A 288,358-nucleotide genomic window follows, 5' to 3' on the forward strand; every position below is an offset into this window, starting at 1 on the left:
GAGATCTGTTGTAAAGATAAGCTGGAAGTTCAATAATATGGTCCATTAGATGGTATTCACCAGGATTTATTGGTCATAACCAAACTAAGGAACTTTAGAACTAAACAAACATAGTAAACCATGGATCAACCAGGCTGAGGAAGTAGGTGGAAACGTGCTAGTATCAGTACATTCTTTAAAATTCATTCATAGGTGGTTTTATGGGTATTATACCAGTGTTCCCAATTCTGCCATTGGGGCCGTAAGGTATCGTATTTTCCCTCTATACCTGTAAGCATTCTCTCATATGTGTAGTGTGCGTGTAGCGTGTATATCGTTTCTATCACTTTGGGCGGTTCTTGGGCTTTCCAGTGCCTCAGTAATACTAGTTTAGAAGCTAGGAAGAGGTGAGTGGAGAAGTTCCTATGGAGCTTTGGGATGTCCTCTATTGCTACGTTTATTATTGCTAAGGGGGGGAGGGTTGGAGTTGCAAGCCTGTTACTTGGCGAAACATAGTAAATATTTCTTCCCAGTTTCTGGAGATTTTCTCGCAAGTCCATAGTATGTGGAGGATACTACCCGTCCACAAACAGTTTCTCCAGCACATGGCAGAGGTAGATGGATCAAACTTTGCAAGTTTATGTGGAATAAGATACCATCTTTGCGTGACCTTATGAGAAAGTTCCCATAGATTAGTGCATTTTGTAGCGGTGTGGGTATATTTTATGGCTCTTAGCCATTGGTCTGATGTGAAGGATTGTTGAAGATCATGCTCCCATGCCAAGATGGGATTTGATTTAGTAAAGGTTGATTTGTTGTCAAGAAATTGATAAAAGAGTGAAATGCCTCCCTTGCGATGAATTACATCAGTAAGGTACCTTTTGACTTTCCAGTACAAGTGGTTGGTAGGTATTCGTCTGCATTTGGGACAGGATGCAACTTGAGTATAGGTAAAATGTTCTGAACTGGGTAGGTTGTATTCCCGCTGTAGGAACTCAAATGTTTTCAGTTTGTTGTTGGAGTATAAATCTGTCAAGCTGTGTAACCCTGATGTCTTCCATTTGTCTAGGCTTAGGTCGGGAATAAGTAGCGATAGGGACGATATTGGAATTAAGAAGGGCAGATTTGGAGTCGCTAGGGATGTGGCTATCATGGTTTCCATGTATTAAGTAAAGCTAGCATAGGTAAGGAGAGTTGTGCGTTTGTTTTCTTAATGTAAGTGTGGACAACTACATAGTCGTATAATGTTCCTCCCGGTATCAGGGATTGCTCTATTTATCCCCACAATATGGAGGGTTGTTTGGCGAACCAATCTCTAAGTTGTGCTAGTGTTGCCACAAGCCAGTAATCTGCTAATATTGGTAACCCCATTCCACCCACCTGTTTCGTCTTTTGGAGTATGTTAAGTGTGCTTCTAGCTTTCTTCCCTTCCCATAGGTACTTGGATAGGAGCGATTGCAGTGTACAAAGAAATTTTTTTGGCACTGGAATGGGTACTGCACGGTAGGTATACAAGATCTGTGGTAGAATGTGCATTTTGAAAGCAGATAATCTCCCCAACCATGAGAGGATGTGTCTTTTTAGTTTCTGAAGGTCTTGTGTAAGTTTTTGTTCCAGAGGTAGATAATTAGCCCGAAACAAAAGATCTGGTTGTGCAGTGAGTTTGATTCCCAGATAGTTAATGTCATGACTATTCCACATATACGGGTGCTGTTTTTGGATGTTGGATTTGTCTTGAATGCTTACCCCTAGGTCTAGGATATATGATTTAGAATCATTTACCTTATAGTATGATACTTTGCGATAATCACGCAACAGCATAATTACTCTGTTCAGGGAAGACACCGGACGCGTTAACATCAGTATTATATTATCTGTGAAGAGGCTTATGACATGTATTCAGTGGTTAATAGTGCACATCAGGATCTTGCCTAATGGTGGCAGCCAGAGGTTCTATTAACATATTAAAGATGAGGGGTGAAAGAGGACAACCCTGGCATGTTCCATTTGTGATGGGGAATGGTTTGGATAGCATGCCTGACATGTAAACACGGGCTGAGGGAGTCGTGTAAAGCGCTAGAATTGCTGACAATAGGTGGCCCTGGAATCAATATTTTTCTAAGGTTCTCTCGAGGTACAGCCAATGCACCCTGTCGAACGCCTTCTCTGCTCCTAGCTTTGGATGCAGAGAAGGCGTTCGACAGGGTGCATTGGCTGTACCTCGAGAGAACCTTAGAAAAATATTGATTCCAGGGCCACCTATTGTCAGCAATTCTAGCGCTTTACACGACTCCCTCAGCCCGTGTTTACATGTCAGGCATGCTATCCAAACCATTCCCCATCACAAATGGAACATGCCAGGGTTGTCCTCTTTCACCCCTCATCTTTAATATGTTAATAGAACCTCTGGCTGCCACCATTAGGCAAGATCCTGATGTGCACTATTAACCACTGAATACATGTCATAAGCCTCTTCACAGATAATATAATACTGATGTTAACGCGTCCGGTGTCTTCCCTGAACAGAGTAATTATGCTGTTGCGTGATTATCGCAAAGTATCATACTATAAGGTAAATGATTCTAAATCATATATCCTAGACCTAGGGGTAAGCATTCAAGACAAATCCAACATCCAAAAACAGCACCCGTATATGTGGAATAGTCATGACATTAACTATCTGGGAATCAAACTCACTGCACGACCAGATCTTTTGTTTCGGGCTAATTATCTACCTCTGGAACAAAAACTTACACAAGACCTTCAGAAACTAAAAAGACACATCCTCTCATGGTTGGGGAGATTATCTGCTTTCAAAATGCACATTCTACCACAGATCTTGTATACCTACCGTGCAGTACCCATTCCAGTGCCAAAAAAATTTCTTTGTACACTGCAATCGCTCCTATCCAAGTACCTATGGGAAGGGAAGAAAGCTAGAAGCACACTTAACATACTCCAAAAGACGAAACAGGTGGGTGGAATGGGGTTACCAATATTAGTTTGTTTGTTTTTCGCTATGTGGATTATATCAATTAGCCTTCTGGTGGCGTCAGAGGACTGCCTTCCTTTTATGAAGCCCGATTGATCTGGTTGGTTGATGGTGGGCAGGATGTCTAACAATCATAGGGCTAACATTTTAGCATAAATTTTTAGATCATTGTTTAATAACAAAATAGGTCTGAAGTTTTGTGGGGTGTCCGGTGTCTTCCCTGGTTTTGGTAAGGTGACTATCAGAGCTTCCAGCATTTCAGTGGGAAAAGAAGCAGACACAGCAGCTGTCTCGAACACCTTGAGTAAGTATGGTCCTAAAAGTGATTTGAAGGATTTATGGTATTCCCCTGTCAGGCCGTCCAGTCCGGGAGATTTATTGTTAGGGAGGGTATCTATTACCTTCACAATTTCCGATATGGAAAAGGGGACATTTAATTGGCTCAGCTGGGAGGATGAAATTTGCAGTAGTCCTATATGCGATAGAAAGTTGTGTACATCATCTTGGGTAGGTTGTGTCGTATAGTCGTCTTGGTTCAGATTATAGAGTGATTTATAGTAGTCACTGAATGCATCTGCGATGCTTTGAGAGTCTATTATTTTGGTTTTAGATTTGGGGTCTATAAGGTGAGAAATTTTAGATTTGGATTGTTGGCCTTTCAATCTACGTGCTAGTGCTTTCCCGGCTTTATTGCTGGTGGAATAGAATGATATTTTTAATCTCCTTTCCTTGATCTCATAGGAACGAAGAAGTGCTATCCTAAGGTCATGTCTTAGGGAAGTCAGTTTGTCACTCAGTGTAGGGTTAGGCTGGAGTTTGTTCTGTTTATTGAATGTTTCTATTTCCGATAATAGGGTATCTAACTTCTGCTGCCTCTGCTTCTTGAGTTTAACCAAGTTTAATAAACATTCCTCTTATGTATGCCTTATGGGCATTCCAAAAATTGAACGGGTTTTCAGAGGACAGGGAATTGATCTGAAAGTATTCGGACAGATGGCATTCCAAGGCACGTTTAGTTTCAGGGTTGTGCGGTATTTCAGGGTTGGCCCGCCAAACATATGCATTGTGGGTGGGATAGGAGTCTCGGAGGGTTAAAAGGATGGACGCATGATTTGACCATTATATGTTGTTAATCTGAACATTCATTACCTTTTGGAGTAGCCATCTGTCCGTTAAAAACAGGTCAATTCTCATGTACGTACAATGCCTATGTGAATAAAACGTGAAGTCTTTTTGAGTTTCATGGGTGTAACGCCAAACATCAAATAGGTCATGCGAGTTCAGAAAGGGTGGCATAGTAGGAGTTTTGTTGGGGGACTTCCTGTGGAGTCCATGTGTGGGTCTGGTGTAATATTGAAGTCTCCACATATTACAAGGGACCCCTGTTGTGTCTTCTTAATTCTTTTCAACAATTTGTTGAGGAAATAGAGTTGGTGTTTGTTGGGCACATATACATTCACTATCATGTACGTCGTAGAGTTAATATTACAAACTAGTATAAGGTATCTACCCATAGGATCAGAGATTTCCAGGTGGAGATGAAAAGAGATGGAGTCTCTAATAGTCACTAGGACTACTCTTTTTTTTGCGGCTATACTAGAACAAAAATAGTGTTGAAAACCTTTGTGGGCACATTGAGGCTGGGCGTCTTGGTGGAAGTGAGTCTCCTGAGCACATAATATATCACAACGTGTTGAGTCGGCTTCCCTCCATAAGGATGCTCTTTTGATAGATATAATCTTCACCGGCATCTGTTATATTTGATAGTCAGTGAATGTATATGGCAGACTGAAGTAGTAAAGAGAAGATCTGTACCTGTATATGTTATGCGCAGTCGGTTGGATTTCCAGTGTGTAAGGATGGAACGGCAGTCCATATCTCTAGCATGTAGCGTTGAGGGATTTTGGTGGTGGTGCATGGTTGAATTGTAGAAATGAGAGTTCCATTGCAGTTCAGTTGATCCATTCATGGAAAAAGGGGAGAGTTGTGGTTCAGCCCAGTTGATCCAGCAGCGGATGATAACTGCAAAACAAGAAAAAAAGCACAATGCTCGACAGGGTTAGGGGAAATCCCTCTAGGGGTTTCTCACATGTGGTGCCCTGTACACTTATGGTGAGGGGACTGTTACCATGTTCCAGTGTACCCGGGGGGTTGTTGACGGTGTTTCATTGGTATTTTAGTTGGAGCCTCTCCGTTAGCCTTCTATGTTTTTCTTTGCTTTGTGTTTCCTGGGTACTCCCTGCCATTCTTCCAGAGGTTGAATGGTACCTTCCATGTGAGAGGAGGATGGTGGCAGATCTGTGATTGTGATTATCTCCCATTGCCTAAGAGCTTTCAGGCCATCTTCCAGGGTGGAAATGGATAAATTGGTTCTGTTATGGGTAATGGATAAAGTTGCAGGGTACTTCCACTTGTGGAGGATACGATGATTGCGTAAAGCTTTAGAAATGGTCGCTAAATTACGGCGCCTTTGGAGGGTGTATCTGGAAAGGCCTGGAAGCAATTGTATGGCATTGTATTGTTCTGGGCGTTGATCTGCTTTTCGGAAGGTGTCTAGGAGGCATTCCTTTGTTTTGTAAAAATGTAGTCTTAACAAAACGTCTTTGGGTATTTCATCCGCAGGAAATGAAGGTTTAGAGACTCTATATATCATATCTATTGTGAGCTCCAGTGCGGTTGCAGTAGGCAATATGGCTGAGAACAGGTCCAACGCGTATTGTGTGAGCTGCGGAGTTGTCACGGTCTCTGGGACGCCCCTAATTTTCAAGTTGTTCCTCCTGGATCTGTCTTCTAAGTCTGATAACTTGTCTTTGATCCAGGAGATATCATCTTGGTGGGCTTCATGTGCATCCACCATTTTGTTAAAGGAGCTAGCATGTTCTCCCAATGCACGTTCTACTCCATGGATATCGGCTTGGCATGTTTTAATAGTGTGGAACATGTCAGCCTGGATATTAGGGATAATAGCATATCTTTGAGCACTACATCCGATGCAGGCTGTCCTGTGGTAGGGAATCCGTCATAGGGTTAGGCATGGCAGGGGTGGTAGGCCTCTGATGTGCAGCGTGGTCACTCACCTCCATCCCGTGCGCCTGCGGACCGCTGTGTGGAGAGGCCATGCACTGAGGAGGAGGAGCGACGTCCTGACGCCACCATCTCGTGCTGTATGTTTTCGGTGTAACGGGCGCTAACTGAGACCGGCCGGCTCGGTTTTGCTGTAACGATCGTTTTAATCTTCATTTCTGTAAGTGCGCATTTGTCTTTTTCGTTCGATTAAAAGTTATATTTGGGTTTTACACTATTGTGAGTCTCATTGCCTTTTATGTAAACCCACGAACGGGATTGTATCGAGAGACGAGCGGGCTCCGAAGTCCCTTATATTTCATTCGTGTAGACCCTGGACTGGGGGAATCAGTCAACTGCTCTACATGGTTCTCTGTAATAAGGAACCATCTGTTTCTGGTAAGCGGCATTAATATCATTGGTGGAGGCTGAGCACAAGTCACGTTCGTGTTGGATAGTTCTACTGTCACTACTTCACTGTGGGAAACCTTACAAACAGAGACTGTATATGGACTTTTTGAACATTGCTCCATTCTCATTGTATTCTTAAACAATCCCCATATTCACGTTTCACTAATGTTATAAGTTAACGGATTATTGGTTGTTACATTGTTTCACGATTGTTCTAAAATAAGAGAATTTTTTTTGTTATATTATTTGATCTTTTTTGCAGGTTCACTCTATATTATGAATATCACTTAAGGTGTTCTTTAGTTTTGTTACACATATTTTCTGATACCTAATTTTAATCTTCAGATACCATTAGGTGCAATATATTTGTTCTATTTATGTTTGGGCTTTGTTAGCAGAGTTTTGCTTGCATTTGTTCACATTCATTTGATTATTCACTTCTATTAAGTGTACTCTTTGTATAACTACACTATGAAGTATTTGCTATTTTTACTGACATAGCATTTTCTATCTTTAGAAATCTCAAAATCTGTAGATTTTTGTTTTTGTCGCATTCCAATTTTTCTTTTAGTTTGCGACAAACATACCACTAAGTTCAAACTTTTTTGTGAGTTTTCACATGGGTATATTTTTTTAGTTCATTTATTTTCTGTAGCGCAGCCCACTCTTTTTTTCTTTTATGCCAAATGTAGTATAACATTTGGGTTGCTGCTTTTCTTTTCAGGTTTTTGTTTAACTTTCTCTGTCAAGCGCGGCGTTCCTCTATTTTCCATGCACTGCTTGCTTTTCACCGGGCTCCTGGTGGTTGGTGTGGAGGCAGCAGAGGATGAGCCAGTGTGTGGGCTGTGTGAGCTGTTCCGCTGGCTGTCGCTTATGGAGCCTCCCACCACCCCCTGTGTGTTCCTCTCACATGTGCGGGCTCCCCCGCCATCTTGTGGCTGTCGCTGGCTCTGTGGGAAGTATCCCAACAGCTTGCGAAGCTGCAGTGGGGGTTCCTTTCTCCTCCGCGGCATTCCCGGAGCGTCTATCGGTGCTGTGGGGCACGATAGGGATGTGGCTGGTGGACTCCGGCAACCGCGTGTCTGTTATCCCCCGGGTGAGTGACGGAGCTCCTTGGCTACGCAACTGTCTTTGGGCTTGGTCGCCACGCCCCTGGATTATACATTTTTAATATAAATATCCAATGGGTCTCTAGATGGGAAAACCCTGTACACAAGGACTAATGGGGGGTAAATGTATCTATGCCCACATGTTTCAAAGAGTAAGGGTCCTTGTTATGATAGTAGCTATACTGCTTAGAAAACCTCTGTCATAAACAAACGGGAGACGTTGAAATGCATACTGAGTGGAATACTTGTCCAGCATGGCTTTCGGCTAAAAAAAGCCCCCATAGCTGACATCAAACATCTATTTGCCCTCATTGCTTCCCTTGAGACAACACACAAATGCACACTAGAACCTAAAACCCTAGCAGAACTCTCTAATGCATGTCGTGACCTACTCTGCCTCTTAGGAGTGCTCTCTAGCTGCCTGCAACAAGGGAAGATACCTACATTATGTGCAAGCCAACAAATGCGGCAAACAACTAGCGCAAATCCTTCACTCATGATAATGCAGACAAACCATCCCACACATTCTTGCACACCCTAACCATAAGCTCTAGAAGAATTCTGAGATAATTTCCGAATTATGAAACTATTACTCCTCACTATACAACCTGCCCCCCCCCCTCTAGGTGTACCCCGCAGTTCAAGCGAAACTGACATGTCCGCTTACGTCCAAGACAAAGCCCTGCCCAAGATCCCTACCAATGCTATTGAGGATCTTGAAGCACCTATCACCACGACTGACTATTTACTAGCAATCAAACGCCTCAAAAATGGCAGAAGTCCTGGGCCTGAAGTCTACACGCCACGCTTTTACAAAACATTTGCCCATCAGTTAGCCCCAATCATGGCACAGGCCTTAGAGGAAGTGGTACACGCATAACCCCTATCTTCTCATTTACTACAGGCCCAAATAGTTATCATCCCCAAATTGAGGAAGGACCACCCAAGCTGCAGTAATTACAGACCCATCTCACTATTAAATGTGGACCTCAAACTGTTCTCCAAGATAATCACGAACCGTCTTGGCCCCATACTACTTGACCTAATACACAGTGATTGGGTAGGCTTTGTCCCGGTCCACAAAGCCAGGGACAACACCACAAAGACCCTTCATCTAATCAACTACGCTCAACGTAAACATATCCCCACCTGCCTGTTAGCAAGCGACACGGAGAAGGCATTTGAAGGGGTCAGCTGGTCATTTCTTAGATTATCACTACAGCAGATCATACTAGGACCCACATTCTTAGTAAAAATTATGTCCCTTTACTCCAACCCCTCAGTGAAAGTTACGGCCAATGGTGAACACTAGGGAAGGGCCCTTGAACATCAAGAAGGGCCCTTTGAAACCCTTTCTGATGTTTGCTATGTTTTCAATAATCCTAACTTGCAAGGCCCATGTGGTCCTCCCAATGTATTGAGGACCCTATGAGCACTGCAGGAGGTAAACATCAAACCTAGAGGAACATGAAATGTACAAAGACCTCCTGATAAAACCAATTCACACTGGGTAAGTGGAAAAATACCCTTCATAAGGATGGTCAGAATAGTGGGAAGAATGCCCCTCTTACAGTACTGGTCAGAATTTCAACCTTATAGACAGCTAAAAAGATAATTAGTGTCATGCTGCTGGCCTTGCCACAGCTCAATGAACCCCTAGCAACCTCTGGAGGAACCCTGGTTGAGAATGGCTCACATGACAGCCCTGAGTCTGCTAATATCACATCCAAGTTGGTAGTACCCAGCAGCAGACTCATGGTTTTTGGCTGTCTATGCAAGGGAGGTTTTACAGGAAAAGAACATGAAAAAAAACATGCTATGTGCACATGTAGCCCAACTGACAGCCCTATATAGAAAGGCAACTGTACATTCCAGGCATTTTGGAGGCCACTTACAGCAGTTGTCTTCTCTTCCCTGCTGCAGTTAGACAGTGGACAATAGGGAGCAGTGAGGACCAAAATCTCCCAACATGACCAAGCAGATTAAAAGAGCTGTCAGAGACTGGAGACCCAGAGTGAGAGACTGAACTGCTGACATTGATGGTGCCAAAGAAAATAAGAGAACCACAAGAACAGAGACCTGAATTGTGGAGTGGTATTCAGGACCTCTGAGGGTGAGACTTCAGACACCGGATGGAAGACACTGTAGGGTGCTGCTGCTAAATGGGTGCTACCTTAAGAGGAGGGGTCCTCTATGTGTGGTGTGACCTCTTGCCTGGCCTTGGGGGGGGGGACCAGTCAGGAACAACTTCTGTGTGAGAGGACACTTGACCATCTACAGTAAGTTTGCTCTGCTGTAATTAAGTGCTCTAGGAGGAGAACCAGGGACGGCGGACTAAATATAGTGCCGCTGGCCTGTGCCATAGGTAGGGCCTCTTGCTTGTAGTTAGGCTATGTTGCCAGGACTGTTATTTATTGTAATTTTTGATCATGATATTTCTATTACATTTACTGTTGTGTGCGTTTGCATTCACAAACCCTTTGTTCCTGCAGTACTTTGCTTTTCCAAATATAATCTTTATTCCGGCACAAGAAAGGGTCTTGCCGCACTTAAACATTACAAACATGGCTGTATTAAAGGACGCAGCCTCATCAGTTAAGTTGTCAAGAACATTACAGCGTTTACTTCGCATCTGGAATTACATTGACATCACCGTTACTGGTGTACATATAAGGACATTAAGATAACGTATCACTAACCAGCCGCTGACGGCTACCCTTTCTTTTTTTCACTTTTTCTATTAAGAAGTAAGAAGAGTGAATAGTTGGAGAAACAGCATATAGAATAACTAAGAAAAGTAGAGAAAGAGAACTAGCGGGGAAGAGCTAGGGGGAGGAAAGAAGAAGAGGGGGAGGGGATGAGTATAGGTCAAGGGGGCAGGGTATGGGGGGAAGGGGGGGGGTCGCAGCTATGGGTCTGGTCCACATCCCTGTGTCTTTACTCCTAATCACCAGGTATCTGGGCTCCCAGAAGGGCTTTCCCCTCTGCCGAGAAGATAAACATATCCCAGAGACTCCATGTGTTCTTGAAAATCTCCTGCCTGTCTTGCGATGAGAGGACCAGATCCTCCATCTTCTTCATTTCCTCCACCTTCCTCAGCCAGTGTGTCGTGGTCGGGGGGCGGGATTGCTTCCACAATTGAGGGATGCAGGATTTGGCTGCGTTTAGCAGATGTCGTAGGATCGATTTTTTATACGTTTTGACAGGAATTGATGAGAGGTATAACAGAAAGAACGCTGGGTCATCAGGAATCACATATTCTGTAAATTTTTGTGAGACGGTACGGACTGATGTCCAGAATTCCGTCAGTTTGGGGCAAGCCCAAAAAATATGCATAATCGTTCCTGCGTCCTCGTTACACCTCCAGCATCTATCTGATGTGCCAGGGAAAATAGAGCTCAAGCGGCTAGGTGTCAAGTACCATCTGGTCAATATTTTAAAATTGGTCTCTTGGATTTTGGTGCATATGGATGATTTAAGAGAATGTCTTATTATGGTTAGTATCTGTGAAGTCGTAAAGGTGCGATCCATATCCGCTTCCCATTTGCTTATGCATGGGAGAGGTGGCTGTGCTTGGGGAGTGTTTAGCAATGCATATGTGGTGGAAAGCACATGTCGTATAGGTTCATGTCCAGAACATAGCTCCTCGAGAGGCGTCAATGGCCGAGAATAACGCTGTGGGTTAGGGAGGGATTGTAGAAAATGATGGACTTGTGCTGCCGGCCAGAACGTAAGGCAATACGGTCCCGCAGCATCCATAAGCTCCTCCATGGTGGGCCACCTCCCTTCTTTCACAAAACTAGAGGCCCATTTACAATTAGCCTCACGCAATGTCGGGAAGGCCAGCGGAGATAGTCCAGGAGGGAAACGGGGATGGCCCCAAACCGGGGTCAGGGGGGATTCCGTCGTTGTTAAAGAAGCCGCCCGGGAAGCTCTACAACATTGTCGCAATGTATTGCCTATGAGCGGGTGTGTTTTAACCTCCTCCGGCAGAGAATCATAACACCACAGCGCCCTCTCCAAGGGGAATTCTATTTGGTTACTCTCTATTTGAACCCACTGTTTCAGTTCTAGGTGACGGCCCCAGTCAACCACTCTACCTAAATGAATTGCTCTGTAATAGTTCCTGATGTCCGGCAGTGCCAGACCACCATACTGCTTCGGGAGTGATAACTGAGAGCGGGGTATTCTGGGTTTCTTCTGAGCCCATACAAACCTAGTGAACATGACCTGCACCTGTGTAAAATATAGGAGAGGTATCTCAATTGGTAAGGCCTGAAATAAGTATAAAAATTTCGGCAGTATGCTCATTTTAATGAGATTGCATCTGCCGAACCAGGAATGCAAACCTGTGTGCCATTTCGCCAGCAGTTTCTTAGTGTCAGCAAGCAGCGTAGGGAAGTTATGTTGATATACCCGTGTGACGTCTGCCGGTATGTGTGTGCCCAAGTAGTTCAGAGTAGAGGAAGTCCACTTAAAACTAAAGCTGTTCTGCAACCCCCGGATACTACTCTGCGTCAATCCGATGCCTAGGGCCTCTGACTTGGCAAAATTAATTTTCAAGTTAGATAGTGCACCATAAGCATCGAATTCCTTAAGGAGGTTCGGGAGCGATATCGTCGGGTTAGTCAGGGTGAACATCATGTCATCCACGTACGCTGAGATTTTGTGCTGAGTATCTCCCACCTGTACGCCCCTAATATCCGGGTTTCTCCTAACAGTGGATAAAAATGGTTCCAACGAAAGAGCAAACAGGAGGGGAGATAATGGGCACCCCTGTCGCGTCCCGTTTTTTATATCGAAAGGTGCCGATAGGACCCCGTTAACTTTAACTTGGGCGGACGGAGTGGAGTATACCCCAGCTATTCGGTTGATCATAACAGCTCCAAGGCCCACCTTTTTCAACACCGAAAACATATACGGCCAGCTCACTCTATCAAATGCCATTTCGGCATCAGTGTTTATAAAAACACAGGGGGCGTTAGTGGATCGTACAACGTGTAGTAGATTCAGGACTTTCGTGGTATTATCTCTCGCTTCTCTAGAGGGTACGAAACCAACCTGGTCTAGGTGTATCAATTTTTGGAGGCGATGTGCTAGCCTAGTCGCTATAATTTTGGTTAGTAGTTTGAGATCTACATTTAACAGAGATATCGGCCTGTAACTACCGCATGACGTAGGGTCCTTACCTTCTTTGTGTATTACCGAGATATGAGCTCGTAGTGTTTCTTTGGGAAGTGTCCCGCTCGTACCAACCTCATTATACAACTTGACTAGATGGGGTCCTAGAATTGGGAAAAGTGTCTTATAGTATTGGATAGTGTACCCATCAGGGCCCGGTGCCTTCCCTGGTTTCATCGCCCCAACGGCCTGTTGGAGCTCTGCCACAGAAATGGGAGAGTCTAATTCCTCCCAGTTTTCGGGGGAAATACATGGCATCTGGGCCAGCTCGAGATATTCATCAATCGCAGTTTTGGGGGGAGGGGTTTGCGGTAGATTATAAAGGTGTGAATAAAAGCTCTGAAACTCTCGGGAGATTTGATTAGGCATCGACACTTTCTGTCCATTAGGGTTAACAATATGGGGGACATACGTTAATAGTCTTTGGTCGCTCACCAGCTTCGCTAGCAGTTTACCACACTTATCACCGGACTCGTAACCCGTCTTACGACAGATTTGCATGGCAGCTTTCGCCCTATAGTGTAACAGGTCCGTTATTTGCATTCTAATCAGCCTCAATTCTGACTCCGATGCGAGAGATACATCATGTTTATGTCTGGCTTCAGCAGTAGATAGTTGCTGTAGCAGGTGGTTCAGCTGTTCATTACGTTCCCGTTTAATTCGAGAGCCATGTTTTATAAGGACCCCTCTAATCACAGCCTTGTGCGCCTCCCATAGTATGCCCGGGTCGCAGTCGGGGGTATTATTGGTATGGAAGTAGGACTTGACCTCTCTCGTAACATCTGTCAGTACTTCTGGGTCCTGCAACAAACTTTCATTCAGGCGCCAGAAACGGTTGTCGTTGGGGATAGTGCGTATGTTAAGAAGACCGGCGCATGATCTGACCACGTGATACTCCCGATGTCTGTGGTGCGTATGGCATTCAGTTGCACATGGGGGATCAAGAAATAATCAATTCTGGTGTAGGTTTTATTCGGGTTTGAGTAGAATGTATAGTCTCGTTCACCGGAATGGTGAAGCCGCCATACATCTATCAATTGTGCTCTATGTATGGCCTGAGCAATCCGTTTCAACTGGCCCGTCGGTGTAGAGACAGAGCCTGCTGTAGTGTCTACAGAGGGCATCAGGGGGACAATAAAGTCCCCCCCAAGGATCAGTTGTCCCGTCTTGAAGTGAAGTAATTTTTCCAGAGCACCTGCAATGAAGGCGTCTTGACGTTCATTGGGAGCATAGATGGTCGCCAAGGTCACCTGAGTATCCCCCAGGAGGCCTTTGATAAAGAGATAGCGGCCCATCGGGTCTATCAGAGAATCCTGTCCCTTCCACGGAAGTCCACCGGAGATCAGAATAGATACTCCCCTCGACTTCGCGGAAGGGTTCACCGAATGATAGGTTATGGGGTAAAATCGATTCTGAAGGAGAGAGAATTTATTGTCTCGGAAGTGTGTTTCCTGAAGAAAGGCGATATCAACATGAAATCGCCTTAAGTCATGCAACAACATGCGTCTCTTCTCCGGTATGTTCAGTCCCTTAGTGTTTAGCGACATTATCTTAATGTTATCCATCCCCATAGCTGTTGTGGAAGGGGGGGGGAAGAGGGGACGGGAGGACTTTGCTTTTCAATAAAGCTCACTTTAGGCCACCGGTGTGTCTGTGAGTTTGGATTTAGGCAGATTTTATCATCACAGAGGGTAGACAGAAGAACCCATCTATCATACGGCTCCTCCGGGGGTGGTGCTACACATATAAAAGACTCAATCGCACCATCCCACATGCTATACCACACGCAGACTTGTATCTTTTCACACCTGCTTTTACTGTGCTAAAACACACCTTTCTAGCGCGTCAAAAGTGCACGTAAACTAGTCTCCTTTAAATCCTATGTAACTGTTCACATCTTTGCACTGCTCTTTTTTACATTGCGTTACACTTTTAAAAAATCTTGCTTTCTGCATCTTTAGTGTGCTGCGTTTCAGAGCATGCTCGATAATCCGTAGTGAAGCCGCATCTCTCCTTTCTCAAGCTGGAAGGCGAAGTAAACAACAGCCTTATATCAGCTGTGGGGACATTAATCTATACTGCATACAAGGTTTGGGCAATGAAAGGCCGAAATAGGCACCACAACCCAATTATAAGCAAATCTTTTTTTTTTTATAATTCTTTATTTTTGAGATTTTCCAAAATTTACAGACAACTATAATACGTATATAAACCATTTCACATAATAATAAATACAACATCATTTCTTATAAAGGTTGTCTTCCTTTTCCCTCCCTCCCCCCCTCCCTTCCCTCCCCTCTCTCACTCGATCCTGCTCCATGGGATTCCTTTTAACTAACATTCCACCATCTTCAAATAATTTTCAGTTTTACCAAATAGTACCCAGAGACGCCATTTATTCTGGTACCTCTCCTCCATGTTATCCAGTTTATACATTGACTCTTCAATAATTCGTGTCCTTTCTAATCTTTCTGCCCACTCCCTCATCGAGGGAGGATCAGATCTTTTCCATTTTAACGGTATCAATGATTTAGCAGCGTTTAATAAACAGGGGATCAAGGAATACCCATATTCCCTCTCTCCTTTTTCTATATCATGAAATAGGCATACCCATGGATCCCTCCTAATCCTTTCCCCTGTTATTTCAAAAATAGTTTCTATTACTTTATCCCAAAATGTCTGTATCTTAGGGCACAGCCACCATATATGAGCGAATGAGCGCTCCCCCAAACAGCCTCTCCAACATGACCGGGGGGTCGCACTACATATTTTATTTCCTTGTTGTGGGGTTATGTACCATCTTGTTAAAAGTTTATATGACATCTCTCGTGTTTGTGAGTCTACAGCAACCGAATAGGTTCGTCTAATTATCCTATTTCTATGATAATCATTACTTAAGGGCCCGATTTCGCTTTCCCATTTTTCTAGGTGGGGGGATAGTTTTGCTCTATTCTTTCTATTAGGATTTTATAAAGTTTTGAGATCCTTTTTTCAAGGCACTGACGGTTCACTAATAGCTTCTCCAGTGGTCTAAATTGTTCCTTACCCCGTAGTGGCTGTGGTAGAGACTGAATGAAATAATATAATTGATAATATCTCCATTTATCTAATGGTTTGTGACCCCATTTCCCTATAATTTCCTCATATGTGCACATCCTATTTCCTTCCATCACCTCCTGTAGTTTAATGTTGTCTTTCTTAACCCATCTACTATAATATAAATATTCCTCTTGACCTGGGATAAAAAATTTAGTGTCCAATAGTGGCATTAATGGTGAGTTGTGCTCCCAGTTATGTCTCTTATTTATAGTGTCCCATATCTGAAGTAAGTTTTTTGTCAGTGTGTTTGTGCTATGGCCTAATTCTCTGTGTTTTGCAGGTATCCATACTATTTCCCCTAATTCCCTTCTACTTAACTTAATTTCTAATTCAACCCAATCCTTTCCCTTTTTATTGTGTATCCAATCCGGGATTCGTGAGATTGCTATGGCCTCGTAATACTTTTTGAGATCCGGCATTGCCAGCCCTCCCCTATCTTTACTTCTTATCAGGGTATTCAGTGCCACCCTCGCCGCTTTTTCTTTCCATATAAATCTATTAATCAAAGTTTTTAGTTTATTTAAATAGACCTGTGGTAACACTATTGGGATCATTTGGCATGTATAGGTGAAAATTGGTAAGATAAACATTTTAACTACGTTTATTCTACCTGTCCATGATAGAGCTTTATGTTGACACCTTTCCAAATGTTGTTTAATTTTATTTAGTATGGGTATATAGTTGGCCTCAAACAGATCACTCATCTCTGCTGTCAACCTTATTCCCAAATAGGCCAGTTCCCTCCCACACCATCTAAAGGGGAATTTAGATTGGAGGATGTTCTGCTCTGTTGTTGGCGTATTTAAATTCAAAATTTCAGATTTAGATATATTAACCTTAAAGTTAGAGACCTTCCCATATTTTGATAATTCTTCCATTATTGCTGGTATGGAAGACCCAGGGTTGGAAATATAGAGCAAGAGGTCATCCGCAAACGCTGCAACCTTGAACTCCCTCTGAGCAGCCCATATCCCATGGATGTTATGATTCATCCTTATGGCCATCAGCAGGGGTTCAAGCGACAATATAAATAATAATGGGGATAACGGGCAACCCTGTCTTGTCCCGTTGAACAACTCAAGGGGGCAGGACAGGGCCCCATTTATTCTTATTTTAGCCTTAGGGTGGGTGTATAGGGCTTCTATCCAGCTCCTCATCCGCTCCCCTAATCCATACCTTTCCAGCACTTCAAACAGGAACCCCCACCCCACTCTGTCAAATGCCTTTTCCGCATCTATTGACATGAGTACCGTGGGGGCACCCCGTCTTACAGCTTCTTGGCATAACATAATGGTCTTTAGTGTGTTATCCCGCCCTTCTCTCCCTTCGATAAATCCAACCTGATCCTGCAGTATCCACTCTGACACATGTGGTCCTAATCTTTCAGCGATAATTTTTGCAAACAATTTAATGTCTGAGTTTAGTAAGGAAATTGGCCTATAGCTTTCCACTGTCGTTGGGTCCTTTCCCTCTTTCAAGATTAGGACCACATGCGTCAAGAATGTTTCCTCGCGGAATTTTTCGCCCTTCCCCACTGCATTAAAATAGTCGCATAATTTTGGAACTAGCTGTTTTTGGAATTGCTTGTAATATGAGATCGGGAAACCATCGGGCCCCGGGCAGCCTCCCTTAGCTGTATTTTTGATCGCCCTCTCAACCTCCCCCCTTGATATTGGGGCTTCTAGTGCTTCCATTTCTATTTGCTTAGCCCTGGGGATATCTATCCGATTTAAGTAATCCTTTATTTCCTCCCCTACTCGATTCTCTACCCTATCCTGTTGCCCGATATTATAAAGGCCCCGATAATATGTAAAAAATGTGTTCACAATATCATCTGGCATATTTTGTATGTCCCCCTCAGCATTTCTTATTTTTGGGATAAAAGTTCTATTTTTCTTTTCCTTCACCCTCCTAGCCAACCATTTACCTGATTTATTCCCCCATTGGTACCTTTCTCTTCCCAAAATATGGTAGGCCGTTCTCCTATCCTGCTCCAAGCAATCATCTAGCTCTCGTTTTTTTGTTTTTAAATCTTGAGTGTCCTGAAGCCCCCATGGTCTCCTCATCTGTTCCAATCTCTGAATTTCCTCGTATAATAGAGTTTTCCTCCTCTCCCTCTCTCTCTTTTTCCCTGCGCCGATCCCTATTAATACCCCTCTTATAACTGCCTTATGCGCTTCCCATAATACAGGGCTAGAGGTTTCCGGTATGTCATTCAGACTAAAAAATTGTGCAATCTCATGCTCGATCCTGTCTACTGTATCTTTATCCTGTAATAGAGATTCATTCAATCTCCAATTCATCCTCGGTCCATGATCCCTCCCGATCTCCAGCTGGATCAACACCGGTGCATGGTCTGAAACTGTTCTTATCTTTATTTCAGCCTCCTTGAGTGCCCTTAGAAATGAATGTTCCAAAAAAATATAATCTATTCGGGAGAAAGAACCATGGACCGAGGAGAAACATGTATAATCCCTATCTTTTGGATGTAGTGTTCTCCAGGTATCGTATAATTGATATGCAGTTAACGCCCTTAAAAACATTCTCTGTTTATGTTCAGATATCCTAGGGCCCGCCCCTGTAGTATCTATTTTAGGGTTCATACTCCAATTGAAATCCCCTGCCAGGATTAATTTCCCTTCTTTAAAGTCTTCTATTTTATTCAATACTTTCTTCAGGAATCTACCCGTATTCTTGTTTGGGGCATAAATATTGACAATTGTACATTTAAAATTAAACAGCCTGCCTTTTAGGCACAGGTAACGCCCCTCCGGATCCACTAGTCGCTCTTCTAGGTTAAACCTCGTTGTTCTACTAAACCCTATCGCAACCCCTCTCGAATAGGGGGATGGGGAATCCCCATAAAACCACACCGGAAAATTAGCCGAATTCAATCTAACCCCAGAAGTGCATGTTATGTGCGTCTCTTGAAGACATGCTATATTTGCGTCCATGTATTGCAATTCGTCATTTATCCTATATCTTTTCCTTTTTGAATTTAAACCCCTTACATTATAAGTGATAACATTAAGGACTACCATACCTCTCTACCTGGGGTAATTCCCCCTCTTTCTTTTTTTTTTTCCTTTTCCCTTCCTTTTTTTAAGCGTCTAGTGGATCCAGTGGTACCTGTCCCCACTAGCCCTATGGGAGGACCGAGTGAGAGCCCCAAAAAGCAACCTAAAACCACCCCCCTCCCTCTCCCTCCCTCCCCCCCTCTCCCCTCCCTACTCCCCCCTTGTCCTATAACGGAACGTCTTATGAGACTGGGTAGGACACACCCCTTCCCGTTAAGCCTATGGCACTGGTGGACCGATATTTGTGTTCGCCGCACCCCCATAGTGTCCCTAGGGCTCACACCCTTATCCGCCCGAAACTCCCCCCGCCTCCCCTCCCCCCCTCCCTCCATCTCCCCTCCCCCCGCACTCCTCAGCTCTCAACGCTGCCCATTAACTCAACTCATTTCTAGTAATCTTCTTTCATCTCCAACTACTCGGTCCATCCTGCCATTTCCTCCCCTGGGTGCTATTCCCCTCCCCCCCTAATACATCTTCACAACCCCATTCAATCTGTGGGGCAGGGTGTATACCTAACTGCTCACAAAATTCTGGGAGGTCTTCTGGGAAGCGTAGAACTGCAGATCGTCCCTCTTTCTTCCCTATGAGGCATGCTGGAAATCCCCATTGATATGGGATGTCCGCCGCTCTCAATAATTCCGTGAGTGGTTTTAAGCATCTCCTTCTTCCTAGTGTCTCCCCCGCTAAGTCAGAGTAAATCTGCAGTTCCATGCCCTCATGGACCACCCCAGACTGTATTCTCACTCTTCTCATTACCTGCATTTTTTCTGCTACATTATGAAATCTCACTATAACGTCTCGAGGTGCTTCTGATCTAACCCCCCGGGGACGTGTCATTCTGTGTATTCTATCAATTTTCAAAGGGGTTGTAACTTCCTTATCCACTAGAGGGTTAAAAATCTGTTGAGCTATCTCTCCAAGGGCGGAACCGCTATGTGTCTCAGGGAGACCTTTTATCCGTATGTTCTTCCTCCTGCTTCTATTTTCTTGATCCTCCAATTTATATCTAATTGTTCTATTAGTCCTCCGGAGGGCTATTATCTGCTCTAAAATTCCGTCCATCTTACGCTCTTGGGTCTCAACTCTATTTTCTATCTCCTCCACTCTCCCTAAGACCAAACCTATATCGCTTCTTATTGTTGCGATATCCGCCCTTAGAGAGACCTCCATTCTCGAGAACATCTCAGAGAGCATCTCCCTAATTTGTGGAGGCTGGGGGGTTTCTTTGTGACTATCCCAAACCATTTCTTCTGCCTCTCTGTTAACCAACTCCACCTCTCCCCGGGGATTATTCTGATCTGCTCCTTCATTCTGTGGGTTTACTCCACTTTTTTTTTTAAGCTCACTTGACTTTATGGCAGGATTTTTTACCCCCCTACCCTCTTCCCCCTTCTGTCTACTTGGGCCCGAGCGGGATGGTTTTTCTGACCTGGGGCTACCGATCTCTTCATCCTCTCTTATACTAGAATTTGCAGCCAGGTATTTTTGGATTCCGACCGGGCTTGCAGCCGGGGTGATCGTCTTACTTGCTTTGCCTGCCTTTCCCTTCATTTTGGCAGGACCAAGACCCTCCTCCCACTATCTATCGATCACCAGGTTATTCTCTTTACTATTTTCCCCCTCCCTTTTCTTTCCTTCCCCCTCTTGCCCCCTATCTCCACCCTAATCTAATATACCTCCCTCCCAGACCGTTGAAAATCTCCCAGGGATCTAATACCACCCACAATGAGGTACAATTAAATCAAAAGTATCGACAGCAGCCACTAGCTTACTTTCAAAAAAAAAAAAACACCAAAAAAAAAAAAAAGGATGGGACATAGTTCAATTGCTTTCCACGCCACAGGTAAATCATCTGTCCAAGTCCATACCGTATATCTCCACGGTTTACCTATAGCGTAGTAAACTAGGCAACGAAAAGTTATTGATATTAATATTCTTATGGCTGTTATAATGAGTACGTCTTATACTGATAATAAATTATCCCGCCTTAACATCAAAAAGCAAGGAACGGTATCAAATATATCCAGTCCTTTAACTGTTGAATGGAGGCAAGCAAAACAATCACACAGCAAGAGAAGGTTTTAAATGCATTTTCCAGTTTTCCTCACCAGAGAAACTCTTACATCAGATATCAAACATCAAGATGTCTCCAGTGTCTACTGTTCAGTACAGCACAAACTTCACCTTTTGGTTATGTACATATATATTCGGCCGTTCTTTTATGTTCAAAAAAAAAGGGGGGTTTAGCAGATGAAGCAGGTTCCAGCAGCAAACAGATTATTACTTTTCCTCTTCTTATCTCTTCCCCCTCTCCTCTCCAATTACACTTAAAGCCTAGCTGAAGCAGGTTTGGGGCATGCAGGGGAAATACTGTCCTTCGGGGGTCCGCATTCAGAAACAGCCTTCTTGTTCCATAAAGGAGGGGGGGGGGAGGGTACACACAAGTAAGCCTAAGCTATAACCAGGGGGGGTACCTTCCTGTCTGGTGTACTGTCCGTGTATCTCCTATGTTCCGCAGCTCCAGCAAAATTCGCATAGAGTACTACCAGTCACTGTTGTTTTCCTTCAAAGTCTATTACTTCATCTCAAAATAGGTATAGGACGATGTTCACCATAAGCTCCCCGCTGTTTACTCTGAGGGGGCTCCGCAGCACATATGCAATATCGAAGCTTCACCCATATAAAAAAAACTTCATCAGTATAGAGATATCTTGGCTTTTAAATAATCTTCACCATAGTTTCCATCTAAGATACTAATGCCCTTCTTCCAATGTGTCTGTAGGGGGTTACTGTATTTCCTGGGGCCCTCACCAGTCGCAGGTCTTCCTCCACCTGACACTGCCACCAAGCTCCCCCTACAGATACCACCAAGCAGAGATACTGTATAGCTGACTTAGCCTTCACAGGCTGATAAGCTTACCACCTCCCTGGTGCAACCCTGAGGAGTCAGTCCCAGCGTCCCGCCATCAGCATTATCTTCCAGAGGCCCTTTTTCATCCCGGAGCAGCTTGAGGAAGCGAGAGTCAACGAGGATGTTAAAGTTCGGAGCATCAGCCGGCATATGCAGAGTTAGCAGCAGACGGAGAGCGGTGGGGTCCTACTTAGTCATCCCGGTATGGCCCCGGCGCCTGTGCCTGCTTCCCGGTCCGCTCGTTCTCTCCGACCGGACAGTATCCCCTCCGGAGACCGTATCAACGGTGTCAGCAGTCCGGTCCGTCCGTAAGACCCGAGGGGCTGAGCAGTACGCCGCGCTCCATGCGGCGTGAGGTGAGGGGTAGCGAGGGAGAGCGGGGAGGACACGGAGGAACGAGCTACAAGGCCACGCCCCCTATGTCATGACGCAATCCCCCCTACGTCATGACGCTGGATACATTAATTTTAATCTATTTTTCAATTATAAGCAAATCTAGGGACACAAATAGAATAAAGTGGCAAAATGAGTTTAAGACATGATCATATGAGATAAAAATACTGTCATGAATCACCAGTAATCTCTTCATGCCCTGTCTGTCAACTTACCTCTGGTCTGTGTATCAGCCTTGAGCCTGCACTCTCACACCTGCATGGTTAAGTAACCTTCCCTCAGCTTGGCTCCACCCTAGCCTCTACAGGATACACTATTTAACACTGTGCTGTCCAAGCTTGCCTTGCCCGAGCAATATTGTGTGTTTGGTTTCCTGTATACTGTTTGCTGTTCGCTCTACGTCTGTTTCTGTTACCGATCTTGGCTTGTTCTTTGACTATACCTGACTGCTTGTCACCCAGACCTTTGGCGTGTTCTCTGTCTATCCTTGTCTGCTAGTTTCCCCTGACCTTTGGCTTATCTCCTGACTATATCTTGTTGTCCTGGGCTGCTGCTTCCTCTCTATCCTCCTATAGCCTATCGTGAGCATGAGCTGGGAGACCCTGGGGGCCGCGACCTGGAGCCAGTTGCAGCGCAGTCCATCCTCACCACTAGAGGATCTGGTGAAAACCTGCTGGCTCTTAGGCCGCGTACACACGGGCGGACTGTTCGCCCAACTTAGTCCGCTGAACAGTGTTTCAGCGGACAATCCGCTCGTGTGTGGGCTTCAGCGGACTGTTTCAGCGGACAGTCTGACGAACAAAGTCTTACGGAATTTCCGTAAGACAGTCCGTCCAAACTTGGTTTCAGCGGACAGTCCGCTCGTGTGTAGGCTAGTTCGACAGACTAAGTTTGGCGCATGCTCAGAAAGGATTTACACGGCGAAGGTTGCATTGCAGTGTATTGGACGTCGAATTTCTCGTCCCGTCGTACGTGCCGTTCACGTCATCGCGCACGCTTTCAGCGGACTGTCTGCTCATCGTGTGTGGTCAAGTCCGTTCATGCAAATTTTGAACGGACTGTTTGTCGGATTGTCTGACGAACTTAGTTGGGCGAACAGTCCGCCCGTGTGTACGCGGCCTTAGACTCTGCTCACTAGATAATCTTATGTTCTAGCTCCCAGTGGGATCCATGTTGGTGCTCGAGTGGAGCTGCTTTCCTGAACCACCCAGAGTTCCATCCGCAGCAGTCAGCCATAGGGTCCACTACCTTAGCGGTGCACTCCTGACCCCAACGGTGTGCATCTGTCATCTGGCCTCAGGTAACCTGACAAATACATATTTTATTGAATATCAATTCATACAACAATGCAGCCACTTCCACTCTACATGTTTTGCCTGAAAGAGCTTCCTCAGGAGACTTAAAGTGCTGCGTAAAGTTGATGCTATAGGTGAGAGAAACACACATTTATGAATATTTACGATAGAATGTATTGTGTAAATGTGATTACAATTACATTTTTTGTCATTTAGACTTGGTTTTACATGAATAATTGTACAAGGTATATTGAATTTAATTCAATATACCTGTATTTATCGGCGTATAACATGCACCCCAGGTTTAGGAGGGAATTTTAAGGAAAAAAAACTTCTTAATGCCCATCAATGCAGCCTTATCAATGTCCATCTTCAGCCTTGCACAGCGTCCATCTGCATGCTTGTCAGTGTCATTTGCAGCCTTGTCAGTGTCCATCTGCAGCCTTCTCAGTGTCATTTGCAGCCTTGTAGCCTTGTCAGTGTCATTTGCAGCCTTGCAGCCTTGTCAGTGTCCATCTGCAGCCTTCTCAGTGTCATTTACAGCCTTGCCCAGGCTGCAGTTAAACTGCAGTGACATGTCAATGTCACAGCAGTTTAAAAATGGCACCGCTGAGATAAACAGAGCCGGTCCTGTGTATCTCGGCTCCTCTCGTAGTCCCGCCCAGTCCCGCCCTATGATGGACACAACACAGGTCCAATGGCTGGACTGGGCATGACTGTGAGCGGAGCGCGAGCGACCTTCCATATACATACATAGCCAAGTGTACTCGGCTAGGCTCGGATAGCTCCACTCACAGTCACGCCCAGTCCCTGTGTTATGTCCATCATAGGGCAGGACTGGGCGTGACTGTGAGCGGAGCTAGCTGTGAATAGCCGAGTACACTTGACTATGTATAGATATGGGCGGCGCCCACTCCTCCACTCACAATCAGCATGGGATTGGCGGGGATCGGCGTATAACACGCACCCACGATTTTCCCCTGATTTTAAGGGGGAAAAAGTGCATGTTATATGCCGATAAATACAGTACCTAGTACAATTCATGTTTAAATGACAAAAAATTTAATTGTAATGACATTTACACACTACAATCTAGGTCAGTGATGGCAAACCTTTTTGAGCCCGAGTGCCCAAACTGCAAACCAAAACGACGTATTTTTTTCAAAGTGCCAACACTGCAATTAAACCTGACTAACGAGATTATAGTTTAGAAAAAATAATTTGTACAGTCGTTTCACAATGACACTAATAATGAGCCCCCCCCCCCTTTTTTTTTTTTTTTTTTTTTTTTTAGATAGAGCAGTGCCGCTCTAAGAGTTGTAAGTTAATTAAAAAAGGCTTTATTCAGTTTATGGGCAGAGTACTGCAGAGTATTGCATAGTATGGGCAGAGTACTGCAGAGTATTGCATAGGATGGGCAGAGTACTACAGAGTATTGCATAGGATGGGCAGAGTACTACAGAGTATTGCATAGGATGGGCAGAGTACTACAGAGTACTGCATAGGATGGGCAGAGTATGGGCAGAGTATGGGCAGAGTATGGGCAGAGTATGGGCAGGGTATGGGCAGGGTATGGGCAGGGTATGGGCAGGGTATTGCATAGTATTGGCAGGGTACTGCAGAGTATTGCATAGTATTGGCAGGGTACTGCAGAGTATTGGCAGAGTATGGGCAGGGTACTGCAGAGTATTGCATAGTATTGGCAGAGTATTGGCAGAGTATGGGCAGGGTACTGCAGAGTATTGCATAGTATTGCATAGTATTGGCAGAGTATTGGCAGAGTATGGGCAGGGTACTGCATAGTATTGGCAGAGTATTGGCAGAGTATTGGCAGGGTACCGCAGAGTATTGCATAGTATTGGCAGAGTATGGGCAGAGTATTGGCAGAGTATTGGCAGGGTACTGCAGAGTATTGCATAGTATTGGCAGAGTATGGGCAGGGTACTGCAGAGTATTGCATAGTATTGGTAGAGTATTGGCAGGGTACTGCAGAGTATTGCATAGTATTGTCAGAGTATTGGCAGAGTATGGGCAGGGTACTGCAGAGTATTGGCAGAGTATTGGCAGAGTATGGGCAGAGTATGGGCAGGGTACTGCAGAGTATTGCATAGTATTGGCAGAGTATGGGCAGGGTACTGCAGAGTATTGCATAGTATTCGCAGAGTATGGGCAGGGTACTGCAGAGTATTGCATAGTATGGGCAGAGTATGGGCAGGGTACTGCAGAGTATTGCATAGTATTGGCAGAGTATGGGCAGGGCACTGCAGAGTATTGCATAGTATGGGCAGGGTACTGCAGAGTATTGCATAGTATGGGCAGGGTACTGCAGAGTATTGCAAAGTATGGGCAGGGTACTGCAGAGTATTGCATAGTATTGTCAGAGTATGGGCAGGGCACTGCAGAGTATTGCAGAGTATGGGCAGGATACTGCAGAGTATTGCATAGTATGGGCAGAGTATGGGCAGGGTACTGCAGAGTATTGCATAGTATTGGCAGAGTATGGGCAGGGCACTGCAGAGTATTGCATAGTATGGGCAGGGTACTGCAGAGTATTGCATAGTATGGGCAGGGTACTGCAGAGTATTGCATAGTATTGTCAGAGTATGGGCAGGGCACTGCAGAGTATTGCAGAGTATGGGCAGGGTACTGCAGAGTATTGCATAGTATGGGCAGAGTATGGGCAGGGTACTGCAGAGTATTGCATAATATGGGTAGGGTACTGCAGAGTATTGCATAGTATGGACAGAGTATGGACATTGTATCTCTCTCCCTCTTCCCCTCTCCCATCAGACCGTAGGGTGCGCGGGAGCAAGATTCTGGGAGGGCGTCGATGGACGCCCATCCAGAATAACCTGACCATGCTGTAGCCATCTTTTGGCTATGGCCAGGTCGGCAATTGGTTATAAAACTCACATCTGAGTTGTTGAAATCTGTGTGGGGTCAGGCTTCAGTCGCTCCGGTGGTGTCCGTGTGTCAGGAGATTTCCCATGCAGGCACGTCAACAGGTGCGTCAGATGTTTGAGAATGGGGGGCGTGGCTTCAGCGTTCGGAGCATGCACCATGCCCACTCGGACACGTCACCGATATCCCAAGAGGACTGTGGGAGATGTAGTTCACGGGAGCGGACGATTTAACGATGACAGTGTAATTGTCACGTCGTGCCCACAGAGACAGCTCGGCGTGCCGGCAGCAGCACGCGTGCCACGCATTCGCCATCACTGATCTAGGTAGTGCATGCACTCATCTGGCCACCACATGTGGCAACAATCTCCCAGATTTGCCAAAGCTTCTAGCTCAAGGAGGACCTCACCAGGGTCCCCGCTGGCTGACCCATTTCTAAGGTATGTCCTTTTTGTCTGATCTGAATAGTTGGATATGAAATGCACTTTTTATCTATCAAAAAGTGTTTCCCGGTGCTAAACCTTTCATCCAATTTCTAAATTGCTGCATTTGTAAATTTCAAAATCCAATATAAAGGAATAGTAGTGTAAAAAAAGAGCACTTGTTGGTTTAACTAATCTTTTTTTTTTTGTATAATTCTCCTTTAACTGCTTCCTGCCCTCTGTATAGTGAAATGATGGACAGGCGGGAGCACACTCGTTCTTCCTATTCGCGCAGCGCATGTGCTGGGACACAGCGCATTGCTGATCACGGTAAAGAGCCTATGGCATGTCCGATCACAGCTGATCACAGTGTAAACAGGAAATGACGATTATCATGGGAGAGGGTAGCTAGTAAGTGGCATTCCTCAGCAAGGACATCTGCACTGACAATCAGGGCTCTAATCATTAGTGTTCTGATTATCAATGCAGCTCCAACAGTGCCCACCAATGCTGCCCATTAGTGCCCATCAGTGCCCACCAGTGCTGAGTGTTAGTTCCCATCAGTGCCCACCAGTGCTGCCTGTTAGTGCCCATCACTGATGCCTGTTAGTGCCTCCTCATCAGTGCCCACCAGTGCTGCCTATCAGTGTCCATAACTGCTGCCTATAAGTACCCATCAGTGCTGCATATTAGTGCCTTCTCATCGGTGCTCATCAGTGTAGTTTCATCAGAGTCCATCAGTGCTGCATATTAGTGGCCATCAGTGCTGCATATTAGTGCCTTCTCATCAGTGCAGCCTCATCAGTGTCCATCAGTGCTGCATATTAGTGCCCATCAGTGCTGCATACTAGTGCCTTCTCATCAGTGCCCATAGTGTAGGCTCATCAGTGTCTGTCAGTGCTGCATATTAGTGCCCATCAGTGCTGCATACTAGTGCCCATCAGTGCAGTCTCATCAGTGTCCATCAGTGCTGCGTATTAGCGGCCATCAGTGCTGCATATTAGTGCTTTCTCATCAGTGCAGTTTCATCCGTGTCCATCAGTGCTGCATATTAGTGCCTTCTCATCCGTGCCACCTATCAGTGCTGCATATTAGTGCCTTCTCATCCATGCCACCTATCAGTGCTGCATCGTAGTGTGGGGAGTGCAGAGGTAGACGGAGAATTAATTACAGTTTGGGGTGCACAGGTGAGTAAGGAGGGGATGTATAGAGGTAAGGAAGGTGGCTGCAAAGATGAGCAGAGGAGGCAGGTAGAGTTAAAGGGGGGGGAATTGGAGGGGAGAGGATGGGGAAGGTTTGGGGGTGCAGAGGCACTGCTGTGTATCTGCTAAAGGGCATCATGTTTCTGTGGTGTCAGAAAGCGATTTTGCATGTGTTCCCAACACACACTTGTGAACGCAGGCTACATGTCTCAGTTACATTGGTGGTCAGTGTAAATCTTCTCATTAGATTGGGGTTTGGTGTAGAATCCTTTCATTCACATTAGTGGCCAGTGTGAATGTCCTCCTTACATTGGCTGTCAGTGTAAATCCCTCCTTACATTGGTGGTCAGTGTAAACCCCTATTACATTGGTGGCCAGTGTTGAAACTCCTCTTTATATTGGTAGTCAGTAAAAAAAAAAATCAGCATTGTCATTGATCACACCCTCCCCTCCCCACAGCACTGCCACTGATCCCAGGAGTCATATGATCCCTAGGAGTTTTCTGTCTATTGATGGGTCCGCTCACCACCCCAGTCCATGGTGTGCAGGCAGTGAGGAGATGGTGTTCTGTAATCTCTAGCAACAAATCAGTGAGCAGTATTACTATACAGTAATCTCTAGCAACCACTCAACAAGCAGAAATCATGTGCTGTAACCTCTAGCAACTAATCAGCCAGCCATAATGTGTGCTGTAACCTCTATCAACCAGTCAGTAAGCGGTAATGGTATACTGTAACCTCTGGCAACCAATCGCAATCGCTGCCTGATCTGATTCAGTAAAGGGATTTTGAGTCCAGTTGCTATTTATTGTACGTCTCAGGTGGAGAGCGAAATTGCATGGGGGGGAAGAAAATTTTTGCCCATGGTCCAATTAATATTAAAGATGGCCCTGCCTATCAGTGCTGCATATTAGTGCCTTCTCATTCATGCCCCATCAGTGCAGCCTCATCAGGTCCCCATCAGTGCCGCCTCAGCGCACATCAGTGAAGGAGAAAAATTATTTATTTACAAGATGTTATAACAGAAACTACGAAACACGTTTTTTTCTAAATGTTTATTTTTTTTGTTTGTTTAGCAAATAATAAAAACCTCAGTGAAGATTAAATACCACCAAAAGAAATCTCTTCTGTCTCAAGAAAATGTGAAAAATTCATTTGGGTACAGTGTTGCATGACCGCGCAATTGTCATTCAAGTCATTCAAAGTGCGTCAGCGCTGAAAGCTTAAAATTGGCCTGGGCAGGAAGGGGGTGAAAGTGCCCGGTATTGAAGTGGTCTTTACTACACCTATAAGCAAAAGTATGTAGGCAGGGGATGTGTGCTATGCCTACATACTTTTGTTTAATAGGTGCCCCTAGTTCCCAGCTCAGGAAGTTGAGATGTCTTCCAATGGGGAGGGACACTTTGGGGACAGTTCTGGTGCCAACTCACTTTTGAAGGATTTCCTCTAACTTCCTGTTTTGGCAATGGTAGAGGACGTGAAGGGAAATCTCCCCAATGGTGACACTAGTTCTGGTGACAACTAGAGACTCCCTCTCTTTGTATAGAGTTCATTTGACTTTCTGTTTTTGCTGAGGGATAGTAAGTGGGGAAATCTCCCCAATGGGGACACAGATGCCAAATAAAATTAGTCAGGTGTTATAAATATCTCCCAACTTTTTGAGATGGGAATGAGGGACACCTATCAGCAAAAGTATACAGGCATAGGACACACCCCTTGTCACGCCCCCTTAAAGGAGAATTGTACAAAAAAAAAAAAACAAGATGGTTACACCTACAAGTGCTTTTTTTAGCTCTATTCTATTCTACTATTCCTTTAAATTGGCGTTTGGAATTTACAAATGCAGCAATTTAGAAATCAGATGAAAGGTTTAGTGCTGGAAAACACTTTTTGATATATAAAAAGTGCATTTTATATACATCTATATAGATCAAACCAAAATGAGGGACAAATGTGGAGGAATGAGGGACATTGCTCCAAATCAGGGACAGTCCCTTGAAATCAGGGACGGTTGTGAGCTATGGTTATAACCCTCCAAATATGAGGGGGAAGTTAGCCCTTAGTTGTAAGTGAAGCTGTGTTAGTGGGACTGTATGAGATGTCATAGATGTGTAATGATGAGAGTAGGACCTGTATTGTCGCCTCAGTACAGGAACCCAGGCTGTGCCCTCCCACACACACACACACACACACACACACACACACCAGTCCCAGGTTGTGAAGGAGGAAGTGAGTAGTAAGAAGTCTTCAGCCGGCTAGAGCTGTCACTTCTTGTGATCAGCCCCGTATAGCACGCTGTCTGCTATCTCCCCCCGCCAGTCAAGTTTTGGATGATTCCCACAGAGGTAACCAGTGACACCGGGATGAACCATGCCGCGGGTTCGGGGGAGCCCCCTATCTCTCCCAGCGCTCGGAAGCGGCTGAGTGTCGGAGAGTTGCGGCTGTACTTCGAGGCTCGCTGCTCCGCGGAGCGGGACGGACAGAGGGAGCCGAGGAGAAGGAGAAGGATGGGCAGCGGGAGCTGGCACCGGAGTAACGGAGAGGTCTCCGAGGAGCTGAGGAGGGGCAGCTGGCAGAACCACGTTATCCCCCAACTGATGGTAACCAGCTCCGAGGAGCCGCCGCCTTCCAGCCCCGTACTACTGGAGCTACCTGCCTGGGACGGGATGAGGACGGACGGATTGCTAAAGCTGGCTGAGCGGAGACTGTCTGTGTCCAGCACGTCCCTCTCCTCCACCGGGTCCTCCTCTGTCCTGGAGGACTCCGAGGATGACCTACTCAGCGACTCCGAGAGCAAGAGCCAAGGCAACGTGGACCTGGAGCACAGCGAGGAGCAGAGCCTGGTCAGTGCGGGACCTCAGGGGAGGGTCAGTGCGGGACCTCAGGGGAGGGGCAGAGCCTGGTCAGTGCGGGACCTCAGGGGAGGGTCAGTGCGGGACCTCAGGGAAGGGGCAGAGCCTGGTCAGTGCGGGACCTCAGGGGAGGGTCAGAGTGGGACCTCAGGGAAGGGTCAGAGCAGGACCTCAGGGGAGGGTCAGAGCCTGGTCAGTGCGGGACCTCAGGGGAGGGTCAGAGCCAGGTCAGTGCGAGACCTTAGGGGAGGGGCAGAGCCAGGTCAGTGCGAGACCTTAGGGGAGGGGCAGAGCCAGGTCAGTGCGAGACCTCAGGGGAGGGGCAGAGCCTGCTCAGAACGGGCACCTCAGGGGAGCGGCAGAGCCTGGTCAATGCAGGACCTCAGGGGAGGGGCAGAGCCTGGTCAGTGTGGGACCACAGGGGAGGGGCAGAGCCTGGTCAGTGCGGGACCCCAGGGGAGGGGCAGAGTCTGGTCAGTGCAGGACCCCAGGGGAGGGGGCAGAGCCTGGTCAGTGCGGGACCTCAGGGGAGGGGGCAGAGCCTGGTCAGTTCGGGGACCTCAGGGGAGGGGCAGAGCGGGACCTCAGGGGAGGGGCAGAGCCTGGTCAGTGCAGGACCTCAGGGGAGGGTCAGTGCGGGACCTCAGGGGAGGGTCAGAGCCTGGTCAGTGCGGGACCTCAGGGGAGGGTCAGAGCCTGGTCAGTGCGGGACCTCAGGGGAGGGGCAGAGCCTGGTCAGTGCGGGACCTCAGGGGAGGGGCAGAGCCTGGTCAGTGCGGGACCTCAGGGGAATGGCAGAGCCAGGTTAGTGCGAGACCTCAGGGGAGGGACAGAGCCAGGTCAGTGCGAGACCTCAGGGGAGGGGCAGAGCCTGCTCAGAACGGGCACCTCAGGGGAGCAGCAGAGTCTGGTCAATGCGGGACCTCAGGGGAGGGGCAGAGCCTGGTCAGTGTGGGACCCCAGGGGAGGGGCAGAGCCTGGTCAGTGCGGGACCCCAGGGGAGGGGCAGAGCCTGGTCAGTGCGGGACCCCAGGGGAGGGGCAGAGCCTGGTCAGTGCGGGACCCCAGGGGAGGGGCAGAGCCTGGTCAGTGCGGGACCCCAGGGGAGGGGCAGAGCCTGGTCAGTGCGGGACCCCAGGGGAGGGGCAGAGTCTGGTCAGTGCGGGGACCTCAGGGGAGGGGAAGAGCCTGGTCAGTGTGGGACCCCAGGGGAGGGGCAGAGCGGGACCCTAGGGGAGGGACAGAGCCTGGTCAGTGTGGGACCTCAGGGGAGGGGCAGAGCATGGTCAGTGCGGGGACCTCAGGGGGAGGGGCAGAGCCTGGTCAGTGCAGGACCCCCCATGGGAGGGGCACGGGGGGCGGGTGGCAGAGCCTGGTCAGTGCGGGACCCCATGGGGAAGGGCAGAGCCTGGTCAAGGCAGACCTCAGGGTAGGGGCATTGGGGGCAAGGAACAGAGCCTGGTGAGTGTGGGACCCTGGGAGGAGGTGGCAGAGCCTAGTCAGTGCAGGACCCCAGGGGAGGGGCATAGGGGGGGAGGAGCAGAGTCTAGTCAGTGCGGGACCCCAGGGGAGGGACAGAGCCTGCTCAGTGCAGGAGAGGGACATAGCGGGCAAGGAGCAGAGCCTGGTCAGTGTGGTACTGGGGTTAGGGGTACAGGGGGCGAGTAGCAGAACCTGGTCAGTGTGGGGCTGGGAAAGGGCACAAGGGGCGAGGAGAAGAGCCTGGTCAGTCCGGGGGAGGGGCACAGGGGGCATGGAGCAGATCCTGGTCAGTGTGGGCAAGAGGAGGGGCACAGTGGGCAATGAAAATAACCTGCATTAATATGTAAATAGCAGTGGCATTAATATGTAAATAGCTGCAGACTGGCAGTAACCTCTAGCAACCAATCAGTGAGCAGTAATAATGTGCAGTAACCTCTAGCAACCAATCAGTGTGCAGTATTGATGTACAGTAATCTCTAGCAACCAATCAACAAGCAGAAGTCATGTGCTGCAACCTCTAGCAAATAATCAGTGAGCCATAATGTGTGCTGCAACCTATAGCAGCCAGTCAGTGAGCAGTAATGATACCTCTGGCAACCAAACGCAATCGCTGCCTGATCTGATTCAGTAAACTGATTTTGAGTCTAGCTGCTATTTCTTATATGTCTCAGAGCAAGTGAAGAGTGACATATTTGGCCAGGGTCCAATCAGTACTAAAGACGGCCTGTGCCCCACCCCAGTCATTGTGGGTCTAGGTCTCCATTCACACCTAGCGTAGTAGGAAGGTGCACATAGGATGGTCCTTTCACTTAATTGGGGCACCCAATGCACAAAAGAAGCATACCAAAGAAGTTCTTGTACTTTTACAGCGTAAAGCTTCGCAAGTGTTAGATTTTTTTTACCAGGTGTTTATGGTGGGTTTTGCACGGAATTGTCCTAAACGAATGGCACCGCAATCACATCTTGTGTATTTCACATGTTCTGGGAACCTGCATAGAATTGTGCATTCCTAGAATGGGCAGGTGTGATTGGGGCCAACTTGCCATGACGAGGACATGTTAGTGCTGAAAAGTCCCAGGTGGTCTGTCACTGCTACCTTCTGACAGTTCATACTGAAGGGACTTTACTAAGACTGGAGCAGGCAGAATCTATGGCAACCAATCCACTTCCAGCTTTCATATTTAGGGGCCAGTTCACACCACAATTTCTGTGCTGTGGATGTGTTTCTGCATGTGTTCTAGTGTGTTTTTTCTTAATCTCAATTCAGGACATGTGCGTTCCAGTGTGTTTTGATGCATTTTGCCATGTTCTAGATATGTACCATACAGAAAAAAATTCAGTATGTTCTTCTTTTGTTGGCTGCATTGGAAAGCACTGCACTAGTGTGAACTAGTGCCATTGGAACCAATGGAAAACAGTGTGCATGCCTTTTTGATGCAGAATAAAAATGCACTGGACTACATCTGGTGTGAACCAGCCCTAAAGCTTAATTGAATTAGCTGAATGTAGATCCTGAGTGGTTGCAATGCACAGGTGGTCCAGTTGTAGTACATTTTCCCTGGCACTGCCAGGTTCTGACAATACATATTTGATATGATGGGCTGCCTGGCTCCTGTCTATACATACTGTATGTGTTATGATGGAATGGCTGTAGTTGGCCAGATGCTTATAATACATACTATTGATGATGTGATGGGCTGTGGTTAGCCAGCTCCTGACAATACATACTGTATGGGATAGGATGGGAAAGCTGTGGTTGGCCAGCTCCTGACAATATGTACTGTATGGGATAAGATGGGCTGGGCTGTGACAATATGTACTGTATGGGCTCTTCTGGGACAATATGTACTGTATAGGATATGATGGGATAGCTGTGGTTGGCCAGCTCCTGACAATATGTGATATGATGGGTTGGGCTGTGATTGGCCAGATTCTGACAATACATACTGTATGTGATATGATGGGACAGTTGTTGGGGTGCCTGCCAGGTAAATCCTCGCATGGTGTACATGGCACTAACACTATGTCACCCAGGCTGGCTGCTGCCGGATTCCCGTGGTTTCCTCCAAGAACTAAAATGATCCCTTATTTGGGAAACCTGGAGCTCTGCAGTGTTTGGAGAACATGAAGTGTCAGCCTGCCAAGATTTGGTCTTGTTAGTGCTGAATAGCTGGGAAGTCACAGGTTGTGTGTGAGTAGTGCCTGGGCACTGCCAGTTTCTGACAATACACACTGTGTGTGAGATGATGGGCTGGTCGTGATGTGACAGATGCCACGCTGAGTAGATGAGGCAGCCAGTGACACTGCACTAGTTCTGACACCCGGGTCACAGCCTGCCCTGCCAGTCTCTCTCTCTGCTGAGCCAGGTTATCAAGGGGTGCTGTGTGGGCACAATGTATCACCTGGTGGCTGTTAGATGGGCAGGATCCCTCTAGCAGAAATCATCGCTAAATCTGGAAAAATGTGGAATTTTGAGTCCTGGAAGGCTGCCAAAGCCACCAGTTGGGTGTGAGTGCTCTCTGGGCAATGACCATTTCTAATGATACTTGTATGTCTTCTGTCACGCTGTCTGTAGTTGGATAGGTGCCCTGAGTCCTTCAGGGAACACTGTCTGAATGATGCACTCTGTAACCCTATAGCAGTTGTGGCACTGTGTCCCACCTGCCATGCAAACCACTAGGTTTCGGGGTCACAGGTTCCCTGGTGGTGACGTATGGTGACAGTGACCTTGTGTCATCTGGACTGGCTGCTCTCAGGTGCCCTGAATTTAGAACTTCTCTAAATTTAGAAAATGTTGTCCATATTGGGAAAACAGCTCCCCAGTACTTGTGGAACTAAAAGTCACAGCCTGCCAAGACTTGGTGCTGAATAGCTGAAAAGGTTGCCTATGAGTGGTGTCTGGGCACTGCCAGTCTCTGTCATTACTGTGTATTAGGCTGGGCTGAGGTCTGTGATTTCACCTTTTTCTGGTGTTCTGACTGTTGTCTGCTAAGTGCCTCTAATGCCGCGTACACACGACCTGACTTTCCGGCAGACTAGGTCCGACGGTCTTCCCGATGGACCTTTCAGCGGAGTTCCGACGGACTCCCGAGTGAACGGACTTGGCCACACACAAGCGGACTAAGTCCGTTCGAAAGTCCATTCATTTTGAACGTGAGGATGTAAGACAGGACTAAAAAAGGAAGTTCAGTAGCCAATAACTTCCCTTACGTCGTATTTGGTCCGTCGGACCAGCATGCAGACGAACAGTTTTCCCGATAGGAATTAAGTCTGTCTGACAGATTTGAAACATGTTCTATTTCTATGTCCGTCTGATTTTTATAATGAAAAACGATCAGATTAGCCCACACACGATCGAATTGTCCAACGGACTGATCCCGTCGGACTTAGTCTGCCTGAAAGTCCAGTCGTGTGTACGCGGCATTAGAGCTCCCTTCAGATCAGTCCTGAGATTTTCAGACTAGCAGGGTAGGCTGGATGTTGTAGTTCCACAACAGCTGGGGGTTGTCTATAGAAGTGACACCTGGGTTCTGCCACCTGTTGACATGTTGGCTGCATCCATTTCATCTGCTGCCTGCCAAAATCCCACTTCTAAGAACATAGGCATGGTTACACATGTACTGTACTGTATCTTGCAATGTCACCTTCTTCTCATGTAATAATAATATCTATTAAATATGCTTTAATTTGGAAAATCAGGTCAAACACCACGTGACTGTTTGCAGTAAGTTTGCATCTGCAGTCAAAAATCACAGACGCTGTGGGGTTACACCGTTACTATAATTACTATTATTATTTATTACAGGTACTTGTATAGCAGCATCAATTTACGCAACGCTTTTACATGTATATTGTACATTCACATCAGTCCCTGCCCTCAAGGAGCTTACAATCTATGCAATCTATCATTCTAATCCCCAATTCAAATTCATGCACACACATATACAGTACATGGGCCAGACAGGAGCCAATTAACCTACCAGCATGTCTATGCTAAAACTGGAGAGTGCAAAATCTGCTGCAGATATATATATATATATATATATATATATATATATATATATATATATATATATATTGATACTAAACATGCATTGTTTAATTTACATTGTCCCTTCTATTTCTGTATGTGAGTGATGACACTGTAATTATTTAATTTTTTATTTTGATATACAGCTGTCATATGACCCAAATCTCCCCCAGCCATTCTGCAGGGAAACATAAGCAGGAGGAGCTTCTAGTCCTCTGCTGCTAGTCACATGTTCAAAAAACAAAACAACAAAAAAAAAAACAGCCTTTGGCATCCAGAGTAAAAATAAATAACTGATATTGATTAAGGCCCCTTTCACACATGCGGACATTCTGTCCGTATTTCATCCATCCGTTTGCGGATGAAATACGGACATACATGTATTCCTATGGGATAGCGGGTGTCTGCTATTGTCCGCCTCCGCTATTGTCAGATTCTGCAGACGGAGGAAAATCCTATTTTTCTATCTGTCTGCAGAGCGGATCGGATGAACACGGACAGACGGTCCGTGCTCATCCGAACCCCCATAGAGGACATCGGAGAGCTGACAGGGGGGTCCCTGCACAGTGTGCCGGAACCACCCTGTTATCCGCCAGGCTCAGCGGGGACAACGGAGCGATCCCCGCTAAGCAAGCGGATCATCACGGGGCGGATCATTACTGATCCGTCCCATGTGAAAGGGGCCTAACTGTTTTAAATCATCATACAAATATATATATATATATATTTTAAATACAATCTTTATTAATATGTGGAAATAACATGGTGTGGGCAGATTTCTGCCAATGACAGGCTGCCTCACGTCCCTCCAGCCTGTGTCTTAGAATAAGAGGGAGGTGAAGCCTCCCTTAATCTACATGTAATATCCCACCCTTGTTAGCGAGCATGGAGGAGGAGGGGGGACTGGGCTGTCATTTACCACTGTGAATGCTCCCACATATATGATTCTACAGTCACATGGGCTGCTCAAATGTGATAGGGAGGAAGTGACTATCAGCAGGACATGCTGGGGCTTGTAGTTCTACAAAAGCCAGAGATCCAACGTTTGTCCATAAAGAACAATTTTTTTGTTCGGCGGTTTCATTTGTAGACAATCAAAGCTATATTGGTGCTTATTATATACACTAGTAATATTTTTGGGTTTCCCATATGGAAATCATGCTGTTGACCCAGCAGTCATTCTGTACTGTGCAGCAGACATACATTACACACAGCTCACAAGCAGTGTCTGAGATGATGTAATTGCTACATTTGTATGTGTGTAACAGTGGCTGGTATACCGTGTAAATACGCCAACACCTAATGTGTGTGCACAGGAGTCCTGATTGTTATATTCTTATGACGTAGATCAACACCCCGAGGTCACTAAGTGACAGAACGGACAAGTGACAGCTCATTGGCATAGTGGATATTGCATAGATATGGGTGATGGAAGGTTCTAGTTTTTAGATAACTGCTATCTATACTGTTCCAAACTAGACAGGCCGCTGTATAAGCTAAGCTTTTGGATATAGGCTGGAAATAAACCTGACCATCAGGTTAAACTTTACGAATAAATCAGAAAAAACTTCCTTGTGTGTATCTTATTTTTTTTTTTTTGCTACCTATTGCTGAGATCTGGGAGAATGTTTTAGATCTTCTACAGGAAGAAACAAGTCTTCAGTCTCCTCTAAGCCATTGATCACTTTCATTATAACATTGGGACTTTATAGTAAGTAAGAAGGTTAGAGGTAACAGCAGGGGCTGATCTGTGTCAGACAGCACGCACTCAACACCCACCATCACGTAATGGCTACTGGACAGTACCCAGAATTTGAAACGATTGACTTGGCAAACATTTGAAAGAAGAAATGTCTTCACTTCCAATTGAATTTAGAGTCATTTTAGAATGGATTATATCAAACTGTGTCGATTGGCCAGGGTAGAAAATAATTGATTGTTTTGCATCAGTTGTCAGTGCTGAGATGCTTTGGTCCTGAATTCAGCTGTATTTCGATTGATCAATTATGAGGTTTCATGAAACAGAGATAACTAATGATTGTATCTAACAGATATCAATCAAAATCCACTTCCGCATGTGTGTTATGTTGATCAAATAGGTTGTTAACTAAAGATGAATTCTTCCTTTCGGGAGAGATTGATCAGAAAAGAAATTGATAAATTATTGAAGTGTGTATGACCACCACATAAGGGACTAAGCATTGATATGCATTTCTAAATGAGCATATCTGATATTAGGTATGCTGTAGCCCATGCGTCGCTAAATGGTGGACTGCGGTTCGGACCCGGACCCAATGACAGTCCTAGCTGGACCGCGACTCCGCCACTTAACAGCCTAGGTATCCTCTCCTGCTTGATGTCCTCTTTCCTCCGCCGCCTTTGAAAAAGACTGGGATACATTAAAGGGGGCTGTGAAGGGGACTGGTATACAAGGAAGGGGGGCTGTGAAGGGGACTGGTATACATTAAAGGGGGCTGTGGAGGCGACTGGGATACATTAAAGGGGGCTGTGAAGGGGACTGGTATACAAGGAAGGGGGGCTGTGAAGGTGACTGATATACCAGGTAGGGCGACGAAGGGGATTAGGATGCAAGGCGAGGGCTGTTTGAATCAAATGGGGATGTAAAGAGATGAGCTGTGATGTAAAAGGGTGACAGAGGACACTGGTGTGATGGTGAGGGGGCTGTGATGTGAGGTGGGCAAACTGATGTAAAGGGAGGATGGTCTGTAATGGAAGGAGGGCTGAGGAGTAAAGGAGAAAGTGTATTGCAAAGGGGGATTTGTGATGTAAATGGAGGCTGTGGTGTAAAGTGGGCACTGTAATGTAAAGAGGGGGATGCATTGGGCTGTGATGTGAAGGGGGTGCTGTAATGTAAATGGAGACTGTATTGCAAAGGGGGGTCCTGTGATGTAAAGAGGGGGTCCTGTTATGTAAAAGGTAGTGCTGTGGTGTAAAGGAGACACTTTGATATAAAGGGGGTCCTATGATATAAAGGGGGTCCTATGATATAAAGGGGGTCCTGTGATATAAAGGGCGTACTGTCATATAAAGAGGGGTCCTGTGATATAAAGAGGGGGACTGGTGATAATGACGTAAAAGGGGAAACTGTAATGTAGGGGGTGGGGAGGGGCTGTGATATGAAAGATTTGGAAATAGCTAGAGCTGTACAATTAGTCGTCAAGAATCGTTATCGAAATCTTGACTAAAGTGTTACACAATTCTTTCTAAGCAAAGAATTCTCTCTGCTCTTCTGAAGCCACAGCCATCAATAGAAAAGGAAGAGAAAAACTGGGCAGTCTGCCAAGAATCAAAACATTCTTTATCAGTTGAAATTAAGTATAAACGTTGTAACAATTTGTTAATGGAATAGACTTTGTGTGTAAGTGAAAAAAAGTTTAACCACTTAAACACTAAACCTTTTTCTGTCATTTGTAGATTTCAAGTTAAAGCGGGAGTCCGCCGGGACTCCGCGTTTTTTTTTTTTTTTAAAAGCCAGCAGCAACAAATACTGCAGCTGCTGACTTTTAAAATAGTGACACTTACCTGTCCAGCTCGCCCGTGATGTCGGCACCCGAAGCCGATCTCTAGATCGTCTCTCGGGTGCTGCCGCTGCCATCTTGGGTATGGGAATCAGGAAATGGAGCCTTTCGGCTTCATTTAACGGTTCCCTACTGCGCATGCGCGAGTTGCGCTGCGCAATAAGGACGGTCCCCGCTGCCTCTGGGATCTGTGTGTTTCCCAGCAGGCAGCGGGCCACTTGCGGAAAGGGGCGGGTACTTGCGGAAAGGGGCATAATCTACACCCCTTTCCGCAGAGAGCTATCCCGGAAGTGGGTGCAAATACCTGTACTGTACAGGTATCTGCACCCCCCTCCCCCCTGAAAGGTGCCAGTTGTGGCGCCGGAGGGGGGGAGGGTTCCGATGAGCGGAAGGTCCACTTTAGGGCTTTAAAATCATTTTTTTTTTTTAGAAAATTACTTAGAACTCCTAAACATTATGTATATTTTTTTAGTAGACACCCTAGAGAATAAAATGGTGGTTGTTGCAATATTTTACGTAACACTGTATTTGCGCAGCGATCTTTTAAATGCAATTTTTTTTTAAAAAAATTACTTTAATGAATTAAAAAACAAAAAAAAAAAAAAAAAACTAACCAGTAAAGTTAGCCCATTTATTATTATTTTTTTTTTTTTTTGTATAATGTGAAAGATTTTACGTTGCAGGAATCGTGAGAGAATTGTGATCTTTTTAGTCTAAGCAAAAAAATTTAGATTCTCATTTTGGCCAGAATCGTGCAGCTCTGGTCATAGCACTATTAGGGCTCGGAACCCGACTGGAAGAAAATTGTAATGACCGGACCCATGTGAATTTGAATTCAATACCCGTGCCTAGCCCCTAGTTTACTGTAGTTAGTCTTGAATGTTCTTTTGGTTACTTCTGTGTAAATAATTGCCATTCTCATTAGTCAATTATTATGACAGTGTTGGTGTGACATAAAGGTGTGCTGTGTGATGTATGGAGGAATCTTGACGTCTGTTGCTGTAAAGCATGCATTGTGTATACATAATGACATTTCTGACTGCAATGTATAATGACATGACTTAAGTATGACGTCCTGTACAAAGTTCTAATTCTAACAGAGGTAATTCCGGCAGAGATGAAGTCTAAAGTGACATGACCTTGGCACAAGAGAATAAACCTATCGGTATTGGTAGGGATGAGCTCAGGTGTGTTCGCATGGTCCATGTGCAGAGCCCGCCAGGAAGTCGGCACAGCGCTGCGATAATCACAGGCAGTGAGACATTGTCCAATCTCTGCAGCTGCGCATCGGGACAATGTCTCACTGCCTGTGATTATCGCAGAGCTGTGCCGACTTCCTGGCGGGTTCTGCACGTGGACCATGCAAACACGCCTGAGCTCATCCCTAGGTATTGGTATCAGTAGAGGTCAGACAGGTGAGAGATGGATACAAAACTTGGTAAATCTACAGAAGAAAATTCAACAAAAAAATTTCTGTGAAGAATATCAGATCCCTTTTTTACAGAACATGGAACTTTAAAGGTACCTATTTGACAGATTTGTGTAAAAATCCAGACTTCTTGTTCACATATTTACTCTGGGTAATGAAACGCCCTTATTCTGTATAAAAGGATCTGAGGTCAGGCCAGGTACAGCAGGGATGTGATCCTAGGATCTGAGGTCAGGCCAGGTACAGCAGGGATGTGATCCTAGGATCTGAGGTCTGACCAGGTGCAGCAGGGATGTGATCCTAGGATCTGAGGTCTGACCAGGTACAGCAGGGATGTGATCCTAGGATCTGGGGTCTGACCAGGTACAGCAGCGAGGTGATCCTAGGATCTGAGGTCAGGCCAGGTACAGCAGGGATGTGATCCTAGGATCTGAGGTCTGACCAGGTACAGCAGGGATGTGATCCTAGGATCTGAGGTCTGACCAGGTACAGCAGGGATGTGATCCTAGGATCTGAGGTCTGACCAGGTACAGCAGGGATGTGATCCTAGGGTGCAGGCACAGCAGGGATGTGATCCTAGGGTCCAGGCACAGCAGGGATGTGATCCTAGGGTTCAGGTACAGCAGGGATGTGATCCTAGGGTTCAGGTACAGCAGGGATGTGATCCTAGGGTCCAAGTACAGCAGGGATGTAATCCCAGGATCTAAGGTCTGACCAGGTACAGCAGGGATGTGATCCTAGGGTCCAAGTACAGCAGGAATGTGATCCTAGGATCTAAGGTCTGACCAGGTACAGCAGGGATGTGATCCTAGGATCTGAGGTCTGACCAGGTACAGCAGCGATGTGATCCTAGGATCTGAGGTCAGGCCAGGTACAGCAGGGATGTGATCCTAGGATCTGAGGTCTGACCACGTACAGCAGGGATGTGATCCTAGGATCTGAGGTCTGACCACGTACAGCAGGGATGTGATCCTAGGGTCCAGGCACAGCAGGGATGTGATCCTAGGCTTCAGGTACAGCAGGGATGTGATCCTAGGGTCCAAGTACAGCAGGGATGTGATCCTAGGGTCCAAGTACAGCAGGGATGTAATCCCAGGATCTAAGGTCTGACCAGGTACAGCAGGGATGTGATCCTAGGGTCCAAGTACAGCAGGAATGTGATCCTAGGATCTAAGGTCTGACCAGGTACAGCAGGGATGTGATCCTAGGATCTGAGGTCTGACCAGGTACAGCAGCGATGTGATCCTAGGATCTGAGGTCAGGCCAGGTACAGCAGGGATGTGATCCTAGGATCTGAGGTCTGACCACGTACAGCAGGGATGTGATCCTAGGATCTGAGGTCTGACCACGTACAGCAGGGATGTGATCCTAGGGTCCAGGCACAGCAGGGATGTGATCCTAGGCTTCAGGTACAGCAGGGATGTGATCCTAGGGTCCAAGTACAGCAGGGATGTGATCCTAGGATCTAAGGTCTGACCAGGTACAGCAGGGATGTGATCCTAGGATGTGAGGTCAGGCCAGGTACAGCAGGGATGTGATCCTAGGATCTGAGGTCAGGCCAGGTACAGCAGGGATGTGATCCTAGGATCTGAGGTCAGGCGAGGTACAGCAGGGATGTGATCCTAGGATCTGAGGTCTGGCCAGGTACAGCAGGGATGTGATCCTAGGATCTGAGGTCTGGCCAAGTACAGCAGGGATGTGATCCTAGGATCTGAGGTCTGACCAGGTACAGCAGGGATGTGATCCTAGGATCTGAGGTCTGACCAGGTACAGCAGGGATGTGATCCTAGGATCTGAGGTCTGACCAGGTACAGCAGGGATGTGATCCTAAGGTCCAGGTACAGCAGGGATGTGATCCTAGGATCTGAGGTCTGACCAGGTACAGCAGGGATGTGATCCTAGGATCTGAGGTCTGACCAGGTACAGCAGGGATGTGATCCTAGGATCTGAGGTCTGACCAGGTACAGCAGGGATGTGATCCTAGGGTCCAGGTACAGCAGGGATGTGATCCTAGGTTTCAGGTACAGCAGGGATGTGATCCTAGGGTCCAAGTACAGCAGGGATGTGATCCTAGGATCTAAGGTCTGACCAGGTGCAGCAGGGATGTGATCCTAGGATCTGAGGTCAGGCCAGGTACAGCAGGGATGTGATCCTAGGATCTGAGGTCTGGCCAGGTACAGCAGCGATGTGATCCTAGGATCTAAGGTCTGACCAGGTGCAGCAGGGATGTGATCCTAGGATCTAAGGTCTGACCAGGTGCAGCAGGGATGTGATCTTAGGATCTGAGGTCTGACCAGGTACAGCAGGGATGTGATCCTAGGATCTGAGGTCTGGCCAGGTACAGCAGCGATGTGATCCTAGGATCTAAGGTCTGGCCAGGTACAGCAGCGATGTGATCCTAGGATCTAAGGTCTGACCAGGTGCAGCAGGGATGTGATCTTAGGATCTGAGGTCTGACCAGGTGCAGCAGGGATGTGATCCTAGGATCTGAGGTCAGGCCAGGTACAGCAGGGATGTGATCCTAGGATCTGAGGTCAGGCCAGGTACAGCAGGGATGTGATCCTAGGATCTGAGGTCTGACCAGGTACAGTAGGGATGTGATCCTAGGGTCCAGGTACAGCAGGGATGTGATCCTAGGTTTCAGGTACAGCAGGGATGTGATCCTAGGGTCCAAGTACAGCAGGGATGTGATCCTAGAATCTAAGGTCTGACCAGGTGCAGCAGGGATGTGATCCTAGGATCTGAGGTCTGACCAGGTGCAGCAGGGATGTGATCCTAGGATCTGAGGTCAGGCCAGGTACAGCAGGGATGTGATCCTAGGATCTGAGGTCTGGCCAGGTACAGCAGCGATGTGATCCTAGGGTCCAGGTACAGCAGGGATGTGATCCTAGGGTCCAGGTGCAGCAGGGATGTGATCCTAGGGTCCAGGTACAGCAGGGATGTGATCCTAGGGTCCAGGTACAGCAGGGATGTGATCCTAGGGTCCAGGCACAGCAGGGATGTGATCCTAGGGTCCAGGCACAGCAGGGATGTGATCCTAGGGTCCAGGCACAGCAGGGATGTGATCCTAGGGTCCAGGCACAGCAGGGATGTGATCCTAGGGTCCAGGCACAGCAGGGATGTGATCCTAGGGTCCAGGCACAGCAGGGATGTGATCCTAGGGTCCAGGTACAGCAGGGATGTGATCCTAGGGTCCAGGCACAGCAGGGATGTGATCCTAGGGTCCAGGCACAGCAGGGATGTGATCCTAGGACCTGAGGTCAGGCCAGGTATATTACTTGTCTGTGCAGATGCTTGATTACACCACACCCATGTGTGATATGTGTGAGTACTAGTTAGTTGTTTTTACATTGAAGTGTGTTGCTCATCTCCATTTCTCTGTCACTTTTAGCTTTCATGTTATCCCTCACTCTTAAATGATATGCACTATATTACCAAGAGTATTGGGACGCTGCATTTACACGTACATGAACTTTAAGGCCTTAGTCTGTAGGGTTCAATAATGCGTTGGCCCACCCTTTGCAGCTATAACAGCTTCAACTCTTCTGGGAAGCCTGTTCACAAGGTTTAGGAGTGTGTCTATGGGAATGTTTGATCATTCTTCCAGAAGCGCATTTGTGAGGTCAGACACTTATGTTGGACGAGAAGGCCTGGCTCGCATTCTCCACTGTAATTCAACCCAAAGGTCTTCCATCAGGTTGAGATCAGGACTCTGTGCAGTCAAGTTCCTCCACCCCAAATTTGCTCATCCATGTCTTTCTGAACCTTGCTTTGTACACTGGTCAAAATCATTTGGTGGAGGGGGATTATTTTGCTGACCGAACCTCTGTAGATTTTAATTCAAGACCCCTGCCCTAGGCTCTGTAGCAATGCAGAGGTCTGCCCAGACACTTTTTTTTTCCAATCATGTCCTTTTAATCTTTAAGGCTGGGTTCACACTGCTGCGGGGGGAGATCCGGATGTGATTCGCACCGCAAATCACATCCGATCTCCGTAGCGATGCGAGTTCAGCCATACAGATAGTATGGCTGAATTCGCATCGCTCCCGCAGCAAACTCGCACAGGACCCTTTTTTTGGTCCGCAACAGAATCGGATCGCATGGGGGTTCACACCATGCGATCCGATTCCTGTGCGAGTCGGCAGATCGCACTGCGATATGCGGACGGATCTGGGGGTGTCATTAACATATCATTGACACTCCCAGCCATCCGCATAGGGCAGTGTGAACTGCCGGCGGGAGTAATGCGATGCGGGAAAACGCCGCGGATTCGCGGCATTCCCGCATCGCAGCGGTGTGAACCCGGCCTAAAGGAGAAGAATGGGTTTGGGATTTTTTCCCTAATCATACTTACCTAGGTGGATACATCATCGAAACGATGCTGCATCTGTCCTCCGGCGTCTCTGCACTGAGAACTGAGCCATTGGACATTGCCGATGGCTCGGTTTTCTCGGCTCCCCAAGAGGAGAGCTCCTGACTGTCAAATAGCAACTCTCCGGATCTGCTCCTCCACTGGAGCTGCTGTCTCAGTGGCTCTCTGAGAGGCTGAGACTGCCATCAGTCCAGGCTTCCTAAGTTGGGATGACTCGGACCTCAGACCATTCTGCTGAAACCAGGTCACAGGAGTGCAAAACGAATTGCACTCCTGTGACCCCTTAGGAGAAGTCCAGCCAAATGAGCTCAGGCTGGACTTCTCCTTTAAGCACAATTGGCTTATATCTCTGCCCCGCCAACCATATACCCACAGTCCTGTGCTGTCATAATGCCCTTGCTCTGCTGGCCACCTGGCGGGGTAATGAGGGAATGTAATAAGAGTAGCTGGACAGATCTTATGTATCCCAGCCTGTAATATAGGAATTGACATATAGAATACATATAATACTACAGCAGATAATAAATAGGTGTGTATGTATAAAATGATATAGTGTAAATGCTGTGCTGAGGACAGAGAACATTTTAGTGTGTGTGCATATGGCCAAAACTGTGTTTATTTTTGGATGGGATGGCAAAGGGTTCAATGCCCTGCCAGTGTATTTTTTGCTCCCAAAGTGAGGGCAATTCCCCTCTTAGTTGCCCCTGGAACAGGTGCCCCCTTTGAAAGATTTCCCCTCTTTTCTATGGACAACGCTAACATTTTTGATTTCTCCTCATTTTCTGTTACGGTGATGGTAGTTGTTAGAAGTGGTAAATCTCCCCAATGGGGACACAGGCAGCCATAAAGACCTGACAGAGGGTGTAAGGCCCCTTTCACACTTGTGGACCGTTCAGATCCGCCTGTCAGTTTTTTCAGGTGGATCTGAATGGTCGCTCCATACATCTCTATGGAATGACGGATGTCAATGGTGACATGTCTGCTGACATCCGATCCGCTCCGCAAAATCCAGACGGATGGATGTCCTATTTTTCCATCCGTTTGGTGGATCGGATCAAAATGGACAGGCAGTCCATAATCATCCGATTTCCCCACCTCCATAGGGGAGAGTGGTCTCTCTGACAGGTCCGTCCCTGCACACTGAGCAGAGACGGACTTGTCATCCATTGGCTCAGTGGGGATCAACGGATCGATCCCCACTGAGCAAGCGGATGGCTGGATACAGATCCGCACCCCTGAAAGGGCCCTAAGTGTTGAAGTTTTGGCATTTGTGGATGTTGTACAAACAATATTGTATAAGCTGGAATTCCTGTTGTCAGCAGAATCATGAATACAATGAGACACACCTTGAGCACACAGTTTGCTGGGGTAGAGCGAGCTGTTTTGACATGAACAGTAATTAGTCTGGTTTGGCACACTGCAGTCTCCTTTCAGATATGTGTCCGGGTACTCTGGGCTGGATGAAGAACATCTACCTTGGCTGTAATTTGTTGTGCTTTCTTTTTATACAGGGTAGAGGAAAAGGATCTGATCTACAATATCCCTATTCTCCAAAAAAGGTCCATACATATCCACTACAGAAAGGTCCTGTAATCTATTTTTCATGAAATTGTCCTCTGTGAGCTCCTGAACTTCTCTTCTCCCTCGCGATTAGTTCACATTAGTTGTGGTCATGTGCACTATGCTATGTACATTACACATCCCATAGACCATCTCAACACAGGGTCTTCTACTCCTACATAGAGTGGGACTGTGGAGAACAAATGTAGCCATAGTACAGTAGTACACCCATTGTAAAGTAGCCATTATCATAGAAAGTCACGATGCCCATCAGCCACACATGTTGGTTACCCCTTGGTTGGATCCTCAAGTGCTCTTGTTGGTTTTCTATGATGATGGCTACTTTACAATCACACCAATTGGGTCACTTTCACTAGTATCCATCCATCCTTCCATCCCTGATTTTCTTTGAACAACAGATACTGCTAAAATATTTTTCCATCTTATATATGGGGTTTGTCTCTTTGACTCCAGTGGCTATGGCACTTTGGGGGTTTATGGTAGCCCTAAGCAATGGTACCCAATTGACTGCAGCATCTTCATACTTATTTTGCTTTTATGCTTGTTAACTGCTTGTATCTCTTGGATATTCTATGATACAAAAAGATTTTTGAATCTACCTGCTTGCATCCTCAGAACATTTTCAAAGCTTAATCAAACAAGCTGAAGATAGAAGCTGTACGCTCCAGTCTTTATAAATCCCCCAACTGACGTGTTCATGCACACATTGGAGTTTAGGCCCCTTTCACACTGGGGCAATGGGTGTGTCGGCAGTAAAGCGCGTTTTCAAGAGAGACACTGAAAAGCATAAAAAACGCTAGGTGCACCTAATTGCATGTGCAATACGCATCCTTTACTACGTTTTTTAAGCAGTTATTTTCCTGCCAGGAGACCCAGGGCGGCTAAACAGATGCCCCGTGTGCATGAGGCCTTAGTGTTCACTCTGCCCATACTCCTCTATAGAATGCTGAAGTTTAGGCTGGATGTCAAGAACCAAGGTGCCTGACTTCCAACTACAAGGAGTCCCCATCCTTCCACAGGTTACTGGATCCAGTTCACTTGAAGAACACTAAATAAGAAAATGACAGCTCTTCAGCTTTAAAGGCATTGTAAAGTCTCAAAGTTTTTCACCTTAATATATTCTATGCATTAAGGCGAAAAACGTTCTTTGATGCAGCTTCCCCCAGAAACCCCCCCCCCCTTTTTTTTTTCTTGCCAGAGCCCATCCGTTACAGCGATGTGCACGAGTCCAGAGGCTCCAGCCGATGTCTCTGTCTTCATTGGATAGATTTAAAGCAGCGGGAGCCATTGTCAACCAAATACAGTGACACAGAAGCTGGGGGGCGGGGCTGAGTCCTGCTGTCCGTGTCAATGGATGCAGCAGCAGGACTCGTGAGCACGCACGGGTGCCCCACTGGAAATCGGCTCTCTGTGCAGGCACCCGATGAAGGGGAAGAGCCAGGAATGCCGGTGGGGCACCCCAGAAGAGGAGGATCGAGGCTGCTCTGTGCAAAACCCTTGCGCAGAGCAGGCAAGTATAACATGTTCGTTATTTATTTTATATATATATATATATATATATATATATACATATACATATACATATAAAAATAACAAAATTGAACCTTAAAAAACCCCTTTAAAAATGCTGTGTGGGAGGCAGTCACTGTGCAGGAGGCATGACATGTGTATTTAATATGTTTGTACATCATGTTTAAAGTGTTACTAAACCCAAGACCCTGCATTCACTATATCTGGTCTCCCACAGTACACAGCATAAACTACTAAATACCTTTTCTTATCTGCAGCATATAACAGTCCTGTGACTTCTATCATTGGCCCAGCATTGGTTAATGGTTGTTGGAGGCGTTTTCACTCTCCTCTGACTGTCCTTTGAGGCTGCATGACCCCTGACCCTCTGTCTGGACAGTGCTGATTGGCCTTGTGCCGATCACCTGAACTCCCCCCCCCCCCCCAAAAAAAAAAAAAACCTCTCTAGTAATGCACACCAAACTGATTATGTGCAGAGTGCCTCCTAAGGCTCTGTACTATCAGGAGATGGTTTGGGGACTGCAACAGAAGGTGAGGATCAGAGGAGACAGGATCAAACAGCCTTTTTACACAATGCGGAGGATTAACCCTCTTAGGTTCCACAGTGACTATAAAAAGCATGCTTCACTGCATATACAGACTGATTTTACTGTTGTGGGTTAAGTAACACTTTAATTATTGTTTTTGTGGCTTTATTAATGCTAATACTTGGCTCTATAAAGGATATCTTGAAGGCATGCACTGAGAGTGATTTGTTCCTAAATAAACTTTGATTGTTATGAGAAGGATGACCAATTATTAAGGCTTGGTTCACACGGCTGCCATCCAGTTTTTGACTTTCAGTGCAGTTATATAGTGCAAAGTGCATGCTACTTTCATGTGGTTTGCATATTTTATGGGGCCAAAAGTGAGCTGGAATCGCAGCAAAGTAGTACAGGAAACGTTTCTAAAATCACGCCGTGCTTTGAGAACGTTGCAGTTGATTTACAAAAAGCAAATAGACTGAGGGCTTTACAAGTTGTTCAAGAGCTTAGTAAATGAGGTAAAGATTTACTTTAAAAAGAATCCCCAATCCCATGCAAGGGAAAAACAAAAAAATAACAAAAAAAAACAGCATTTTTGCTTGCACATGATTGGCTGATTGGATTCAGCAGCGCTTCACCTCATTTACTAACCTCTGCAGCAATTGCACTTGCAAAGCACAGTTTATTTGACTTTAGTAAATCAACCCCTATGTGATTTCCATGGTCCTGCGGTTCAAGTCACATCTGAATCACACTAGTATGAATGAAGCCTTATAAAACATGTCAGCACAGACGATGTAGCTTTCTAATAACTTTCTAATAACTCAAAACAGATTAGAAAGCGTAAGGCGTCAATCACATAAGTGTGATTTCAGATGTGACTTGAATTGCATTACAATGAAAATCAAGCGATTTACTAATAACAATAGATTGTTCAGTTACTCCAGAGCACAGTAAATTAGGAGAAGCTCTGCTTACTTCCATCATCCAATCACGTGCAAGCAAAAATGCTGACTTTTTTTTTTCCTAGCATGTGATTGGGTATTTTATGTAAAGTGAAATTTCTCCTCATTTACTAAGTAACTGAACTTGCAAAGCACACAGTCTATTTGCCTTTGGTAAATCAACTGCAATGTCTGCATAACAATGCAACTCGGCATGGCACAATTTATGAAACATTTCCCATATTACTGTGTGATACATTGTAACAGAGAATCGCACTGCCCCTCACTGTCTCTACACAACACGCATCAGCAAGCATTCGTTATAACATACAGGCAGGTGTGAACGGGGCTTAGAACATTTCTGTTTTCTTTGGTGTTTGTTTCCATCATGCCCCTAAAGGTTAGCTCCTGTGTGTGGCCCCTTCTCACTCCTTGGGGTCCATTCACACCAGAAGTGTATAAGTGTATTCAGTGAAGTAGCAAAACCAGGGGTAGGCAACCCTGGCACTGGTGCCGCAAGTGGCAGGCAAAGCCTCTTTTGCCAGAACGCGACTCGCTACCCATCAGCAGAGCAGTGCAGGGAAGTGTCAGTGTGAGTTCCCCACACCGCACCTGTACTGAGGAAGAGGCACTGTGCCCCCCACATTGTACAAGATGGGGAACATTGTTTGGTTCTCTAACTTTGCTGTAGCTGTGATCATCAGCTCTTGTGATGGGGAAGAGATTGGGTGCAGTTCAGCTAGGGTAGCAGACCCTTTTTCCAGGAGGAGGAGGACTGTGATTGGCCGTTGCCAAAGTCAATCACAGTCCTGCTAGCCCTGTCCACCATCTGGGGGAAGATGATTCACTTGGTTGCCACTACCAACCTCAAAGAAGGGATTTCACTGTGACGGAGAAAACCACAATTGGGTGACAGTTTGCGGAATTACTGTTGAGCTTGTGGGAACCCTGTTGAGAAAATAAATAAATAAATATATATGTATGTGTGTGTGTCACTTACTACTGACTTCTCAGCTCTGCATCATCACCTACTCCCAACCCCTGAACTCTGCGTCACTTACACCTGACCCCTGAACTTTGCGTCACTACTGAACCTCTGGACTATTGTGTCCATTTAAACCACAGCCAGTATTCAGCACAATGAAAATGAAAGCCAATTTTGCTGCCCGATCTTGCACACAGGCCCACTTCTTTTAGAAAATGCCCCTGACCTGAGCTCATCATTGCATATCCATTCCAAAAGAGCAGGGGGTACAGAGGTGGATCAGTTGTGGAGGGGGGGGGGGGTAAAGTGGCAGGCAGAGGAGAGACAGATGTGCAGGAGGTAAAGTGGAGGGGTAGATGAGAAGGGGGTTCAGCGGTGAGACAAGAGTACAGTGATAGGACAGATGTGCAGGGGGGTTCAGTGGTTGGGCAGAAGAGTAGGGAAATACAGTGGTGGGGCAAATGAGAAAGGGGGTACATTGTTGGGGCAGATGAGCAGGGGATTGCAGTGGTGGAACAGATGAGCGGGGGGTACAGTGGGGTAAGGACAGATTTGCAGGGGTACAGTGATTAGAGGTGTGAATGTACAGGAATTGGGGCTGATCTGAGGCATGAGAGTTCAGGATGTTAATTAGTCACTATTACTCAAGTACTTTCTATGAAGAGGTGAGTTGCCATCTAGATAAAGGAAGGCCCGTAGACGTGGTGTATCTGGATTTTGCAAAAGCATTTGACACAGTTCCCCATAAACGTTTACTGTACAAAATAAGGTCCGTTGGCATGGACCATAGGGTGAGCACATGGATTGAAACCTGGCTACAAGGGTGAGTTCAGAGGGTGATGATAAATGGGGAATACTTGAAATGGTCAGGGGTGGGTAGTGGGGTCCCCCAGGGTTCTGTGCTGGGACCAATCCTATTTGTTTTGCAAACAACCTGGAGGATGGGGTAAACAGTTCAGTCTCTGTATTTGCGGACGATACTAAGCTAAGCAGGACAATAACTTCTCCGCTTGATGTGGAAACCTTGCAAAAAAGATCTGAACAAGTTAATGGGGTGGGCAACTACATGGCAAATGAGGTTTAATGTAGAAAAATTTAAAATGAATGCATTTGGGTGGCAAAAATATAAATGCAATCTACTCACTAGGGGGAGAACCTCTGGGGGAATCTAGAATGAAAAAGGACCTGGGGGTCCTAGTAGATGATAGGCTCAGCAATGGTATGCAATTCCAAGCTGCTGCTAACAAAGCAAACAGAATATTGGCATGCATTAAAAAGGGGATCAACTCCAGGGATAAAGCGATAATTCTCCCGCTCTACAAGACTCTGGTCCGGCCGCACCTGGAGTATGCTGTCCAGTTCTGGTCACCAGTCTTCAGGATGGATGTACTGCAAATGGAGCGAGTACAAAGAAGGGCAACAAAGCTAATAAAGGGTCTGGAGGATATTAGTTATGAAGAAAGGTTGCGAGCACTGAACTTATTCTCTCTGGAGAAGAGACACTTGAGAGGGGATATGATTTCAATTTATAAATACCATACTGGTGACCCCACAATAGGGATAAAACTTTTTTGCAGAAGGGAATTTAACAAGACACGTGGTCACACATTAAAATTAGAAGAAAAGAGGTTTAACCCTAAACTGCTTAGAGGGTTCTTTGCAGTTTTAGTGCTTTTTGCATTTTGCAGATTTGAACTACAAAAAGTGTTCCTTAGGAAACCATGTTAAATGGACTGTAGTACAAATCTGCAAAATGCAAAAAGCACTAAAAATGCATAGGTGTGAATCCAGCCTAAGAGAGGCAAGGATGTGGAATTCCCTTCCACAGGCGGTGGTCTCAGCAGGGGGCATCAATTGTTTCAAGAAACTATTAGATAAGCACCTGAACGACCACAACATACAGAGATTTACAATGTAATACTGACATATAATCACACACATAGGTTTGACTTGATGGACTTGTGTCTTTTTTCAACCTCACCTACTATGTAACTATGTAAATGGTTTACAGAATTTTACTTTATAAAAAATCCTTGAGTTAACATTTTTTTGTTATAAAATCGGCACGCTCAATTTCTTTGAAAACTTTTTTCAGCACACTGAGCTCAAAAGGTTACCTACCACTGAGCAAAACCCTTGACTTTTTTTTTTTTTTGTAACTTTATTGAAATGTTACAAATTTATATTTCATTCTCCCTTATGCTCTGCAGTGTTTTGTGATGCAGTGTAGTGAGTTGCAACATTCTGCACAAAAATGCAGCAAGTCCTAACATTTTTTCAGTGCACACCACTGCAGCATAGAACTAAAGGCACAGATGGCAAATTGTTTTGTCTGTGCGTTGGGCAGGGCTGGCCAAAAGCAACCCAGTGCAGATGGTGTGAATGAGCCCCTAGCGGAACAGGACTGCATTGGCATAATGTTTTCCCATGATGAAGCAGGGGTTTTCCTTTATTCTGCATGTTGTGCTGTCAGGTTGTGGGCACAGCGCACAAATGATTTTAAAGGTTCCAGGCCCCCGGAATGATTTTTGGTGTGCCGAGCAAAAGGTTTTTAGACCCCTGACTGCAGCGATGAGATTTATAAACCCCTTTTAAAGGCTAACCCCACCTTCCCGGGAATGTTTAATGTTACCGCCATATTTAGGCTCCATTCACACTTGTAGGACTCCAAAGTTGCACAGACTTTGGAGTGCAACTTTGAAGCAACTTTGGATGGGTGCAACTTGGATACGACTTTGGCTTTGACCTGTGATAATGGACAACTGTTGTAAGTAAAACATTCAGGTGCAACTTTCATGCAAAATTTGAGGGTTAACGTTGAAGTCTATGACCAGCCCTCAAGTTGCATGAAAGTTGGAGTGCATGAACTACTTTGAAGTTGCTGCAATGTATTGTTAACTCACACACACATATGAATGGTTATTATTGGAAAACATGGGGAACAACTTGCCGTGTGACTTTGATGTCCAAAGTTGCATGACAAGCCATACATGTGTGAATGGAGCCTAAGGGATCACAGACACCCCCCCCCCCCACTTACAGAATCGGGGGCTCTTCTCACCACAGGCTCCTGTCACATTCGAATTTGGCACAGTCCTGTGTGGCTCCGCCCACACAGCCATGTCATTCATTCATGGAGAACTACATGTCTCATCTGCCACCACGGCAGAGGACTGTAGTTCTCAGTGGAGAAAACCACGGTGATTTCACTGCACTTGTAGTCCATGGATACTTCGGATACTTCCTTTTAGCTCTGTAACTGAAGGTCCATATCTTGGTATAGACCTGAGCTGGATAGTGGTTCAATGTTTTGCAGGTGTCGGTGAAAAAATAATACGTTGACCCTTTTTTGTTTTTTTGCAATAAGGTGCATTTATTTTTTTGCTAGAAAAGGTAAGATTCTCCAAATTCTGTCATGCGGGAACTATATGGGTTGTCATTACTATCGCTATACTCCCTGCCCTCTGATAAGAGAAATTCTCTCTGCTACACAGCAGCCACACTGCCATTTTTGTGAATGGTTTGGGCTCACATATTACAAAGCTTCCCATGGTTGGGCAAGAGCAGAGGCAGGGCAGGCAGAGCAGCTGCAGAACCTCAGAGCCAAAGATCCGGTGTAGGAGCAACAGAAGTATAAGGAAAGTCCCAGGGCTCAGTAATAATAAATAAAAGAGAAAAGTCAACGTGGTGGCATACACCTCATTGCTGCTATACCTGGAGTTCTTCTTTAAATGCCTTTGGCTATAGTGTCTCTTGCCCACTGCCTATAGCAGCTCTAGCAGAAGTGTATCAGCAGGTGCCGGCACCTGCAGATCAGCGAGGAGACTCATTGGATGGAGCTCTGCATATGTAAACAATGCAGAGCTCCATGCTGTCAGCAGGGATGTGCTGGATTTTGCAAGCAGGGAATAAAATCCAGCACATCCAGAACACTGTATACACAAAAACACTGGTTAGGAACACATTTAACCCTTTGATCACCCTAGATGTTTAACTGCCAGCCAGCCAGTCCAGCCAGTGCTAGTCGCCACCTCTTACTAGTAGGAAAAAACAAAACATTTGTGTGTGTGTGTGTGTGTGTGTGTATGTGTGTGTATATATATATGTGTATATATATATATATATATAATAGAGAGAGAGATACAATTTGTAGAACTTTTGCACAAACCAATCAATATATGCTTATTGGGAGTTTTTTTTACCAAATATGTAGCATAATACATATTGGCCAAAATTGATGAGGACATTTGATATATATTTAATCTTTATTGGATATGTTTTATAGCAGAAAGTATAGCTGCACAATTAATCGTCAAGAATCGTTATCGCAATCTTGACTAAAGTGTTTCACAATTCTTTCTATGCAAAGAATTCTCTCTGCTCTTCTGAATCCACAGCCATCAAAAGAAAGGAAGAGAAAATCTGGGCAGTCTGCCAAGAATCAAAACATTCTTTATCAGTTGAACTTAAGTATAAACATTGTAACAATTTGTCAATGGAATAGACTTTGTGTGCAAGTGAAAAAAGTTTAACCACTTAAACACTAAACCTTTTTGCTAGAAAATTACTTAGAACCTCCAAACATTATATATATATATATTTTTTTTTTTAGTAGACACCCTAGAGCAGTGATGGCAAACCTTGGCACTCCAGATGTTTTGGAACTACATTTCCCATGATGCTCATGCACTCTGCAGTGTAGTGGAGCATCATGGGAAATGTAGTTCCAAAACATCTGGGGTGCCAAGGTTCGCCATCACTGCCCTAGAGAATAAAATGGTGGTTGTTGCAATATTTTATGTCACACTGTATTTGCGCAGCGATCTTTCAAATGCAATTTTTTGGGGGGGAAAAATGAAAAAATCACTTTAACAAATTGAGTAAAAAAAAAGAAAAAAACGAACCAGTAAATTTAGCCCATTTTTTTTTCTGCGAGAATCGTGAGAGAATCTTAATCTTTTTATTCTAAGCAATAAAATTGTGATTCTCATTTAACCAGAATCGTGCAGCTCTAGCAGAAAGTAAAAATATATATTTTTGTTTTTCCAAAATTGTCGTTTTTTTTTTTTTTTGTTTTTATAGCGCAAAAATGTTTTAAACCCAGTGGTGATCAAATTCCAAAAACAAAAGAAAGCTCTGTTTGTGGGAAAAAAATTACTTAAAAAAATTAATAAATAAATAAAATTTTATAAAATAAATAATAAAAAAAATGACAATTTAATTTATGCATGACTGCACAATTGTCAGTTACAGTAATGCAGTATCACAAAAAAGCCTGGTCATGAAGGGGGGTAAAACTACCGGAGGTCAAGTGGTTGAATCAGAATGTTAGATTTCTTTTGTTGTATTGAAATCTCATTTAATTTTCCCATTGCTGGTGACGGGAGCACGTTTGATCCCTCCATTGCAGGGCACTTACTGCCGATGCGTTATTCTGTCATGAGCCGCTACTGTTCAAATATTTGTAAACTGAGAACATTTGAATGTCGGGGAACTCGGGGAACTCCTCAGTGCAGCACAGATTTCCATTTTATTTGTATACAGCCAGCAACAAAGCGTCTACTTGACAATCTGTTGTCTTTATACTCACGCCAATTCTTTGAGGGAACAGAACAGCCCGTATTAGCATAGGCAAATTAGAGAAGCAATTGAAGTTTAACCACCTGTCATGTAGCCGAATGTGCCACAATTGGCATGCTGCAACTGAGCAATTTAATGTATTGAACACATACTTGTGATCATTGACTTTTGTTTATACAGCGCCATATTCTGCGCTGTAAAATTCATAGTCCAAAGATCTTCAGTGTGATAGAAATATATTCTAATGTCAATGTGTTACACTGCTAGGACTGCTCTGAGGATTGATTTGCTGTGCCGATTGTATACTTTTTTTTTTTTTCGTTATCCATCATTCTTGTTTAAAGTTGAACTCTGGCATGGGAAAATACAGAGTTGAAATTTATACACCAGTTTTATCTGTAAAATTATTATTTTTTGCTCTGTATCCAGTTCTGAGAATATAACAGCCCTGCCAGACACTGGAGTCAAGGCGATGACCAGATATTTCTCTTATGTGAAAGAATAAACCTACATACTCTCCTAGATGGCTGCAGCATTGATTTGATGCAACATTTGTTCCCCGCTAGCTCTACACAAGAACTGAACTAAAGACCACTGATCACTCAGTTCAAGAGAACTGAACTAAAGACCACTGATCACTCAATTCAAGAGAACTGAACTAAAAACCACTCACCGCACAGAGCGGTGACCCTCCAACAATCACAGGAGCTCCAGGCTTTGGAGGGGGTGGGATCGGGCTGGCCTGGGCTCTCATTACTGCGCTGGGAGGCCGAGCCAGTTGGCCTGCAGAGCCTGGACCGGCTCTGTGATGTCAGCTGACAGCGGCTGAATCTAACACCTGCTATACACTATGGGTTTTTTTCTGTTCAAGGAAAAACTGCCAGCTCAGGTTGGAGCCGCTATACTAACCATCCAAGGTTAATACAGCAATCTCCCCTGCTGAGCTGTTTTGTTCTGACAGGGGGATGTACACCCTCCCCACCACTAGAACAGTCATTAGCTGAGAGGGCTGATCGGGAGATGGTTGGCTGTTGGTTTTCCACCATGGTTGTTCCACAGAAGCTGGCCAAAGCTGGTTTCTTTTGGACCAGCTGCCATACACACGGGCCGAATGTCGGGCGGTTTTTATTGAACGGGCTGATGACGTCCGGCATTCGGCCCGTATGTACAGGGCTTAAATCATAGGAGTGCAGAACGAAGGGCACTCCTGTGACCCGCAGGAGAAGTATGGCCAAAAGAGCTTTGGCCATACTTTTCCTTTTAAGCAATACAGCTTGGTCACCTCTTTGCAGTTTGCTGGTGAATAGGCAGTAAGGATGTAGCAGAGTTTTCACAGCTGCTATCTAAGTATTGAACAGTAAAAGGCATACAACAGCCTTTATATACAGGTATTGCTGGATGGGATAGCAAGAGGAATGCCATAGGTTATTTTAATTGGAATCTATGTTTTGTCTATTCAGGGCAAAGCAAAGATTCTCTTTCATACTGGCTTCTGTTTGGCTTTGTAAAGTGAAGTGCCATACACAGATGTGTGGCTATAAGGAGCATATGATTCTTCCTCTTGTGTGACAGCACCAGTGTTTTGGTGGTACGGAGTCAGCCTCCGCACTATGCAAGCTATGTAAAAAAAAAAAAAATTCTTCTCCATTTGTATATTTGATGTGACACTTCACCACCACTATAAAGGCTCCTTTCAGATGGAACAGATCCATCCAAGTGGATCCGCCTGCTTAGCAGAGGATCTGTCCGCTGATCCCCACTGAGCAGGCGGCTCTCCTCTATGGACAGTCTGATGAAAACAGTCTGCATGTCATCCAAAATTTATCTGCCAGACAGATAGTGACTGTATTGCCATCCGTCTGTTTTTTAGCGGCATGGATCGGATGCCGGCAAGTGGCAGCAGATACATGTCCTCTGACATCCACCTCCCCCATAGAGATCAATGGGTGGTCCGATCAGGACCACCTGAAAAAAACACTGGTCCACTGGTGAGAAAGGGGCCTAAGGGTTTTGTTCTTCCTGCATTGCCCCCCAGATTAGTTATTTTCAATAGGGGTTCCCCAAGATCTCTGGGTTCTTTTTAGAGGTTTTTCTGAGGTGAGAAGGTTGAGGAAGGCTGGTTTAGGGACGGGGGGGGGGGGTAGAATAAGTCCCCCCCCCCAACATTTATGCAGAGAATGCATTAGGTTAAAAACCCCTTTTAACTAGGTGTTTATTATGTTTTGTAAAGATTCGTTTGCAGAGCAGTGTGACCTGGTCCACAAGATCAGTCCCACACTAAAAATACTATGTGCCCGCAGGGACCAACTACTATCAAATACTGTATCTATAGTGGTTTTAGAATAAGGGTAAATTACATTGTAGTTTAAATGAAATGCTTTAATATTGTATTATTTAGAAATTGTTTGCTCATGAGTGTACCTATAATCCATAAAACAATTTATACATATTTGGTAATTGGTTGATGAAATGTCTTCAGTAGTTTTACTGCTTCTAGTACACATGACAAAAGTTACTTCTTATGACCTTGACTTCTAGATCATCAGGTCTTCAAAAAAGCTTCATTATTTCACTGAAACTCTAGAGAGAGCGATCGCAAATCTCTCATCTGTTTAAATGGGGCAGGAGCCGGGACATTCTGACTCCTAGTTGATTTTCGGAATGTTTTCTCAAACCAATGCTAATATGAAAATGATAAAAGGACTGTTTTTACATTACGAATATGTATCTTCAAAACCCTTGTTAGGAGATTAGTGCATGCCTTTACCTTGGCCTTGTGTTGTATGGCCTGTCTCTGCCCTCTGCTAGGCTGTCATATCAGATTGCCATAGAAGACTACAATTCCCTTAAAGTATAGGGCCACCCTAAAAAAAAAAACTGCATTAATAATCTTAAACATAATTTTTGTTTTTTTAAATGTTTTACCTTAACAGAAATCCCTGTTGCTAGGCAGTCTTCCTAATCTGCCTCTTCCTACTCCGCGATGATCTTTGGTCTTCTCTCCTCGTCGCGTTGTCTGCTGGGTAATGGGGCGTGCTGTGTTCTGGGAAGTGTGTGTTTCCTAACACAGCGCGTCCTATTCACAAAGCACAGTGTGACTTGCTCATGCGCAGTAGGAAATGCGCATTGAAGCCGCAAGGCTCCACTGCCTGTTTCCCTTACAGCCCGTTCACACCTGAACGTTTTGTAGCCCTACGCCTGAAGCTACAAAACGCTGGAGGGGAAAAAATCCATTATTCTCAATGGAGATGGTTCACATCTCCACTCCATGTCGCCTGAAGCCCTACGCCTGAAGCTCAAACAAGTTCCGGACCCTTTTTTGTCGCGCGAATTGGGCTGATTTGGGCGTTTTCATTCCCATAGAAACTAATGGAAACGCTCGATTCGAGCGTTTAGCGCGACAACGAGCGTTTCTACGGGCGTTTTGACGCTGTATCTGCTCAAGAAAAAATAAGCAGATGAAAAATATTTTTCCTATTGGCTGAAAAAAAACGCCGAAGTTAAAAAACGCTCGTTGTCGCGCGTTGTAGTGTGACAAAGCGCTCGTTGTCGCGCGTTGTAGTGTGACAAAACGCTCGTTGTCGCGCGACAAAACGCCGGTAAAAACGTTCAAACACGCTACGCTCAGGTGTGAATGCAGCCTTAGTGAGGATGGCGGCGCCGGGACCTGAGAGCCGAGGGACGGGTCAGCCTAGGGCAGCCGACATTGCGGGTGCCATGGAAAGCTGAGTGTCCTTATTAAAGCGGGAGTCCACCGGGAGTTCCGCCGTTTTTTTTTTTTTTTTAAAGCCAGCAGCTACAAATACTGCAGCTGCTGGCTTTTAAAATAAGGACACTTACCCGCCCAGCGCGCCCGCAATGTCGGCACCCGAAGCCGATCTCTCGATCGTCTCTCGGGTGCTGCCGCCGCCATCTTGGGTATGGGAATCAGGAAGTGGAGCCTTTCGGCTTCATTTCCCGGTTCCATACTGCGCATGCGCGAGCCGCGCTGCGCAATAAGGATGGTCCCCGCTGTCTCTGGGATCCGTGTGTTTCCCAGCAGGCAGCGGGGGACTTTCGGAAAGGGGCGTGGATTCTGCGGAAATGGGCGTTCCTTTCTGCAGAATCTACGCCGGAAGTGGGTGCAGATACCTGTACTGTACAGGTACATGCACCCCCCTCCCCCCTGAAAGGTGCCAATTGTGGTGCCGGAGGGGGGGGGAGGATTCCAATGAGCGGAAGGTCCACTTTAGGGTGGACCTCCGCTTTAAAAGTCAGCAGCTACTTTTTTTTTTTTTTTTTTTTTAGCAGCTGACTTTTAAGAAAAAAAATTCTCCGCTGGAACACCCCTTTAAGTTATGTTAGTTTATGTTTTGTCCCAAGGAAGGCCAGGTGGTAGTAAATGTTCTATCTAAAACAGTTACTGCTTATATGTGTATTATTGATCTTCATCACCTCTGATCTACTTTACTTCTGACTTGAGGTTATCAGTTGTTAGTTCGGCTCATCATCTTTTAAAGGCTCATGTATGTTGTGCAAGAATTTGCCTTGTAGGTAGTTTAAATAGACAATTACTTTGCAGATATTCAGCCTTAAATAAAGTATGTGTGTGTGTGTGTGTGTGTGTGTGTGTGTGTGTGTGTGTGTGTGTGTGTGTGTGTGTGTATGTATGTATATATGTATGTGTGTGTGTATATGTATGTGTGTGTGTGTGTATATATATATATATATATATATATATATATATATATATATATATATATATATATATATATATATATATATATATGTGTGTGTGTGTTTGTATATTTATTTTCATATTGAAAAGGCCTTTGATACGGGTTTCCTTTTATTACCTGCCCCTCATGAGTGCAGCCCATCTACATAAATACTTACCTTCAACCCCAGTCTAATGATATTCCTTGTGCAACTGTGACTGGAGTCACACAGACTTTTGTCCAAAGTTCTGCCCTTTTCTCACAAGCATGCCACAGCCCTATTCTTATCGTGGGGAGCAATTCATCAAAGGAGTAGTCTCCAAACTGAGGCCCGTGGTCCATATGTGGCTCTTTGCTTGCCTTAACCTGTCCCTTGGGGCACGGTTTCTCCCACTGATACAAGACAATGTTCCTTCCACTCACACCAACAATGGGGTCCTATTCCTTCCACTCACATCAATGATGGGGTACTACTTCTTCCACTTACACCCTATTGACCACATTTTTATTTATTTTTTACTTTTTACATTGTCTACTCCCACTGATGCCAAGGCATTTTTGACTCCTCTGGCCACAGTCTGGCCCCCCTAAGTCTGAAGGACAGTGAAGTAAAGGAACAGATGTTCTTTAAATAAGAAGTCTTTGATTTTTTTAAATTTGTTTTTATTATGTACTGTGATCCCAAGAGCACAGAGTACATGTAGTAAGGCTGGACGCAGGCCAGTCTGAATTTGTAGGAGGAGGCTCGCCCTATAAATATCTGCCCCTATTCCTCCCCTTTCCGTCTGTGTTTCTCTTCACATTATCACCTGTACAGTGTCATTTCTGGCGTGACCTTACTAACGTCACTTCACTCGACAGGAAAGACATGCGGCTGCAGCAGGCTCCGCTTCTGCCTGCTCCCACGGCTATAGGTTTCGGTTGGGGGGTCTATGGGCGAGGTAGAGGACTATTTCAGGCCATGGTATTGGCCATTTGGGGGGCTGAGCAAGGTCAAGGTGGGTGGGTTGGGTTGTCCTTCTATGTGCCTGGGCTCCGGCTGGGCAGGCTAGGCTGTCCCAGGTGCTGGAGAGGCAGCTACAGGGCTGGGAGAAGGATCATAGCTGGGCTCCATGCTCTTATGGGTGAGGTAACTTGCTATTCTACACCAGAGCCCATCAACTTGTCCCGGGCATCCCGAGATTGGAAAACTCCCTGCTGGGGGATGGCGGTCCCAGGCTCCTCTACGGTGGCTGCACTATTGTACCTCCTTTTCATGCTCATCCTACTGTGTTTTTTTCCCCCTTTTAGGCATACTGACCAGGTGACCACGGGGCACACCCCAGGTTACTTTTCAGCTTTCCTCCGTTATCTTTCCTTGATTATCTTCAAGAGACTCCGAGTACAAGTAGTACTTTTGTCCTGCCTTGGTGTTGTCTAAGGGTAGCTGTTAGGTTGGACAAGGCACTCTCCTCTCATGACTGTCCAACTGGCCAGGAGACTGGCAAGGAGACGGCTACTTTGACAGACAGCACTTTTCTCAATTGCTTGGAGACATACAAAAGTGCTGTCTGTCCAAGCAGCCATCTCCTTGCTAGATTTGTGTTCCATTGGCCATGGGGGGAGGGGAGGTGCCCTCTCTGATCGATCAGCTGGCCTTAGCACCTAGGAAGATGAGACAAAGCACTAGATGGACTTTGTCCCCAGGCAACAGAAGAAATCAATTAAAAACCTACTTGAGACCTCTTCTTTAAATGTCTGTACATAGGTTTGTTATTGTTCTTTGTTTTACATGGGTCCCTTTGTTGAGTAGTTCTGTATTTATGTGTTGTTTTATGCTGTTCTTCTACCCGTCTGTTTGCCCTTCTATCTCCTATAGTATTTCTTGTTTTGAAAATGTTCTATGGTAAAAGGCTTTGCTGATTATTTTACTATAAAACAAATGTAAATAGGGGAAACCCTTAAAGGAAACTTGTGACAAGGGATATACGGGCGCTGCCATTGCTGATCTTCTGAACGTGGTATTTCCTTGACATGTTGATTCTCCAGTGACCTGAAACGATCATTCATATCAAAAGTACTGACTTTACTTGCATATTTGTTCCAAGTTTGTTAGGCTCCCTGCATGTCTGAGCTTTTCATGAATGCTAGAAAAACCGCACATCGTGCTCGTTATACCATTCATTGTTAATGACGCCCCAAATGCAGCAAGAGTGCCAGTGCATGAAGCTCAATGCCCAAAAAAGGTACAGGAGTTTCTTTGGTGCATTTATCACACGTAGGGATCCCCATTCAAACGAACAGGCTGCCCTCTGCATGTAGTGCGAAAATGCAATCAGATGGGAATGAAGCCTACGGATTATGTTGACAGGCAAATACAGATTTTTTTTTACAGGAGCACCCAACTTGAACTTGACATCAGTTTAAAGAGGAGCTGCACCTAAAAAAAAAATATTAAAAGCCAGCAGCTACTAATATTGCAGCTGCTGACTTTTAATAATATCACACTTACCTGTCCTAGGTTCCAGCGATGTCGGCGGCAGATGACGAGCGATCGCTCGTCTCGTTGCAGCCACCGCCGCCATCCTCTGTCAGGGAATCGGGAAGTGAAGCATGAGGGCTTCACTGCCCGGTTCCCTACTGCGCATGCGCGAGTCGCGCTGCGCTTCTCTTATGGTCCCCCGCTGTGTCTCTGGGAACTGTGTGTTTCCCAGAACACAACGGGGGGGGGCGGAGCGATGCGGGGGTCTGCGGCGGTCTGGCCGGAAGTGGGTGCAGTTACCTGGATTATTCAGGTAACTGCACCCCCCTCCCCCCTGAAAGGTGCCGATTGTGGCACCGGAGGGGGGGAGGGATAATACTAGCGGAACTTCCCCTTTAGGGTGAAGAACCGCTTTAAGATTCTTTCGAGATTTTTTTTTTTTCAGGCCTCGTTTACCCCAGCTGTGCCCACTGACGAGTATGTTGTTTTGGATTGCTTTTCAGAGGGCATTTGACAGACAGTGTGGACGTTTTATATTGTCTGTTTTTAAAATGAGATTAAAGTCTTTTTTTTTTTTTTCGTTTAACCACTTGCCGACTGCCGCACACAGATGTACGTCGGCACAATGGCACAGGCAGGCAAATGGGCGTACAGGTATGTCCCTTTAAATTTGCGATCGGGAGCAGTGATCGATGTCATATCCTAGATAGCCCCTCCCCCCACAGTTAGAATAACTCCCTAGGACACACTTAACCCCTTCATCGCCCCCTAGTGGTTAAAACCTTTCCTACCAGTGTCATTTAAACCGTAATCAGTGAATTTTTATAGCAGTGATCGCTGTATAAATGACAATGGTCCCAAAATAGTGTCCGATGTGTATGCCATAATGTTGCAGTCAGGATAAAAATCTCAGATCGCCACCATTACTAATAAAAAAAAAATCATAAAAATGCCATAAAACTATCCCCTATTTTACAGACGCTATAATGTTTTGCACAAACTAATCAATATATGCTTATTGTGATTTTAGTTTTTTTTTTTTCCTCAAAAATATGTAGAAGAAAACATATCTGCCTAAACTGAGGAAAATTTTTATTTTTTTTTTTATATATATTTGGGGGATATTTATTGTAGCAAAAAGTTAGAGCCGGTTCACACAGCGGGCGCTGCGAGGCGACACGACTCGCCTCGCTCTCGCAAGTCGCCCCCGTTCTGTACAATGGAACCGTTCTGAGAGGAGCGACTCGAGTCGCTCCGACTCAGAAAAAAGGTTCCTGTACTACTTTTGGGCGACCTCGGGGCGACTTGCATTGACTTCTATACAGAAGTCATCTGCAAGTTGCCGCTGAGGTCGCGGCAGGTCGCGGCGAGGCAAGTCGGAGTCACCTCGCCTCGCCTGCAGTGTGAACCGGCCCTAAAAAAAAAGTTTGTTTTTTTTCTTCAAAATTGTTGCATTTTTTTTGTTTATAGAGCAAAAAATAAAAACTGCAGAGGTGATCAAATATCACCAAAAGAAAGCTCTATTTGTAGAAAAAAAGAACGTAAATTTTATTTGGGTACAGTGTCGCACGACCATGCAATTGTCAGTTAAAGCAACGCAGTGCTGAATCACAAAAAGTGCTCTGGTCAGGAAATCTTCTGGGGCTGAAGTGGTTAAAAAATAAACATTCTACTTACCTGCTCTGTGCAGTGGTTCCTCCTCTTTCTCCTTGCTGGCACTCCTGGCCCCTCCCTCCTCTTGAAGTCCCCCAAAGCAAGCAGCTTGTTATGGGGGCACCCAAGTCGAGCCGCTGCTCTGTGTGTCCATTCAGACATGGAGCTGTGGTTCGGCCCTGCCCCCTCTCTCTCCTCATTGGCTCACTTTGGCACCCACTGCTGTGTCTCATGCAACATCGCTGGATCGAGATGGGGCTCAGGCAAATACAGTGCATTCGGAAAGTATTCACATCGCTTCACTTTTTCCACATTTTGTTATGTTACAGCCTTATCCCAAAATTGATTAAATTCATTATTTTCCTCAAAATGCTACTAACAATACCCCATAATGACAACATGAAGGAAGTTTGTTTGAAATCTTTGTAAATTTATTAAAAAAAAAAAAAAAAAATCAGATATACATAAGTATTCACAGCCTTTGCCGTGGCACTGAAAATTTAGCTCGGGCTCATCCTGTTTCCACTGATCATCCTTGAGATGTTTCTACAACTTGATTGAAATCTACTTGTGGTAAATTTACTTGATTGGACATGATTTGGAAAGGCACACACCTGTCTATATAAGGTCCCACAGTTAACAGTGCATGTCAGAGCACAAACCAAGCCACAAAGTCCAAGGAATGGTCCGTAGACCTCCAATAGGGGATTGTATTGAGACACAGATCTGGGGAAGGGTGCAGAAACATTTCTGCAGAATTGAAAGTCCACCATTTTCCTTTAGACTTATGCTGGCCATACACTATACAAAAAATCGACCGAAAAACAGTCATTAGACTGTTCGTTCGTTTTTTCAGCTAGAGGGCACAAAATCGATAATCGTTTGGATGTTTTTGAGCCGAAAAAGGAAGGACAAGTTTATAAATTTTCTGCCGAACAAACGATAAATTGAAAGGTTAATGTGTTTCCCGTCCGACCTGTCTGCATTAGGTATATGTAAAAAAACTAACATAAAATTTATTTATTTATGTCCACCGAACGATTTATCGGTCATTACATGGTGGCACCATCATTTGCGCTCATGGCCGAACATTTGTTTTTCAAAACTGGGTTTCGGCTGATTTTTCGTATAGTGTATGGCCAGCATGACCTTAAACTATGTAGTGCAGGGACTGGTCTAATTGGATACAATTGAAAGTTGTTTAGTTTTGTCTTAATAATATATGGTTTTTGGTAAATCTAAAAGAAAATTGTACAAGAGAATTGAACATGTATGGCCAGCCTAAGTCACATAATTATTTGTTTGATCTAAGCTGGTCCAAACAAACTATTTCTGTCACTAAGAAATGCGGCTGCTGTATACTCCATATAAAGAGTATGTAGAATCAGTTACATACAGTATACAGCTCTGTGTTCTGGCAGCAGTATGAGGACTTCCAATCCCATTCCTGGAGAAAAGTTGAGTTAGTCTGAGCACTGAGAGCCTTTACAATCACTTTAATGCTGGAAATACAGTAATGTAAAAACCGTTTTGACTTTAGAACCACTTTAACAATAAAAAAAGCCAACAGATAATCAATCTCCTCTGAAGAGTCTGGGCTTAGTAAAGCTAGGGTTTTAGGTACATGTATGGGAGAATAGGAGGCACAGACTGGGTGCAGAATGTATAAGGGGCTTCAGTGGTGGCTGTAACTCCCTCATAGGAACACCCATAATTTTGGCTTCAGCCCAGGGAGGAGCTACAGCCAGCCCTGTTTAGAATTAAAAATTGCATCTCATTTCATAACCGTTGCTCAGATTGAAATGGGGACAAGTGTGATGTACACGGGGTCCCCTGGGGGCATTTCATATTTGTGGCAATATTACTTTAGAATAATGCTTTCTATCAGCATTAAGATTTTTTAACGTTTTACTGCATATTGCTTTGCTTTATGACAACGTGCTGACAGTGAAAGTATGTAGGTGAGGAGAAGAGGAATCTGGAGCCTGCAGGTATCAGGATAAATGATCTCTAGGGTTTGCTTTAGCTGGAGAGATGTGAGTTTTGTAAACATCAAGTTATTTTGTTAATTATTTTAAAGAATGTGGGGAGGTAAGGCCAAAATTCTTATGAAAAACTGTAATTTTTTCCTCTACTAGCTGTGCTTCTCATAGCCTTCATAAATGAAATGCCAAACTCAAAGCCTTTCAATGGTAGAACTCAGTGCACATTGTATCCTGTGTATGACTCAGGGAGTAGTGTTTATTGTCTGTCATTAGCAGTAGAACATGAAGAGTAGTGACAACAAATGATAATTTCTGCGACAAAATCCATTGACTTTCATTGTCGTCGTCCTGCTGAATGTGTTGCTCATAGAGGATTCCTTTGTAACAGATTCCCCGAGTCATTCCTTTTCTTATCTAGGATAATACTGTAGTATCTGCCTGTCCATAAATGTTTTATCAGCTGTACATTGATGGGCTTAGGTCACAATCATTCACCATAATTGCATGCGTGATTCTGATTCATGCTGTGGATTGCTTGGTTTTTTACATAAGCCAGCTTTAAAAGAGAAGCATGGAAATCCAGATTCATGCCCACCTTGCTGGAGGCAGAAGTGCTCCGATGCTGCATCTGTCCCCGACTGAGCGATCAAATGCTACCAATTGCTCAGTTCTCAGGGCTCCCTAAGCAGAGAGCTGGTGACTATCAGTCATCAGCTCTCTGCTCTGCCCCCCCTCGCTCACTGGAGTGCTGGGCTGTGGAAGGAGTGGCCGGCTCAGGCTCTCATCGGCTTGCTGAGAGGCTGAGCCAGGTATCGATCCAGGGTTCTGGGTGGATCCTGACCATATGGTCGCGATCTTGCTTGAGCCGAGACCAACTCTGTGATGTCAGCAAACAGCAGACTTTAGATTGTTGTCTGCTGAAAATGGGTCACAGGAGTGCAGAACTAACTGCAGTCCTGTGATCCACGGGAGAAGTACAACCAAATGAGCTTTGGCTGTAATCCTTTTAATAGCCGCACAATATATACCTTTTAGCTCCATTAAAAGAGAAGTATGTTTTTTCATTTATTTTTTTTTTTTTATACTCATACTTGCCTAGGTGGATGCTGCAGCTGTCTCCGGCGTCTCTGCACTGAGAACCGAGCTATCAAACCTCGCTGATTGCTCGGTTCTCACTTCTTCCTGAGCGGAGAGATGCTGACTGTCAGTGTTGAACTGTGGAGGGGCTAGGGGCGGCCATGTCAGCGGCTCGCTGTGACTGCCGTCGATCAAGGTAGCTGGCAGATCCAGACTTTGGAAGTCAGGATAATGCATTTCCCCCGGCTGATTGCAGCGACGTCTTCAGACCGATCTCCGCTGAAAACCAGTCACAGGAGTGCAAAACGAATTGCGCTGCTGTGACCCATAGGAGAAGTCCAGTTTAAAAACTTGAGGCTGGACTTCTCCTTTAAATACACTGGTGACTGACTGTTGGTTCCCCCTAATTTAATTAACCTTTAAAGAAACATATGCAAATATCCTAACAGTGTCTGCCCAAAGCCTAATTGATCTCTCAGTTTAAATCTGATAATTTTCAGATGCATCTAGACAAAAGGTGCTCAAGGTCTTACAATTTGATTTCTTTTTAAAGCAACTATAGCCAAAGTAGAAAAGCCTGTCCCCTGCGGAGTGAGCACCTTTCTCTCCATGTGCAAGCAGTGGTCTCTCTGCAGAGATCAGACATCACCCCTGTGATTGGAGAGCTTTGTCATTTTTTAACCTATTTTGAGACAAACCATTTAAAGCTGAACTCCAGCTAACTCTTTATAAGCAGTTACAGCAAACCATTTTTCCTTTGACATAAAGGTTTTACATACATAAATAAAAAATGGCCATTGTAAGCACCCCTGTTGGTAGTATTTGTTAGTCAAGTCCATCTAAATCTGATAATGGAACGCTCTCTCCAGACTAACCATCGTGCTGTCCATGGTTGTCTGCTTTACTACTTCATTCAGAATGCAGACATTCTAAGAAAGGAAGTAAGTTATGGCTGGATCACCTGGTGAAATAAAGGGGGGGGGGGGGGTGGCAGCCACCACATTTAAGAATTGACAATATATATTTGTTTTTGTTTTTGTGTTTAATACTACTGTAAGTAACTTTTTTGTCAGAGATGAAAAGAGATTGTTTGACAGATAAGTGGCACATGGCGGTGAATCAAGCAGGGTGGGTGTTTCTGTGGTTGGATTAGGGATGGAAAGGATTTCTCTGTAAAGTGTGATTACATGGGGTAATAGACATACCAAACCACATCCATGGCCTGCCACCTTTATCAACATACTGCATTCTCAGGCTGAGTTGCTGTCACTTCTTTGATCATTTAATGAATCTTTCAATCTGTCACAAATTTAGATTATCTATATTGAATAGGGATTAGAGGCTATGTACAGTCAAGGTCAAAACCTCAGCAAGTTTATTATTTTTTGTCTTTTTGTATGATTGAGAGATTTCCCTTTACTTCCTGTACCAGATACCCTTTACACTTTACAGGAAGTTTGCCAAAGTGAAGGGAATTCCCTTTTAGATAGTTGCCTCCCCTACAGATGTCCCCATTGGAAGATTTGCTCTTAGGCCCTTTTCACACAGATGGACCGATTGGGTCTGCCGGTCAGATTTTCAGGCGGAACCAATCGGGCAATCCATTGCTCTTTATAGAGCGACAGATGTCAGCAGACATGTGTCTAATGACACCCACTGACATCCAGTCTGGTCCTGTCCGATAAAAAAAGATGGGGTTCTGTTCCCTATCCGTCCGGTGGGTCAGATGGAAGTGGATAGGCGTTCTGTTTCCATCCAGCAGCCCATAGAGGACAGCGGGCTGTGTCTGTGTTGGGGACTTAGTTGGACCCGTCATCTGTCTGCTCGGCAGGGATCAGCAGAGATCCACTGCTGAGTGGGCCGAATCCTTGGTGGGCTCCAGTGTGAATGGGGCCTTAGCTCGGGGGCAACTATAACATTTTGTATTACCTCACTATCTGTTAGGATGAAAATCGTCATCGTCAGTTGGGGGAATCTCCCCAACTGTGATAGACACAGCAATAAATACACAGCAGATGGTCTAAGTCTTCCCCCACTCTATACAAAAACGAAAAAAATAAAATGTCTAGAAATGCACATAACCACATGTCCAAATGCCCAGACATAAAAAAATAAATAAAAAAAGGCATCTGAAGTTGAATCCAAATGTTGAGTTCCCTGTAAACATTGAGATTGGGTTTAATCTTCTCCATACATTGAGAAAGGTCCAAGGGGGAGAGCCAATCACAAATCTCACAGGAAAAGTCAATATTGTTTGCAACATTTGTCAATTTATATATCTCGACCTACTGATCACCTAGATCTCTTATCTCAGAAGGTAACCTTATTTTTATTGTGTATTTAGCTTGTTTACTAGGTTGGTGGCAGGTTCACTTTAACCCTTTCACTGCTGTGCCAAATACACGCTTTGCGGTTTAGATGGTCCAACCAGTTTTTCTATATTTGACATGCATTTTACAAACCTAAAAGTTAAGGAAAAACACTCTTTCTCCCAAATTTCAATAAAAAAACTGGAGAAAATGAAAAGCAGAACAAATGTGGGATTATGGGCCACACTGAACAATCGATTGGGTTGCCATCTAGATGCGGTGTGTGCCTGGGAGGAACAGGTGATGCCTGTGGAAGTCTGGCGGGCTGAAGCTGAATGGGGCTGAGCACTGATCCCTTAGTACAGCATTTGCCCCATCAAGTTGCAACCTGCCATAGACTTTAACAGGCTGCAGGCAGAACTTGTTCCTCCCAGGAACACTTAAACATCAGGAGGGAACGCACAGCAGCTAGACAGCCCCATGTATAAGGGGCCTTAATGTTAATCAGTTTTAGTCATTTCATGTGCCTCTCGTTAATATCTTGCATTTTATTTAGCCCTATATCCTAGGTTAACTCCATGCAAGAATACCCATATGATGTATTGTAGGTGATTGCTGACATTTTCCTGACGGCAGGGAAGCTAACCAGCCAGCACTGTGCTATCACTGGTTTGCGCATTACTACAAGCATCTTCCAGGATCCATGCTGGTTCCTGTGCAGTGATCCATGAAGCATTATGTTTGATGATCATGTTTTCCATATTTGAGTAGTTTGTGTACATTGAAAATTGAGTCTTTGTTACATGTCTGCAAACAAATGTTCAGCTCTGATACCTAAATGGGTTCTATTAAAGGAAACCTGTAGTGTTCCCTGACATTTCTGACCTTTCCTTCTGAAAACCCAGTTTGCCTGGCTGTCAAGCTTATCCAGTAACATCAATCGTTTGAGACGCACTGACCTGCACATGAGCACCAATTCAAATGTATTCAGATAACATTTCTTTATTCTTGCTCAGGACAATAACTCAGCCACTATAGCCAAAAATAAAAAGGAATTGCCCAATAAATAATGAAATGGCAAAAACAGTTTTTGATGCAATATTCTCCTTCAGTCCTGAGATTTCCCCACAGTACTAGATGTCCCCAGTCTGATGGTCAGCATCATTCAACCCAATTCCTTTGAGCCCAGGTCACCCTGGACACAACAGTCCTGGGACTGGACAGTAAAAGGAGGAGAAGCACAGTGGTGAGATCACCTTTCTGTCACTCTGCTCTCTTCTCCTATCGGCATGCCTGCTGTTAACAGTCATCGATTTTCTCCTTTAGCTGCATCTTCCACTTTTTCCAAGGTTTCAAATTCTTCCAGAACTTCCACGCCTCAAGCCCTTCTGTACAGGAACTGCAAGAAGCTAAAGCTTATCAAACCCACAATAGTAAAATGAGTCTGTATATGCAGTAAAGCATGCTTGTTATACTCACTGTGGAACCTAAGGGGTTATTCCTGCACATTGTGCAAAAAGGCTGTTTGATCACATCTTCTCTGGTCCTCCCCTCTTTTCACTGTCCCCAATCCATCTCCTGATAAGACAGAGCCTTTGCAGTCACTCTACACATGCTCAGTTTGGTGTGTATTGCTAGAGTTTTTTTTTTCTTGGGAGGGTGCATGTGATCAGCAAAGGGCCAATCAGCACTGTCCAGACAGAGGGTCAGGGGTCCTGCAGCCTCATAGGACAATCAGGGGAGAATGAAAATTCTTACTACAAGCTTTAACCACACACTGATAGAAGTCACAAGACTGCTATATACTGCTGATGAGAAAAGGTATTTAGCAATTTTTATTTACTAAAATAATTTCATTTCTGTGTACTGTGGGAGACCGCATATAGTGAATGCATGGTCCTGGGTTTAGTAACACTTTAAGGCACTAATATGTGCATTTAAAGCTGTAGTAGTAATGACAGCTCTGCATTAGTTTTTGTCTTTTATATGTACATAGAGTTCAGCTATAAAAAGAGCAGATGACTACCATAATCTGACTGCTTCCTGAATTCCGTGCGTTTTCCATCTTTTGGTAAGGTGATATCATTTGTAGAACTGCCCATAGATGGATCGAAGTGAAGTCAGTTCAACAGGGACCAGCCAAATTGTGCACTGCTTGTACAAAAGTCGATATACTGATCAACTTCCATACGGCCGCTCTGTATTCCCTCTCAATCAGTGCTGCACATTATAGCTGGCAATGCTGATCAGTCTATTGTGATAGTGGGGAAGTCTCCCTGCTATTTAGAATACATAGACATAGCGGGAGGATTCCCTTAGCCACCTAGATTGTGTGGATGGGGGAATTGGGTCAATATTTCTTGTTCAACCTGCTGGTTTAACAAAAAAGCTAGACTCCCCTATGTGCCAGCTTATAGTGGTTGTAAAGTCACAAGGTTTTTTATCCTAATGCATTCTATGCATTGAACACTTAAGCCCTGGATCATTTTCCAGCTAAAGGACCAAGCCCCATTTTTTTCCCTTAGTTTAGGCCTATACTTAATCTTCTACATATTTTTGGTAAAAAAAAAAACGTAACACACGTTCATTGATTAGTTTGCGCAAAAGTTATAGTGTCTACAAAATAGGGGATAGTTTTATGGCATTTTTATTAATATTTTTTTTTTTTGCTAGTAATGGCGGCGATCAGAGATTTTTATTGTGACTGCAACATTATGGCGGACACGTCGGACAATTTTGACACATTTTTGGGACCATTGGCATTAATACTGCAATCAGTGCAATTAAAAATGCACTGATTACTGTAAAAATGTCACTGACAGTGAAGGGGTTAACCACTAGGGGGCAGTGTAGGGGTTAAGTGTGTGCGTTTTTTTTTTAACTGTAGGGGGCGTGGCTTGGCATCTGATGTCACTGATCATCTTTCCCTATAACAGGCAACAGACAATCAGTGACAGGCTTAGTAGGAAGCATGAGGAGAGGTTTGGTTACACTTACCTCTCCTCGTTCTTCAGCTCTGTGACCTGATCGCGGGACACCGGCAGCGATTGGGTCCCACGGTCATGGAGCTCAGGACCGCGACCCACGGCTGGGCACATAAAGAGCAATGTACCTGTATGTGCTTGTGCCCAGCCGTGTCATTCTGCAGACGTACATTGGCGTGAGGCGGTCCTTAAGCGGTTAAGATAAAAATCCTTCTGTGTGCAGCGCCGCCTCTAATACTTTCCGGAGCCCCATCTCTGTCCAGCGATGTCCACAAGTGTCTCAGCCGTCTGGTTGGCTGAGACACAGCAGTTGTACAAGAAGTGGGGTCAGTGGCGCTACCTATGATATGGGCATATCTATTAATTCCCACCAGGCATACCATATATGTATACCCTAGGATTCTCATGCAGTGCCTTTGGTACAAATACGCCCCAAATGACCCCTTTTTTGGAAAGTAGACATTCAAAGGTATTTAGAAAGAGGCATGAATTAGACCTGGATACATCTGGTATATGAAAAAAAGGGGACGTCCTGTATATTATAAAACTCTTGGAGCCTGAAGCTGAAGGAGCCGGGCCGGTCCAGCCAGAGGGAGTGGAATTATATGCACATTACCCCTGTAGGGGTGCGAGGATTTGGTGAGTAGGGACCCTTGAGGGGGAGCACTCAAGTCACCTGGAGATTCTAGGAGCACAAAAGTCACTCCTTTTATATATTTTGGACATTTTGCACACTAATTTATAAAGAGTCTTCATGGACAATTTTTCATTCATATATTTGTATAACTTTTCTCTTGTACACCAATAAGTTTTCCCGGACATTATTATTATTATTATTTTTAATGTCTTTTATGGGTGTATGCACGCAAGTCACCGTATAAGTTGACCATATTATATATTATTTTTAGGTCACATATAGTTTGCCCTGGTTAGGGATGTGTGTTGCTTTTCTTGTTTTTTTTATTGACCAATTAATTTTTTTGATTATTTGACCACTTCACTTGATTTTCAATTTTCATTGGGACGTGATTTGTGGTTCTCTTGTTTTAGTTGGATGTTTATATGCACTGATACACATCATATCACGTACACGTTTGTGCACTGTTTCAACCTCTGTAACATTGCATATTTGATATTGATATGTATTCTCCTAGATAGGTCACACTGCTATGAAGACTTTATATACACCTATAGCCACATAGCATTATTATAGCCACTCCTAATAGGGGAGAGTTGGAAGATACTGAGCTGTCTGGAGGGCTCACCACACAGCCTTGTTACCACCTCTCCTGAGATTATACATAGGGGTGCTGCATGAGAATCCTAGGGTATACATATATGGTATTCCCGGTGGGAATGAATATATATGCCCATATCATAGGTAGCGCCACTGACCCCATTTTTTGTACAGCTTTTTATATTTAGAGCTCCTCTAGGGGAGCTTTATTTCTTGGGGAGGCAGCCACCGTGATTGCTGACCTAAGCGCGGCTCTGTGCACTGGTAAATGAGACACAGCAGTGGTGCTATTGGCTCACACTGCTGTCAATAAAAGTCAGTTAGCCAGTCAGGAGAGGGGTCGGGGCCGAACCGCAGCTCAATGTCTGAATGGACACATGCAGCTGCAGCTCGGCTTGGGTGCCCCCATAGCAAGCTGCTTTCTGTGGGGGCACTCAACAGGAAGGAGGGGCCAAGAGCACAGAAGAGGAGAATTCCGAGGTAAGTATAACATGTTTATTATTTTTATAGGTAAAAAATGAGACTTTACCATCACTTTAAGGCAAAACATGGTTTGTCTGTGGAGCTGACAGCCAATCATTTCTGTTGTTTTTTTGGGGGATTTTGTGAAGCAGATCATTTCCTTATATTCCTCATTTATTCCTTTACATGTGTGGCCAGTTTTCCTGCTGTGTAAGTAATCAGTCAAATGAAGGAATCCTAGCTGAACCATGGGATTCTCTCTGCAAGCTGGATGATTTGACTGTGGTCTGGGATGATCCGACACTCGTATCTGACTGTACTTACAAAGTACTTACAAAGTATGTCCATAGGACAGAAACCTTCTACATTTACATGGCCAATAATCTGTTTTGCTGATGGGGTTAAAATTGTTTTAAAGAGGTTATCAGATTATTCTAGGAAGTAAATTTGTAAGCAATTTCAAAATATAAATAAATGGTCAGATGAGAATAAAAAATAAAATAAAAATGTTTATGGAGGATGAATGCATCCTCCCCACTGCTCTATTGTATTCTGACAGCGGTGACTCCACTGCGATTGGCTTCATGCACTGAATGAGTGACATTTTTCCAGCAGTCCCATTTGAGAAAAGCTGATCATTATATCAACTTCTCTGGAGCAAGGACAGCCATAGATGGATCAAAATTTGTCCAGTCCCTGCTGAACAGGCTGCATTTCTTTCCACCGATTACTGTATAATACCCTATTTCCCCTCTACAGGTATTGCAACATTTAGAAGAGAATGGGGCTTTCTCCGCAGGTCACAGACATGTGATAGTGACTAAAGTTGTGACGTTACAGTTGGGACTTTTGCATGTCACTGTGACCCTTGTGGCAGCAATTCCTGACAAGTGAAACCAATCTATGAACTGGTAATACTATGTAGTAGAGCTGCATGATTCTTGCCAAAAAAGAGAATCACGATTTCTTAAAAAAAAAACAAAAAAAAACACACGATTCTCGCGGCGTAAAATCTTTCACATTATTCCAAAAAAATTGGGCTAACTTTACAGATTTTTTTTTTTTAAATTCATTAAAGCGGAGCTCCACCCTAAAGTGGAGCTTCCGCTCATTGGAACCCTACCCCCCTCCGGCGCCACAATTGGCACCTTTCAGGGGGGAGGAGGGTGCAGGTACCTGTACAGTACAGGTATCTGCACCCACTTCCGGCATAGATATCTGCAGAATCTACGCCCCTTTCCGCAGAATCTACGCCCCTTTCCGCAGGTCCCCCGCTGTCTGCTGGGAAACACACGGATCCCAGAGACAGCGGGGACCATCCTTATTGCGCAGCGCAACTCACGCATGCGCAGTAGGGAACCGGGAAATTAAGCCGCGAGGCTCCACTTCCTGATTCCCATAGCCAAGATGGCGGCGGAAGCACCCGAGAGACGATCGATAGATCGGCTTCGGGTGCCGACATCGCAGGCGCGCTGGGCGGGTAAGTGTCCTTATTTTAAGTCAGCAGCTGCAGTATTTGTAGCTGCTGGCTTTTTTTTTTTTTTTTAAACGGTGGAATTCCCGCTTTAAAGTGTAATTTTGTTTCCCAAACAATTGCATTTGAACGGCTGCTGCACAAATACAGTGTGACATAAAATATTGCAACAACCACCATTTTATTCTGTAGGGTCTTTACTAAAAATAAATGTTTTATATGTATATATAATGTTTGGGAGTTCTAAATAATTTTCTAGCAAAAAAAAAATTATTATTTTAACTTGAAACCAACAAATGTCAGAAACAAGTTTAGTGTTTAAGTGATTAAACATCCCTGATTTACACACCAAAGTGTATTCCTTTGATGTAAAGGACAAATGGTTACAACGTTTACACTTAAATTCCACTGCTGAAGAATGTTGTGATTCTTGGCAGACTGTCTGTTTATTTTTTTTTGTTTTAGTTTTTTTTCCCTTTCTTTTGAGGGATGTCAGCTTTAGCAGAGCAGAGATAATTCTCTGCATGGAGAGAATCAGAAAATATTTTGTCAAGATTGCAACAGGGAAACATTTTTTTTCCCATATGCCACTTAAAGTCACACTAAATTATATCCTTGGGGGAACAGTTACTAAAACTGGTTCACCCAGAACCTGGTGCAGCTGTGCATGGTAACCATGAACGCGGCTTTGAGATATCGACTAAAGTAGTGCAGGAACTACTTTTGCAAATCGGTGGGGTGCCACAATGTTGGCGTCAATAGGCTGCGACTTGCCATGCGATTTGACCTGTCAAATGCAACCGGTGCATGCTGTATTTTTAGAGTGACAACTCTAGAAATATGGATTACCCTCACATTTCAATGACAATAGATACCAAGGAAAAAGGAGGGGTGAATCATTCAGGACATAGAGAGCAAACCTTTTTCTTTTCAGTTTTGGATAGAATGGGGAAGGGGTAGAAGCAGTGGCCGCTGGTGATCATTATTTTGGGGGAGAGGAGGGGGTGGCAAGCCAACGTGACATGAAGGCGGCGATCACCAGCACCACCAACCCCCCTGGTCGGACAGACGGGAGGGTGGGGGGCCTCCTTACCTTAGGAGGCAGATGACGAGTCCATCCGGGATTACACTGTCAGCTGCCCTCCTCTTCCCGCCACTGTCCAAGCTGGAGTGCTGGATGTGGCTGCTGGTGAGCTGTCCATGGAGACCTCACTTCGTGGGTGTTCCTTCTCCTCCCGGCCAAACAGCAAGTGGGTCCTGAGAATCCCTGGCCAGTCGAGTCTCAAGATCAACGGCCACTTCCTGATTGGCCAGGAGGAGAATTAGGAAGACAGTATTGAATATTTGCTATTGTCACACAAGTGGGTGGGCTCGGGTGCAGTGCTCTGTGCCCCAAGCCCACCCTTTTTTTAAGCCAACTAGAGCCTCATGTTCTAATCATATGCCTTAAAAAAAAAACCTATTGAAATCCATGCGTCTGGCACCCTGCATTGATTAGGGGGGCAGCTCGCCTGCGTCGCGTATGGACGGGCCACCACTGAGTAGAAGCTCTGTAAGCTTCTATTGCTCTGTATGGCCTCGTTGGGGACATTGATGCTATTTTCTTGTGTGTGTGGCCGTCCTTACAGGACAAGATGAGGTAAAATACTCTTCAAGAGTGACACAAGCAGCAGTGGCTTCATCCTGGAACAAAGTTCCCCTCTTCCTAATTAGGTGACACGTTAAATACACTGTAATTTCTACCTATGTAACAAATACCTAAGATACTGATCAAGTACGTGCGGGCATCTCGTCACAAATATCTGATAAGCTGTTGGTAATAACAGTTTTTTTACTGTGGATTTCCTTCCAAGTTATTGTCAGTCCTACAAGGTATTGTATAGCTGTAATCCTACTCCTAGTTATGAGAAGAGAACAAAAAAACTGCACAGCCCTTCCTTATGTTTTTGAATTCTTATCTGAAGTATTACTTTCAGTATTTTCCTGGAAGTACAGTTTAAATGTTCTCTGACAGTTCCATCTTGTCTTTTTAGACGGTGCAGTAGTGGTTTTACTGGTTGTGAAGCAATTTTTCAACGTGACGGGTATATATCGCATTGTTTTGTGTGAATTCCTTTTTCTGATTACCATACTGAGAACTTAGGCCTTCTATGTTGTGTACTAACATTGATTACTCATATTAGGGATTTTTCTTAGGAGGAATTCCACCCCCCCCCCCCCCCCAGGAGTGACATTGAGTTTCATCCCTTTTTACTTTGTCCACATACATTATCTACATAGCCCCAAACCCAAAGCCTAACAATCCACATACACCACAGACCACTCCAGGTTGGTTCACTACAGACAAGCTCAGGAAAAACTTGTGTTGGTCTGGATCATACCCTAGAACAGGGGTCTCCAAGCATTCTAAACAAAAGGCCAGTTTACTGTTCTTTTTTTTTTTTTTTATCTTTATTTATATCAAAATTTTTTCCAAAACCAAATAAATACATGTATGAAAAGGAAAAAGGGCCATATTCATGCAAATACAATATATAACATACCAAACGGAAAGAAATTATTAGATTAAACCTACACATATGTAATCATTATATACCCCTCTACTTTCCCCCACACCCCCCCCCCCACCCCCCCACCCTTGCCTTGTAGAACCGCTAGTGGGTTCCCTCTTAGTGACCGTTTTTTTTTTTTTTTTTTTTTATTATAAACGGGATATTACTTTCTTCTGAAGTTTATTGTGTAATTTCCTCCACATATCTCCAGGTCAGTTTAAATTCTTCCCACGCTGCCCATTTATTTGAGCCTCCCTCCTCTGCTGTTACGTCTGCATTACCTTCGTTATAATTTTCTATTTTTTGTGTTTCATTTAAGCGAAAAATCCAATCCGATATTTTAGGGCTCTCCTTTTCCTTCCATTTTTTTGGGATTAGATTTTTGGCGGTGTCTAACAGGGTTGGGATTAATGAGTTTTTATAATGCTTTATGGGTTCGTCTGTCCCATGGAATAGGACGGTCCACGGGTCTTCTCTTATTTCCTTTTTTGTAACAACTTTAATTATCTCTAAGATTTTTCTCCAGTAAGTTTTAATAATGGAGCAATCCCACCAAATGTGGGCCATAGTCCCAATTTTTTTTACACCCACGCCAGCAATCCGCCGATTGCTCTGATCCAAATTTGGCCATTTTATCGGGTGTCACGTACCACCTTGCAAGGCATTTGTAATTCGTTTCTATCAGTTTATTATCTACAACCCCTGAGTGAATTAATTTAAAAATCTTATTACGAATTGATGTGCTACATTGTGACCCCAACTCTGATTCCCATTTATGGACGTATGGCGGGTCCCCCAAATCCTCTCCCTCAGAGAGGATCTTATATAAAAGTGTAATATTTTTTTTTGATGTATCTCTCAAACATAGATGCTCCAAGGGTCTCAATTCCTCTTCACTCCGAATTGGCTGAGATAGACTCGAAATGAAGTGACTAAGTTGGAGAAACCGCCACCCGTCCATTTTCATGAGGTCTGTGTCCAGACTAAGTGCTTGAAGTGATGCTATTTTACCATTAACTAATATATCTTTTAATTGTGCCGTATCTTTCCTAATCCAGTTACCCCCCACCTCCTGTTTACCCGGTGTAAAAAAATCATTATTTTTAAGAAAAATCAAGTGTGAATTGTACCCCCACTTATTTTGTGAATGTGTTCGGTCCCATATCTTTAATGCTAAACGTGTTATCTCGTGAGCGTGAGGTCCGATGGACCTAAACTGTGGGGGATTCCATATCATGCGACCCAAACGTGCTTGACTCATTGTGATCTCTACACTCACCCACCTCTTTTTATTTGCCTCTTTCGCCCATTCAACTACTCGAGACAGGACCACTGCATTGTAATATCTTTTTAAATCCGGGACAGACAATCCCCCTTGTCTTTTCCCCCTGCATAACACCCCCATGGCTATTCTCGGTTTTTTATGTTGCCAAATATATTTCAAAATTAAATTTTTCATTAATCTAAAATAGGCAGAAGAGAGCGGGATGGGCAGCATCTGAAACTTATAGATAATCTTCGGGATTAATATCATTTTAACTGCGTTAATACGCCCTAACCAAGAGAGGGGACATGCTGAGATTTTTTTTAATTCTCTTTTAATTTCATCAAGTAAGGGGATATAATTCTTCGTATATATTTTCCTAATGGTGTTCGATAGGTAAATTCCCAAATATTTAATCTCCTTGCGCCAAGGGAAACGGAATTCTGATCGGAGGTTCTCCTCTTCCTGTGTGCTGATGTTAACATTCAAAACTTCGGACTTGCTGAGGTTTATTTTCAAATTCGATATTTTGCCGAATTTTTCCAACACCCTCAGCAAGTTCGGAATCGTGATCCTCGGATTAGTTATAAAGAATAAAACATCATCCGCGTAAGCGGCTAATTTATGATCTTCCCCTCCCAGTTTGATCCCCGTTATATCATTATTTTTTCGGATATGGGTCAGCAACGGCTCCAAAGATAGAGCGAATAAGAGTGGGGAAAGTGGACACCCCTGCCTGGTGCCGTTACCCATTTGGAAATATGAAGAGGATTCTCCATTAATTTTGACGAAGGCCCGCGGGTGGTTATAGAGGACCTGGATCCATTGGATCATTCTCGGGCCTATCCCCATAACTTCCAACGTTTCTATCATGAGTCCCCAGTCTACCCTGTCGAATGCTTTTTCTGCATCTATCGACAGGAATAGAGCTGGGGACCCACTGTTTTTTAAGGCCTGGAGAAGGAGTAAGGCCCTCACCCCATTATCCCTTCCTTCTCTCTCAGGAATAAATCCGACCTGATCTGGGTGTACTAGATCGCTCATCTTGTTCTTCAGCCTGGCTGCCAATATTTTGGCGAATAATTTTGTGTCCGCATTCAATAATGCTATTGGCCTATAACTTGAGCAAAGTGTATGATCCTTCCCTTCCTTCGGAATTACCGTAATTGAGGCCAATAGAGCTTCAGCCTTCATGTCATATTTTGTACCGAGCCCATTCAAATAGTGACATAGTCTTGGGACTAAGATTTCCTTGAATTTTTTATAATACAAAATCGTGAACCCGTCAGGACCGGGGCTTTTGCCCGATTCTGTCTCCTTTAATGCTCGATATATTTCCTCCTCAGTAATAGGTCTATCTATACTGTTTCTTTCACTCTCTTGTAAATGGGGTAAGTTGGTATCATACAAAAATTCTTTGGTACTTTCCTTAACCCCTTTACCACACTTCCCTTTTTGGCCAATATTGTATAGGGCGCTGTAATATTGACTAAATACCTCCGCGATTTCTTTAGTGGTATGGACCGTCATCCCATTCTTATCCTGGATTTTGTCAATAAAATTGGTCTCCCTCCTCCCTTTTAGTTGTCTCGCTAAGTATTTGCCCGTTTTATTTCTCCCATAGTATCTCTCTCTAGTTCTCCCTTCGAGTGTCCTACTTGCTTCCTGATCCAACAGATCCTTAAGTTCCTCCCTTTTATTGATCAATAGGTGAAGGTGTTCCAGATGTTGGTCCTTTTGCTTTTTATGCTCTTGCTCTAGTCTGTGGACTTCTTTAATCAGGTTCTCCATTCTCTGAATTTTAGCTTTCTTTTTATTTGTGCCAATGGAAATGAGGATACCCCTTATATATGCTTTATGTCCTTCCCATAGGGAGGCGCCCGAGATATCCCCTGTATCATTTGTCAAGAAGTAGAATTCTAATTCTTTCCGGATTATCTCAATGTTGTCGTTATCCTGGACCAATTTTTCATTTAGTCGCCAAGTGAAAGGTTGTCTGTATAACCCTGGTATCCTCAACTTCATTGTCACAGGAGAGTGATCAGAGAGGGAGGCTATTCCTATCCCTGTCTCTACGACGTCCTCTAGCAGCCTGTGATCCACCAATATGAAATCCAATCTAGAATACGTCCCGTGCACTGGGGAGTAGAAAGAGAAGTCCTTCGTTTTCTCATGTTGTATCCGCCAGACGTCCACCATTTGATGTCGTTTAAGGCGTTGTTTCAGCATTTTCAAGGACCTCTCGTTCGTCCCCCTTGCCCGGGACGTGCTGTCCAAGGCGTTATCCATGCAAAAATTAAAATCCCCTGCTAAGATTACATCGCCAAATTTGAATTCTGCTAGTCTTCGTAGGATCCGTTTCATATATCCCAAGGGGTTATTATTAGGACAGTATATGTTAGCGAGAGTAAACGCCCTATTTCCTAGCTCTCCCTTAAGAAACAAATAGCGGCCCTCAGGATCCGTCAATCTGTCAATCAAAGTGAATCGTGTGTGTTTCTCGAATCCAATTGCCACCCCCTTAGCCCTCCTGATGGGGGAATCCCCGTAGAACCATTTCGGGAATCTATCTGAATTAAGCTTAACATTCGAATCCAGGGAAAGATGGGTCTCCTGCAAGAATACTACTTCAGCTCTACATTGATGTAATTCTGATTGGAGTTTGTACCTTTTATTTAGGGCGTTTAATCCTCTTACGTTGTAGGATATAAAATTCACCTCAGTCATCCTGTGCTGACTACTGGGGTACTTAATCTATATTTATTTATCCTTCCTGTTCTTTTCATGTCCCTTTTGGTCCCCCGCTCTACAAGGCAATTCACCTCCCCTTCCACCCCCCCGCCCCCCGATCCCTTCACCCCCCCCCCTCTCCCTCCCCTGTCCCCCCCCCATCCCTTCACCCACCCCCCTCCCCCCCCCCTGGCCCCGTCCTGGCCTATACTTGATTATGGGAGGCCCAGCCCCCCTCTACAAGTAATACCTTCTAGGGTGTGGCTCCAACTGCGGGCTTCCACTTCAACTCCCCCCGTCCCCCCGCCCCTAGGGGTGGAGATTCTCCATCTCCTGACGGGGAGTGGTGGAGGTCGGGTCCGCCCCACCTATCCATCTTCCCCTCCAACCCCGCCCCCCGCCCCCCCCCCCAAGTCCCCCCCCCCCCCACCCCCACTCCAATAAAAAAAAAAACAATATAGAGAAAGAAAGAGACAAAAGCAAAAATCGGTCAAAAACAGACTAAGAAACCAAGGGGCCCACTCGTAAGGCGCTGGGGACCCCCATTTCCTCATTAATTTTCACATGAATCTCAGGGGAGCTTAAGGGGTGGGATTCCCAAATTTTTGCAAAAAACCTCTAGATCCTCTAGGAACTTTAACTTATGAGTCCTGCCCTCTCTCTGAACAATCAGAGCTGTCGGGAAACCCCAGCTGTATCTTATATTGACATTTCTCAGATGTTCCAATAAGGGTTTGAGTTGTCTTCTCCGTGCCAAGGTCCCTGCGGAGAGATCGGCGAAAATTTGTAGAGTTGTCCCTTCGTATTGTAATGCGGGTAGACCTCTTAGTTTACTCCAGATCATGGCTTTGTCCTCGTAGAGATGAAATTTTACAATCACATCACGGGATATCTCTCCCCCCAGTCCTGGTGGTTTCCTTACTCGGTGGACACGATCTATCTTTAGATCTTCATCTTCCATTCTACCTAATAGAGGATTAAATAGCTGCCTCATCTTTGCACCAAGGTCTTCTCCTTGTTGTTCAGGTAAGGCTCTAATCCTAAGGTTCTGTCGTCTGCTCTGGTTTTCCTGTTCCTCCAGTCTATATAAAATGTCCCTGTGAGCCTCTTGCATTTTTCTGGACTGCGCTTTTAAGTCTAGTAGTTCCTGAGCCTGTTTGCCCAATAGTTCCTCCGTCTCTTCTATTCTCCTTAACAGGTGACCCATATCTGCCCTGACAGTTAAGATCTCTGACTTAATTAAATTCTCCATTTTCAAAAACATTTCTTGTATTTCGCCTTTAGTCGGCATTTGGGAGATATCTGTCTGTTCTCTATTTTTACCAACCATGTCTGACTCTGATTCTTCACCTGAGGAGTCGCCTTGGATCCCGGTTGATTTTCCAGCCTCCTTCCTCCTCTCTCGCTTGCTCACTTGTTTTTTGTCCAGGCCTGGACTTTTTTGGCTTGTCTCTTTGAGATATTTCTGGATAGAGCTTGTGTTTAAGCTCTCTTTAGGGGCTTTAGAGTCATTGACTTTTGGGTTTCTACCCTTCATGTTGTCCCTCTTATGCTTCCTCTTCCCCAGAGTTCCTTTTCTTTTGAAGGCACCTTAGAGAAAGGCTATGGGAATACAAGTAGGAAACAAAGAAAAGGGGTGCAAGCGATGGAAAAAATAATAGAGTCAGGTCTTTTCCTCTGAGCTAGCCAATGGCCTGTCTATGGGACAGCAAGCACTCCCCAGGAAATCGTTAAATATAGATCCCAGACCACAGTGGGAAACGGGGAGAACTACTGCACCTCTACTTAAGGAAGAAAAAAGGCCGGGGCGCCTCCCTTAACTGTTCGTAGCTATAAGCAGTAGGGATCAAGAGGAAAACAAGATAGCAAAATACTGCCACAACAGGCCACCAGAGGGCCCCTTTTCTCCCTCTCCACCCAGGTATACACTCCCCCCGAAGCAAAATGAGAATGAAAGAGTGGTTTACTGGTTCTGGGGGGTCAAGCCGTAATTCCTATGTAAAGTAAAAAGCTATATATCGACAGCTGTCTTCAGATTCCTGGACAGAACTTTTCAGGGCATAGAAAAACATATGAGTCTTGCTGCATACATTCAGAGTGCTGCTATTGCATAAATCATTTACATTTACTACCAACAGCTTGCTTGCTCCTTAGATGCACCTTCTCAGAACTTTAACTGGAGGATATATAATAGTCCAGGAGAGAAAAAACATAGCAGTTTGGAAGGGTCTGACCTATTAGTAGTCTTCTGCGTAGAACTTTTCAAAACGTAATTAACATGTAAAAGAGTCTATTAGTCACCAGCCATCGTCAGAGTCCTGGGTGGATCTTTTCAGAGCATGAGAATGTATATGTATCTCAATATAAACATTCAGGATACTACTATTGAGCAATCAAGTTACTTTACAATCCAACAGCTTACTTGCACCTTAGATGCCCCTTTAACTGGAGGATTTATAGCAGTCCAGGGTAAAACAAAAAGAAAACCATAGCAGTTAGAGAGGATCTGAGACCTATGAGTCCTACTGCATACATTCAGAGTGCTGCTATTGCCTAGATCATTTATATTTACTTCCGACACCTTACTTGCTCCTCAGATGCACCTTCTCAGAGCTTTGACTGGAGGATATATAATAGTCCAGGCGAAAAAAAACATAGCAGTTTGGAAGGGTCTGACCTGTTAGTAGTCTTCTGCTTTCACAGACTCTTCAGCCCGCAGGGACAGCGCACACTCAGCGGCGTCTACCAGACAGATAGAGGAGTGGAGAGGTATGGGGGGAGGGGTAGAACCGAGGGTTCCGCTCGCTCCAGCGAGGCCCTCCGTACCGTCTACCGGAGTCCCTCCGGTTCGCGCTGGGAGTGCGCTCTAGTCTAGGGCAAGCGGACCATCAAGAGCGGGAGCTGGTGCCGGAGCGGGAGTCATTGAGGAGCGCCACGCTTTCTCCCTGCGCTTGGCTCCGGGTGGAACGGCGAACCCTCCTCCATCCCTGTCACGTGGAAGCCGCCGCTAGGCTCCTCCCCTCTCACGTACGCCACATGACGCCCTCCATCTCGCATCCCCCCACTCGCCAGTTTACTGTTCTTAAGACTATAGGGGCCGGAATAGAAAATGTTCTGGCTTCATTGGAGGTAAACCATGCCCCATCTTTAGTATTATGAGGAGGAATAGTGCCCCATCATTGGTGTCAGTGGGAGAAATAGTGCCCCATTATGGGTGTCAGTGGAAGAAATAGTGCCCCATTGTTAGTGTCAGTGAGAGGACTAGTGCCCCATCCTTAGTGTTATGGGGAGGAATAGTGCCCCATTTTTGTGTCAGTGGGAGAAATAGTACCCTATCACTGTCAGTGGGAGAAATGGTGCCCTATCATTGGTGTCAGTGGAAGAAATAGTGTCTCATCATTGGTGTCAGTGGGAGTAATAGTGCCCCATCATTGGTGTCAGTGGGAGAAATAGTGCCCCAAGGGCCGGTAAAGGCTAGAAAAGGACCGCAGTTTGGAGACCCCTGTCCTAGAAGATCAGAAGACAAGGATGGATGACCACACACTATTTATTTATTGGTTGAACCAGATTGACTTGTCTTTTTTCAACCAGCCTAACTATAACTAATACCTGTAAAATTGTGTCTTCTTTATTAAAGTACAGTAATACTTTGGATTATGAGCATAATTCAATCCAGAAGCATGCTTGAAATCCAAAGCACTTGTACACTCGTATGTCAAAGCAAGTTTCCTTATAGGAAATAATGGAAACTCAGATCATCCTATCCACAGCCACTACTTGTCTATGCAGTACTGGATGTGGCCAGAGGTTTGAGGGGGATGCCAGAGATGCTCGGAGACCACTCGAGAACATAGTGTCTCCGGTGCCCCCGCACCTCTGGCCACATGTGCTACTGCACACCCCAGCGGCTTGAATCCTGGATTAAAAAAAATAAATAGCTTGTATTGCGAAAAGCTCGTAAAACACGTTCCTCACAATCCGAGGTTCCACTGTATTTAAAGTGGTTGCAAACCCTTACAAACCACTTTGACCTACAGGTAAGCCTAGATTAAGGCTTACCTGTAGGTCCAAGAAATATCTCCTAAACCTATATGGTTTAGGAGATATTTAACCGAAGACAGCCACCGCTGTCTACGGCGTAGACAGTGGCATGCAGGCGCACTGGGCACGCTGCAGATCGCAGCGATATGCCGCGAGTGTTGGCTCCCGTGACGTCATCGCTGCTTCGGCGAATCACATCGCTGGAGCAGCGAGACCTACCAAGAAGATGGACGCTCGGAACTACAGGGGACAGCGGTGACGTCGCTGGCTCCTGTGTCAGGTAAGTGACACATAATGGACTACTATGCAATGCATAGTAGTCCATTATGCTTTACCTTTGCAGGGAGACAAAGAGGAAGTAAACCCATCAGGGTTTACTTCCTCTTTAAAAGTCTACAAATCACAGAAAAGGAGTACATTTTACAGTGGTATTAAAGCTTGGAAGAAAAAAACAAAAATACCCCAAACCTGTCATAGTTATATCCGAGAAGAGGTGGATCAGCACCAAACCTCCAGGATATAATGGAAGTCAATAGCTAAATGCAGCAAACCTGCAGGAAAGCTGCAGGCACACTGCACTGAACCCGCGGTGTGGGTAAACCACAGCACATCAGTGTGAAAGCAGCCTTATACTATTGTGCCCAGTGTATTGCTTCACACTGACCTGAAGATCTCTTCTTTCCTGCTACTGGCACCACTCTGCAGACCGCTAGCCAGGATTAGAGGTGGAGTGCAGTTGGTATCACTCCGAGTGGGATAGAAGCCAGCACAACAGAGAAGGCATCGGCTTATGTTGCTCTTGTTCCCTACTACAGCTCCAATTTTACAAGTAGTCCCTCTGCATTGCACTCTGTGTGATGCCCTGGGATGGCGTGTCAGCAAGCCTAGACCGCAATCTACCAGTCACCTGTCTGCGATCTACTGGTATATTAGGATCTATAGGTTACCCCAGTCTATGGGGTAATTGGATGGAAACAGACTGCCTGTCCGTTTCTATCTGATCCGCCAGACGGATGGGAATAAGGTCCCCCATTTGCCTGTTTTTGGCAGATGGGATTGAATCGAATGGCAGCAGGTGTCAGCGGACATCCCCCCGCTCCATTAAAGAGACTGGAGGGTCTGATCAGGTCCTCCGGAAAAACTGACAGGCAGACCTGATGAGATCGCCTGTGTGAAAGGGGCCTTATGCCCCGTACAAAAGTCGGATGTGAGCTTTTGGTCAGAAATTCTGACCATGTATATGCTCCATCAGACTTTTGCTGGAGGAATTTCCACCAGAAAAAGATTGAGAGCAGGTTCTCAATTTTTCGGTCGGAAAAAGTTCCGATCGTCTGTACCAATTCCGATGCGCAAAATTCCTTCGCATGCTCGGAAACAATTTGACGCATGCTCTGAAGCATTAAACTTCATTTTCTTGGCTTGTCGTAGTGTTGTACGTTCTTGACGTTCTTGACGGTCGAAAGTTCAGAGAAATTTTGTGTGACCGTGTGTATGCAAGGCAAGCTTGAGTGGAATTGCGTCGAAAAAAAAACATCCAAGTTTTTTCCGACAGAAAATCCGCTCATGTGTATGGGGCATTAGATAATCTTATACTGCAGATCTACAGCTGTATGATTTCAGGCTTTCCCAAAATAGGTTTGCACCAAGTGGGGGGCATTAATCAGCTGGTGCTGAGTGGTTGGTGAGTGCAGTGGGGTGTTTGTATTTGTATTATTATTAAATTGTGTGTACAATAACTCATTCATAGACAACGGACTTGTGAATCACGGGTAATGCATGCCTAAAATAGCAGCCAGTCTTTATATACAGTACATAAAGCTTTTTTCTTTTGAGTGGTGTTCTATAATGTTGCTAATGGACCCATTAAAATAATGTGGCGTTGTATGATTGTTGTATAACTTTATATATCTACACTTTGTATGAGTTACGATATGACTGGAAATGTTCTGATGTTTGAATAAGCAATGGTGCCTGATAGTTTGAAATCATTGGTCTAACTTTAACCCCTTTACCTCCAAAATGTAATGCATTGCAGTTACCAATTCCTTAATGTGTTGACTGCTTTAGCTTTCTTTTTTTAGGCTTTTTTCCCCCTTTATTTTCAATTTGAGGCCAGAGTTCATGACTGCCCCAAAGACTGACTGATTTGCCTGTATAATTATTATTTTTTTTTAAATATATAAAGAGATTTTATTTTGGGTCGATATTTTTATAATTCTTCAGAATGAGTGCTCTGCTTTTTCCTCTGCAAGGGGCATGATGCACAGAAACATGAAAGTTGATCTCCAGGCAGATAAAAAAAGACACAAGTTAATGCAGCTTTGTGATAAATGCATAATGAAATTTATTTTTTTCAATACAAGTGGTGTGTGTGTGTGTGTGTGTGTGTGTGTGTACCTGAATGTGACCTGGTATCCGCTTCTTGCAGTTCCTGTACAGCAGAGCTGAAGTGTGAGAGGAAGAAGCTAAAGGCGGGGTCAATCAGTTGATGCTCTGACAAGATGCATGCTGATAGGATGAGAAAGCAAAGTGACGGAGATGAGCTCATGACTAAGCGGATTATTTTTTAATTGTCCAGTCACAGTTTGGGTCCGGTCCAGGGGTTGAATGATGCTAGCCATCACAATGAGGACATCTAATGGAAGCAAAAAATATTGCAGGCGAAATCTCTGGCTTGTAGCAGACAATTGCAGTGAAAGATGGTTTTCTTTAAACCTTTTTTTTTATCAGGTGTTCATTTTTATCTTGGTATTTTTTGCTAGGCTGCTGCTCAGATTGTGGGGGTTTAATGCTTGTTCACAAGTGTGGCAGGCATCTCTGTTCCTCTGAAAAGTGATGCATGCTCAGATTGCTTTTCAGAGGTGTTGACAGGCAGGGAGTCGTATCACTTCCCCACCACCTGATTTAGCCCTATATATGTCATACTACCACAGTGCTGGCATTGCAGACAATTGCCATGCGGTTCTGGAGTAAAAGAACTGCATTAGTCATGCTTGGCTGTGGCATCTTCAGCTGAAAGCAAAATGCGTGTTAAGTTTTGCTGCAGCTGTATGTTTGTGTTCAGGTGGGCTATCGGGGGTGCTAAAACCATGGCAATACTTCATGGTTTTACCTCTCCCCAACCTCACGTGTGAAGGTGATCCAATACCCTAATGCTGAATGAAAAGCCTTCCAAATGGACTGTAAAGGCCAAGTCTGCAGATTAGATTGTTTTTCCCTGGGCCCGTTTTGTTCAAGGTGGTGGGGGTGGCAAGGAAGGGGTTATTTAATGACTTTCAGGCGCAGGCGGCATAATCTGTAGCACAATTATCTCCCACTCCTCAAATCATAGAAGCTGTACAATATGCTCCATGAATGAAAAGCAATCTATGAATGGAGGACAGGTAGATGAAAGAAAGGCCCGCCTTCTCCATTCATAGACGCTATAGTTCGGCTTCTGTAAATGGAGGAGGGGCCAAGCATAGTCGGCCCTTTTTTTATCTTTATTAACCCCTGCAACACTGGAAAATGATGGCTGCAGGGATAGGTGGAGGGTCAAAGGATGGGAGATATTAACTAAGACTGGCCATACACCTATAGATTATCTGCAGATTTTCTACGGTCAGATGGAAAAAGTGGAACAGATTCCTCCATCTACGCTGAACTGTGTGGATGGAAGAATCTCCCATTGGCCCAAGCTTCCATATCTTGCTAGTCGGCCTGGCTGGCTCTCACAATACCTGAACACTTTGATTGGGTGCAGGCATTGTTTAGGTTGAGAGCCAGCAGGGCCGACTAGCAAGATACTGAAGCTTGAGCCAGTGGGAGATTCCTCCATCCACACAGTTTAGCGAACATGGAGAAATCTGTTGCACTTTTTCCATCTAACCATAGAAAATCTGCAGATAATCTATAGGTGTATGGCCAGCTTAAATCTGCAGCGTCAGCATGGAACACTTCTCATTGATTGGAAGTACTGTTACTTGTGCTGATTATTTTTAAATTAAACTTTGCCTTTAGGCCAAAAGATTTCAGCAGTCTTGCACTTTTTTCAGCCGGAATGAGGGCAACCGTAATGCCAATGTGGCCTGCGATGAAATTGAGTTTGACACCCCTGAGTTACCACCTGGAGACGTTCCATTGACTGCAAGTCCCCTTTATCAGTTTATCCGGGCAGTTCATTTTACAATGTGGTCATTAAGAATCTTTCAGCCATTTGTCGAAATATACCTGAAGTGTATGGTAAGTGGGACAGTGAAAGTGAGAAGAGATTAGGCTTTTCTGTAAACACGTGTCTACCTGAAGGCAATCATCATTAAGGTGGCTAACTCAGTGGAGAGGGTGATTACTGAAGGATGTGGCTTTTACTAAAGGTAAATACTACGCCCCATGTAGATAAGAACGTAATAAGCTCTGTTGACATTACATACCTGTGCAGAGGCTGGGCCTGATTACACAGAACCTGGCAGGCCACATTCTTCCTGCCTTAATTCTCTGGATAAAATGCGCTGCTTTCAAAATTTGAAAGATGTGGCGAAGGACTTTGTACTGTACTTGGGAACTGATAAGAAAGTCATTTCTGCTTTTTATTTTATCCTTATGACTATGAGTTTCATAAATGGAAATATACTGTGAGAACTTTTTTTTCAGAAGATTATAACACGCCCTGACCACATGGAATAGCCATGGTTCATCAAATTTTCATTTTCACTCTTCATGTCGCCTGCAATGCTTGTATGCCAGTTTTGGGTATTGCCAATACACGGTGTAAGCAGCAGGGCTTGGTTTTATAAGTAAGGAAGGCAGGGCCTTTATGCCCATTTAGTCCCAGAAAATACTAGTTGATTCTGCTAGATAAGTGCATTGGAATCCACTTCCTGTAGACAGGTGGCAAAAAGGTTGCATATCCTGTAAATTTGTATCCAGCGTTGTCACTCTTTCCGACATGCTCCATGCTTTACCTGGCAATACGCTCTGCGAATTTAAAGCAAAAGTAGAGCCAAAATGATTAAAAAAAGAAAACTGTATGGTTTTAGTAAAAAGACCAAGCTGCAACGCTAGGCATTATACGACAACAAACGGAAATAGAAAAAAGATGAAAGGTTACAGAAAATAGACTCCCGCCAGATGTGGTTCTGATGTGGAATAGACTCCCGCCAGAGGTGGTTCTGGCCAGCTCAGTAGATTGCTTTAAGAAAGGCCTGGATATTTTTCTAAAGGTACGTAATATAACCAGGTACTTACATTTATAGGTAAAATTGATCCAGGGAAGATCCGATTGCCTCTCTGGGATCAGGAAGGATTTTTTTCCCCTGCTGTAGCAAATTGGAGAATGCTCTGCTGGGGTTTTTTGCCTTCCTCTGGATCAACTGTGGGTATAAAATTGGGTATATTGGATTTTACAGTATTTTTTATTTTATTTATTGTTTTTAAGGTTGAACTGGATGGACTTGTGTCTTTTTTCGACCTGACTGACTGTGTAACTATGAAGCTGTGCTAAGAATTCATATAAAAAAAAACAAACTAAAAGAATTGGGCCAATGCGTTTACCAATAGCAAACGGTAAAAGTCACTCTGTGATGAGGAGGCAAATAAAACCCCAATACTAATACCATGTAAATGCAAAAGTAAAAATGACAAAATAAAAATGATCAAAATGAAACATTGAGTGGATATATGGATGGGTTAACCTACCTGGAGGTATTCCCGAGCGTGACTCAGGGTTGATTTTCTCTGCCAGGAGCGGTAACCCTGAGTCACACTCAGGGTAACATTGCAGAGCTGTCAGGGGAGTCCCTTACCTTCTCCTGGTGATCCAGCGACGTCCAACGCTGTGATTGCCGGCGAGATCCCCGGCATATGACTTCCTGGTTCCGTTCCCTGTGAGAAGCAGCGGGGCATGGGAGCGGAACTGGGCGGGAAACTCAAAAGTGACACACAAAAAAAAATTGTGCCCATAAAATATTTATAACATGGCATCAAAAAAGCGCCATTTTACTACAAAAGCACTTTTGGACCAGTTGAGTGACAGCGGCACGGAGTTGCTTTCAGAACTGAGCGATAGTGAGTCGTGGGGAGATTTGTCGTCTAACATCGGTGATGATCCTGCACCTGATCTCAGCGATGTGCACACTTGGTGCCCTATTGACTGCGATACGGACCAGGTAGCGCCCCCAAGATTCCCCTTCACTGTATCACCTGGGATGAAGGTAGATCTTGAGTGTGACAACCCTCTGGCATACCTGCAATTATTCCTCACTGAGAAGGTAATTGAAAAAATTGTCACAGAGACAAATCGCTACCAAGAGCAGCAATCTGCTACGCTGCATGCCAGGTTTTCCAGAAGCAGAAAGTGGGAACCAGTGACCAAAGAGGACATCTGGCAGTTTCTGGGACTCATTATTCTTCATGGGGTGGTGGGGAAACTGCTCCAGAAATGGTACTGGACCACCAATAAGTTACTGGCCACTCCGTTTTTTGGCACCGTGATGTCAGAATACCTGTTTTCCCTCATCGTGAAGTATTTCCACTTCACAAACAATGAAGAATTTGATGAGGCCACGTATCCTGCGCCCAAACTAAAAACAATCTGGGAGGTATGCCAAATTATTGTGATCAATTTCCAGTGGACCTACATGCCAGAAAGGGACATCAGCGTGGATTAAATTTTGAAGGCTTACAGGGGACATCTAAGCTGGATACAGTTTATTGCATCCAAAAGAGCGCAGTATGGCATCAAATCCTACATGCTCTGCGAGCCATACACTGGGTACATCTGGAATTTGGTCATTTACACTGGTAAAGGCATAAAGTTCTGTTTCAATATGTTTATTGAAAATTTTGAATAAACAGGAATAAACAAGACTACAATCTGCTCCTTGTGCGCCTTCGCAGGGGCTACAAAACATGAATATGAAACCGAAGGGCAAACCATCACATTATACTTATAAAAACACAAGAAGGGAAGGAAAAAGTGTAGGGAATGGTATCGAGACTGGCTTCAGTACCAAGCAACTCGTTCCTTTATCGTTTCCGGAGGGCAAGCCCTTCTCCCACTATTCCCTCCTACGGGGGGCAGCAGTATTTGTTAGCAATGAGAGAGATTGCAAAGAAGAGTGAAAAGAGATAGGGAACAGAAGAAGGAAAGGTTGGGAGAAAAGAGGGGGAAGAAAGGAGGGGGAAAGTTCGGGTGTGGATGCCTCGCCAAGAGGAGTTAGACCAAGCCCAGGCCTGCAGCTAGGAGCCCGGGGAACTCATAGGAGATCCACGGCTCCCAGATTTTTAGAAACTTAGCATGAGAATTATGGACAATACTGGACATACGTTCCTGAAGTAACATAGCAGTCATGCGGGTTTTAACCCCTTGAAAATCTACCCGTTGGGACTTCCAGGCTTGGGCAATGGTCCGCTTGGCCGCTATAAATAAATAAGTAGCCAGCTTTTGTTGAGGGCCTCGCAGACCAGGTACCGGGCAATGTAGAAGAGCTAGCTTAGCGTCCCTTCGGATCGTAAGGTGGAAGAGTGTCTGCAGCAAACCGAAAATCCTAGACCAGAATCCCACCAGCCTTGGGCAAGCCCACCATGTGTGCAGAACATCACCTCGCTGTCCACAGTTGCGGAAGCATCTGTCAGTACTCCCAGGGAAAGCCCGGGCTGTGCGGGCAGGTACCCAATACCATCGGAACATTACTTTATATGCAGCCTCTAGGGTATTTGTGTTGAACGAGCATTTGGTGACCGTTTTCCAGGCCCTGCTCCAGTCCTCTGGGTCTACTGGGGCCTGAAGGTCCTTTTCCCATTGAGTCATATAAGAGAGGGGTGCTGATGGCGGGCGACCATTCAGAGAGGCATAAATGGCCGAAATAAGACCTAGGGACCCTGGGGCGTGCTGGCATGAATGTTCAAAAAAAGTTTTTTCGAAGGGGTAGGTGGACATGCGGCGCAACGTTGCAATCCAGTGCTTTAATTGGGTAAAGTGATAATGCTCGTTAGCCGGCGCCTCATGTGTTTCCCGGATACTCTCCCAGGAGGGGAATAAGCGTGAGGAAAGAAAATGTTGGACTCGTGGGTAGCCATGTGAGGACCACCAGGAGAATGCCTGGGGCTCCTCCAGACCCGGGGGGAAAAGAGGGTTATGAGTGATGGGAAGTAGGGGTAGAAAGGGGGACATCAGATTACTGGAATAGCGAACTGAGTCCCACACCCGCAGACCATGGAGCAGCATGGGGCTTAGGGAGGGAGGGCGCAGATTCCTGGGGAGCCAGAGGAGTGCCTGAAGTGCACAAGGGTCACAGCCAGGCACCTCCAGGAGCACCCACAGAGGGACATCCGCGGTTGCATGGAGGATAGTCAACGGAGAGATCTGGGCTGCTGTGTAATATTTAGAGATATTGGGGACCCCCAAGCCTCCCCGGAGCCTATGGGTATAAAGGGTCGCTCTAGGTACCCTGGGGCGTTTGCGCGCCCATATAAATTGGAGGATTTTATTCTGCAAGAGTCTAAGGAAAAAAGTGGGTACCGGGACAGGCAAAGTACGAAAATAATAAAGGACTTTAGGAAGAATCGTCATCTTCACCGCCGAGATCTTGCCTACCCATGAGAGAGTGGAGAATTGCCAGGCTTGCATAAGGGTGGACACCGTTCGCAACAGGGGATAGTAATTGGTCGAGAAAAGGGAAGAATAAGACGGTGTTAATTTGACACCCAAATAATCAATCGAGTGGGATGCCCAACGGTATGGAAAATGGTCCTGGAGACGCTGCACCAGTTCCAGAGGGAGAGTAACGTTCAGCGCTGTGGTCTTGGCGGGGTTAATTTGAAGACCCGAGAAGGCTGAAAATCGGTCTAATACCAGTTGCAGGTTGGGCAAGGAGATAAGCGGGTTTGATATGGTCAAAAGGGCGTCGTCCGCAAAGAGGTTCACTTTGTATTGAGTGCCCGCGTAAGGGATTCCCGAGACATCGCTATTGGCCCTAATCGCCGCCGCCAGCGGCTCCAATGCTAGGATAAATAGTGCCGGGGACAGGGGGCATCCCTGTCTAGTCCCCCGGAGTATCGGGAAAGGGTCAGAAAGGAAGCCCGCATATTTAACCGACGCTGACGGTGCGGAATATACGGCCTGGATCCATTGCAGAAAATGTGGTCCAAATCCCCATTTGGTTAGAACAAAATAAAGGTAGTCCCAGGAGAGCGAATCAAACGCTTTATAAATATCTAGGGAGAGCAAAAGTCCAGGTATTTTACGCTGATGAAGTATATGAAGGAGATGGACCACCTTGCGGACATTGTCCCCCGCCTGGCGACCGGGCACAAAGCCCAATTGATCCCTGTGAATGAGGGCCTGAAGATATCTGTTGACCCTTGTGCTCAGAACCTTTCCCAGAACCTTCAGGTCAACATTCAACAGGGATATGGGACGAAAGGACTGCGGGTCTGTGGTTTCCTCGTGTGACTTAGGAATCATAGAGATATAGGCTTTCAGCGAGTCTGGCGCGGGTCTTACACCCTCCCGCCAGGCGTTGAAATAAGACGTAAGATGGGGCGTGAGCAGGGACGCAAATGTCCTACAGTACAGACCGGTAAAGCCGTCCGGGCCCGGGGCTTTGGATGGCTTAAGGGACTTTAGGGCTTGGGCGACCTCCATTTCCGTTATAGGAGCATTCAAATTGGCCTGTGCCGCCAAGGACAATGAGGGGAGACAAATCGATTGGAAGAATCTCTCGGCCTTGTCCCGGTCGAAGGCAGCTGGCCCACTATAGAGGGAGGAGAGGAAGGAGGCAAAGCCAGCCGCTACCTTGGATGGATTTGACGTCCCCCACCTGTCACCTGTAATCGAATTGGCCTGCCCGAACGTCCCGCTGAATTAAGTTTCCTAGCTAACATAGGACCAGGTTTGTTCGAGCAACTGTAGAATTTAAACTTGGACCAGCGCAGGGCTTTCTCCGCCTGAGCAGAGGTGAGCAGGTCCAACTCAGTGGCCAAGTTGTCACATGTCCGCCTATGGGCTACCGTAGGACGCGCCTTCCACGTCGCATCTGCCGCTTCCAACAAGGAAGTCAACTCCCGTATCCGCTGCTCCCTGGCCCGCTTTGTACGGGAAGCGATCTGGATTAGATGTCCCCTGACCGTCGCCTTGTGAGCTTCCCACAAGGCAACTGGAGAATCAACTGAGCCTACATTTTCTGTGAAATAGGTTTGGATATGTGTTTCTATTTGAGATGATGTTGCTTGCGTACTCAGGAGGGATTCATTAATCCGCCAGAGAAAGGCCGGGCGGGAGAATCCCGCCAAGGAGATTCCGAGGATCAGGGGGTCATGATCAGACCACGGAGAAGTGGCGATAATGATCTTATGTACCAACGGCAGGGAATTAAGTTGCAGAAACACGTGATCTATCCTACAAAAACTCTGGTGGGGGTTAGAGAAAAAGGTAAATTCCTGTGACAACGGATGTTGCTCGCGCCACACATCCACCATGCCATATGACTGGAAGAGATCACGCAATATTTGCTCTTGGGAGGCATCACGGGACATAGGCACTTCCCGGAGACTACGCCTGTCCAAATGTAAAGGCATAAAGTTCAAACACAGGTACAGAGGCTATGGGTTGGCCACATCATCTGTCCTTACACTGCTGGAGCCATTGCTGAACCAGGGATATTGTGCGACCATGGACAATTTCTACACGTCTCCGGAACTGTTTGAGGTTTTGCTACAAAATCAGACTGATGCGTATGGTACCGTTAGGACTAACCGATGTGACATGCCATCTATGTTTGCCAAAAAAACTAAAAACTGGAGAAATGGTTACCTGGCAGAAGGGTAAGATGATGGTAATGCGATGGTGAGACAAGAAGGACGTGTGTCTCATGAGTACTGTGCACAAACCTCCACTGTCATGGTCCACACAAAAGGTGGGAAAGATGTGTTGAAAGCCGCAAGTCATGATAGACTATAATAACACCATGGGAGGTGTCGACAGAGCCGATCAGGTAATGACATTTTAGCCGGCTATGCGCAAACAGCAAAAAAAAAATATTATAAGAAGATTTTCAGGCATCTTTTGGAACAATGCCTTTGGAATGCCTATATCCTGTACAGAGCAAAGAGTGACAAGCTTCTTGTTCATTCTGATTTTATCTGGAAGGTGGCTGAGCAGATTTTTGTCAACCACCAGATGCCATCAGTAGCTGTGAACAGACCTGGATGATGTGCTGTTGAGGTTGCCAACCCAGAATGTCTGACTGGTCGTCACTTTATGGACTACATACCACCAACCGCAAAAAAGGAAGCAACTAACAGGTTGTGCGTGGTTTGCTGTTCAAAGAGAGATGGCAATGGAAAGAAAGTCTGAAAAGAAAGCAGGTTCCATTTTCCTGATTGTGACGACTGTGTGCTGTACCTTGTTTCAAAATGTATCACACTGTTTATTGAATTTTCTTTGTTTGACAAATTTCATTATTTTGTATTACATTATTGAATAAAATTATATGATTTATTAGATTATAATTCTTGATTTTGTGTTTCAAACTTTATCACATCTGGGATGTCTACTAGAGTCTTGTTTGGTCAGGTTTAAGTAAGTAATTACTAAGAATTGCAGGCCTATAATACATAACACCAAATTTCCATGCAAAAAATTGTACTACTTTTGGTACAAAATTCCTGACATAATCATTCCGCCAGGGAGGTTAATAGAACCCAATTATAGGATAATAAAAATTAAGTGACCGAATACAAAACTGTGAATTCTGATGATTAAACGAAACGAAGAGTGAGTCCATATAACATGTGATATTCAATGGAAAAAGACAAAATAGTCCATACACAACGTACTCAGTGGGTAGCCCCTTTACCAAAACTCAAATTGAATAACTGACTTCTGTGGAAAAGAGTGGGGCTGGTAAGGCCACTGTCAGGAAACATGAATCAGACTGAGACAAAAGTACAGTTAAATCACACTTGTTTAATAATAATAAAAAAAAGGTAAACAGAGCAAACGTAGTCAAAATATAGCCAGAGTTCAGGAACGGGAATGGATAGTCAGATAAGCGAAAATGTCAGGAAGCCAGAAATGAGCGTAGTAGAACAGCAAGCAGGATCTGGAGCCAGAAGGAATGTCAGCCAAGCAAGTCTTTAACAGGAACACAGGAGAGCGTCTCTAGTGATGTGACCAAGGCGAAGGCAGAGATCATCTGGGCTGGACGGCATAAGTAGGCAGGACTGACAAGCAGGATATCATCAACAGGTGAGTCAACGTGGAGAGATAGGAGCTGCCAATCAGCTAACAGGTAAACAGACTTGCCTCACGTGCTGTGTCTGTGCAAAGGAAAGGCTAGCTGATGACTGACAAGGCTTTTGGTACGTTGTTTACACTGATAATCAGTGCCCTGATTATCAGTGCCCATCAGTCCAGCTTATCAGTGACACCTATTACTATTAGTGCCCATCAGTGAAGAAGAAAAATTACTTATTTGCATTACTTATCGCACAGAGCCAGATGAGATGTGGAATAATTGAAGAGGTGACTGCTGTAGGCATAATGTGCATGACAGCAGGAGACCTCAACTGTTGTATGTGTCAGGACACAAATTTGGGTCAGGTTGGCTTTCATGTAAATTAGAAGTTCATCTCTCTCCCTGGGCAGCAGCATCAGGTAGTTGACTGTATGGCTGAAGTTACTACACTGGAAACAGTCAAAATGTACCTGGCTACGTAACTGAGAAGGCTTTGTAATGAAGTCTTGTGAGCTCAGAGACTGTGACAGCACAGTACCTCCAATGAAGGCACACATAACTACCAGCTCTGAGACACCGCCTGGAAAAAGGAAGGATTCGACCCTGCCCTTGAGAAATACAGCTTTAATGGGCTTGTGCAAATACTGGCTTAATTGACCAGTTTCTAAAGATTTGTTATCAATATTATTATTACTACTTATATTATTTTTTGATGCTTTCTGCAGTAGAATGTGTGCGATGGCTAGTAGGGATGAGCCGAACACCCCCCCCGGTTCGGTCCGCAGCAGAACATGCGAACAGGCAAAAAATTTGTTCAAACACCGTTAAAGTCTGAGACACGAACGTGATACATCAAAAGTGCTAATTTTAAAGGCTTAAATACAAGTTATTGCTATAAAAAGTATTTGGGGACCTGGGTTCTGCCCCAGGGGACATGTATCAATGCAAAAAAATGTTTTTAAACATGGACATTTTTTTCAGGAGCAGTGATTTTAATAAAAATTTCTAAAGGAAAAAATGTAATTCAAAACTGCTTGCGGCTGTAATATATTGCCCAATCCCGGCAATATAGATAAAAATACAAACAAAAAAATGGTATGGATGTCAACCCAAAAATCCACACCAGGCCCTTCAGGTCTGGTATTTATATTAAGGGGAACCCCGCACCCAAAGTTTAAAAAATGGCGTTGGGTCCCCCCCCAGGCGCAAAAAAAAAAAACGCAAAGAAAAAAACACTAAATGCAGCGCTCTGAAAGAATGATCAAATAAATTCCGACATAGTACTGTATGCATAAACAGTGCTATTTTTTCCATAAAGTTAAAAAATGGTTGCACAGTCAAAGTTTAAAATAAATGGTAGTGAACGTTACCTGTGACCTCAGAGTGGATAAGGAGGAACAATCATCCAGGAGGCTTGCCTGGAGATGGTTTGAACATCAATCACCATCAAAGGAAATGGAGGGGAGAAAATTCCGTTCCCAGAGGGGAGCCTAATGGCTGCTGGCAAAGCCTGCCAGCTCCAGGTGGATGGCACGGCTGGATGGTGGTCAGCAGGATGGATAGAAAGGCAACCTGTGTGATGTAAACGGCCCAAGAGGGAACAACCAAGCCGAGCAGGGTCGATATTCTCAGCGTGCCTATGCGCCTTCTGTCACATCACTGCTGTGCCGGAGATGAAGGGGAAAGGTGTCCTGAAGTCAATTGTGTAAGCGTCCACTATTCTGTTGCCTGGACTTAAATGTTTTGCGCGCATGCACTTTAACAAAGCACGAAACCTGTAAGTCACGGCAACAGAATAGTGAACGCTTATCTCAAATACACTGCCACTAACTGAATAACCTTCCTGCTTAATCTAAATCAAGCTATCTCTCTGTCCACACATACAAGACTACACACGGCCGCCATGCAAGCAGCCTTATATAGTTTGGGGTGTGGACTTAGTCCCCCTGAGCCATGGTTGGCCAAAGGCAACCTGCCTTTGGCCAATTATGGCTCTCTTAGCCGAGCGAGCTGTGATTGGCCAAATCATGCAGGTCAGGTGCATGCTTTTGCCAATCATCAAATAGCAATACACTGCAATCTCGCAGTGCATAATGGGGCGTTCAAATTTACGGCGGACACCCCATAATCTTTACTCCTTAGCAAACATCAAGGTCACCCCTACTGGCTAGTAGTAGCTAGTCACATTCAGCTGGACTTATTCTGTAATGTTGAAGTCATTTTGCAGCTTACGGAACCAATTTTTGATTTGCAATGTGTGTCAGGAAGATACCCCAGCATTTAGAACTGAACTAAATGAATAGATAAAATGTTCCTCAAAGTCCCCTGCCCTGCCAATATCAATGCTACATGAGACTAAAGGGAGGAGCAATCAGTATTATATAAATTTTTAAATTCTTACCAGGTAGTACTGTATGCCATGGCACTTTATCAATACTTCTCTACCGTCATAGGTCCCGGTTGGAGATGCCAGGAGGAAAGGGGAACTATGCTCCACATATTAGTCCTGCCAAAAAAAAGCGTGTTTCTGGTTGGAAGTTCGCAGCATTTCACAAAACGTTATGGATTTTTCCCATCCAGGTGACCCATTCTTTCTTTTTCATGTCTCAGACATTCCTGTCAAAACCTACAAAAAAAAATCAATCAAACGCCACCTCCTTAAAGTGGAGGGCCACCCTAAAAAAAATAGCATTCATATTCTTAAAAAAATTTAAAAAAAAATATGAATTTTTTTTTTCTTAACTTGCCAGAAACCCCTGTTGCTAGGCAGTCTTCTTAATCTGCCTCTTCCTAATCTGTGGTGATCTTCAGTCTTCTCTCCTCCTCGGGTTGTCTATTGGGGAAGATGGCACAGTGTGTTCTGGGAACTGTGTGTGTCCCAGAACACAAGCGCGCCCCATTCACAAGGCGCTGTGCGACTCACGCATGCGCAGTAGGAAACAGGCAGTGAAGCCGCAAGGCTCCACTGTCTATTTCCCTTCGTGTGGATGGCGGTGCCGGGACACAATACGAGGGATGTATCGGCCTCGGGGGGAGGGGGGGCAACATCGCGGGTGCCCTGGACAGGTAAGTGTCCTTATTAAAAGTCAGCAGTTACAGTGTTTGTAGCTGCTGACTTTAAAAATAAAATAAAAATTCCACTGGAACACCCCTTTAATGCCGCCAAATTGTGTATCTTCCTGAGATGGAAGGATCCGCAACCCCCCCCCCCCCCCCGTCACTTTGTGGCTGACGAGTTGAGGAGATAAACAAAATGGAGGACCTGGTGCTTTCTGCTCACAATCAGCATAAGACTTATTCTAAAACATGGATCCATTGGAACATATTTATATTCTCAGATGAGGCTAAGGCCCTTCTTGAACCTGACCCGTAAGGCCTTGCACTACTGCATCCTTCTCTTCCAGCAACTCAGCTGGATAATGCTCCCTGTCATACCGTAGAACGGGTTCAAGAATAGTTTGAGGAACACAACAACTTTTAGGTGTTTACTTGGCCTCCAAATTCTCCAGATCGCAATCCAATTAAGTATTTGTAGAATATACTGGAAAAGCAAGTCTGATCCATAGGAGGCCGATCCTTGCAACTTACAGTGCTTAAAGGATTTGCTACTGACGACTTGGTGTCAGATACCACAGCATACCTTCCGTCTAGTGGCGTCCATTTGTCTTAACAGGTCAGAGCTGTTTTGGTGGCAAAAGGGGAACCTACTTAATATTAGGTGGAGATTGTCATAAAGTTATGGCTGATCAGTGTAAATGCTGGAGTATTCCAGGCCCTGTACGCATTACGTCCTTTCAAGCTCTGTGTGCGGTCTCAGATGCCCGGCTAGTGGATAGCAATGTCACTGTTTAACCTGAACAAACGGATTGCTATTTTCACAGAGTGTGACATTAAAACCACATTCCCAAGGGGTATGAACTAAAATGACATTTCCTAAAAGGAAACATTATATTACACAAGTACCAATAATCCTTAATATATAAAAACAATCAAATATAAATACAAAAGACCACTCAATGCTAATCCTCACATATTGTTAAAAGTACATATCACAATAATATATAAAATACATGAACCTGTTTATATAAAGAACATTTAACACAAGCTAAACAGAATTATCTATCAGAAATAAAACGGTTTAGGTCAAACTCAAGATTTAACCCTGTCGGGCCAGTACCTTTGTCTCAAATATCCAAAACGATTCCCTTTGACTTGGGCGCATCTAATGATATTACCTCCTCTCCAGTGCCTGGTAACCCTTTCCACAGCCCAGAATCTCAAACCACTGGGATCACTATCATAAAAATGTTGAAAATGTTTAGACACACTGTGACCTAAGACCTTTTTTTTATTTTTATTTTTTTATTCAAAAACGTTTATTCAGCATAGAAATCTGAGAAAACAAACATGCGAGTGCAGTGCAACATGCACCAAATACAAGGAGAACACATCTGACACAAAAAGGAATAAGCATACAAGGCATATATATCGGGGGAGGGTAGGCATAATCTCCCCAGGGTCCCAGCCTACCCTCACCCCAAGGTGGCCCCAGAAAGGGGTACGGAGCCTGGAGCAGCGGAGTCGGGCAGGGCAGCCGCAGAGTAAAGAATAGTGGCCGTCTAGGCTCAGCTCAGGGAAGTAATCAAGGGCGGAGTAGGTGACCTACCATACTGAAAGTCTAGTCCTGTGCCGTGCATGTGGAGGAATTAGCCATCCATCTGTCCCATATTTTATTAAATTTAGTTGGGCAGCCCCTATGCATATACAGCACCCTTTTGTACGGGAGGGTGGCATTGACCGCCCCCCTCCACTGTTGGACAGTGGGTGGGGATGTCCCAATCCACCCCCAAGCAATCTGCATCCTGGCAAGGAACAGCGACTCTTGCAAAAAAATGTTGAGATACTTTTCTTCTTCAGCTAGAGAAAGGATGCCCAGTAGACATTGGCGGGGGCACAAAGTCAGTGGGGACCCCATTTGGTCGTGCAGGAATTTCACCACCTGGGACCAGTAGGCCTGAAGTCTAGGACAGGACCGCAGCAAGTGGTAGAACGTGCCCTGAGGGTCACCGCATTTGGGGCAGGCCGAGCTATAATTTGGCTTGAATTTGGACAGGCGGATGGGGGTCAGGTAAGATCTGTGTAACATATACAAATGAGTAAGTCTGTCTGATAGTTTGGGGGAAACCATCCTGGAGGCAGCAAGCGCATCCTCCCAGTCCGCATCCTCCACGGTGTCCAAGTCCGCCTCCCACCTTAGCTTAAGCTGGTAGCCTGAGCAGTGGCCGTCGGCGTGAGGAGCTGGTTATAGAAAAAAAGAGATCAACCCCCTAGGGTCTTGACCGACAATCACAGACACAAGCGGCAGTCTTTCTAGTCTAGGGATGGGGTCTGCAAACTGCGTGCGAAGAGCGTGCCGTAGTTGGAGGTATCTGAAGACCATGCGGTTGGGGAGGTCAAACTCGACCTTAAGAGCCTGGAACAATCTGATCGCTCCACCTTCAAGAACTTGGAAAAGGAACAATATTCCCGAGGCTATCCATTGATCCTGATCTGGAACCGTATGCAGCTCGGGGAGCTGAGGGTTATCTCATAAGGATGTGTGTGTGTGTGTGAAGTGCGGGGGCCTTGATCGCATCAGTGACCTGTCACCATATCCTGCGATGGTGGGAGAGCATGCTATCTTCGGGTTGTGCGGGCCCGGAGGGACCACAGAGGAGAAGTTGAAATGGATGGGCAATGTGACTTTTGTGTCGGGGCATACGAGTGACATGTAGCGATCTTTATCTATCTGATTGTAGTAGTAGAAGTGTGACAGCTGAGAGGCCATATAGTAGAACGCAAGATCAGGGAGGGCAGTGCCACCTAAGTGGGTGGGGCATTTCAGCGCACGCCACGAAAGCTTATGTCGGGAAGTGCCCCATACAAAAGTATTAAGAATGGTTTCCATGGACTTGAAGATCCTAGGGGGAATGTGGTAGGGAGCATGCCAGAATAGGTAAAGCAGTTTAGGGAGAAGAATCATCTTGACTAGGTTTATGCGCCCCATAGCTCCGAGTGGAAGTCGGGACCATGTCTGGGTTTTAGTTTTAAGGAAAGAGAATATGGGCTCAATATTCAATGCGATGTAGTCTAGCAGTGTTCTGGAACACTGGACACCCAGATATTTAATCTGACTCATCCTAGCTAGCGGTAGTGCCGCCTGTTCCTCAGAGGGGGCGCCTGGATCCAAGGGGAGTATCTGAGACTTAGTCCAGTTAATTTTAAGACCTGAGTATTCCCCGAACCACTCTATAACTCGCAGCGCAGCCTCAAGGGATGGGCCCGAGTCCTCTAGGTAAAGGAGCATGTCGTCCGCATAGAGGCTTACAGTCTCAGTCAGACAACCTGAACGCAGACCCCTGATGCGTGGGTGGGTTCTGATGGCAATGGCCGGTGGCTCCAAAGCCAGAGCATACAACAGGGGGGAGAGTGGGCATCCCTGGCGGGTGCCCCGAGTTAGTGGGAAGGGGCCAGAGATCCTGCCATTGACCTGGATCCGAGCGGTGGGAGCCTGGTAAAGGAGCCTCAGCCATTTAATAAATTTGGGTCCGAAACCAAATCTGTACAGGCACTCCCATAGATAACTCCACTCCACAGAGTCGAAAGCCTTTGCGGCATCCAGGCTCACCACCACCCTCGATCCAATATTGTCATGTGTGGATTGTAAGTTCATGAAGAGCCTGCGGAAATTGAAGGCAGTGTTCTTTTGGGGCATGAACCCAGTTTGATTTGGATGGATCAAGCTTAGTATTGCTTTGTTAAGTCTCAGAGCGAGGATTTTGGCCAGGATTCTAATATCTAACTGTAGGAGCGAGATAGGGCGATAAGATTCAGAGTAAATGGGATCTTTGCCAGGTTTGGGGATCAAAACAATGAGAGCCTCGCCCATCGATAACGAGAGAGTTTCTGAATCAAATATGTGGGTGTATAGAGCTTGGAGTTTAGGGGCAAGGACCTCTTGGAATTGTGTGTAAAATTCAAGGGGAAGACCATCCGAGCCTGGGACTTTAGAGGGAGGGAGTTGTGTCATGGCCTCCACAATACAATCTAGGGATATGGGCGCTTCCAACTGGGCTCTCTGGGACTGGGTAAGGGAGGGGAAGTCAATACATTGGAGAAAGTGGGCGAGTTCATCTTGTGTGTGTCGTGCTGTGGACGTGTAAAGGTTGGAGTAAAATTGTTTGAACTCCTCCGCCACCGAGTCAGGGTCCAAGACAATGGTCCCATCGGCCGTTTGAAGTCGGACCACAACCGGAGGGCTATGGTCAAGGTGAGCCATGTAAGCCAGCAGTTTGCCCGCACGTTCACCATGCTCAAATGTGCATTGTCGGCTGAAGAATATGCCTCTCCTGGCCTGTTCGTAGTGCAAGTGATTGGTCAGTCTAGCTTGTAGTCGGACGAGAGAAGCATTGGCAGCCGAGGGGTCTGTTTGGAAGATCTGTTAAAGGGAGTCCAGCCTCTCCTCTGACTGTTGCAGCGCCACCCTGGAAGTGGTCTTGTGTCTGTTTATACGGGTGGATAGCACCAGTCTCGCATGCAGCTTAAAGGCCTCCCAAACCGCCCCGGCGGACGCTGATCCCACATTGGTGTCAAAGAAATATGTCCACTCCCCCTGGACAGTCTCCAGTCCAGGGAGGACTGTGAGCCAGAAAGGATTCAGTCTCCAGAGACGTGGGGTAGAGGGCGATGGTAATTTTAGCGTGAGCCAGTATGGGGAGTGGTCCGAAAGCACCCTAGTACCAAAGCCCACGTCCACCAGGTCAGGCAACCTTTTTTTGATATTAACACGCTCCCCTATTCGGACACTCAGTGACCTAGAGGTTCTGCCTATATACTGGAGGCCACAATTGCAATTGAGCATATAGACTACCTCACGAGTACTACAAGTAATAAGTATTTGTTGTTTTCTATTGGTAATGGAGGTGGAAATTTCCTTATGTTTTTTTGTTATTACACCCGTATGCGTAAAATCACCAGAGGATCTACCACACCTGGGGTAATAATATCCCTGAGTGTTGGAGCCCGCTTGTGAATGAACTGAGGGTGGGCAGGTAAAACTTAACCCATTTCTCTATCTTTAAGCAAAATACCCCAATGTTTGTTGACAATTCTTTCAAGTTGTTTATACTGTACACTATAATCCAACACCAGTTTGAATTCATAATTGGCTATGCTGGTTTTCTGGGGTCCAGATACCAGCATAGCCCTATCCATAGACTTAACTTTTAAGATTTCCCCCTCTGTCCTCCTTTCTTATAGCTTTTTTTTTGGAACTTAACAAAATATGTGATTGGGACAGATAATAGAATTCTGACAAACATTTCCTTCTAATGCGGAGGAGTTGCCTGCTCGGAATGTTACTTAACCAAGACTTGTGATAACAACTGTCCAAAGAAATGTAACTCTTCCTATCGTCGAGTTTAAAATAATTCTGTGTTCTGAAATGGTTAAGCTCTTTAAATGCCTCAAGGTCTAAAAAAAAAAAAGTGTTCATAATCTGTGTTCAAGATAAGGGTGTTATTATTAAGTCTGTGCCAACCAGCCTGCAACCAACTGACCAGCCTGCAAACAGCCGAATAGTCCTGTCTCACAATATGCGTTAAAAACAATTGTTTAGTTTGCACACATTTTGTGTTACAATTCTTTTGAACACAGCTGATCACAGATCGCGGTAAAGGGCCAATCACAGCGGCCCTTTACCATGTGATCAGCTGTGTCCAATCATAGCTGATCACATGTAAACAGACTTGCCAGGACTTGCCTCACGTGCTGTGTCTGGGCAAGGAAAGGCTAGTCGATAACCGACAAGGCTGTTGGTTCGTTGTTTACACTGATAATCAGGGCACTGATTATCAGTGCCCATCAGTCCAGCTTATCAGTGACACCTATTACTATTAATGCTCATCAGTGAAGAAGAAAAATTACTTATTTGCAAAATTATATAAACAAAAATGTTTTTATTTTTTTCTTCGTTTTTTGTTTTTTCGTTTGTTTAGCAAAAAAACTTAAAAACCCAGTGGTGATTAAATACCACCAAAAGAAAACTCTTCTGTCTCAAAAAGTGATAAAAATTTCATATGGGTACAGTGTTGGGAAATTGTCACTCAAAGTGCGACAGCACTGAAAGCTGAAAATTGGCCTGGGCAGGAAGGGGGTGAAAGTGCCCAGTATTGAAGTGGTTAATCCACCAGTTTTCTTGGCTCTAACCCTAAAAACAGGGGTGAACAGAGGCGCTAGATATGGGGATAACATACAATTATATAGCAACTTGAATATAGGTATACATAAAATGTGTGTGAATAAGCACATACAATATTAAAACATTTGTTTAAAATATAATGTCCTTAAAGGATCCGAGATCTTGTGTGATTAGCACGTGGAGGCAGCTCCCTTAGAGTGAAGTGATGAGCTGTGTAGAAATGGGAACAGAGGGGCGCCAGACTGAGTGCAGTATAAATCATATATTTAATTTATCTTGTTTTTATTAAATATATGATTTATACTGCACTCAGTCTGGTGCCCCTCTGTTCCCATTTCTAACCCTAACCTTACTCTTAAAGGGGTTGTAAAGTCGGAAGGTTTTTCTATGCATTAAGATAAAAAGCCTTCTGTGTGCAGCAGCCCCCATAACACTTACCTGTGCAGCAATGTCCACGAGTGCCTCAGCCGAGATTCTGCCTCCTGATTTGCTGAGACACAGCAGCGGCGCCGTGGCTTCCTCTGCTGTCAATCAAAGTTGGCTAGCCAATAAGGATAGAGAGGGGGCCAGGCTAGTTCAGGGCTTCTTGTCTGAATGGACACTGGGAGCTGTGGCTCAGCTCGGGTGCCCCAATAGCAAGCTGCTTGCTGTGGGGGCACTCAACAGGAGGGAGGGGCCAGGATCCCAGAAGAGGGACCCGAGAAGAGGAGGATCCGGGCTGCTCTGTGCAAATCCACTGCAACAGAGCAGGCAAGTATAACATGTTTGTTATTTTTTATAGAAAAAAAGAGACTTTACAATCACTTTAACATAGTTTGGGACTACTTTACTAGGTTTGTCTAGTCTTTTAATCAGGATCTCACATGCCAAAAACACATTTGTCCATGACCTCTGTGCCTAAAATTAGGAAAAATGAGGAATATGGCTGTCAGTTATGTTGGAATTTCTGGGCTAATTATTTCACAGAGATCAGAATGTACATAGACACATATGTTTGGTAGGCATGCACATTTTGGGTTGTGCTTGGGGGAATTATTTTCCTACAAATGTATTGCTTGTATTTTTGACCTTTTTAGTAACCTTTGTAGAAAATTGTGACAGCAAGCCTGGAAGGAGAGCAAAGGCCCAGGCCGACTATTCTGGCACACCGTGTGTTACATTATAGCGAACACCAGCTGCCGTTGTGGTACAAACAGGATGTGAAGAAAGGATACACCTGTTTTTTCTTTTTTTCTCATATTGTTCAATAGTATACACTTGGTGATTTCTTAGATTAGAAAGTTATTATCGTTACAGGCATTGTCCTTATAGTATTTTTATATTTACAAAATGCTGCTGTTCAGTGAAAATGCACGTTAAGGGTGTACGGAAGACATCACAGGAATGCCACAACTCTTATTACTTGGGAGTTTTCAGGGAGGGTAGAACTTGTGTTGCTAGCTGTTATCACCTATATCTACTATACAGTATGTATTGTACACTATGCAAGCTTAGTTTATAAATACAACTGTAAGTGAACTAAAAGAACTAGTAAAACACCCTTATTATTGGGAAGTATGTACCTCCTAGGTACCTGCAAGTGCCTTCTCAGGGGCCCCTAAACTCCCAAAACCTGGGTGCACAACTAAGAAAATACTGACTGCAGAAAAGTTAATTGCCAAGATCCTCTCCACACACCTTCTGTGGCCAGCTATTATTTTTCTTACCTAATATGCACAGTAATTGGTTGTTTTTCAATGGAGGTGGGATGAGAGCATAAGGGTCTCTTAAAGCCCAACTGCCAGACATGTTCCCATGTCACATACAAAATGTTTTTAGTTTAAGTGATGTTAATGGCTTGGTTTTAAAAAATAAACATGTTATACTCACCTGCTCTGTGCAGGGGTTTTCCCTAGAGCAGGGGTCTCTCCCATCGGCACTTCTGGCCCCTCCCTCCTGCTGAGTGCCCCCAGAGCAAGCAGCTTGCCGTGGGGGCACACAAGCAGGCTCGCTTCCAAGCCACTGCTCTGCATGTCCAGATACACACAGCCCCACCCCCTCTCTCACCTCATTGGCTTACTGACTGTAAATTCAGAGCAGAGGGAGCCAATGGCTGCTGCCTCAGCTAATGAGGAGTGAGAGTCTCTGGAGAGCCGAATACCTCTGAAGAACCACTTCAATTCTTACCTATTCCGGAAGTACTCAAGATAGTCATGTGAGGTGGTGGATCTTCATCTTCTCCCATGGTGGGTGGAGGGAGGGGCCTTGATGCAGGGGTCAGCCATGCCTAGCTACAGGCTCAAGAAAAAAACTACCCATTCTGCTCCTGCCCCCCACCCAGCGTTAGAAAAAAAGGTGTAATACTTGCATTATTCCTCGCTCCAGCAGGGTCCTACCAGCGGTATGGCTGATCCAGCACAGCCCGTTCTCCAAAACTGGCCATACAAAGTGCAAATTTTGGAATTCAATCAGTGGATGGTGCTGTTGCCACTCTCCTTCCTAACATCCCTTTATTAAAAAATTGAAGGAGGTGGACATGTCGTCCCCTGAATGTTTTATTTAGGCTATTTTTGTAAATGATATGGTCATGGATGCTCCAGTTAAAGTAGAACTAAAGGTCATAACCCCTGTCAGTTTTTTTGCAATTTGTGTCCATTTTGGAGAGATTTCCCTTCACTTCCTGTCCCATAGACAAAGTACGAAGTGAGAGGAAATCCCTGCAAAGTGAAGGAATACCTGGTTGACACCAGAACTAGTGTCCCCATTGGAAGATTTCCCTTCTATTCCTGTTCTGGTAACAACCCAAATCTTGGGTTACTTTTACTTTAAGTGATAAAAATAACAGGACAAATGGGGTAGATCTCCACAGCGTGAGTACGGACTTCAATAGAACCCAACAGTTCCCTTCTATCCAAAACTAATAAAAATAAAAGTTTTGCTCTAAGTTATGTAATATCAAAATATTGAAGTATGTACAGTCAGGTATAAATGGTGACTTTGCAGAGCTTCTATTTATGTATTGTGTGCTTTGAAAATTACCTTGGTTGACTTCACGGAACAAAAGAAGAAAGGAAACTTGCCAGCTGACACCTGCTGGGCTTTTAGTAAGAAAGTGGCTCTGCCAAGGCTTCTGTAGTAAGCTCACAGTTATGACTTCTGTGTCATCACAACCTGGGGCTATTGTTTGGTCAGGCAACTGCAAGGCAATAAAGTTAGGGTAATGCAACGCTATTTGAAATAACGTGTTAACTTGCCCATAGGCTGTATTTGCTTTCCCTTTCTTTCCCTACACAATAAAAGCCGGAAGGGAAAGCCTGGTTAGCAATAATGGAAATGTTGTAAAAATTTTAAAATATTAACCAACAATAACTGAGAACTGGGTGCTGTACTTTAAAGTTTTTGTTTTTTTATGTGTGACATAAAATATTGCAACGCTTGCCATTTTACTATTTTATTATATATATATATTATATATTAATGTTTGGGGATTCTAATGCCACGTACACATGACCGATGGAATCATTTCATTGGATATTCTGATTGTGTGTGGGCTTCGGCTGACTTTTTTATTCAAAAAGTCTGACGGACCTAGAAATAGAACATGTTTTAAATCTTTCCGAAGGAATCAATTCCTATCGGGAAAACCGTTTGTCTGCTGGTCCAACAGACCAAATATGACGCAAGGGCAGCTATTGGCTACTGGCTATTGAACTTCCTTTTCTAGTCCCATTGTACGTCATCGTGTTCGAAACAAATGGACTTTGGTGTGATCATGTATAGGCAAGTCTGTTCGGTCGGAACTCCGTCAGAAAGATTTATCAGAGTTTATTCTGACGGAAAGTCCGGTCGTATGTACGCGGCATAAGAAATTTCTAGCAGAAAATACTGATTTTAACTTGTAAGCAACAAGTATCAGAAAAAAGGTTTAGTCTTTAAGTGGTTAAACTGACCTCAATTACAGACTGAGGTTCATCCCTTTGATCTAAAAGAACTAAATGTCACAATGTTGCCTTTTATCTCCCAGGCTGAGCCAGATGTGTGTTTTGTTTTTTTACAGCTCTGAGTGAGCTCTCCCCTTGTTATACAAATGAATCGTGGAAATGCCAGATTAGGATAGTGAGGGGGGTTGAATCGAGCAATTTTTGTTTTAACGATTAACCGTGTACCTCTAGCCTCCAACAAGTATGCTTCAGTAGAAGCCCCTCGACAGCTTAGTGACTCTGCTGAGGGCACACAGTGAGTGCGCTGTTGTCACAGAAAAGCCATGGATGCATATGTGTGGTGGGTCTGTGTTAAAGCCACCCATCAGGTTGCTGTATTCACATACAGTCAGCAGGAAAAGGTAAAGTAGTTGTAAACTCAGAAAAAACAAAAAACCTGCAAAACAAAGGCATAATGAGCTAGAAAGTAGCTCATTATGAAATACTTACCTTAAATCAAAGCTGTTGCAGCGGTCCTCGCACACTGCTATGACCAGCGACATGTCTCCTGGAGTTATTTCCAGGTTTACGGGCTCCAGCACTGTGATTGGTCGGAGCCATGATGACGTCATGTGTGGAAAGGCAGCTGGTCACGGCACGGCTAGGCTACTAAAGAAACGGCTCAAGCGAGTCGCTTCTTCAGTGCGCATGTGCCGATGATGTCGAAACATTCGAATACAGTGAATATCTTCTAAACTAAAAGTTTATGAGATTTTCACAGTACCTACAGGTAAGCCTTATTATAGGCTTACCTGTAGGTAAAAGTGGTGTAACAGGGTTTACAACCACTTTTTAAAGTATATCTAAAGAAAAAAAATATTGTTTTCAGTAGAGTGGGGGGGGGGATGAGATAAAACCCCTTTCAGTTATTTATTTATTTTGCCATTTTGGATTTTCCTTCTCTTCTATAAAGCCGGCCATAGACGGTTTGAATCTCGGCTGGTTCAGCATGTATGGTTCAGCATGTATAGGCAGGCTGAATGTACCCAAGTGGATAGATGGAACACTGTCTATGTTGGAGGGAATCAAGCATATTTCCTAGCTGCAACCCAACTCTATCGCCAGCCTAAAGCCTCATACACATGGTACAATTGTTGGCCAACCGAGCGTCTGATTTTTGTCAAAAGGGCATGTGCCAGGATCTTGTCTTGCATGTTAAAGTGGAGGGCCACCCTGAAAAAAAAAAAAAAATATTAAAAATTAAAAAAAAATCTAAAAAAAAAAAATGAAAAAAGTTTTTTTTTTTTTTTTACTTACCAGAAATGCCTGTTGCTAGGCACATAATCCTAATCTTCCTCTTCCTCCTCCGCGGAGATCTTCTTTCTTCTCTCCTCGTCGCGTTGTCTTCTGGGTAATGGGTTGCGCTGTGTTCTGGGAACTGTGTGTTCCAGAACACAGCGCATCCCATTCACAAAGCGCTGCGCGACTCGCGCATGCGCAGTAGGAAATGGGCAGTGAAGCCGTAAGGCTCCACTGCCTGTTTCCCTTAGAAGGAATGGCGGCGCAGGGAGCCGAGGGACGGGTCGGTCTCGGGCGGCCGACAGCGCGGGCGCCCTGGACAGGTAAGTGTGTTTATTAAGTTAGCAGCTGCAATGTTTGCAGCTGCTGACTTTTAATTTTTATTTTTTTTAAACGGCCCTCCTCTTTAACCACTACAGCCCCGGACCAATAAACACCTTAAGGACTTGGTCTTTTTCCAATTTCGCACTGCGCTGCTTTAACTGGTAATTGCGCGGTCATGCAATATTGCACCCAAATGAAATTTGCGTCCTTTTCTTCCCACAAATAGAGCTTTCTTTTGATGGTATTTGATTGCCTCTGCGATTTTTATTTTTTGCGATATAAATGGAAAAAGAGCGAAAATTTTGAAAAAAAATGATATTTTCTTCTTTTTGTTATAAGAAAAATCGAATAAACTAAATTTTAGTCATACATTGAGGGCAAAATTTATTCAGCCACATGTCTTTAGTAAAAAAGATGTCAATAAGCGTATATTTTTTGGTTTGCGCAAAAGTTATAGCGTCTACAAACTAGAGTACATTTTCTGGAATTTACACAGCTTTTAATTTATGACTGCCTATCTCATTTCTTGAGGTGCTAAAATGGCAGGGCAGTACAAACCCCCCCCCAAATGACCCCATTTTGGAAAGTAGACACCCCAAGGAAATTGCTGATGGGTATGTTGAGCCCATTGAATATTTATTTTTTTTGTCCTAAGGAATTGAATAATGACAAAACAAAAAATTTTTTACAAAAAGTTGTCACTAAATGATATATTGCTCACACATGCCATGGTTATATGTGGAATTGTACCCCAAAATATATTCCGCTACTTCTCCTGAGTATGGGGATACCACATGTGTGGGACTTTTTGGGAGTCTAGTCGCGCACGGCACCCCGAAAACCAATCACCACCTTCAGGATTTCTAAGGGTGCAAATTTTTGAATTTACTCCTCACTACCTATCACAGTTTCGAAGGCCATAAAATGCCAAAATAGCACAAAACCCCCCAAAATGACCCCATTTTGGAAAGTAGACACCCCAAGCTATTTACTGAGAGGCATGTTGAGTCCATGGAATATTTTATATTTTGCCACAAGTTGCGGGAATATTACAAACTTTTTTTTTTTTGCACAAAGTTGTCACTAAATGATATATTGCTCACACATGCTATGGGCATATGTGAAATGACACCCCAAAATACATTCTGCTGCTTCTCCTGAGTACAGGGATACCACATGTGTGGGACTTTTTGGGAGCCTAGCCGCGTACGGGACCCCGAAATCCAAGCACCGCCTTCAGGATTTCTAAGGGCATACATTTTTTATTTTACTCCTCACTACCTATCACTACCTATCACAGTTTTGAAGGCCATAAAATGCCAAGATGGCACAAAACCCCCCCAAATGATCCCATTTTGGAAAGTAGACACCCCAAGCTATTTGCTGAGGGCCATGTTGAGACCATTGAATATTTTTTTTTTTGTCCCAAGGGATTGAATAATGACAAAAAATAAAAAAATAAATTTTTTTTACAAAAAGTTTTCACTAAATGATATATTGCTCACACATGCCATGGTTATATGTGGAATTGCACCCCAAAATATATTCCGCTACTTTTCCCGAGTATGGGGATACCACATGTGGGGGACTTTTTGGGAGCCTAGCCATGTACGGGACCCCGAAAACCAAGCACTGCCTTCCGGATTTAAATATAAAATGCTACCAAAAAAACTGTTAGCGATCGCAGGGATCAGGCCTGACTCTGCGATCGCTGCAGTTATGTGTTTAGTGTTTTGTAAGTGACAGTGATCGATCGATACTGCACTTGGGTGGGCTGGGCAGAGGGGCAAAACGCAGGTGCCAGCAGGTATCTGGGCTGATCCCGCTAACAATGCGTTTTTGTTGGAACCCTGAACTGCTGGGGACGCTAGTATAGATCTGATCAGATCAGATATTGATCTGTTCAGATTCTATACCACTACGGGAGGTTTATGCTTTGCGTGTGGGTGTTAGCGGTACTGGCACTAACCTAGCGCTGCCTGGGGCGACGCAGACCCTGACCCCAAAACCTAATTGATATCACCCGCCGGGTGATCAGGGGGTTAAACCTTTATTGGGTAATAAATGGTGGGTGCCCTGATGCTATAAAAAGCAAACTAACCAGAGTCACCCGTAACACTTATACGGTGATCAGTGGTGAAAGGGTTAACTAGGGGCAATCAGGGGGTTCAAATTTTTATTAGGTAGTATATGGGGGTCCCTGGCGCTATATAAAAACCTGATGGGGAACCTAAATAACTAACTGGCTAACCAGCGTCACCAGTGACACTTATACTGTGATCGCTGGTGAAAGGGTTAACTAGGGGCAATCAGGGGGTTAAAACCATTATTGGGTAGTATATGGGGGTACCTAACGCTATAAAAACCTGGCGGTGAACCTAAAAAAATAACTAGCTACCTAACGACACTAGTGACACTAATGCAGCGATCAGAAAAACGATCGCTTAGTGACACTGGCAAAAGGGGGTGAAAGGGTTAACTAGGGGCAATCAGGGGGTTAAAACCATTATTGAGTAGTATATCGGGGTACCTAGCGCTATAAAAACCTGGCGGTGAACCTAAAAAAAAAACTAGCTACCTAGCGACACTAGCGACACTAATGCAGCGATCAGAAAAATTATCGCTTAGTGACACTGGCAAAAGGGGGTGAAAGGGTTAACTAGGGGCAATCAGGGGGTTAAAACCATTATTGGGTAGTATATCGGGGTACCTAGCGATATAAAAACCTGGCGGTGAACCTAAAAAAATAACTAGCTACCTAGCGACAGTAGCGACACTGATGCAGCGATCAGAAAAATGATCGCTGAGTGACACTGGCAAAAGGGGGTGAAAGGGTTAACTAGGGGCAATCAGGGGGTTAAAACCATTATTGGGTAGTATATCGGGGTACCTAGTGATATAAAAACCTGGCGGTGAACCTAAAAAAATAACTAGCTACCTAGCGACAGTAGCGACACTAATGCAGAGATCAGAAAAATGATCGCTTAGTGACACTGGCAAAAGGGGGTGAAAGGGTTAACTCTAGGGGCAATCAGGGGGTTAAATCTTTATTGGGGGGTGATAGAGGGCTACCCTGGACCTAACACTAACTGCCCTGACAGTTTTAACTGTTACAACTGACACTGAATGCATTGATCAGTAAACAAATGATCAATGCAATCAGTGACACTGTGACTGGGGGGGGATGGGGGGGGGGGTTTGTGTGCCTGTGTGTACCTACATGTCAGTGTAGTGTTGGTGCACACTTACTTTTAGTCTTCTCCTCGTAGTCCGGTCAAAAAGACCGCCCCGAGGAGAATGACATCACTTCCTCCTTCCTGTGTAAACAATACACAGTGGGAGGAAGTTCGTCATTGGCCAGTAGCGATCCAGAGGGGGTGGCCAGAAACCAACGGCCATCCCCTCATCACAGATCGCTCCTGGAGGGAACCGGACCGCCGTATCCAGCGGGAGGGGGTCCGATCGGACCCCCCACCCGCTGGAAGGCAGGCACGTACATCTACGTGCTTGTGCCTGCCTGTGCCATTGTGATGACGTACAATGGCAATACGGCGGTCCTTAAGTGGTTAATGGTACACAATTGTCGTGCCACAAACACAAATATAGTGATGTACTACAAGGGATTTCAGCTCTTGAGCGCCACCCTTTGGGCCCCTTCTGCTGATTTCGTGTTTGGTGAGCATTGATTCCGAGCATGCATGTTTCCACTTTCCACTTTTGTGTGAGGGATTTGTGTACTGACCATACGGAAATCTGACGTTAAACTGCTGTCCACCAAAAATTTACTAGCCTGCCATCCAAAATTTGCTGGCCAAAAATTGGACAACATTTGTCAAAGGGAGTTTACTAATGGTAAAATTTTAGGACAACAGTCTGTCAACAGACAATCCCCTGCCAACAATCGTACCATGTGTACAAGGCTTAACACTTCAGGAGACACAACAGAAAGTGCAAGCAAATCTCTTTAAAATGAGAGGAAAACCCCTCTTACACAGCTTTCATTGCAATATGTGTCCTGCTGCTGTAAGATTTTTGATCTCCTTCCTCTTTCTGTCCAGCCAGTCAATTGTATCTGAGCTGTCAATTCGAGCCAATGCATAAAAAATCCCCTTTTTAAAAAAAAATATTTTATTAGGAATGCACCAAAAAGGGTAGTATGTAAAGAGGAGCATGGAGAGTATGACAGTGGGCAGTATGTACAGGAGAAGAGTGCAGAGAGCATGACAGTGGGCAAGTATGTACAGGAGAGGAGTGTGGAGACTATGACCATGGGCAGTATGTACAGGAGAGGAGTGTGGAGTGTATGACAGTGGGCAATATGTACGGGAGAGGAGTGTGGAGAGCATGACAGCGGGAAGTATGAACAGGAGATGAGTGCAGATGGTATTAGGGGGGCAGTATGTACAGGAGAGGAGTGTGGAGAGTATGGCAATGGGTATTATGCAGGGTGGATTTGATTTAAATCAAGTCGATTTAAATCACTAGTAAAAAGGCTTGATTTAAGTAAACTTGATTTAAATCATAATTTTTAAAGAGCAACTGTCATCTCTGTCCTGCAGTTGCTCCTCCTCTGACCTGCTGTTGACTCACCGACAGTCCCATTCACTTTAATGGGATGGCTGGTGGTGTGGCAGTGAGACAACAAGGTGAGGGATGTGGCAGTAGCGGGTGAATGGATGCCCGCTAACAGATGCTGCCATGATGGAGCTGAAATGACAGGTGCTCATTAAATGTAAGGACTCATTCTTGCTGGTTATTGGTGTGAAATTGTGTGAATGCATCAATGCAGTGCATGTTATCACAACTTGCAGAGCTTGGATTCATTACCAAAAATGTAAATATTGCATTATATACAGCCTTGTGCTACATAAATAAGCTTCAGCTCCATTTCATGCTGAATAAACTAAATTTATACATTTATCTTAAATAGAAAACTATTTTTTTACCCCAAAAAGCGTTTTATTAAAATTTAAAAATAAATTTTGATTTAACGTAAAAACAATCAGATTTCCCTCAGTCAGAACATTGAAGACGGTTCATGGATGGGTCTTCCAGCATGACAATGATCTAGAATATACCATCAAGGCAACAAATGATTAGCTCAAGAAGAAGCACATTAGGGCCATGGAATGGCCTAGCCAGTCTCCAGACCTTAATCCTATAGAAAATTTATGGAGGGAGCTGAAACTGCGAGTTGCCAAGAGACAGCCAAAGAACCTTAAGGATTTAGAGAAGATCTGTAAAGAAAAGTGGACCAAAATCCCTCCCGAGATGTGTGCAAACCTGGTCACCAACTACAAGAAGCATCTTACTTCTGTGTGTCTCTATTATTTAAAATACACCTATGCTAAAAAATACTAGACCCTTCATTTCTTTGTAAGTGGGCAAACTTACAAAATCTGCAGGGGATCCAAGAATTATTTTCCCCACTGTACCACCCCAAACAACCTTTCATCAGAGCATCAGCTTAGCTCGGGTCCCTCCCTGTACAGTGTCATTAGCAGCCGGAAGTAGCAATGCTCTGCTTTGGGTTCTCCAGCAAGCAGTACTGGAGATTGGGGGAGGATCAAAATAAATGAGGGCTCATTGTGAGAGTGCTGGAGACTGCTGGGAGGAGAATGAAAGGGCATTCAGAGCTTCTAAATACATATACTGCCAGGCGGTGTATGTATTTACAAGCAATGACATTGTTGCTGTCCTTGCAGCCCAGATCCCTAGACAAAGCCTGGGACTGATCTGTAGAGGGACAGCTTGCAAGGGACCGTGACTGTCCCGACAAATCCGGGACAGTTGGCAATATGCTTTTCTGGTAGTGGGTGTGGAAGGCGCCCAGGGTATTTGACCTAGGACCTGATTGGAGGTTTTTGAAGTATCTGGATTTCCATGCTGTGTGTTGAGGGTACATTTGTAGAACGCTTGTGAGGGCAGTTTGAAGACAAGCATTATTTCTGCAGTCTGTGCTCTGGTCTGTTTTATCCATGACCATGGAGGAGAAAACAGGACTGTCATAGAGACACATCACATGTCCTTGCAGCCTCTAATCAAGGGCTGGCCATAGGAAAACCAAGGAATCAAGGTTGATGCTGCTCATTGTGCAATGTTTTGCTGCAACGGCTTGTCCTATCTGTTTGCCTTGTGCACTATGATGTGTGTACAGTTTCTGGTATAGTTATTTTAAACCACCAATGATGCAAAGAGTGTTTAAAGATTTGTGTGTTTATTATTAGTTGTGGTTATGTATTCCTCAGCATTATATGATGCTAAGATGTTACTTATTTTACACTATTAGGTCAGTTCGATGTCTACATTTTAAGAAATACAATTTGACATGACATGCCACAAAACAAGGGATTTCCTTCTAGAATTGGCAATCCTCACTTAACCACTTCCTCTTCATTTTCTGATACACATATTTACTTCTCACCCTTCTGCATTATATTTACAGCTCACTGGGAAAAAAATTACATAGTTTCCAGTATTGTTGATTTCATTTTGCAGAAAAAGACTTCTAAATATGCAAAAAAAAAAAAAAAAAAAAAACTCCCAGAACTTAGTGCTATATATAAATATATTCGTAAATGCTCTGTTTATTTGCTGAAAGCTGACTGCTATGATTTTGGTGTGCATTAGGGAATTGTAATGATAAAAAACTATAAAGAATTTTTTTTTATATGGTTTTAAAAGAGAAATATGGCCAAATCTAGTGGCCCTACTTCTCGTGGCCAAAGCTAGTGGCCCTACTTCCCGTGGCCAAATCTAGTGGCCCTACTTCTCGTGGCCAAATCTAGTGGCCCTACTTCTCGTGGCCAAAGCTAGTGGCCCTACTTCTCGTGGCCAAAGCTAGTGGCCCTACTTCTCGTGGCCAAAGCTAGTGGCCCTACTTCTCGTGGCCAAAGCTAGTAGCCCTACTTCTCATGGCCAAAGCTAGTGGCCCTACATTGATGTGAACGGTCACCATTGAAATTGTGATTTCCCTCATGTGATTCTGTGCGACTTGTGTGCAAGTCACATCTGAAAATGCAATAGAGAAAGTAGGGCCAAAGCTAGTGGCCCTACTTTCTCTATTGCATTTTCAGATGTGACTTGCACACAAGTCGCACAGAATCACATGAGGGAAATCACAATTTCAATGGTGACCGTTCACATCAATGTGACTCGGCACAGAACAATTTTGGAAAAGGTTCCTTTACTACTTTTGGTGCAATTCCAGTGCACTTTTGAGCCCATAGAATATACAGATCTTATCAAAGTTGCATCCAAGTAGTAGTACTTAATCGTATTGAAAGTCTATTTAAAATGATATCACAACAGTGTGAACCTAGCCTAAAACCAACTGTTGGCTGATGTCACAGTGCTGGTCCAGGCTCTGCAGCAATCTCGGCAATAAAGTCAGCGTCTGCCCAGATGCCTGACTGGCAGCTAGCTCAGCCTCTCCGCATGCCATTGGAGACTGAGCCTGCCGCTCCTGCCCCCTATGGAATCTGCCATTCTAGTGGTTGCTGGAGAGGCAGACACAGAGCCGTGACTGAGTCTGAGTTCAGAGCAGACCTGAGAACTGATTGATCAGTGGTCTTTGATCGCTTAGTTTTCAGTGTAGAGCCACAGGGAGAGCATCGATGCTGCATCTACGTAGGTGAGTATTAATGTTTATTTTTTTAATCCTGCACTTATCTTTTTAAAACTTTGTGTGTATCTCATTGGTGTTCCTCACACAAAGAAGGTTGAAATCTGGGGGCACTAAACAGTAGGATAGTTGGACACTAAAAGCTATTTTTACATAAGCATTGGACTCAAACTTTTCTTTAATCAAAATTAAAAAAAATGCAGCTTTGCTTCCAAAGCTTGTATAGAGCCTCTTGCACATTGCTGTCTAAAAACTTTTAGACATACAGACTGTTTTTACTGATCTAATATGCAGCCCATTGTTTCCAATGTGCCTGTGCATATAGATGTATAGTATGAGCAGAAAAAAAATACAGAAATCTGAGTTGCTGGTCAGTTTTATACACATGTATGCGCATATGTGTGTAAATGAGCATACAATTAAATTCTTTGAGCTCAAATTTTTACTTGCAGAAATACAAATATGTGCAAAATAATTACAAGGAAATTTGGCCAGGAATACTGATGTTCAAGCAAGTTCAAAATACTTGTGATATATACAATCTTTATAACAATATATACAATCTTTATAACAATATATACAATCTTTATAACAATATATACAATCTTTATTATCATTAAAACAATTCAGAAAAAGGTAAGGATGTTTATACAGTGAAGTTTATCATACCATAGCCTAAACATATCATACAGCGGAGGGAGGTGGGCTGATTGGTTGGTTTAGGGGGTGTACGCAGTACTTTCTTCAGCATGGTTTAATGCAATACACTGCAGCACGTTGTGCTTCTGGCAATAGAACATAATAAATTGTCAAATGCGATAAGTTCTAACAAAAAAGATGTAAACAGTGCGATGTGGTGATAGAGCACAACTGTAGCTGTGTATTCAGCTCAGCTGCTGTTGTGAACAAAGTCCTTGAAGTGTTGATAAACCCTGGACCCTGCATTCACTATATCTGGTCTCCCACAACACACAGAACATGGAAATGCAATATTTTAGTAAATATAAACTGCTAAAATGCCCTTTTTTATCAGCAGTATATATACTTCTATCAGTGTCTGGTTAAAGCCTGTAGGAGATGTTTTCCTTCTCCTCTGACTGTCCTGTGAGGCTGCAGGGCACCTGATCCTCTGCTTGGACAGTGCCGATTGGCCCTGTGCTGATCACTTGCACTTTCCCCCCAAAAAAAAAAAACTCTCTAGCAATACACACCAAATTGAGCATGTGCAGAGTGCCCCCAAGGCTCTGTACTATCGGGAGATGGTCAGTGGTCTTTATTATTTTACTGCATATACAAACTGAATTTACTGTTGTGGGTTTAGTAACTTTAAAGAAGGCATATCTGTGCATACTTACATATTTATTTTTGCAAACAGTTGTCATGAGTACTGTATTGCAAAGAAATAAATCATTTTCATTATTCCACCAGTGCTATCTTGTTTGTGACTGCATTCCTTGGGTTACTCATTATGGCTTCACCCTTAGGTGTATGTGATTAGCCAAGCACACCTTATTTAATAGTATAAAAAAAAAGTCAATATCATAGGCTGCAAACATTTTGCTGCGGTATTACTTTACAATACAAACAATACAAGGAGAAAAGTCAAAAGTGCCACATGCAAACTTACTTCTTACATCAGTAAAGTTCATTCTGATAGGTAGTGGTTTTTGAGCTGTTCACTGAATATGGTTGAAAGTCTTGGTATTCTTAGGTTGAAACATTTATATGAAATATGGTAGTGCTAAGATGTAATGCAACATGCATGAACCTGTAGTCACTGTGAATGACTATTTTTGGCGTGCTTCTGCATTTACAAAAAACAGAAAGGAAAACTTAGCTTCTCAAAACAACTGATTTTGAAGGCACAGCATGAGACAGTAAATATATCAAATACAATTTGTATTTTTTTTTTATACCGTACATTAAAATACAACAATATTAAAAAATAGGGGAAAGGATGTTAAAAAAAACAGCCTCTGTCTACAAAAGAGTCAACAGATACCAATTCCTTTAGTATGGAGACCAGAAATACACAATGCATTACAGAATATATTGGAGTCTACCAACAGAGTCAAAATTGGATGAATTTTCATAGTGTGTTGCTCCATACTCAAACGTCAACACGTTTCGCGAGATGTGCTTTCTTCTTCAGGACTGATTTGGTGGGTGCTGAAAGACTTTAGATGCAGAGGAGAGGATGGTGACGGGCAGAAATGGGAAAGGGGGAGGACACATATTGGGAATCAACAAGGGAAGGCAGCGTGGGCAGAGCAGAATTCCCCAGGAATAGGGAAAACTTCCTAAAGACACACTGTCCGGCCGCCAACGTCTGCACCCACTCCCTGTTTATGGGGGGTGAGGTAGTAGTGTGACCTCTCGTAAGCCACGACGCTGGACCTCAACTTCCTCTCTAGGCACTTGGCGACATTGTGGACCTGGGGACACTCTATATGTGTGGAGGGAAATTGAGGCGTTGTTTTAAGGGGGAACTCCACTGAAATTACCCTTTTTATCTCTTTGGACATGCATCATCGGGTAACCATATTAGAATATTAGGTACCCCTATTATAAACAAGCAATACTTGATGTATATATTTATTACATTTTTGTTTTATAACAGACCATTTCTCTGAAGAAGACCCTTTGAGTGGGTTGAAACACGTTAGGACTATACCTTCACTGTTGTTGTATTTGTACAGTGTTAGCAATAGTCGTGTCTGTTTTTACACATCCATTGTTGTTGTTGTATTTTCCATACAGTTTTGAGTTTTTCAACTGTTCAATGGAGCTCAGGTTTTTACCCAGGTGCTATATTTTTTTTTTATGCTAATAAATATTGGAAATCTTTTATACTATATTGTCATACATTTATTGTTTTGCTGCCTAAAAACCCCTTTGTGGGGGAATTTGTTCAATTCTTCATGTTTGTTCGGGGTGAGCAGCACCCTTCGGGCAGTTTTTTTTTTTTTTAGTGTTATAACTTCCTAAAGACAACCCCAGAAGCCAGCAAAAAATATAGCATTTATAAAACTCCAACTCCAGAAATTAGACAACATTTTAATTAAATGCTTGTATGGGTCTAGGGGATTTGAAGAGGCTGAATTACTTACCTTACCCCTGCCCCAGTGCTTCTCTTCTTCCCTGTCTAATGCTTTTAACCCTGTTTTGTATGGGGAGGAGGCATGAGTGTGACCACAGTTGAGAATGCTTTACAATAGCAGTCACATGGATGGGGGGACAATCAGAAGGGAGAAGTAAGGTATTGCTCAGTCTTTCTGCACTCCTGGACTGAACGAGCAGTTAGCCTTTTGGAGTGCAGTTGGGCCTTTGATTGACTGGCTACTTCTATGTCATGGAAAGCAGAAAGAAATGGCTGCAAATCCAGAACTCCTGATTTGCTTTTTATTGTTCACAAGGATAACACTCGGCCCGCCTCCGTGGGACACTTGGAAAGAAGAAATGGCTGCACATCCAGAACTCCCGATTGCCTTTTATTGTTCACAAGGAGAACACCAAATACATCAACATATGGCCACGTAGACGCGTTTCACACATACATCCTGTGCTTAATCATTAAGTAATTATTAAGCACAAGATGTATGTGCGAAACGCGTCTACTTGATCATATGTTGGTGTATTTGGTGTTCTCCTTGTGAACAATAAAAGGCAATCGGGAGTTCTGGATGTGCAGCCATTTCTTCTTTCCAAGTGTCCCACGGAGGCGGGCCGAGGCTGGCACTCTGAGATGTCCCAACTAGTCTTTCATCACACAGCGGAGCAGCAGTTCTTTGTCTTGTATACCTCTGTCATTCCTGAGGGCTTCGTAGGTGTCAATCTACCTTTCGCACCACCATTCCCAGGTGGCTTAAGGCAACTCATCATTCAAGTCTCCTGGTTTAAAGCAGAACCCTGGGAAAAACCTTATTTACATGTCCTTGTTGCTGATTTCATACCCTCCTACCCAATGAATATGTCCTCCATCTTCTGGTTCACTTGGGAGTTACTCTGAAATAGCCCATTCATTTTCAAATCAAATTGCTAATTCTTTTTGGTTTCCTGTTTGTAAGACCGGCAGCTGCTATGCCTCCTATTTCCCCAGCCACTGGTCTTGGCAAATCCCTTCTATAGTTCTTTCTCCAGGAAGCAGTGATGTAGTTCAGCTCCATTTGCTGTAATGGCAGACCGGGACTTTCAGACACCTTCAACATGTACAGGCCTAGTGTACCCGCCAACATTTACTACAATTTCCTGTGGATGATGGGAACTGTAGTTTACTTTTACCGTAAAGAGAGTTGAGGAGAGGGTGTGACATAATCCCTGCCTTTTCACCTCCTCCTTGACAGATCAGATGCTCTTATCTTTTGAATTGTAGAGATAAGGTCATGAATATTCAATTGTACTAACTGTTTAGTGTTGTGTGTGTGTGTGTGTGTGTGTGTGTGTGTGTGCGTGTGCGTGTAGGGGGGGGGGGTACTAATGGGTGATTTTTTGATATAAATCATAAGGTTCCACCTCTTGTTGTAAAAGCACATTCTACTAGATCACTAAGGTTTTGCCTTTTTAGCATCAGGCATCTGTTCCCAGTTTTGCACGGCACCCACCTGGTTTGCAGTAGTACAATGCAATCTGGTTGCTGTGCATTTTCAAAAGTAGTGCATGCACTACTTTTGGTGCAGTCCAGCACAAAACTGCACTGTCACATGATTGCACGTGCGTGCGCTGTGTTCCTTTGCTATTCATGGTGTGAACCAGCCCTTAAAAGTGAACCCGTGCTTTGCCCTTGTAAGAAAACAGAGGAGAGAGAGGATGAATGGAACGCAAGTATAAACTGTTGCATGGGCCGACTTTTAAGTGAACGCCCTGCTTGTGCATAGCACAGGTTAAAGCACTTTCAACTTTTTTTTTTCTCCCCTGGACCCGATGTATAAAGCAATGGAAAGTATCTGTGTGCAATAGCTGGAATGTTGCTTTTAATTATAGTACAAACACAAAACTATACAAAGAAATTGTGCAACACTGAAACCTTTGTGAACTCTGCAAGTATACCTGCAAGCATACCTGAAATATTGCGACAGTTGTCCTTTTGATCAGATTCATTTACTTGGATGTGAAATATGTGAAATATAAAGTAAATGATATATACAGGACATGCAGGCAAAGTATTTGTAGCATGCAAACAAGGAAATCACTTATTTTTTTATTTTTTATTAATGTAGACCTGTCATTAACAATCAAAGTTCACAGGAAATGAATAGGGTATTAGTATTACATGATACTTTTGATCACGCAGATGCCTCTTTCTTATCATGAATAAAAACCAATGGGGTTGATTTGCTAAAACTGGAGAGTGCAATATCTGGTGCACCTATGCATGGCAACCAATCAGCTTCTAACTACAGCTTGTCCAGTTAAGCTTTGACAAAAAACCTGAAAGCTGATTGGTTTTTATGCAGAGTTGCTCCAGATTTTGCACTCTCCAGTTTTAGTAAATCAACCCCATTGTGTTGAGCTTCATTGAGGCTAGCTATATACAGCTTGTATTTTAGCTGATGAATGCCAAATTTACTAAATTTGAGCCGTGGGCGGATCTGTTGGCACCACAATGCTCAACAGGCTTCAATTGAAAAATTGAAGGAGCCAGGTGGAAATTTGTCATCCAAACAGCAACTGCAGTCACTGTCTAGGTATTCAGACAGAGTGCTGCAGCTGTCTGAATACAATAGCCAGCAGTGCGGATTCGTTCATCCAGGTGGCTTAGCATTGATGAGGATCACATGATTACTCAGCTCACAGGGTTGAATGAGAGAAATTATGTGTATGGCTAGCATGGGTCACAGTCCAGGCAAGGTTGACACGGTCTCTGGCTACCAGGCGTATTGTGGGTTTGTGTCATCATTAGAGACAGCGGTCAGAAAAGCGTATTGCATGAGATAGGAAAATGATCAGAAAGCAAAGAAAATATGGCTGACCCCAGCTGCAAATGCAGTCACAAACTATACATAAAACAGGATTTTTAAAATATTAACACACTGTGAAATGATTATTTACATTTTAGCTGTACTTCTTTATGTGTATATCTAAAAAGAGAGATGTAGAAAGGCTATGGATCCTCTATAATGTGAATGGATGTCAAAATAAAAATATCCAACAGAGACTTACATACTATAGTTGGCCCAGATCTATGCTCCTCTGATATCTTGTAGAGCAGTGGCCATGGCCATCAACCAGTGGTCCATGGATCACTGATGGGCCACAGGAAAATGTTGGTGGTCCCCAGAGGTTCTGTCGCAAATCAACCTTCACAGATGCATACCGCCCAATGGTGTTTCCAGTGTTGTTTTCAATGCGTGCTGACAGTCAATACTGTCAGCGCGCATTTATACTTAATGCCGCCTCTGTAGGTCCGGCTCCTGTGAATTCAGAGGGAGTCATCGGGAGTAGTGCAGAAAGCCGGAGGTGAAAGAGGGGACTTCCAATGGCAGTGCTGATCAGGCTGTGTGAGGGAGCACGGAACTCAAGCACAGGGCTGGATAGGGAAAGGAGTCTGTGTAAGGCAGCATTGTGATGTGAGTCAAGGAAGGTTCAGAGAGATGGAGCATTGTGTGTTTAAAGCATGTAAAATTTATGTCAGTGGTCCACGGGATTCAAAATTGTGAGTTTAGTGGTCCGTGAGGTCCAAAAGGTTGGCGACCACAGTTGTAGAGTATGCCCAGATGCAGAATAATCAGGGCACCCAAATGAGGGAACACCAACAAAGTATGCGTGGTTGCTGACTCTGTCCAACTTGTTTGTCCCTTTTCCATCTCGCTTAGGCTGCATTCACATCTGAGCAGTTTTCAGGCAGTTTTATTTGAGTTTTTGAGCATTTCTAGAAGCGTATTACAAGAATTTACAGCTTCAGATGTTTTTAGGCAATAGAGAGCACTAGGGGGAAGAGAGGTGGAGGGGACTAGGGATGGACAGCTGCTGTTTGAGCAGAAAATGTGCAACAAAACCCTCGTAAAATTCTCATGTTGCACATTTTCAGGCGTTCCCATTGCAATCTATGGAGCCCTATTTGCCTCTAGTCTGCCAAAAAGAAGCTCATGTACTTTTTTGGATAACAGGCGTTTTGCTACTGGTGACAGAATGCTCATATGTTAACAGGGTCCATTGAAATTAACGGGACTTGCCTTGTTGAGCATGTACAGCTTCAAGCAGAAAATCGCTCAGGTGTAAATAGGGCCTATTGGTTTATGATGCTGCCCAACATCGTAATGCACCAATAGTGAGGTGGAGTTGGTCAGAACCAGAAGTCATGAAAGCAGGTTTCTTTTTTTTTTCCATTGGGGTGCTTTTGCTTTTTCTAGTATCAGATTACACTATTTTTTTTTATTGTATGCAGACACCTTTCCATACTGTTCAAGGAATATGGATTCAAATACTCGGCTAAATGTTATAGAGCAGTGATTGTCAACTTGCAAGGTCTCAACTGTGGCCCCTGACAGCACCAAAGGTACACATATTATCAAATATATGACAGATTACTGGCCAAGACATCAGACATATTAGATATGCATAAAAGATATGCAAAACACAAGAGAAAATTGTAATAAAGAATTGAAGTGTTTGTTCACCAATGGAAAAAGTATGCTGAGACTCAGCTACTTGCACAGATAGAAAGGACTGTAAGGGCTGGGACAGTGATGATAATGGGGGATTTTAACTACCCTGAAATTGACTGGAGAAATGGCACTACTGGAACAGTTAAAGGGGAAAAATGTATAAATGTACAAGACAATTTTATGGTAAGTTCATAGAGGCCCCAACTAGAAATGATGCTATGCTGGGCCTGTTAATCTCTAAACACGCTGAGCTTATTACTAATGTTTGTATAAAAGAACATCTGGGTAGCAGTGACCATAACATGATTTCATTTAATGTTAGCCATAAGCAAAAAACACATACTGGAAAGAAAAAAACACTTAACTTTAGGAGTGCAAATTTTCACAGGCTGCTCTCCAAGACTTAGACTGGGAGGAAATATTAGCATTAATGGACACAGAAAAGAAATAGGAATTCTTTAAAAAGACTGTATGTGAACTCACTGCAAAGTATAATCCCATAGGCAATACATTTAAAATGCTCCAAACTAAACCTATGTGGCGCTCGGCCAAAGTTAAAGAAGCTATAAATAATAAGGAAATGTCTTTTAAAAATTGTAAAAAGGGAGGAACACTATCATCATTTAAATGTTACAAAGAATATAACAAAATATGTAGAAAGGAAATCAAAACTGCAAAAATTCAAAACGAATGACAAATTGCAAAAGAAAGTAGAACGAACCCCAAAAATTCTTCTAATATATTAATAGTGAAAAAGTCAGGTATGAGCATGTAGGCCATTTACAAAATAATCTGGAATGGGTGACTGGGGACAATGAGAAGGCATATTTATTAATTACCTTCTTCAGCTCTGCCTATGCAAAGGAGCATGGGGGAGCTCAATTCCATAATGGGGATGATATTGACATAGCCCCAAATGAACCATTATGGCTCAATATTAATATGGTCTAGACATGTATTTAGAATGAAGGTGAGTAAGGCACATGGACCAGATAGCGTACACCCATGTGTCCTAAAAGAGCTGAGCTCTGTTATTTTATTTATTAAGCCAGACAGAAGTTGTCAAACAAATCTTTTTATGAGGAGGTAAGCAAAACCCTAGACAAAGGAGTGGTTGTAGATATAGTATACTTCAATTTTGCAAAAGCGTTTGACACAGTTCCCCACACACGGCTAATGTGTAAAGTAAAATCTACAGGCCTGGAAAAATCACTTTGTAAATGGACATAAAACTGGCTAAAAGACCATATTCAGAGAGTAGTGGTTAATGATTCTTACCCAAAATGGTCTAAGGTTATTAATGGGAGTACAACTGGGGGAGTCAACGGTGGAGAATGATCTAGGTATTCTGGTAGAGCATAGGCTTAATAATGGCAAACAATGGCAAGCTGCAGTTTCCAAAGTGAGCAAAATTATTTCTTGTATTAAGAGAGGAATGGACTCCACAGAGAGAGAGATATCATTTTGCCCCTGTACAAATCATTAGTAAGACCAGGGCACGATAAATCCCAGGTGCCAGGTCAGCGTTGCAACTAGAAATTGTGACCTGGCACCTGGGCTTTTGTCAGTGACAGGTGCCTCTGCTACAGGGCGGGCTGTGGGGTCTTGGCCAGGAAAGTGGTGGTGCCTCGGGGGCCTCAAATGCCCTCCAGACACAGAGCACTGTCTGGTAGCATGGTTAGCAGCGGTAGTGGGGATGGAGGAAGAGAGCAGCGCAGCAGCCGCTGACATGGCGAAAGGTTCCTCCTCCCTTCTCCACACTCTGTTGGCAGAGCAGCGGTTCGGTGTGTGAAACTGTATGGAGAGACAGAGGAGCTGTCAAAATTGAGGTTGGATGTCGGGGGTGGGCGGGACCCAGCTATCCAACACCAGCCAATGGGATGGGTTCAGGGCGGGCCACTACGTGTATATGGCCCGCCCCTTTCTTAAACAGCCCAATCATTGGCTGGATAGCTGCTGGGTCCCGCCCACCCCGGGTCCCGCCCACCCCAGGTCCCGCCCAAATTAATCATGCTGAATTTGTCAGCTTCTCTCTCTCTCTCTCTTCATACAGTTTCACACACCGCAGAGCTGCAGAGAACATTCATTTTCACACGGTTACACTGTTGGCTGTGAAACCTGCCATTGCCACACAGTGCCACCTGCCAGTGCCAACCAGTGCCACATGCCAATTAGTGCCATCTGCCAGTGCCAACCATTGCCACCTGCCAGTGCCAATTAGTGCCATCCAGTGCCACCTGCCAGTGCCACCTCAGTGCTGCCCATCAGTGGCACTTGTCAGTGCTGCCTATCAGGGCCACATATCAGTGCCTATTAGTGCTACCTGCCAGTGCCCATCAGTGCCACCTCAGTGTCGCCTATCAGTACCACCTGTCAGTTCCCATCTTTGGCACCTCAGTGCTGCCTATTGGTGCCCATCAATTCCACCTGTCAGTGCCCATCAGTTCCAACCTCAATCCCGCCTCATCAGTGCCACCTCATCAGTGCCCATTAATGCAACCTATCAGAGCACATCAGTGAAGGAGAAAAAAACCTTATGTGCAAAATCTTATAACAAACACAACAAAAGCTGATTTAAAAAAAAAAATGTTTAAATATTGTTCTTTTTTTGCTTGACCTAAGGCATGAGCGATTCTTATTGCCCGATGCCCCAGATATGCAGTTCTGGGCACTGGGCAGAAGATTTAAAAAACTGTCTCCTACCTTTTTCAGTTGGCTCATAGATTCTAAGCATATTTGTCAAGCCCTGAGTGAGACCTCATCTAGAATATACAGTTCGGTTTTGGGCATTCGTTCACAAAAAAGGATATTGGGGAACTGGAAAAAGTGCAGAGGAGGGCAACCAAACTGATAAGAGGCATGGAGGAGCTCAGCTATGAGAAAAGCTTATCTGAACTAAATTTATTATCTCTCAAGAAGAGGACATTAGGGGGGATATGATCAACATGTATAAATACATAAGTGGTCCATAGTGAATTTGGTGTAGAGTTATTCACTTTAGGGTCATCATTGAGGACAAGGGGACATGTTTTACCTCTAAAGGAAAAGAGATTTATTCCAGAAAGGCTTCTTCACGGTAAGAGCTGTGAAAATGTGGAATAGACTCCCTCTAGAGCTGGTTCTGGATAGCTCAGTAGATCGTTTAAAAAAAGCCCAGATTTTTTCATAGATGCACATAATGGAACTGGATACTAACATTTATAGGTAAAGTTGATCGAGGGAATGTCTGCCTCTTGGGTGATCAGGAAGTAATTGTTTACCCTGCTGGAGCAAATTGGATCATGCTTTGTTTTTTTCTGCCTTCATCTATAAAATAAAGTCATGTATAAAAAAAGATTTTCCCTTCTGTTGGTTGAACCGGATGGACATGTATATTTTTTCAACCAGACTATATAATAAAGGAGAAGATCAGAGACTGAACATGCAAAAGGGGTGATTGGATACTGAAGACAAAATACAGCAGATAGTCTAGAGCATTTGTCAAACGCATGTGACAACAAGCCTTCTGTATTTATAAGGACCGCTTTCCTTTTGGCGGCTCTCACAGATCCCTGGCTTCCCTGCACTCACGGTGGGGATGAGGGAGGTGCAGTATGGGATAGGATATTATGTGGTAAGCTGCACTATGATCCTCATCTGTGCCTGGTGCACAGATGCCAACCAGGCGGAATTGCTTCACTGCCAGGGTACTAGAGCCGGGAAAGCTAGGTGAGATGCAAGGAAACTTATGATGGAGGGGATGAGATAAGGCCTATGGAGGAAAATGCGTGCAGATGTGGGGGATGGGGGAGAGTGGTGCAGAGGTCAGAGCTGAGGAGGGGTGGAAGTGATATATGTGGACAGCCTGTGAAAGAGAACTGAACCTTGCACATAGCACACCCCTAAACCCTGTATTCTGCATGTAGAACACTCCTCAACTCTGCACTCTTTACTTGGCACACCCTAAAACTCTGCAGTCTGTATGCAGCACAGCTCTGAAACTGCACTCTCTGTATAGGGCACCACTAAACTCTGCACATAACACACTCCTGGTATTTATTGCCCCTTTAGGATCCTCCAATTTAACCACACCCACAGTTTGAGGCGGTCCAGTCTTACTGATGCAACTGGTCCTTTAAACACAACCATAATACTCATTCAGCCTGTGATAAAATTGAGTTTGACACCCCTGGTCTAGAGACATGCTACATAAAAATGTTAGCTCACTGTCATTATAGGCACTTTACAAATAAATGCTTCCACGGCTGATTGCAAAGGGTGGCGTGTGGTCCTCGGGCCACAGGTTGAGTACCAGAGCTCTAGAGAGTACTATTCCAAGACTACATTTTGTGTGCCGTCTGTCCACTGAATTCCTATCTAATCAGCAAGTCCATGCACTCCACCTTCTGTAAGCTGCCTGCAAATCCTTATGCTCCAGACCCCCACTGATTAAAACATGTAAGGACAGCCACATTTCCCAATGCAATGGTACATGATTGGATTGCAGTACCAGCATGTCCACTTTCAGTTAGCTCAGGTATGAGGGGGATCAGAGAAGTTTACATAAAAATATTTTAGATAATTATACAGTACAGAAATACAAATAAATTATTGAATGCATTTTTATTGTATGAATAGCTGGGCTAAATGATTTCTTGTTTTAATATTTACCAGGACTCTTGATTTAAGTAAGTGCATCCTATGCGAGTTCTCAGAACTTCTTTGCCTAATCTCAAATGAGTGTTAGCCGACACAGATTTTACCCAGACCTAGATTTCTGGTTCCATTGGGAAATGCATTAATTTATTTCAGTTATTTCCCCCACTATTTTAATAGAGAGACAATAGAGAGCCATAATTACAATGCTTGATTAATAGGACAACAGAATTGGCGGAGACCTATTTCGGCTATAGACTCTAGGGGAAAGTTATATATTAAAAGGTCAGTTATCTCCCAAAGACAGAGAACCCATACGCGATGGTGAGGAAGGGGAGCAGCTCATCTGCCTGTATAGTTTTACAGAATTGGTAGTTTAAAATATGGATACTGAACGGGAGGTTGAGATGGTAGATCCTGGGGTCATGGACATGAGTGTGATGCAAAGCTTCGAAAAAAAGGTAAACTGGTATATGTTTTCATCATGACTATTCTTGTCATTTATTCTTGTCAAGTTCTGGACCATTATTGGTGTTTCATATAATTGACTATTACCCATAACCCATTAGCCGCTGATGTTTTATTTGGTCAGGACTAGAGTAGCGCAAGAATGAAAGAATTTGTATGGGATATACATATACTTTTTGTCATTTTGTTAGAGAATAAATATGTGGTTGTACATAGCGGGCATAGGTCAGCTGTTTTAGACATCGTTTTAGCTATCTTATATCAGTCCTATGGTTTCCATTGCATGGAGAGAAAAGAAAGCTTTAGAAAGGTAGTAACAACTAAGGATAGAAATATCACTCTGTATATTTGCTCACTAATGAGCAAATGAGAACTATAGAAAATGTATATAAGAACATTATTACATGTAGATAAGATTACACCAAATTATATATATATATATATATTCAGCAAGCCATGTGCAATGCCAATTTGGATACTCCTATGTGAAATTACCAGAGCCTCAGGCGGGGGTGCAGGTGGTGTAGGGAGTAGGTTATATGCATTTTATCTGAAGGCACTTTGTTACCTCTTTACTTAAAATACAAATGTAAAGAATAAATGCATTTTAAGATTTAACTACTGAGACAATTTAATTAATAGATAAATATTTTGAAATGATAATAGTACAGAACTTAGTGCCGGTTCACACTAGAGCGATGTGAGAGCCCTGCAAATCCAGTGTGGGTTTCCCGCATCGCACCTGAATCGCACAGTGGTTCACACTGAGATCTGTGAACCGCTGCAGTTGCCAATGTAAAGTTAATGACACCCGCAGATTGGTCAGCAGATTGCAGTGCGAATGGTGAAATGATGCAGGAATCGGATCACATAGGTGTGAACGCCCATGTGATCTGATTCCAGTGCAGATCAAAAAAAGTGTCCTGCACCATTTTTGTGCGAATGTAATACAGTTTATATGGCTGAAATCACATCACACAGACATCGTATGGGATCTCAACAGCAATGCGGTGCGAATAACATGCAATGTCTGGCATCACACTAGTGTGAACCAGGCCATAGGCTCGGTTCACACTGCTGCAACTTGGGATCTGAATTGTGAGACCTGCAAGTTGTGTGATGTGAAATCCCATGTTAGTCAATGATAGCTGTCTTAAAGTGTTACTAAACCCAGGACCCTACATTTACTATATCTGGTCTCCCACAGTACACAGAAAATGGAAATGCAATAGTTTTAGTAAATATAAACTGCTATATACCTTTTCTCATCAGCAGTATATAGCAGTCTTGTGACTTGTATAGGAGGAGTTTACATTTTCCCCCGATCCTCTGTCTGGACAGTGCTGATTGGCCCTGTGCTGATCACATGCACTCTCCCAAGAAAAAAAACTCCAGCAATACACACCAAACTGATCATGTGCAGTCTGACTCCTAATGCTCTGTTGATGGGTTGGAGTCAGTTAAAGAAGAGGAGGATAAGAGAGGATCACACAGCCTTTATACACAATGCATATGATTAACCCCTTAGGTTCCACAGTGGGTATAACAAACATGCTTTACTGCATTTACAGACTGATTGTACTGTTGTGGGTTTAGTATCCCTTTAATTAGCACTACTGAAGTACTAGAAAATGTTCCTGTACTTCTTCAATGGAAGTCACCTCCAAGTCGGATCCTCATCAAAATTTATGTGATTTGGATCCGTATTTACAGGAAGATTACCCAGGCATTTCCAGAAAGTCTCTTAAAGTCTCTTGAAGTCGCTTCAAAGTCTCTTCAAGTAGTATTCAAATTGCCAGCAAATCGCAAGGAAGTTGCCTGGCAAAGTTGCACAGTAAGTCATGTGACTTTCACGTCATGGTAGTGTGAACCAAGCCTTCACATCAACATTCTCAGAAATGTTAGGCCGCGTACACACGGGCGGACTGTTCGCCCAACTTTGTCCGCTGAACAGTGTTTGGGCGGACAGTCCGCTCGTGTGTGGGCTTTCAGCGGACAGTTTCAGCGGACAGTTTGACGAACAAGGTTTTTCGGAAATTCCGTAAAACTGTCCGCTGAAACCTTGTTTCAGCGAACAGTCCGCTCGTGTGTAGGCTTGTTCGTCAAACAAAGTTGCGCGCATGCTCAGAAAGGATTTTCACGCCGAAAGTTATAATGCAGTGTATAGGACGTCGTATTTTTCGTCCCGTCGTACGTGCCGTTCACGTCATCGCGCACGGTTTCAGCAAACTGTTCGTCCGTCGTGTGTGGCCATGTCCGTCCATGCTAATTTTGAGCGGACTGTTTGCCGAAACTGTTGGACGGACAAAGTTGGGCGAACAGTCCGCGCGTGTGTACGCGGCCTTAGAGTTTACTTAAAGTGGCCATGTCACTAGGAGGGCACTCCAACCCACACACAAGTAGAAGGGTCAGTCTGCAGTGGCACTTCTAGCTTTTCAGGAACATGGAAAGTTACTCATTGCCCACCAAAACAGGTAAAGTATTCCTATTATTCCATTATAAGGTGGCCTTATTTCACTTTTCTAATACTATCGACGGAGTCACTTTATTGTCAAAGTGATTTGTAATAACAGGACTCTGACTCCGGCTTGTTGCACAGAATGTCCTAGATTTCTAATACTTGCGCTCAGTAATTATGGTATTTCTGTTTATTCTTGCCAGAAGTAAACTGTGTGCTGGAAATGCGCAACAAGTTGCATTAGAGCCTTCTGAATTCATGTTTACAGTGCCTTGCGAAAGTATTCGGCCCCCTTGAACTTTTCTCGTTCAAAAATTTTATTTTATGTTAAAATAAATTACATGTACAGAAGATAAGACAAAATAGACATATTGAAGTACGGATGATACAAAGCAAAGAAGAATTTCAAGATATTCTCGTGGGAATGACAATAAATGGCCTTTATATATTTTAGAATTTGAAAACATTCTTATAGCTGAGTTTTAAACATTTTAATCCGAAGAAAATATAAATATGTCTAAAGGAAAATATATGATTTTAAAGTTTTGACCATAACTTCTAAAGTATGTTTATAGTAAGTATTATATAGTAAGGGAAGAACATAAAAGGTATATAGGAGGGGAAGGGGAGGGAATAATTCTCCGGAGGAGGTTTTATATATCATCTAATGTTGTAATTCTATAAAAAATCTTAATCACCATAACAATAAAACTCGGTTGTCAATATTATCTGACGTATAATATTTAATCCAGGGTTTCCATATGATATCAAACTTTGTCATCTGGTTTTTATCTATAGCGTCCATTTTAGCATGGATGAAAGATTGATTCATTCTACGTTTGGTTTCTGCAATATTCACCACATCTGTTTTCCACGCATTGGCTATAGTCTGCTTTGCGGCTATCAGGAGTGTAAGAACTAATTTGAATTGTTTCTGATTCAGAAAGGCTGGTTTTAAATTAAGGAGAGCTATAATTTGGTCTGAAAAAATTGGACGATCAAAAAATTTTGTAATTATCAGAAAGATCTTTTTCCAAAATGATTGTACAATTGAGCAATGCCACCAGGTATGTATATAGGTACCTTTTTCTGGACAGCCACGAAAGCAGAGGCCAGTGTTGTCTGTTGAGAATTTGGCGATTCTCGCAGGAACCAAATACCAGCGTGTGAGAACTTTATATGATGATTCAGACGCCAATATATTTATAGAGGAAGATTTTGTGAAAGACCATATGTTGGACCAAGACCTAGAATCGATCGTACCCCTTGAACTTTTCAACCTTTTGCCACATTTCAGGCTTCAAACATAAAGATATAAAATTTTTATTTTTTGTGAAGAATCACTAACAAGTGGGACACAATTGTGAAGTGGAACGAAATCTATTGGATTTTGGAAACTTTTTTAACTAATAAAAAAAATGAAAAGTGGGGCGTGCAAAATTATTCGGCCCCCTTGCGTTAATACTTTGTAGAGCCACCTTTTGCTGCGATTACAGCTGCAAGTCGCTTGGGGTATGTCTCTATCAGTTTTGCACATCGAGAGACTGAAATTCTTGCCCATTCTTCCTTGCAAAACAGCTCGAGCTCAGTGAGGTTAGATGGAGAGCGTTTGTGAACAGCAGTTTTCAGCTCTTTCCACAGATTCTCGATTGGATTCAGGTCTGGACTTTGACTTGGCCATTCTAACACCTGGATACGTTTATTTGTGAACCATTTCTTTGTAGATTTTGCTGTATGTTTGGGATCATTGTCTTGTTGGAAGATAAATCTCCGTCCCAGTTTCAGGTCTTTTGCAGACTCCAACAGGTTTTCATCCAGAATGGTCCTGTATTTGGCTGCATCCATCTTCCCCTCAATTTTAACCATCTTCCCTGTCCCTGCTGAAGAAAAGCAGGCCCAAACCATGATGCTGCCACCACCATGTTTGACAGTGGGGATGGTATGTTGAGGGTGATGAGCTGTGTTGCTTTTACGCCAAACATATAATTTTGCATTGTGGGCAAAAAGATCGATTTTGGTTTTATCTGACCAGAGCACCTTCTTCCACATGTTTGGTGTGTCTCCCAGGTGGCTTGTGGCAAACTTTAGAGGAGACTTTTTATGGATATCTTTGAGAAATGGCTTTCTTCTTGCCACTCTTCCATAAAAGCCAGATTTGTGCAGTGTACGACTGATTGTTGTCCTATGGACAGACTCTCCCACCTCAGCTGTAGTTCTCTGCAGTTCATCCAGAGTGATCATGGGCCTCTTGGCTGCATCTCTGATCAGTCTTCTCCTTGTCTGAGCTGAAAGTTTAGAGGGACGGCCAGGTCTTGGTAGATTTGCAGTGGTCTGATACTCCTTCCATTTCAAAATGATCGCTTGCACAGTGCTCCTTGGGATGTTTAAAGCTTGGGAAATCTTTTTGTATCCAAATCCGGCTTTAAACTTCTCCACAACAGTATTACGGACCTGCCTGGTGTGTTCCTTGGTCTTCATGATGCTCTCTGCGCTTTCAACAGAACCCTGAGACTATCACAGAGCAGGTGCATTTATACAGAGACTTGATTACACACAGGTGGATTCTATTTATCACCATCAGTCATTTAGGACAACATTGGATCATTCAGAGATCCTCGCTGAACTTCTGGAGTGAGTTTGCTGCACTGAAAGTAAAGGGGCCGAATAATTTTGCACGCACCACTTTTCAGTTTTTTATTTGCTAAAAAAGTTTAAAATATCCAATAGATTTCTTTCCACTTCACAACTGTGTCCCACTTGTTGGTGAGTCTTCACAAAAAATTAAAATTTTATATCTTTTTGTTTGAAGCCTAAATTGTGGCAAAAGGTTGAAAAGTTCAAGGTGGCCGAATACTTTCACAAGGCACTGCATGTTCACATGGGATGTTTTTTACAAATATATATTTCAACCCTGAAATAAAACCAGGGATGAGAAATAATAGGGCAGCTGACATTGCTCGTTTGGTTAGTTTTTATATATGCAGATTACAGGACTGATCCCCTACCTAATGAGACATTTCTTGGAACCAATAGGAAGAATATGAATTGAGACGGCGGAGACTTTACTAGCCATGTATGTTTTTTTTGAGGTCGGTGACTCAATGGGTAGTGAAAACAGAATTGACATTGGAAGCATTAGAGCTTGCATCTTTAAAAAGAAAGTCAGCAATGACCTCTACCTTGTGTGAGGTTCATCTTTAAAGTGGAACTCTAGCCAAAACTTTTTTTGTTGCACATAGAATGGGACACAGTTTGAATTTCTGTCCGCTTGGTATTGCTGCCTTTCCTTATTGAGGAGTTGAGAGAGACAAACCTCTCCAATATGGACAGCAACAAAACACTTTTTAGTGGAATAGGAAATGGCTACAAGTTTTGGCTGGAATTACACGTTCAGGGGGAACAGTATTCTTTTTGTTTTTAGCTTTACATGAAAATGTTTGGGGGCTTGGACGGGTCTACCTTTCCTCACTCCTAGCGGCAGAATGGAGCGCTGGGCCAATGGAAGGAAGGCATTGTTAAAGTGAACCTGTCACTTTGGTATGTTACCTGACAGGCAACTGACATTACATGACATCACCATTATACTAGCATTGTTTTAGTGATCTAGTCTGCAGATGCTTGTATTACAGCTGATAATTGGCAGTACCGAGTCTAAAATGGGTGAAACTGCTGGTAATTGATACATGCCCATTTCCAATCCATTGCCTTCTATGGAACGGAGGATGTCAACAGACATCTGATCCAATCCTGTCCAATAAAAACAGATGGATGGGGATCTGACCTGTGGCTGCAGCAGATTTGTCTGTTAAATTTAATATATGCAATTGGCAATATATTATTGCATTGTAATGCATGTACTGGAAACTAAAAATTATTGAAATAAAATGTGTGAATTGGAGATTTGATCATTTAAAAAGTCCCTGTCACTAGATCAAACATTTCACCAAAAATCTTACCGTAAGATTATATGTGCATTTAACATTATTTTATATATGGTATTTATTTACCCTTTAAAGGCCTCTCTTGTGTAGCCAAAAGCCCTGAGATTGCTTCTGGATGCTGCCATTTTGGATGTTATGCCAGGAGCCCAACAGACTCAGAGTTGTTGCTCAAGTAGCACTCTATGGAAGTGGTCACCAGCCCTATCCTCAGGGCCCAATAACAGGCCAGGTTTGCAAGATAACTGAAATACATCACAGGTGATATCATTTGCTGCTCAGTGATTGCAGTATTCTAGTCTGCATCTCACCAAGGTAATACTTAAAACCTGGCCTGTTAGTGGGCCTTGAGGACAGGGTTGATGACCACTGGTCTATAGCATTTACCTTCGCTCCTTCCCCTGTTACTGCATAAAAGGTTATGTAGGGAGTTAGGGGAAGGGAGTGAAGGAGTTAGGCCAGCACAGACAGTGAGAGGGACTCTAGAAGAGGAGAGGGCTGTGACATGCAAGATGGAAGGAGGTTGTGATAGGAGATTAATTCTTCCTGGAGTTGTCAAGTATTATAGGATAGTTCAGATGCACATTGCAAGTGAATCAGAAATTGTTTATGGAGAGGAAAAACCCAGCTAGTAAGCATTTCTGTGCTTTTATATGCATTTTTTAAGTTGGTGGCAATAATAAAAATATGTTATGGCCCGTACACACGATAATCTGATCATTAGTACATAGCTTTCGGGGCCCGATTACGACAATTCATGCAAAATTATCCAATGGGACGAGCCTGAAAATGTTTTTGATGCGATAACAGATTGTGCGGTTTTCATTTAAAGCGGGATTCCACCCTAAAGTGGAACCTCCGCTGATCGGATCCCTCCCCCCCTCCGGTGTCACAATTGACACCTTTCAGGGGGGAGGGGGGTGGAGATACCTGTCAAAGACAGGTATTTACACCCACTTCCGGGCATAGACTCCCGTGGGAGTCTACGCCATTTCCTGCCCTGTCGCGCTGTCTGCTGGGACACACACGGGTCCCAGTGACAGCGCGGAGATTTCCTATTGCGCGGCGCAACTCGCGCATGCGCAGTAGGGAACCGGGAAGTGAAGCCGATTCGCTTCACTTCCTGACTCCCTCACCTAGAATGGTGGCGGCAGCAGCCGAGGGCCGAGCGATCGATCGGCCTCGGCTGCCGGCATCGCTGGAACCCGGGACAGGTGAGTGTCCATTTATTAAAAGTCAGCAGCTGTAGTATTTATAGCTGCTGGCTTTTAATATTTTTTTTTGGTAGAATCCCTCTTTAATCAGTACTGTTGTCGTTCGAAAATACACTACAATACTTTTCATAACTTCCAAATTTTTATTCTGTTATACGAGAATTTTCGTAACTTTAGTAAACTCTTTATTTTCAATATGAGACTAGCATGAAAAACAAAACAAAAAAACACATGAGCATTCGTCCAATAATCTCATTGTGTATACGAGGCATTAGGCTCTGGACCCCGCTACACTCTCTCGATCGATTAGACAGATATATAGAGTAGGCAATAGTTTGTCTCTGTCTTTTATTGATGTCTGTCTTCCTACTAGGGAGATTTACCCCTCTATTTGTCCTAGTGACCATTTTCTCTGGTACATTAAAGTGATTGTATAGTCTTGTTTGTTATTTTTATGGTAAAAAAATTAAATTTTTTTTATACTTGCCTCCTCTGTGTAGTGGTTTTGCACAGAGCAGCCCAGATTCTCCTCTTCTGTTATCCTGGCCCCTCCCTCCCGTTGAGTGCCCCCACAGCAAGCAGCTTGCTGTGGGGGCACCCGAGCCGAGTCACAGCTCCTGTGTCCACTCAGACATGGAGCTGCAGCCCAGCCCTGCCTCCTCTCTCTCTTCATTGGCTGACTGACTTTGACAGCAGCATGAGCTAGTGCTGTGTCTTAGCCAATCAGGAGAGAAAGTCTCACTTGTCCACAAGACACTTGTGGACATCAGCGAGGGGGCCCATGTAAATATTAGGGGGGCTGGTGCACACAGAAGGCTTTTTATCTTAATGCATATTGCATTAAGATAAAAAACCTTCTGACTTTACAACCACTTTAAGTAATGAGAAATGCAGTATTGTACTTGTTACAGGAGCGGGGGAAAGGTGGATTCTTTGGATGTGATGACCTGTTTTGTTGAGACCTGTCCGAGAGCCTCTCTTTGAAGAGTTTTCTTCTCACTTCCTGCTGTGTCTTTGGGACAGGAAAAAAAGGGAAATCTCCCCAAAGGAACACAATTGGCAAAAAAAAAAAAAAAAAAGATTGACTTGGGTCTTTACCACTCAATTCAAAAATACTAAAACAGGAATCATATACACTTTAATAGTGTTATGAACATTCTTTCCAATAGAAAATGTAAACTGGAAAATCGATTTTCATATATTCCCTTTAACTACTTTCAGACCGGACCATTTTGCTGGCTTAAAGCGGGATTCCACTGCCGTTTTTTTTTTTTTACCTGTGTCACTGTTGGGCGATTCCTACGGTGTCTTTGCAGCCACGATCGGCGTCTTTTTAACCCCCGGCGTGACGATTTCATTGCTAAGGAAAACTTTTAAAAAAGCAGTCCGGCGGTTTCCATTTTCACTGTGGGCGTTTGAAGCCCACAGGCATTTACTTCCTGGATGCGATGACACCGCTCCATCTCGCACATGCTCATTGAGTGTCCTCTTTGTTTTCCTTCCTTTTGCCTCATGTGCTATAGTGGTAATGGCTGATAGAGCTGCCTGCCCACTTTCAAAATGGCAATTTCGGCTTGACTGTGTCCCCCACGGATTCCTGGGAAATAGCTAAAAAAGTTCCCAGGGACCATTGCGAAGCCGATAAACACGCCTACTCCCACGGGAGGAGAGCCCGGAAGTCGGAATAAACATTAAAAATAAAAGGTAAATACTGCATATTATTTTATTTCAATGGTCATAACTGCATCTATGTTCCAAAGCCATTTGAATAAGACGAACTTGCAATTTTCTGTACAAAACCGCTTTAAGACCAGACCACTTTTTGTGATTCGACACTGTGGTGATTTAACTGACAATTGTGTGGTTGTACTACGTGGCTCCCAAACAAAATTGACGTCCTTTTTTCCCACAAATAGAGCTTTCTTTTGGTGGTAGTTGATCACCCCTGCGGTTTTTATTTTTTGCGCTATAAACAAAAAAAGCGACAATTTTGAAAAAAACGCATTATTTTTTACTTTTTGCTACAATAAATATCCCCAAAAAATATATATAAAATTTTTTTTCCTCAGTTTAGGCTGATAAGTATTCTTCTACATATTTTTGGTAAATTGATTTATTGATTGGTTTGTGCAAAATTTATAGCGTTTACAAAATAGGGGATAGTTTTATGGCATTTTTATTAATAATATATTTTTTTACTAGTAATGGCGGCGATCAGCAATTTTTATTGTGACTACGACATTATGGTGGATACATCGGAAATTTTTGACACATTTTTGGGACCATTGTCATTTTATACAGCAATCAGTGCTATACAAATGCACTGATTCCTGTGTAAATGGCACTGGCAGTGAAGGGGTTAACCAGGGGGTGGCAGTGTAGGGGTTAAGTGTGTCCTAGGGGCGTGTTACTAACTGTGCGGGGGCGTGGCTGTGTGTTAGTGATCACTGATCTCTGCTCCAATTACAGGGAGCAGAGATCAGTGTCATTTGTTGCTAGGCAGAACAGGGAGATGCTGTTTACTTCTGCATCTCCCCGTGAGACGATCGTGGGTATCCCCGCGGTGATTGAGTCCGCGGGACCCGCGATCGGACTCACAGGGGTCCCGACCAGCACGTGCACGGGATGACAGAGTGGCAATTTCAAATGGACGTACCTGTACGCCAATTTGCCTGCCCGTGCCATTCTGCCGATATACATTGTCATGCGCCAGTCGGGAAGTGGTTAATTATAAGTCCTGTGTAATTTAAAATAAATGCTTTTTAATTTTAAGCCAACTCTGGTCATATTAAACCAGGAGGTATTAACTTGTTTTTCATTTCGCCACAAATCCAGTAATTGTATCTCTTCTACTGGGTGATGTGTAGGAGAATCTCACACGTGTTGCTAACTTTCAGAACATTTACACATTTACCAGTGACTGTAACTTGTTATTTTATGTTTATTTAACTAACATTGTTTTTCTGTTTTTCCTGCAGAATAAATCATGGCAGAAGCTTAGAACTATTGTGAACATTCCTGTTATCAGCCCGTTTAAAAGGCGATGGGTGCAGCTTGCTGGTCATAACGGTAAGAAAGATGTAGATACATAAGCAGTCATAATTTTATTTTGAATTAGTTATTCTTTAAGATGGGAAACACTTGCTTTCCTATCTATTGAAACTTCTGGTGAATGTTGAAAAATAAACCCTAAAGCATTTGGTACACTGTGCGTTGTAAACTACATGCATATATCTTGTGACACTGTATATAAAAGTAGGTAAAAGTGACACAGGGTTCACACAATGCAGAGTGCAGGGCTCCAGAATATTGATTTAAACAAAAAAAAAATTCAGATTTCTCTGGGTTTTATAAATCCTGGACTGGGTTCCGGAGTTTGGAGAATTCAGAGCTTTGGGAGGGAACAAGCCTCCAACCCAGTGTCCAAGTCTTGCCAGAGACCGGAAGGCTGTGTGTTCAGGTGCTCACAGCCATTATAATCTTATGTTTGGCATAGTCCATGGCTCCCATTATGAGACAGATGTGCTTCACTCACAAGACAGTACTTCATACTGTAGACAGGAGTTTCCTTGTCTAGAAGACTGGCAGTCAAAACGAGTCTAGAGGACTGAGAGAACCTTGAGGTCTGAGAGAACTGAGAAAGCCCTGAATGTGGGGAGAGCTGAGAGAAACACATGAGCCCAGAGGTGCTGTGTGAAAGGGTCTGAGGGAAGAACCAAAGACCAAGGCTTGGGGCCTAAGCAGTGGTATTGCCAGAGCAAGCCAGGAAACTGTTTAAGTTGTGTTTAACCACTTGCTGACCACAGTACGTCTATATACATTGCAGCTTGCAAGTGGTTTACCGAGGGTTATGGCTGAAGCTATCCGCCATAGCCCCAGTATTTTTGTTTTCAACTGGCAGCTGGCTTTCTCATGAAAGTGGTCCAAATGGCTAATTAGCCGCTGGATAGCTTTCCGAAGCAGTGGGAGGGGCCATCCGCACCGATGCCCGCTGGTGCTTCTCAGGCTTACTATTTTTATCCGGTGCACCAGAGAAACGATCTAACAGGTCGGGCGGCTGGCCATAGAGGTTACCTACTAAAGGTAGAGGAGAGATTTGGGGTCTTATTGACCCCAGATCTCTCCAAAAAGAGGACCTGTCATTCCTTATTTCTAACACAAAGGGGATGTTTACATTCCTTGTAATAGGAATAAAAGTGATAAAAAAAAATTTAAGGGACAGTGTACCAATAAAAAATAAAATAAATAAGGTAAAAAAAATATTTTTAAGCGCCCTCATTCCTCCATGCTCGTGCGCACAAGTGAATACATACGTCAGTCGTGCATGAATATGTAAATGGTATTCGCACCACACGTGTGAGGTATCACAGCGAACGTTGGAGCAAAAGGAATTAATTTTAGCACAAGACCTCCTCTGTAACTCTAAACAGGTAACCTGTAAAAATATTTAAAAGGTCACCTATCGAGATTTTTAAGTATTGTTGCTTGTCACCATTCCACAAGCATGTACAATTTTAAAGCGTGACAAAAAAATACTGATTTAAACTTGTAAACGAAAAGTGACAGAAAGGGCTTGCCTGCAAGGGAACTTCTATTCCTGTGGAACGGTTTATTTTCTTAATGGTTTCCTGCCAGGCATGGACATTTTGAGATTCCCCAATCACGCTTTCAAATCTATCTCCTCATTCTACTCCGCTGAGGTACGCACACCACAGCCAATGTTTTATGACTCATTTATACCATGCAGGCCAAGTGTGAAGCTTGTTCCATCAGAATCGGCGATCTGTCAGATTAGGTCATTAAAGTGATGTTCTGTCATCTGCGCATGCATTATACTGCTACCAGGTTTCCTAAACTGACAGAGGACCTGCAGTCAGAAGTATCGGCAGCGTACATCTTACTACACTCAGCTACGTCTGGAATGTCACAGTAATTTTAACAATAAAGTGAGCATATATAAATAAATATGGTATGTTGACATCTTTGATGCTGTTTGGATGTTACATTTTGAAAGAAGCTGGACGACAGCTTTAGGAAGGCGGCGGAGGCCATGTTGGTACACCCCGCACTGCTCAACACTAAACCTTTCAAAATTAAAAACATGCAAACAGCGTCACAGATATCAAAGTACTATGTTTATATATGCTCAGTTTATTGCTAAAATTACTGTGCAATTTAAGACGTAGCTTGGTGTAGTAAGATGTCTGCTGTCTTCTTCTGACTGCAGGTGTACTGTCAAATTGGCAAATCTGGTAGGGGTAGAACGCATGCGCAGATGACGGAACATCACTTCCGTTACCTAATCTAAATGGTCGCCGGTTCTGACAGAACACCTGCATTGTCCCATCAAGTTCCCTCTTCTTAATGCAACAAAGTGAGCTTTGTTTTTATAGGAAACCCAGTAATTTGACATTTACAGGTCACCTGACTATGGTGTCATCCCATTATGTTCATTCATTCATTTTCATTCTAGTCTGTCAACTTTAGCGAAACTCGTGCACTACTGTGCTTCAATAAAATGCAGTCATCTTTTTTTTTTTTCTGAACAGCTATATTGCTGCTTTTTAAATAGTTATAAAATGGGGGTAATAATATAAATAAATATGCAACTCTTTGGTCTTCTGCAAACTCTCCTAGAAGCCTTTCCTCCAGGCAGCAGCGTTTTGGCAGAAAAAATGCCTGATGCTTGTAAAAGTGTCTAATGCTTTTACAAGCGTTTGGGCGCTTTTACAGATGTTAAGCGCTTGGGCATTCATTTCATTAGCCAGAATAATAATTCTGGCCATTGAAATAAATGAATGCTCAAGCGCTAAACGCACCTAGCCTTTGCACGCCTTAAACATTTTTTCTGCCAAAACTCTGCTGCACCTGGACACACGGACGGTGGGTTTTTTCTTGGCTCAAAAAGCTCCTGCCACAAAACGATGCTAAAAGTCTTGTGTGCATGGACACATAGGATAACATGGAAGGCCAATTAGAGGCAGGAAAAAAAATGCCAGGCACCCCTAGGAGCTGCTGGAAAAAGTCCAGTGTGCATGAGGCTTCCTAATGAATAGTATAAACCACAATCCTAACAAAAGATATTTAGCAAATTTCTCTGTCATATAACTGCATTTTCTTCTCCACTAAACGCTTCGGGGTAGCCGTTCTTTGCTATAACCTTTAATTATATTTTATTTAATTTGTATAAAAAATACATTAAACAATGACATAAAGAGAACAAAATATTACACACAGGAAAATCATATAAATACCCTCCCTGCAAGGCATGTTTTTATAGCTCTGGTCTTGTTGGTCTTGATAATTGCTTTGCCTGAGTTCTCAGGTAATCCACTGCTAAGGTTGCGAGCACACATATTGAGGGAAGAGTGTAGTTTGCTACCTTTTGCCTCATATTAAAGAGGAGGTTCAGGTTCCTTCAGAAAAAATGAAACGTCAGCAGCTACAAATACTGTAGCTGCTGACTTTTATTATTAGGACACTTACCTGTCCAGGAATACAGCGATTTTGGCACCCCAGGTGATTTTTCCATTGGCTCTTGGGTGCTGCCACCACCTTGCGGCTTCACATCCAGTTCCCTACTGCGTGTGCGCGAAGCGCACTGTGCTTACTCAATGGCCCGATGGTGAGAGGAAGAGGGAGGCTGAACTTCCAGGTGATCTTGCTGTGGCAAGATCACCCAGAAGTGGGAGCTGGTACCTGTCAAAACCGGGTACTCGCCCCCCCCCCCCCAAAAGGTTCTAAATGTGACACCGGAGGGGGAGAAGAGACAGATAAGCAGAGTTTCCCCTTTTGGGTGGCTTTAAGAAGCCCTTTTTGACTGACACACCACTGGTGGGAAAGTATTTGGGAAGAAGGCTTTGAACTAGGTAACCTAATTGTGGAGCCTGCAGATCTGGTCTTATTGCATATGTGCCTGTTTAGGCTGTCATATCCTGGTACCTGTATTGGTGAAGCTACCATCTCTGGCAGGGTCACTCTAGACCATGTGTTCCTTGATGCATTTTTCCTGAATAGGAACAACCTTAGATGGGGTATACCACCACTGAGGGTAAACTAAATACATCTTTGTCATACCCTCTCCCCCTCCCACTTCCATTCATGCTGTGAACTATATACCCAGCTTTGCAATCCATGGCTTAATGCAAATTATTAGGTGCTGTTCCCCACTGAATACAATAGGGATTACTTTTTCACATGAGGCTGGGCAGGTTTGAACATCTTTTTTCCCTTTTAATAAAAAAAATGTATCATTTTAAAAACTGCATGTTTTATTTACTCTGGTTTTCTTTGTGTAATAATAAAATGTGTTTGATGATCTGAATCATTTAAGTGTGAAAAATATGTAAAAAATAAAAAAATTAGGAAGGGGCAAATACTTTTTCACAGCACTGTATACATTGTATGAGCTAGTGGATAGTAAATGCAGTTATCAATTGATACATAAAATAGCAAGGATGCAATCAATTTGTGTCTTAAATTTTTAGCACTGTACATAACTACATATAATAATATATTTTGACAGTTGATTTGTATCTTTATTTGCTTTATATTCCTTAGTTTAAGATTACTTGGTTTTTAAAAATGATTGTAAACTTTTTTTTGCTCTTGCAATCTGTGGTCGTACATTAATAAATTTTGTCAAATAAGAATGCTCCTTTAGTAAATTGTAATATTTTTGGAGAATTTTATGTTGGTTACTAATCTCGCCTTGTTGTCCTCCTTATTTTTTTAATTTCTTAATCATTCCATCTGGCTATTGTATATCACTTTTATAAGCTTTACATAATACACATTGTAATACTGTCTTTTTTAGTCTATCTCTAAGTTCTTTCTCCTCTGTTTAAAAGTTGTTCTCTCAATCACAATTCCTGCAGAATCTGAGATAATCTGAGATACTGCCCTGTTCAACTTTGTCAATACAAAAAAATGGAAGCTGTTTCTTTATTTCAAATCTAAATTTAGATTAAAATCATAGTTGTTTACAGCTAAGAGGAATTCTTTAAGCATTTCCTAATGACTTGTCACAGAATGAATACATCGTCTATATATCTATTCCATGATAATCCAAGGCACACATACATTATGAGGTCATCCCTGGACCAAAGGTCCCCTCTTACTCAGATTCCCCCCAGATACAGGTTATTGTACAGTGGGGCCCAGGCAGCGTTCATTGCCCTCCCCTGCTTCTGAAGGTAGTGTTGGTCGCAAACAAAAACACATTGAGGTTGAATTACTAAAACTGGAGAATGCTAAATCTGGTGCAGCTGTCCATGGTAGCCAATCAGCTTCTAACCTCCACTTGTTCAATTAAGCTTTAACAATCAAAACTGGAATCTGATTGGTTTCTTTGCACAGCTGCACCAGATTTTTCACACTCCAGTTTTATGTGTTATAAGCAATTACAGCAATGTAACCAAGAATTAATTATGGCCAAGTTCAGAAATTTCCAGTTCATTAGGAAACTTCCTCATGATTTCCAGGCCCTTTTTTGTGCTGTATGTACAAAGAAAGGGCTAACATGTTCAGGCCCACAAGTAAGGTCCCCAGAGGCACTTCAAGGTCCCCAATTAATAAAATAATTTAAAAAGGTATTTTTAACCGAAGAAGGCGATGCTTCCATGTGATGTCTCAATGGGCCTCACCAGTGGGTAATCCAGGCGTGCTCAACCTGTGGCCCATGAGGCATTGCAAGGCTGACAGTTACAACATAACTCCCAAAGGCAGAGGCACGATGGAACTGGTTAGAATAAGAATAGTGCTGCGCTTTACATAAATTATATAAAATAAAGTGCAAAAGTGCTCTGTGAAGGAAATACTAAAAAGAGGCAATACTTGTGATATAAAAACGCATATAAACTTGAACCCAAGGTAAAGTGCATGTATCATGCATTATTCATTACTATTTCCCTAAGAAAAAACAGTAGGATCAATAGCAGCAACAATTACATTTTGGGATAAAATGCCCAAAATAAAAAGTATTTTCCATAGGTGAATATAGTCAATGTGACTGTGAAGAATTCCTTTTTTCCCAAAAATATAATATGTGCAACATATATGGTGACTATATATCAAAACAAGTATTGCCTCTTTTTAGTGTGCGTTTTAGTGTTTCTTTCACAGAGAACTTTTGCACTTTATTTTATATACAGCGCAGCACTATTGAAATGCCCTGTACACACGGTCCGAATTTCGGATCGTGTTGTCAGAAAATCCGATCATATCGGACTTTTTCCGTCGGAATTTCCGACACACAAAGTTTGCGAGTAGGATCTAAAATTTTCTGACGACAAAATCTGATCATTTAAATTCCAATCGTGTGTAGACAATTCCGACGGACAAAGTGCCACGCATGCTCAGGATAAATTAAGAGACTACAGCTATTGGCTACTGGCCCATTTATAGTCCCGACGTACGTGTCGTACGTCACCTCGATAAGAACGATCGGATTTTCCGACAACTTTGTCCGACCATGTGTATGCAAGACAAGTTTGGCACAAAATCCTTCGGAAAAAATCCGATGGATTTTGTTGTCGGAATGTCCGAACGTCTGTATAAGGCATTATTCTATCTATTTACCTGGATTCTGATCTTTCCCTCAGCGTTCACAGCAGTACCTACTCTATTCATTTGGTTGGCGCAGGGATATTTTTCTATTATATGATGGGACTTGTAGTTCCACAACAGCTGGAGTGTCACATGTTGAGCACCCATGGTGTAATCCTTTTTTTTTTAAATGAACATTTGGCACTGTATATGAAATGGTGGTTTGTGAATATTTCATTTTCAAAAATTCTGCTTTGGACCCATCAGTTATCGGGAAAAGTTCACTCTGATTTTGGTTAATATATTTTTTCAAAATTAGTGCTCCCGAAAGGCCGGAACTGGAATTACAGTTATGTAATTCTCAGTTTACTTATATTTCCTATTGCCACCTTTTCAATTCAGCAACCTGCTTGCCCCTGTTCTTTTTGGGTTTAAAATTACCATACTATTTTTTTTTTCACTTTTTTATTCTGTGGCCTAGTTTTTTGACCTATGTTTTGTTGATATACTGTATCTCTTCCTGTGTTAAATCTTCCACTGACGACTGAACTGATTGTGCACTATCCGTTTCCCTCACCTAACTATATGCTTCTGAGTTAAAAAAAAAAAGTTTTCTCCTGTTCAAATTTATGATCTTTTTTTTGTCTTCTGTATTTCTACAGAATGTCTCATTGTGTGATTCACGAGTGTTAAATTCTTTTAATCTGTCATTTAGTCCCTTAATTTCCTTATCAATATGTACACATTTCCCTTATTAATACTGATATAATAAAACCATTGTACTCTTTCTGTGTTATATTCTTTATGCATTCTTCCTTACATTTCTCCAATTTTTCTTTAAAGTCCAGGGTTCTTAATATTTGGGAATACTCTTGTAATGATTAGATTCAGAGAATTTGTAAGGAGCCAGACCACATGCCAGAGTGTGTTTTAGGGCTTCCTGCCCATGTTTTCTTCATCAGTTTACATTTAATACATCAATCAGCCTCCTGGGTCTGGTGTAGCATCAAGAGCATCTGATACAAATGGCCAGATAGCTTAAAATATAATATAACCATTTTATTGAACAAAATCCAGCCGTGTTTTGGGGTCTTTTTTTTCCATGGTATTAAACCCAAAACCAAAAATGTAATATATTGCAGCTTACCAATCATTAGATGTGTTGGCTGCGTTTGTTTTTTTTCTTCTTTTTTTTCTTCTTTTTTTTACTTTTTCCTTGCTAAAATATCAACATATCCATGTTGGTGTGACCAGGCCCTACCCCCAAAATGCTTTGGTTGTATTTTGTTCAATAAACTTTTCATATCAGTTTCAAGCTATCTGACGGTTTGTAACAGGCGCTCCTAAAGCCTGGCATAGATGGTTCGAATTTTGGCTGGTTCAGCAGGGAACGAACGAGATTCAAACCATCTTTTGGGCAGGCTGATTGTACCCAAGTCAATCCATCAGTTGACTTGGGTATAACCAGTATGTCTGATTTCTAGCATGCAATTATTGCCAGCTGCTATAGCCGCAAGCAATAATTATTGTGTTGATGGGGGAAAACTAGCAATTTTTATTTTTCTGCCACCCATGGTTGCAGGAAAGAAAATCGCACAATCTATGGTTCAATAGAAACCAGCTGACATTCGGCCTGTGTGTATGGAAGTTGTTTGCCCAGCTTCTGTCAAAAGCTGATGATTGAAAAGGTCTACCGACCGACTCCTTTTCTCTGCTTTCAGCCAATGGCTGAGAGTACTGACTGAAGTGTTCTGGCGGGGAGCCTGTCCCCCTGTCAGAACACAATAGCTCAGCAGGGGAGATCACTATACTAACATCACATAGTACAGCGGCTCCGGCCTGAGCTGTCAGTTTTTTTTGTTATGTTAAACAAAACTAGTAGTGTGTATGACGCTTAAAGGGGTTGTAAGCCTTCGTATTTTTTCACCTCAATGCATCCTATCCAGTCACCGGCCCCCTTGATTGGATAGAATAATAACAGAGCAGCCATTGGCTCCCGCTGCTGTCAATCAAATCCAATGACGCGGGGGGCGAGTCCTGCATTCGGCCTCTATGGGAGCCGAATGCTGGACTCGGGAGCCTGCCCACAAGGTAACCCCCTCGGGAGAGTGCATCTCCAAAGGGGTTATCTAATGCGGGGTTGAGCCGCAAGAGCCGAGGGACCCCAAAAATGGATGTTCAGGGCCACTCAGTGCAAAACGAGCTGCACAGTGGAGGTATGACATGTTTGTTATTTAAAAAAAAAAAAAACGATCCTTTAGTATCCCTTTAACGCTATGCCAGTGGGTGGCCAGCCCACAGGGGCGCCGCCCCCCAAAGCTACTTATCATGAAAAAAATATACTGGCCCTTTAAGTGTGTGCAGGATGCCGGACATACAGGTGTATGAGAAGCATTACATGCTGCAATTACTGGGGGGAAAAAAATAATGGCCCTTTATGTGTGTGCGTGGCGTTGGACACACAGCTGCTATGGGATGCATAACGTGTCTGTAATCACATGATTGCAAACAAGAAGCTCTATTGGCTTCTTTTATTAAGTCCTTGGGGCGCTGAGCGCTGTGCCATGAACACTCCCTTTATAGCATTGTTCCCTGCTGTGGTGTGTGATTGGTGGGTCCTGTGCCTTCACTTCCGGTTTCTCTCACTCATCTCGGCCATCTGAAGGTGGATGACAAGCGACTTATGTGAGAGTTGTGAGTATGAGGGGGGGCATCTGATGGGGACATTTAATGTAAAGGAGGGCTCTGATGGTGGCATCTAATGTAAAGGAGGGCTCTGATGGTAGCATCTAATGTAAAGAAGGGCTCTGGTGGGGAAATCTGATGTAAAGGGGACTCTGATGGGGACATTTCATGTAAAGGAGGACACTGATGAGGATATTTAATGTAAAGGGCGTCTCCGATGGGGACATCTAATGTAAAGGATGAGACTGATGGGGACATATGCTGTAAAGTGGGGACTCTGGGACATCTGCTCTTAAGGGGGGCTCTGATTGGGACATCTGCTCTAAAGTGGGACTCTGTTGATGACATCTAATGTAAGGGAGGACTCTGATGGGGACATCTAATATAAAGGGGGACTATGATGGGGACATCTAAAGTAAAAGAGGACTCTGATGGTGACATCTGATGTAATGGGGGGCTCTGATGGTAACCTCTAATGTAAAGGAGGGCTCTGATGGCGACATCTGATGTAAAGGAGGATACCTGATTTATAGAGGGATGCTGATGTGGACACCTGTTGTAAGGGAGGTCTCTGTTTGGGACACCTGATGTAAAGGGGGACTCCTGCTGTAAAGGGGGACTCTGATTGGGACATCAGATGTCTAGGGGGACTCTGATGAGGACACCTGATTTATAGGGGGATGCTGATGGGGACACCTGTTGTAAGGGAGGACTCTGATTGGGTCATCAGATGTCTAGGGGGACTTTGATGAGGACATCTCATGTATAGGGGGATGCTGATGGAGACATCTGTTGTAAAGGGGGGCTCTAATTGGGACACCCGATGTAAAAGGGGGCTTTGATGAGGACACCTTTTGTTAAGTGGTTTTATTCTATTTGAAATATGGATGTGATTGGCCTACTGTGATTGGCACAGTGAGGCTGCATATGACGGGCAAAGTGAGGCTGCAATTGATGGGCACAGTGGGGCTGCATCTAATGGGCAGTTTTATGGAGCAGTAATGATACATAATCACCTCATAAATGGCTATTTACAGTCCTGCATTACTAACAGTTTCATTTTTCAGTTTGTTTGCGCCCCGCCCCGCCCCCCCCCCCCCCCCCCAAAGATTTTGAGCACCAGCCACCACTGCTCTATACCTAAAAGAGGGTTATCTGTTGAGCAGTTTGTTCACTGTGATTAGAAAGGAAGCAGGCTAAGACCACAATCAATTCATTTCTCACTACGCTTCTTTTACGAAGTCACCTCTTGAAAAGAGAAGTAACCAATTGTATCCATGAAAACTGCTCCCCAACTTCTATGAGTGCAGCATATAAAGCACTCACTAAATCCTGGCTCTGGTGACATCGTCTCACTGATTCCACTTCAACTTAAATATGTGCCTGTCCATTCTTGGCACAAACGGGTCTAGACACACACACACACACACACTTGGTGTGTCCTATTCGTGGGTTCTAGTCTTATTAATGATGGTTCCCTTAGTAGTCCTGGCTTGTGGCCTTGTCCTGAAAACCCACCCATTGAGTGCCCACTTCTTTTGCTGCCCTAGCAGCACTGGTGTCACACAGGAGCGGTTCCTCACTCTAGACTCGCCCCTTTGTCTACTAAATCCAACTTTTCAGAGTCTTCCCCTAGGCTACTTGTTCTGAGCTATCTACTGCCAAAACTGGCTCTCCCAGTGTCATTTACTGCCGTTTCATAGTAACAGTGTTTCTGTCAATATATGTACAAAAGTCAAGTTTTCTGTGTAATCTCTAAATTGTTTGCCAACAAACTTTTGGTTTTAAAAAAATTACAGGGTTTTTAGCAATCTGTTGCAGATTACACCCTGTATCTGTTCTTACATAGTAGTTATTACATAATTACATAGTAGGTGAGGTTGAAAAAAGACACAAGTCCATCAAGTCCAACCTATGTGTGTGATTATATGTCAATATTACATTGTATATCTCTGTATGTTGCTGTTCAGGTGCTTATCTAATAGTTTTTTGAAATTATCGATGCTCCCTGCTGAGACCACCACCTGTGGAAGAGAATTCCACATCCTTACCACTCTAGCAAAGACACTTATAGACTCTACCTGCCTTCTTGTCTGCAGTCTGTAGATTAGGGTTTCCCTACAGAAATCCCTGTGCAGACGGTAAGTTAATCTACATTCCTCCATCGACCACTAGATGTTGACACTGTGAGACAGCTCTGGTACCTACTAATGATTGGGAACCAGTGAGAGTGAGTTCCAATTGTATGATCACATGTGAGCTGCAACATAGAGATCACGTGCAAACTGAAAGTTGATTCCCAAAAGCATTAGAGGGAACCTGACACTGCATTTTCTCCTGAAAAAGGACGTTTTTCAGCCCCCGGGTTTCATTTTTTTACGTATACATCTCACAGCAAGGCTATTAATGTTGACATGTGGATCTTGAAATGGAAAATAAAGATTTTGCAAACAAGAAAAAAAAAAAAATTAAAAAGGATCTTCAGTCTTTACAAAAAAAAATAAAAGTCCGCAGCTCCAAATGCTTTAACTGCTGGAAAAAAAAGACACAGGGATCCAGGGCCACCCTCGCCTGGGCCGGTTCTTTGCCGGTCTTTGGGTCCCCAGTGCTGGCATGCTTACGAAGGGGTAGCCTGCTGTGATTTCTTGCAAACGCACAGCCGGCTTCCCACTGTGAATGCGTGAGCCGCGCTGCACTTAATGAATGGTCCTAGAGCTTCTTGAGACCTGTGACATGTCCCAGAAGGTTGCATGCGGTAGGGGAGGTACCCCCTCTTTTCCTGCCCCCTCCCCCCAAAAAAAATAAAACTCCAAAAGTGGGAGAGCAAGGGGGAAGGAGGTGTTAAAGTGGAACTTGCCTTTGAGGGTAAAGTTCCAGTTTGAGTACAGGCAGAATCCACACATTGCAATAGTAAAAGTCAAATCACTGCGTCTTTAGGGAGTTAAGTGCGTTGATTATTATTTGTTTTCATACCTGTTTATTCTGCCAGTGAAAGTGCTGATGATCCCCTTCCTGTATAAGGGTGACCATTCTGTAAGGTGCCTGTCACCCTTTTCTCATGTACCAGCCTCTGTACCAGAGAAGTATGTGGTAACACAGGGTCTTCCTCTGGCTGGCCATTCTTATATCAGGCCCATCACATACAAACTTGCTTCTCTTCTGTAGTACAAGAGAATTGGACCTGATTATGTCATCCCTGGAAGTTTTGGTGTCATCTTGTCCTTGCCCCACCGAAGGAGCAGACAGAGTGGTCATGGGACCTCTTGTGAAAACCTCTGAAAAAAGTAATACTGTCAAGATAATGCACTAATATAAAAGCACAATAGGATCTTGTTATACCTTCACTATGCTTTAATGATGCCTTCCTCTTTCAGTCTGGACACCACCTCTACAAAACTGTACAAGCTGTATTCACCAATTGCAAGCTATTTTTCTCAATATACATTCCCATCACACATTTTAAATGTTCATTTGGACATGTAAAGGTTAATTCTGCAGAAATAGTAGTATAATTGTAAGGGTGTTACCCTAACTGCTGCTACTGTGCTAATATGAACACGTTGTACTAGGACAAATGTTTTACAAAATGTTTGATTAAAAACATACCTGGCATTTGTTAGTTCATACCTGGCATTAGTTCATTTTTATATGGATTGGACATATCCCAGGTGCCAGGTATATAATGTACTAAATTCCAGGCGGTGTCTAATTTTTTTAAGCTTATAAAAATGTTGTAAATTAAATTACACATCATGCTCCCTTAAACTGAAAATAGAACTATAGGCAAAACTTTTCTTTTCAATTTGGATAGAGAAAAGGAGGGTTATAACCCCAACCCCCCCCCCCCCCCCCAACATACAAACACACAAACACACACACACACACAAACACACACAAACACACACACACACACACATTTTTTCCTTTCTTTGTATCTGTGTTCCATTGGGGAGATTTCCTTTCACTTCCTGTGCCATATCTGAAACTGAAAATGAGAGGAAATCCCTCTAAAGCCATGGTCTGCAATTTGCGGCCTTTTGCTTGACTTTATCCAGCCCTTGGGGCGATATTCCTCCCACTGACACCAACACTGGGGCATAATTGCTACCACTGACACCAAAAAAGGGACACTATTCTTCCCTCTAGTTTTAAAGATGGGGGAACTGTTTACTCCCACTGACGTCAGGACAAAGTTTACTCCCACTGACGTCAGGACAAAGTCTACTCCAACTGCCCATTTCCTTTTGACTTAATCACTCCGGCTGTCTTCATCCCCAAAGCATAGGAACTAATTAACTAGTAGTCCTAAAATAAGAATTAGGAGGGCTAACTAGATTGAGATCATGCAAGAAATATGCAGAGGACACAGGACAGCTTTGAATTTCTGAAAAGATAAAGACTTGCACTTAAAAACAAAACTCTTTCAGTGGCAAACCAACATGGAGCAAAGGGAAGTTTATTGTTGGCGTTTACATACACATTCATCTGCTCAGTAGGATGCTTGGGAAAGTGATATTTCATAATAAATTATCTTTAAATTTTTGATATCTTAATGGCATTGTCAATGATTCTTTGTTTGAAACCTCTTGGATTTTCCCTAAAATGTCACTAATGAGTTACAGTGTACTTATGAATTTTAATTTTGATAATTTCTAAACTGTATGAATTCCCAGGAGTTGTCACATAATTACAAGTATGACTTCATTTGTGACGCATGTAACTATTTCCGTATTATGAAAGTCATAATTTATGCATCACGCAGCAAGCCATTTGGTATATTGGACAGTGTTACAGTTTACCTGGGGTTACATTGATGTCTTTGGAGCTGATGTACTAAAGGCAAATATGCTGTTCACTATGCAAGGGGTTTTCCCCAGAACTTAGTGCATGTGGTGAAGTTTTATTATGAGAAGAATACCCAATCCTTTGTAAATAAAACCAAAAAAAAGAACAATTTGCTCATGATTGGATGCTGGAAATCAGCAGGGCCTCACCTTATTCACTAAGCTCGAAGGCCAAATTCCTTTGCAGAGTGAAGAGTCTATTTGCCATTGTGGGTCATTCTCCAAGAAATGAAACTTTTTAGAAGTAGCTGTTGTGTCTCATGTAAAAATATGAATATACACAGAAAAATAAGTCATAAGAAAAAATAAGTCATGTACTCATTCAGTTTACTGTTGATTAGAGATAGGCCGAACACCCCCCTGTTTGGTTCGCAGTAGAACTCCCAAACGGGAAATGTTCTAACATGAACGACGAACCCCATTGAAGTCTGGGAGCCAAACAGGAAAAATCAAAAGTCCCCATTTTGAAGGCTTTTATGCAAGCAGTTGTCCATAAGAGGGGTATGGGAGTGTGGGTACTGCCCTGGGGGACATGTATTAAAGATTTTTTTTTTTTTTTTTTTTTTTAAATGATTGTTTTTTTAGGAATGATTTTAATGATGCTTAAAGTGCAACAATAAAAAAATATTTTCTTTTAAATATAGTGCCTGGGGGTCCCCTTAGTCTGCATGTAAAGTGACACATCTGTAGAATACATAGAACATGCTGTAGCAAAAATGATATTTCAAAAGAAAAAAAAACTAGTCAAATCACATTTAAAATGACACGCAGTTCCAAGAAACAGCGTGAGCCCCCCCCCCCCCCCCCAAAAAAAAATCCAAACCAGGTCCTTATCCGGGAATGCAGCCTGGCAGGTCAGAAAAGGGGGGGACGAATGCCCCCCCCCACCCCAAAGCACCTTGTCCCCATGTTGATGGGGTCTGCGGGCAGGGGGCCCAAGATTGCCCCCCCCCCCATGTGAATGAGTATGGGGTACCTCTACCCATTAAAAATTGTCAAAGTAAAAAAAACGCAGACAGTTTTTGACAATTATTTTATAAAAAAAATAAAAAACAGGGTCCCCCCATTGTAAATCCATCGTCAATCAGGCCGCCTGCCGCATTAAAAAAAACAAAAACCACTCCCATTGTCCATGAAGGCTGGCCGCTTGCTTCAGGCTGAGCTATCTGACACTTATTATATAGGTATATTCTGATGTCACGGACCAGTGCATGTGGCCAGCTTCCATGGACAGCAGGTGCATTTTTTTGGGTGCGGCAGGTGGCGTGATTGACAATGGATTTACATCAGGGGGCACTTTTTTTTTTTTTTTTATAAAAGTTTACAAGATAACTGAAATACATCACAGGTGATATCATTTGCTGCTCAGTGATTGCAGTATTCTAGTCTGCATCTCCCCAAGGTAATACTTAAAACCTAGTCTGTCAGTGGGCCCTGAGGACAGGGTTAATGACCACTGCGTTAAAGGATAAGTTCACTTTAAAAAAACAAACTGCACATTTATTTTGCAGGTAAAAAATTGTATTGCACTAGCGATCAGCAGATTGCAGGTGCCATGCACGACTCCCACAAACTTTCAGTGCAACCTGTCTGCCCATACATCGTACGGGCAGGCAGTCTCACAAAAAATGGAAGAATCCATGAACTACCTAAAGCACTCCACAGCACCCTGGTAATGCATTGAGAACTACAAGCCCATAAAGGATGTCGCTACTTGTAGTTCATTCATGCACATGACTCGCACGTCCGCTTGGTTTTCAAATAGTGACAGCAGGCGCAGGGAGAAGATCCCTCACTTGCTTTCAAAGAGAGAGCTCCGATCGGGAGTGGGAATATGTTACATGTTCCCAAAGGTGAACATGTCTTTTAAAAAATAAATATCCCATCATCTCCATTTCATGCCCACATATATGAACTGCCTTACTGTTATAACCCAATTATCTTCCTATCTGTACTTTTAAACCACGCTCTATAACAATACTGTCAGCTTTGTCACTGTCAGTTAATGTCAACACCTTACCGATGAAAGCAGGTACTGCGGGTGTGTCCAGGCACCTCCAGGGACCTTTTCCTTCTTAATAGGAACAGGTTTTTTTATTAATATAAATCTGCATTATTTCTATATCTGAAATGCACAATAAATTGTGCCTTCAGTGGCGGTCTCTATCTGAAAATGTAGTCAGCATGCCTATTGAACAATTGCTGAGAGAAAATCATTTACAAAATAAGGGTGGCCTGAAGCCTGTTACACCTTTTAAGAGAGGGTGAGCTCATTAGGACTACTTACTGTACTTTAACTCTACAGGTCTCCATAACACCTCTTGCTTTCTTCTTGATGAGCAGACCCCATGCAAAGACAGCCCACTTGTCAGTCTTAACACAACAGCTGTTATTATCTTAAACTGGTACCTTTCCTCCCAGTTGGGAGAACACTAAACGTTGGGCTGGACTACCAACAATGCAGCATTGGGACAATGTAGTCATAGTTTATCCAGTGAATAAACAATAAACCCAAGCCTATTCGTGGGCTGAAGGTGATAAAAATGCCAGCTGGCATTACTCGGCCTGTCTTCAGTGACATTGTTATTACTATTTTGCCACATTTCTCATCAGTGAGGGACATTAATATGTCATTTAGTTGATAAGATTAGATAGAAATAAACTAGTTCTGTCTGGGTGATCCATCAGATTGTACAAAACTTTGTGATTCTCTTTTAATGTTTTTTCTTGGTTGTGGAATTTGCTTCTCATTTTAGACAAGACACACTTGATATAAGTTCCATTGTTTTTTTGCTCCATGCCTACGTGTAGGTTTGGGGTTTCATACACATAAAATAGCATTAAGGAGCACCTGGCATTTCATATTTGTAACCTTGGCTAGTGGTTAATGATTTACTTTCTGCTGCAAATCTTGCTTGGTAAACCAAGCAATTAATCTACACCAAGCCATTAAATACAGGAACAACCTATCTGATTCAAATCAGTGACATTAAAAATAACTATATACTTGACCTTTTTTAAGGACAGGACACAATTTATTACAACTTCTTATATTTTTTTTGAAGAATATGATTGCTGAAAAGAGTGCTCTCTGCTTTCATGCCCCCTTTTGTATCAATGTGCCAAAATCTCCCACGCTGGTAAACTTGTTTGTGTGGCACCACTAACCTGGCATCACCAACCTTACAGGGCACCTTACTACAACAATGATGGGAATTCTCCATAACACCAAGGTGCCTTACTTTGGTGGCATTGAGCCAGTGTTCATCTCCAGTAGGTGTGGGATTTATTGCCTACACTACAGCAAAGTGGTCAGAGTTTAGAGTAGGTTGGAAACTGTTTTGAACACGTTGATAATGTAGGTATAAGATGGAATATCGGACTCACAAAAGGGAGATTTTATTTTACATTTTTAACTTTTTGTTTTGTTATATTTTGATTATTTATATATATATATATATATATATATATATATATATATATATATATATATATATATATATATATATGTTTGCAATGTGTATGAATGTTTATTTTACATATACAGTGCCTTGAAATTGTATTCATACCCCTTGAAATTTTCCACATTTTATCATGTTACAACCAAAAACGTAAAACGTGAAGTGTAAGAAAAATGATAAATGGTTTTCAAATTATTATTTTTTTACAAATATCTGAAAAGTTTGGCACGCATTTGTATTCAACCCCCCTGAGTCAATACCATGTAGAACCACCTTTCCCTGCAATTACAGTTGCAAGTTTTTTTGGGGATGTCTTTACCAGCTTTACACATCTAGAGAGTGAAACTTTTGCCCATTCTTCTTTACAAAATAGCTCAAGCTCTGTCAGATTGGATGGAGAGCGTCTGTGAGCAGCAATTTTCAAGTCTTGCCACAGATTCTCAATTGGATTTAGGTCTGGACTTTGGGCCATTCTAACACATGAATATGCTTTGATCAAAACAATTCCATTGTAGCTCTGGCTGTATGTTTAGGGTAAGTGTCCTGCTGGAAGGTGAACCTCTGCCCCACTCAAGTCTTTTGCAAACTCCAATAGGTTTTCTTCTAAGATTGCCCTGTATTTGGCTCCATCCATCTTTCCATCAACTCTGACCAGCTTCCCTGTCCCTCCTGAAGAAAAGCATCACTACAACTTGATGCTGCCACCACCATGTTTCACAGTGGGGATGATGTGTTCAGGATGATTTACAGTGTTGGTTTTTCACCACATGTAGCATTTTGCTTTTAGGCCAAACATTTAAATTTGTACTTTCTTCCACATGTTCGCTGTGTCCCCCACATGGCTTCTCACAAACTGCATATGGGACTTCTTATGGCTTTCTTTCAACAATGGCTTTCTTCTTGCCACTCTTCCATAAAGGCCAGATTTGTGGAGTGCACGACTAATAGTTGACTTGTGGACAGATTATCCCACCTGAGCTGTGGATCTCTGCAGCTCCTCCAGAGTTACCATGGGCCTCTTGGCTGCTACTCTAATTAAGGCTCTCCTTGCCCGGCCTGTCAGTTTAGGCAGACGGCCAAGTCTTGGTAGGCTTGCAGTTGTGCCATACTCTTTCCATTTTCAGATGATGGATTGAACAGTGCACCATGAGATGTTCAAAGCTTGGGATTTTTTTTCTATAACCTAACCCTGCTTTAAACTTCTCCACAACTTTACCCCTGACCTGTCTGGTGTGTTCCTTGGCCTTTATGATGCTGTTTGTTCACTAAGGTTCATAACAAACTGAGGGCTTCACAGAACAGCTGTATTTATACTGAGATTTAATTAGACACAGGTGGGCTCTATTTTTACTAATTAGGTGACTTCTGAAGGCAATTGGTTCCACTAGTGCAGTGATGGCGAACCTTGGCACCCCAGATGTTTTGGAACTATATTTCCCATGATGCTAAACTACACTTCAGAGTGCATGAGTATCATGGGAAATGTAGTTCCAAAACATCTGGGGTGCCAAGGTTTGCCATGACTACACTAGGGGTAGCAGAGTAAAGGGGGCTGAATACAATTGCATGCCACATGCAGATATTTAATTATACAAGTAAAGCCGCGCTTATGGGATGGGTCTTGATCAGCAGGAGTATGTATAGGTGTTAGTTTATACTTGTAACCTTGTGTTTTATATGATTTTCTATTGGTTACAATTCTTCTGTCTAATTTTTATCTTATTAGTTTAAAAGGTTAAATAGAAGCTCTCTTCGTTTTGTGAGGTTGCTGCCACCCTGATATGCAAAGGCTGCACTAAACAACCTGCATTAATGGAATGGTTCTTGATTATAGGTTATTGGCGCTACCTCCACCCAATTAGTTTCAATAACACTCTTTGCTTCCTCAACCTTTTATGTCTATCACCTTAGCGTGTCCCCAGGAACTACGTGAATTAAACCCGTGTTCCATATTTTTCCTCAGCAACACCCCATTTATCCAACACCTCAGCCTCAAGCCAAAAAATGATTACACACCACTTTGTATCACCTCTACTAAGTGGGCTAGTACCACTTATTTTACATATAGTTTCATTAGTATTTTAAGAAATTCAGATCAAAAAGATATAAATGTAAATACGAAAAGAATAATAAAAAAGTGATTGATAGAAACCTCTACCGTAGAAAAAACCTAACCACAAGCAAAAACAAAAACAGAGAGACCAAAAAACAGAAACAAAGGGAGAAAAAAACCCCAAAGAAAAACCTAGTGTTACACAGTGCCAAAAGTCTTCCTAATTGGGGAAAAAAAACCTATCTCCAGTTTTCATACAAATTCTTTGTGCTAATTATTAAATACACCAGATCTCCCTACATTAGTGAATATGAAAGGAGGGAGCAAGAAATTTCCTCATACAGTGATATCAAAAATAAAATAAAATAAAATAAAAACAATAAACAAAATTCCAAAGAGACAAAAAATGTGAAAAGTCCAATTACATCCGGTGATATGTACACCAATCCAAAAACATATAAAAATGTGAAAGGGTCAAATGAGACCAGTGTATATAAAAAATAAACAGTATATATATCATAAAAATATTTCAGTCCACAGTGAGTCTTCTATAACCGTATCAATGTGCCTCTTCAGAATACAGGAAAGGTGACTTTCGTGAGAGTGCCTGCGCTTTATTAGTGACTTTCGTGCTTGTTCCCCCTCAAGGATCCCCACTCACCAGATCCATTCACCCCCTAGGGGGTTATACGCCTGTAATCTGTATCCTGTTTATCCGAAGATTCCACCATCCAGTTGTGTCTTCAACGGGTCCTTCTCAAGGTCTTTTAAAGAGATGCAGGTAAGTCCTTATATCCACTAGTGATTCCTCAAATAAAAGAAAATTCCCTCATGGTGTAGTATTTTTGATTATAATTGGGGAAGAGGGGAGAACAGTCTGATATTCTTCTTTAAAGCAGGTATTTTTAGTTATGTAGGAATAGTAGGAGGCTAGTATCCACTTAAAAAAACTTTATTACAAAAAAGCTTTATACAACACTCTATGCAAGAAAAGGGTTTTTTTATGCAAGATGCAGTCTAACAAACCATGCATCAGCATACACCGTGTATAAGTTGTGTTATACGGCTCAAAAAGATATAATATAACAACCCTTTTCAGCAAAAAAAGGAGAAACAATATATCTTTAAAATATAAAAAAATAAAAAAATGCAAGACAAAGAATAAATATAAAGCACTGATTCCGGAGTGCAAAAAATATTTATATACCAAAAATCCACAAGTTATAAACATAAAAAATAAAAATAAAAATAAAAATATTATTTTTATTTTTATTTTTTATGTTTATAACTTGTGGATTTTTGGTATATAAATATTTTTTGCACTCCGGAATCAGTGCTTTATATTTATTCTTTGTCTTGCATTTTTTTATTTTTTATATTTTAAAGATATATTGTTTCTCCTTTTTTTGCTGAAAAGGGTTGTTATATTATATCTTTTTGAGCCGTATAACACAACTTATACACGGTGTATGCTGATGCATGGTTTGTTAGACTGCATCTTGCATAAAAAAAACCTTTTCTTGCATAGAGTGTTGTATAAAGCTTTTTTGTAATAAAACAGAAAATTGTTCCATACTTACCGTAATTTTCTTTTCCTGGTGCCTATCCATGGCAGCATACCTGTGACAAGCTCCGCCTTGGCTCCTCCCTCAGGACTAGTGAATATTATAAAAGAAAAGGTTAGTACAGCCCCTGCATTCTCGTTAATATAGAATACCGAGGGTGGGAATGTATGCTGCCATGGATAGGCACCAGGAAAAGAAAATTACGGTAAGTATGGAACAATTTTCTGTTTTCCTGGTGCCTCCATGGCAGCATACCTGTGACAAATAACTAGCTGAGACGGGTGGGATAATGCTTAGAGGTTTATTAAAGAATTTATTATTTAGAAGAGGCTAAGGCCGAAGTGATTGCCTGTCTGCCAAACTCCACTGAGGAGAGAGCTCCTGGGTCCACCCTGTAATGTTTCAGGAATGTGTGTTGGGATGACCAGGTTGCTGCCCGACAAATAGTTTCGATCGACACATTCGCTCTTGCCGCCCAAGAGGCAGAGACCGCTCTTGTGGAGTGCGCCCTGACCGCTGAAGGGGTCTCTAGTCCCTTTGTCCTGTACACCTTGTGGATGAGTTTGACGATCCATGAAGCGATCGTTCTGGCTGATGCCTCCTTTCCTTTATGTTTTCCCCAGGGAATTATGAACAGTCTGATGGAAGCCCGGAATGGAGCTGTGGCTTGGAGATAGCATTTCAGAGTGGAGGCGATGTCTAATTCATGAAGACTGACAGAGTCCTGTTCAGAAAATGTTGGGAGTGCCCAGGGTTCTGACATGCTCAAGGATGAAGCGACCTTGGGAATGAACCCTCGTATTGTTCTAAGTTCCACTCTATCTGGGTAAAAAATAATGTGATCCTGATCTGCTCCCAAAGCTTGGAGCTCTGACACCCGCCTGCCGGAGGTTATGGCTATCAGAAAGGCTAATTTTAAAGTTAGGTTCCAGAGTGATATTGAGTCCGAAGGGGCAAAGGGTGGATTGGCTAAGGACTCCAGGATGACCGTAAGGTCCCAAGTGGGAAAAGATTGTTTAGACGGTGGTCTGATCTTCCTGACGGCCTTAAAAAATTGGATTAACAATGGGTCCTCCACCCATCTTCTACTGGTTGCTGCTGAGATCGCTGACACCTGTACCTTCAAAGTACTCAATGCAAGACCCAGGTCCAGACCTGCCTGCAGGAACTCAAGAATTTGAGATGACGAAGGGGAACCTGGATCACAGTTTCTATCAAGCATGAAGGTCTTGAAGTTGTTCCATACTTTATCATATGTTGTTTGTGGATGGTTTTCTTGCCTTGAGCAGGGTTGCGATCACCTTGTCGGAGCACCCTAGGGATTGGAACCTTTCCCTTTCAGTTGCCAGATGTGAAGGTCCAGCCTGCGGGGATCTGGGTGGGTGTGACATCCTTGCGACAGGAGGAGGGGTACTATTGGAACTTTGACTGGAGGACTGGTGCTCAGATCCATTGCCGTAGGGAACCAAGGCCTTCTTGGCCAGTATGGCAGAACCGCTATCACCGTCGATGTCTCCCTCACGAGTCTTGACAGGAACCTCGGTATGAGGGGCCGCGGGGGAAAAGCGTAGGCCCGATCGCATGCCCACGGGGCTGATAGGGCATCTGTTGCCTCCGCCTGGGGGTGCGGAAATCTCGAGATAAACCTTGGAAGTTTGGTGTTGGATGCTGTCGCAAAGAGATCTAGCTCGAGGGGCCCCCACTGGATCATTATCCAGTTGAAGATTTCCGGGTGTAAGGACCACTCGTTGGTGTCTGCGAACCTGCGGGAAAGGCTGTCTGCCCTTGAGTTGAGATGGCCGGGCAGATAGACTGCCCTCAGGTCCTTCAGATTCCTTTCGGCCCAGAGGAATATGGTCTCCACCTCGTTCAGGAGGGATCTGCTGCGCGTTCCTCCTTGACGGTGCACATAAGATACCGCGGCCCTGTTGTCCATCCTGAGGAGAACTGGTTTGCCCGAAATCTCGAACTCCAGGGCTAGCAGTGCAAGATAGGCCGCTCTGAGCTCCAGGACATTGGACACCACGCCTGCTGCATTGAAGGACCATCTCCCTTGTACTGAGGTCTTGTTGGAATGTGCTCCCCAACCAGCTGCGCTGGCATCGGTAGTAATTATGATCCAGTCGACATGCCCTAGCGGGCGAGACTTCAGAAGCGACTGTCTCTTCATCCACCAATGTAGACTCCTGAGCATCCGGGTTGTCAGGTGTATGGGTTGGGATAGATATCGTTTGTTCCACATTCTTAAGAACTCCAGCTGAAAATGTCTCAAATGCCAGTGGGCCCAGGGGACCATAGGGATGCATGATGACATCCGACCTATCAGGCTCAAACAATTTGAGGCTGTCAGGTAGGATCTCGAGCTCACCTTCTTCATCTGTTGGATAATGGAAGATACCTTCTGAGGTGGGAGAGACACTGATCCTTTCATTGTATTGAACAGGGCTCCCAGATAGACCATCTCTTGGGTCGGAGAGAGAAGACTTTTCTCGTAGTTTATCTTCCAACCGAAATCCACTAGTGTTGTTAACAGGATATCCCTGTGTTCTAATAACTGGGTTGGGTTCTTCGCCAGGAGTAGAAGGTCGTCCAGATAGTGATACACCCGGAGCCCCAATTCTCTCAGAGGTGCTATGATGGCAATCAGGGTTTTTGTAAAGACTCTGGGTGACGTGCAGAGGCCAAACGGAAGGCTCCGAAATTGGAGATGTACTTGCCCCACCGCAAATCTCAGGTATTTCTGGAACGTAGGGAGTATAGGTATGTGTAAGTAGGCGTCTTGCAGGTCTATTGACAACATCCAATCCCCTGGTTGGACTACGCGAATGATCGTCTGAAGAGACTCCATCTTGAACTTTTCCAGAAAAATGTAGCGATTTAGCCTCTTTAGGTCTATCACAGGTCTCCACCCTCCGTTTCTTTTGGGGACTAGAAACAGGGTGGAATAGAAACCTGAAAATCTCTCGGATGGAGGCACTGGAACTACTGCCCGTTGTTCCTGTAGGGAAAGAAGAAATCGCTTCAGAGCTTCCGCCTTTTGAGGAGATCTTGACACCCTTGTCGGAGAAAAATAGTCCTTGGGGGGTTGGTTTAGGAAGGACCAGGAATGACCGTGTTTGACTGTTGCAACTACCCAGGGATCCCTGCATTTTTGTTCCCAAATCTTTGAGAACTGTTTCAACCTGGCCCCCACAGGGATCACTTGGGCTGGCCTGGCATCAAAAAGATTTTGATGGCTCCTGTGGGGTAGGTACCGGCCTCTGCCTCGTAGACTGTGTGCTCTTCCAGTTGTGCCTGAAGCCTTTCCCTTGTCTTGATTGTCGGTAGTCCCTATTTTTGGAATATTGGAACCTTGGTGCAGAGGATCTGAAACGTCTAGATCGCCTGTCTTGAGGAAGTAGGCCTGACTTTCCGCCGGTGACCCGAGAGATGGCTTTGTCGAGTTTTTCCCCGAACAAGGCTTTACCGTCAAAAGGTATCTTGCACCAATTTTGCTTCGAGGCAACGTCCGCTGCCCATGGTTTTAGCCACAGTGCCCTTTTGGCCATTACTGTGTGAAGCATTGCCCTTGCGGAGCAACGAATGGAATCGATGGCGGCTTCTCCAATGAAGTCGGCTGAGAGCTTCAGCTCATCCAATGCCCTTATTATCTCTTCTTTAGGGATATCCTGTTGGATTGCCGACTCTATATTATCTGTCCAGACGCGTAGTGCGTTGGACACTGATGTCAGAGCTATTGCAGGTTTACAGGCATATCCTGCCATCTGATAGGCCTTCTTAAGGTCAAGGTCCATCCTTCTATCCAGAGGGTCCTTGAAGGAGGTTGAATCATCTAGGGGTAAAGTGACGTTCTTGGCCAGCCTTACCACTGCGGCATCTACCACCGGCGGGCCGTCCAGCATTTTGGAATCTGCCTCGGAGAGAGGGTATAATTTTCCCAATCGATTGGTGGAAAGTCTTTTGTCTGTCCTCCCCCATTCTTCCTCGATCACCTCCCTGATTTCCTCCATAAGAGGGAAGAAGGAGATCTGGCGCTTAAGGAAGGGGAAGTATGATTTGGACTTCCTGACCTCCACGTTGGAATCCTCCCAACCGATTGCTTGTTTAACGGCCTGCACATAGGGCTGGACCATGGCAAAGGCAAAGCCAGAGGCATCTGTGTCATCTGAGGAATCCTCTGAAATGGCCATTTCGTCCTGATGCTTAGAGGAGGAGGGAGGGAACAGACGACCACTTCCACTGGTGAAAGGACCAGGAATGGAGGCCTCCGCCATCAGCTCCTGAGGAGGAGATGCCGGTTGTTGTGTCGGCCTTGTAGCGACCAATTCCGTAAGGGAGTCTTTTACTGCCTTTTTAAGGAGATCTGCCACCTGTAGGCTCTCAGACTCTCTGTCTGCTGCATAGTCTCTAAGGCAGTCTCGACAAATTAGTTTGTCCGGAAGTGGGGAGCCTCCGCAGGCCTGACATCTGGTAGGTCTAGGTCTCGGGGAGCGCGAATGACGGCGCCTCTTAGCTGAAGCTTTCCTGCCGCTTCTGTAATGCCCATGTCTGGGTGACCTGTCTCTGCTGTGACAGGAATCATCATCGTCATCTCCATATCGCCTTGAGGTCTTCTTAGACGTCTTCTGGCGTACAGGACTGAAATACAAAAGTATCGTCCTTAGTGCACTCTTTTTTTTTTTTTTTTTAAAACTTACCTGGGCGTAGGTCCTTACCTTGGGAGTAGAGTAGGATCTTGAGCGGGCGGCGAAAGGCTCATGTTTAGGCGGCTTAGCAGAGGTAACGGCTAGGAAAGAGTCAGAGGAAAAGGCGTCAACCCGTCGTGCGCTGATTCATGGAAAAGAAGGGAATTTGCCTACAAAAGTGACGATTCCCACCCCCCGTTACTGTGTGTTGTGTTTTGTGTTTTTTTTTTTTTTTAAAACCATTTTTTATATATATATTTTTTTTTTTTTTTTTTTGGAGGCTCCGATTTAAATAATTTAATATATTAATAAATTAATTCTTTTTAAGTGAAAAGAGACATTCCATCAGAGCTATACCAATATATTCGGATGATCACATGTACAAAAACAAATGCATTAAAACATGCCTTACCTTGACAGGGGTGGGAATAGCCTGGAACTCTAGAGTGTAATTCTCTTGTTGACCACAGGCATTTCACTTGTGCTGCTGGGGAAATAAATAGGAGGAGGGGAAGTGATGTCGTGCTAAAGCTCCTCCTCTGACACTCTGAGGGCAAAAAGAACCATTTGCCCTCAAAAAAGATGGCCGCCGAAGCTTCCGACGCTACCGCACACGCACCGAACGTCAAAACTGACCGTCGAAACATACAACCCGCCGGCGCATGCGCAGACGACGGCGGGAACGCTAGACTATTATAAAATGACACAGACTCGCCGCGCGCGGCCCCTAGTGAGTCTGGGAGTGACAAACAGGAAGGACAGATGAGACTGGAGGGAAAAAACAAACCTCAGGGACAGAGCAAAGCTGCTACCTCTGCTGCCATAGACTGGAGCCTGAACGCCCATACTGCAGGTAAAGCTCTTACTTAAGAGACAAACTGCTTGTCCCAAAAGATCCTACAGAAGGGACTTCCAACCTTATAAGCGCATTTAGCTGCCCAAGAGAAGGAACTGCGTCCGGGAGAGGCTTGAACCCGGACGGACGCTGCCGAATGCAGAAGGTAAGGACGCCGACCAGGATTCACTGCCATGAGGTATGAGGAAAAAAAGGAGAATGCGGGGGCTGTACTAACCTTTTCTTTTATAATATTCACTAGTCCTGAGGGAGGAGCCAAGGCGGAGCTTGTCACAGGTATGCTGCCATGGAGGCACCAGGAAAGTTTTTTTAAGTGGATACTAGCCTCCTACTATTCCTACATAACTAAAAATACCTGCTTTAAAGAAGAATATCAGACTGTTCTCCCCTCTTCCCCAATTATAATCAAAAATACTACACCATGAGGGAATTTTCTTTTATTTGAGGAATCACTAGTGGATATAAGGACTTACCTGCATCTCTTTAAAAGACCTTGAGAAGGACCCGTTGAAGACACAACTGGATGGTGGAATCTTCGGATAAACAGGATACAGATTACAGGCGTATAACCCCCTAGGGGGTGAATGGATCTGGTGAGTGGGGATCCTTGAGGGGGAACAAGCACGAAAGTCACTAATAAAGCGCAGGCACTCTCACGAAAGTCACCTTTCCTGTATTCTGAAGAGGCACATTGATACGGTTATAGAAGACTCACTGTGGACTGAAATATTTTTATGATATATATACTGTTTATTTTTTATATACACTGGTCTCATTTGACCCTTTCACATTTTTATATGTTTTTGGATTGGTGTACATATCACCGGATGTAATTGGACTTTTCACATTTTTTGTCTCTTTGGAATTTTGTTTATTGTTTTTATTTTATTTTATTTTATTTTTGATATCACTGTATGAGGAAATTTCTTGCTCCCTCCTTTCATATTCACTAATGTAGGGAGATCTGGTGTATTTAATAATTAGCACAAAGAATTTGTATGAAAACTGGAGATAGGTTTTTTTTCCCCAATTAGGAAGACTTTTGGCACTGTGTAACACTAGGTTTTTCTTTGGGGTTTTTTTCTCCCTTTGTTTCTGTTTTTTGGTCTCTCTGTTTTTGTTTTTGCTTGTGGTTAGGTTTTTTCTACGGTAGAGGTTTCTATCAATCATTTTTTTATTATTCTTTTCGTATTTACATTTATATCTTTTTGATCTGAATTTCTTAAAATACTAATGAAACTATATGTAAAATAAGTGGTACTAGCCCACTTAGTAGAGGTGATACAAAGTGGTGTGTAATCATTTTTTGGCTTGAGGCTGAGGTGTTGGATAAATGGGGTGTTGCTGAGGAAAAATACGGAACACGGGTTTAATTCACGTAGTTCCTGGGGACACGCTAAGGTGATAGACATAAAAGGTTGAGGAAGCAAAGAGTGTTATTGAAACTAATTGGGTGGAGGTAGCGCCAATAACCTATAATCAAGAACCATTACATGCAGATATTTATTTGTAAAAAAAAAAAAAAAATTATGTTTTTAAACATTTATCATTTTCCTTCCACTTCACAATTATGTGCCACTTTGTGTTGGTCTATTACTTAAAATCCCAATAAAAATACATTTTGTCATGTTACAGCCAAAAAATGTGAAAAATGTCATGGGGTATGAATACTCATGTTCATGGGAGTGCCGAATAGGCTAATAATCTCAGTAGTCAGAACTATTCTTTGTGTGACTGCACATCTCAGAGAATGATTCTGGTTGGAAAATGGATTTGGTAAATAAAAAGGTGTTTTTTTTTTCTTTTAAAGCTATGAATGCAGTTCACCCTCCAGTGCCCCGTGTGCATATGTTATTTTGATTGTGAATAAAAGTGAGATCAAAGGCAAACTGCAACACGAAAGTAATTTTTTTTGATGATCATGTAGCTGTGGGTAATTGACTCATTGAATGATGGATGGCAGGATTTTTTTCTGCAACAATTCTATATTTCACCAGTACAAACATGTTTTCTTGTTTTTTTTTTTTTTGAGGTGGTAAAAGACCAATCATTTCACAATTCATGTAGCAATGCACTTCATTTTGAATGGAATTTCAATGTACCTCCACAACCCAGTAATGCACTCATATGTCGTAGTGTGCTGTATTAAAACAAAGGGCGCAGATTTATTTTTTACAGAAGAAACACTACCTTCACACACAGCATCTCTGCCCACCCCTCTCCTCTGCTGCTCATTCACAGAAGCCTTTGCATTTTGTGAATGGATTCACATAATACAAAGCACAGCGGCTGCATGAAACTCTGCAGCGGAAGTAGCTGAGACTAGAAGGTTCAGCATCGGAGTTCTGGAAGTTTAGTGATAGCTATCCTCCCAGGGGTTTCATTAAACTGTCAATTGTAAATGAAAGTGATAAGTCCACGAGGTGGCATGCACCTCGTTGCACTTCCCTCCTAGTAATGCAACACATTTTACAAAGTGGTTGAATTCCTGGAGTTCAGCATTAAAAATAAATTTTCCTTTTTAATACTAACATTTCTCCAAAACCTAATTTGAATGCTCTCACACCTCCTGATGCTTCTGCAAATCACCTTGTGAGCTGCAGCAAACTTACAAAGTTCAATTTGAATGATCACTGGAGAGAAGACTAAGGATATTTCTTTCTCAGATTCTTCAGCCCATTCTTCTGGGTATACACTAGCTGCAAGTGCTGATCAAAGCACAATTGGCTATTTAAAGGGATTGTAAAGTGATTTTTTTTTTTTTTTTTTTAAATAACAAACATGTTATACTTACCTCCACTGTGCAGCTCGTTTTGCACAGAGTGACCCCGAACCTGCTCTTCTGGGGTCCCTCGGCAGCTGTCTCGGCTTCTTCCTGCAGGTGCTTCTCACGTTCATGCGAACTCCCTGGCATGGTGAGAAGCATCTGCGGGCGCACTCCCGTGATACAGCCGGCGGCTATAGCCACTCACTGTGTCACTCGGGCCCGACCTCGGCGCACTGTGTCATTGGATGTGATTGACAGCAGCGTGAGCCAATGGTTGCGCTGCTTTCCATTCATCCACTCCAGCCAATCAGCGGCCAGGCTGAACGGTGGAAAGGATGTCGGGGGACGAGCGCAGGACTTTCGAGGGCTGAGGCAAGTAAAACGGGGGGGCTGGGGGGGCCGGCGCTGTCGGATGTTTTTTCACCTTAACCACTTAAGGACTGCCGTATTGCCAATGTACGTCATTACAATGGCACAGGCAGGCACAAGCACGTACATGTACGTGCCTGCCTTCCAGCGGGTGGGGGGTCCGATCGGACCCCCTCCCGCTGGATACGGCGGTCGGGTTCGCTGCAGGAGCGATCCGTGATGAGGGAATGGCCGTTGGTTTCTGGCCATCCCCTCTCGATCGCTCCTGGCCAATGAGAAGCTTCCTCCCACTGTGTATTGTATACACAGGAAGGAGGAAGTTATGTCATTCTCCTCGGGGCGGTCTTTTTGACCGGACTACGAGGAGAAGACAGAAAGTAAGTGTGCACCAACACTACACTGACACGTAGGTACACACAGGCACACAAACCCCCACCCCCCCGCCCCCCCTCCCCCCCCAGTCACAGTGTCACTGATTGCAGTGATCATTTATTTACTGATCACTGCATTCAGTGTCAGTTGTAAAAGTAAAAACTGTCAGGGCAGTTAGTTTTAGGTCCAGGGTAGCCCCCTATCACCCCCCAATAAAGGTTTAACCCCCTGATTGCCCCTAGAGTTAACCCTTTCACCCCCTTTTGCCAGTGTCACTAAGCGATCATTTTTCTGATCGCTGCATTAGTGTCGCTAGGTAGCTAGTTATTTTTTTAGGTTCACCGCCAGGTTTTTATAGCGCTAGGTACCCCGATATACTACCCAATAATGGTTTTAACCCCCTGATTGCCCCTAGTTAACCCTTTCACCCCCTTTTGCCAGTGTCACTAAGCGATAATTTTTCTGATCGCTGCATTAGTGTCGCTAGTGTCGCTAGGTAGCTAGTTATTTTTTTAGGTTCACCGCCAGGTTTTTATAGAGCTAGGTACCCCGATATACTACCCAATAATGGTTTTAACCCCCTGATTGCCCCTAGTTAACCCTTTCACCCCCTTTTGCCAGTGTCGCTAAGCGATCATTTTTCTGATCGCTGCATTAGTGTCGCTAGGTAGCTAGTTTTTTTTTTAGGTTCACCGCCATGTTTTTATAGTGCTAGGTACCCCGATATACTACCCAATAATGGTTTTAACCCCCTGATTGCCCCTAGTTAACCCTTTCACCCCCTTTTGCCAGTGTCACTAAGCGATCATTTTTCTGATCGCTGCATTAGTGTCACTAGTGCCGCTAGGTAGCTAGTTATTTTTTTAGGTTCACCGCCAGGTTTTTATAGCGCTAGGTACCCCGATATACTACCCAATAATGGTTTTAACCCCCTGATTGCCCCTAGTTAACCCTTTCACCCCCTTTTGCCAGTGTCACTAAGCGATCATTTTATGATTGCTGAATTAGTGTCACTAGTGTCGCTAGGTAGCTAGTTCTTTTTTTAGGTTCACCGCCAGGTTTTTATAGCGCTAGGTACCCCGATATACTACCCAATAATGGTTTTAACCCCCTGATTGCCCCTAGTTAACCCTTTCACCCCCTTTTGCCAGTGTCACTAAGCGATAATTTTTCTGATCGCTGCATTAGTGTCACTAGTGTCGCTAGGTAGCTAGTTATTTTTTTAGGTTCACCGCCAGGTTTTTATAGCGCTAGGTACCCCCATATACTACCCAATAATGGTTTTAACCCCCTGATTGCCCCTAGTTAACCCTTTCACCAGCGATCACAGTATAAGTGTCACTGGTGACGCTGGTTAGCCAGTTAGTTATTTAGGTTCCCCGTCAGGTTTTTATATAGCGCCAGGGACCCCCATATACTACCTAATATAAATTTGACCCCCCTGATTGCCCCTAGTTAACCCTTTCACCAGTGATCACCGTATAAGTGTTACGGGTGACTCTGGTTAGTTTGCTTTTTCTTTTACAAAAGTTTTTATTATTATTAATTAACAAGTGTACATTTCAATACAATAGGCTTTATACAAATTACAGTTCAGGTGCGTTACAATATAATAATGAGTAAAGCAGGCTGTTGCCCAAGTGATGCCAACATATACTGTGTCCGGGTGGACCCGGGCGTTCACATGACTGCAACAGAAGCGTGTCGTATAATGCATTGACAGCCCATGGTAATCATCCACTGTTAAATGGTAAGACAAAAGAAAGAAGAAGAGAGGAAGATATACTAAGAATCAAGAGTAGATTAAGAGAGGTTGAAGAATGAGAAGCAGGGGAGAAGTAGTGAGGGTCAAAGAAAGAAAAAAAGGGGGGGGGGAGGAAAGGGGGATGAAGAAGAGGGAGGGGATGGGGGGAAGAGAATAGGTTCGCAGGGTGTGCACCACCGGTCCTTACATGGACAATAGAGCGACATCAAATCTAGGAGAATAATGATATGCGATCCAGGGCTGCCAGACACGTAGGAACTTAGTATGAGTGTCAGTAAGAACAGAAGACAATTTTTCATTGACCATAACATCATTCAGTCGATTCTTGACTGCCTCGAAACTCAGGGCTGGGGTTCTCCATGCTCTGGCTATTGTCAACTTAGTTGCAGTAAAGAGATGTTGCGCCAATTGGCGCTCCGGGCATAACAGCGCAGTAATTGGTTTGCCAAGGAGTGCCTCAAACGGGTCTTTTTTAAGATTTACTCTAAGTAGGCTACGGAGCAATGCATACACCCTGACCCATAGTCTGCACACCCAAGGGCACGTCCACCAAATATGGGCCATAGTGCCCTCTTGGGCACATTCCCTAAAACAAAGAGGGGAACAGGTAGGGACAAAGCGAGCCAGGCGCGTCGGGGTATAATACCACCGGTATAACACCTTATAAGCATTTTCCAGAATCACTACGTTGCGCGAGCAGTTGGATAAGGCTAGGGTCATTACCTGCCAATCCTCCGGATCCAGCTTCTTCCCCAACTCTCTCTCCCACTGCAAATGATAAGACCGCACTGGGGGCCTTCTCTTAGATATTAGAGCTGAGTATATCATAGATATCAGACCAGGAGAGTGGGGTCTGGATCTGCAGATGCTCTTAAAAGGCGTCAACCTGTATGGGGCGTCCTGAGATTTAAGGAGACTTTGGAGAAAATGACGGATCTGTAGATACCTGAAATGTTCTCTTAGAGGTATGTCATGTGATGAGCGCAAAACAGCATACGGTAAGATCTTAGTGGGAGTAAGCAAGAAGTGTACGTCACTGAAGCCATTCATGGTCCACCACTTGAATTGCGCTGAGTCATCAAGGCCCGGAGGGAAAAGTGGACAACGTAAAAGTCGCAACAGCGGAAGATGGGGAGAAGCCAGCCCCGCCGAGTACTTCACCGAGTCCCATACACGTAGCATATGAATCAGACAAGGCCCTGTAATCTTAGGGCGGTGTATAGGTGGGAGCCACGGTAATGAAGAGATTGGGACGGGGTCAGTCTCTAGCAGATCACTAGTCGCCCAGAGCGGGAGTTGATATGTCTCGTGGAGGTGAGAGAGCGGAGCAATGGCAGCAGCCACGTAGTAGTCCCTTATATTCGGGACCGAGAGGCCCCCATCACTTTTGTTGGCGAACAGGACTTGTTTATTAATACGAGGGCGAGACGATCCCCAGATAAATTGCAGGATTTTACGCTGATGGGTACTGAGGACGTGGGAGGGAATTGGGATGGGGAGAACCCTAAAATAATAAAGTAATTTTGGGAGATATGCCATTTTAATGACCGTTATTCTCCCGAACCATGAAAGAGGTAAGGAGGACCACGCCGACAACATATCCGTTAATTGTTTGAATAGTGGGGGATAATTCGCCTGATATAATGCCTGATATGTCGATGTGAGACGGATACCCAAATAAGGCAAAGAGGAAACCCACTGGTAAGGAAAGGCCGACTGCAAGTCCCCCAGCAGCTCCCCAGAGAGGTTAGTCGACAATGCCTTTGACTTAGATGAGTTAATCTGAAGTCCTGAGAGAGCTGCAAAGGATTGCAACAGTGAGTGCAAGTTTGGCAGGGAAGTTCTAGGAGAGGTGACAGAAAGAAGAATGTCATCAGCGAATAAGGAGATCTTATGGGGGCAACCTGCTATTTCTATGCCCCTGATATCTGGATGAGCTCTTATTGCCTCCGCCAGAGGTTCCAATGCCAACACAAAGAGAAGGGGTGACAGCGGACACCCCTGGCGGGTTCCCCTGCGGATGTTAAAAATGGGGGATTCAAATCCGTAATACTTAACTTTTGCTCGGGGGGAATCATATAGGGCAGACATCCAAGCCATAAAAGAAGTCCCGAAGCCATAATGCCATAGGACAGACATGAGATAGGGCCAAGATAAGGAGTCAAAGGCCTTATTTATATCAAGGGAGAGAAGCATGGATTCCAGAGAGCGAGCCTGGGCTATATGTTGGAGTTGAACTATTCGTCTAATTGCATCTCCCGCCTGTCTCTGTGGTATGAAGCCAACCTGGTCTTTTTTTATTAAACGGGGGAGAAAGGAGTTTAGTCGGGTCGCCAAAATTTTTGTCAAGAGTTTCATGTCTACATTTATGAGCGAGATAGGCCTAAAATTGGCCCAAGAGGAGTGGTCACGGTCCGGTTTAGGAATCATCACCACATTTGCTGTCAGAAGATTTGGGGAGAGAGGGCAGCCCTTTTTCACCGAATTGTACATTGCCACCAAGTGGGGAGCTACTACCGGTGCCAGTTTCCTATAATAAAGCGTGGTGTACCCATCAGGCCCAGGACGTTTCCCAACCTTAAGTTCTTTTATTGCTTGTAGAACTTCGGAAAGCCGAATATCCCCATCCATGAGGGTAACGTGGGCCCCCGTTAAGGACGGGAGCGAGAGACTTTCCAGGAAGTCTGCCGTGCCCTGAGCCGCATTTCCCTCCGGAGCCGCGTATAGCTTCGCTAGGCGAAACCCAAATTCCTCCAGAACATGCTTCGGGTTCCCTGATAGGACATTGTTCCGGTCTCGCAGGGTTATCGGATTCAGTTTAGGGGCAAAGGTTCGGAGTCTGTTAGCTAACATACGGTTTGGCTTATTAGCTCTCACATACCACCGCTGGCGGGACCAGCGTAGTATACGCTCAGCACCTTCAGTGAGACATAGATCAAGCTCCGATCTGGCTAGTTCCAGTAACTTACGGTTGCCCGGGGTGGGAAATTGTTTAAACTTCTCAGATAGTGACTCCAATCGGGACTCAAGCTCTTTCTGTTTTATCTCTCTGGCCCTCTTACGGGCCGAAGCCAGACCAATTATCCGACCCCGTAACACCGCTTTATAAGCCTCCCAAAGGACCACCGGAGACTGCACCGAGCCCAAATTTTCACGAAAGTAGTCCTCCAAAGCCTTAATAATATCCGCAACCACCCCCGCATGTGAAAGAAGGGAGTCATTCATCACCCAGGGAGAAAATCTAGGTCTATCTAGAATAGAGTGACAGACAACTAGCACAGGATCGTGATCTGACCAAGGAACAGCCAAGATTGAGGCCGATACCACTAACGGAAGGTGACGCCTGAGCATAAACATATGATCTATCCTTGAGTGAACCTGATGGGGATGAGAGTAATGGGTGTAGTCCCTACCCTGAGGATGACACTCCCTCCACAGATCAACCAAGTCAAGCGTTTGCAAAGAGGACATGAATTTTTTGGCCCCCGCCGACTGTCCGTTTCTCTCGGGCGGCTGCTTATCTAGTATGGGATTTAATATAAGATTAGAGTCACCCGCAAGAAGGAGGGTGCCCTTGCAGTGGGACATAAGCAGGGCGCAGACATGGGTCAAGAAAGGCCCCGGATTCACATTCGGGGCATAGTACATCAGTACTGTAACTTCCGTGCCATGAATAGTGCCTAGGAGCAATAGGTACCGCCCCTCAGGGTCTGCGATCTGTTTAGTGCAACTAAATGGAACTGATTTGCGAAAAGCCACGAGAACCCCCCTTTGTTTAGTTGAAGCATTTGCAAAAAATACCTGAGGGAACTGAGCATCGAAGTATCTAGGATGGGAGGTCTCAGAAAAATGCGTCTCCTGTAAACAAGCAATGTCAACATGTCGTTTGCGCAGATATTTAAAGACCTTCACCCTTTTATGGGGAGAGTTCATGCCCTGAACATTCAGGGACAACCAGTTAATTGTCATTGGGACAGCGCTGGGCGGCCATCAACCTTGAACCAGAGTACACACCCCGCGAACCCAGAGGGGAAAGAAAGGGATAGAGGCAGTGAAGAGGGAGAAAGAAGAGAGTAATGTATCACATCAGAAAAGGTAGTAGAATCATGCAATGCTGCGAACATATAACTCTGTAACCGTAAGATTGCTTTGGGTCGTGGGTTGAACATCCCACTACCTGGTCGGGTATTGACTCGAACGTCGGTTCGGATCAAGTACCCTAACGGGAGGGTGCAGTGGTCCGTCGGAGACCACTCGGCTTAATTAAAACAATAACCAAGAATATAAAAGAACATGTCAACAATGGCTTATAGATGCAAACCCCAAGAACAAGTGAAAAACTGAAAGGAAAAAAGAGAAAAAAAAAAAAAATCTTCACCATCTGCATTTTTCTAACGATGCCCGTCCGTAGAAACTTCTTGAAACCTCTGAGCCTTGAGAGAGCGGAGGGCTTGGGATCCATGCTGTGAGGATTGTGAGGATCTCGGTAGGGCCCGGGAGGGACCCGGGCGGGCCAATGCTACTTCGGGTTGAGAAGGAGGGAGGTCAAACTGCAGCTCCTGGAATTGTCGCCTCAGATCCGGCAAAGATGAGGCATGAAACTGGCGTCCCACATGATTAAAGGAGAGTTTAAAGGGGAACCCCCACCGATAGCGGATGTTTTTGGCTTGCAGGATTTGCAGATAGGGCTTCATATTCCGCCTTTTAGCGATAGTGACCGGGGAAAGGTCTGCAAACAATTGGAGGGAGTTTCCCTGGAATGTAATGTCCGGCAGCTCTCTGGCCGCTTGGAGAAGCCGTTCCTTGGTTCTGTAGAAGTGAAATTTTATGATCACATCTCTAGGGGGGCCCTCAATTGGCTTGGGAGCAAGGGACCTGTGGATACGGTCAAATTCCAGGCGTTCCGTCGGAATATCGGGTGCAAGCTCCTGGAAGAACGCTGTAGCTGTGCCCTGGAGGTCTGTGATGGACTCCGGGAGGCCGCGTATACGCAAATTACCTCTACGAGCCCTATTTTCTGAGTCCTCAAGTTTGTCGTGAAGAGCTGTAAGTTCCGCATTCAGCTTCTGCACCTCTTCCTCATGACCCTCCAGTACCGTGGTTGTCAGGTCCATCCGTTCCTCCAACTGATTAGTGCGGTGGCCTAGTTCTTTAAGACCCTTCACCAGTTCAGCAGACAGTTTGCGAGAGGCTACGGTGATCTCGTCCCTTACTATGGTACGGAATTTCTGTAGCAAAGCGTCAGAGTTAGCGTCCACAGGGCTTGCTAGGTTAGAGGGAAACTGTGACAGGCTATCATCAGAATGCTGTGTGGAGTCATCAGGTTCCGGCGGTTCAGGCGCCATCTTGCCCTTCCCCTTCGCCTTCCCCCGGATCGGAGAGGATTTCTGTTGTGATCTGTTGTGGGGACAATTCCGGGGCGTATTATACATACCCGCCGGTTGCTCAATATCTCATGCAGTGGTTGGGGTAGATGTGAGAAGAGTCGTTAGCTGGATATGCCTTATCTGCCAAGTGGAAAGTTCCGACGGCGCGGCGCTAGGGAATTATGCTGCCATTTTCCCTGCGACCGCGTATGCACCCTCAGTCAAGTTTTATGTAATTACATGTCCATCTTTTGGCCCTCCAGGGCCACTGTATACAGGGTGGGTGGTATGTAGTATAGGGGGGGAACAGGATCAGCCTTTGGGAGTGCGAGGGGCCTGCAAATGTGAACCGGGTGTACCAAGATGGCCACCGCTTACCTTAGCATTTAGTTAGTCCTTTACTGCAGCGCATGGCCTGTAAACTCCGGTCTCCTCTGTTGGATCCTGGCCCAGGTCTCAGGGGGGCACCTCCGACACACGAGGGATGCGTGTGTGTCGCCGCTATCCGCGCGGCGTGCGGTACGCGAGCGCGGAGGCCTCTGTGTCGTTGTAGGCCGCAAGATGGCGGCCGGCGTGCACTGAGTGCTGTCCTCGGGCCCGATCGCGGGATCGCGCGGCCGCCCGGGGCCGCAAAACGGCACCAGATGTGTTCCGAGGACTCACGGGGAACAGGCTAAGGTGCCCACCAGCCAGAATCCTGCCTAATAGTGGCGGATGGCTGAGGATTAGTTCTCGGCCGGCGGAGCTCAGGTTAGTTTGCTTTTTATAGCATTAGGGCACCCACCATTTATTACCCAATAAAGGTTTAACCCCCTGATCACCCGGCGGGTGATATCAATTAGGTTTTAGGGTCAGGGTCTGCGACGCCCCAGGCAGCGCTAGGTTAGTGCCAGTACCGCTAACACCCACACGCAAAGCATAAACCTCCCGTATACTAGCATCCCCAGCAGTTTAGGGTTCCAAAAAAACGCATTGTTAGCGGGATCAGCCCAGATACCTGCTGGCACCTGCGTTTTGCCCCTCTGCCCAGCCCACCCAAGTGCAGTATCGATCGATCACTGTCACTTACAAAACACTAAACACATAACTGCAGCGATCGCAGAGTCAGGCCTGATCCCTGCAATCGCTAACAGTTTTTTTTGGTAGCATTTTATATTTAAATCCGGAAGGCAGTGCTTGGTTTTCGGGGTCCAGTACATGGCTAGGCTCCCAAAAAGTCCCCCACATGTGGTATTCCCGTACTCGGGAAAAGCAGCAGAATTTATTTTGGGGTGTAATTTGACTTATGCCCATAGCATGTGTGAGCAATATATCATTTAGTGACAACTTTGTGCAAAAAAAAAAAAAATTGTAAAATTCCTGCAACTTGTGGCAAAATATAAAATATTTCATGGACTCAACATGCCTCTCAGTAAATAGCTTGGGGTGTCTACTTTCCAAAATGGGGTCATTTGGGGGGGTTTTGTGCTATTTTGGCATTTTATGGCCTTCAAAACTGTGATAGGTAGTGAGGAGTGAAATCTAAAATTTGCACCCTTAGAAACCCTGAAGGCAGTGATTGGTTTTCGGGGTGCCGTACGCAGCTAGACTCCCAAAAAGTCCCGCATATGTGGTATCCTCGTACTCAGGAGAAGCAGCAGAATATATTTTGGGGTGCAATTCCACATATAACTATGGCATGTGTGAGCAATATATCATTTAGTGACTTTTTGTAAACTTTTTTTTTTTTTTGTGTCATTATTCAATCACTTGGGACAAAAAAAAAATATTCAATGGGCTCAACATGCCTCTCCACAACTTCCTTGGGGTGTCTACTTTCCAAAATTGGGCCATTTGGGGGGGTTTGTACTGCCCTGCCATTTTAGCACCTCAAGAAATTAGATAGGCAGTCGTAAATTAAAAGCTGTGTAAATTCCAGAAAATGTACTCTAGTTTGTAGACGCTATAACTTTTGCGCAAACCAATAAATATACGCTTATTGACATTTTTTTTACTAAAGACATGTGGCTGAATAAATTTTGCCCTAAATGTATGACTAAAATTGAGTTTATTCGATTTTTCTTATAACAAAAAGTAAAAAATATCATTTTTTCTCTAAATTTTCGGTCTTTTTCCATTTATATCGCAAAAAATAAAAATCGCAGAGGCAATCAAATGCCATCAAAAGAAAGCTCTATCTGTGGGAAGAAAAGGACGCAAATTTCGTTTGGGTACAACATTGCATGACCGCGCAATTACCAGTTAAAGCAGTGCAGTGCGAAATTGTAAAAAGACCTCTGGTCCTTAGGCTGTTAATTGGTCCGGGGCTGAAGTGGTTAATGCATAGAATGCATTAAGGTGAAAAAAAACATTTACCTTTACAACCCCTTTACGGTACTGTGAAAATGTTATAGGCAGGTGTAAAAACATGCTGTAAATTGGGAATGTTTTCTGAAATAGAAGTGTTAGTAGTTTATTTTTATTGGTTAACAAAACAGAAAGTAAATGAACAGAAGAGAAATCCAAATCAAATTAATAATTGGTGTGACGACTCTGCCTTAAAAATAGCATTGGTTCTTCTAGGTATACATATGCTGTGTACTCACGATCGGACTATCCGGTGGACAATCCAACGGACTTTGCAGCTGAGGTCTGCCGGACTTTCAAGCAAATAGACTTGGCCGCACACGATCACTCCAAAAGTCTGGCAGATTCGAACGTGATGACGTAGAATAAGGAAGTTCATAGCCAGTAGCCAATAGCTGCCCTAGCGTCGGTTTTAGTCCGGACTAGCATACAGATGAACGGATTGTCCGCTAAAAGCCGAGTCCGGTGGACAATTTTGAAGCAAGTCTTATTTCTAAGTCCGCCAGACTTTTGGGAAGAAAAAGTCCGCTGGAGCCCACACGTGATTGAATTGTCCGGCGGACTGTGGTCGCCGGATAGTCCGATCGTGTGTACGCAGCATTACACACAGTTTTTTAACCACTTGCTTACTGGGCACTTAAACCCCCCTCAGTCCCAGACCAATTTTCAGCTTTCAGCGCTGATGCACTTTGAATGACAATTGCACGGTCATACAACACTGTACCCAAATGAAATTTTTATCATTTTTTTCCCACAAATAGAGCTTTCTTTTGGTGGTATTTAGTTACAGCTCGGAGATTTATTTTTTGCTAAACAAACAAAAAAAGATGCAAAAAAAATAAAAATAAAATCATGTTTTAATAGTTTGTTATAAAATTTTGCAAACGGGTCATTTTTCTCCTTCATTGAAGTGCGCTGATTAGGCGGCACTGATAGGCTGCATTGGTGGGCACTGATGGACTGCATTGGTGGGCACTGATAGGCTGCATTGGTGGGCACTGATAGGCTGCACTGGTGGGCACTGATAGGCATAGTTAAGGCGGCACTAATAGGCACAGATAAGGCGGCACCGATGGGCACAGATAAGGCGGCACTGATGGGCAAAGATGGGCACAGATAAGATGGCACGGATGGGTGGCACGGATAAGTGGCACGGATGGGTGGCACGGATGGGCACTGATAGGTACCACTGATAGATGGGACTGATGGGCACTGATAGGTGGCACTGATAGGTGGCTCTGATAGGTGGCACTGCTGGGCACTGCTGGGCACTGATGGGCGGCACTGCTGGGCGGCACTGGGGTGCAGCACCTTTGAGGCAGATTGTGGGCACTGTGGGTGGCACTGTGGGTGGCACTGTGGGTGGCACTGCTGGGTGGCACTGTGGGCACTATGGGCACTGCTGGGTGGCACTGACGGGGGGCACTTACTTTTATTCAGGATGGCACTGCAGGGGGCAGGTGGGCACTGGCAGGGGGCAGGTGGTCGCTTGTATTGCTGGCCGTGATCGGGACTGATGTCCCGATCACGGCCGCCGGTGATCGGCTTTTTTTTTTTCTCCTCGCGCTGTCAGCGCGAGGAGGAATAATAGCCGATTACCGACTCCGTTCTATCACATGATCAGCTGTCATTGGCTGACAGCTGATCACGTGATAAGGGGTCGGGATCGACCCCTTGCATGGATCAGTGATCAGGCGAGTCTCATGGACTCGCCGATCACAGAGTGCGCCGCGCGCGCCCCTCAGGGGGCGTGCAGGCCGCTCGTGCACGGGACGACGTCAATAGACGTAGTCCCGGAAAAGTAGGTCCGCGCTAATGCCGTCATTTGGCAATAGCGCGGATCCCAAGTGGTTAAAGAACTCAGCAGGTAGGTTGTTTAAACATCTGGTTTCTTCAGTGCTGAGCAATACAAGACATCAGTCCCGATCACGGCCAGCCCTGCCAGTGCCACCTCATTAATAAATAAGTGCCACCCATCAGTGCCCATAGTGCCACCCATCAGTGCCCACAGTGCCCCCCAGCAGTGCCCACAGTGCCACCCAGCAGTGCCCACAATCTGCCTCAACAACGGTGCTGCACCCCAGTGCCACATATCCGTGCCCATCACTGTCATCTACCAGTGCCCATCAGTGCCGCCCATCAGTACCAGCAGTGCCACCTATCAGAGCCACCTATCAGTGCCCATCAGTCCCATCTATCAGTGGTACCTATCAGTGCCCTTTAGTGCCACCCATTCGTGCCACCCATCCGTGCCATCTTATCTGTGCCCATCTTTGCCCATCAGTACTGCCTTATCTGTGCCTATCGGTGCCACCTTATCTGTGCCTATTAGTGCCGCCTTAACTATGCCTATCAGTGCCCACCAGTGCAGCCTATCAGTGCCGCCTCATCAGCGCACTTCAATGAAGGAGAAAAATGAACTGTTTGCAAAATTTTATAACAAACTATTAAACATGATTTTTATTTTATTTTTGCATCTTTTGTTTGTTTAGCAAAAAATAAAACTCCCAGCTGTAATTAAATACCACCAAAAGAAAGCTCTATTTGTGGGAAAAAAATGATAAAAATTTCATTTGGGTACAGTGTTGTATGGCCGCGCAATTGTCATTCAAAGTGCATCAGCGCTGAAAGCTGAAAATTGGTCTGGGCAGGAGTGCCCAGTAAGCAAGTGGTTAAAGAGGAAGTAAAGTATTCATCTTTAATTGTACCTACAGGCAAGCCTACACTAAGGGATACCTGTGGGTACTGTAAATATCTCTTAAACCTGCTCGGTTTAGGAGATATTCACTATATTCGCTGCTGCCAACATCATTGGCGTGTGTACACTGAAGGAACAGACCACTCATGCCGTTTCTTTAGGGCCCATGCCATGTGACGTCATTGCGGCTCCAGCCAATCACAGCGCGGGAGCCGGCAAACCCAGAAGTAACGTCGGGAAAGATTTTGGCCCAGTCAGCGGTGTGCCAGCTCCGATTCAGGGCATCGTTCTAAGGTAAGTATTTCATAATGAGTTAGTGTGCTATGCATACTAGGTCATTGTGCCTTTGTCTTGCAGGTTTTTCTTGAGGTTTACAACCTCTTTAAGAATTATTGTCAGCGTGGAAAAGAACAAGGAGTCCTGGAAGTGATGGTTTAGCCCCCACAGAGCCCTGATCTCAACATTGAGTCTGTCTGGGATTACAAGCATCTGTCCCTCGCCACTACTAAGACTTAGAACTGAGCAATCCAAGACCACTGATCACTCAGTCCTTAGTCTTCAATCACTGAAGCACCAGGCTGTGGAGGGGGGGGGGGGAGTGGCTGGCTCAGGTTCTCAATGGCTCACTGAGAGGCTGAGCTGGCTGTCGGAATCTGGGTGGATCTCAACTGTAAAGTTGGGATCTTTCCTTAGCCTGGACCAGCTGAGTGACTTCAGTCGACATGTGGCTTTAGCCCACTGTCAGCTGAAAACAGGTGATAGGAGTGCAGAATGAACGGCACTCCTGTGATCCCCAGGAGAAGTACAGCCAGAATAGCTTTGGCTATACTTCTCCTTTTAATAGGGGTCACTCTTTCCTATCTTAGAAATTTTGGGGGGTATGCAGGAGTGCCCAGGCACCTCCACACACCAGGAAGTGCACTGGTATTTTTCAAGGGGAAATCAAGACAAAAGTTCCATTTTACTGTTTAGGCACAATAACACTGCTATTTTTTCCTTATAACCGCAAATGTGCCTTTTTTGAGTGTAGGTCCACTTTTAGGAGTTGGGAGCTGAACACATAGACCTACAACTAATGTTGCTATCATTTCACAGCAATCACCTGCCAAACCAATGTTGGAAAAGCACTGCATTGTCATAAAAATCTGCCTCCTCCTGCTACTTGCTGTGTAGGGCGAGAGAGATGGATCACACAACACAACACACTGTAAGGCGATTTAAATGGTATTTCATTGTTGATAATAATAATAGGCACTTTGTAAAGATGGCAAACAAATTATTACATCTGGAATTTGTGATGTCCAAATAACGCTTTATTTTAAATATTCTTTCCCAGGGAGCTTCAAAGCAGCAGCCGGGGGGACCATTTTAAAACGTTATTCTGAAAATGAGAAGAATTGCTTTGAGCTGCTGATGAATGACATTCTGGCCTCCTGTGTTCCCACCTACCATGGAGTGACGGAGAGAGACGAAGAAACTTACATTCAGTTAGATGACCTTCTCAACAGCTTTGATGAGCCATGTGTTATGGACTGCAAAATGGGGATCAGGTGGGAGCCTATTAATGCATTTTTTACTTCTGCTCGCTGACTGTTCCTGATGTTTGGCTAATTTGTTATATGTGTATTTATTAACTTCTCTACCGTATCCTCTTTCTGCCCACACAATGACATTTTAAAGACTTGTCTGTGAATAGCAGAGTCACTGAATATTGTAAAGCAAGGCCACAAATAATCCACTTTATACATGATTGCCATAGTAAGTACAGTTAAGGGAAGTAGATTATGAATATGACTCATTGAGGTCTCTTCTACAAAGATACAGTGTACCTACTTGTCAAAAGTTACTTCATTGTACAAGTTTCCATTATTCTTACCATCCAAGTTGATGTGCACTAATACTTTTCAAAGTATATTTTTTTCAGTGATAATACATCTCATGACTGAGAAGCACAGAGTCCTGGATTTTATTTCAGTAAGGATGCTAACTTTTTTCGGGGGGGATAGATAGAATAGACCCCTCTTTACATAGTCCTCTTACCTTTTTTACCACCACTCCACATTACATGGTGGGCACACCACACCACATGTGGACACAGAATACCACATAACATATGGGTACACCATACCACATGATCTAGTGGGCACAGCAAGTTATACAGAGGGCACACTACTCCGCATTACATGGTGGGCACAGCACATTACACAGAGGGCACTCTACTCCGCATTACATGGTGGGCACGGTACAGCACAGCAGATGACATAGTGGGCACAGCACATTACACGGAGGACACACCACTCCACATTACATGATGGCCACTGCACATGGTGGGCACAATACATCACATGGTGGTCACTGCACTGCATATAACATAGGGGGGAAGCAGCGGTCTGGCCCCCAGTACAATCATTTCACCCCAAAGGTCAGTTTCTGCACAATCCCCCCTGTTTACTGACCTCATTTTAGAAGCATGGTAGATCTTCTTCCTCCCGGGCCCCTGCTGAAGGCGATAACATCAGCGCCCCTCCCCCATAGAGCAGCCTGAAGCTCCTGGAGACTGAGAGAATCTGTGTGTGCAGATCTTGTGTTAGGAGGCGGGCAGCACTGACAGCCCCTCCTCTGCCTCAGATTGCGCCGTCTGGGTGCAGGTTACCCTGTGTACCCGCTTCGGGGGGGGAGGAGGACTTGAGCCCGCCCCCCCGGCCCCTCCTGCGGCACCTATGGTCAAATCTAAACTCCAGCCTTACCTTCAGCCTTGAACAGTTCTACAGGCTCCTCTCCTTAAGGCTGCATTCACCCCGTTTCCTGAACGTGCAGCCAAACGCACAGGAAAGCAGCAATACGCTTGCTGTGCCATTGATTGTCAATGGCACCTTAGATGCAGCTAGCAGACATACATTTAGCTATGAGGCAAATGTGTGAGACTCCACACTCCAAAAAAGTTTCTGGCTCTTCTTTGGCATGCATAGGACAGCATGCAAAAAACGACATGAAGTGTGAATGAGGCCTTACTGAAGTTCCTTACTCTAATTGCACTGCACACGGAGCTTCTCACAAATTTTGCATTAGACGCTGTATAAAGAAAGATACAGCCCACTTAATTTCCTAGCTGAAGGACATCCAGCGTAAGCCTAGACAAGTGGTTCTAAACCTCAGTCCTCAAGTACCCCCAATGAGCCATGTTTTCAGGTTTTCCTTTACTTTGCACAACTGGTTTAAATCAATATCAATGACATGGTTTTGATAAGAGCTATTTTATCTAAGGGAAGTTCCCAAAACATGGTTCATTGGGGGTACTTGAGGACTGAGGTTTAGAACCACTGGCCTAGACCTTACCTACCCAGCCATAATATTCTTGGCTTGCCCCTTTCGTTTATTGGATTTCAGTTCTTTCAATCATGGAGACTCGGATTCACAAAGATGGTCTGCATGCAAATACAGCCTGGCTAAAAACTCCCACTCCTCCAGACTGATATCCACCCATCAAGGCATTTTGATATTTCCATACCTCCTCCCAAGTGCCAGCCTACTGCTTACAGAGAAGTACTGATGCAGGGTGCTGTGATATTTTCAGAATGTATGCACAGCATCCTGCCGACCCTTCCAATAGAGCTGCGCGATTCTGGGAAAAATGAGAATCAAGATTTTTTTTGCTTAGAATAAAGATCATGATTCTCGTGGCAGAACATCTTTCACATTATACAAAAAAATTGGGCTAACTTTGCGGTTTATTTTTATTTATTTTTTCATTAAACTTTATTTTTTCCCCCAAAAATTGCATTTGAAAGAACGCTGCGCAAATACAGTGTGACATAAAATTTTGGGACAACCACTTTTTTATTCTCTAGGGCAGGGGTCTCCAAACGTTTTCAAAGAGGGCTAGATTTCATAAAGTGAACATGCATGAGGGCCGATTATTTTGCCTGACATTCTTTGAACCATTAAAATTCAGTGTAAGGGTGTTTGGCCGAGCACTAATACACTGCCCAAGAAGAATTCTCTTGCCTTTGTAGCTGTATGTGGTGAAGAGATGAGCGTGGTCGTGTTATATGGATATACCATATTTATCGGCATATAACACGCATCTTCACTTTAAGAGGGAAGTTTCAGGAAAAAAAACGTACATTTTAAATAAAGAACTGTGAAGCAAAATAAGAGTCAGTGCCCATCAATGCCCATCTGCAGCCTCACCATTGCCGTGAATGATGCAGCCTCACCATTGCCGTGAATGATGCAGCCTCACCATTGCCGTGAATGATGCAGCCTCACCATTGCCGTGAATGATGCAGCCTCACCATTGCCGTGAATAAAGCCTCACCATTGCCATCAGTGCAGTCTGATCGATGCCCATCTGCAGCCTCGGAGGGGACAGGGAGAGGGCAGGACAAGCGCCAATAGATTACATACAAGAAAATCTCCAGTTTTCATGGCAGCCTCTTTAATACAAAGTCCCGCCTCCTGTGATAGACAGAACAGTCGTCCAATGGCAGCCCAGGAGATGGGACTTCCTATTACAGAAGCCTCCAAGTAAACAATAGATTCTCCTGTATGTAATCTGACAGCGCTTGTCCCGCCCCCTCCCTGTCCCCTCCGAGGCAGCGCCAATAAATATATTATATATTTTTTGTGGCTCTGGGGTCCACAAAAGATATATATATATCCAAATTACCAGGGGGGCCACATTAAAAAGGAACACGGGCCACAATTGGCCTGTGGACCGGACTTTGGACATGCCTGCTCTAGGGTCTCTGCTAAAAAAAAATATGTATAATGTTTGGGGGTTTCTAAGTAATTTTCTAGCAAACAATAATGATTTTAACTTGAAACCAAGTGTCAGGAAAAGGTTCAGTCTTTTTTTTTTTAACAACAAGGTTGATTTTTATTATAAATAAAATTGTACATTACACGTTGTAAGCTACGAATACCATAATTGGGTACATACATAAACAGCATACAGTCTGTAAGCATAAAGTAATAAACAGTATGACAGTAGTCCATTGGCACAGGCTGGGAATGCATAATGAGGATGGGAAGAAAGGAGGGTGGTGAAGGGGGGGGGGAGGGGGGAGGAAACTGGCAACCACCACAACATCCAGCCCAGTATCTATTATGTAGATCAGGGATTAGGTCTCTGCGAAAGAACATCTAAGATGGCTCAGTCCACAGTTGCCAGACCTTCACATATTTTTGGGGGCATCCTCTGCTCATGTAAGTCAGCTTGTACATGAGTAGAATGGCATTTATGGAGTTTTCCCATGACCTCACTGTGGGAGGTACACGGGAAGTCCATTTTAATAGAATTCCTTTTTTGGCATAAAAGAGCAATAAAGAAAGTAACAATTTAGTGTATCTGGGCTGTAGGTCGTCATCTTGTATGCCCAGCAGAGCCAGCTCAGGTGTCAGGGGTATCTCCAACTGGAGGCAAACATTAATGAATTCTACTACAGCAGACCAGTAAAAGGAGAGCCTGGGGCAGTCCCAAAACATGTGGGTAAAGGTGCTGTCAGGAGATTGGCAGCGCCGGCAATTCGGGGACCAACCTTTTTGGTCATAAAATTACCTACTTTGTGATACTTAATATTTGTAGCCCTAAGTGGCGCCTACTAGATATCTTTGACAATATATCCTTTAGTCCTGCATAAAAACAATTTTTGAGGATGCTTCTATAAAAAAAAGAAAGTCCAAACTGCTTCAGTGGATACACACAGAGCACCTTTAATATCATTAAAGGAGAAATTTATTAAACTTTGCCTGTGTATAAATTATGAATGGCTGGCATCAGTGGCTATTCAGTCACCTGGCTTGATGTCTATACTAGACAGCATTGTATAATGTGTATTTCTTTCACCATTAGGCATGTCTAGCAATATTTCTATAACAAAACGTCCCACACTCCGCTTGAGTGCTTTTGTCATATACCGCTTCCTCCAGTCTGAAATATAGATATCAGATATTCCTAACTGCTGACAACCAAGAACTAGAGAGTAGTCATTTTGGTTGCTGAACATGAACTGATTTATTTGAGATCTCGCACAAATATATACATCGGGATGACAATACAAACTGTAAGCAGAAACTTAATTAACATGAATTTAATCATTTACACAGACTAGGCGACTCAGAGATATGACCTTTCAGATCAGCCTTGCTGTCTCCTAACTCACAACTTACAATACCCATAAGTAGAAATACAATCACCCAATATTTTGCTAATAGCAAAGGTGTGTTAATGAGCACAATTAACAATGGGTGAAAGACCCCCCAGACTAGTAGACAACAGGAGACCCAGAGCTTTCCAGATCTCATTAATCAGCATTCCTTTCACATAAAACTGCTGAGTCCCACACTGGCAGAGACCATCATGGGCTTTTGCATTACGGAATATCTTCCTAAATGCTTTAGCTCTCTCAAATGCTCAAATGCCAGGGCCCATAGTTGATAAGCAAGAGGCTAGCATTCAGTCCCCTCCAAAAGCTTCTGTCTAGGGTGAGTCTATCACAATATCCATGCCCAACATACAGTGTTTCACACCGACTGTTCCCAATAAGACACTACATTTGCCCCTCTAAGGTGGGCATCCACTTGCATTTTCTGGTAAGCCCTTGCTACCTGGTCTGACTCTGTTTATAATGATTATATTTATATCATGCAATTAGTTTAAGTGTAGTTAGCCTGGGTGTAGTAGGATCACACCTATAATTTACTCAACCATAAAATTCACATTCAAGACCAAACAGGAACAAATAGCAAAAGACTTTATCAAGCTGACACCAGCGATTACGAATTAACTTTGATTGCAACAATATGGAAAACGTAGATACTTTCCTTTGTTGACATAACTTTTATTACATGTGATGGGGCCAGTTTCCTTATCTCGCTCCTCATAACTTGCAAAGTAGAATGCTAGCCTGACTGCTAACTTTTTTCTCTCTGATGTTTACTTTTATATAGGGAATCCCTTGTTAATAAATACTAGCTATAGTAAATAAACCAAAGAACTATGGGTAAGTTAGTGAAGATATATTGTGTAATGCATTTTCACAGTCCCCGATAGTCTGGAATTATCATAATATTACAATCATGTATAATAACAATGTAATAAATGTAATATAATGTTATCATCATAATAATTCTCATTAACTGTACAGCTGTAATCTCATTCTGTTAAAGTGTTAATACATGTAAAAGTGGTATTTTATAGGTCAGCCCTTGGTTTCCTATAGGACCATTCATGTCAGGCTGCATTGCAGTAGAACAGGCACTGAAATGGTCTGTCTTACTGTAGACATACATTTTTTTTTTATAGGCCCTCCAAGAGAAGAAATTGGTCTTGTCCTATTTTTTTCAGCACAACACACATAGTACATTGTGATTCATTGCTGTGTGTTCTGTTGCATGTTCTAAAGATGTGTTGGAGTGACAGTTAAAATGAATAGAACGACATGACGGTACAGTTGTGTTGGTGGTACAGTAGGTCTTTTTTTTGCATCAGGTAATTTTGAATTGAATTTTTTTCAATTATACAGCAGAAAAAACAAAAGTGGTATATGTCTTTGGTATGCCAACTCTTCTTGGTATAACTTCCAACGCTGTTCTGTCCACTTGGGAGCTTTGGCTGGCATTGCCTAGCATTTTGTGTCCCAGCTCCTATTATTGCATTCTTCATAACATAAAATAAATAAAAATAAAATCCAATAAAGTAGGAATCCCTCATAATGGCCACGGCAGATGTACAGACACCAGAACTCAAGTGCAGATATGTCACCGATAATGTTCCTCGGCGATATATAAAACTTGGGTAGTTTAAAGGGAGTCCATTGTCCAAGCAAGACCAATTTCTTCCCCTTGCTGTTGCTGTTTCTAGGTCCTGGTGATTGGTAATTCAGCGCTAAAAGTGTACCTGTACTGGCTGATCCCCCCCCCCCCCCTCCATCTTGTGCTAACGTGATTCCCTGCACACAATCTTCTGGATCCTAAAAAGAACATAGTCCTGGACAGCCAATAGGAAGTGTCCACATCACGCAGGAAGTAACGTGGACACACAGAGAAGGACACCACTTCCTATACACAGAAGAAAATAAGACTCTGGAACCAAATGCCATGTGACCAAATACTGTATTTAGGTGAGTAAAAGGAGCATTTAGGTAGGCAGTGTTTTTATGCCAGCCATAAGTTAGAGAGGGATGAGGGAGTTGGTGTATGAGAAGTAAAGTGGGCGGGAGTTCAGCTTTCACTCTTCAGCATCCATCAAAAATTTAAATATTGGGATTGTATACCTGAGCTTTGATAGGGTAAACCACAGTGTGCAAAGTAACCTATATAGTGAAAAAGTAGATATCCAGTTTTACTGCTCTGACTGTTGTAATTTGATGAAATGTAAAAACAGAATAATTGATAAAATACTGAGTGTTGTCCAGCTTTATCACCAGTGAGCCTTGTTGAAATATACTTGCATGCCAGTTATATTGATTGCTCTATAGCAGGAGTCTCCAAACCTCCTAAACTTCAGTGGGAGTAAACATTGTCCCATTTGGTATAAGTGGAGGAATAGCGCCCTATGGTTGTCAGTGGGAGAAATGGTGCCCCATTGTTGATGTCAGTTGGCAGAATTGTGTCTTGTATCCGTAGGAGGAATAGTGTCCCAAGGGCTGGATGCAGGCAAGCAAAGGGCCACAGCTGTCCCCTAGGCCACAGTTTGGAGACCACTGCTCTAGATATTTGTTTACAGTTAGACCATAATGAATATGAGCTAAAATCATGCAATTTGTGTAAATTTCTCAAACATGCTACTTACATTTTTTCGCAAATATCCATAGTCTCAATTTTATTAGGGCTCCTTGCTGCAAGCTGATATATCGTTTAGTAGTTCAGTTAAATTCAAATGGACTTGTTCTCTAATGTTGAAGATGTTGCAGGACCTGAATCACCCGCTGGTGGCACTGTGGTTCCCAGAGCTGAAGAGTTCCGCTGGCCACCGAGTGTCTCCCAACAGCCAGCAGATCCCAGTAATAGGCTCCACCTGCTTCAGGTTGCTGGGAAGTTATGTAACCCCTCCCTTGGTTTGCATCTTTGCTTTAGTGTTTTGCCTATTGACCAGATACCTGCTTGCTGATTTTTCTTGATCCTGATTCTGTACCCCCCTGCCTCTCATCTGCTTCCCTTGTTCCTGATCCCAGTCCTAAATCCCCTTTAGTGCTTGTTCCTTTGGACATCCTTCCAGAACAACACGCATCTGGCATGCTCCGTGATTGCTGTGTCTTACACACGCAGGTGTTTACAGATCGTGATAAAGGGCCAATCACAGCAGCCCTTTACCACGTGATCAGCAGTGTCCAATCACAGCGTGAGCATAGCCAGTAACCGGCAATTCTGATGGAACATTTACACTGATATCAGGGCACATTCACATCAGTGAATGACAACAATTATTTATTTGCAAAATTGTATAACAGAAACTAAGAAAAAAAAATGTTTTTTTTAAACTTTTTGGTATTGTTTCATTTATTTAGCAAAAAATCCCAGTGGTGATTAAATATCACCAAAAGAAAGCTCTCTCTCTCAAAAAAATGATACAAGTTTAATTTGGGTACAGTGTTGCGTGACCACGCAATTGTCATTCAAAGTGCGGCAGCACGGAAAGCTGAAAATTGGCCTGGACAGGAAGGAGTAAGCTTAATTTGTAAATTTCTTCCGAGTATCTTCCAAGTAGCACTGGGTCAGAATAAAACCTGCCCCTTACAGCTTCGTAACTCTTCATTTGTTGGGCATCTTAATACAAATTAGCTTTTTCTCCACTGATGAATCTGTTGCAGATCTATGTATATCTGCCACAGTTTGCAGCCCATGATTACAAGCAGGCCCAGACTGGCCATAGGGCACACCAGGCATGTGCCCAGGGGGCCGCCGGGCTGCATTTCAGATTTTCTGGCTCTCAGCTGCTTGTGCCTGCCCTGCACACCTACCGGCCAGCTCCGCGGCCGACTATGCAGAGAGGGCCGCATGGGTCCCCGGTCCCTACTCTCAAGACAGCTGGGCTGCTCCTTGCGGCAGTGCCGCTCACCACGGCCAGCTCCGCGGCTGCCTGGCCAGCCTCCTATTCAGCTCTGGATGGAGGAAATGAAGAGGTCAGGTCAGGTGACCATGAAGGGGAAGGAGCTGGAGGAGACCCCTTCTGCCTGATGTCGTGATAGAGCCTGGACTGCTAGAAAGGTAAGTCACACTCTGTCAGCCTGCCAATGTTTTTTTTTTTTGTATCCTGCCTGCCAATGTTTTAAACTATTCATAATGAAAGTTAGAGACACCTTTCACACTGGAGCGGTGGGGGTGTTAGCTGCAAAACACTGCTAGTTTTAGCAGAGATTTGGTGCCGCTAGCACCCCTCTCCCCGGGCTGTATGTCCTAAGAAGAGCAGCCTGTTGATGACCAGGCCTCACAGCAGGAGATAACCGGCGACTGCGGTTTGTACAGGGTTAACAGCTCACCACCCGTTATGCGGCCGTGCCTGAAGCAGGGCCGGCACCAGCAAACTAGGATGTGCAGAAGAAGCTGGAAGAGAAGTACCTGCAGGAGACAAACACCTCCCGGGCCAGCCCCTGGAGATATACCTGCCCTTGGGACAAGGGCAGCCTCTCTCCTAAAAATGGCCGGCACACTGTGACACCTGCACAGGGAGGAAGGTTAGTGTACTGAACTGATCCAGTGTGTGTTACAGCCAAATTCCCGCTCTGTAGCGGCGGTTAAGGGGTTGGATTGGTACTGTCTGTTTGCTGGACTGGGCCTGTCTCTGTGCTGGACTGGGGCCATCTCTGTGCCATCTCTGTGCTGGACTGGGACTGTCTCTGCGGATGAATATCCAATCACAACCACCATACACGAATACCCCCCCCCCCCCCCAGTGGTCAGGCTGCCCAGTCCAAAATATTTATTGCACACACTAAAACGATACAGAGGAGGAAGGGGGACGGACAACAATCCCAAAGCTGCAGTGCTTAAACCATCCAATATAATTACTCCACTATTACAGGGGTTTTAAGCAAAGATAGGCGTCCTTACCATGAATGAAAAAGTGTCACTGCCTGGCTGTGCCCCGCTGCAAGCGCGTCCGCCACAGAAGTATTACTTCCTGTTAGTAAACAGTCCCTGGAACACATATCACCGTATCTGCGCTCCAGGGACAGAAAGGGGCGGGTCCAATGTCCTTGCCCTGTGTCAATACAGTGCCCATACATGGCGCGAGTGGCCAGGGAATGACAGCGGCCATATTGGTGTAGACAGCAGCAGAGAAGAGGCCAGACCAATGCATGCCTCAATCACACAGGAAGCAATGGATAATAAATAATAGATGATTACTTAAAATCAAAATAGGCAATGGGGAAAAAAAAAACACAGTGCCACTAATACGTGCACACACATATATCACTACTGGATGGTGGTTGAGTATCGTATATACAAATGCAAATTTTGTATAAAAAAAAATTATACATAATTTTTATTGTAAAACATATAATTTAAAAAAAATTACTTTTTTTTTTAGAAATATATATACATTGATACTTCTTAATCACGATGGGAGTGTCAAAACAGACACACCCAACTAGACGGCATGCTGAAGAGGTGAATATAGACCATATAGAATATAGACCAATTGTCCCTCGAAATGTTTTAGTTGGCAGTGACCTTTCTGGGTTTTCTGTGATACTTTCTGAGAGATCTCGTTCATCTGTGATTGAATGCTGCTACTTGTTGATCACTCATATGGCAAGCACTTTCACTATTGTTTGTGAGTAGTTTTCTTCTTATCTTTCCAATAAATATCATCTAAGGATAATGCACATGGCTGGTGCGCCCTCTTTGTTTTTCTTTCATTTTTGCCCAGTCCAAAATGCCTGGGCCTATTTTTCTCAGTCCAGGCCCGATTACAAAGTACAAAAGGTGCACATTGCACAATTTTCCTAACAACCTCAAGTGATTTTTCAGTATGTAGCTGTTGATGTTTTGGTTATTCACAATGGTATTTTAGCATACGTATAACTGGAAGTCAGCATATCTGGCATAATTGTCACATTGTATTCTGTGTACACAGAAGAAGTAGATGAGAAACAATAGCTACAACATCCCTTTTACAGTAAAGTTTATTATTTAGAAAGAGAAGTGCATGGGGAAGGCTACCATTGTGCAGAATGTTATGAAAGGATGACCTTTGTCAAGGAATATCCGGTCAGGTAATCAGCACGTTTTGTTTTTTTCTAAAGATCAGCGCTTTTATACTGACTTTAAGACATGGGTATAAATTGTACATGGTTGCATCTGTTATTTTTGCAATTGGTTTTAGTAATGATCAAATAATATATGTATTCCTAAATAATTCAAACAAACACTAAAATGTCCAATACAGCATTTTACACATTATATAAGCAGGGGGTGTCATAAGGGAAGTTCTGACTGTCAATTTGAACAAGTTGCTAGCAGTACTGCTTAAAATGATTGTAAACATTCACACATACCTAGTGAAGTGACTGGCCTCAGGTGATACACGGAGATGAAACAAATCCTTTGACATAAGTTGTACCCGTTTGTCTAAAGCCGTCTTACCCTGACCCCTCGGATCAGAGACTATAATGTTTTAAACATCGTACCGCTGCTGACCAGGTTCTGCTCAAGGACTAAGACTTGGAACGCGTTATGCATGTCGGCTGCGGGCAAGGTGAAGCTTATTAAAATTATTCTTATGCCCCAACTGCTATACATGCTCCATAACTCCCCAGTAGTGATTCCATTAAAGACCTTCAGGATAGTAAACTCAATATTCCAAGAGCTGATATGGAAAGGCCGACCCCCTAGGATTAAATTAGAACATCTCCCAACACCCAAAAGGTAGAAGGTGGCCTAGCGTTGCCGAACCCCTGGCTATACTATATGACCTCAACATTTAATGGGCACCATGGTCCCAGAAGGAGACCTCACTAATAGAATCCCCAGTGCATCTGAGGTCATTATGCTGCGCACAGTGGGTAGGAGGATCCCCACATATAATTTAATACAGAAAATATGGAACAAAACCAAATATCTGCAGGGAGCAACAGGTATTAGTGAATATAGCCCTATATGGGCTAATGAGTCTTACCCTGAATTAGCTAAGCTACAGCATAAGGAGAGATGGCAGAGGAGGGGGCGTGTTTTATCTGACACAGATAATCAGCAATGGTAAACTTTTACCCTTTGATACCCTGAGAGAAAGATATCAACTGCCGGTGTCCTATCACATTTTGTCCCCCATCGGATAGTGTCCACTGCGCACTGCGCATGCGCAGTGCACAGCACACACAGATTCCGAAAATAGCCGAAGATGAACAACGCCTGCGCCGTGAGTCCAGGTTCTAGCCCCACCATCCAAGTGGGCATAGAGTTATAATAAAAAGAGCCGAGCGCAGCGAGGCCATGCCCGAAGCAGCCCTATGTCCACTTGGATGGTGGGGCTACCACTGCAACTCACCGCGCAGGAGCCGTTCATCTTCAGAGATTTTCCGAAGCTCCTGCTGCGCCTGTGCAGTACGGGTCGGACAGTATCCGATGGTTGGACGCTATATGCCAGAACACTGGCTCATATGTACTTTTACTATATGCAACTTGGACATGCCTTTATAGCACAATCAATGGTCTCAGAGTGGCAGGTGGAGGGAATGCCTCTCATCTCCCAGCTTAAAGCAGCCGAAAATTCTAAAGGGTTCATCTCACAGAGCTGCACCACATTTTTAAGCAAGTTCTTGGTGAAACACCCCTTGACTGTTAAAAGGAAATGGGAATTAGATGTAGGACCCCTGGAGGACGAGCAGTGGGAAGAAGTACTGCAGTCAGTAGCCATATGTTCGCTGAATGTGACGCAAAGACTTGCACAACTGTACACAATACTGAGAATTTACACTGAGAGTCCTACTCCAATCTGTCTGACTATATATTTTTAAAGGATCCCTGAACCCTACTCTTCAGAGAAGCCTTTTCTGCCTCCACCTAACAACTGTACTTTTATTTTCTCCATCAGATAATCCCCCACAGTTATTACCTTTTTGTACCCCTTGACTTTCCCTCCTCGATTGTAAGTTCTATTGAGCAGGGCCCTCTGATTCCTCCTGTATTGAATTGTACTGTAACTGTACTGTTTGCCCTCATGTTGTAAAGCGCTGCGCAAACTGTTGGCACTATATAAATCCTGTATAATAATAATAATTACATTTCCAGTGATGCCAGGTGCACAATGGGACAATATAAATGTACATATTATCACAAGTAGGGATGAGCCGAACAACCCCCGGTTCGGTTCGCACCAGAACTTTCGAACGGACCCCAAATTCGTACGAACATTAGAACCCCATTGAAGTCTATGGGACTCGAACGTTCGAAATTAAAAGTGCTAGTTTTAACAGCTAATATGCAAGATGCTGTCCTAAAAAGGGTTTGGGGACCTGGCTCCTGCCCCAGGGGACATGGGTCGATGCAAAAAAAAGTTCTAAAAATGGCCGTTTTGGCGGGAGCACTGAGTTTAATGACGATTAAAGTGAAATAAAAAAGTGAAATATTCCTTTAAATATCGTGCCTGGGGGGTGTCTGTAGTATGCCTGTGAAGTGCCACGTGTTTCCCGTGTTTAGAACAGTCCCTGCACAAAATGACATTTAACGGAAATAACGTCATTTAAAACTGCTTGCGGTTTTAATGTTATATCTGGTTCCTGCAATATGGTTGAAAATCATTGAGAAAAATGGCATGGGGCTGCCCATTACCAGCCCCTTTGGGTCTTGTACGCATATTAAGGGGAACCCCGTACCCATATTAAAAAAAGGAAATACGTGTGGCCCCCAGGCCCTATATACTCAGAACAGCAGTATACAGGCGGTGCAAACAAGACAGGGACTGTGTAGGTTTGTTGTGTTAAGTTGAATCTGTTTGTAATTTTCAACTGGTACATTTTTAAAGTGTAGCTCCAGTCAAAAAAAATATTTTTAAGCTTTTTGGAAAACATAGGGAAGGGTTATCACCCCTGTATAATTTGTTTTGCCGTCCGTCTTTTTCAGAGCACGCAGACAGCACGCACAATCTCCTACCGCTGACTGCAAGCTCTATTTAAAACGAGCAAGATAGTTAGCTATATATGTGGATATAGTGGTGTATACTGCGTTCAGAGCACGCAGACAGCACGCACAATCTCCTAACACTGACTGAAAGCTCTATTTAAAACGAGCAAGATAGTTAGCTATATAGGTGGATATAGCGTTGTATACTGCGTTCAGAGCACGCAGACAGCACGCACAAGCTCCTACCGCTGACTGCAAGCTCTATTATAAAAGATAGATATATCGCTAGCTATATAGGTGAATATAGCGGTGTATACTGCGGTCAGGGCACGCAGACAACAACCACTACAGAGAGTAAGAACGAAAAATCGGCCGATAACGATCGGTGTATACTGTGTTGAAGGTACACAGAACATCCACTAACTGCTGCAGACGTCAACACACTACACAAGGCCGCCGCGCTGGTGGCCTTATATAGTGTGGGGCGTGTACTACACAGCCTGAGCTATGATTGGCCACAGGCATCCTGCCTGTGGCCAATCATGGCTCTCCTCGCTGCCGGCGCTGTGATTGACCAAGCATGCGGGGTCACAGTGCATGCTTGGCCAATCATGTGCCAGCAATGCACTGCGGCATCGCAGTGCATTGTGGGCCGTGAGCGCCACACGAATTTGGCGCGAACGGCCCATAACGTTCGGAATTCGCCGAACGTTCGAACAGCTGATGTTCGAGTCGAACGTATGTTCGACTCGAACACGAAGCTCATCCCTAATCACAAGTCATATTTTCCACATACCCAGTTAACAGCAAAGAAAAGTAAGCATTGTTTCTATGTTTCCTGCAGGACATATTTGGAAGAGGAGTTGACGAAAGCCCGTGGAAAACCAAAGCTAAGAAAGGATATGTATAAAAAAATGATTGAGGTGGATCCTCATGCCCCCACGGAGGAGGAGAAAGCCCAACAAGGTGTGACTAAACCCAGATACATGCAGTGGAGAGAGACTATCAGCTCAACGTCCACATTGGGCTTTCGGATTGAAGGAATAAAGGTCAGACTGTCCAGAAAACACAACTGTATTTGTTTGCCTCATTTTCTCAATAGGGATCACATGTGCAAAACTGTATTACACATTAATAAATCGTACAGTACTTCCCTTAACCACTTTCAGACCGGACCATTTTGCTGGTAAATGACCAGAGGTCTTTTTACACTTTGGCACTGCGCTGCTTTAACTGGTAATTGCGCGGTCATGCAATGTTGTACCCAAACAAAATTTGCGTCCTTTTCTTCCCACAAATAGAGCTTTCTTTTGATGGTATTTGATTGCCTCTGCGATTTTTATTTTTTGCGATATAAACGTAAAAAGACCGCAAATTTTGAAAAAAAATGATATTTTCTACTTTTTGTTATTAGAAAAATCCAATAAACTCAATTTTAGTCATACATTTAGGCCAAAATGTATTCAGCCACATGTCTTTGGTAAAAAAAAAGTCAATAATTGTATATTTATTGGTTTGCGCAAAAGTTGTCACATCTACAAACTAAGGTACGTTTTCTGGAATTTACGCAGCTTTTAGTTTACGACTGCCTATCTCATTTCTTGAGGTGCTAAAATGGCAGGGCAGTACAAAACCCCCCCAAATGACCCCATTTTGGAAAGTAGACCCCCTAAGGAAATTGATAAGAGGCATGTTGAGCCCATTGAATATTTTATTTTTTTGCCTCAAGCGATTGAATAATGACAAAAAAAAAATTTTTTTTTTTTTTTTACACAAAGTTGTCACTAAATGATATATTGCTCACACATGCCATGGGCATATGTGAAATGACACCCCAAAATAAATTCTGCTGCTTCTCCTGAGTACGGGGATACCACATATGTGGGACTTTTTGGGAGCCTAGCCGCGTACGGGGCCCCGAAAACCAAGCACCGCCTTCAGGCTTTCTAAGGGCGTAAATTTTTGAGTTCACTTCTCACTACCTATTACAGTTTTGAAGGCCATAAAATGCCAAGATGGCACAAAACCCCCACAAATGACCCCATTTTAGAAAGTAGACACCCCAAGCTATTTGCTGAAAAGGCATGTTGAGTCCATGGAATATTTTATATTTTGCCACAAGTTGCGGGAAAATTACAAACTTTTTTTTTTTTTTTCACAAAGTTGTCACTAAATGATATATTGCTCACGCATGCCATGGGCATATGTGAAATGACACCCCAAAATAAATTCTGCTGCTTCTCCTGAGTACGGGGATACCACATATGTGGGACTTTTTGGGAGCCTAGCCGCGTACGGGGCCCCGAAAACCAAGCACCGCCTTCAGGCTTTCTAAGGGCGTTACAGTTTTGAAGGCCATAAAATGCCAAGATGGCACAAACCCCCCCCAAATGACCCCATTTTGGAAAGTAGACACCCCTAAATTTAGGGGTACACTAGTGAGACTAGGTAATAAATGGCGGGTGCCCTGAAACTATAAAAAAATAACTAACCAACCAGCGTCACCTGTAACAGTTATATGGTGATCACTGGTGAAAGGGTTAACTAGGGGGCAATCAGGGGGCTTTATGCGGTAGTATATGGGGGTCCCTGGCGCTATAAAAAGCTGCGGCGAACCTAAATACCTACCTGCCTAACTAGCGTCACCTGTGACACTAATACAGCGATCAGAAAAACGATCGCTTATTAGGCTGGGTTCACACTGGAGCGATGCGGGAACGCCACGAATGCGCGGCGGGTTCCCGCATCGCATGCCTCCCGGCGGCAGTTCACACTGCCCTATGCGAACTGCTGGGAGTGTCAGTGAAATGTTACTGACACCCCCAGATCAGTTCGCATATCGCAGTGCGATCTGCAAACTCGGATCGCATGGTGTGAACACCCATGCGATCCGATTCTGCTGCGGGCCAAAAAAAGGGTCCCGTGCGAATTTGCGGCGGGTGCGGCGAATGGCTGAACTCGAATCGCACAGAGATCGGATGTGATTTGCACTGCAGTGCGGTGCGAATCACATCCGTTCTCAAACCGCTGCAATGTGAACCCAGCCTTAGTGACACTGGCGACGGGGGGTGATCACGGGGTTAAACCTTTATTGGGGGGGTTAGGGGGGTACCTTAGAACTAAAGGGGGCTAACCCTAACTGCCCTAACAGTTATTAGTCACAAATGACACCCGCCGGGTGATCAGGGGGTTAAACCTTTATTAGGTAATAAATGGCGGGTGCCCTGAAACTATAAAAAAATAACTAACCAACCGGCGTCACCTGTAACAGTTATATGGTGATCACAGGTGAAAGGGTTAACTAGGGGGCAATCAGGGGGCTTTATGCGGTAGTATATGGGGGTCCCTGGCGCTATAAAAAGCTGCGGCGAACCTAAATACCTACCTGCCTAACTAGCGTCACCTGTGACACTAATACGGCGATCAGAAAAATGATCGCTTATTAGGCTGGGTTCACACTGGAGCGATGCGGAAACGCCGCAAATCCGCGGCGGGTTCCCGCATCGCATGCCTCCCGGCGGCAGTTCACACTGCCCTATGCGAACTGCTGGGAGTGTCAGTGAAATGTTACTGACACCCCCAGATCAGTTCGCATATCGCAGTGCGATCTGCAAACTCGGATCGCATGGTGTGAACACCCATGCGATCCGATTCTGCTGCGGGCCAAAAAAAGGGTCCCGTGCGAATTTGCGGCGGGTGCGGCGGGTGTGGCGGGTGCGGCGAATGGCTGAACTCGAATCGCACAGAGATCGGATGTGATTTGCACTGCAGTGCGGTGCGAATCACATTCGTTCTCATAAACCGCTGCAATGTGAACCCAGCCTTAGTGACACTGGCGACGGGGGGTGATCACGGGGTTAAACCTTTATTGGGGGGGTTAGGGGGGTACATTAGAACTAAAGGGGGCTAACTCTAACTGCCCTAACAGTTATTACAGTCACAAATGACACCAATGCAAAAAAAAAAAAAATGACATTGGTGTCACTGTGACTGGGGGGCAGGGGTAATTGGGGGGGTGATCGGGGGGTAAAGGGGGGGTGTGAGTGTGCCTGGCATGTTCTACTGTGTGTGTAGAGTGTTGGTGCAACTCACCGATCCTCTCTCCTCGGTGTCGGAACGAAAAATACCGACACGGAGGAGAGAATACATCACTTCCTCTCCTGTGTTTACATTACAGGAGAGGAAGTGATGTCACGGGGGATTTCCATTCGTCGAGAGCGATCGCGAGGGGGTGGCCATGAATGAATGGCCGCCCCCTCATCCCGGATCGCTCTCGAAGGAATGCCGACCGCCGCAGGCACCGGGGGGGGGCCCGATCGGGCCCCCCACCCGCGGGCAGGCAGGGACTTATATATACGCCCATATGCCTGCCCGTGCCATTCTGCCGACGTATATCGTCGTGCGGCGGTCGGCAAGTGGTTAAGGAAAGCCGTTTGCGGAAGACAATTTCAGTATGCTCAGAATCTGAGTATGAGAAGGAAAATTATTTTCCCATTTGGACTAGATTTTGCCTCAAATAAATGGCCATGAGAGATCCAGCGATATTGTTTTACTCTGTAATTTCAGGCAAATAGTATAATATTTAGTTTAAAAGATTCTCTTCTGGGTCACAAGGGTACTTTTACCAATATTCTTCTGTGGCACAGAGTTAGCTGATAGTAGGCCATTGCCGGCTTTCAGTTGACGGAGCCACACCAAGTTCAGGAAGGATACTGAATAATATTGTCGGGATCCACTTGGTTGCCTTACCGACAAGCCTTGACTTTGGGCATGACTTTGAGCCAGTGCCAGCTGCCCTCGCCCACTCTCCATCCATTATAATGGTCATGGCTGTTGGACCCGATTGGCAATTCTACTACAGATACATTAACACTGTCCTAAGAGATATTGTAGAAGAACCTAGCCTGCAATTGAGCTTGTATGCCATTGTGGTAGGCATGACCATATTTGTAAATGATCATCAACACTAAGAAGAACAGAGACTAGAGAGTCTAAAAATTAGCATATGTGGTCAGATTATCTCAGGTCACAAAACATTTGAGACTCGCATATACAGTAGGCCCAGTTATGTTCTTCAATTGTACTGGAAATAACTATTGGTTTATATAAGTCAGTTAATCACAAAAAAACACACTTCCACATAGTATTTTTAATCATACAGTACTGTGCAAAAGTTTTAGGCAGGTGTGAAGAAATGCTGTAAAGTAAGAATGCTTTCAAAAATATGTATTTTAATTGTTTGTTTTTATCAATTTGCAAAATGCAAAGTGAGCGAACAGAAGAAAAATCTAAATCAAATCAATATTTGGTTTGACTACCCTTTGTAGTAGTATCAATTCTTTCACTTGCACATTTTGGACCCTTGCACAAAGTCAGGGATTTTGTAGGATTCTAGTCAGGCGTATGATTAACAAATTATACCAAGCAAGTGCAAATGATCATCTATTTCTTATTTAGGTTGAAACACAGTCATTGACAGAAACATCTGTGTATGAGGCTTAAAACTGGGCGAGGAACAGCCAAACTTTGCTACTATGGTGAGGTTGTAGAAGACAGTTTCATGTCACAAGTCATACACGATGGCAAGACTGAGCACAGGTAGTTACAGGGGGTCCCCGGGTTACAAACCCGTTAGGGAGTGTCGTCCTGTTTGTAATTCGTAAATGTTCGCAAGTCAGCCGCGCATGCGCAGAATGATAATTACGGACATTTCCGATGTCCCGTCAAATGCCGTTTCATAGTTAGTAAGGTTGAATAAAGACACCAGTCCATCCAGTTCAACCTGAGTGAGTGGCTACAATTGTCCCTGTACATTGCACACTCACATCAGTCCCTACCCTCAAGGAGCCCACAATCCAAGGTCCCCATTCATATACTAGGGCCAATTTTTTGGACAGAAGCCAATTAACCTACCTGCATGTCTTTGGATTGTGGGAGGAAACCAGAGTACCTGGAGGAAACCCATGCAGGCACAGGGAGAACATGCAAACTCCAGGCAGGTAGTGTCGTGGTTGGGATTCGAACCAGCGACCCTTCTTACTGCTAGGTGAAAGTGCTAACCACTACACCACTGTGCCGCCGGCTGTAGCAGGAGGCAGTTTGTTCCCATAAGAGCTGGAAGGTGGTACAATAGTGAAGCATGGTGGAGGTTCATTACAAGTTTAGGGCTGCATTTCTCCAAATCAAGGTGGAGATTTGGTCAGGATCAGTGTGTCCTCAGTGCTGAGCAATACAGGCAGGTACTTGTCCATCATGTCATACTATAAAGGGAGGAGTGTGATTTGGCTCCCAAATGTATTCTGCAGCAGCTTAACAGCCCCGAACATACAGCCAATATCATTAAGAACTATCTTCAGTTTAAGAAGAACAAGGAGTACTGGAAGTGATGGTTTGGCCCCCAAAGAGCCCTGATCTCAACATCAAGTCTGTCTGGGATTACATGAAGAGACAGAAGGGATTGAGGCTACCTACATCCACAGAAGATTAACGGTTAGTTCTTTGAGATGTTTGGAACAACCTATCTGCTGAGTTCCTTCAAAAACTGTGTGCAAGTATATCTAGAAGAATTGATGCTGTTTTGAGCGCAAAAAGCGGTCACACCAAATATCGATCAGATTTGGATTTCTCTTCTGTTCATTTATTTTCCCATTTTGGTAATTGGTAAAAATATTACTATTAACACTTCTATTTCTGTAAGCATTCTTAGTTTATGGAATAGTTTAAGCCATGTGATAAGTCATTTCAGATTACTCTCAAATGTGCCGCACATACTTGAGCCTCAGGAAAATACCACCACTGCTTATCAGCACTTTGTATCTGCTATTTTTGTTTCTGATGAGCTGTTCTGTTTTATTACTATCTTTTCTGAAAATGTCAGCTTTTGTTTCAGGCTTCATGGCAATTTAAAGGTCGGCCAAATCAAAGCTGTCAGTTTATGGGTTTAGTGTGGTGGCTTCAATCCAACTACTGGCTTTGTAGATCTGTATGCTACACTGCAAAGCCAGCCAAGCCGCATCTTTTTTCCTTTTCTGCTATGTAATTATGATGGATAACACTACCGGCCAATAGGACTATGTGAGAGGAAGTGGACCACCCTTTGAAGCGATCAGGGATTGTTAAAACTATCATCTTAAAGCAGCCCCCGGTTCAGGATAGTACTGATATCGGGATTAAATGGAAACATTGATGATGGACTTTGAAGGCACCACAGTAACAATATTAATAAAATTAACTTTATTACATATTATAAAAATTTACAATGTTAAAAATGCTTTCCATTCACAATAAAGAAATGTTGCCTAATAGGCACATAGCACAACGCCTATTACACCAACAATATTATCGAACTCTCTATTCATGAACAATCATATACTTTTAAATTGTTACATCAGGCTTGGTTTCGGATGGTGGGAGGTGTGCTGTAGCTCAGTTCTACATATTGCACGTAAGAACATTTCTTCAGGAGCTTAGGCATATATTATCATTATAATCATAGTAGAAATTCACTGATCAAAAATCGTGCAAGAAAAACAGATGTCCAGAATGTAGTGGAGGATGCAAGGATGTAATGCCAATTATCGAAGTGATCTATATGTGGCAAGGATTACAGAGCGTACCCAGCTCACTCATTTTCATGTGGTTGTATAATAAAACAAACACAGGGTAAAGATAAGTAAATCTGGCTTGGGTGCTGTTTGGTGGCTATAGGGAGTTTCTCAAACCATCCAGTAGATTCCTGGAAAAGGTTACATGTGGAACCACATATACAGGCATCTACTGCAAAGCTCCGCTGTTCCTGGATCACCCAACATGAACCCATTCACTACGCTGGGTGATCCAGGAACAGTAGAGCTTTGCAGTAGATGCCTGCATATGTGGTTTAAGTGGTTGTAAAAGCAGAAGGTTGGTTTATCTTAATGCATTAAGATATAAAAACTGTGTGCAGCAGCCCCCCCTCATACTTACCTAAACCCATCTTGATCCAGTGATGTTGCACGAGAGACTCTTCTGCTCAGGACTCTGCCTCCTGATTGGCTGAAACACAAAGTGGGCACCATTGGCTCGAGCTGCTGTCAAATTCAGTGAGCCAAATCAGAGGGGAGAGGGGGCAGGGCCGAGCGGCAGCTCTGTGTCTGAAGGGACACACAGAGCAGCGGCTCGGCTTGGGTGCTCCCATAACAAGCTGCTTGTTGTGGGGGCACTCAGCAGGAGGGAGTGCCGGCGAGGGACCCGAGAAGAGGAGGATCTGGGCTGCTCTGTGCAAAACCATTTCACAGAGCATGCAAGTATAACATGTTTGTTATTTTTAAACAAAAAAAGCCAAGACTTTAGTATCACTTTAAGGAAATGATAAGGAGATGAGGAGAGAGCTGTGCATTTTGTAATCCATCAGAAGTTGCCAGTGCTGACACCATGTACTTAGGATTTTAAAGTGTAAAATGCACTGTATTTCCTGTTTGAGCGGACAAGTAGGAGCACAATATATACTGTATATGTATATTTATTTTTTCTTGGTTGAATTAGATGGACTTGTGTCTTTTTTCAGCCAGACTAATTATGTAGTATGTTTATTATTAGTATTATTTTACATACACCTAAAAAAAAAAAAAAAAAATGATGCATGCAGTGAAGTTGATAGTCATCTTAGCTGCATAAATCTGTTGTCATGTCTCGCATTATCAGAGTCACTATGACTTTAGGGTACATCTTTTGTCTTGGCAGATTTGCCCATCACCTGCAGTGCTATACATTTTGAAGTATTGAGAAACTGAAATTTATCTGAAAACATTTATTTTCTTCTGCAGAAAGGTGATGGGACATGCAATACAAACTTCAAGACCACAAAATCAAGAGACCAAATCCATAAAGCTTTTCTTGGATTTATTGATGGTAACAAAGTTATACTGGTAAGTTACCTTGTTAAACAGCTTAAAATGAAATCTTGTGTGTTTTTATTTAATTTAGTTAATATACTGTAACACTTATTTAGAAAGTAATTTTTTGCAGTGATGGCCACATTTTACGTGCTTCCTGTGGTGGGGTTAAATGACATGAACAGGGAAGTTTCATAAGCTTGGTTTGTTATTGCTTTTCCAGTTTCATTGCACTTTCCACTTTAATAAGATATTTAGCCTTTTACAGTGATTGTAAAGGCTTGTTTTTTGTTTTTTGTTTTTTGTTTTTTGTTTTTTTAAATAACAAACATATCATACTTACCTCTACTGTGCAGCTCATTTTGCACAGTGTGGCCCTGATCTTTGTCTTCTGGGGTCCCTCAGCAGCTCTCTCGGGTCCTCCCCGCATCAGATAACCCCTCAGGAGAAGCACTGTGCGGGCGCGCTCCCGAGTCCAGCATTTGCATCCATAGACACAAATGTCGGACTTGGCTCCCCCCCCCCCCCCAGCAGGCGTGTCATTGGATTTGATTGACAGCAGTGGGAGCCAATGGCTGCACTACTATCAATCTATCCAATGAAGAGCCGGGACCTCGTGAAGAGAGGGACAGCGCGCCTCCGCAAACGGAAAATACGGGGCTCAGGTAAGTAAAACGGGGGGGCCAGTCACTGCCATGATGCATTAAGGTGAAAAAACACAAAAGTTTACAACCCCTTTTAAGTCATACTGAAAAAATAAAAAAACACTTGGTTATCATGAGAACAAGAAGTACGTTTCTTGGGGGGAAAAAAGTGTTTTACACATTTAAAAAGTATAAAAGCATGTTTTGAACATACAGATTTTGAAATTGTATATCTAAACCCAAGAACAAAAATGTAATGTGCAGTTTTTTTTTTTACATTTAATGCTAAATACATGTTGATCCTGCCAGTTGATCTTGTTGATCAACATGTTGATCTTGTTTTTTTACCGATGATCTAAGTTCACTGCACAGGAAGTATCATACATAGTTACATAGTCGGTAAGGTTGAAAAAAGACACATTTAAAAAGTATAAAAGCATGTTTTGAACATACAGATTTTGAAATTGTATATCTAAACCCAAGAACAAAAATGTAATGTGCAGTTTTTTTTTTACATTTAATGCTAAATACATGTTGATCCTGCCAGTTGATCTTGTTGATCAACATGTTGATCTTGTTTTTTTACCGATGATCTAAGTTCACTGCACAGGAAGTATCATACATAGTTACATAGTCGGTAAGGTTGAAAAAAGACACCAGTACACTCCGTGAAGTGTGAGATAGTTTTTTAAACTAAACTATCGATGCTCCATACTGATACCATTCCGCATCCTTTCCGCTCTGACAGTAAATAACCCTCTATGCAGTTTTGCTTCCAATTTCAGTCAATGGCTGCATGTCTTTTTAAACTCCCTCTCATTGAAAAGTTATCAGCTTTCCACACCATCGTCTATGAACTGCAAAACACCTCCTCCCATGTTATTTAGATGGGAGATATTTTTAGTCCAAATCAGGAGAGTAGCTTAGGGTAACAGTGCTGCCTGGGTTTAGATACATTTTAATGCCAATTTGTCAGAATTCACACAAATAATTTGTGCTTTAAAACATGGCAATAGGTGTAAGCCAAAGTCCAAATCTGTGGAAATTACATTCAGCAAAAGTCAGTTTGATCAATGCAGGGATTTAGGTTTGGTTCTGCAAAATAAAACTTCAAAGCAAGCAAAAATCTAGTCTTAGTCAAAGAACAGATGGGTGCCAACAGTGATAAAGCTCAAAAAAAAGGAGGACTTATTAATTAGAAATGTTGATGAAACTTCCAAAAATGCTTTGACTTTATTGATAATTATATTGAAGAGAGTTGAATATATGTTGGGTAGGTGCAACGTGGTGTGGCAGACAGTCAACACACATGGAGTGCTGATTTGCAACAGAAGTCAACAGCACAAACAGGCCTGGTGGGAAGCTCAGCCAGCCAGAGCCAATTGCAAACATGCAGTGAATTAACAACTGTCAGAAGACTTAGGGATGCCAAATGTGTCTGCCACAAGTAGCAAAGGGTAGCCTGGCCAGTCCGAACCAAAGCGGAAACTTCCTGATGAGGTAGACGCAGTCCCTGCCCTCACCCTACTCCAACAGAGTCTTTCCCTACCGCTGCCACTGTCCCTGTCAGATGAGGAATCTGTCCTTAGACTGTTCACTCACATAAAGTGCGCCAAACTCAGGGATCAGGGTCACATGGAAATCATAGAGACACATAGCTTATCACATCTGTATTGCGTATACAGACAAGCATCACCAGCAGTGGAGAATATAAACTGCACAGGCCCACATACACATTCTGGCACTGGTCATCACAATGTTGCTGTTCCATTCTATAAATGATTAACTTTTTTTAAGCACCCTTTTTATGTCTGTTAGTACAAGAGCCCACCTACTTATCCTTAACCTATAATGAGGCTGAGATGATGGGGTTAACTTATGAAAGGCAAATAGACTGTTCACTTTGCAAGGGAATTTGTCCTAGAGATTAACGAATGAGGTGAAGCTCAGCTGATGTCCATCATCTGATCATGCACAAGCAAAAATTCTTTGTTATATTTTCCTTGCATGTGAATTGGGTATTCTTTGTTAAGTGAATCTTCATCACATTGACTAAACTCTGGGAAAAATGTCCTTGCAAAGTTAAGTCTATTTTCCTTTGGTAAATGAAACCCAATGCGTCTGTCCAGGAAGAGGCTCAAATTTTTTCTGTTCCATTGTAGGAACATCCAGGGTTGTCCTGGCATAAATGTGCCATTGAGGAAAGTTAGCTCCACCCAAAAGGGGAAGTTCTGCTTTAAGGCCTTCTCCCCCGCTCCCGTTTTGAAATGGGGCTTTTGGGAAGGGGGAGCAGGTACCCAATTTTGGTAGGCACCCTCTCCCCCTTGCGCTCTGACCTTCTAGGCAATGAGAAGCAGAAGTTCTTCCACCCTCCCTCCTGAAGTTTTCTGGGACATGACAGGTCTCAGAAGACTTTGGGACCATTCAAAGTGTGCAGCGTCGCTCGTTGGGCAGTGGGCTCCCGCTGTGAAGCTGCTAATAGTAAAGACTTATGAGACTGGTACTGCTCTTTAAAGTCTGTTTTTTTGCCCTAAGGTGTATTCGGTTAGACAAAACGCTATATGCAATGTAGAATTTCCTATGGCTCTCACTCCAGTAAGCCAAAGTCTGATTTGCTTGTAGTTTACATCATTTTTGCTCTTCACACTGCTTTAGAGCAGTGGTCATCAACCCTGTCCTCAGGGCCCACTAACAGGCCAGGTTTTATGTATTACCTTTGGGAGATGCAGACTAGAATACTGCAATCACTGAGCAGCAAATTATATCACCGGTCATGTATTTCAGTTTTTCGTGCAAACCTGGCCTGTTAGAAGGCCCCGAGGACAGGGTTGATGACCACTGCTTAAGAGTAAAAGTCAAAATATATTTGTAATATGTATGTTTTTTTTATCATCCGCAGCATAAATATCTGAATCGACTGCAGGAGATCAGAACAATTGTAGAGTCTTCAGATTTCTTTAAATGCCATGAGGTGAGGGGTCATCTGCTTTTCCTTCATTTTATAATATGTATGTTTTATATTTGTATTGGGAAAACTTTTTGTTTTTAATACAGAGTACTAAAATTCACAAGAAAAATGTTTTTATTTTATTATTAACTCATTGTTGGCCATTGCTAAAATGCAGAATTTAAGTATATGTAGGAAGGCCAGTATGGTGGCCTGAATTTATGGGAGGAGCCCGGGGGGGTATTTAACCAGCCCGTTCGCCTGTGGTGGTTGTCGGTTTCCGGTGCGCAATACCACGTCACTAGGCCGACAGCTCGTGTTGATCACCATTTGATTACCATTCAGACAAACGTCTCCCTTCTTGGAAGTCTCGTAGTTTTCGTGTTCCGTCCGGTTTTGTACAAATCTCGCCGGCTCGACTGCCGCAGGTAGGGGTCTCGATTGACCTTCATTTCTATTCATTTCTACTTTATTTGAGTGTCGTAAACCCTAAAAAATGTCACATCGTTCGGGTTGATACCGGGTTGTTATCACTCATGTCGCACTTGCCCGCACACGCCCTTCATTTCACGGGCGTCGTTCGGTAGGTTGTCTCTGATACTTTGTTAGCTACCGGTTGCATAATCTTGTTCGTCATGTTCCGCAGTCATATCGTTGTCAGTCGTATCTTGCGGCACAACGACCCATGCCTCTGCCACAAACTGGCTCACGTAGGCCATTTCTTCATTTCACCTGTCACTTACTACGCTCCGATTCGAATCCAGTTGCATCACCTAAATGCACCGATTCGTCCCAGGGTGCCCCTAGGTATTCGGCCTCATTTCGGTACATGCTCCAGAGTCCGCTCGTTCCAACCGTCCGGGTCTCTGTCATGGGTTCATTTCACGTCACCTACTACGTTCGAATCGATACCAGTCGTTTGCCAAAAAAAAAAAAACGCACAGGTTCGATTAAACGTGTCCCAAATAGCTTGGCCTCATTTCGGTACATGCTCCAGAGCCCGTGCGTTACCATTTCAACCCGGGCCCTGTCATGGGATTCATTTCACGTCACCACTACGTTCGAACCAATACCAGTCGTTTAAAAAAAAAAAAAAAAAAACGCACAGGTTTGGTCGACGTGTCCCAGTTGTCGTTGGCCTCATTTCAGTACATGCGCTAGAGCCCGTTCGTTGACGGTCGCGAGTCGCGCCCTCTCCGAGTCGCAGCTCTACCATGGGAAAACATTTCATCCTCATCTAGTTCGCCCGGGTCGAATCCGGTCGCATTTCGTTTGCATCGATTCGCCCGGACGGTCCCACATTTTTTGTAGCTTTTTCGGCCTCATTTCAGTGCATGCTCCAGAAATCCGGGTTGGTTCCGGCCTCAGTTTGGGGCCGGCCATTCCGGGCCTCTGTCATGACAGTAGTCCTTCATTCATTTCACTGTCACATTCCGCGCTCCGGTTCGAATCCAGTCGCACGATCGGATGCACCGATTCGTTCCGGTTCGCCCCCCAGGTTGTTGCCCTCATTTCAGTACGTGCTCCAGAGTCCGTTCTGCTGTCAGTTGTACTAACGACACGACCAGTTTGTGCCTCTGTCACGGCAAATCGTGCTTCATTTCATGGTCACTTATAGCGCTCCGATCCGAATCCAGTAGCATCTATGATGCATCGATACGGTTCGGCGTGCCCCAGAGGGAACGGCCACATTTCATTTATTTTTTCCACAGGTTGTCTGGCGCTGGGCCAAAAAAAAAAAAAAAAAAAAAAAAAAACACGGAAATCTCAAAAGGATACAGAAACAATAAGGGAATAACGGCGTGATGGTTTAGGAATCATGGCGCAGAAATATCTACTCACCGGTGCACTTCAGTTAGCCAACTACTTACGTCACATGCCAGTTTTCCTTGTTAGGCTCCTTCAAACAAATGTCATCTGTTGTTTCTCTCTCCAGGTCAGTCAAAGCTTAGTAGGTCCACCCTGCACCAGCTTGGACGTCGTCTCCCAGGTAAAAAAAAAAAAAAAAAAAAAGAAGGGCTAGGAGTGGAAAAGGCGACAGCAAGACGGACCGGTACACATATGTATGTAGGCGAAGGAACGTCAGTATATATGTGTATTCGCGTTCGCTTCCGCCTTAGTACCCAAGCAACAGGTGGGCTCACTTGGAAAATAGAGAAACAGTCTTGACTTTGTCATCCTCTATAGGTTCCGGTCGTCCATCTATCTTCCCCAAAAGAGATAGGACATCACTCCCGGGGCTCGATCCATCAGGAACCATGTCCCAGACCAGCAGTGAAGATCTTACTGCCCCCCTGTCACCTCGCCCGCCTTCAGTGGGCGACAGCATTCAGTCTTTCAGGGGCTGGACTATCCCTAGGCTGTCAGCGGAGCTCAGACGCAGGGGCATTCCCTTCCCAGCCACAGCTAGGAAGGCAGAGCTGTTCAGGCTCCTCTCTGCCCCCCCAGCTACCGCCGGGCCTAGTACCCCGCCTCAGGCTACGCTGCAGTCCATCTCTTCGGCCATAGGTCAACTGCATACCATGGTGTCGTCTCTGGCTAGCTCGGTCACGGATGTTCAAACCAGGGTGACCCTCTTAGAAACACCTCCAGCTACAGCCACCACTGTTCCGGATGCAGTCCCGTCTCCTCTACCAACAGGTACCGAAGGCACATGTCCCGTGGTCTGTCCAGCACATCTTGTGCCGGCCAGCATTAGGAAGGACATCTTGGACGGCAAGGATGTTAACCTTGCCTCCTTGCTCATTTCGGTGCATGACCTGGCAGAGAACAAGGCTTACACCTGGGGGGATGTATCCGTAGTTCTCAAAGCTAAGGACCCCAGGCTAAACCGGAAGCTATCCATCCCCGAGTTTACCCTAGCCTTCGGCATGTTCAGAGATGTCCTTTGCTCAGCCTCTCCTGCCAGGAGGGTTGAATTAGATTTGTATCTCCACACGGTAGTGGACCTGGGGTACAAATATGGTGGCTTTGCATTCTACGACTACCATCGCTCCTTCTCAGCGAAAGCAGCCGCCAAACTGGCACAGTTCCAGTCTCTCACAGACTGGAGCCTGATGGACACGGAACTATTCTGCCGGCATTTTGCCGGCCTTCGTTCACCCCTGTGTGCCGTCTGCCAGTCCTCCACCCATACCGCTCCCTGGTGCGCCAACATACCGGCTACTCACCCGGTAGAATTTCCCTCCACCTCGGCCGCAGCCCCAGGCCCTTCAGGCTCGGCACCAAAAAACCAGGTGGACAAGTTTGGACGCAAGGTCCAAACCATTGGGGGCGCGGCCATCTGCAATAACTTCAACTACGGTTCTTGTAATTACAGCCAGTGCCGTCTACTACATATCTGCGTTATATGCCACAGGGCGCACCCCAGGAATTTGTGCGAGGTCAAAGCGCACAAAGGTTCATGACTGAGCCGTATAGACATACTTTGCCTGGGCTTCTACCTCAACACGCACCCCACTCCTTCACTAACCACCTTCCTCATAGGCGGCTTCACCGCAGGTTTTCACACCGGCCTCATCTCCCTACCTCACCAAACCCATGAGTGCAGAAACCTCCGCTCAGCAGCCTCTGACGAACAGGCCATCGACCTGCTGCTGCAGAACGAGGTGGATCGAGGCTTCGTTATAGGCCCCTTCACTCAGCCCCCCTTCAATATGTGGAGAGTTAGCCCTATTGGGCTTGTCAAGGGCAAGTTTTCCAATAAAAATCGTTTAGTGTATGACCTGTCTGCGCCTCATTTTTCTCACATCCCTAGCTTAAACTCATTGATCCCTTCTGAAGAATTCTCCTTAAAATATTCCTCAGTGGACATGGCAATCCAGGCCATCCTTAAAGTAGGCACAGGCGCATGGCTGGCGAAAGCGGACATATCCGACGCCTTTAAACTGTTACCTATCCACCCGTCCCTCTGGTGCTGGCACGGGATTAAGTGGAAGGATCAATACTACTTCGCCACGAAGTTGACATTCGGCTCCAAAAGCAGCCCGTGGCTGTTCGACATATTTGCCCAATCTCTCGAGTGGATTCTCTTACATAAGGTCGGCTGTCAGCAAGTTATCCACTACTTAGATGATTTTTTATTGATAGAACGGCCAGGCGCACCTCCCAGAGATCTTGACAAGTTAAGGACCGTTTTCGGGAACCTCAATGTTCCCATCGCTGAACATAAGGTGGACGGACCCGCACATTCAATCACTTTCCTGGGTGTTATTTTAGACGCCGGCTCCATGAAAGCCAGCCTGCCCCTTGACAAACTAACCCGCATCAGGGCGGCACTTCACGAGTTCACTCGGACCAGGGGATGTACTAGGAGACAGCTGCAGTCACTGTTGGGCATGCTCAATTATGCCATGCGCATTATCCCACAAGGCCGTTCCTTTATCTCACGACTGTTGGTCTACCTGTCTCAGGCTCAAGACCCGGATCATATCCTTTGCCTAGACACCGCAGCTTTAGCAGACCTGGCAATGTGGGACGAGTTCCTGTCCAACTGGAATGGCATCTCTCTTTTCATCCCGTGCATTTCACCTCTCTCACCACAGGTAGTCACAGACGCCGCGGCCTCTACAGGGTTCGCTGCAATTTTTGGCCACCATTGGTTCGCCGGACCCTGGCCTTCTCAGATACTTAGCATCCCGGGCTTTAGTCAATCCTCTTCACTCTTCGAGCTCTACCCCATGGTTGCAGCCGCCCAGCTCTGGGGCCCTACCTGGTCCGGACAAACGGTAGGCTTCACCACCGACAATCAGGCCACAGCCGAAATTGTCAATAAAGGCAGGTCTAAATCCCCCTCCGTGATGTCCTTCCTACGCAGGCTGGTGCAGCTGTCACTACAGCACCAATTTAACGTCATCTGCATGTTTATCCCAGGGAAATATAACCGGGCAGCTGACGCCCTCTCCCGCTTTAATTTCCGGTCCTTCTTTCTACAGGTTCCCAGTGCAGATGCCGCATCAGCGCCTATCCCGCATTGGTCGCAGTTGACCCTGGACTAGAGCCGCATTTACTAGGAGCCACGCAGCTCATCAACCGTTCGTTATCGGACAATACTCTCAAAGCCTACCAGGTAGCCTGGAGAACCTTCAACGCATTTCTGGTCACCTCCTCAGTAGGCACCCCCACAGATACTAGACACATTCTAGCCTTCATCTCGTACTGCCACAACCAACTGGCCTTGTCTTTTAACACCATTCGCTTATACTTAGCTGGTGTTCAGCACTTCCTTTCAATCCAGGATCCTACCAAACCCTCTGTTTTCTCGTCCCACGCTGTCCGAGCCATATTACGCGGCATCCAAAAACAACAGCCGCCAGTAAAAGTCAAGCGGCTCCCCATCACCAGTGCCATCTTCAGGGACATGTCCACCATACTCAACAGCTACCCCTTTGGTGTTCTCCCCAGTCTGGTCATACAGGCAGCCATTTACCTAGCCTTCTATGGCTTCCTTCGGCCCGGTGAGTTCACTCACAACGGCCTACACGGCCCAATCCTCCGCAGATGTCATCTGCTCCGTCACCAGGACCATTTCATCCTCCACCTCCCGATAACCAAGACCCAGCAGACAGGCACCGGCGTAGACATCCACCTCTACAAAACCAACAATGCCTGGTGCCCGGTCACGATGCTTACACAGTTTCTCGCTCGGCTGCCCGAGCTCCCGGACTCTAGCCCACTTTTGCCCTTCCCGGTGAAACCACTAACTAACCAACAATTTATTAAGCATATCAGGATTCTCCTCCGCAACCTGCTCCTCAATCCTAGTGAGTATTCCGGCCACTCCTTCCGCATTGGAGCAGCTTCATCCGCATCCCGGCATGGGGTCCCGGACCACGTCATCAAAAGGTTGGGCAGGTGGAAGTCGGCCTGCTTCACTCGGTACATCCCTAACCCACAGGTGGAGATGTCTCGAGCATTCACTCAACTGGCTCAATAAAATTAACCAGGAAACAATAAAACTCTCTTATCCCTACCTGACTGTTTTGCCCCCTTATTTTGGTATACCGTCCATTAGACCAGGGCACACTTTCAGGTCCATTTCATAAAAGGTGTCTCATGATAAGCTTGTTTTGTTCAGATACGTATCGGCCATAGGGCTCCGGCCATAAGTAGGAAGGCCAGTATGGTGGCCTGAATTTATGGGAGGAGCCCGGGGGGGTATTTAACCAGCCCGTTCGCCTGTGGTGGTTGTCGGTTTCCGGTGCGCAATACCCTCCCTCCCATCCCCTTTTTAGGGCATTTATCAAAAAACATTTCTCTTCAATCATATTCATTCTGATTACTGGGTATGCCCCCTTATTTTGGTATACCGTCCATTAGACCAGGGCACACTTTCAGGTCCATTTCATAAAAGGTGTCTCATGATAAGCTTGTTTTGTTCAGATACGTATCGGCCATAGGGCTCCGGCCATAAATATATATATCTAAAGCCAAAACACACACACACACACACACACACACACACACACATATATATATATATATATATACACACACATACACACATACACACACACTGTCTATACAGTTATGTGCAAAAGTTTTGGGCATGTGTGAAAAAAAAATGCTATAAATTGAGAATGCTTTCAGAAATGGAAGTGTTATTAGTTTATTTGTTAATTAATCAAATGAAAAGTAAATTACCAGAAGATAAATTCAAATCAAATCAATATTTGGTGTGAACACTCTATGCCTTCAAAAAGGCATCAATTCTTCTAGGTATACATGCACCCAGTTTTTGGAGAACTAAGCACAGATCATGTGTGTATGTAGGCTGCCTTAAATTCTCCTGTCTCGTCATGTAATCCCAGACAAACTTGATGTTGCGCTCAGGGCTCTGTTGGGGCCAAACCCTCACTTCCAAGACTCCTTGTTCTTTTTTTTTTTTTACCCCGAAGATAGTTCCTAATGACATTGACTGCATGTTTGGGGTCATTGTCCTGCTGCAGAATAAATTTGGGGCCAATTACACACCTTTATTTTTAGAGATTGCTAGGTAATCATGACAGGGGGGTTTCATCCAAATGCCAAGCAGCCAAGCGATTATTGATTTCTATGGGAATCCATGCCTCCTGGAATTGCTGTGTGATCAAGATAGTGTGAATTTGTTTAGCTGCTTGGCAGCCAGGTACCTGTTGATCTCTATGTGGGAATCCTTTTCTCTGGTAAGAAGTGTGTTAATACTGGTGTGTGTGTGTGTGTGTGGGGGGGGGGGGGGGGTGCTGTGTACACTGTGGTTTGTTGTGTGAACACTGCTGAAGATTGGAAATTACTGGGCTAATTCTAACACAGCACCTTTTCACTTGTGGGACTCTTTCACCTTTAGTTGTTTTATGTGCACATTTGTTTATTTACAGTGTCCATTTTCATTTATGATTGATGTACATTATTATTTCACAATTTTGGGGCATAGTATTTTGATTCTTGAAGATTTCTCTTAAGGGGACAGCGAACTGTGCTTTTTTGTTTCACACGATGGATAAGTATCTACCTGCATTTCTCAACATTGAGGACACCATTGATGCTGAACAAATCTTCAACTCCATTTGCAGAAATGCAGCCCCAAACTTGCAATGAACCTCCACCATGCATCGTTGTTGCCTGCAGACACTCATTATTGTACCTCTCTCCAGCCCTTTGAGAACAAACTGCCAAATATTTCACATTTTGACTCAGTCCAGAGCAGCTGCTGCCATTTTTCTGCACACCTGTTCCTATGTTTTCATGTATAGGACATAGAAATAAGGCTAAGCAACCCAACAGATGCTCTGGACTAAGGAGTCAAAATTTGGCAGTTTGTTCACTGAAGGGTTGAAAAGTGGTACAATAATGAGTGTCTACAAGCAACAGTGAAGCATGGTGGAGGTTCCTTGCAAGTTTGGGGCTGCATTTCTGCAAATGGAGTTGGAAATTTGTTCAGGATCAATGGTGTCCTCAATGCTGAGAAATACAGGCAGATATTATCTGTCATGTCCTACCACGAGGGAGGCATATGATTGGCCCCTAAAATTATTCTGCATCAGGTCAACAATCCCAAACATGCAGACAATGTCATTAACAACTATCTTTAGTGTAAAAAAAAAAACAAGGAGTCCTGAAAGTGATGGTTTGGCTCCCACAGAGCCCTGATCTCAACATCATTGAGCCCGTCTTGGATTACAGAAGGATTTGAGAGCAGCTTGCATCCACAGAAGATCTGTGGTTAGTTCTTCAAGACGTTTGGAACAACCTACATGTTGAGCTCCTTTAACCACTTTCCACCCAGCCAATGTACATAAACAGATTGTGGTGGGAGCTCTACTGTTCTGAGAGGACAGAACGGGTGCAATGTGATCCTGTGATGGCTGTAAACTTCTGACACAACCAAACACACATCGAGATATAGGCACTGTGATTGCCCCTCCCAATTATGTGATGGCTGTATCCAATTACAGCCTTCATAGTGTAAACAGAGACACGTGTCTCTGGGACAGTTCTCCCCTCTGAGCACAATGAGGGCATGCAATAGTGTTCCAATGCAACATCAACATCATAGTGTACAAGTGCACAAAAAACATCTGTCAGTGTACCAGTGTCCCACCAATAAATAAATAGACAATTTAAAGTGACCCTGTGCTTGCGTGCAAAGGCAAACACACACTTTGGTCCCATACACATACGTAAATGGCGATCGCACCACATGTGAGGTATTGCCACGAACACCAGAGGAAGAGCAATAATTCTAGTACCAGACCTCCTGTGTAACTCTAAACTGGTAACCAATAAAGGCTTTTAAAATGTCTCCTATAGAGTAATTTAAATACCGAAGTTTGGGTGACACTTCCACAAAGAGCACATTTATTTTAATGGAAAACTCATCTAATTCAACATTATTGGACTTTATTTGCACGTTTTTATTCATGTAATTAATCATATGGTCACTGACTATCTACTGTGGGGATTGGTAGTTCCATTGCTAGCGCTGTTTGTTTTTGGATTAGTTCCTGTGGCATCACTTTTCACATATATGACAATTGAAACAGCTGCAACATTGATACATTGTATTTAAACTGTTCACTTTTGGTGTGGGGGTTTTCTTTCACTTTATAGACATTATATTGTCTTTGTGTGCGTTTTAAAATCATTAAAATATATTTATGCGTTAGTGTGTAAAATTGCATTTGAAAAACTGCTGAGCAAATACCGTGTAACATAAAAATTTGCAAAACCCACAATTTTATTCCATCTCTAGAGTCTCTACTACAAAAATATATAATGATTGGGGGTTCAAAGTATTTTTCTAGCAACAATACAGATTTTTACTTGTAAATAAAAAAGCGTTAGAAGAAGGCCTGATCTTAAAGTAGATAATGGCTGAAGGTGCTCCTTGGATTTTGTGCCTCTGCTTGTGGCCAGGCTGTGGAAAAGTCTCACACATGTTGTAGCACAATAGGAGGAGTAGCAGCATGTTATTTGGGGTGTTGCTACAAGTATGCCTATGCAGCGTGTAAGAATTGTGGGAAAAAATGTACAACTTCACAAAACTCTCCATGCCTTTTATGAAATACTTTGGATTGTCTACTTTCCAAAAAGGGGTAATTTGGGGGATATTTGTACTGTCTTGGTATGTAGGGGCCTCAAGAAATTAATTAGGCTGTCAGTACATCAGGTGTGATCAATTTTCAATTGGCACCATAGCTTTTAGACTTTACAACTTTCACACAGACCAAATAATATACACCGATTTGGGTTATTTAAGAAAATTAGCAGTATGCATTTTAGTCAAAATATATTAAATAAAATTACTTATTTGCAAAATTTTATGACAAAAACAAAGAAAAACGCATTTTCTTGTCAAAACTTTCAGGGTTTTTTTCATTTGTAGCGCAAAAAAAATAAACTCCGTATTGATTAAATGCCACCAAAAGAAATCTCTATTTGTGTGAAAAACATTATATGGGTAAAGAGTTGCATGACTGAATAATTATCAAAGTGTGAGAGCGCTGAAAGCTGCAAATTGGCCTGGGCAGGAAGGGGGTGAAAGTGCCCTGTACTGAGGTGGTTAAAGACTGTGTACAAATTTACCTAGAAGAATTTAATAATTTATGTTGTTTTGAAGACAGAGTGGTCAATCCAAATATTGATTTGATTCAGATTTCTCTTCTGTTAATTTATTTTACATTTTGTTAATTGATAAAACAAACTATTAACACTTCTACAAGCATTCTTGATTTACAGTATTTTTTCACACCTGCTTAAAACTTTTGCTCAGTACTTTATATATAAAATGGTGAGGATTCGGACCCTCTATTAGGTTTTCCTTGCCATCCATGGCATGCTGCTGTGAGCAAGTTTGTCCTGGTGTCCACTGTCATCAGGAATAAGAAAGAAGGGAAATATAGCATTCTGAGTTGTGGCCAGAGCAGGATGTGGACACTTTTTCAGGTGCCAACTATCAAAGAGGATATTTTCCTCACTTTGGAGGAATTTGTTCCTTTTATCCTTAGTTACATCAGTGCTTGCGTGTAAAAAACATATCTGAGTGTAGCTATTCACATACCGCAGCATCATAACATCATTACAGTGTCGATATTTGCGGGGAAGGAGGTAACAACAAAATCTGGTTCTCGTCGACGGGTGTCCCCTTTCGCCCCGGATTTTTGCTTTAGTGATCGAATCCCTGACTCAAACAATTCGCTCCAACCCCCTCATTTCCGTTTTCAGTTTGGGACACCCCCCATAAAATAGGTCTCTATGTGGATGACATCATCATCGCACTCACTGATCCACTTCATTCAATACCCCCCTTATGCCAGATTCTAGCAGACTTTAATTCAATATCTATGTAGAAATTAAACCACTCCAAAACATCCATGATTGGCATCTCCCTCACACCCTCACTTAAACTGGACATTACCATAATATCACCCGTCTCCTACCTCTACTATGACATACCTAGGCATTCAACTGGTATCTCCTTCCTCCATGCTTCTCCAAACAAACCTCTCCTCTCTACTCCAGAAACTTCAATCCATAAGCTCATACATGATGTCTATTACATCATCTTGAGCCAGACGTATAGTCTTGGGTAAGATGTTTCTCCTCTACTTTTTTAGGACCCTACCACTACTACCAATGGCTCTTACCAAAATTCTAATTGTTAATTCCTTTATCTTGGCAGCCCACAAGCCTTGTCTAAAAGCTTCACTTTTAATCTCACCTACGGCTGTCTCTGGAATGGGAGCACCCAATATTCAGTGGTATTACAAAGCAGTCCTCCTAGGCCAAGTAAAACAGTGGGGATCCCATCACACTACCGCCTCATGGCTCTAAATTGATTCAACAGCAATCTCCTGCGCTCCACACCTGCTATTGGCAGATTAACTTCCATACACCTTGTTCCTACCTGCTATTGGCAGATTAACTTCCATACACCTTGTTCCTTCCTACCCACTACAAATTCCACAACCTAAGTCTGGAAGGCCTTACATCAAACCTCTCAAGGAATCCACAACAACGCCTTGTGGCCTCTTCCATTCCTCTCTATACAGTTACCCTCCCCAGACCTACCTATTCAGCACTGGTCCGCTGCAGGAATTTGTACTATAGGAGACCTTTTCCATCAACAAAGCCTCAAACATTTCCAACAACTATCACAGACCTACAGTCTGCCCAGTTGTAAGGAACCATGAATCAGACAGAGAAGTACAGTTAAATCACACTTGTTTATTAATAATAATAAAAAAAGGTAAATATAGTCAAAACATAGCCAGAGTTCAGGAACCAGAACAGATAGTCAGACAAGCCAAAACATCAGGGGGCCAGAGATGAGCATAGTAGAACAGCAAGCAGGATCTGGAGCCAGAAGGAATGTCAGCCAAGCAAGTCTTTAACAGGAACACAGCAGAGCTTCTCCTAGAGATGTGACCAAGGCGAAGGCAGAGATCATCTAGACTGGATGGCTTAAGTAGGCAGGACTGATGAGCAGGATATCAACAGCTGAGTCACTGTAGAGAGATAGGAGCTGGCAATTAGCTGACAGCTGAGCAGCCAGCTTTGAGAAGGAAGGGCTGAGCCCAGCCCTGACAGTACACCTCCTCAATGACCCCTCCCCCTCGGAGGACCACCAGGCTTAAGGGGAAAATGTCTTTGGAAATCACAGAGGAGGACAGGGGCCGAGGATGAGACCCAAGAGCGTTCCTCTGGACTGTACCCTTTCCAATGCTCCAAGTACTGTATGGGCCTATGGGAGTCAACAATGGACTGTACTTCATACTCCTCATGGTTCTCAACCTGTACAGGGTGAGGATGAGGCACTGAGGTGGTAAAGCGGTTGCAGACCAAAGGTTTTAATAAGGAGACATAAAATGCATTCGAGATACGCATATTAGAAGGAAGGTCTAATGCGTAAGCCACTGGGTTAATCTTGCGAAGAATACAGAAAGGCCCAATAAACCGAGGTGCGAACTTTAGAGAGGGAACACTAAGTTGGAGGTTGCGAGATGACAGCCAAACCCTGTCCCCAACCTGGTAGTCAGGCGCAGGCAGGCATCTGTGGTCAGCATGGAGTCTGTACGTATCATTAGCATGTCGCAGAGCCTATTGGACTTGTGCCCAAGTGGAACGAAGACCACAGAGATGCTCCTCTAACGCAGGAATACTCTGCGGAACAAATAAGTCAGGCAACCTGGACGGTTAAAAACCATAGTTTGCCATAAATGGGGACAATCGGGAAGCATAATTCAAGGCACTATTGTGAGCAAACTCCGCCCTTGGTAAGAGGTCTGACCAGGTGTTATGGTCAGAAATATAGCAATGTAGGAATTGCTCCAAGGACTGATTGGCTCATTCTGTGGCCCCATTAGACTGCAGGGGATATGTAGAGGAGAAAGCAAGCTAAATTCCCAACTGTGTACAAAAGGCTCGCCAGAACCGGGACACAAACTGACTCACCTTGGGTAGCCCATGTAAGCAAAATATCTCCTGAGCAAAAATGGAAGCCAGTTCCTAAGTGGTCAACTTCTTAAGTGGAATACAATGGGACATTTTGGAGAACCGGTCAACCACCATAAGGTTAACTGTGTTGCCCTGGGAGTTGGGTAACTCCACAATGAAATCCATAGACAGGTGGGTCCAGGGCCTCTCTCCATTGGGTATGGGTTGTAGGAGGTCCACTGGAAGGTGTCGTGGAGTCTTACACATGGAACAGCTACGAAGGCGGTTACATCAGCAGGTAGACTAGGCCACCAGAATTGTTGACAAATGGGCAAAAAGGGTTGATTCTTCCCAGTGTGGCCAGCAGCCTTGAGAGAATGGTAAGTCTGGAGCACGGCAGTATGGAGACTCTCTGGAACAAAGCAGTGGTCACAAGGTTTCTCAGGAGGAGCATGGACCTGAGCAGCAAGAATTTTGTCCCCCAAAGGAGAAGTGAGACTGGTGCGAACCGTAGCCAGAATACGATCAGGAGAAATCACTGGAACCGACTTCATCTTGGAAGTGGAGAAACGTCACCCCTTACATTCTTAGTACTGGGTAAGAATGAGACAATGTAATTGAAACTAGACAAAAGAGCCCATCGCGCCCTTCTGGGAGAGAGGCATTTAGCCTCAGACAAGAATATGAGATTCTTATGGTGAGTAAGAATGGGAACTGGCACAGTGGTACCTTCGAGGAGATGTCTGCATTCTTTCAGGGCTAAAATGATCACTAACAGCTCTCTGTCACCAATCTCGTAACTGAACTCCGTAGGTGACAATTTCTTGGAAAAGTAGTTACAAGGATGCATAGCCCTCTCAGAGGTAGGACGTTGAGGCAGGGCGCCAACTCCAGTCTCAGAAGCATCAACCTCAAGGATAAAAGGTAACATAGAATCAGGATGTGTCAACATAGGAGCAGAAACAAAGGCAGCCTTGAGACTCTCAAAGGCCTTAATGGACTCCGGGGACCAACACTGTGGGTTACCATCCTTTCTGGTCATAACAGTCAGGGGCTTGACCAGAGATGAGAAGTTACGAATAAACTTCTGATAATAGTTGGCAAAGCCAAGAAAACACTGCAGAAGACGTAACCCATGGCTCGGGGCCACTGTAGGACTGCTGAAAGTTTCTCTGCGTCCATTGAAAAACCAGCAGTGGAAATGACATAACCCAGCAATTTAACCTGTTCACAATGGAATTTGCACTTCTCCCATTTACAATAGAAATTGTTCTCTCTTAGTTTCTGAAGCACACGACGGACATCTGTGTGGTGGCTCTCCAGGGACTTCTAAAATATGAGGATATCATAGAGATAAACCACCACACATAACCAAATCTCGGAGGACATTGTTAATAAATTCCTGGAAAACTGCCAGAGCGTTACAAAGGCCAAAAGGCATTATAAGGTACTCCTAATGGCCTGTTTTGGTATTAAATGCAGTTTTCCACTCGTCACCCTCCTTAATCCTCATGAGATTGTATGCCTCTCTCAAATCAAGCTTTGTGAAAACCGTTGCTTCCTTGAGGCGGTCAGATAACTCCATAATCAACGGAATTGGATAGGCATTCTTAATCATGAAACGATTGAGACCCCTATAATCAATACAAGGTCTCAGTTCACCACTCTTTCTTTACAAAGAGGAAACCAGCAGAAGACGATTTAGGGATGAAACCTGGAGAAAGTGCGTCTGCAATATACTCCTCCATGGCCTTATGTTCCAAGACCCACAAAGGGTAAACCCGGCCACGAGGGGGTATGGCACCAGGTTGAAGGTCAATTGTGCATTCATATGACCGGTGTGAAGGCAAACTACCGGCTTGACCTTTGTCAAAAACATCACTAAAATCGCCGTACTCCTCCGGCAGGGAGGAGTGTGAAGAGGTGCACAGGACCTTGGCTACCTTCTGGAAGCATGTCTTACTGCATTGTGGTGACCAGGAGAGAACCTCAGCATGGAGCTAATCAAAAGAGGGGTTGTGCCTCTGTAACCAAGGATAACCAATAACCAGCAGAAACTTGGAAATAACTTGGAATTGGATTATCTCATGGTGAAGAGTCCCTACGGCCATGGATAATGGAACAGTCTCATGAGTCACATGGGCAGGCTGAGGAGGTTTCCCTTCAAGAGCCTCAATGACAAGTGGAGTGTCACACATCTGCAGTGAAATCAAGTGCTTCGATACAAAGACAGCATCAATGAACAGGCCTGCAGCCCCAGAATCAATTTAGGGGGGCTGGACTGTGGCCAGTGGGAGTACAAAATGTCCCGATGTCAGTGGGAGTAAACAATGTCCCATTGTTATTTGGGGGAGTAATATTGCTTTATTGTTGGTATCAATGGGAGAAATAGTGCCCCACCATTGGTGTCAGTGGGAGGAGTAGTGTCCCCACATTAGTGTCAAAGGGAGAAATATTGCCCCATCATTGATGTCAATGGGGGAAATCTTGCCCCATTGTTGGTTTTAGTGGGGGGAATAGTTCCAACATTGGTGTCAGTGGGAGGAATGGTATCCCATCGTTGGGGGCAGTCGGAGAAACTTTGCCCCACTGTTGCTGACAGTGGGGGAAATAATGCCCCAGGGGTCGGATGAAGGTAAGCAAAGGGTCACAGTTTGGAGACCACTGCCATAGAGTCTCTTCTGCAATAAAAAAAAAAAAACTGCTTGTTAACAATGTTTCATTGTAAGGCTATGGTTCCAGTTTAGGAATTGTTTTCTACTTTATGTCTGTTACTAATATTGACAGTTTTAGCTGCATATCCATTCTCTTCTCTCCTACCTACAGCTATTTTTAATAAAATGTCAGTTGATAATGCTACTAATGAATGAACATCTTTTTGTTAGGTGATTGGAAGCTCCTTGCTGTTTGTACATGACAAGAAAGGAAAGTGTAACGTATGGCTTATAGATTTTGGAAAAACAACACTCCTGCCTGAAGGCCAAACCCTGAACCACCGTATATCTTGGCAAGAAGGAAACCGGGAAGATGGATACCTTTATGGATTTGACAATTTAATTGATATTTTGTCGAGCCTTGCATCCTGATTAGGACAAAGCAACTAAGCACCCGATCACTACATTAGGATTTTTAAGAAATTTTGACGTTTACTGTGATGGATTTTATGTTTGGGGATGGAACTACGGATGTTTTTTAACTTTGGAATCACGATGCTTACAATACATAGTTTCTCCATACACTCATTTTACTGCAGATTCATGGACATGTTTTATACCCATTGACTCCTAGATCCTCTCTTTGATAAGACAAGATTTGCACCAAGACTGAAATTTTCTGTTATATTATGATGAAACACGTCTTTAATCATGGGATATTTCCGATGTTGCCTTTACTTAGATAATTTATAGTTTTACCTTGCGATCTATGATACTACTTTAATACTGTACAGAGTGTATTTTTATCCATTTTACTACTAGAGGTCCTACGCTACATGTACACTTAAAAATATGGCTTAGCACATTAGTGTTTTATGCTGTCAGGTGTGCCTGTTTGTTACCACAGTAAGTTTGTAAGCTGGATGTTTGATGGAATATGTTTTAAATGGTTAGAATGTCATTTTACAATGCTTTGCAGCTTTTGATGGTATAGGAGCTTTGATCCTCATTTAAAAAAAAAAAAAAAAAAAGGTCCCTTCAGAATAAAAGAAAATCCATACTGGCTGCATGCTGGTATAAGATAGCTGTCAGTTTTTACCTCTTGGGCTGCAGCAGTGGAATCATTTAAGATAGACGTATACTGGTCAAGCAAGATACCTGTCATCTTTCTTTATTAGGTTCTCCTGGACTAAAGTGCAATAGATTTTGCAATCCCTAATGACCTGGGACAATTAAAAAAAAGTCAAATTAGAACTGCATGTATACTGCTAGTATGACCATCCCCCTTTATCCCAAGCATTTTACATATATGTGACAATTGGTCAACCGTGAAAGTCATGGAAGGACTACACAAGGGATGATTATAAGCAGCGAACATAATAAAGATGCACTCCAGGTATGGTCATTTTAACATAGTTGCATTGGTCCAGCTTGGACCAATGTAGGAATGTTTGTGTCTACTACAGTGATATCCATGTTTCACAGGGATCCCACTGGTATGGCACAAACATTCCTACATTGGTCCAAGCTGGACCAATGCAACTATGTTAAAATGACCATACCTGGAGTGCATCTTTATTACGTTCAAGTGGTTTTCTATATTTTTAATTTTTTAGCTTTCCTTAAAAAAACTCATGATCATTCTTGTTCAGGCACTTTCTGCTGTTGGGTGACAACTAAGCGCCTCACCACGTATGCTCCTGGTGAAAACTAAACTAGGTGTGATGCCCACACGCATTGCACAGGCATGATGCACATTTTCATTATCAAGAAGCCTGTTCTGAGAAATTAGGTGTAGCTAAATCAAGTGCATTAGACAGGGATAGCTGGAGAAGATCAGCAGAAATTATATACAAATAGGTAAACAAAACAAAAAAAAATAGGTGAAAAACATAAACCAAAGTTGCTAATGGTTTGGTAAATCACTATACATCAAAAAGACATCCAGCTATAGTTTAGGTCTACTTTAAAGAAAACAAATCACAGCAAAGCTTATGCATGGATGTGTTTTTTCACATCTCGGTTATTATTAAACAGGCTTATGAAATGGGTGTTTCAACCCTTATTTAGCTTTACGTACTATGACAAAATCGCTTTATTATCAGAGTTCTCCTGAAGTTGCTGCCTTGTTACCAGTCTGAGATAAAGCAGGTAGAATGCGTATTGAACACAATTTTTCCAAGTAAATATATTTCTAAAGCTGCTATTGAGAAATTTTCACCACGTCAGCAACAACTGACGTGGTGAAACTAAAATGGAATGACACAGGGAAAAAGTATTGGACACATGAAGAAAGGGGAGGTGCAAAAAGGCATGGAAAGCCAAGACACCAGCTAATATCTATCAGTAATTAGAAAGCAATCCTACACCTTGTCAGTGCAAATTAATATCAGCTTGTTTAGCCTCAACTGATGGCCTATAAAAAGGTGTCTCATTACCAAGGTGTCACACAAGAAACATCTCATGATGGGTAAAAGCAAAGCGCTCCCTCAAGACCTTAGCAACCTTATTGTTCCAAAACATACTGATGGCATTGTTTAAAGAAGGATTTCTAAACTTCTGAATGCCTCAGCACTGTTGGGGCCGTAATCCAGAAGCAGAAAAAACATAATTTCACCATAAACCAGCCTTGACCATTTGCTCAGATTTCTGACAGAGGTGTGAAAAGAATTATCAAAAGAGCTGTCCAAGACCCTAGGACCACTTGTGCAGAGCTTCAGAAAGACCTGGAATTAGCAAGTACAATTGTTTCAAATAAAAAAAAAGTAGTTCACTCAACCACCATAGCCTGTATGCACGCTCACCACGCAAGACTCCATTGCTGAAGAAAAAGCATGTTATAGGTTGTTTAAAGTTTGCTGGGAGAATAAAGGCTGGTCAGATGAGGCCAAAATTTGACTCTTTGAATGCCATAATACACACCATGTTTGGAGGTCAAATGGCACTGCACATCACCCAAAAAACACTCCTATACCAACAGTGAAGTTTGGAGGTGGGAACATCACAGTGTGAGGCACAAAGCCAAGGAATGTCTCAGTTGGTTTCAAAGAAAGAAAATAAAGTTGCTAAAATAGCCCAGCCAATCACCTGACTTGAATCCAATACACAATATATGGAAAGAACTACATTTTGGATAGAAGAGGCCCTTGAAACCTTCAAAATTTGAAGACTGTGGAAGAAAAGGCCAAACCCACACCTGAGCAATCCATGTGACTAGTTTCTCCATACAGGGGGCATCTTTAAGCTGTCATTACCAACAAATGATTTTGTACAAAGTATTAAATACATTTCAGTTAGCATGTTCAATACTTTTTCCCTGTGTCATTACATATTATTACACATAGCTTAATTTCTGAACGCTATTTGTTTTGAATGTGGTGAAAATTTCATGTCAATAATAGCACCTTTAGAAATATACTTACCTAGCAAAATGGTGACGTTTTCAATACTTATTTTACCCGCTGTATCAGTATCGGGTAACCGAGCCCCATTTATAAAGGGAATCTAGACAACCACCAGGTTCTATTATTTGGCCCCGTAGAACATCCTTAGAAGGTGGTTTGTGAAGTGACACTATTGACAAGGCAGAAACTTTACGATGTCAAGACTCTCTCACCTACACTTACAATGAAGTATCATCTGCAGACAAAGGTAGTAAAGCTTAAAGAAGCCCAAAGCCCACAAAGATTTTAAAGGCTGAAGGTCCTTTTTTTTCTGCATAAGCCCAGTTGTGACTGGTCCTCATTAAAAATAAGTGAACAATAATGTTTTGCCTACACCAAACCCACCTGTTGCTTCCCCTACTTCTCTAGCTAGTATATAAAAATGCGCTGGTTGCTATGCCTCACATCTCCTCTATTCACGTCTTCTTTTATTGAGCTAGCCTTTCTCATACATTGACAAATGTAGCTAAGAATGAATTCACTGAATGACTTTGGACTGCATGTAATACGAGTTAGAGAGCAAAGCTGCCATTCACCTGAAGCGTAATAAACAGGTTCATCCCTGGTTGACTCTGCATATTACTCACTGACTGTTGACTTATTCTTTATTATTTCATGTTTATTTTCTAACCCAAGTATTTTAATCCTTTCACAATACTCAGACTTTCAAATTCACAAGCCTGAAATTCTTTTTGGAAACAAATCAAACATACCAACCCTTATTGTTTTATAGAATATTCTTAAGAGCTTTTTCATGCCATAGGGAGAATTGAACGTGCTACTGCTTAACGCAGGGCTCCACAACAGAACAGAAATGAAAAATTGTAGCATTTTCTGCATTTATTTCACACTGCAGCAGAGCTCATCTGAAGCCTCCGTTCATTTCTGCTGCGGTTTTTAGAAATGAATGAAATGTGACATTTCAATAAAAAAAAAAATTGTATAAGACACAGCTAGTGCAAGACGGACACCATCCCACATGCTAAAATGGATCATGCCGGGCTGGTGTGAACAAGCTCTTAAATGTTTTTTCTATGGTTCTGGGTTATTAGAAGTAGGTACTTTAGTTGCAATACAGTCATTGGTGCAATAAATACTGCACATTTATAATTCAATAAGAAAAGGATTGTTTACTTAAAAGAGAATTTAATCCAAGTCAAACCTCTATTAAGATGGCATACTATCAGATTATGATAAACGAAAGCCTATAGAACACGCGATGAGAGTTGACCAATATTGGAAATTTTTAAGCAGTTATGTAGATGTACATTGACCAAAAGCTCTACTAAGAAACATCTGAAATACTGATTAGTAATCTCCTGAGAGTCCGGGCTGCAGAATATGTGATCACTTGAGAAGATGGATGGTGGAAAAAACAGCTTGGAAGCTGTACTGCAGCTGAATTCTTTACTTGAGAAGATAACTAGAAAAGAGAGGGGATTTTGCAGCTGAGTTGCAGCAAAATGGGTCTTCACTGGAGAAGATGTTGGGAAGAGAGATGGAGGAGGAAGACTACAGTGGAACTGATGCCTTCAAGATAAAAGGAAGGAGAGACTTTGAATGTTGGATTGCCACAGAGATGGTCTCTTAAAGTGTAAGTAACCCCCCTATCGGTTTCAGCAAAGTAAGCTGCCACCTTTGACTCTGTTTAATCTACAACTGCCATGATGCTGCACATCTGATCAGTTATGACACCAACCATTGGATGGTTTGACAGTTTGGTTGAGAGCACAACCAATGGGAGTGTTTGATTTCTGGCACGTGCTAGAAATTAAACTGTTTTATGGATGGGTTTACTTCCACTTTAAGAAGATGAAGGATAGTGGGAGGGAGCTTGGAGCAGGGGTGTAGTTATAGCGGTCTCGGGGGTCTCAATTGTGACCCAGCCCCATGCTCCAGGGGGCCCATGTGTCTCCCATGTGCAGAAATCCATAGTACCCAGAACAGTGCGAGGAAGCATCATAGGGGGTGGAGCGTGAGGTGGAGAGTGACATATGATGTTGTGCTAATTCGGCAGAGGAGCAGACAGCAGCCCCCCCATCCCCCCTGAACAGTGAGAGCATGGCGGGAGCACCCATGAGCCAGGCTGGTATGCCAATTGTAACCCCATGCCATGTCTCTGAGTCTGCTTTGCCCTTCTGTCCCATATACCAATCAGTGGGAGGGGAGGAAATTAAGAGACTGGTAACCCCACCCCTCCATCACTGAAACCCACTCTCTCTTCTGTCCCTGAGCCTTATACCAATCAGTGGGAGGGGTAATGAGGATCTGTCATGGAGGGGATTACAGACTGGTAACCACGCCCCCCTGTAACTGAGCCTCATCTGCCCTCTTGCCCCTGAACCTTTCACTGGCCAGTGGGAGGAGTAAAGAAAACCTGTCATTGGAGAAGGGATTAGCAACTGGTAACCCCATCACCGAGCCGACCCTGCCTTCCTGTTCCTGAGCCATACACCAGTCATCCAGGAAAAGCATAACTACAAGTCCCAGAAGATGGGATAGGGGCAGAGAAGCCCTTGAAGGTCAAAGTATTAAATTACACCCGGCCACCTATGACTGGCCTAGGTCCTGCTGCCTCTAAATAAAATAACAAAAATAAAACTGGCACCTGTGGCGGAACTGCCAGGGTAGGAAAGGTCGCCCTTGCGAACTGGGCCCCGGCATTCAAGACGGCAGGAAGGGGGCCCACTGCAGAACATGTGAAAGGGTCCCACTACAGGACCTCAATAAAGGGCCCTGCAACAGGAGTAAAGGGCCTCGGGTCCAGAGGGAAGGGCCCCAGCCGGGGGTCAGGGTGGCCCTTCATAGTTTCTTGCACCAGGGCCCTGAAGGTTCTAGTTACGTCTCTGGCTTGGAGGCTGCACTACTGCAGATTTGGTGGTCTCTTTAGCAGATGAAGGGAAATGAGAGAGAGTTAACCAATGACCTCTTATGGGACTGGTATGAAGTGAAGCAGAGAGAAAACAGGATAAATAGAGATGAAACAGGAAGAAGCAATTTTCCACAGAGAAAATAGAAGGAATAAAATTAAAACTAAGTAAAATAAAGTTATATTGTGCAGTTTAAGTGTCACTGTTTATACACTCATACCAAAATATGACAAATAAATCAATCAATAAATCCAAACAAAGTGTCCAAGTATCAGTGGATACATAAGTTATATAAGATATAGTCCGTGTTAGTTGAACTTTCACCAAGAAAATCCTGTGCCTTCAAATAACTGCTCAGTGCTCACAGAACTCTTGCCTCAATATAATGGATAAAAAGCCTTCTGGAATCTAGGCTCCAGGTTACAGGCTCTTGAACTATCGCTAACCTCTCCAGACCATATATAAGAATAAAATAAAGTGCCTCCCATAGTGTAAATCGTATGAAGAATCAATGGTTTATTAAAGACAAATGAATGCCTTAATCACAGTTAAAAATCGCAGTAAGATAAAAACATTGGTGTTTGAACGCCTCTCACGTGACTTCCAGTCTGCTACTCACTCCAGCCACGCCCTACGCGTTATGTCTCGTCACGTGACTTCCTCAGGGGAACTGGTATGAAGTGAAGCAGAGTTGCAGAGAGAAAATAAAATGGAGAGGAAACAGGTAGAAGCAATTTTACGCAGAGAATTGCCTTTTGCAAATTTTCTAGTAATCAATTGCATGTAAAGATTTTAAATGTGTGCCTATTCATGTTTCTAGCATATAAAAAAAAAAAGCTTTATCAGATTTTATTCTAGTGCCTTTATAAAAGACAAACTGCTGAATAAAATTGGTAGTTATCCCTAATCCATTTTTAACCCTAAAATTTGTAGTTTAAGTTTAACCCTTATTTTCATTAACTCCTTTATCGCCTTCCCTTAGCTGCTTTTTTTGTTTGCAATTTCAATGTAACATTTTAAATGTATTAGTTTTAAATGGCAAAAAATTCTGGGGAGGTGTATGGGAGGCGGGCACATTCTAGCCTTAGGAGCTAGGGGTCCTGGCTGTGGTCAGATCTATTTCTCTCATTTCTTTTATGAATCCTGGAAACAGGAATAACAGATTGAGGATTTTTTGGACAATATGAGAATATGTAAGAGATGAAAGCAAAGTCTTCAACTTTGTCGATAATATATATTTAGTCTTTTCATATATGTGTGTACAGTCTTTTGAATTCTTCACTACTCCAATGGGTTATGATGTGGTTTTTTGCCTGTTGGCAGGACAGATGGTGAGGCCTGTAAAACATTCCATACATACCTGAAGACAGGTGATTTTACAGTTTGTGTCCCTATGGGTCAGTGGATAATTAACGCACCTGCATAAAAAAACAAACAAATATGCAATCATTTGTCAGACGAAGTTACACTAAGGACTTTATATTATACCTTCTGATATCTACACACTATTGTATAATTTACTTTCTAGCATTTCTACTACATAGAGACAGGTCCTCCTTTTATTGCCTTTGTATTAATGTGGTTTTATAGCTGCAATTTTGCTCTGAGATATTCTGTGTCCCTCACTGGAAATGTTTCTTCTGAAGTCACTATAAATGATTACAGATTGTACTCCAAAATGTGTCACGATATAAACATCTCCATTATCTGTTCAAGCAGTCACTTGTGGTTATTGAGAACATTCTTGTGATGTAAGAAATATGTTTTAGAATTTTATATTATGAAGATATTTAAATACTTACTATAACCAAAAATTTGCTTTTGATTTTTGATATTATGGAAAAGGGTTAAAATTTCTCTCCAATAGCTATTATCTTGTTGCTATCCTATTGGTGGGCTTTTCCTTAAAAAAAAAAAAAACACAACAACAACAACATTGTTCTTTCCTAATCTACTTTTTTTGAAACACAATGCAAAGGTGGAACGCTTGATGGGTGAACAGGAAAACTAAAATCAATATATGCAGCTCACCTTAGCTAATGGCTGAGAAAACACCAATTTGTGTCCCAGGTAACACGCTTGTGTTGCAGGATTCCACAGTTGACTTCCAAGAGGTCTTTAACAACACATTCCAAGATTGGGTGTATCACACTCAACACCTATGCTATTGAATAGGGGGAGTCTATACAGTGCAGAGGAAAAAGGGTCACATAATGTTCCATAAACAAAAATCCCAAATGTATTCAAATCGGTAAAACTCAACATGTTTCGGAGCATACATTGCGTTCTCTTTAGGAATTCAATCTATTATTTTTGTCTGGGTTTCACTTGGGGAGATTTCCTATCACTTGGTGATGTATGTATGTATGTATGTATGTATATGTATATATATATATTATATATATATATATATATATATATATATATATATATATATTTTATAAAAAATGCAGAGCTATTCATCCTGTAAACTTGTGTATTCCTATGAACATTTTTTTTGTGCAAATGGAAAAAAACAAATGTTGTTGGGCTATTTAACTCTCTTCATACAGAATAGAGTAAAGGAAAATACAGCATTATGACCACTAGATGGTGCTGCCAATCATAGTAAATAAGTGTTTGTTTCTTAACCCCATTGCGCCGGCCATACGGAAATATGCGGCCTGGTCTTTAGCGCAGAGAGCCCCCATATTTGCGTAAATTGCCATGTATACATTTGTGCCGAGAGCGCACAAGCGCTGCTCTCTTCCAGCACAATTACCGTTGCCTAACTGGAAGTTTTCAGACAACGCGACAACCAATCACAGCGGTCACGTGATCTTAAGCCATGTCATAAAACTTTTAAAGGGCCAGGAGGTGCAAGTGCTAAAAGTTTAAGGTGGGACTTCACTCTCTCAATCAACATTGACCATTTTTCCGCTCGCTCATCGGGGATCGCTCAGTTGTCCCCACTGAGCCGGCGGCGGACAGGGCGGCCATCCGCAGACACCCGCTATCCCATAGGGATGCATGTATGTCCGTATTTCATCCGCAAACAGATGGATGAAATACAGACATACTGTCCGCATGTGTGAAAGGGGCCTTACTCAAGATGGCCACAGCCAGAAATGTTAGGGGTGTTTTTTCAAAGCATGGAGACATGGGCGCATTTGCTTTGAATATTAAAAATTAAATAAAATCTTTGGTTTGTGGTGTTCAAATGCATTGTAGTTCCACTTTAATGATCATCAGCTCCAGCTAGTGGCTGCATTGCGGTGTTTTCCTGAGTCTCTCTATTCTATATCAATTTAACATGGTGGGAAATAGTCAAAAAAAACTCTCTTTTGCTCCCATTTGCACAGAACAAATGTGCATGCCGTGTCACAGGATGAGCAGTTCTGCAATTTTTTTTTTAAGAGATACAATCCTAAATGTCCTCACAGGAAGGGAGGGGAATTATCCACAATAGGGACACAGTGCAATCAAAACCTGGCAGGCTCCAAGGCTTCACTCACACAGGCGAACTATAGCCTGCCCGTGTTTGCCCGCATAAGACGCACAGGTGTTTCCACATATCCCCATGTAGGCACTCCCATTTATTTCCATTGGGAAACAGAAGTTGCATGGACACAGCAGCTGCTTCCAATTTGACATCTGTGCGAGTGCATTTGGGGCCCTGCACCTGCATGGATGTCAAATTGGGGCAGCGGCTATGTCTGTGCAGCCCATGCATCCCAATTGACATGAATGGGATTGCAGAGTAAAAACGGCCCACCCATAGGTGGGCGCTTTAGTACACGCATGTGAATAAGACCCAACACTTCCAACCCCCCCCCCCCCCCCCCCGTAATTCAATGCAAACCAAAATAAAAGGTTTTGCCTGGCGTTGGGCTTTAATGAATAATTTTGCCTTTAATTATTTCAGTTTTTTTGGTAGATGCTATAGAGTTTGAGAAAACCAAGTGCATATTACCATGCAGATTTAGGATTCATTAAAATTGTGAAACCTTAAGCACTACCTCTTCAGGAGATACCATCTTCCTGACTTTTGGCCAAGAGCTGCAGCATTGCATTTTGCCAATAGCATTCCTTGTGGTTTAGAAGACTAATAGAGTAGATTTTGCAGCCAGTAAATTGGCACTGGATTTTTTTTTAGCACTGAGAGCAATGCTATACTTAATGGCTACATTCACACTAACTTTCCCCAATGCATCCCTGCTATAGGTTGCATGCTGTCTATTCTATACAAAAAGCCTTATGTGTTAGCATCAGTAGGTTTTTCACTGCCACTAAAGCCAAGAAAGTCTGATCCTGGATATACAGAGAAGAAAATCAGGTCAAACAGTCTGGGGTCTATTTCCATCTTAATTGGCTGGACTGAGGTCGCATAACTCCTATGCATGTGCACAAGGCTTAAAGCTGAAGTAAACCCAGTTTAAAAAAAACATTCCTGGCATGCTGGAAATGCTAACGTTCACATTGGTCGTGCTCTCAACCAAACTTTCAAACCATCCAATGGCTGGTGTCATAACTGATCACATGTGCAGCATTATGGCAGTTGAAGAATTATTAGAGGCCAAGATGGCGGCTTCCTTGACTGAAAACGATAGAAAGGTTTACTTCCACTTTAAGCCTTTTTCGTTCATCCCAGCAGGGCTGACAGCTCAGGAGGAGCCACTGTACTAATTATCTAACGTTAGTACACCAAACTCCCCTGCTGTTCTATTGTGTTCCCCTGCCAAAACACTCCAGTCAGCACTGATTGGGAGCCGATCGGCAGATCTTTTTCGGTCACAACCTTTTGACAAAAGGCAAATTCTGTAAATCTACTCCAGTACACACAGGCCGAATGTCGGCTGGTTTTGACATTTGGCCATGTGTACTAGACTTTACTTTGTCCTAAAATCCATTTAATACCGAGATTGTACAGCTAGAAGGAAGTTGTTGCCAGATGGAAAACGGAAAATTGTATCAAATAGTTACCGTAATTTTGCTTTCTTGGAGTCAATCAATGGCAGCATACAAGTGATATAGCTTCACCTCTATATAAACCCACAGGAGCTATTTAAATATATAAAAGAACAGCTAGTGCAATCTCCCCCATTCTCCATAAAAATAGCAAGATCATAAAAAGGGAGGGTTCATACGCTGCCATGGATTGGCATTAGAAAAGGAAACTTTTCGTAAGTATTTGATAAAATTCTACGTTTTCCTGATGCAGCATATGTGATAAATAACAAGCTAAAAAGGGAGGGCTAAAAAATGTTATTAAACCTTATGGACATGGAAGCCTGGACTGTCATTCCGTTTTAGTCCATTGACAAATGAGCTCCTGGATCTTCCATTTAGCCCCAAGGCAGATGCACTGCAGCAACCAGCCCACTGCTTGGCAAATGTCTCCATAGACATTTTGCATGAGCTGCCACAAACTGATCAGACCACTTTATGCGATTCGGCACTGTGTTGCTTTAACTGACAATTGCACAGCCATGCAACTTTGCACCCAAACAAAATTGCTGTCCTTCTTTTCCCACAAATAGAGTTTTCTTTTGGTGGTATTTGATCACCTCTGTGGTTTTTATTTTTTTGCGCTATAAAACAAAAAAAGCTACAATTTTGAAAAAAAAAAAAAAAAGCTTTTTTTTTTAACTTTATGCTATAATCAATATCCCCCAAAAATATATAAAAAACTTTTTTTTTTCCTCAGTTTTGGTAGATATGTATTCTTCTACATATTTTTGGTTAAAAAAAATAAAAATCGCAATAAGCATATATTGATTGGTTTTGCGCAAAAGTTATAGCGTCTACAAAATAGGGGATAGTTTTATGACATTTTTATTATAATTTTTTTTTTTATTAGTAATGGCGGCGACATTATGGTGGACACATTGGACACTTTTGAAACTATTTTGGGCCCATTGTCATTTATACAGCGATCAGTGCTATAAAAATGCACTGATTACTGTGTAAATGGCACTGGCAGGGAAGGAGTTAAACACTAGGGGGCGATCAATGGGTTAAGTGTGTCCTGGGGAGTGATTCTAACTGTGGGGGGGGGGGGGGGGCTACTACTCATATGACAGTGAGCACTGCTCCCGATGACAGGGAGCTGTGATCTCTGCCATGTCACTAGGCAGAATGGGGAAATACCTTGTATACATAGGCATCTCCCCATTCTGCAGCTCCGTGAAATGATCACCAGGAGACCGCTGGTCTCCCAGGCATGGTCACGCTGTTGTGCACCCCCTAGCCCCGCCAATTAAAGGGGACATACAGGTACACCCATTTGCCCAGGGCTGCCTTTGTGCCGACGTATATCAGCATGCAGCAGTTGGCAAGTGGTTAAAGAGGTACAAATGGACATAGACGAATTAGCCTCCATAACTTCTGTAGACTCTTGTCTGTGTGTTTTCTGGATGACCTTGACACTCCAAGATGACAAAGCTTTGCTGTAGCTTCCTCCTCTGAACTTGCCAGATGGACACACAAACAGCCTCCTTGGTTACTTTGTAAGATTAAGGCCGGGTTCACACCTATGCAAATTGGATGCGGTTTCTCCACATCCAATTCGCATTGCAGGAGAATGTGAGCGGCTCCCTGTGGAGCCGGTTCACATATCTCTATTGCGGCTGCGGAGGGCACTGCACAAAAACACTGTGCATCTTTGGCTCCGTTTCAGGGCCGAATTCAGGCATAGAATCGGCCCCGATTCATCCCTGAAACGGGGAACAGGGGTGCACAGCGCTCCTGTGCGATCTGCAGTGGGTTATAGCGTAAACCCGTCCTAAAACAGAAGCCATGGAACAAAAGTGCTCAAGGAGCATAGGCACCAACTGTTAGGAATAAGATGTGGGACTAGAGTCATAAGTAATCGCAGATCCAATACTTTTCCCCTTTATGTTATTGCCTGAAGTAATCGAGGAATACTGCCACTTGAGTAATGTCCCACTGAGGACTGTTTTCTGATGATGCAAACAGAGTCTTGGCATGGAAATCAAAGACCAGAATTAAAACCCACTGGAGAATGATATTCCTCCACAGGGCAAAGTCTCAGGACTGACCTGCTGAAATGTTTCCCTGTCCAGTCTCCCTGGTGAAACCTGAATTGTCTGAAATTTAAACCCCTATGGAACTAGGCTGAGCACCAATTCCAGACCCATGTGAAGAAATTATAGCAACTGGGCAACCTCTGGGTTGCGAGGATCAAAATTCTGCTCAGCTGCAAAGACTGTGAACCCATTCCAGACTTCGGCGTAAATAGCATTTGTTGACATCTTCTCTGGAACCTTGCCATGATTAAACCACTTCCAGAGGACAGCTCAAGTTCTCCAATCCTTCCCTCTCAATTTCCAGTCCAGACTGGGACAAGTGTTATGAAAACACTGATAACTGAAGTGCTTGGGCCAGACTGAGTTCCATGGCTAGAGTAAATCCAAGGCCTATGAATTAATTGGGCATGCTTGCTATCAGAGTGAGACCCTCAGACAACAGTCTCCCCTAGAACATCATGACCAAAAGCAGTAGAGGAAAGACATCTGCTAGGTGACTATTCCTTGGGTGAGTCAGAGCGTCCACTTCCTCCACCACTGGGTAAGGGTAGCAAGAGAGGCACCTTGTGATTTGGTGGCAATGCAAACAGGTTCAGTTGAAGGAGGCCCCATACTTGAGTGATATGGGCAGGATCTTCAGATTCAAGACCCATTTATTGGGAACCAAAAACACCTGGTGCAATAGTTTCTTTCGGCATCCTGGGTGCCCAGAAGGTACACCGTCCATGGCCCCTGAAGATTACATTTGGTCAGGGACATGATAGTTCCACTTCTGTTGGAACCTGCCATTGGTCCAGGATAATTAACCTACTGGACGGGATTGAGTGAGAATCCCCTGACAAGCCTATCACCAGAGGTACCTACACATCTGAGGAGAAGCACTTTGAATCGGCTCAAATGCTGCCTTCTGCTTTGCAAAAAGGAACTTCTTTAGATCGTCCAGAAAATCCAGTGTGTCCAGGGTAGCTGGGGATGCAAGACATCGTTTCCATGAGAACCCTGCATTGGGAAGCTGACAACTGCTTTGCTCATTCTGAGGAGGAAAAGTACAAACTTAAGCACTGAACGGGGCCTCTGTGTCGATAACTAGTCAGGTCTGCTCCAACTGTCTTGACACCTCCTATCCAGTCAAAACTTTTCAGGCTGGCCAGAATAATCCTCTTTTGAATTAGTAGGCCACCCAAGTAATGATGGACTCTAAGCACCCCCATTTCCTCAGAGGGGCTGCACAGAGGATAGGACCTCCTTAAAGGTCATCTATGAGGTGGAGAGCCCTGAAAGGAAGACACATGAACTGGAAATGTCCATCTCCCACCAAGACTCAGTTTCTTTAAATTAAACACCAGTTTCTGGTCTTCTTTGTATGAGACACAGAGGAGAATAAAAGTCTGTAAATCTCTCTGAGGTAGGACTAAAGCCCTGTACACACAAGCCAAATGTTGGGAAACAGCAGTCGGTTAAAAAAACAAAACCGCTGATATTTAGTTAAATAAAATGTCATTCTGTCCGACAGAAGCTGGTCGTGCATGCTTGAAAACGATCAGCTGACTGACTCTTGATCAGCGCTCTTAGCCAAGGGCAGGGAGTGCCAATTGGAGTGTTCTGGCGGGGGGGAGCATCCCCCTGTCAGAACACAGCAGCTCAGCGGGGGAGAGTGCTGGACTAACCTTGCATGGTTAGTACAGTGGCTCCAACCAGAATTGTCACCTGCTGGATTGCATGAAAAGAAAAAAAAACTAGTGTGCACCCAGCTTTAGAATCATTCCCCATTTCAGTCGTATAATATTGATGTACTCATAGATGACATCCAACTCCTGAGCGGAATGTGCTATTCAGGCAGGGTGGAGAAAAGTTCTGGAAGGTGATGTCTGAAGTACCAAAAGTAACAGAGTTTTACCGTAGAAGGTGCTTATGCCGCATACACACGATCGGAATTCTTGTCGGAAGAAGCTCTGATGGTTTTCCCGACGGAATTCCAACGGAATTCCGCTCAAGCTGTCTTGCCTACACACGGTCACACCAAATTCCGATCGTTTAGAACGTGGCAACGTACAACGCGTACGATGGGACTAGAAAAAGGAAGTTCAATAGCCGGTAGCCAATAGCTTTTGTCTCGTAGTTGAATCTGAGCATGCGTGATTTTTGGCATGTCGGAAACGCATACACACCATCGTAATTTCCCAAAAAGTGGGCTTTACCATTTGTGCACACAATCGACCACCCTGGCCCCCACCACACTAGCCTGGGAGGGGGGTCTCATGTCAACAAGACTCCTGTAGGGGATGAAGGAATTAAAAAGGATCATCGCTGTGCATCCTTCAGAAAGGTGCTCTTGCACACCCTTCCAATCATTCTTGGGGTTTTCACTTCTGGCAAAAGGATCTTGAGTCCTGGAGTGTAGCGTGGACTGAACTAGCAGAGAGAACTCACCAGAGCCTCGACCTCCTATGAGGAGGAAGGCCAGACTACCGATTGCTCTTAGAATAGTGGTTTAGCATTGGGATGTACATGTGACTATTAAACGTGACCTATAAATAGTGTTCAACATTACAAGGATGTGTGCCGCTCTATGAAACCTGAACATTTATACGGCAATCAAGAACTGACTGCAAGCACTATCCATCTGTACAGCAAACTGAGGAAACCCAGTGTTGAGCAGCATTGAGTCTCTTGGAATAGTCACAACTTCTGGTCAGGGTATAAATTTATTATACAGGCACTTATGACCACTCTGCCTGAGGACTGGTTTGTTGACCAAGGACTGGGCTTTATAGCCCTCTTCAGTGTTACTGAATGCAGCACTGCCTTAGGGGAACATTGATAACAAACGCTACTTCATCCACAAAATCCGCCGAGCACTTAGTGTTACTAAAGTCATATATATATATATTTTTATTAAAATAACAAATGTTATACTTACCTGCTCTGTGCAGTGGTATTGCACAGAGTGGCCCCGATCCTCATCTTCTGGGGTTCCGGGTGGCAATCTTGGCTCCTCCTCTTCTTTTTAGGACTACCATAGCTGGCCACTGGCTATAGGGAGAGAGTAGTCTGCATGCTCCCGACTTGTGTGTCTATGGACTTAGGCCCGCCTCCCACTTCCTCTTCACTACATCTGATTGCATTAAGGTAAAAAAATGTTTTTAGGTTTAGTAACACATTAAGTTCACCAAGAGCACTAATAATCGGTTCTTTCAGCAATTTGTGGGTGTTGGAGACCTTGCGATTCAGGGTACCAACTATATTATGCTTGCCACGCAGTTCTGCGATTATTGGTTTACAATCGTTCCATGCCTCTTGACATGAATCTCTCAGATAACCATCAATTTATTGATCGGGGACACAGCCAACAGAAACAGAATCTTCCCTGGGAAGATAAACACTCCTGGCATAATGGTAGCGTCCACATTTTTGCAGTAGGGTACAGTGCTGAATGTGTTATTGCAACACATGTTAAGTGTGTTAGCTTAATGCATGTCCATTCTTTTGACCAGAGAATCTGTACTTCCCCCCACGGTAGGGTATAATTTTGCCGCTGCCCACTTATGTAAACCTTCATATCACTACTACCACTACTCTTGAATCAACCTCTTCACGTTTCTATTCATTGGGTAGTATGGAAGGCCTTTCTTATGGTTTGATAAAGGTGCCCTCCTTTCTACCCTGAAACATGTAGCCACCTCCCCTCCACTTCCTGTCTTCACCCAGCCAAGAGAGGTGCTGTTTTGGAGCCGCAGCCACCTTGCCACTTCTGAAAGCTGCTGATGCTTATGTTCCACCCTGAAGCCTGACAGCTGCACTTCCTTCAAGAACTCTGCTTCAACCAGCCATGTGCCTGCTGAGCTCTGCAGCCTCACGATGATCCTATGCATGAAGGTAAAAAAAAACTTCTGTCACAGACTGGCCCTCCAGCCCCTCTGATTTATTCACCCAAGTCCTGTAATTCCCACGCAGGAGGTGCGCTCTTCCACTCTGTTGGCTCGGCTCTTGATTGAATAGATTGATAGCAGTGCAGCCATTGGCTCCCGCTGCTATCAAATCCAATGATGCGGGGGGCGAGGGCGAGTCCGGAATTCTGTGTCTATGGATGCAAATGCTGCACTCAAAAGCACGCATGCAAGGTAACCCCCTGGGAGATTGCTTCTCCTAGGGGATTATAGGATGTGGGGAGAAGCTACCAACGCTGCCGGGGGACCCCAGAAGTCGAGGATTGGGACCACTTTGTGCAAAACTAACTGCACAGTGGAGGTAAGTATGACATGTTTCTTATTTAAAAAAAAAAAAAAATCCTTACAATCATTTTAACTGCCCTAATGAATGATTGGACCCAAGAGACACTCAAAACCTGCTTAACCTTTCAAGGAGGCTGATTGACCTTCTTTTACCTCTGGTGAATGCAGGTGTAAGGCAGGGGTGATTTGCTTGAAAAAGGTGCCCTCAGATGGCTGTCATGGGCTTGGGGCCTCCTTGGTTAGGAGGGCTAACGGTGATGCCCTTAACTCATCTGCAGGGCTGCATCCTTGAGTCTGCTGGCATAGGTGGCTGGAAAACTCAGAGACACACTAACTACTTGTTGGCTCACAACATCCTTTGTCCTTAGAGAGGTATTGGCGGCATTCTCCACAGCCATGTTAGTCTGGTAATAGATCCAAGTTATAGGCCCAGCACTTCTTACCCTTTTTTCACTGTTAGTGCTCAGAGGAGGAGGAATGCCAACACTCTCTGGTAACCTTCTACAACTGGGCGAGACCTGCGGGGTTGGATGAGCTGCTGTACACACTGGACTTGTCATGACTAGCTTGACCTTAAGCAAGAGCGAGAGCGGCCTAGGTTGCACCAGAAGACGAAGGCCATGCTCATGGAAAGGCACTTTTTCCTCTTCTTACCAGACTGATGGTCCCTACTTGAGCACATGGAGGTCCTGGCTATATGGCAGAAAGTTCCTTTTGGAGCAAGGATGTCAGCACCGCATAGAAAGAAAAAAGGAGACTCAAGCCCCATACACACTATCAGTTTTTCTGCTGAGTTTTTCCTTCAGGTTTACCAAAACCATGTAGTGCAAGGGCCTGCCTGATTGCATATGTAGTGGCCATAACCCTCCACGTCTAGGGGTTCCCAAGGTTGGTACCCAACAACTTTGGACTCTGACACCAATAAAGTCCTTTTGAAAGGTTTTTATTTGCAGGGGTAACATCCAACAAACACAGTCTCGTATGGGAACAGAGGGCAAGGGTGAAAGAACTCAGGCACCTTGAACTGCAAATATAACAAAGTCTCTAGTACCACCCAGAGAGTAGCCACTCGCAGCTGGGTGCTTCAAGGCTGAACAAATCTCTAGCCAGAGGTTATGGCAATCAGCACTTTGATTCAGAACTTGTGAAATCTCTGACCTTGAACAAGTTGTAACTGAAAGTGAAAAGGAATCTTTTTCCTCAGTACCTGGAACATCCTCTGTCTCCTTGACAGTACTGGAAAAAGCGTGGATTCCCCAATGTCCTTCACAACTCAGTAACCAGGCACTTCTCAGGATGCCAGCTTGTTGGCCCTCCTCCGAAGAGTCCTCCCCCGGTCACTTGCACGAGCTGCGGTGCCCCTCCAAGCCGAGAGCACACCCAGACGCCTTGAATCCTCCCTCAGTTACTGCACCTCGGACCAGCAGGTTCCGAGACTCGGGAACAGACGGATCCCTACCCCAGACCAGGCGGGTCTATTGGGGTTAACCAACCGAAGCATGTTGGGAGCGACGAACGCTCCCGTGACCGGGACCCCTCGCGGGGCTACACCGGTCCAGAATCAGGAACAGACCGCTAGGGTCTCACGAACAAACAAACCTGGAACACGTGACCTCAACATCTTAAGTACCCTTCCCCAGACTCCTCAGCGGGGCCCGGCACACCCACTGATTGGCTCCAAGGAAGCCGATACCCAAAACGTCCAACCAGGCCTGGTTCTGGCCTGTCATGTGCACCTCACTGTACACATGACCAGGCAGAACTCTAGCACAGTCAAGCCAAACTGATGTCAAAGTTAACCTACACAATTAACCCTCAGAACCCCTTTACTGTTCTGAGGCAAAAACTAAATTTGTACATGAATGAAATTTTGTCGAAAGTGTCACCGCTACACATACAAATTGCAACTCCTAACGTTTGACCTCATATTATATGGTTTTGGTAAATCTGAAGGAAAAACTCAGCAGAAAAACTGATAGTGTGTATGGGGCATTAGAGAAAGAAGCAAACAGATCAAAGACATGTGCCAAAATCACATTCCTCTTACCCCCATTCACCTGCAGCATAAGCAAGGGAAAACAAAAGATGTTTTCAGTGCAAAACCCACCTAACACATATGAGAGGCCCTCTGAACAGTGCATGCATGGACAAAAAAACCGGCCCTGAGACCAGGAACAGCCACAAAGCCCGAGAGAACAGTAATAATCTCCTGCGCTCAAGAGTAAATAATGTAATAATGATAGGTGTAACACAGGATCTTGGTGGCTCCAATGAAAGCACAGGCTTTGCTGCCCTCTAGGGGTCTGGAAAAAAAAAAAACCAGTGGAACACTGTAAGAACAAAGTAGAGCACGCGTACCAGCCTTGTGCATTACCCAAGTGGTATCTTTAATCGTGGATAAAAAATATATACTCACAAACAGATAAAAGTGCATCAAAGTCCATAGCAGACATGAAGCAATCAGATCACAGATATGGTAGCCTGGTTTCCTTGTGTCTACTATGGGCTTTGATATGTTTTTTTCTCTTGTTTGTGAGTATAATTTTTTTTTTATCCACTACTAAAGATACCAGTTGGGTAATGCACAAGGCTGAGCTACAAAAGCTGGACCGGATCATGCATGTGTGTTGGTCAAAGGAAAAGCCATAGGTGAAAAGGAAAAAACTGCAGACAAAAGAGAAAATCCAATTTGCTCCTACAAAAAGGAAAAATTATGAAGCTTAATGAAGGTAGAAGCAAAGGAGGAAAAACAAAAAGGGATAGCGCAAACCTGTGGGAGAAAAATAAAGGCACCACTAACTCCAGCACCAGGATTCAGCTTAGGTGTGCAGAGAAACACATGCAGCATGGTCTCCAGAAACCAAAAACCAGCTCAGGTGCACCACATGAGGTTCTGACGTCTTTAAATAGAGAACTTCTCAGCCCCAAAAGACCACCAGAAGGAGTTCCCCACCTTTGTTGATGCATTTAGCAAGCTAAGATGTGGGACTGCACCTGGGAGAGGCTGAACCCATTCGCACTCAGACTCAGTCGGCAGGTAGGGACTTATCGCAACATCATGGTCCTGCAGTTGTAGATCCCAGGAGCAAGTGTGCTTCTGCGTACTAAACCCGTGCAGTGCACTCTCGTTTACCTGCACAGTCCTGCACATGCATGGACTTTGGCATTTGCTTTTATTGTCTGTCAAGCAATGAGGCTTCCTTACCATAGAGCCTATAGAAGCCTAGAGAGATGGAATACTCTGCATATTTATGCAATAATACAGGTTTCTTCCATTTACATCATTGCTCTGATATTACAAAGTCTGTTTTTAAACACCTCCATTTGTGAAGGGATCAATGATGAAATACTGGAAGCGTACTGATTCATCTTAGTTCTGTACAATACAAAAGCACAGTTACCTTGAACCAATTCTACCTACACAATTTTCTGAAAGCCGAGAAGGACAGTATGCGTGTAACAGCTGTAACATTTACTTGAATCACAACAAAGGTTTTTATTCTTTACAAGCCTGCTGTTTGTGTTTAAGAACGTACAGTTGGTGTCAATCAAACTTAATACTGTATGAACCATCTTCAGTGTGACTCCCACTTCCCCTCAAGCATTTGTAGCTTAATGTTATGACATTACCATAAGGAGAGCTATAGTCATGGGGTAAAAAAAAAAAATCTACTCTTAGCCGATATGGTTTGCATGTTATTAAAGAGGAACTTTACTCCTTTCCCTGTCTCCATCCCATCCCTTACCTGGTATGCTGGGTTCTCTTAAATAAACATACTGACCTACCCAGTGGATTCAATGTTATCCTGCAGCGAACCAACCAGTGTCTGGTGCGGCCATCTTGGTCCTCTGTGGTTAGCTGCTTCTTCCCAGTTTCAGGCAGCCCTGCATGGACTTCCATTGCCTAGTGGAGATGCGGGAGTATGACACTTCATTCTGGCCAATACCAGAATTATGGTGGGTGGCAGGGCCCTGTAAGAAAAAAAAGAAACAAAATAAGTGTAAAAGTATTCTACCTCCCCTCTCTCAAAAAAATATTGGCTATTATAAGCCGGCAATACACAGTTTGGATCTCAAACTCTTAATGGGCAAAGCTGAATCTACCAAGTTGATCGATCAAGCAACTTCGGTACAACTAGCCTGCTCGATTCTCTTGCAATTAGCTTACACCCCCCCCCCCCCCATCTGTGTTGATGGGGGAATCGTGCAAATTTCTTTCCTGCAACCCATGCTTGCAGAAAAGTAATTTCCCCCTTGTATGGCCTGCCTAAATCTTCAGAAGAGCATTACCATGGTATTCTAATTTTTTTAACAAATTTTCAATATTTCTAAATCTTCAGCTTTCATTAAAATAATAATACCTGGCAAGGTTCCTTGTTCAGGCACTTACTGTTTGTTATTGGGTGATGACATTCCGAATCCCAAATGCCCCTTTCTCCCAGTCGTGCTCCTAAAATGTCCCCCTGTCTGATGGACTTCTACAAGTGGCCGTTTGGGTTGAACACATTAGGTAGACATTGTCCCCATCAGGAAACCCATCCTGAGAAATGGCATGCAGCCATTGCTGGAGTGAAAAAAAAGGCAGAGGCTACATAAGATCAACAACACTGAGCTGCAACCAAGGATAAATAAAAACGGAAAAAATGGCAATTGTTTATGACAAACACACACTTTAGCAAATCACAGGACAATCAGTAAGGCTCCATTCACACCTAAGCATAGTGCATTGCAGCTGCTGCACAGTGTTTTTTTTAGCTTTGTATTTTTTTGGTGTCGTGTTTTTGGAACGGTACCATTCATTTCAATAGGCCTCCTTCTGCTCCAAAGAAACTCATGTACCAAATCTTGTCACAGAGCCAGGAGCATTTGCTGTTGCAATTTTTGTCGTGGTTTTGACGTGTTTTGTCGCTTGACAATCACGGCAAAATCGCATTGCGTTTGGGGTGCCATTAAGAAATAATAGCATCGCAAACATGTCCCTTTTTTTTCCCGTGATTTTGGAATCGTGGGCAGAATCATGCGATTCCAGTACTTTTAGATGTGAACGGGGCCTTAGGGTTTACATCTACTTTAACCAACCTATTGTGAGCTGCAGGAATACCTGTTATAAATGGTACAATGAAGGCAACTTCTTATAAACAAAGGATGTCAATGGCAAGAATTTAGTGTTTGACATTGTAGAAGTCAGTAATGTCTACTATACAGTATTCTGTGACAGCAACAAGAAATGTCAGGCCCAGTTCAACTAGAAAGTGGTGTGGGAAACCTTTGTTTTGTGCCTGTTTAATGCACTACAGATGCGATCTGCGTCAAGTGTCAATAGTATATTAATGACACCCCAATCCCAGGTCAAAAATGCAGTGCATTTGCCTGCACCAGATCGTTTGGTACAAAAGTACTATGCGATCTGGTTGCAGTGTATCTAAAAGTAGTGTATGCACTACTTTTGGCGCGGTGCAATTTTAGTCCATTCAAAGGGAATAGGCTGAAATCACACCGCATAGAACTGCATGTGTTATTCCTGTGTGGGCATGGTATGAAAACGACCGTCAAGGTATGTTTCCTTCAGTGTGGATTTGAACTCAAATATTGAAGATATGCTGTTATGAGTCCATCTAAAGGTGCAAATCAGGGGTGTAACTAGAAATCACAGGGCCCCATAGCAAAATGTTGTATGGGTCCCCCCCCCCCCCGACAAAAAAATAATTAACTAATGCCATTGAACAACAGACTACCACATCCATGTGGCACAGTACCCAGGCAACGGCTAATATTAATTTTTAACAACAAAGTATGCAGTATACTGTATGCAGCCCCTGAAGGGAACACATTGAAGACCTCCATGCCTTCTAACCAATTTCTGTTCTGTTATATAAAACAAAATAGTTCAACTCACCATAATGCAAAATCAGTGGGATCCCTGAGCGTGTCACTTGCCATCATCGCGTGCCACCAGATGCAGATTTTAACTTGTCACACGTTGCAGAATGTCACCTGCCACATGTTGCGGATTGTCCTCTTGCCACATCCCAGATTGTCACTTGCCACACATTAAGGATTGTCCCTTGTCACATCACCTGCCACACGTTGCGGATTGTCCACTTGCCACATCGCCTGCCACCAGGTGCAGATTGTCACTTGTCACACGTTGCAGAATGTCACCTGCCACATGTTGCGGATTATCCACTTGCCACGTCCCGGATTGTCACTCGCCACACATTACAGATTGTCCCTTGCCACGTCCTAGATTGCCACTTGCCACACATTACAGATTGTCACTTGCCACGTCCTAGATTGCCACTCGCCACACATTATGGATTGTCACTTGCCACACATTATGGATTGTCACTTGCCACATCCCAGGGTTGTCACTTGCCACGTCACCTGCCACACATTACGGATTGTCACTTGCCACGTCACCTTCCACACATTACGGATTGTCACTTGCCACGTTACCTGACACACATTACGGATTGTTACTTGCCATGTCACGGATTTTCACTTGCCACGTCACCTGCCACATATTACGGATTGTCACTTGCCACATCCAGGTTGTCACTTACCACATCACCTGCCACACATTAAGGATTGTCACTTGCCATGTCCCAGGTTGTCACTTGCCACGTCACCTGCCACACATTATGGATTGTCACTTGCCACGTCACCTGCCACACATTACGGATTGTCACTTGCCACGTCACGGATTTTCACTTGCCACGTCACCTGCCACACGTTACGGATTGTCACTTGCCATGTCCCGGTTGTCACTTGCCACGTCGCCTGCCACACATTATGGGTTGTCACTTGCTCTGTCACTTTCCTGCTGTGTCACAGAGTCAGGCAGCAGATAGTCAGGCAGCAGAGAGATAATGTCATCTCTCTGCTTCCTGGCTGCCTGCACAGTGAGGGGGAAACTGCACTGCAGGGATACAGGGCGGGCGCCGGGCAGTGAGAGATGATGTCATCTCTATGGTCCCCCGCCGGTCCGCTCCCTGATCACCCAGCTCACCTTCCTCCCTGCCAGCCCGCTCACGCCCACTCTCTCATTGCGGAGCTGCCCGCGGAGCCACGGACCACCCGCTCTCACCCGCGGAGCCACCTGCTCTCGCCCGCGAACCACCCGCGGACCACCCGCTATCACCCACGGGGCCGCCCGCTCTCGCCCGCGGAGCCGCGGGTCGCCCGCTATCAACCACGGAGCCACGCCGCCTGTCCTCACCGGGCCCCACTTGACTGCGGGCCACATAGCGCCCGCATGTGTTGCTATGGCGGTAGTTCCGCCACTGTGAATAGCTTCCAAAATAGGTTACAGTTTATAATCCAGCAGCGATATGTCTAAATAATCACTTATTCCCAAATACAGTGCATGTTAAGTGAACATAGATAAACATAGTGGGGTGTTTTCCCTCCTGGTGACACCTCTGTGCTCACAGAACTCTCTCCTTAGTGAGTAATCCAAAAATCACTTTTTGGATTACTATGAATCTCAGGTTGATGTTCCACCAATCCTATTGGTGCTTGGGGTGATTTTCCTCCAGCCCTGGCTTGGTTCCTGGTCTTTCTAGTGTGTTTAAAGGTATTAGGTGATTCCCTTGTTGTGGTCCCTTTAAGAATCTGTCCACCACGTAGTATTCATATATTAAAGTAAGCAAATTGACCTCCCATCGTGTAGTAGTTAAAATCCCAATGTTTATTTAAAAAAATAGTAACTCTTACTTTGTTTGGTATATGCAGATACAGGTACAGTAATATGCAGGCTTCCAACATAACTTCTGGTCTGGCTATGCCCTATGCGTTATGTCACAGCACGCGACTTCATCAGGGTACTGTACCCTGAATTCATTTACACCTATAGATGCACTGCACTATATGCATTTTACATATTTACACCACAGTGTATGAATTGTATATGATTTTATGACACACATCACAATACGACGTATGAGCAACTTCATTCTTTACTACAACGTTGTCTATACTGGTGAGAACACAGTTGGAGATTGCAGCAACTCACCTAAACTATGTTCTAAGCTTATTGTAGTTTTATCTGATATTTACTCTTTATCTGCACAAGGATATATTTATTTAGATCATTATATTACCGCAGAGGTACATACTCACCTTTGTTCTGGTATGATGTATCGTGTACCCTGGTGACTGGTCGACTAAATTAAAAGAATTTATTTAAAAAAATAAAAAAATAAGATTTGGATGTGAGTTGCTACGTTATTCAGGTTTAATGTGTTTACTCACTGTTTTAAAATCACAGAATAGAAAAACACATGTGTGAGCTAATGGCACTGCACACCCCGAAACATTTGTATAATGGAAAGATTCCCTCATGGGGTTTTTAGCAGCCAAGAAATTATTCAAAGATCGTTAGTTAAAATTCTTTATTGTATCAAAAAGCAATTTGACAGTTACATGTGAGTTTTAAAAAATTGTGCTCTGGCATTAACATGAAAATGACAAAACCGTTGATCAAGATGGAACTACATATTGTATGAAATCTTAATAAAATTGCATTTTACTGCGAAAGAATAATCTTCCACATAAAACCCCAAAACAGGAGTTTTATCTGGAAGATTATTCTTTGGCAGTAAAATGCAATTTTATTAAGATTTCATACAATATGTAGTTCCATCTTGATCAACGGTTTTGGCATTTTCATGTTAATGCCAGAGCACAATTTTTTTAAAACTCACATGTAACTGTCAAATTGCTTTTTGATACAATAAAGAGTTTTAACTAATGATCTTTGAGTAATTTCTTGGCTGCTAAAAAAAAAAAAAAAAAACCCATGAGGGAACCTTTCCATTATACTGTTAATTCATATTTTCTGGGTAGCAGTCTGCCCCCTACATCTCATGGATCATGATCAGGTTTATGATCAGGAGACCTCCACCCCTATTCCTTTAATAACAAAAAAAGCTAGTTTACTTTAACAATCTGCATACATCACCAATTCCCTGGGGTGAACACAGATTTTTGGAGCCAGTTACTTTAATCTAATACAAAACATATACTGGCTCTTTACAGACAGAAAAAGGAAAGAGAAAAACTGCAAAGCTTGCGTTATATTCTTTCTTTGAAGTGGACTGGCTATCTGACACCTTCGACACATTAACAGCAACATTATCAGTCTTGCCCATTAAAGATCTGTCTCAGAGAACCAAAAGCAATGAGACGGTACAACATACATTAACTCACATTACACTACACTATAGTCAGGTCAATTAGGAGATAGTGTCTATTGATCGATATTAGTCTTTTGAGATCGAGTCACCCCTGGGAGGGTCTGCTCACTGCTAAAGTATGCACACTCACAGGGTTGTGTTAAGACGTCAGGCAACCATTAGCCCAACTGAATAATGAAACCATTTTGACATTTATTTTAGCTCTGACATCACGATACCCACAATGGTATAATACTGGTTGTGAAATTGAATAATGACTGATTTTGCAGTACAGACTGCCAAATTGCTCATAACAATGACTGTGACATCAAAATACTATTAGTGAGATAACAGCACCTACAATGGCACTATATTATTAGACTGTGAAATCACAATAATAATTACCATTCCAATACCTAATGTAGGGTTTGCAGTGCTGAATGTTTGCCAGCGCAGATTCTGGAGCTGCTCCTGCAGGTGAGCTCCAGCTGTGGGCTTGCTCTGCAGACAAAAGCTGGTCATACACCGGTAAAATGTAATTTGAATGTACGCATGGAAGCTCTGAAAAATTGTTTGTCGGAGCATTCAATCTTGTCCGAGTCAACTGATTTTGTTTGAAAGTTGTTAGAAATTTCTTCCAAACCTGCTACTTGAATGGAATCCCAGATGTAATAAAAAGGTTTCTTTTGTGCCCAGAACATGCACATTACAATTAACACGACAGTGCTTAATTTTTGCTAGAACTGGTCAAATGGCTGTGGCGTTTTGCAAACTGTATGTCTGCAAAATGGGCCTCTCCACAATGGACATCGCTGAAATGAGAGGCAGAATTCTGTACCTGGATTGAAAGTCTACCAAACATCATTTGGCAGTGGTGACCTAAACTGCAGAGTGGCAAGCTGACTCTCAGTACTGCGAGTGAGCCAGCACCTGTCTAGAAGCACGAGACAAATGCCGTTGCACAAACATGCTGAAGAACAGGCAGCTGGGACTCTGTGGTGGTAGCATCTAGTTAGGACCAAAACAGGACACCTTCCTGTCCTCATCTTGAATACTAGGGGCAGGGAGTGAACAGTAGAGATGTGCACAATGAAAAAAATGTGTTTTGTTTTGGATTACTTTGTTAAGGTAATTATTTTGTTTCGTCATATCCGTCATGTTAGAATGATTCCTTTTCGGAATTTGTTTCCTATATTCAGGTTTGGTTTAGCATATTTGTTGTTTCGAATTGATTTGTATTTTGGAAGTTTTTTTCGAAAGAGTGGAATATATTTGTTTAATATGTTAATCTGCTATTTTGAGAGATTACTTATGCACTCTGGGTTGGATCCATCAGAATCTCTGAATATAACAATGAATGGAATGAAATTAATTTTGGATTCATTCAATACATGTCGCTGGTAAACCACCATTATCTTTTGTGCTATGAAGCGCCCTTCCAGCTTTTCAATATAACCTCAATAAACCAATGTCTCACGCATTTCTCCCAGTAAACACACATAGTCACCATCTTAGCACCATCGTTCCTTCATCTGCCTCTCCTGGGCAGAGGCTCTTGGCTTTTATTCATGGACAACAAAAGGGAGTGACAAACAGAAAGTCATGGCCCCAACAGCCAATCGCTTCCTCCATACAAAATGATAACACAGGAAATTCCACTAAAGGGGAGGGCATCCACAGGAGTGGGAGGGAGAAGTGCACGTCTCATCCACTTAAGGCATGTACACTGCTCTCCGCCCAACCACATCCCCCGTCTTAGTCAGTATGGAGCCCATTCAATACTGCTCAGAGTAACCAGCGTCTAGCAAGATCATTCTACTTGTTCTTACAAGCTTGAGAAGATCTGCGGGGACATTGCTACTGGTGTTGTCAATATACGGTACGAGTATATTAACAAGGCAGATATCAATGCCCTCTTATTAAAGCAGATATGCATCCAAAAGGGATAGTGTAGCCATGGGCGTCCGCAGAACTTTTTCCAAGGGGGGGCATAATTTTAAGGCCACTCATGCTCTGCCCCTTTTCGACAATATCATAAAAATCTTTCCACTGGTAATACATATGTGTTATATAACAGATAATTCACCTTCACTTTGTATTGGAAGTTACTCTGGCGGCTATGTTCCATGCCCATATAGCCTAGAGAATGTACATCTTTTTACATTTCAATACATCTGTTGTGGCCATATTTTGATCTCATACTGTCATTGTATAGGCTGTTTTCATCAAGATAAAAATATGGCAACAACAGATGTATTGCCATGTAAAAAGATGTACATTCTCTAGGCTATATGGACATGGTACGCAGCCACCTGAGTAACCTTGCGGACGCCCATGCTTTCAAAAACCAGCCCTGGAAAAAATTTCATACCAGCCTCACAGCATTATTATACCAGCCCAACAGCATAACGCCATTATTTTCTTGTTCATGAAAGGGAAAACCATCCATTTTAAAGCACATTTGATGAAGAGAGTATTAGATATAGATATGAAATCACATGGCGGCACATGGAGAGTACTGGTGGGGTACAAAGAGCAGGGGGGAGTGGAGAGCAATGGGAGGGGGAGCTTGAGAGCACCAGTGGAGGCCAGAATGAACAGGGGTGGAAAGCACGGGGGACTGGAGAGCACTATGGGGGGTGGAGAGCACATGGGTGGAGTGGGGAGTACAGGGGTGGGGAGTGGAGAGTGCTGGGGGGGAGCCAAAAAGAACAGGGGTGGAAAGCACAGAGGGTAGAGAGCAATGGGGGGGCTGGAGAGCACCAGGGGGGCAGAAAGAACAGGGGTGGGGAGAATGGGGGGCTGGAGAGCACTGGGGTGGGGGCTGGAGAGTGATGGGGAGAGCTGAAGAGCACTGGGGGAGAAAGAACAGGGGGGAGATCACTGGGGGGGAGGAGAGCACTGGGGGGAGAAAGAACAAGGGGGAGAGCACTGGCGGGAGTGGAGGGCACTGGGGGGGAGAGCACTGGAGGGAGTGGAGAGCACTGGGGGGGAAATAACAGGGGGGGAGAGTACTGGGGGAAGAACGGGGGAGAGCACTGGGGAGGAGAACGGGGGGAAAGCACGGGGAGAAAGCACTGGGGGGGGGGGACAGGAGGGGAGAGCACGGGGGGAACAGGGGGAGAAAGCACTGGGGGGAGAACAGGGGGGGTGCACTGGGCGGGGTGGAGAGCACTGGGGGGAACAGGGGGAGAGAGCACTGGAGCGGGACAGGGGGAAAGAGCACGGGGGGAGAACAAGGGGGGAGAGCACTTGGATTGTGGCTAGAGAAGGATGGGGAGAGCTGGAGAGCAGCGGGGCAGCAAGAACAGGAGAGGAGAAAACTGTCGGGAGGGGGGGCAGGAGAGTGTGGTGGTGGAGGAGAGCAGGGGGGCAGGAGAACGTGGTGGTGGAGGAGAGCACTGGGGGGTGGCAGGAGAGTGTGGTGGTGGAGGAGACCACTGGGGGGTGGCAGGAGAGTGTGGTGAGGGAGGAGACCACTGGGGGGTGGCAGGAGAGTGTGGTGGTGGAGGAGAGCACTGGGGGGGGGGGGGTGGCAGGAGAGTGTGGTGGTGGAGGAGAGCACTGGGGGGGGGGGGGGTGGCAGGAGAGTGTGGTAGTGGAGGAGAGCACTGGGGGGGGGGGGTGGCAGGAGAGTGTTGTGGTGGAGGAGAGCACTGGGGGGGGGGGTGGCAGGAGAGTGTGGTGGTGGAGGAGAGCACTGGGGTGGTGGCAGGAGAGTGTGGTGGTGGAGGAGAGCACTGGGGGGGGGTGGCAGGAGAGTGTGGTGGTGGAGGAGAGCACTGGCTGGGGGGGCAGTGGCAGAGGAGTGTGGTGGTGGAGGAGAGCACTGGGGGGGGTGGCAGGAGAGTGTGGTGGTGGAGGAGAGCACTGGGAGGGTGGCAGGAGAGTGTGGTGGTGGAGGAGAGCACTGACTGGGGGGGGGGGCAGTGGCAAAGGAGTGTGGTGGTGGATGAGATCATGGGGGGGTGGCAGGAGAGTGTGGTGGAGGAGAGCACCGGGGGTGGCAGGAGAGAGTGGTGGTGGAGGAGAGCACTGGCTGGGGGGGGGGGGCAGTGGCAGAAGAGTGTGGGGGTGGAGGAGAGCACTGGGGGGGGTGGCAGGAGAGTGTGGTGGTGGAGGAGAGCACTGGCTGGGGGGGGGCAGTGGCAGAGGAGTGTGGTGGTGGAGGAGAGCGGGGGGGTGGCAGAAGAGTGTGGTGGTGGAGGAGAGCACTGGGGGGTGGCAGGAGAGTGTGGTGGTGGAGGAGAGCACTGGCGGGTGGCAGGAGAGTGTGGTGGTGGAGGAGAGCACTGGGGGGGTGGCAGGAGGGTGTGGTGGTGGAGGAGAGCACTGGCTGGGGGGGGGGGGGGCAGTGGCAGAGGAGTGTGGTGGTGGAGGAGAGCAGGGGGGGGTGGCAGGAGAGTGTGGTGGTGGAGGAGAGCACTGGGGGGTGGCAGGAGAGTGTGGTGGTGGTGAAGGAGAGCACGGGGGGGTGGCAGGAGAGTGTGGTGGTTGTGGAGGAGAGCACTGGGGGGTGACAGGAGATTGTGGTGGTGGTGGAGGAGAGCACTGGGGGGTGAAAGGAGAGTGTGGTGGTGGAGGAGAGCACTGGGGGGGAGCAGGAGAGTGTGGTGGTGGAGAGCACTGCAGCCCCCCCGATCCTCCTATCCAGGCACTGTGGCACACAGGGCGGGCTGTACGGGTGGCATCTCCTCCTCTGGATCACAGCGCTGGATGGCTCTGTGTTCGGCGGCCGCTCTGTAAAACAGTCCCGCCCCCCCAGACCGGCTTGTGTGATAGGCGGAACGTTGATTCTTTCTACTATCACACGAGCAGGTCTGGGGGGGGGGCGGGACTGTGTTACAGAGCGGCCGCCGAACACAGAGCCATCCAGCGTTGTGTGATCCAGAGGAGAGAGCGGAGGATAAAAAAAATGCAGCATGGCGGCGGCTGCAACACCTTGGGGATTCCAGGGGGGGGCACTTGACCCCCCTTGCCCCCTGCTGCGGACGCCCATGAGTGTAGCCAGACACAAAGATATAATAATATGTTTTATCTTTATGCAGACATTTGAAGGCAAGAAGTCCAGCGCATTGAGCTTGATACTTACAAACCGGCAAATGCCCACACACACACACACACACACACACACGTCTCCAAGCCCATGAGAAGGTTTTCATACTGACGGTTTGACCGCTCGCCCCGATTCAACCCAAGTGCGCTCTGCTAGACTGCTCCTTGGTTAAATCAGACACAAGGAGACAGATGACAACAATCCATAAAACACACATAATGAAATTTCCACAACAGTCATGAATTGTAGATCCTGATGGATCCACCTCCATCCAGCCCAAATACAATAAGTAGGAATAATCATCTATTAAGGATGGCCGGACTGTTCGCCCGGCGGTCGGTTCGCGGTGAATTTTGCGTGTTCGCGATTCGCCAAACCGGCGGACTATCGGTGCTGTTCGTCCGGCGGACATATGCGTTTACAGTGTGAAAGAACTTTGACCCATGATGACACATCCATCATGGGGTACAGGACAGCCAATTGAGACATTTTGGCACATGGACAATTGGACATACCCCCTACCTTATAAATAGACCTGATCTGGCGGCCATTTTACATTCTGTCTTATGTCAGTGTAGGGACAGGACCCTGTGTGGAGCAGGGAGAGACTGTAGTGACACAAATCACTAGCTATTAGGTTCACAAAAGTCCTTTTAAGGACTGGTATAGGTGTAGTACAGTATATAGGGTTCAGTGCACTGCTGTGCTGGTGATTGCAGCTGTCTTTTGTCAGTGTAGGGACAGGACGCTGTGTGGAGCAGGGACAGTCAGTTTAATCACTAGCTAGCTATTGCTACTAGGTCCACAAAGGTCCTTTATAAAAAAGGACTGGTATAGGTGTACAGTATATAGGGCGCTGGTGCACTGCTGCTGACTGCTGCCCGATTCTGCAGCTGTCTTTTATCAGTGTAGGGACTGAGGGCCAGTCTGCAAATCACTAGCTACTAGGTCCACAAAGGTCCTTTTAAGGACTGGTATAGGTGTACTATTTGGTGCATAATACACGTATAAAATACTTGCACATATAGAAAGCATAGTATAGTGCATTTCCACTGTGCAGCATTGTGACTGCTGGGCGGTTCTGCAGTGATACTACAAAGAGTGAATGAATGAATGAATTAAATACTTGTATAGCGCACAATGCGAACTGAATCGCCTCTAGAGTGACAAACGCAATTTAAAAAAAGTATTATAACTGGTGTGATAGACCAGTGGCCCCCAAAAATGACAGATTGAAGCAGGGTGTTATATACCTTCTTCCACATACATACTGCACTTCTCTAGAGACTTTTGTCACAGGGTCATTTAAAAAATTACAGGCAGAGGAAGAGGCAGGCCCTTCCGCAGGGGTGGTAGGGGTAGGGCAGGAGCAATAGGCTTGAGCCAAAGTGACAAATTGCAGAAGGTGCGTACGATTACATCAAAGGACGCACCAGACTTGGTTGAGTGGCTCACTCAGCCTTAGCCCTTGTACACGCGGTCTGAGAATCTGTCGGAATGAGTCTTATCGGACCGTGTCGTCAGATAATCCGACTGTGTGTGGTATGCATCGGAGTGATTCCGTCCGAAATCTCCGTCCGACCCAATTTTCCAACATGTTGGAAATATTTCCCGACCAACTGGGCCGGACGGACCTAATCCGATCATGTGTAGAGCATTTTGATCGGACCAAGTGCCACGCATGCTCAGATCAAATTCCTATATCAAAGCCATTGGCTACTAGCCTGAATCTAGTCCCATCGTAACGAAATTACGTCATCACGTTCTGAAAGATCGGATTTTTCGCCAACTTGGCCCGACCGTGTGTATGCAACAGTTTCGGACACAATCCGTCGGACTAAATCCGATGGGCAAAATCCGACGGATTTGGTTGGCAAAATCTCCGACCGTGTGTACGTGGGCTTACTCTTCTGCACCCTCCTCATCCTCTCGTTCTGCACCCTCTTCTTCACTCTCTGCTGTGTGCACCCCCAAAGACACTACCACCAACACCACCACCACCATATACCTTCCGCTTGAGTCACAGGAATTATTTTCGATCCATATCAAGACATTTCCGATGCGCAGCCACTCTTGGCATTGGATCAGGAATAGGAGGTATCAACAACCGCCACTCAGCAGTCTGACGACAGTACCCAGATAAACCCAAGGAGGAGGTTGGTCCCCAGTGTTGCTGCCTACACCGAGATCTCCAATTATAGCGGTGGGGGAAGGTGACGTTGATGATGACGTGTCTAGTGATGTCATGTGGTTGCCCACAAGAGAGGAAGAGGAGGGGAGTTCAGAGGGAGATATGGACCAGCAGATAGGGAGGAGAAGCAGGAAGACTTACATTGCACAAGAGGGACAAAGCAGACTGCTAATGTATCAGGAGCGAGGCATCAACCATGTACGGTCACATCTGGTGCTCCCAGGACGCTGACTCATGGCTCCGCAGTGTGGGCTTTTTTTAACGTGTCCGCTGCTAACAATAGTGTTGCCATCTGCAATCTTTGCAGTCAAAGCATAAGTCGCGGTAAGCCCAACACTCACCTAGGGATGACCGCCTTAAGAAGGCACATGAGCTGCCATCACCAAGCCCAGTGGGAGCAATGGAACACACAAAGCCACACTCCAGGCTCTCACCGTCCAGCCTCGTCTTCTACTTCTCCTTCTCCTCTCTCCTCACAATTGTCATCCACTTCATTTTCCATCATGCCATCCTCACGTTTTTCTGGAAAAAGGCAGGCTTCCATGGGCCAAATGTTTGAGCGTAAAAAAATCATGACGCCGCATAACCCTCTTGCCCAACGGTTGACGGCTGGCTTGTCAAAACTGATAGCCCGCCAACTACTGCCATATAAACTGGTGGACTCTGAGGCCTTTCAAAAATTTGTGGCCATTGGAACACCACAATGGAAGGTCCTAGGAAGGAAGTATTTCTCACAGATGGGCATCCCAGAGCTATAGGGCCATGTTCAGCGGCAAGTGAATGTATCTCTGGCATACAGCGTCGGTGCCAAGATACATCTGACCACAGACACGTGGTCTAGCAAACACGGGCAGGGAAGGTATATCACTTTTACTGCCCACTGGGTAAACCTTCTGATGGCCGTCAAGCATCTACATGGCACCCATGTAGATTTGGTTTTACCACCACGGATTGCATGCAGGCCTGGCTCTTCTTCTCCTCCTCCTACTCCATCCTCCTCGGCTGACTCCTCCTTTTCCGCTGCTAGTGTCTCTTCCGCTGCGCCTCCCAAGCTCCCCAGAACCTATTCGACATGCCAGGTGAGACGTTGCCATGCTGTGCTGTGTCTGTTGTGCCTGGAAGCCAAGAGCCCCACTGGCCCTGCACTCCTTTCAGCTTTGCGTTCACAGGCAGATCAGTGGCTAACACCGCTCAATTTGATAGTTGGTAAAGTGGTGTGTGACAATGGTGCCAATCTGCTTAGCACAATGAAACAGGGCAAAATTACGCACGTGCCATGCATGGCACACATCTTAAACTTGGTCATGCAGTGATTCGTTGTCAAATACTCTGGGGTCCAGGACATCTTGTGGCAGGCAAGGAAAATCTCGGCACATTTCAGAAGATCTTACACGGCCATGGCTCGCCTTGCTGACATTCAGTGGCCTACACAATCTGCAGGTAAGACGTCTTATTTGCAATTGCCTGACGCGATGGAACTCAACCTTCTATATGCTTGATAGGCTGCTCCAGCAGAAACGTGCAGTTAACATCTATCTGTATGAACTCTGCGGCAGAACAGGTTCTGGGAGCTTGTTTTTTTTTCACCGCGCCAGTGGCTGCTCATGCGCGACGCATGCAGACTTCTGCGGCCATTTGATGAGATCACCAAACTGGTCAGTCGCAGCCATGGCTCCATCAGTGACATGGTACCTTATGCCTTCTTTATGGAGCATGCATTGCGTCGTGTCATTGATCGTACGTTAAGCGCAGCAGGGGAGATCGTGACCGATAAGCGCACTCGCCTAGCTCACGACAGTGTTGACTACCTCACATTTCTAAAAATGAATGAGGCATGGATTTCGGAAGAATTCAACACATGTAACCAGTAGACTATGTATATGCATAACTCTATAAACTATATATTTAATCGAGCACATGGACCTTTTTTCTACCTTTGGGGTCCCGCAGCGAGTTGCTGGTATCAGTGCTGGTCTCAGTGCTCTCTCTCTAGCACGGTGCTGGTGTCAGTGCTCTCTCTCTCTAGCACGGTGCTGGTGTCAGTGCTCTCTCTCTCTCTAGCACGGTGCTGGTGTCAGTGCTCTCTCTCTCTCTAGCACGGTGCTGGTGTCAGTGCTCTCTCTCTCTAGCACGGTGCTGGTGTCAGTGCTCTCTCTCTCTAGCACGGTGCTGGTGTCAGTGCTCTCTCTCTCTAGCACGGTGCTGGTGTCAGTGCTCTCTCTCTAGCACGGTGCTGGTGTCAGTGCTCTCTCTCTAGCACGGTGCTGGTGGTCCTGAACCCGGTTCACAAGGGAAATCATTCCTCATAGGCACTCACCTTCTAGTGTTCTACAATTTTCCCTCCTACAACGAGTGGGAAGTAGGCCTGCCATCCTGGAAGATTTCCCAGAAAGACAGCTACCGGTAAGTAACTGGTACCTTTCTCAAGTCATCTTCCAGGACGGCACACCTGAGAGGATAAACAAGTACCTCAGGCCTACCTTAGGGTGGTGTCACTGCAAGACCCCCTTGGCGAACCTTGGTTCTGCAGTGAGCTTTACCTCCACTCCATATGCTCATATGGTTGATGAAGGTATCTTGGCTGGATCATGCGGCTGATCTGCAGGTCTACTCCACAGATGTCCCTGCCTTTTCCGCTTCAGATGCAGCATCTAGGTGGAATGGGCTCTTAAAGATGGAATCAGAAAACATGGTTAACTTGTAGGTTAGCAATGTTGCCTGTCTCACACATCTAACAACCATGGCCTATTGTGCCTGTAGGTGCTACTTAGAACCACTAAAGATAAATCAAAGACCTGTGTTGTAAGACAATGACACTACATTAATCAATAAGAGGGCCTGTCTTAACACTACCCTGGGGGAAATAAAACTGCAAAAAAGGGGGCGCCCCTGACAACCTTTTTTGTTCCTTTTTATCTTTACGTCAGCAAAGACTAAAAGGGAAGCCTACTTAAGGGTAATAGATTAAGAGAAGCTTGATCCCTGGGTTTAAGGCATGCCCAATCTATGGCTTTACTTACGCCTGAGAGCCTACCTCAGGAGATTAAAGTCCCTAGCAGGAGTAGACTACTCATATTGCTATGTCTAGTTTTGATAAAAGGGCGAAATGAAGGCCATGCACCGAGCCGAAACCTATTTGATCGGGTATACATCTTTATACTTCATCCTCAGGCCCTAATACTCCTCTGAACAGAACTTTCCAAGTTCTTACTAAACAGGGCAATTCATTATCCCCTTCCTCCAGTGTCCCATAACCCTAGGAAATGGTTCTGGCATCCCTGAATGTAAAAGGTCGAGGTTTTCTGACATATGGCATCTGCAGCCCGAACTCCTGGCCCCTTCATGGAAAAGAAGGCTGAAATACAAAAAGGTGATACATGCATTATTAATACCGCAAATAAAAAGATCATAGATTGTGGGCACGGCACAATAGATTTAGACAGAATGGACACAAGCATAGACAACAATGTTGTGTACCCGAGTGTGACTAGCTAAACCGATATATCAAAATATGGGAGGAGACCCAAATCTGAACCTCAATGTAGACAAACAGTCCTTACAGTCTGGTTTTCTGATGTGCTGCCAAGATGTAAAAACATTAAGACACAAGCAAACCCTAAATGCTGTGTATTTCTGAAGTGCAGCTAGCTAGGTCATAACTGATATATAAATACAGAAAGGACAGGAACCCCCTTTACTGTTGTGTTTTACTGATGTACAGCAAAACAAGGCTATAAATATAAAGACAAAAAGACCTAAACTTCTATGTTGTGTATTTCTGACAAACCACCAAATACAGTTATAAGATCAATATGAACACATACTCCCATGTTGTGCATTTCTGCTATACCACAGGGTAAAATATGGAACACAAGACAATCCTTTCTGTCATGCACTTCTGTAGTGTAGTTCAGATAGAACCGACACTGAGAAAGGACACAAGCAACCTGCAGCATTGTGTCTTTCTGAAGAGCAGTAAGGCAAGGCAATATGAAACAGAAAGCACTAACAAGCTTCAATCTTGAGTATTTCTGCTGTGCAACAACATAAAAGCAGACACTGAGGAAAAAGACAGACAGCCTTTACAGCTGCAATCTTTCTGGTCTGCTGCAAAATAAGACAATAATGCCATGAGTATTCCTGCCGTTTAGCAAAACCTCAACCAGAAGGGACAGATAAGCTTAGGGCTCCCACACCCGTGCGACCCAACCTGCGACTTGGGACTGCAAGACGCATGAGAAGTCATACACTATGGCTTCCAATGGGTACCATTCGTGTCTGTGCAACTCCAGCAGTCCCCGATTCTTGGACCCACAGACCTCAAGATTACACAGGTTGCAGGGAAAAAAAATAGCAATTTTCAGGTCGAACAAGTGAGGGGTCCCCAATGCTGTGACTCCCTGGAGGAGTGCAGCCAACAACCCCCTGCTGTGTATCCCTAAGATGCAGAAAGGTAGATCAATGAGTAACACTGCTCACTGCTGTGCCTGATATACAAACGATAAGGCAGTAAATATAGGACACAAACATTCAATCTTTGTGCATGTCTGATGTGTAGCAATATACCAATACTGAGCAGAGATGCCACCATCCTCAATGTGTCTCTCAGCTGAGCAGCAAAAACAAAATCAGAAAAAGACAAGCAACCTTCACTGCCGTGTCCTTTCTGATAAGCAGGCAATAAGGCAGTATATGCAAGACATAAAAAAAAGGACAGACAACCTTCAATCTTGTATATGTCTGATGTGCAACAATATAACAATTCTATATAGAGATAGCACGTCCATATTGAAGCGATTTGGCCTTGCGACTCAACATGTCAAATCGCATGGCTAAAATCGTCACAACACCACTTTGTGGTGCTACACGGATTACCAAAGGCAGTATATGTACTACACCTGGCAGGGGTTCAATTTGTATTTCTGCTATGTAGCCCAACAAATTCAAACCATCAATTTTCACTGCTGCCTTTCTGATAAGGCAATAATACAGGACACAAAATCCCACAGACCTTAATCCTGTATATGTCTGATGTGCAACAATAAAACACTCTGAATAGAGATAGCACATCCATATTGAAATGATTTGTCATGCGACTCAACATGTCAAATCGCATGCTTAAACTCGGCAGCCATTGCCGTTAATAGCACTGTCTGAATCAGCACAACGTCACTTTGCGGTGCTGCACCGATTACCAAAGACAGTATATATACTACCCCTAGCCCAGGTTCAATTTGTATTTCTGCTATGCAGCCACAGACAGACCTCAATCTTGTGTATGTCTGATGTGCAGCAATATAACCATTATGAGTAGAGATGTCACCAGACTCAATGATGTGCATTTCTGCTGTGCAGCACAAAACCAGAAAGCACAGACCACCTTCACTGTTGTATTTTTCTGATCTGTAGCCAAACAAAGCAGTACCTTTAGGATATAAAGGACAGCAAACAAGCTTCAGTTCAGTACATTTCTGATGTACAGCAATATAGCCCTTATGAGCAGAGATGTCACAAATATCAATGTGAATTTTTGCTGTGCCACAAAAACATCCTAGCAAGGACAAACCTTCACTACTGAGGTCTACTGGTGTGCAGCCAATGAGTCTATCCCTTTATGAAATAACCAACAGGCAATTTATTTCATAGGCATAGCCTGGACTGTAGATACTAAACCTTCACCACCAGTGAAGGAACAAATCCTAAAATGGTTTTACACCCTACTATAGTAGTTGTTGTCCTACCTTACCTCCATAGACTGAGCAAACACTAGCCAGCTCATACCCAGGTGGGGCTGATTAGCAACTAAAGTCTCAATGAGCCCAGCCCTAGAGACCAATTTAAGACAGCCTCTAGAAGAGGTGGTTACCAATTTAGCCTGGGGATAAATAGCTACTTGCAGGCTTCAAACAAGCAATTATGTAGCTCTTGCATAGGTTTGCACAGAAAATCCTCAATTAAAAAGGATGTAGGAAGCGATTTATGGTGAATCGCCTTTAGATCTGCCACTGGGTGGATTGTAGCCCAAACCAACTAAAAAGGTTTTTCTTACCTCCTACACTATAATATAACCACAGTGTAAAGGTGGAGTGGGAGGTTGGAGCTTATGAAAGTTACCTATAGCAAGCAACCCCCAAAAGGAGGATCTGTCACAAGGGAACCCCTACTGTGCCACACAAAAGCCTGGTGCCTGCCCATCCTTGAATGTTAGGTCAGCTTTTAAGCATCTTGAAGCAACTTCAGATTCCTAGCAGCTGGGCTAATAGGGCCGGTAACCTAGTGCACCTGCTGACCAGGGGAGCTTCTGAATCCACCAACCACTGCCCAATTAATAACTTGTTCAGTGGTATACCTGGCCCGTAAGTAAATTTGCATCTACCAGGTCCCCTCTGTACGCTATATTCATCCCTACTAATGTACCTGGGCTTGTAGGGAGAGGCTGGCAACCTACTGCTGCGATAACCACAGTGTCTCTGCTGTAAGAGGGTGGCTGGTGGTTTTAGCAGTGGCATCTGGGCTATTTGTATCCCGACCCCAGATTCTGCACTGCACCAGTCAGTATATACACATGTGGAAGGGGAGCAATGGCCTACCTACCTCTTTCCCATCTGAGGTGGTTTAGGCACACTCGTTCCTCTGCACCACCTGTCCACCATACAGCGTCTCTGATGTAAGAGGAGCTGCGGCTGGTGTTTTTAGCAGAAGCTTCTGGGCTATTTGAATCCAGACCCCAGGGGAGATTATCTCAAATGCCTAGAAACCCTCTGGATGGAATTGGGGATTTTGCAGCTAAATTCCCAAGGCAAAGGAAAGTACTCACCGTTGCCATCTTCCCCTTTTGCCACAGCCAGCGGGCTTGCTTTTCCATCCTTATGGTCCACACGCAAGGAGGATAGCCACCAAAGTGCCCCCCCCCCCAACTACTGTCCCCATAGGGAGGTGCAAGTTTAGGCTGTGTCCTGCACTGTACCAGTCAGTATATACACATGGGGGGGGCAATGCCTTCCATTCCTCATTCCCATCTGAGGTGGTTAAGGCAGACATCCACCATAGTGAACTGGTGCCTCCTCGCTCTAGCGAAAGGAGGATGTGGGCGCCTGCTCCTGCTGACTCTCAGCATTCCCTCCTGGGTAAGAACGCCGCCGCCATTTTCCCGAAGTTTGAAAATGACACGGGTGCTTGTTGCCGCGCCCTCTCCGGCAGCCCACGCAAGCTACCGGGAGCCCAGGAGTCAGGGACACGATCCCCCTGGAAAGAACCGATGACCAGCACCCCCGTCTGGACAAGTAACCTGGACAAGTAAGGAGGGGAGACAGGATAATGGCCCCTGAAGTTCTGGGTACACCACTGTACCCAGGGTCCTTCAGCTCTCAGGGGGGCTCTTCCAATTTATGCTGCCCCCCTGAGAAAAAGATAGGGGAACCCCCCAGGAAGGATAATAATATCCTACCAGACCCAGAGGCTTCCTAAGTTTGTGGTCTGGCTCCCAGGGGGAGACCACCAGCCCCAGGCTTCGGGTCATTTGGAAAAAAAACAAACAGTTTTGCTGTGTAAGGAGAAACACAATCAAAAACTGAGGATCAAGGGGAAGGATGGGGATTAAAACAGCTGTAGATTGATTGTGTTTGCTGTAGGGAGGAGCCTCTCATCTCCATCTCTCAGGTGTGCCATCCTGGAAGAGGACTTGAGAAAAAGAATGCGCGTTATTGTCAATCCCAGATTCACTTCATACTTTTGTTATGTCAGTGGCCATGTGGTGGGACTATGTGTGCACATCTAGTAATTATTTTGTGGCTGAAAATATGACCTGTAGGTTTTTAATGTATGCCTGCCATTGAAGTCAATGGGGCCCGCCACAAACTTTGCGGTCCGTGAACTTTTGGCCGCTTTCACGGTTCGCGAAACGTCACGTCGGAAGTTCGTCCATCTCTATCATCTATATGAAACATTGCAATAAATATATTCTATTTATTGCAATGTTTCCATCTCATATGTAGTGCCTTTTTTTTTTTAGAATAATGAAAAATATTAAAGTGACATTAAAGGTTCCATGGGTTCATGCCCATGGACCAGAGTAATGAGAGACCCGGAAGAAGCTCAGATCTTGTGCACATTGCTGGATTGAGAGGCAGCTCAGGTGAGGGGGGCTGGGGGGGGGGGGGTAGAGCTGCGCGATTAATCGTTAAAAAAAAACACAATCTCGATTCTCTCCTCTGACGATCTCTCCCACTGAGAATAGGCGATTCTTTCATATAAACAAGTGGAGAGATTATCTGCTCACTCAACTGTCAAAATAAAGCATCCAGGGCAATCTGCCAAATTTAGAACTTGCATGAAACATTGTAACTAACTTCTTAGGTCAAAGGCATAGAACTTTGTGTGTAAACAAATAATCTGGGCAGTCTGCCAAGCTTTCAAGTGTAAATGCAGGAAGTTTAACCACTTAAAATCTAAATCATTTTCTGACACTTCTTAAGTTAAAATCAATATTTTTTGCTAGAAAATTACTTGAAACCACCAAACATTAATAAAAAAAAAAAAAAAAAAAAAAAAAAAAAAATATATATATATATATATATATATATATATATATATACACACAATTTTAGCAGAGACCCTAGGGAATAAAATGGCAATTGCTGCAATATTTTATGTCACACTGTTTGCCCAGCAGTCTTTCAAATGCAATTTTGGGAAAAAATACACTTCAATAATAAATAAAAAAAGTAAAGGTAGCAAAATTTTTTTGTTTTAATGTGAAAGATGATGTTACTCCGTGAGAGTCGTAAGAGAATCGTGATCTATCTTCTAAGCAAAAAAATCGTGATTCTCATTTTAGCCAGAATCGTGCAGCTCTACTGGGGGGCCACTGCACACAGAAGGTTTTTTACCTCTATGCATAAAATGCATGAAGGTAAAGAACCTTGAGCCTTTAAAACCACATTAATGCAAAAAAAAAAAAAAAACTGGAGCTGCATTCATTTGGGTAACTTGTTTACAAATGAACCAAATGAATTAAATTGTCTCATTAGAATGCATTATGGATTTGTCAAAATGTGTTACTATTGTGATTTGGAGGTTCGGATACCTTCGAATCTACGAATAATGAAAATTTTATCTGAATTCTGATTTGTAACTAAACAAATTGAACGGGTCAAGTGAAAACATGCAGGCCACCTTTTAGAGACACAGACTCATGGACACTTACTAAAATATTTTATGTTGCCAAAAAGTTTATATATATCTATAAATTGTTTATCTTAAACATACCAGAGCCCATTGTACTAACAATAGTGTATTATCCTTCAAATTCTAATTACACGCTCTGCATACAAACAACTTAAATGTTCTACGTTCTAATTACCTGATTCCACTCAGGTATTCTAAGATCATAACAAACGACCATTCTTCTTTTCAAATAATTCATTGTCTTTCATCTGTTCTCATAACATCCAAAACCATCAACCAGCATAAACAAAGATCTCTCTGCTGTGTCTTCTGCCTTTGAGCTTTATATATAAATAATTTTGATAACAATGGCTATGTCTGTTTTGTTCTATTTAAAAAAAAAAAAAATACTAGTATTGCAAAACATGATTTTTTTTTTCCTTGCAGTTTGCCAGTAATTTAACAAGTGCCAAATCTTTTCTAAACGCCGTGTGGAATTACATATGACCCAGGGTCACACTCCTGCTATACATAACTTTGGAAAAAGCATTTCACAACTCTATCTAACGTAACTGTTGTGAAACACTTTTTCCGAGATATAGTCAAGATAATTAGATCATATTTTTTTGAACACACAAGGTCCACAAGTGGCTAGGGAGCATAGGGTTACCTCTGTAATAAGCCTGCTCTCATTGTATTCCCATTTATTATATGTCCTTGATTTGGGACTCATAGTTTAGACTCCATTCACACCATTGTGTTCCAAATCGTGGAATTGCTGCGATTCTGCCTGTAATTCCGAAATTGCCGCAAAACGCGGGAGGCATTTGAAATCCCCATTACTTTCAATGGCACCCAAATCATGATGCGATTTTGCTGCGATTGTCGACTGACGAATTGCGGTAAACTTGCGCAAACAAAAACGCTGGGCACCTGTTGCCCAAAAGAAGTTCAGAGGATTCGAAATTGTGGCGATTCTGCCTGCAATCAGAAACGCCATGGTGTGAATGGAGCCTTAGCGTTAAGAACTACATTTGCAGAGGTGTCTTGGCACTGCAGTGTAGCTTTACGTGTAAGCGGAGTCTGAAGAGCAAGCCAGGGTTCAAATACCGATCACCGATCAGCAGGCAGAAGCAGAGTCACAGGAACAAGTCAATGGTCAAAGCCAGGAATGCAGACAAGACAGGTCAAAGGCAAGCTGGGTCAGTAACAGGAAATACAATATTATCAGGAACAGAAACACAGGAACTCACAGGGGAAGCTGAAGATCATCCAGCAACTAATGGTTCATGCTGCTGGCTTTATATAGGCCAGAATCTGTCGTGCATTGCGTGCGCTTTAGTGTACGTGCATGCGCACTGGCACATGAATTCTCCCGGCTGTTCTTGCCTGTCCGTGCATGCGCAGTCACATTGGTGAATTTCTAAGTGCCAATGGAGAATTTATATCTGCCAATCTTTGGTTTTACTTGGCCTGGGCATTTGCAGGTGTGCCAATTCTTCTATGAACCATTCTCTGACAGCAGAGTTCAGGGGTACGTATAGCTCCCAACTGTCCCTGATTTCGAGGGACTGTACCTCATTTGGAACAATGTGCCTCTATCCCTCTTTCCTCCTCATTTGCCCCTTATTTTGATCTGATCTATATAGTTGTATATAAAATGTACTATTCATCTTTCTAAAAGTGTTTGCAAGTGCTAAACCTTTCATCCAATTTTTAAATTGCTGCATTTTTCAAAAGCCAATACAAAAAGGAATAGAAGTAGTAAAAAATAAAAAATAAAAATTCTTTTTGGGGGAGGGTTTAACGATTTTTTTTGTAAAATTCTCCTTTAAGAGGGTGTGGCAGGGTGTGTGTTCTAGGCTTACATACTTTTGATAATAGGTGTCCCTAATTTCCATCTCAAAAAGTTGGGAGGTATGGGAACGCTGTGTACAGAATGCAGGGTTTAGGGGTGTGCTGTGTACAGGGTGAAGGGTGTGCACATGGAGGGATCCATTAGATCCAGGAGCTGCTGAGCAAAGGTTTCCCTTGTAAAACCAGAAGGCTTCTATGTTTAAGTAATAGCGGGGAGTAGGAACGAGGGTGAGAGCCGGAGGTGGAAAAATGGAGTATTGCCACATTCGGGCTGCAATACCTGGTGCATGAGCCACATGACAAGGCCTGGCAGGCCCTTGATCCTTGTGTTTGACATGTGTGTCCTATAGAGTTTAGTTAGGCTAACTAGAATTTTATAAATGTTCTATTTGTGGCCCTTTATGGGACAGTAATACTTTCTAAAGTAGTTTTCTACTTTCAAGCTGAAAAGTGAAAACCCAGTGCCATGTAGAGGAATCAGATGTTTCAGCTGCTTTTCAGCTGAGTTTGAAAGTTGAGCTTTGGTTTCACAGGGCAGCCTAGGTTGGGCTACATCCTACAAAAGAATACAAAACCGGTCACACAAAACCTCATGAAGACTGGTTCAGAAGGAACAAAAAAGTGCTGCCATTACATATATATATATAAATAAATAAATAAAATGATCTTTAGTCGTATACCATCTTCATAAAAAAAGGAGTTAGATGTAATATAAATCACAATCAGTCCAAACTTTATCTTAGTATTAGTAGATATTCTAGTATTTGGGATCAAGATCGTTTGAGCCTAGGGTTGGAGAAAGACAACAAAATATTGTAAAAAAGAAACATACTTGACCTTTACATTGAAGAATTTTCCACAAAGAGAGATAAATGGCTAGGTGCTCACGCATATTCAGCATTTGTTATGAAGTATTATTTTCAGTACTATTATGGATTATGCTTTAAAAAATGGTCTGTTTTAACAGTATTTTACTGCCCTCTAGTGGATATTTGTTTATATGGGAATTTGAAATAACCATAGCTATAGTATATTGATATGCTGTATGATGTGTTAGTACTATTAAAATAATCATACATCAGGGCTTGACAAATTTGCTTGGAATCTAGGAGCCAGCTAAAAAAGTTAGGAGCCAGGTCCGTAACGGCAATCCGGACCTGTCCCTGGCCTGACATGGAGACGAGTGAAGGGAAGATAGCGCAGCACCCCCCCCCCCCCCCCACCTGTCTCTAATGCCACGATCAAACAATCGGGTGGAAAAGTCCGGCAAACTCAAGTCCGGCGGACAATCACACCGTGTGTAGCCTCCGGCATACTTTTTTGACCCGAAAGTACGGAGGACTTAGAAAGTAGTTGCACTTCAATCTTCCCGCCGGACTCGCATTTCGGCGGACAATCCGGCCGTGTGTATGCCAGTCCGCCGTACTTTTGAAATGAACAGACTTTTCCCGCCCGGAGAAAAGTCCGCTCATTTCGAGCGGGTCTCCAGGTAGGCGGGGCCCGCGAAGGAGACGTCGCTGGTCCCGCCACCTGGTATGGACTTAAAGGGGAACCCCAACGCCGAAAAAAATCAGCGTGGGGGTCCCCCCAGGTCCACATCAGACCCTTGTCCGAGCACGCTACCCGGTCGGCCAGGAAAGGGGGGGGGGACAAGCACCCCCCCCCTCCGAGCCGGACCCCCCACCCCAAAGCACCTTGTCCCCATGTTGATGTCTTCCTGACAACCCTGGCCGTTGGTTGTTGGGGTCTGCGGGCGGGAGGCTTATCGGAATCCGGATACCGTCCCCCCACCCTATGTGAATGAGTATGGGGTACAATGTACCCCTACCCATTCACCTGTAAAATAAAGTACAAAAAAAAACACAACACACAAGATAAAATAGTTTATTGCACAGCTCCGGGGGTCTTCCGTCTTCGGGGGTCTTCTCGCCGGACTCCTCCGCTATCTTCTTCTAGCTCTTTTGCTAGCGGAGGAGCCCGGCTTTCTTCCTCGCCGCGGCCTCTTCTTCCGACTTCGGGGGTCTTGTCCCCCTCTTCGGTTCTTCTGTCGGGCCACCACACCTTCTTATAGCTCTTTTACAGGCGGTGGCCCGGTCTTCTGTCGTCGCCGCCGCCTTCCATTGTTCTCCTTCTCCTGGAGATGTTGACTCGACGCTCTCTCCGGCCGCAATGCCAGGGACGCGCTGCACGGCGACTTATATAGGGACAAGGGGCAGGGTCATCGGTTGATGTCACATGGGTTGATGTCACATGGCGACAGTCCCAGCATCCTCCTGGACTGTGACATCGTAAGGGTACGGGGTCACCATGTGACATCAACCGTTGACCCGCCCCTTGTCCCTATATAAGTCGCCGCACAGCGCATCCCCCGGACGGAAGACCCCCGGAGCTGTGCAATAAACTATTTTATCTTGTGTGTTGTGTTTTTTTTGTACTTTATTTTACAGGTGAATGGGTAGGGGTACATTGTACCCCATACTCCTTCACATAGGGTGGGGGGCCGGTATCCGGGGGCCCCCTTATTAAAGGGGGCTCCCGGATTCCGATAAGCCCCCCGCCCGCAGACCCCGACAACCAACGGCCAGGGTTGTCGGGAAGAGGCCCTTGTCATCATCAACATGGGGACAAGGTGCTTTGGGGTGGGGGGTCCGCGCGGCCTCCCCTTCCAAGGCACCCCCCATGTTGGCCTGGTACGGCTCGGAGGGGGGGGGGGGGGGCGCTCGCTCATCCCCCCTTTCCTGGCCGGCCGGGTAGTGTGCTCGGACAAGGGTCTGATGTGGACCTGGGGGGACCCCCACGCCGATTTAAGTCCATACCAGGTGGCGGGGCCAGCGACGTCTCCTTCGCGGGCCCAGCCTACCTGGAGACGCGCTCGAAACGTGCAGACTTTCCTCCGCGTGTATGGGCGAGTCCGTTCATTTCAAAAGTAGGGCGGATAGTACGGCGGACTTAGTACGCCGTATTAGTCCGCTGAAAAAGTGCCGGGTGTGGGCAAGTAGCTCGTTTGGAAAGTCCGACTGACAGTCTGGCGGGAAGTCCGCCAGACTAAGTCCGTCGGATAGTCGGCTACGTGTGTACGCGGCATAAGTCATTGCCCATAGCTCTTAGAGGGACATTTTATTTATTTAAATTTTTTTTTCAAATGACAATTTTTTTTTTTGTTTTTTATTGCATTTTAGTGTAAATATGAGATCTGAGGTCTCTCTGACCCAAGATCTCATATTTAAGAGGACCTGTCATGCTTTTTTCTATTACAAGGGATTTTTACATTCCTTGTAATAGGAATAAAAGTGACAACATTTTTTTTTTTAAAAAAGAACAGTGAAAAAAAAAATTTAAATAAGAAAAAATTCATTTTTTAAATGCGCCCTGTCCCGCCAAACTTGCGTGCAAAAGCGAACGCATACGTGAGTAGCACCCGCATAGGAAAGCGGTGTTCAAACCACACGTGAGGTATCGCCATGATCGGTAGAGCGAGAGCAATAATTCTAGCCCTAGACCTCCTCTGTAACCCAAAACATGCAACCTGTAGAATTTTTTAAACGTCGCCTATGGAGATTTTAAAGGGTAAAAGTTTGTCGCCATTCCATGAGCGGACGCAATTTTGAAGCGTGACATGTTGGGTATCAATTTACTCGGCGTAACATTATTTTTCACAATATAAAAAAAATTGGGCTAACTTTACTGTTGTCTTATTTTTTTAATTAAATAAAAAAATTTTCCCCAAAAAAGTGCGCTTGTAAGTCCGCTGCACAAATACAGTGTGACACAGTATTGCAACGACCACCATTTTATTCTCTAGGTTCTTAGAATAAAAAATATATATGTTTAGGAGTTCTAAGTAAAGGGGAGGAGATGGGCGGGCAGCGAAAGCTCCTTTAGCATTGCTCGCTGTCATACCAACAGCCACCACTAGAGGGCGCCAGATTCCAGAAGGAAACATAGGACCACAGAAGGCCTCAAAGCCGTGGCCTCAATTACCGGCTGGCGGCGGCGCGGCCCGACGCGATCACGCCGGGGGGTGTGCACGGAGACAGGATACCCCCAGCTGGGCTGCCCCAGGCGCCAGGTCGCTAATTCTAGTCGCAAATGCGACCTGGCGCCCGGGGTTTGTCGAGCCCTGTCAAACATGAATACATGAATGTATAGCTATAAAAACAAGGAACTGCAAAAGGTTAAATGCTTGTTTGGAAAATGCACAGTTGTGAAATGGTAAAAACCTGTTTACCACCCCCCTTTACAATGCACCTTTTTAACCACTTCAGCTCCGGACCAATAAACACCTTAAGGACCAGAGGTCTTTTTCCAATTTCGCACTGCGCTGCTTTAACTGGTAATTGCGCGGTCATGCAATATTGCACCCAAACGAAATTTGCGTCCTCTTCTTCCCACAAATAGAGCTTTCTTTTGATGGTATTTGATTGCCTCTGCGATTTTTTTGCGATATAAATGGAAAAAGAGCGAAAATTCTTCTTTTTGTTATAAGAAAAATCGAATAAACTAAATTTTAGTCATACATTGAGGGCAAAATTTATTCAGCCACATGTCTTTAGTAAAAAAAATGTCAATAAGCGTATATTTTTTGGTTTGCGCAAAAGTTATAGCGTCTACAAACTAGAGTATATTTTCTGGAATTTACACAGCTTTTAATTTATGACTGCCTATCTCATTTCTTGAGGTGCTAAAATGGCAGGGCAGTACAACCCCCCCCCAAATGACCCCATTTTGGAAAGTAGACACCCCAAGGAAATTGCTGATGGGTATGTTGAGCCCATTGAATATTTATCTTTTTTGTCCTAAGGGATTGAATAATGACAAAAAAAAAAAAATTTTTTACAAAAAGTTGTCACTAAATGATATATTGCTCACACATGCCATGGTTATATGTGGAATTGCACCCCAAAATATATTCCGCTACTTCTCCCGAGTATGGGGATACCACATGTGTGGGACTTTTTGGGAGTCTAGTCGCGCACGGCACCCCGAAAACCAATCACCACCTTCAGGATTTCTAAGGGTGCAAATTTTTGATTTAACTCCTCACTACCTATCACAGTTTCGAAGGCCATAAAATGCCAAAATAGCACAAAACCCCCCAAAATGACCCCATTTTGGAAAGTAGACACCCCAAGCTATTTACTGAGAGGCATGTTGAGTCCATGGAATATTTTATATTTTGCCAAAAGTTGCGGGAATATTACAAACTTTTTTTTTTTGCACAAAGTTGTCACTAAATGATATATTGCTCACACATGCTATGGGCAGAAATCAAATTACACCCCAAAATAAATTCTGCTGCTTCTCCCGAGTACGAGGATACCACATGTGGGGGACTTTTTGGGAGCCTAGCCACGTACGGGACCCCGATAACCAAGCATTGCCTTCCGGATTTAAATATAAAATGCTACCAAAAAAACTGTTAGCGATCGCAGGGATCAGGCCTGACTCTGCGATCGCTGCAGTTATGTGTTTAGTGTTTTGTAAGTGACAGTGATCGATCGATACTGCACTTGGGTGGGCTGGGCAGAGGGGCAAAACGCAGGTGCTAGCAGGTATCTGGGCTGATCCCGCTAACAATGCGTTTTTTTGGAACCCTGAACTGCTGGGGACGCTAGTATAGATCTGATCAGATCAGATATTGATCTGTTCAGATTCTATACCACTACGGGAGGTGTATGCTTTGCGCGTGGGTGTTAGCGGTACTGGCACTAACCTAGCGCTGCCTGGGGCGACGCAGACCCTGACCCTAAAACCTAATTGATATCACCCGCCGGGTGATCAGGGGGTTAAACCTTTATTGGGTAATAAATGGTGGGTGCCCTGATGCTATAAAAAGCAAACTAACCAGAGTGACCCGTAACACTTATACGGTGATCAGTGGTGAAAGGGTTAACTAGGGGCAATCAGGGGGTTCAAATTTTTATTAGGTAGTATATGGGGGTCCTTGGCGCTATATAAAAACCTGACGGGGAACCTAAATAACTAACTGGCTAACCAGCGTCACCAGTGACACTTATACTGTGATCGCTGGTGAAAGGGTTAACTAGGGGCAATCAGGATGTTAAAACCATTATTGGGTAGTATATCGGGGTACCTAGCGATATAAAAACCTGGCGGTGAACCTAAAAAAATAACTAGCTACCTAGCGACAGTAGCGACACTGATGCAGCGATCAGAAAAATGATCGCTTAGTGACACTGGCAAAAGGGGGTGAAAGGGTTAACTAGGGGCAATCAGGATGTTAAAACCATTATTGGGTAGTATATCGGGGTACCTAGCGCTATAAAAACCTGGCGGTGAACCTAAAAAAATAACTAGCTACCTAGCGACAGTAGCGACACTGATGCAGCGATCAGAAAAATGATCGCTTAGTGACAGTGGCAAAATGGGGTGAAAGGGTTAACTAGGGGCAATCAGGATGTTAAAACCATTATTGGGTAGTATATCGGGGTACCTAGCGATATAAAAACCTGGCGGTGAACCTAAAAAAATAACTAGCTACCTAGCGACACTAGCGACAACGATGCAGCGATCAGAAAAATTATCGCTTAGTGACACTGGCAAAAGGGGGTGAAAGGGTTAACTCTAGGGGCAATCAGGATGTTAAAACCATTATTGGGTAGTATATCGGGGTACCTAGTGCTATAAAAACCTGGCGGTGAACCTAAAAAAATAACTAGCTACCTAGCGACAGTAGCGACACTGATGCAGCGATCAGAAAAATGATCGCTTAGTGACAGTGGCAAAATGGGGTGAAAGGGTTAACTAGGGGCAATCAGGATGTTAAAACCATTATTGGGTAGTATATCGGGGTACCTAGCGATATAAAAACCTGGCGGTGAACCTAAAAAAATAACTAGCTACCTAGCGACACTAGCGACACCGATGCAGCGATCAGAAAAATTATCGCTTAGTGACACTGGCAAAAGGGGGTGAAAGGGTTAACTCTAGGGGCAATCAGGGGGTTAAATCTTTATTGGGGGGTGATAGGGGGCTACCCTGGACCTAACACTAACTGCCCTGACAGTTTTTACTTTTACAACTGACACTGAATGCATTGATCAGTAAAGAAATGATCAATGCAATCAGTGACACTGTGACTGGGGGGGGGGGGTTTGTGTACCTATGTGTACCTATGTGTCAGTGTAGTGTTTTGGTGCACTTACTTTTAGTCTTCTCCTCATAGTCCGGTCAAAAAGACCGCCCCGAGGAGAATGACATCACTTCCTCCTTCCTGTGTAAACAATACACAGTGGGAGGAAGTTCGTCATTGGCCAGGAGCGATCGAGAGGGGGTGGCCAGAAACCAACGGCCATCCCCTCATCACGGATCGCTCCCGGAGGGAAACGGACCGCCGTATTCAGCGGGAGGGGGTCCGATCGGACCCCCCACCCGCTGGAAGGCAGGCACGTACATCTACGTGCTTGTGCCTGCCTGTGCCATTCTGATGACGTATAATGGCAATACGGCGGTCCTTAAGTGGTTAAGCTGCAAAGACAGTGGTTGGGGGTGTACACATGGCATTATACCATGTGACCCATTCAAGTAATTAGAGCTGTATTGCAACTACCTTGCAACCACTTGCAATGCACACAGTTATGTTGTAGTAGTGTAGAATTTAAGACTTTAAAACAGGAGGTGTGGAGGCGACATATCACCTCCTCACCACCTATCAAATGCCTCTAAAAAGTGATCTGAGCATGGATCGCATGGAGTGGCAATTCCTTGCAGCTAGTCTAGACAAGCCCTTACTTTGTACAATTGTTCCTTTCTTGGTTTTTATTCAGAATAAATAGTAAATTAGAAAAAAATTATTTTAGATCTCTAGACACACTTTAAAGCAGAAGGAAACTGTTCCTGAGCACCACGTGCTGAAAATGCTATTTAATACATTTTTCATTTTCATAACAAACTTGTCCTCAGTCCATCCACGTTGCTATGCCTAAACGTGTTGAAAAATCACTTTGAACACCCCCCACTAGCATTTATAGCTGTGACCATCTTGAGTATTACTTGCTGGAGTCAATCTGCCCTCAGGCATACAGGCAGGAGGGTGTGCTTAGCTGAGAACCCCCCCCCAATTGAAAGATTCCTGGGATGTATGACATCATTTTGGCCTAGGCCAAAAAAAAGGAAGAAACTGAAGAAGTGTAACAAAAAGGTTGAAACAAGAAAATGTAATATGCCTTCCTATCTATATACTAATGCTAACTGTTAATCATTTTTAGCGGCCATACCCCTTTGTAGGGTGGCCTTGACTTATCGCTTACCTCCACTTGGCTTGTTCTTCCACGTCTAGGGGTTCCCAGGGTTGATACCCATCAACTTGGATGCTGACACCAATAAAGTCCTTTTGAAAGGTTTTATTTTCCAGGGGTAACATCCAATAACACAGTCTCATATGGGAACAGAGGGCAAGGGTGAAGAGCTCAGGCACCTTGAACTGCAGATAAAGTCTCTAATACCACCCAGAGAGTAGCCACTCACAACTGGAAACTTCACGGCTGAACAGATCTCTAGCCAGAGACCATGGCAATCAGCACATTGATTCGGAACTTGTCAAATGCTCTGAACGTGTACAAGTTATAACTATGAGTGAACAGGAACCTTTTTCTTCAGTACCTGGAACGTTCTCGGTCTCCTTGATAGTACTGGAAAAAGTGTGGATTCATCAATGTCCTTCCCAACTCAGTAACCAGGAACTTCTCAGGATGCCACTTGTCAGCCCTCCTCCGAAGAGCCATCCCCCGGTCACTTTCATGAGCTGTGGTGCCCCTCCAAGCTGAGAGCACACCCGGACACCTTGAATCCTCCCTCAGTTACAGCGCCTCGGACCACCAGACCAGACGGGTCTATTGCTGCAGCATGTCAAACACCCCGTGACCGGGACCCCGTGCGGGGCTACCCTGGTCCTGGAACCAGAACAGACCACACGGGCCTCACGAACTCCTCTCCTAAACACGTGACCTCCACATCTTAAGTACCCCTTCCCAGACTCCCCAGCGGGGCCCGGCACACCCACTGATTGGTTTAGAGAAGGCCGATACCCAAAACGTCCAACCAGGCCTGGTTCTGGCTTGTCATGTGCACTTCACTGTACACATGACCAAGCAGAACTTCTAACACAGCCCAGCCATACTGATGTCAACGTTAACCTACATAATTAACCCTCAGAACCCCTATTATTCTGAGGCAAAAACTAAATTTACACATGAATGACATTTCGTCCGAAATGTCATCCACTACACATTAAAAACAGAAAAATATGTTAATGCTGACAGAGTATTTAGTTCCTCTTTAATTGAAATGGTTGCCTGTCATTTTTTGGAATACCCCACCCACTCCTTGCCATTTATACTCCATATGGCCAGCAGATGAAAATATTATACAAAGGGCCTCAATCAGGCCATTATTTAGTCAAGCGGCAACCATTGTTTAAATTGTCAGTGCAGGGCTGCTTTTGGTTTCCAGTATGTCCCAGTCATGTGCACAGTTAGAGTTATCCATACCAGATGCCAAGCCTTTTCCTGTTCCCACAGTTTTCAGAAACTATGTTGGTGGCCTGAAAAGCAGGAAGCGGGATGTACTGGGGTGGGGGCGGGGGGGGGGGGGAGCTTGATGAACCAGGTGACTCAAGTCTCTGGAAATGCAGAACAAATCTTGAGATTATGGTGGGAGACTTCTTTCAGCCATTGAGTGGGGACCTTTAAAATCAGGTTTTAAACTTTGACTAGAAAAATAAAGATGCCAATGACAAGAGACAGGTTAATGAGGCAAAAACACAACGAGGGGCAAGCTGTTGTTCCTAGCATTGGGTTTGTAGTGAGGGACAGGCTACTGGCTGAAAAAATTAGTTGTCAGTAAGAGAGAGGTTGCTGACTGAGGAAAGAGTTGGTGGTGAGGGACATTCTGCTGGCCAAGAATGATGTTGAGGTAATAACAGAGTAGGTAATGAGGATGCTGCCCGGATGAGAACAGTGTGAATAGAACAGGACTTGATGGCTTATGAAGGACACTGTCATTGGTGAGACATGAAATGTCTTACTGTACATTTTTACTAATGTTGACTAACAGATGTGCAGTGACTGTTATGATGAAAGATGTATAGGGATGTAGTATTCTTCCAAATTCCTTTACTTTATTAGGCCCATTGAAATGCACAGCATACCCTCCTGAAGCCCTGGGTAGTCTTTATATGCTGTATTATGCACCTGCAGATGTCTCGAGTTCCAAATTTGGTTACTTTAAGGCTAATTTACACTTGCTTCAAAACAAAGCTTCGGAACCGCTTTGTTAATGCTCTGTGAACGCCAGTCAAAGCCCCTGTCACAAAATAAAATGGTTAGCTTACAGTCTTGTTTACACCTTGCTTTGCTTCGGCTTCACTTCAAAAATGATACCACATATCACTTTAGTGGTGCTTCAAAGCCTCCATAGAAGTTTATGACAAAGCTCGCTTGAAGCACCACCGAAGCATCAGCGACGCATCATTGAAGCACCACCACCAAAGCACCACTGAAGCATCAAAAATACATCAAAAAAACATGAAGCGGTAAGCACTTTTATGTGTGTTGAACCTAAAGCAAGTAGCCCTAAATATCAGAAGAGAAGGAAAGCAGAAATTCTCCCCGATTCCTGTGAAAAGCTGACATCACTTTGGGAAGAAAAGGCTTTCAGTTTGAAAGAAGCAGTGGCTGGGAGGTAGGCTCAATAGCTTGAACCAAATTCAAACAATGGAAAAAACATTTTGGTAAACTGGAACTGGACAGAGGAAGAACAGTCTTTTGGCTCCCAGGAAAAGGTGGACACTACCTTAGGCAAGAAGGAAATTCTGGGTCTCTAACCTACCTTGTCCCTGTGCAAAACCTGAACCCGTTTACTGTAGGACAAGGTCACCAGCTCAGACACTTGCTACTTTAGGAGTAAGAGTAGAGGGAGGAATGTCTCTGATGTGTACAAACTGCTGTGTTTTTTAAGCACATGTAGCACCCTCTAGTGTGCTAAAGTAGGATTTTTGTTTACTGTAGGTAAATTGTTAGGCTTGGCTGGCAGCTAAACCTGCGTTTTTTATCTGGGTCGGGTGAGTGACTCAGGGAAGGAACTTGCTGAAAACATCCAGAAGAATGAGAGTGGAGCTGAGGAGGAGCTGTCTGGAGTATTCTGAGGTCCCTGACCAATCCCCAACAGATAGGTTGGCATGGGGCAAGTCCCCTCAAATACTCTGGGTCAGCCCAGCTGAGGCAGTGGAGTTAAGGTGGAAGCTGGAGATGTGTGTTAAGCTGTTGGTGGCCCTTGAGGGTAGCCCCCTAGTCTGAAGGGGTGACCTCAGACCTGGGCTCAGGTGTGGAAGGGACCCTCTGCATGACACACAGGGGTGTCCTGACGGGAGGCACAGCAGCAGGAGAAGGACAGCAGAAGAACACTGCTGGGCAAATCCCCAGAGAAGAAGACAGCCAGGTGAGTGTTACAGTCAGGAGAGGACTGAGAGGCATGCCTGAGAGGACTGGGAGAGAGCAGTGTAGGATGGATGCAGATTCAGTCTGGAAGGACTGTGGAAGCTCAGCCAAGAGGCCTGGAGAAAGGGGCAGCTGCAGCCGGGTGGGCTAGCAGTGCCTGAAGAGGTGGTGCTGGGATCAGTAGCCACAGGAGGACTGTTGTGCACTAGAACTTTGCTACACAAACAAGGGGCCCACAGTCTTGCCTGTAAAGGGCTTTTGCTCTGACTGAGCCTTTTGTCAGATCACCCAACAGTGTGCCAGCTGGACCTAGGAATTGCAGTACTGCAACCAAGAGTTGTGCAGGCAGAAGAGAAGTGTACCTGTGGACTGCAAATAGTTGTGTCCCTGAAGAGTTCTTTGCTGAAAGTTAAGTGGGCATCCTATAATACCCCAACCCCTATCCAAGTTTATTCCCCTCAACAAAACATAAAACAAAGCACTGGACTGTTCTTTGACTCAAGGGTGCTTTGAAGATGTGGTCTGCCTGACTGTACAGGGTGGGGGAGCCCTCTCTACTTGCGGCTCCTAAGGCCCCTTTCACACGGGGCGGATCAGTAATGATCCGCCCCGTGATGATGCGCTCGCTCAGCGAGGATCGCTCCATTGTGCCCGCTAAGCCGGCGGCGGACAGGGCGGTCTCCGCAC

At 44.3% G+C, this 288,358-nt stretch overlaps 1 protein-coding gene across 1 annotated transcript; it reads left to right on the plus strand.

Annotated features, from left to right (window-relative positions):
• The first annotated feature begins 30,243 nt into the window (after positions 1–30,243).
• LOC143943104 (inositol-trisphosphate 3-kinase A-like) lies at positions 30,244–235,222 on the plus strand. Its single transcript, XM_077464659.1, has 7 exons — positions 30,244–30,877; positions 145,702–145,792; positions 189,438–189,651; positions 204,012–204,216; positions 211,972–212,073; positions 215,584–215,655; positions 231,429–235,222. Exons 1-7 carry the CDS (start codon positions 30,365–30,367, stop codon positions 231,627–231,629), a joined length of 1,398 nt encoding a protein of 465 aa, XP_077320785.1. The 5' UTR covers positions 30,244–30,364; the 3' UTR covers positions 231,630–235,222.
• The last annotated feature ends 53,136 nt before the right edge of the window (positions 235,223–288,358 follow it).

Source organism: Lithobates pipiens, unplaced genomic scaffold (assembly GCF_037356315.1).
Source record: "Lithobates pipiens isolate NorthernLeopardFrog02 unplaced genomic scaffold, aLitPip1_a1.2 Scaffold_30, whole genome shotgun sequence".
NCBI classification, from domain to species: Eukaryota; Metazoa; Chordata; class Amphibia; order Anura; family Ranidae; genus Lithobates; species Lithobates pipiens.

Coding starts and splice junctions, on each gene's coding strand:
- LOC143943104 (XM_077464659.1), top strand. CDS start 30,365: ATGATTCCCACAGAGGTAACCAGTGACACCGGGATGAACCATGCCGCG. Junction 189,652..204,011: donor GACTGCAAAATGGGGATCAG/GTGGGAGCCTAT, acceptor TGTTTCCTGCAG/GACATATTTGGAAGAGGAGT. Junction 212,074..215,583: donor ATGGTAACAAAGTTATACTG/GTAAGTTACCTT, acceptor TATCATCCGCAG/CATAAATATCTGAATCGACT.